At 34.2% G+C, this 257,332-nt stretch overlaps 12 protein-coding genes and 1 long non-coding RNA gene across 32 annotated transcripts; 9 read left to right on the top strand and 4 right to left on the bottom strand.

Annotated features, from left to right (window-relative positions):
* The first annotated feature begins 11,760 nt into the window (after positions 1-11,760).
* Positions 11,761-15,298, top strand: LOC100244336 (F-box/kelch-repeat protein At5g60570). The gene is made up of 2 exons (XM_002270200.5): positions 11,761-12,118; positions 13,625-15,298. Exon 2 carries the CDS (start codon positions 13,654-13,656, stop codon positions 15,037-15,039), a length of 1,386 nt encoding a protein of 461 aa, XP_002270236.1. The 5' UTR covers positions 11,761-12,118; positions 13,625-13,653; the 3' UTR covers positions 15,040-15,298.
* A 7,655-nt stretch (positions 15,299-22,953) lies between these two features.
* Positions 22,954-49,858, bottom strand: LOC100254630 (GPCR-type G protein COLD1). Of its 3 annotated transcripts, XR_009464423.1 has the most exons (15): positions 49,198-49,858; positions 43,830-43,930; positions 40,069-40,176; positions 37,872-37,992; positions 35,634-35,763; positions 34,504-34,582; positions 33,551-33,639; positions 31,050-31,142; positions 30,189-30,215; positions 29,988-30,074; positions 28,152-28,223; positions 27,439-27,569; positions 25,409-25,572; positions 24,152-24,212; positions 22,954-23,288 (listed from the first exon to the last, which is right to left on the bottom strand). XR_009464423.1 is itself a non-coding variant. In XM_059733601.1 (14 exons), exons 1-13 carry the CDS (start codon positions 49,410-49,412, stop codon positions 25,419-25,421), a joined length of 1,407 nt encoding a protein of 468 aa, XP_059589584.1. In that variant the 5' UTR covers positions 49,413-49,614; the 3' UTR covers positions 24,060-24,212; positions 25,409-25,418. The 3 variants fall into 3 exon arrangements, 1 of the variants encoding a protein (XP_059589584.1); XR_009464424.1 differs by lacking the exon at positions 43,830-43,930 and having other exon boundaries at positions 49,198-49,304; XM_059733601.1 differs by lacking the exon at positions 22,954-23,288 and having other exon boundaries at positions 24,060-24,212; positions 49,198-49,614.
* Positions 49,859-79,205: 29,347 nt separating this feature from the next.
* LOC100259737 (growth-regulating factor 4) lies at positions 79,206-83,405 on the bottom strand. 2 transcript variants are annotated; one of them, XM_010663786.3, is made up of 4 exons: positions 82,933-83,405; positions 81,611-81,977; positions 79,726-80,132; positions 79,206-79,630 (listed from the first exon to the last, which is right to left on the bottom strand). In XM_010663786.3, exons 1-4 carry the CDS (start codon positions 83,147-83,149, stop codon positions 79,623-79,625), a joined length of 999 nt encoding a protein of 332 aa, XP_010662088.1. In that variant the 5' UTR covers positions 83,150-83,405; the 3' UTR covers positions 79,206-79,622. The 2 variants fall into 2 exon arrangements, with proteins under 2 accessions (XP_010662088.1, XP_002270427.2); XM_002270391.5 differs by having other exon boundaries at positions 81,617-81,977; positions 82,933-83,404.
* Positions 83,406-103,114: 19,709 nt separating this feature from the next.
* Positions 103,115-155,750, top strand: LOC100245976 (origin of replication complex subunit 3). 5 transcript variants are annotated; one of them, XM_059733823.1, is made up of 18 exons: positions 103,115-103,204; positions 103,464-103,762; positions 105,756-105,974; positions 106,685-106,856; positions 107,206-107,375; positions 107,477-107,607; positions 118,624-118,897; positions 125,397-125,474; positions 126,075-126,151; positions 126,263-126,353; positions 135,521-135,723; positions 142,527-142,596; positions 144,054-144,139; positions 144,977-145,066; positions 153,174-153,249; positions 154,232-154,359; positions 154,669-154,842; positions 155,413-155,750. In XM_059733823.1, exons 2-18 carry the CDS (start codon positions 103,727-103,729, stop codon positions 155,516-155,518), a joined length of 2,181 nt encoding a protein of 726 aa, XP_059589806.1. In that variant the 5' UTR covers positions 103,115-103,204; positions 103,464-103,726; the 3' UTR covers positions 155,519-155,750. The 5 variants fall into 5 exon arrangements, 3 of the variants coding, with proteins under 3 accessions (XP_059589806.1, XP_059589807.1, XP_059589808.1); XM_059733824.1 differs by having other exon boundaries at positions 103,115-103,762; XR_009464500.1 differs by having other exon boundaries at positions 103,130-103,762; positions 154,669-155,252; positions 155,407-155,750.
* A 4,635-nt stretch (positions 155,751-160,385) lies between these two features.
* Positions 160,386-162,926, top strand: LOC100264930 (protein CDI). Of its 6 annotated transcripts, none has more exons than XM_059733818.1 (3): positions 160,424-160,727; positions 160,805-160,888; positions 161,839-162,926. In XM_059733818.1, the coding sequence occupies exons 2-3, from the start codon at positions 160,875-160,877 to the stop codon at positions 162,629-162,631; spliced, it is 807 nt and encodes a 268-aa protein (XP_059589801.1). In that variant the 5' UTR covers positions 160,424-160,727; positions 160,805-160,874; the 3' UTR covers positions 162,632-162,926. The 6 variants fall into 6 exon arrangements, with proteins under 6 accessions (XP_010662084.1, XP_059589801.1, XP_059589803.1 ...); XM_059733820.1 differs by having other exon boundaries at positions 161,810-162,926; XM_059733819.1 differs by having other exon boundaries at positions 160,805-161,036; positions 161,810-162,926.
* Positions 162,927-174,682: 11,756 nt separating this feature from the next.
* Positions 174,683-178,788, top strand: LOC100242641 (probable tocopherol O-methyltransferase, chloroplastic). 2 transcript variants are annotated; one of them, XM_002269713.5, is made up of 7 exons: positions 174,683-175,130; positions 175,242-175,411; positions 177,027-177,131; positions 177,297-177,500; positions 177,677-177,779; positions 178,166-178,288; positions 178,386-178,788. In XM_002269713.5, exons 1-6 carry the CDS (start codon positions 174,779-174,781, stop codon positions 178,267-178,269), a joined length of 1,038 nt encoding a protein of 345 aa, XP_002269749.1. In that variant the 5' UTR covers positions 174,683-174,778; the 3' UTR covers positions 178,270-178,288; positions 178,386-178,788. The 2 variants fall into 2 exon arrangements, with proteins under 2 accessions (XP_002269749.1, XP_019081827.1); XM_019226282.2 differs by having other exon boundaries at positions 174,714-175,130; positions 178,166-178,300.
* A 7,296-nt stretch (positions 178,789-186,084) lies between these two features.
* Positions 186,085-203,337, top strand: LOC100247776 (uncharacterized). 7 transcript variants are annotated; one of them, XM_010663777.3, is made up of 6 exons: positions 186,085-186,352; positions 186,662-186,762; positions 187,392-187,479; positions 197,126-197,348; positions 197,441-197,545; positions 202,292-203,337. In XM_010663777.3, exons 4-6 carry the CDS (start codon positions 197,180-197,182, stop codon positions 203,032-203,034), a joined length of 1,017 nt encoding a protein of 338 aa, XP_010662079.1. In that variant the 5' UTR covers positions 186,085-186,352; positions 186,662-186,762; positions 187,392-187,479; positions 197,126-197,179; the 3' UTR covers positions 203,035-203,337. The 7 variants fall into 7 exon arrangements, with proteins under 7 accessions (XP_010662079.1, XP_010662082.1, XP_059589588.1 ...); XM_010663780.3 differs by having other exon boundaries at positions 186,085-186,578; XM_059733605.1 differs by lacking the exons at positions 186,662-186,762; positions 187,392-187,479 and adding an exon at positions 193,848-193,960 and having other exon boundaries at positions 186,085-186,303.
* Positions 203,338-204,887: 1,550 nt separating this feature from the next.
* On the top strand, positions 204,888-218,502 carry LOC100251111 (alanine--tRNA ligase). Its single transcript, XM_010663775.3, has 23 exons — positions 204,888-205,170; positions 206,583-206,821; positions 207,237-207,377; positions 208,595-208,741; positions 209,010-209,162; positions 210,315-210,444; positions 210,947-211,043; positions 211,250-211,370; positions 211,656-211,715; positions 212,683-212,733; positions 212,811-212,906; positions 213,106-213,207; positions 213,887-214,009; positions 215,414-215,557; positions 215,653-215,724; positions 215,821-215,896; positions 215,969-216,111; positions 216,231-216,339; positions 216,424-216,611; positions 217,143-217,232; positions 217,348-217,530; positions 217,631-217,810; positions 218,228-218,502. The coding sequence occupies exons 1-23, from the start codon at positions 205,020-205,022 to the stop codon at positions 218,297-218,299; spliced, it is 2,868 nt and encodes a 955-aa protein (XP_010662077.1). The 5' UTR covers positions 204,888-205,019; the 3' UTR covers positions 218,300-218,502.
* Positions 218,503-226,767: 8,265 nt separating this feature from the next.
* On the top strand, positions 226,768-227,717 carry LOC100261362 (probable inactive shikimate kinase like 1, chloroplastic). Its single transcript, XM_010663774.3, has one exon. The coding sequence runs from the start codon at positions 226,872-226,874 to the stop codon at positions 227,640-227,642; it is 771 nt and encodes a 256-aa protein (XP_010662076.1). The 5' UTR covers positions 226,768-226,871; the 3' UTR covers positions 227,643-227,717.
* Positions 227,718-234,418: 6,701 nt separating this feature from the next.
* LOC132252679 (pentatricopeptide repeat-containing protein At1g26460, mitochondrial-like) lies at positions 234,419-235,662 on the top strand. The gene is made up of 2 exons (XM_059733632.1): positions 234,419-234,958; positions 235,062-235,662. The coding sequence occupies exons 1-2, from the start codon at positions 234,497-234,499 to the stop codon at positions 235,134-235,136; spliced, it is 537 nt and encodes a 178-aa protein (XP_059589615.1). The 5' UTR covers positions 234,419-234,496; the 3' UTR covers positions 235,137-235,662.
* A 6,462-nt stretch (positions 235,663-242,124) lies between these two features.
* Positions 242,125-242,533, bottom strand: LOC104878666 (uncharacterized). Its single transcript, XR_785392.3, has 3 exons — positions 242,447-242,533; positions 242,264-242,339; positions 242,125-242,155 (listed from the first exon to the last, which is right to left on the bottom strand). It is a non-coding gene; the product is annotated as an uncharacterized LOC104878666 (long non-coding RNA).
* Positions 242,534-242,610: 77 nt separating this feature from the next.
* Positions 242,611-243,344, bottom strand: LOC104878667 (uncharacterized). Its single transcript, XM_010649271.3, has 4 exons — positions 243,263-243,344; positions 243,074-243,151; positions 242,857-242,964; positions 242,611-242,766 (listed from the first exon to the last, which is right to left on the bottom strand). The coding sequence occupies exons 1-4, from the start codon at positions 243,329-243,331 to the stop codon at positions 242,611-242,613; spliced, it is 411 nt and encodes a 136-aa protein (XP_010647573.1). The 5' UTR covers positions 243,332-243,344.
* A 9,427-nt stretch (positions 243,345-252,771) lies between these two features.
* On the top strand, positions 252,772-254,520 carry LOC100254497 (probable carotenoid cleavage dioxygenase 4, chloroplastic). Its single transcript, XM_002269502.2, has one exon. It carries the CDS (start codon positions 252,772-252,774, stop codon positions 254,518-254,520), a length of 1,749 nt encoding a protein of 582 aa, XP_002269538.2.
* Positions 254,521-257,332: the final 2,812 nt, after the last annotated feature.

Raw genomic sequence — 257,332 nt, 5'->3', positions numbered from 1 at the left:
ATATAATTTTTCGAGATTGTACCCACAATATATTTTTAATTTCAATAAATATTTTGTTTTGCTAATTTTTGCAGGACCAAAATTTACGAAATTTGTGCGTACAAATTAATGGCACGCCCGGTGGGACCTCTCTGTCTCTCATCTCTTTTGTTAGAAGATTGATCTCTACTTCATCGATGACACTTAAAAGAACTCAAGTTGTGCATGTCAATAAGGTCAGTGATAAGATTGTCATTGCACAATCGACACATGACACCGCTACGGGCCCCATACCTCGTAGCAAAGCAAAATCAACATCTTCGATCTCAACAAAACAAACAAGTGAGTCTTCTTGTTTGCTAAAACAGGTAAGAACATGTGATGAGCACCAACCACTCATCACCTTGGTCTCTCTAGGGGCAAAGAGCCATAGTCCTCGTAGCAAGAGAAAACTCTCTTTAACACTACAGGACTTTGGGAATAAATCTCCTTACTCTATTATCGATGCCAACTCTAGCACCGGTTCACACTCCGGATTGCCAACTAGAATGTCAAATGAGGAAAACTACTCTAATCGTCCTGACTCTTTTACTTATTCTTTCTTGATGACTATGACGATAATGGCAACCGACACTACATTTGTAGAGGAACAATTAGCAGAGATGACTTGTGTTATCGCCAAACTCACCAAGACGGTCGAGGAAAAGGATATGTAGATAGCCTCCCTCATAAACAAGGTTGAGGTGCAAGTACAAAATATGGGTGAGTCAAGTCAATGACTCAACCACCTTCCGAATGTTGCATCTCCTCTCGATGATGCACCACATGCGTATAGGACAATACAAATTGAGAGGCAAATGACGGAATCTGCCTCAATGACATCATTATCTATCCAACAACTTCAGGACATGATAACTAACACCATTAGAGCATAGTACAGTGGACCCTCACAGAGTACGCTCATGTACTCTAAACCTTACACTAAGAGGATTGATAACCTACGTATGCATGTGGGTTATCAACCTCCAAAATTTCAATCATTTGACTGGAAAGGAAATCCAAAACAACATGTTGCCCATTTCATTGAAACTTGTAACAATGTAGGTACAGATGGTGACTTATTAGTTAAACAATTCGTCCGTTTTTTCCGAGGGAATGCTTTCAATTGGTACATAGACCTTGCACCTGAGTGTATCAATAGTTAGGACCAAATGGAACGTGAATTCCTCAACCATTTCTATAACACCCGACGAATTGTAAGCATGATGGAGCTTACTAACACTAAGCAATGAAAAGACGAGTCGGTTGTAGACTATATCAACCGTTGGCGTTCTTTAAGCCTTGATTGCAAAGATAGATTATCTGAGGTATCAATCGTGGAGATGTGGATACAAGGAATGCATTGGGGTATCCTATACATCCTCCAAGGGATACAACCACGTACCTTTGAAGAATTAGCTACTCGAGCACATGATATGAAGCTCAGCATAGCCAACCATGGTACTAAAAAGGACCTTATTGTTGACCAGCAAAGATGAAGACACGATGGGAAAGCAAGTGATAAGAATTCAATAAAAACCCATCCAGGAGTCAATGATAGTAAATATGACTCCTACTAAAATCTCAGCACGAGATAAAAAAAAGGAAGTAAAAGAGGTTGGACCAACCCAGAAAAATGAGAGGTGTCGGTTCACCTTGAGGAATTAGAAGAGAAGAAGTATCATTTTCCTGACTTTGATGTGCCTGGCATGTTGGAAGACCTGCTCTAGAAAAAGGTTATTGAGCTACCTAAGTGCAAGCATACAGAAGAACTAGGTCATGTTAATGATCTGAACTATTGTCATTACCATCGAATCGCTAGTCACCTGGTGGAGAAATGTTTTATCTTAAAAAATCTCATAATGAAACTTGCAAAACAAGAAAGAATCCATCTAGATCTGGATGAAGTAGTAGAGTCAAATCATGCTACAGTCACATTTGGGTCCTTCGATCCTGTTTTGTTACATGTTCCTCCTAAGACACTGGGAGCATGTGCCGATACTATCCAATGCGAGTCATCGAAACCAAAGCAAACACAAGTGTCATTTCAAGACACCATTCGTCACTTTTATTTCGATAATGAATCAATGTCGTGTAACGAAGAAGGTTGGACATTGGTGACACGAAGAAAACATCACAAGAAGCAATAATCTCATATCTACCCAAATCTTCCTAGGAAGGAACAACATAAGCAAAATATTCATCGATATGCAAAGAAGAGAGAAGAAAAAAAACCTAAAAGAAAACAAGCGATTGTACAAGTTGATGACCTCTTGGTACAAAATCTCATCACCCCTATCACCTTAGAAGAGTACTTCTCTTCGGAGTTCTTCAATAGAGGGATGGTGACATCAATTCATATGGTCTCTTGTCATAAGATTTTGGAAGAAGATGAGTCAGGTAAAGATGAAGAAAACACTTTCGGTGTGGAGCCAAGCAAAACTAAGGAAGATGATGAGGTAGTAGCAGACCAACAGTGCTTACCCTCGCTCTTCAATATCCATGAAATGTTACAACTTCTTGAGGAAACACGAATTGCACTAATCCAGGTACTTAAGAATTCATCACTTTATGCCACAAAAATAAAGGAGGCAAAACGATTTGAGGACAAAGGCCACGATTGTGCGACATGTTATGCAAACATCACCTACACCAACGACGATGAAAATGCGTGACATAAAATTTTACCACAATTGTTTTCAAACCTCGGCATTCTAGTGATGCTCCTTAAAGCATGAGCCTAAACTGCATATTGCTCATATCCTATAAAAGCTTAAACTGTAGAAAAAAAAATTCATTTTTGGCAAACTTCTTAAATTGAGAAACAAACTCTTTGTATTAAAGAAGCCAAATTCAGAGATTTCAAACTAAAATCTCCAACTTCTCTACATACAAGTGTTCTTTTCTTTCAGCATGACGCGTTCTCAAAAGGGTGATGCAACCTAGAATCTAAATCCAAAAATAAAGTTTCAAAAGTTAAAATCAAACTCCAAACATTCTTCAACAAGCTCGTGGAATAATATCAAACACAAACAAAAGTGTCATTCATCCACCATCAAAGCTAAAAAAGACAAGGTTGAGTTTTTCAAAACACTCGAGGAAATTGTTGATAAGTTTACTTGAGATCAAGTCATCATTGACCCTCAATTGAATTTTGCTCCAAGAACACGTGTTTACCACCATTGGATTAAAATCAAGTCCAAGCTTGACACATTTTTCAACAAGCTCGTAGAAGAATATCAAACACAATATAAAAGTGTCATTCATCCACTTTTAAGGCTAAAGAAAATCAAGACGAATTCAAAGGACTTCTTTTGGTCTCCAAAATGCTTAAGAACTTCACAAGTTTGGTTGAGAATAAGTCATCTTTGACCATCAATTAAACGTTGTTCCAAGGACGTGAATTTATCACCATTTGATCAAACTCAAGACAAGTGATGCTTTTGACCCGCATGAGCATAAACTGTGTATGACACATTAAAAAAAAAAAAGTCAGCTAAGTTGAAAACTTGAAAATGCAACTTAGGCAAGAATTAGGATATGCTCACAAGATTAACTTTTTCTTTTAGTCTTGGAAAAAGTTAGAGCTTAAAAAAAAAAAAAAAGAGGTAGAAAAAGAAATGAATAAAATATGAGTCTAATTTTTTAGACGTCATTATGCATTTAAGTCAGACCAATTTGCACGGGTGAAGACCTTAACACTCAAGTCGTATTAAGTGCTGAAAGTACAACACCATGTAGCATCAGGGTCATAACTTATTTGCATAGATACCAATTATTATTTTGGTTTTAATTAAATGTTAAAACTTGAATATCACTATGCATTCAAGTCAAGCCAATTTGCATGAGTGAAAACTTTAGCACATAAGTGCTGAAAGTACAACACCATGTAGCATCAGGGTCATAACTTGTTTGCATAGATACCAATTATTATTTTGGTTTTAATTAAACGTTAAAACTTGAATATCACTATGCATTCAAGTCAAGTCAATTTGCATAAGTGAAGATTTTAGCACATAAGTACTAAAAATACAACACCGCTTAGCATCAGGGCTATAACTTGTTTGCATAGATACCAATTATTATTTTGGTTTTAATTAAATGTTAAAACTTAAATATCACTATGCATTCAAGTCAAGTCAATTTGCATGAGTGAAGACTTTAGCACATAAGTGCCGAAATACAACACCGTGTAGCATTAGGGCTATAACTTGTTTGCATAGATACCAAATATTATTCTGGTTTTAATTAAATGTTAAAACTTGAACACCACTATGCATTCAAGTCAAGCCAATTTGCATGGGTGAAGATTTTAGCACATAAGTGCCGAAAATACAACACTGCTTTGCGTTAAGGCTACGACTTGATTACATGACTGTCAAATTTTAAATATTCATTTTTTTATGGATATTTAATTTTGTTAAAAATTCCCCTCAAATATTAAGGTAACTAAAAAAATTAATTAATTAATTAATTAAATTCGTTTATGCAAATGATGAAGGTCAACACATGTTCGAAAAAAGTAAGTCTTTCTCTTCTTTGAAAAAAAGGGTTACTTGTCATTCATATATATATTTGAAAAAAAAACACTTACAAGTTTGAAGAGGTGAAGATTTCTCGCGGTGAATTCAAGTCAGGTTTCTCAAATTGGGTTGAAGAACACTCAAAGATCAAAAGAGCTCTCTGAAAAAGTTCAAGTCAAATTTCTCAATTATTATCCCCTTTATATATAAAAAAAAATGTATATAGGGAGGACAAATTGGAAGATGACAAAAAATGTAAAGTAAGAAAGAAAACGAATTGGAAGATGATTTAAAGTGTAAAACAAGTAGGAAAACGAAGTGGAGTTTGAAAAAAAAGTAGGAAAGAATTTTTTTTTTTTTGAAAAAAAATAGGAAACTTCCTATTAAAATATTTATTTGAAAAAAAAATTATTACTTCAATACTCACCCCATTCACATGACAATGCATGTACATGATGCGTCTTGAAGTGGGGGCATTTGTAAACATAAAAAAAATAGTGGATTAAATAACCACTAATTTGGTCTTCAAAATGAATAAATTTAAAATATATATATATATATATATATATATATCCTCTTATGAATAAGTTTTCCTAATCGTCAAATATAAAAAATATAATAATAATAATAATAAGAAAATTATTATTGTTATTATTATTATTATCTTATTGGTAAAACTTTTCGGAGAAGAAAATTTGCTAAAATTAAGAAACTAAATCCCTTGAATTAAGCAACTAAAATTCGGGAATTTGAAATTCAAATTCCCTATCTTCCCCTATAAATAGAGGTGTCTTCCATCAAGAAGGGAATAAATTCAAAAATAAAAATAAAAAATCCAGAAAGGAAAAATCCTAAGGAGAAAATCTAAAGGTAACTTCATACGGGAAAATGAGTTTCACAACAAAAGAAAGAGTTTCATCAAATCTTCCGGCAAGTTCGGTAAACGGAAAAAGAACTGCTACATCCGTTCTTCTTCATCCAAGAAGGTCATTCGGGAATAAGCCACTTGTGGCCCTCGATTGATCTTCGAAATTAAAAAAACGTCATCATCGTCTTCCAAAGTGTGATCAAGGCAAAAGAATCAAAGAGAAAATATTATTTTGGAAAGAATATTATTTTTTGAGATTGCACCCGCAATATATTTTTAATTTCAATAAATATTTTGTTTTGCTAATTTTTGTAAGACCAAAATTTACAAAATTTGTGCATACAATAACATTTTAATTTTTTTTTTTTTTAAGTTGAGACTTATCATACGCAAAATGATAATATATAAAAAATAACCTTTTGATCTTCACATGTGAATGTATGAATTTAGAAATAAGAAATAAAATGTTCTTTTACCTTACTTTGGTTTCATAAGTTCAACAAGCTCACATGCATGTCTTGTCTTTCTACTCTTATGCTAAAAAATCATAATTATTGAGAGATAGAGAAAATATATGAAGACTATCTTCCAACCACCCAAAAAAGTATTAAAACCATGATATACTTTCATCCATTTATAGGTATAATAATAAATTATGACATTTCATCAACTTTTGTAACCTTACAAATTTATTGGTGAATTTCATCAATTGTAGTATCACAATTTATTTTTGAATTTACAACTTGCTAATTTCACAATTCCTTAATGGCTTTACAATTTTTGTTTGTAACCTTACCATTCTTTGTTAGTTTGCGACTTTTGTAATTTCACAATTCATTATAATATTTTAAATTTTAGAGTAAATGCTTATGATTAATTAAAGTTATGAACTTTTCATATTTCAATAAGTTAATCGTCTTTTCTCAATAATTTAAGGTGAGAATATGTGGCATGAGACCTTGTTCATAAAAAAAATTATAAATTATACCTCATTGTTCATAAGCTCTATTATCAAAATGATTTTGATATAGTATAATCTAAGGATAAATATTATCAATTATGACATATATAATTTGTAACAATGACCTATATATATATATATATATTAAAACAAAAGGCAAACAAGCATAACCAATAAACCTTTTCTAGAAAATGAAAATGTCTAAGTGTTTAGAGTAGATTGTATTTTAATTATATATATATATATATATATATATATATATATATATATATATATATATATATATATATATATATATATATATATATATATTCAATCTTGATCATAATAATCATTAAATTCTCCAAATTTCTTCTTATTCTATTTTTCTCATTTCACTTGCATTTCCAAGAGAAGCTTCAATATTAGGAAAAAAAAAAAAACTTGAAACTTAGCCGGTGTTTGTTTTTTCGCTAAATAGAAAAAATTAAAATATTTAATTTTTTATGTTCAACTAAAAGTGAGTAGTTGATATCAACCAACTAAACTAAACTTATTGATAACAAGTTCACTTTAATTATATTGATTAATATCAACAGGTTATTTTTAACCTAATAAAAAAAAACCAAAAATATTTTTTCTTTTTTCTATTAAGCTAAAAAACAAACACTACTTTATCTATTCTATTATCTTAACTTCATTCCATAATTTGCAAAATCAAGTTGTTTTAAATCTCATCTTATTTAAGAAATTATGAATTACTAAAAATAATCATCTTTATCTAAAAAAATTCTTGATTAGTATATCTAAAAGGAAAAAAGAAAAATCAATTTTTGATTTTTCTTTGGTCAAACAAATCATCAATCTTAGGAAGGTTTTCTTTCTAAAAAATACAAAGAGAAATACTAATAAATTAGGTTGCTTACTACTTTTGTTAGTTAATATAAGCAAAGTATGTTCAACTTTAATATTCAATTAAGAACCATATTATATCGAATCATAGGAATAATTTGTCAATTATAAACTGGTGTAGTTGTGACCTATGCCAACATGCCCCCTCATGTGAAATATTGTTTACTTTGAATAAAATTTTTGCATGATTTCAAAAAACATATACAAACTAATAAAATGTCATAAACTTCACCCTTAACTAATATACATAGGATTTCAAAATCACATCCCACTTCTCTATCATGTGAACATGGTGTCATATCCCCATCATATTCCATGGAATTACAAAGTCAACTAAATACATTGACTCTAATTAGACATGCATTGACCAGGTAGAGATATTCTTAACACTTTATAGGTAATAGATTATTCTTAATTATATAGACACATATTGAAGTTGTACAAGCCTTGAGCTCAAAGAGGATACTATCTACACATAAATGGGTAGCTCGTTACATGACTATAATCATTATTAATTATAAATGATTGTGATATTGCTCTCAAAACATTTTAAACCATTGTCAACATTTTTAACATAAAACTATTTATAGTTAATTATTAGAAGTATCTTTAATGGTTGCTAGTAATTTTATGCACTTTTTACCTTTAGTAGTCAAAATCACCACAATCTTACAATTGACCTTATTACCAACACCCATTTTTAAATAAAATGACAATGCTAGTATTAATCATTATTGACGTTTAATTTCTTGTCGCTACCAAAAAACCATAATGTATTGAAAAAGTTGTAACGGCTATTGGCGTTTTTCATTTCTTTGTCTCCATCTGCCACCAAATACCAAAACGTCTAGCGTATTTAAGTGCTTTAAAACTATGTACGGTTGTAACAGGTACTATGTTGTATTACTCGACAATCATAATTGATGACAATTAAACTGGTGATATAACAAGTGGCAACAGGTGGCAATATTACATCTTCTAGTTTTTATTAATTGCATCACCTCATACTTATAAATTTGGTCATAGATTTTGAAATCCCATAAAAGAAAATATTCACCACCAAAAATCATAATACTAATTATTTGGTTATCGCTAACTTGAATAACCAAATTACCCTTAATTAATTTCATTTTCCAATTCTTTCCATTTCACCACCCCCTCCATTTTTATGTATATTCATACAAAACCAACGTACCATGCATGTATTGGGTTTTATATTCTTTTTTTCAGTTTTAAAATTTTATTATATTACTAAATTTTTACATTCTTTGGATCTCTTGAATGTTATATTGATTTTTTATTCTCATACTACTTAAAAAAAGAGATAAAATTTTGTTTTATATTCTTGAAATATCATATAAAACACACATCTTAGAATGTCACCCTTTTTTTTTTTGTTAGTTATTGTAATTCATAATGATTTTATTACTAAGGTGGTATTTGTTTTTTTTGTTGAGTTTTTTTATTCAGTTATGTCAACCAATATAATTAGATAACAAGTTCATTTTAACTATGTTAGTTGATATTAAAATGTTACTTTTAATCGAATAAAAAAGGTAAAATATTTTGGTTTTTTCTACTAAAAAAAAAAAAATCACCTAGATCTTACTCTAAAATACTAGAAAACTCCAACCTTGAGGTTAGAAAGTTATTTATGGGAGTGCTTTATAATTTTTTAAAATAAAGTTCTCATAATTTTTTAATTCAACTAAATATTAAGAATATTGTCATTTTAAGTTTTGTGCAACATTCATTTCAAAACATTATTCCAATCAAAATTAAAAGTAATGCATATATGGAGAAAGCCCAAATTATCTTATTTATAACTTTAATGATCTTTGTTAATTGATGTATTCAATATAGTACCTAAAGAACTTATTAGCTTATTAATATTATTATTGAAAAACATTTAAATACAAAGAAATTATTAAAAAAATGTGGAAATATTCAAAGAATTTGAGAGTCTAGACAATAGTCAATAAAATCGAATAACAATATATTCATTTTAAATTAACCATAATTATTAGAAAAATGTGGAAATATATTAGCTCATTAATATATTCATTTTTTCTCTTTTTTATATTTATTTTCTCTTGATTGCATTTTGTTGTCTTGAATTTCCTAGGAACCTAACATAGCCTTCATTTCCCTAATCGAAAAGTAAAAATATTATATATGATGCTTTTAATTGAAATTTAAGCTTGAACATTTAGAAGAGGAAAATTGCTTATGATTTTCATAAATTAATATCGATTATTTATCTATTTTTAAATAAATAATACGATATTCACATGTGTTTGTGAAGTGATTACTTAAAATTTTAAAACTTAAGTATTTAATTTTTAAGATTGATTATAATTAGTATTTTATTTATAAATTAAGGTTTTTAATCATATGCCATTTTTTCACAAAAGAATCAAGAAAGTTTGACCAATGTTATCAAAGAATAAGTTATCCACAAATTTAAAATTTATATAAACAAAGATTTAAATATTTTTTCTTCTAAGTTAGAATATAAATATTTTATTATTTATTTAAAAAATAGATAAATAATTGATGTTAATTTATGAAAATTATAAGCAATTTCCCTCTTTTAAATGTCCAAGCTTAAATTTCAATTAAAAGCATCATATCTAATATTTTTACTTTTTGATTAGGGAAATGAAGGCTATGTTAGGTTCCTAGGAAATTGAAGACAACAAAATGCTATCAAGAGAAAATAAATATAAAAAAGAGAAAAAAACAAAAAAGTTAAAGAAAATAAAAAAATAGATTTATTTATGTATTTATTTATGTTACTTCAAATTCTTAAGACTTCTTCCATAACCAAACTCTTAGAACTCTTCATGAGTCAAACCTCAGGGTGTTGACTATCTTGAAACCAAGTCCATGTGTTATTTATGGGGACTACACTTCTCAGTGTCTACCCAACCAACTTGGCTAGCCTGGCAGGTAAACATAGGAAAATAATTTTATTTGACATTTTTTTTTCTTAGTATTTTTATGGGATTATTGTGAGTTTCTCTTACATTTTTTTAAGTAATTACTTAATTTGTTCTTATAGACAAATATCAAATAATAAAAATTAAGGATTGAGAATTCTAATTACAATATGAAATAATTATTATAGTTTGAACCTTTTCTTTTATAAAGAATTTAAAAAGAAAACAATTGGCCCATACAAAAAAAAAAAAGAAGAAGAAAATTAATCAGATTTAACTCAATTGTTCAAGTAAATTAATTTTTGAACAAGTATAATTGAAAATATTTTTAATGAGCAAAAGTAAAAGAGTTGCTTATATTGGATTTTCCTATTTTTATTTTCCAAATTTTTATAAATTATATTCTTAAACAAAATTTTTTATTATTTTTTTTCTTATTAATAAAAAATAAATAATAGATCCCATTTCAATAATAATAATAATAATAATAATAATAATAAGTGAATTTAATTTCTTTTTTGATAACTCTTTTCCAAAACAGTTTTGAAAATCAGTTTTTGATAATGATTTTTGAAAACTATTATTTGATGTTTTGTAAAATAAAAGGCTGTTTGAAAATTCAAAATGTTTTTAACTTATTTTAAATATATTTTAAAAATGATTTTTATATCAAATACTTTATTTTTAATCATTCCACAAGCTTGTATAATAATTTTATAAAAAACAAATGAAAATAATAAAAATAAATAAGAGATGTTATATGAGAACATCATATTTTATGTTTTTAAAAATAGAAAATAGAAAACAGTTTTTGATTGTTAAACCCATTTTTTTTGTTTCAAAAAATAAAAACTATTATTGAAAACAATTGTCAAACAGATCCTAAATATTCCAAAAATTGATAAGCTCTTTAAATCATTTTCTCGACCATAATTAGTGAAAAAAATACAAAAGAAATTCAAATATGAAAAACAATTTTCTTTCTTACCATACACACATATACCATATAAATATTTAAAATAATTCTTAATTATTTCAATTGTTGGGTAGAATGGTTTATAAAAAAAATTAAAAATATCTCAAATTTATTCTCCACCACATATTATTTTCAAATTATTTTCTAGTTAAGAGTTTATGAAATATGTTTTTAAATGAAAATTTTAGTCCAGAAAAATAAATTTATTCAAAAAAAAAATATTTTTAAAAAATTATTATTTTTATTAAAAGTTTATCAAATGAGAAAAATGATTTCATCGAAAAAGAAAGAAAAAAAAACCTAAATTTCTTTTTCCCGCAAGGGGCGCTAACTGTACGAAAAACAGAGGACAAAGAAGTGGAGTGGATCGCGGGAATTCACTCCCAGTCAGCCGGTCTGTCCGCTCAGTCAAAACCTCATTTACAATGCGGTGAAATAAAACGTTGGAAATCAAAAACGGTCTTCTGAAATTAATCAAATATAAATCTTATTTAAAAAAATAATTAAACCCCTAAAAATTATTTAAAAAATCGAAAAATGTGTATATATATATATATATATATATATATATATATATATATATATTTGGATTATGGACATGAGGGGAAGCGGAAAAGAGAAAAAGTTTTTTTTTAGAGAGAGAAAGTTGTAGAGAGAGAATTTTAAGATCTCAGTCATACATATCACCAGCTATGGATGAAGGAGGGGGAGGAGGAGGAGGTGGAGGGAGAAGGAGGAGGCCGTGGTTTTAGAGAGAGAAAGTGGTGAGGAATTTCAGAGTGAGAGAGAAAGTGAGGCGGGAGATTGTGGTGCGTCCTCTGTTACGATCTTCTTCATGAGGGGGCTGATGCGTGGGAGGAGATCGATCGGTTTCCGGCGACTCTCCGGGCGCTTCTGCGACCGTTTTCCTGCGGCCTGATCGCTGATTTGGAGTTCAAGGTGATGAATTGTTGGTTTTCCTTTGGATTTTTTTTTTTGTTGTGTTTGTGAGGAATTCAGTGAATTCGAGGCTGTGTTGTGTGATTTGTGGTGAGAGATTTCTCCGGCGATGTCGATCTCGTGGTTTCTTGCATAATTTTCGGTTTTGTGGATGTTTGATTGGATTTTTTGTTTTGTTTTTCTGCTTTGAAGTTTTGATTTTTTTGGATGTGTGTGAATAAATGCGCAAATATATGAATTTCAGATGTAAAGAGGTGTTTTTGGCGGAGATTACTGGACTTTGGAGCCTTAATTGGTTTCAATTTTGATGATTTTTTTTCTTCTTTGGCAGGGAAAATTTTGTTTGAGAATTAGGATATAAAAGAATTTTTTTACCCCAGGAGGTAAGAGAATATACAAAGAAAATTTTGCTCAAGATCTGTAGGAATAATATGAGTCTTAAAGAGATTTTCTTTTTTTGATAAGCTTAATGTGAAGATTTCTTTCTCTATTTTTTTTCCTCGGAAAAAATTTCTGAAGTCCAAAGAAGTATTTTTAGTTCCTATGAAGCTTCTCTGCATGCTCATTTTTGTAAAAACCAAATGCCTTTCTTGTTTGGACTGTGCATTTCGTGAGCAAAATTCTCTACTCTTCTTTGGTAATTGGAAGTTTGTGAAGTGAAAATTCAGCAACTGAAAGATGACATTTTGAATCATGAGGGTGGGTTATGCATCACAAATTATGTCCTGTTTAGAAACTACTAGTTCAATCTATGCAATTCTGATGGTGAAAGGCTTGAAATTTTAAAGTAAATGTTCATTTTTATCTCCACAAGGTCGTTTTGGGGTGGAACTTTATGTTATAGCAATGGGAGGAGAACATTGTTTTGATTCAGTGCAGCAATTGGTGAGGCAGAATATTTTTCGAGCATAAAATGCAGTGTGAGGTGTCAATTTGCTTTCATTGATATACGCTAGCATTTTGAAACTATGAAGATTGGTTGGTGTTCCCAAAAATGTAGACAAGACTTCATGTGCAGGCCAGAGGGATTTTTATGAAGTCTAGTTGCTTGTTTAATCTCTGTGTTTCTGAAAAAGAAGGTGACATACGTTATGGAGCAAGGAAAGCCAAGTTGAGTGTTTACTGGTTAACTTGTAACTCAATAATTCAAAATTATGGATTTTATGTGTTGGGCAGAATGAAATTGTTTCAGTAGGGCATTAATATCTCGTGTTTCTCTCTTTGTTTTGAATTTCTCTACGGACAGTCCATCCTTCTGACTAAAAGTAATAGCTTTTGTTCAGGAAGTTGTTGTTTATGTCATGTTTTGCTTGTTGTTGTATTGGTGAATGACGTAACATGATATTTCATTAGAATGTTGAAAAGGTATATGGGCAAGGAAATCATATAAATCTTTCTGATTATTGGTTAAAAAGATTCTTATTGCTGGAAAAATTTAGTGTGTAATTTCCATCTATTTTCAATTTATCACCTGTTGACGTTCTCTTGTTTACTCATATCGAACAGCATCCAGAGGACTACTGCAACTTGTCTAAATGGTTTTCAGATACTCTCTGGAGGAGTTGAAGATGAAAATTGAAGGGACAGTTTATGAATCACCGACCATGGTTGGTGTGCGGGGATGTTCCATTTTCCAGCTTCCCGGTTCCTTTGATGGAGACTTGGGCTTTATGCTGAAGAATTGTTATTTGTTAGCATATATTCTATTGGCTAGACAAAATAATAACAAGGTCAAAGATGTTGGAAAAGGCTTACTTAACAAGGAGATGTATATTCCTAGTTTGGACTGTATAGGACTAAAGAAAAAGAAACCTATGATTAGGGCATGGGCAGGAGAGAATCATGGTGGTCAGGCATCAGATGATAGTTTCCTACCTGGTCTTAATGATGACACGGCATTAGATATTTTTGCTTGGAGCAGCAGATCAGATTACTCGAAACTTGCTTGTTTGAATAAGAAATTCAAGTCATTGATTGGCAGTGGATATTTGTATAAACTCAGACGCCGGCTTGGAGTCATTGAACACTGGGTTTATTTGGCCTGTATTTTAATGCCATGGGAAGCTTTTGATCCTGAAAGACAGAGATGGATGAGGCTACCTAGAATGCCATGTGATGAATGTTTTACTTATGCAGACAAGGAGTCTCTTGCCGTAGGCACTGAGTTGCTCGTTTTTGGTCGTGAACTGTCAGGATTTGCAATTTGGATGTATAGCTTGCTTACTCGTGATTGGTCAAGATGTCCTCTGATGAACTTACCTCGTTGTCTCTTTGGTTCTAGCAGCCTTGGGGAAATTGCAATTGTTGCTGGGGGAAGTGACAAGAATGGCCATGTTTTAAAATCTGCCGAGCTCTACAATTCTGAGCTGGGTACGTGGCAAACATTGCCAGATATGAACCTGCCACGTAAACTGTGTTCAGGATTCTTTATGGATGGGAAATTTTATGTAATAGGAGGCATGTCGAGCCACACAGATTGTTTAACTTGTGGAGAAGAGTACAATATTGAGACAAGGATATGGAGGAGGATAGAGAACATGTACCCTGGGTCCAATATAGGTACACAATTTCCTCCTGCCATGCGATCTCCTCCACTGGTTGCTGTTGTAAATAATCAGCTTTATTCTGCTGACCAAGCAACCAATGAGGTAAAGAAATATGACAAGTCCAATAATTCATGGAGTGTCGTGAAGAGGTTACCAGTTAGGGCTGATTCTTCTAACGGTTGGGGTTTAGCATTTAAAGCATGTGGTGACAGCTTACTCGTGATTGGAGGACATAGAGGGCCTGAAGGTGAAGTTATTGTGCTGCACTCTTGGGAACCAGAGGATGGAAATGCTGGAGGACCAGACTGGAACGTGCTTTCTGTCAGGGAGCGAGCAGGTGCTTTTGTGTACAACTGTGCAGTAATGGGCTGTTAATGCATTTGTTTCTATGTTGTCTTTGGTGAAAATCTTTGACTTGTGGAGAAAACCAAATACCTCATTGGTTGGGAAAGCATCTTATGTTTTCTCGGTATCATTTATTGGGCATTTAATTTGTGCTTTCTTTAAAATTTATTTATGGCTCTTTGGTTTTATGGCTTTTAAAAAGGTCATAATGGAACAAGTTAACATTGAAACTTATTACATGATTTATTCTAGATCTTTTTACTGGTAAGGTTATACCTTAGTTCTTTAAGCTTGCTCCCAGATTTTTCATGTTCGTTGAATTTTCCTCTTAGGAAGAATGAGATTGTCTTATTTTCATGCTGGATCCATAGTTGAATTTTCCTTTTAGGAAGAATGAAATTGTCTTATTTTCATGCTGGATCCTATCTTTTACATCAATTTTCATTTTCTGAATATGAAGTTCTTTTCCCTATAGTATTCTAGTAGAACTGTAGAAATAGTGAAAACAAAACCGCCAAAGGGCACCCTGGTTCTTGTAATTCCCTGTGCAATATGTTTAACACTGTTTTGAACCATATTAAAGAAAATTGACTTTAAACACTAGTAGCATCTCCACACTGATGTACGGGAATTTCTTTCTCTTGAAATGGCCAAACCTATTAATCGAGTCCTGATTCTGACAGTGCCAACAATTTTGGTCTCATTTGAGTGATATGAGTCACGAACCTTCAAAGTGAAATCTATAAACATAAAAAAGAACGAAGTTGAATTGATATGTCTAGATAATCTGGATCTGCTCTTTCTGTATCAGCTCCTTTAGTGCTTTGATAATAGTATTGATTGAAATTTGACAATATGGGTGGTTAAATCATGTTGATTGTTCTCAACTGAAACCATGTTGATCAAATTATCAGAAAGACGAGTTTTTGTTAGATGCTGTAAAAGTCATCAGATTACCCAAATATGCTTTGTCTTGTTTGGTATAGATTCAACTAATGAGATTAAGGTCCGTCTTACAAAGCATGTGGTATGAATCAAAAAGATTCAAGAGAAGAAATGGAAGAAGAGAGGAAGTACTGGAAAGATAAGTCAGTAGAAGACGACTAAAAAAGTAAAGAAAAGAAGAGATCACCCAGGTAAGTCTAGGATCTACACTATTAGTTATGAAGCCAAGAAAACGTAACTTCAATTAATTCACTCAAGACTAGTCTAGATCGTGGTTATATTGCATCCTTTCATAGTAGAGGCTGTTTTTTAGAATAGCATTCACTAACCTTGAAAAGAAGCAACTAGAAAACTTTTATGAAGCAACTTAAACTTTCAAGTCCCTTATTCCTAAGTACTGTAACTTGTATGAGTAACACTATTAGATTCCTATTAGCAACGTGTTGAGCATCATAAAGTTAAACCAAAAGGTTTTTTTTCTCATTAAACGTGATCCTACAATTAAGAGTCTCAGTCTTCTTATGTTTGGTTTCCACATAGGTTAACCTATTGCATACTGCTATATTTTCATAAGGAGAGAGACACTCTAGCGTGAAGCTTATTATCTATCCTATCATTCTGCTTCCTTTAATTCTTCTCTGTTGCTCCAAAGTGCAAAAGTTGGGGGGAAAGACTGTACATGGAAGAGAGAGGATAGTTAAAGAATGGCTTCCCTGTGAATAATTGAGAAAAGGGCTTTAAAGAATTGGCTTTATTGAATTGGATTAGAGTAGACCATTTTTGGTTTAGGAGTGCGGTGTTGAAGTATGGGTATTAGATAATGTCTCAGCTATATCTATAATTAATGTTGCTTGTGATTTTTGTGTGGAAGCATAAGTGTAGGAAAGGTGTGGTTTTTGATAGATGTGTGTTAAGGAGACGCACTTTTGATGCACATACATGACAGTGCCACAGTAAAGAAACTTCTTTTAAGACTGGGGCACATGGCAGCAAGCTTGCTAGAAGCTACTGGGCTGGTAGTTGACGACCTCTATGCTCATTTCAGGAGATGGATATTGAGAGAATCTGAAAGAATTTTCAGTGAGTCAAGCGGAATCTCATTCTATCAAAAGATTATTTGGAGGGTTCGGGTTGCTTCCTCTAGTACTTAGGTGCAATAGCAACAAATCTAGGAAACGAGGATATTATTTGTTGTTAAGAAAATGTTTGGAATTGGGAATTAGTAGGGGAAATAGTGTGAATAATCTAGGAAATTTAAGGATGAATTTTGGCATTGACATTTGAGGAGTGGTGGAGGAAAGCAATAGATTTGGGAATTATTTGGAATGATTTGTGATTTTCTGAAAAGATTTGGGAATTATCTCAATGTTTCTGCATATTTGGGAAGGACTTACGAATCTCTATTAATACTAAAAAATTTCGGGTGAAGGATATTATGCTTTGTTTAAGAAGTGTTTTTGAAAAACGATTTTGATGATTGTTTTTTAAAATAGTTTTCAGTTCTTTTGTGAAATAAAAGTTTGTTTGAGAACTTGAAATGTTCTTAACCTATTTTTCTATATTTTTAGATATTATTTAAAAATAATTTTTATCTTTAGTGCTCCATTTTTAATCATTCTCTATTATATAATTAGTTTTTTAAATAGTCATCGGAAAACAAATAAAAACAACTAAAAGATGTTCTAACAAATATCATATTTTCTATTTTTAAGAATAGAAAACTGTTTTATGTTTTTCAAACATATTTTACTTTTTTGGAGAACAGTTAACAGACAAACCCTTAGATTTGAAGATCTTCATAGTTCTTGCCTAACTCGATTTATACTATAAGTTATCCTTACATCTAATTTCAAGGATGATGGCAAATTTACACTACTTTTGCACACTGCTGTATGAAGTTCTTAGGATCTTGACCATGCTGCAAACTGTCTGTAACTTAGTACAATTTGTTATGCTTTTGTTTTGGTTTTTCATGCAGGACTGCTTTAGGACATTACAACTCAGAAGCTTTGAATTTATAGTTTGAAGAAATTGGTTGTTGATTAACCATCCTTTGTGCTATTTGGAAAGGAAGATCCATTTGTATTTTTGAGAAGCATTTTAAAAAAATGTTGAGAATGTATAGCTTGCGCGGTTTCTTTTGGCCTTTTATGAAGGATTTTTTGTATATAGGCATCAATTCTTCGCCTTTTCTTTGACATAAAAAAGGATCAAGAGCCGAATGATGAAATAGGATTGTGCACCTGAACAAAATAGTCAGAATGAGGATATCCCAGAGTTGAATGACAAAGAAACCTTAGTATCGTACCAGTTCTGTTATGTTCTTTTGATGTGCTAGAGTTTTGATTTGTTAAGTACAATGTTAGCTGAGATGAGAAACCTACTTCCATGTTTAAATGCAGGTTTTGAAAATAGAAGTTTATTTTTTGTTCCTTAATTTTATTTTTTTCTTGAAGCTGCCTTAGCTGTGAGTGTTCCGGAAATTATGACTCTCATGCAACAGTCTGATAATTTAAATTCTGAGGATGTTACTCCAACCTTGTCTAGTAAGTTCTTTCTACATTTGATTGATTTTTCGTGTATCTTGGGGAGAATGGAAAATGGTAGGATGATGTTGTGCGCCTTTGATTGTTGAACTAAGCTTGTCCCCAACCTGTTGACTCCATTCCAATGTTCCATTTCCTCCTGTTTAAAGATTCCAAATGACAATTTTTTTTTTTTTTTTTTTGTTATTGTTGTAGTATGTGGCTCATATTGAGTGATAGACATATGGAGAAAAAGGGGCAAATGTTATAACGGAGCATTTTTCATTCAAACTTGTATTTTTATTGTTTAGGGCGAATGATAGGTTGTCTCGCGATGCGGTTCAAGAGTATTTTTGGAATTTTATTACCTAAGGTTTAATATAAATACCCTTTTATGTAACCTTAATTTGAGATATAGTGAAAGTCTTCTTCCATATTCCGTGGACAGGAATCATGTTTTTCTTTTCATTTTTGTCTAATTTTCTCTCGGGATTGGTTGCACGAAAATCAATAATTTTTTTTTCTTTTTAAAATCTCATTAGTCAAATGACGAGATTGAAAGACAATAGGGCTTGACCGAGTCTTTTTCCTCGCCCCACTAGGTTTGATCTGGCCATTGAGTAGGAGCTTCTTGTCTTACTTGAACAATTGACAGAAAAATCCTTGGTAGGATATAACCATGGAGAGATTTCGTTTACCATACGCCCCCATTACTCGAACAGTTAGTCTCTTTTCCACACTAGGTAGGTTTGGTCTGAGTATCTAGCAGGAGCAATTTACGGAAAGGTCCGTAAATCCCTCCAGATTACTCAAACAGTTGGAATCTTTTCCAATTTTTCAAGCCGGTAATCAAGCAAGAGCGCTTGAGGTCTGGCTCGAGTGTTAAAAAGGGTTTGGGAGGTTTTGTGGGAGTTCCAGATTTAAGTCCAAATGGGGAGATAAGTCATTTGATAGGGTAACTTTTGAGATCTCTTCTCCAATTTTCCAAGCCCAGCTAGGTTTGATCTGGTAATCAAGCCAGAGCATGATTGAGAGAAAAATGGCAGATAGGGTAAACCTCCTAGAATTCTTCTCTTATACATCCCTATTAGTCAGATGCTCTGAGCTTTTTCCAGGCCAGCTAGGTTTGGTATGGTTATGGAGCAGGAGCTTCTTGTGTTACCAAAACACAATGAACAGAAAAATCTTGTTGATTGGGTAACCTTAAAGATTTCTTTTTCTTCTCCTATCCCTCCCTCTAGGTCTTGGATTTGTTCTCTAAGCCAGCTAGGTTTGACCTGCTGGGAACTAGAAAGACTAGAAAGAATTGACTGAAAGAATCCTCTTGATGGGATACCTTGAGATCATTTTTTTTTCTTATTTATTTATTTATAGGCAAACAAGAATGTATAAAAAGTTTATAAGGTAGACAAAAGATGTTAAAAATACAAAAATTATGGTGTGTTTGATAATTATTTTTTAGAATAATTTTTTATTTTTTAAAACAAAAATCAAGGAAAATACATTGGACTATTAAAAACTGTTTTTTGTTTTTTATTTTAAAGAATAAAAAATAAAATGTTTTTAAATAACATATTTTAGGTATTTTATTTTGTTTTCATTTGTTTTTTTATTTTAAAAAATAATTATATAAATATGTAAAATGATTAAAATAAAATATTAAATATAAAAAATATTTTAAAAATATTAAAATTAAAAATATTTTAGATTTCTAAGCAAACTTTTATTTCACAGCATTAAACAACATTTTTTAAAAGTTATTTTTCATTTTCGAAAATAGTTATCAAGTCCTAAGGGTTTGTTTGAAAATATTTTCAAAATAGTTCTAAAAAATATAGTTCTTAATAATAGTTTTTAATTGCTTTTAAAAACAAAATTTTATTTAAAAACTTAAATATAAAAAATAATTTTCATGATTTATTCTTCATGCAGATCTTATATACTCTTATGTATAATACAGAAGGTTTCAAAATATTTATTGTATTTTCAATTATTACTCAAAATAATTGAAAACATCTTAAATTTATTTTAAAAAATTACTTGTTTTTGAACAATTTTTTTTAAAATTATTTATATCATAAGTTTATCAAATATGTTTTTAAAATTTAAAAAATTATTTATTATTTTAAAAATACCTAAGCCACCATACACATGTAGTCAGTCACACGACTCACACCCTCTCCTGCTATCTAGAAATCAACCGCTCAACCTTCGAGATTCTTCTCCTAGACATCCCCAATTGTCAAATGGTTGGAAAAAAAGTCTCCAAGACTCCCCAATAGTCAAATATTTGGGGTCTTTTTCCAAGTCAGCTACTCTTTGGTCTAGTCATCAAATAGAAGCACTTTATGTTAAACCATCAAGATTTCTTCTCCTATACCTCCCATTAGTCCAATGGAGGGGACAAGATCATTAGGGTGGGGACAGCAAGGATCTTTTCCAAGCTAGCTAGGAACGCTGCCATGGAGTGAAAGCTCCTTATTTGACTAGAAGGGTGGACACAAGCATAAAAAAATCATTTGGATCTCTTGGGATTTTTTAGAAACCAAATATAGAGTTTGATGTTTTTAGAAAATATTTTTAGTCTAAAAACTATTTTTTGAAGAAAAATCATATGTTCAACAAAATTGAGGAAAGAAATATTTTTAAAATTTTAAAAAATCGGTTGCGATGTTGAAATATTATTTATAGTGTTTTCTGAAATAACACTTGATAAACTTTTTAAGAAAACACTTGAAATAGAAACACTACCAACCACACTCATAATCTCGGGTTCAAGTTTCTTCCTCAACATGTAATTCGTGGACTCTTTGGGCTCACGGAGCTATTACCTTTTTTGAGGGGAAGGCTAGTAGGTCATCGAACCAAGTAGCAGACTGGGATTAAAGCTGGGTTTTCTGGGTTTCTGAACGAGTATTTTGTGAGGATTTATGGGTCGATAAGCAATCAAATGGACAGCATGTGAGATTGTTGTAGGAAATCTAGCAACTTGCATGACTTGAAAACCGAAAAAATTCTCTAGGCTTTACTGGATTTCTTAGGTTGTTCTTTTTTATTTTTTTTATTTTTATTATTATTATTATTTTTATTTTATTTTATAGGGTTCTACCGGTTATGGCATATTATGAATTTCATCTTCTCCGGTGTTCCTTGTTTCATAACTTCGGATGCCTACGAATCCTCAGAGAGTAGCCCAAAAATTATAAATGTTCTTTTACAACGACTCAAGTTTTGAGCTCCAACATGCACCTTGTGAACTTTTTAACTTTATATTGAAATTAATTTCATCATCTTTTTTGTTGAATGGTTTTTTTTTTCAAATGTTTGTAATCTCAATTTATTTTTCTTGATTAGATGGATTGGGTTTCAGATCATACTCTATAAAATTAATATATATGTTTGCTTGTATTGCACTTCACTCAGACTCACACCTTATATTATATCTTGTGCCCAAGTTGTTGAAACTTTTGCTATTGATGTACACTAAGTGCCTTTTAAAACTATGTATGGATAAAATTTCTAATATTTTTTTTAAGTAAATAACTCATTAGAGGCAAAAAAAATTAATAAAAAAGGATAAAAGCCATATGTTTTTATTTTATATCGAGCCAGGTCCATTTGGGAAAGTTGTCCACTATTCATTATGTTATAAAAGATTTTGTGTTATCATTGGATTAGTCACATTGGTTTATGTAATGAGGTTATAAATATACGAGACCAAATATAAGGTGTAAAGTGAGAAAAAAAAAATTGGATCATTGTATTAAAGCAATGAGACCAATAAAGTAATGAAACTAAGATGCACATGTCACCTTAGTAATGAAATCACTTCCTAAAGTACAAAACAATGAAATTGAAGTAAAATTGATGTCTTTGATTGATGATATCTCTTTAGTATGATACTAATAATAATATTAACAAATGAATTCCTTATATCACTCTAATCAACCATAAAAATGGTATGATATCTTTACGATATGGTACCAATAAATATATATCACTCTAAATTCGATCCTTTTACATTCTATTTAGGAAAACAAAAAAAAAAAATTAAATTAAATTTCCTACTTTGTTTGAAAACAAAGGAAAAGATCAATAAATTTAAAGAAAAAAACCAATTTAGACTTAAACCTACTCCATATTTTCCTTTTCTTTTTTTTTTCTTTAGGTTATAATTAATTTCTCAAAGTATTAAAAAAATTATCAAGAAAAATAATTTTATCAGATTTAATTTATCATATAAAATAAAAATTAATATAATTCAAATTATTTAATTTTTATATATAAATAAATAAATAAATAAAATGAGCTTAGAAAAAACATTTTAAAATAATTTATTAAGTTTAAATATATATATATTCCTTCATAAGAAACAAGGTCATTTTTCCCTATCACTTTCTTTCCTTCTATTTATCCTCAAACTTTACAAGATCTAAAGAGAGCCAGAAATTGTGAAGATCACGGGTCTTGACACTTCCACCAACTAGCATTATTAATTCGATTCTTCTAATTTTTACTGGTAACAAAAAGAATGTAGGTTATATTAAATCTTCAAGTTACCAAAAAAAAAAAAATTCAAATCAAATCTTACAGGTAAGGTGTCGGTAGTTGAACATTGTTACCCACAGTGAAGAAATTATACACAATATATTCCAATGAAATTACTAACCTCTTGTTCTTGTATACAGTCCTCACCATGAAACCCTTGGTGTCTTCCTCCTTTAGTTGCTCGTGTGGAGAATTTCCGGAGATGAGGTATTCAATAAATTGTTTTAACCACATATATTGTGCATCTTCTCGAATCTTTACCTACATTAGAGGCAAATAGCCAGACTTGTTAACTGTATTTAAAAACAAAAACAGAATAACATGTTTGACAATTTAAAAATAAAAAAACAGTTTTATGTTCTTAAAAATATTTTTCGAGATAATTTTTAGTTTTTTTTATCTGTTTTTTGAGAATTGGTTTAAAAGCTGATAATAGAAATATGGGTAATGATTAAAAATAAAATATTACAAACAAAAATTATTTTAAAAATGTATTTACAAACGCAAACAATACAACTTTGTTTTCTTCAGAACCAAAAAATAGGAAAACATATTTGATAACTAAAAAAATAATATTTTATTTTAAAAAATAAAGTATTTTTAAAGAATATTTTTTAGTTATTTTCACTTATTTTCTAAATATTGTTTTAGAAAATAATTACGCAAATATAAAGAATGATTTAAAATGAAACATTACCAATAAAAGTTGTTTGTAAAATATATTTAAAAATACGGAAAATAGGTTAAGAACATTTCAAGTTTTCAAGTTCCTAAACTGACTTTTGTTTTTTAAAAACATCATGAAATAGTTTTCAAAAACTGCTCTCAAAAACTATTTTTCATATTTATTTTTGAAAACACTTCTCAAACAGAGCCTAAAACACTTTATTTAACACTTTATTTAACGATCCACTACTTTAAACTACAATTGATTTTTTTTTTTCCTTTTTTCCAACAAAGCTAAAAATGACTTTCCTAAAAGTTCCAACAATAATGAAAGACTTTTCATAATATCAAGAAGATGTGATGTAGCTGATAATTGGCCATTATTAGGTTGGATGTGTTTTTCATAGAAAATATTAGCATCTCAAATCAGACAAGGAGAGTGGAAACATGGAACTAACCTGATAAATGACCACTCTTTCATCTTGATGAAACAAGTAAACAATGTAGAAGTCCGCCCCCCTGTTCCACACATATGCAGAAAAGATGAACAATCAAATAACATGTCAATACTCAGCCTACCAATTCATAGTTAATAATTTACAATATAATGACGAAATCAACATACAGGTAAGGAATCTTCACTTTCGTATTAAGCCCTTTTTTAAGGTAGAAGTTCTTTAGATGAAGTTGCCCAAGTACATCCAAAAAAACTCTACGAAACTTTGAAAGAGTGATTTTTTTTTTTTTTTTTTGGCTTTACATAGGCCAATCCAATAAGACCTTACAATGTTTTGGAAGCTCTCCACTCTTTTGTCATAAGTATAGTTTTAAAAGGTGCAAGCCGGACTTAAGCACAAAAGCCTCCTACAGCTTAGGTGCAAGGCACAACACGAGGCACAGTTGAGCAAAGTGAAACATGAGTTAGAATGCATATCAAATTAATAAAATATGATCCAAAATCTAATTTGATCAATAAAAATTTAAAATTCTAAACATTTAAAAGAAACATTCATAAAAAAAGCAATGGAATTGTATAAATTTCAATATATAATTAGAAATTTCAAGAATCAAAGTGTTTAAAAAGAAAAAGTAGACTAGGTGTGCCTCCCTAACAAGGTGCCTTGGTAAGTGAGGCCCACCTCTCTAGCAAGGTGCATGCCTTAGTAAGCGAGACTAGCAAGGTGCATGCCTTAGTAAGCGAGACGCTACAATTAAGGAGTGGTTGTGCCTTGGGTCTAGGAATCCCTTAAGCGCACCTTTTAAGACTATGGTCATAAGGCATCTTGGCCAATGAGGACTTCTTTATCTAGTGGCCCCTCAAGAACTCTAAGAAAGACAAGGTTTCTAAAGAATTTCATGAACTGTCCTCTCTAATCCTACTATGTGCCAGGTTTCATTTCTACACAATTACGAGAACATAATAATACTTTCTCTACATGGTTCTACCTAACTTTTAAGAGAGCCAAAAATCTTTGAAGAGGCTTATAAAAACCAATCCCAACACCAAAAACCTTGAGCCAAACATGTGGATGGAAACATATACCCATGATGCCCAAGACGAATAAAGACAAAATACTTCTTACAATTTCAGGAATGGATTTGAAGAGGGTGTTACATTCAACAGATTCAGAAAAGCTTGTGCAAAATACCCTTTTTCAAAATAAGTGTGCAATCCTAATAAAAATAAGAATGGAATAAAGAAAAATTTGACTTACATGTGAAATATTAATCAATTGGATGTTTGTCAGTCTGCCGAGATGTATAGTGTGCAGAAAGCAAAAGCAGAGAAAGGAAAGCACTGGCAACAAAGATCGCATCAAACCACCGGTGGTAAAAATCAAACTGAATATCTCCACCCAATACATCTGTTATGATCATCCTGCCAAAAGACCAAGTCTAGTGATAAAAACCTATTTGGTTGATTGCAAGATATTTGTAAACATGAATTAGTAGTTCTAACATAATAAATCCAGCAAGCTGCCAAATTTAAGTAATGAAAGGCAAGTCCTCAACTAGAGAATCCGATTTGCTTACAATGGTAGAATTCAGTAGTGAAGATTACAGAAGCAAGCAGCATGGCATAGCATGAAGAACAGCATAAGCTACTAAATATTAAATATTCCTCTCAACATGCGAAACCACCATGAAAAATTACAAGGAGAGTATAATTGTGTAAAAATGGAGTTACCCATACTGGGTAATCTCCCTCTCCTTTTGCTTTGAGAACAGTAAGATAGACTACTGTGGTTAGTGCATATGCAACTGAAGTAGGATTACATGATCACATTAAGTGTCGGAAAGGAATGTGTTAAATAATCCAAAGAATAACTGCTGCACTGGTCTTACCAGAGTAACTGAAACAAGGACATGATGCCTGTATGGAATTATTTGTTAAGACATTGAGGCAAACAGAGAGGCAGTGGTGGCCAACTAATAGAGGTTAGAGGGCAGTCAAGGCACTGGATCCTAGGTCATAAGAAATTCAAGATTGAGAACCTCACTAGATTGATTTGTTTTATTGAATGAAGTTTTCAAGGGAAGGGATGATGAGATACCATAGCGCCTTGTACGAGTGGCTAGTTTTTGGTTAAATCCTTCGGCCAGGTGCTATTGATGGCTGCCAGGATATACTCCCATCACGGGTCATCTAAGCATCCAAGATCCAAGCTATTAACCAGGTTATAGAAAGGGGTAGGATTTTAGCTAATTGATATCATGTGAATGAAGAGCAGACAATCACTTGCTCATTCATTGTGGTCATATTGCAGCTGGTGCTCATTGTTATTTTCTATGTTTGGAGTATCCTGGGTTATGCCCAAGTGTGTGAAGAACTCATGATCCTGTTAATAAGGAATAGTCATTGGAGAAGGAAAAGGAGAGTGAAGGGTAACCCTGTTGTGTTGGTTTTGGTGTGTAGGGAAGAGGCAGAGTAGAGGAATCCCCAATCATTTATAGTTGTCAGTCCTTTAGCTGAAAATTTTATTCCTCAAGTCTTCGTTTTGTTCAGTTGAGGAATCCTTGAGGATAGGAGCCTATCCTCTTTATATTTTATTGATTGGTGGCTTAACTGCTTTGTTCTTACTGTTGTTGGTCTTTTTGTTTTTCTTCGCCTTTGCTTTAGATGTTCCAAGTACCTCCTGCGTATCAGGATTACACCCCATTTTTAAATGTTATACATATATACAATTTCGGGATTTTTGTGTTTGATGAGAGAGCCAAAAATTAACACATGAATATGAGCAATATTTTGAAAGTTTGTCAATATGACTTCAATGGCTCCAATATGATAGGGTGTACTCAACTCTTGATGGAAAAAAGCCATTAGAAGCTTTGGAATAAGAGTCAATCGAATGGAGGTCATTTGTTCCATGGAAACAAGGTAGAGTTTCAAAGCAATTAAAAATTTTTAGGATAACATTTGCAACAGATGAGCAAATGATACACTAAATTTCTTTTCACAACTTCAACAATGTAACAATGCCATCATTTTGTGTAATCAAATTTTTATTTCTGGGAAAGTGTATTTTCCTACTCTGCAAATAGGGAAGAGGTTGACTTCTGGTTATCCTTTAATAATTACACATCAGAAGGCAATATTTTTCATCTACTTTTTACTGTGTATCTCAGGTTTCCAATAAAGAAGTATTAGTAACTAATATCCAAAAAATTAGAGAGAAATCACAGTATAAACTACACTTACATCAAATAATGCAACAAAATTATCTAGCAATAATAATGAGTATACCTGTATTCAGTTGCTAAGCTTTTCCTTATCAATAGTATGGATGACACGAAATACATTCCCATGATTTCAGAGAGAAAAAGTACAACATTGCTTGAAGATCCACTCCCAACTCTGGAAACTGCAAAGAAAAACTGCACACAGCCAAAAGATGCAAGTTAAGCTGCTGAATATTAGAAGCCATTATGACTATCAGTTTCATTCTTGGATATCTGTTTTAGCTAAAACAATGAGATCTTGCAGGAACATATCGATGCTCCTGCATTAGGCTTGTCCCTTTGTAACACTGATATTGGAAAGCTACACTAAGTGTCAGCATATCAGATGAGATCATAGAATGAATGAATGAACCGAGAACAACCAGCTTATTTCCCAGAAAGTGGCTTTCCATATAAAACAAACCCATGTTCCTGTATTTTGAATTTCTAATAGTTATAGAAGTTGTTAAGCATCAATCTTCTTCAGATGTGAACAAGTTACTGAGTTATCAAGAACCTTTCAACGTTTAATTTTTCCTAACAGCAAGTGGGGCAGAAATGTGTCATATTCTTTTGAGATTCTCAGTAAATCTGCCCAAATGATCTGACTTTTGTATAATCACCCATTAGTAAAGATTAGCAATGCTTGTAAACTTCTCTTTCAGAAATGGTGGACACTATTCAGACCAACATAATTAACACAAAATTTAACCAAAAAGCTCCCAAGCATATGATTACCTTCATTAGATTTGATAAGAATCCACGTACAGATATAACGATCAACATTCCAATGAACAACAGAGAAATATACTGTACAACAGAGAAAAGGGAAATGTGAGATAAAAGCTGGGTATGACCAAGCAACAAAACTTCATGGAAGTAATAAAATATGAACACAACACTGCTAAACTTAAAAGCCCCACCATGCAGTTAATTTCATTTAGCAGTACAACTACTACTCCCGAAGTATGCTTATATATAGCTTTCATTCTTGTTTAAGCAATTAATAATTATAAGATCAAACTATAAACCTTATAGAATCAATTCATTTAAACTAAAGTGCCAATTAGGGGAATCAGACATATAATTCAAGAAACTGTGATGGTGATACACACTAACCTAGTGCCAATTTGAGTTCAATAGTGTGATTGTGACATTCACATCAATTGATGCACATTTTAGATGGGAAATACAAAAGAAATTATGGGACGTGATTTATTTATTTACTTTATAAGTTGCAAAACAAATTGAAAAGAAAAAAAAACCTGAAGAGAAGATCAAGGCTATTTATGGAAAAGTTGGAAATAATGGACAATTCATGATGTATGGAAGGGTGTAACATGTTGGATTTTAAGAGGGAGAAAATTCTGAAGAGAAAAGGCTGTTTATGGAAACGTTGAAAGATAGTTAGACATTATTTATGAGACACTATTGTGCAATTATTATTTTATTATCTTTTAAGAGTAGGTTATTTTATGGGACACCAAAGAGTGAGAAAATGACCTCTTTGATGAATAATAGAAATAGATGATGCAGCTGATTTTGCTTCAATTGGTAAAATTTCAGATTATTTAAGAAAAATGTTGGCTCGAAAATCAAATTACTATCTCAGGCAGACACCTTTTCACTCAAGTAACAAAAGCCAAACAAACATTCTGCTAAGGTAAGGTACGGCCTCTTTAGTATTTATCAAAAAAAAAAAAAAAAGGTATGGCCTCTTTAGTGAGGATTTGGACTTTATTAAAAGTAATAAAGCAAATAAGCATTCTGCCAAGAAAAGGTCAAGACCTCTTTACTGAGGGTTCAGACTAAAGAAAATGTACATTCAGCTGGGATATGGTCTGGACTTCATTGGCAAAAATGCATTCTGTGCAGATAGGGTCCAGACCATAAGTGCAAGGTCAAGACCACATTGCTAATTGAAATTTTTTATGCACTAAGTTCATCTTTTCTGGACTTCACTGTATGTCGTCTAGATCTTTCTTTTTTTTTTGATAAGTAGTATGTCGTCTAGATCTTTCATGCACATACCTTCACCCTTCATGCACACACCTTCCCTTTGGCTTTTCAAAACATTTTTATCATCAAAACCAATCTTTTACACATGGAGTAGTCTTCAATATTCAGACCCAAAATCCCAAGTATGCTACCTTGATAAGCTAGTCAAACCTAAAATTGTTGATGCGTTCAATTCCATCTTCACGATGAGAAGATTAGGGAACTCCAGACACAAAAAACCCTAAACTAGTCATGAAATTGCTAATTCACAAAACATGCAGTTACGATTGGTGTTGACCTTCTTATCACTTATTAGCCCTGGACCAAGAGAAGACACTGATTTCAGGAAGAACTTCAGAAAAGAGGTCAGCTTGAACAGGGTTCAGCCTGAACAAGTTGAAACATTAGGTAAAAGTCTGAGGTGTTGTCCTTTATTAGAAATGGTTTGGTTTCTCAGACAGGAAAAAAAGCAAGTTGGTGCTGTTGAAACAACAAATTATTCAGAGATCTTGGCTGACATATAATATTAACTAAAAAGAAGTCAGGTGATACAAGGTGAGTGTCATGCCAACTAACCTGTGATAATGATGCAGCATTGATGCCTATATCAAAAAACTGCAAGAAAATGCTAATTGTCCTTGTTACGGGATCAACAAAGCCAGCCTATCAAGGGAAAACAGATTATTACATATGCGAACCTGTATCACAAACTACTCAAAGGCATAATAAATAGAAAGAAGTAAATGAAGCAACGATTGAGAAAGAAGAAAAAAATACCTCCTTAAAAACAACACTCTGTAAAGACTGCACAAAGCAATTAGATCAATCAGGTACTACATTTTTCATCAATTAACAATCTAAATTGGAACAGAGTGGCAGAATTAACAAAGGATGATAAGAAAAACTACCTTGCATTAAAAAGTAAAGAATTGTATATCTAAGATATTGTACAACTCCCAGCTTATAAAGTAAGGAACACTGGAAGAAATTAGATGTGGCCATTGATGAATTACCTCAGTAGTAAGGAATTGTTATTAAAGTAGATAAGTTTACAAATAGAAGACCAATAAAGGCACTATTTTGATTTAACAATGAAATACAAATTAACCATGAAATTTCTTCATTATTTAAATGATGAAAATTAAAAAAAGAAAAAAAAAAAAGAAAAAAGAAAACAACAACAGTTTGCATTGAACTACCAAGGAACAAAATTGAAAAATATTATACAACTGTTGAGTAGAACTTCTTCCTTCCATGAGATTAAAATTTCTCCATGCACTAGCCATGAATACTAAAAAGAAGAGAATTCAAAATCCTTAGCACATGTTCTGCATTGCTTTAGAAATACCTTTGCCATTTTTGGAAAACACAAAAAAAAAATGAAAATTGGGCAGAAAAAGGTGTTAAACATTGTTTTCTGAAAACCATGCTGCCAAAATTTTCGCTCTAAACATCTCATTTCTTGGATATTTTATCAATCTCAAATTGCTTTCAAAAAATAAAAATGACTCTTCTAAAAATTCTTTCCAGTTTTATTTTCAATTGCAAATTCACAGAATTGAAGGACTCGGTTTTTTATACCTAAACAATCCACAACCTTGATCTACAAATCCCCTCGAACCAATACTCTGTCCATACCTTTATCATCTTGTACACACAATAGATTGAGCATGCATAGCCCAGTAAATTCTGCATGTGACCCCTCCAAGTTCGAGAATAAGCAGCAGCTTCCTGAAATTGGAAACTAGTTTTGCTTCAAAATGCAAGCAGTGAATGGAAAGAAACTTTAATCAACCAATTTTGTAATAGCGAAAAATGGTCCCATTCTGCAACTGAACAACTCAACTTTAGTTGATGCAAGACAGAATATATGTGAATAAACAAACTACCTATATAAAAATAGTGCTAGAGGCTAGGAACAGTTGACAAACTCTCCATTGGACAAGTCGCGGTAAAAGCTTCCTCTCTCTTGAGAGAGCTCTTGATTCAGTTGGATCACCAAAAGTTTTCTCTCCCTAGAGTTATAAGAATGTGTTTGCTCCTGTCTGGTTGTCGGGTTTGGCAACCATGAACAACTCCAACATGAGTTTTGATAGTTACAGTGACAAAGTAAGTGGAGAGGGAGAATAAGAATAGGATTTGTCTTTAGCTAGTGAACATGCACTCTGGTCACATTTCTGCTGACCATACTGAACAAATCAGTGCCCATGTATAGCCCCCATGTAATAGTATAGAAAAAAAAAACTTTATTTTTAATTTTATGTTTCAATTTCAAAAATTAGCCCTGTACTTTCATCATTTCTCAATTTAGCCCTCTAAACCTTTCTCCAAGCAATGTCAACTCTAAACCATGCTAAAATGCCAATTAGACCCTTATGTTAAGATTTTCCATCAAAATGAATAGACAAACCCCTGTGACAAGCATGTGAACACATTAGATGTCTCCAAATATATCATATAAGAACTCATGTCAATGTCTCTGTGCTTATCATATGGATTTCTCCATTCACTTTTTGACAGAAAATCTTAATAGGAAGGCCTATTTGACATTTGGGTATGGTTTAGGATTAATGTTGCTGCAAAAGGCAAAAAAAATAGTTTAGGAGCTAAATTGAGACATGGGATTAAGTATAGGGTAATTTTTGTAATTTACCCTTTCATGTCTGGAGGTAATAATCTTGGCCTGCAAAATTTGTAATCACTTCGAATGCTGTAAGTTTGTAAGAACATCATTAGCAAATGTAACACTAGAATATGTTGCTTCTGAAAATTGGCTTGTCTTTAGAAACTCTATGGGACCTAATTCATTTCTATTCCTCTGGACATCATGTACCACTGCTTTTAAAGGCACTCTGCTCAATATTGTTTAGCTTGATTGGTACTCGGTGTGTAGAACAAAAGGGCATGGATAGCAAGAAGAGGAGCATTGACTAGGTCTCTATTGGAAGGAGATGAGATGACCCTTATGGAGTGATGAGATGTTTGATTTGTATATTTCCATGTGTAGCAGTTATATAGACTCTCTTTGGGAAGTGTTTTCAAAAATAGTTTTTGAGAACTTTTTTTTTTTTTAAATTATTTTATAATAATTTTTTTATAGAGCAAAAGTCTATTTGGGAACTTGAAATGTTCTTAATCTGTTTTCTATGTTTTTAAATATTTTTTAAAAATAATTTTTATCTATAGTGCTTTACTTTTAATTATTCTTCATATTTGTATAATTATTTTTTAAAACAACTCTTAGAAAACAACTAAAAGATATTCTCAGAAAACCTCATGTTTTTTTGTTTACTAATTGTCAAACATGTAATATTGTTTTTTTGTTCTAAAAAAAGAACAGAAAACTGTTTATGAGAATAGTCAATAAATAGGCTCATACTCTTTTATCCATTTTTGTATTTCTGGGGAGGATTCCTCATCCTTCTCGAGTACTTTTTATAAGAGTTGTTTTCTAAGAGTTGTTTTAAAAAATAATTATACAAATATGAAGAATAATTAAAAGTAAAGCACTATAGATAAAAATTATTTTTAAAAAATATTTAAAAACATAGAAAACAGATTAAGAACATTTCAAGTTCCTAAATAGACTTTTGCTCTATAAAAAAAATATTATAAAATAATTTTAAAAGAAAAAGGCTTGTCTTCTAGAGAATGATAAGAATTTGGTAGACCGATGGAAAAAAGAATGCATTGGTTAACAATTATCTATTTTGGTCTAGGATAGGGTGTCTTGGTCTCCTGTATTCCTAGACCTTCAGGCTAGCAAAATGGCCTTTAAGAAAATTATGGGTCAGGATTCACACTAACAAACTAGTACAAAATTTGTTGTTTGAAGGGAAAATTTTCATTCAGAATATCCTAATTCCTCACTCCTTCCCTCCCTCCCTATTTCTCTCTTTTTACTTTTGAAGCCCTATCATATCATTATACAGTATACCAAGCAAGAAGAACAGCGTTTACTAAGCCCATAATACTGCCACACTGGCCCATAATATTTCTAAAACAAAATCAACATTTTTGTCTAAAATGCATCACTACCATAATGCACATGTACATTAACCGCAGGAGTAAGGCTGCTTTTTAAATGCACGCACTGAAAGAAAAAACATGGTAGTGAGACCATATTAGTAGATGTAAACCTTAGCCTGGCGAAGCTCATAGATTTCCAAGAATAGCTGCTTCGAAAGCTCTTCTAAACCTTGTACCTCTGCTTCCATGTTTTTTATATCTTTAAATAAAATGAAGAAAACAACAGCCAGGGGCATCAGAAAAAGAAATAATGGACCAAAATAAAAACAAACAGAATTCCTACATTTTATTTTGCTTCCTTTTGTTTTTTTCATGATGTTATTTCCTTTCCTTGTATGGTTGATTTCTTGGCAATTGCAGGTATTATCTCTATCTTTAATCTAATGTGCATACTCAGTGATTTCTATATTGTTTATATTCCTTTTTCAGTTTGTTTCGATGGTGGAATTTGTATCCATATGTAGGCTTCTTTTCTTATTTAGGCTGTTTTGTACTCTAGTTTACTTTTCACATTAGTTTTGTTGCCATATTCAGTATTTCTTTCATGTTTATGCACATTTCCAGATTCCTACTTGTTTATAAATACGTAATTTATAGAATGCGTAAAGCATAGATGAGAAACTGAAGCTTCATGACTATTTCCTTTTTAATTATACATCAAAATAAATTTCCTTTCTAATATGATTACTTTCCTATTTTGCATATAATACGTTTTATTTCCTTTCTTGCATGATTTCTTTCCCATCTCATGTGTTGTTTGATTTATTTCCTAATCTGCACAATTGGTCCCATGCTTGAATGATATGATATTTGTTTCCTTTTTGATGATTGTAATCCCTGGATCCATCTATTGACTTCTTGAAGCTTGGATCCTTACACTTCCCATAAGAAAAAAGAAAAAAAAAAAACACATTATATAGGACAAAAATTAAAGAACAAAACTACCTAGTAAGTGGAACAATTTTCAAGTTTCAATACATTAAAATCTAAATACTACTAGACCTTTTTTAAGAAGGAAATGAAAATGATATCATTGTAAGTTATAAAATAAAACCACTTTGACCTTGCTCCCTTTGGTCCTCTTGCACAGATCGTACAACCGTTCCAACAATTCGCTTCAGGAAGGATCTAGCCTTTAACTTCTGCAACATGAAATATTTAATCAGCTGGAATTGAAGATTGGATTTATTAAACATCAAACCTCATTAAATTTCAATGTTAGACCTTAAACAAAAGAATAAATAATAATAATAATAATATATAGATAGATAATGATCCTATTTATCAAATATAAAGTACCAAGTTCTTTTTCGCCCTTTTAGGGTAATTTGAACTAATTATACAAAATGAATGATCTAGGACTTGAATTGAAGGAATCAAAGATATAAATATCTTTAAACTATAAACTAGTTTATTAATCCTAAACCACAATAATGGTTGGAAATGAATAAAAATCGTTAAATTGAGCAATGCATATGGTAATATCATGATGAACTATATCATGCTACTCATAATTCTATGGTATTTGAAATTAATTGGGTTTTAAGTATTTTGTGGTTAGCTTTTGAATCCTGCCACTAATGATACCCTCAATTTACCTGGTATTGATTGTTGTGGGGTAGTCAACACACCAAGGTTTGGGTCCTCATGGAGAGTCCTAAGGACTTGGTCATGAAAGGTTCCTTTGTTATAAAAAAAAAAAAGGTATTTTGTGGTTAGCTCTTGATAAAGCTTGCAATTCATTATTATCTTTAAATCTTATTCAATATTGTTAAGGTTATCTAATTTAGTCATTCCCATTGTCTGACATAACAGTGCAATACTGTCAGAGATTTGTCATCTAAACAATGATAATTTAAGCCAGAAACTCCAACACAGCTTCGCCTCAATTATGTCCAAAGGGGCATGATATGGCCAAACCCAAACCGAGCAACTATGTAAGGCATTCAAGGTGTATGACCTGACTAGGTAGTCCATTCCCACCATGTGATCAACCAATGACACAGAAAAATTTTGAAATACTTCTTAGAATGAGAATCTAAAAAAGAAACTGGAAAATATAAACTTTACAAAGAAATGCAACAAACTTTAGACCAGCAAATTAAGAGAGAACTTAACATACAACAACAGTTATTGAATTAAGGATACCAACTGGACAGAAAAATGAAAATTAATATAGTGGGAAAAGTGAACCTCCTCTGATCCTTGAATTCGCTCCATCTCCATCTGAGAAAGAATGATTTTCTTTTTCTTTGTGATACAAGTCTCAATAGATTGCATTAGTTGCCTTTCCAAGGCCTTGATTTCCATTTCATCAATCTCTCTAACATGGTTAAGTGGATACATACATTAGAACATAGAAATCACTTGGGAATAAAAAAAAGAAAGAACACCAGCTTTCTAATTAGGAATCAACCATTTATTAGATAATACAATAAGCTATCCTTTCAACCAAATACAACTTAAAGAAGAATCACAAACCATAAACCGATCGATAACAAAATAACAAATAAAAAATAATAAAAATCCATACCCAAAGAGGCCCAGAGATGGGCAAGGTGAAATAAAATACAACACATGGATCACTTGAAAGAAAACAAATGGAAAAACTTATACTGCTCATGTGATTGATCATTAAGGAGAGATGGAAGATGGAATTTTGTTTCTTTTGAGATAATACAGAACAGATACAACAGAGATTAACAGTATCTTTATATGAGATGTAGACAAAAAGGTTGTTTTCATTCCCACAAATCACTCCCATCTAAACAGTGTTTGGTAATCAAAACAGATACAATAGAGATAACCAAGTATCTTTATATGAGATGTAAACAAAAAGGTTGTTTTCATTCCCACCCATCACTCCCATCTAACAGTGTTTGGTAATCAACTAATAAAGTGTGCAAATTGGAGTGACAATTTCTCACCAGCAGTGGGAAACATCATATAGGTTATGGTGACATCTGTAAAGTTGTCACACTGAGGGAAAGATTTCACATATGATGCTAGAGAGTATCAGAATCACAAGCAAATTTGGATTTTGGCACAAAGAAGACAAGGTTTTTTTCCCTATTGGTGGTACTGATGGATGAAGGAGTGGTCAGTACACATTCCATAGTTCTACACAACCTTGGGTATGGCAGAAAACCTCAAGGTTGCTCCAAGAGAGAGAGAGAGGAGTAAAACATGACAAAATTGACATTAACTAATCAATTTTTTTTAAATAAAAAATGACATTTAGGTGAGCAAATTATGGTAAAAAATTGCTACAAGTATCCTGCAATGCTCAACAGATCTAGCATAGAGTTGAGGGTTCCCATACCTGTACAGTTTAGTTTTTTATTTTTTGAAAAAGTCTTGATTTTTTATTTTTATTTTTTAAAATATAGTATAAATAAATAAGTAATATAATTTCTATAATATATTTTTATGAGAAATCATTTTTTATTTTATATATGTAAAAAAAAGAGAGAAAAATAAAAATAATAATAATAATAAATTAAATTTTTATTTAATTATATGCATAAATGGGGCAGGACAAGGGAAAACCTGAACCCACTCCGGGTATCAAAAAATCTCCTCAAACCAACCCCTAACCCATTTAACCTTCTACCAAACCCACCCTATTAAGAGTGACGTGGGTCAAGTACCCAGAAATTCCCGCCCCATTCTCATCCCTAGCAACTGCAATTGCCATTAAACTCATGAGTCTAGATTCTTACATCTTTAAAGGAAGAAGAAAGACAAATCCCTTCATGGATATCAAGAAGAGTATTAATTCATAAATTTTTATCTACTAAGAATACACCAAAATCTAAAATTGAGAGATAGCTCTCATGAGAAACTTTTGTGTTTCTACATCTAGAGAGACTAATACAATTGAGAGATTCTCTGTCTCCACCAAGTGACTGGGCAACTTTTTTTCTCTTTATTATAAATTTATTTTCTTGTTTCATATTTTAAGAAAAACCAACCAGATACCTTCACAAGTTGATTTTCAATAAGCTCAATGGGTTAAACTACATTCTTGATGTTGTTATTTTGGACTAGGAAATTAATTCATTAAGAAGGGAAGTACAATGTAAGGAAGAAGTATCCTTCAATTGACACCCATTAGTCTCTCTCTTTTTTTTTTTCTTAAGCAAATGGTGTATGAATTTTCCTTCCCAATTTTGGTGAAAGACTAACCACAAATAATCTCTAGAAGTAGACAAAGAAAAAGCTAAACAGCAGGAAAAAAGACCCTAGTTGAGCAACAAGAAGAAGGGAACACAGAGACACTGATATAAATAGTCATAAGTAATGCACATCTGAAAGAGAATGGACACCAATTACATATTGACAAATGTTCATTTGAAGATGAAAAGCCATTGCATAAACAAATGTCAGCTCTTTTGCACTACAAGGAAATAATGCTATACAGTGTATTACCTGATGAAAAGGGATAGATAACTGTAAGGCAAATTGACAGCTCCAAAGCCTGATAGAACAGCCAAGACAGTCACACCAATGACCCCAATTCTGCTAACCAGCTGAGGAATGGTGAAAAATCCTGAGAAGAAAATCATGGAAAACCAAGCAGTAAGATTCTGGTGCAGAACTTCTATAAGTTAAGGAAAAATTGGAAATAAAGAAAAATAGACAAAAAAAACACTTGCAGAAAGATGACAAAAGCAGTACAAAAGAACAAGTTTGCCTCATTATAAATGAATAGTACACATGGCAGTTTTGACCTGTAGACATCTAAACATAATTCCCATCTCCTTGTGACTGGCTACACAAATCTTGTTTTGCCTTCAATATTAAATTGGTTATTCATTAAAAATATTACACACACAAACAAATAGGATTCTGATGCAAATCATCTATCCAAAAAAATGATTCTGATGTGAATCATTAGTATTCTCTTTCTCAAGAAAATATAAATTATCAAAAAGAAGATGATGCTGCAGTTTTATTGGTTATGGTTCACTAAGAGTATATTGGGGAGAGGGGAAACAACAAATTTAGAGACATGTTTTTTTTTTTTTTTTTGATAGGTAAGAAAAGATCTAATATAAAAAGAGGCATCAAAAAAGCAACTCAAGGTATACAAAACCTATACACCCACCGCCAAAACGGCCAAAAAAGAAGAAAAACACCCAGCTGGCCCAACAAACAACCTTAAATAGAACCCAACCAATCAATAAAACTAAGTATAAACAACTTGGCCTCTGACCAAAGAGAAAGAACAAAAGAGTATTTGAGTCTCTGGATTGACAACACATCATCCTTGAAGGTCAATCTATTTCTCGCCTTCCAAACTGTCCAAAAAACATAAAGAGGAGCTGCTCTCCACATCTTCTTGCGCTTTTTGCCCACCCATGAAGGCAGCACCCATGACACCCCAAACAAATTAAAGAGCAAATCCCATAAGGCCCTTGTTTTTGTACAATGTAAAAGAAGATGGTCTATGGTCTCCTCTTTCTCAAGGCACATAAAACATCTATTTGCCAAGGCCCCTCCTCTTTTTTGAATAAGATCCAAGGTTAAGGCTTTGCCCCACGTAGCCTCCCACACAAAAAAGCTAATCTTGGGTTGTACCCACACATTCCAAATGCAGCTAGAAGGAAATAAAGAAGGACAACCCGCTTCTAGAGCAAGGTAGAGGGACTTGACCGAGAACTTTCCACTCTTTGTTTCGGTCCAAAACACCATATCATCCACGTCTCCATGCAATCTCTACCCACGAAGCTACTCCAAGAATCTTTCCGCCTCCTCCACCTCCCAATCATTGAAGGCTCTTGAAAAACAGGGATTCCAACCCCCCTAACCCCCCTCAGCCAAGGGGTCCCAAATATCCACCACCCACGCTTCCTTATCAATAGGCAAAGCAAACAAGGAAGGGAATGACACACACAAAGGGGAATCCCCGCACCATCTATCCCTCCAAATCTCACCCTCCGCCCATTACCTACAAGGAATAAAATCCTAGGGCCCACAAAATCCCAGTCCATCCTTATTCCTTTCCAAAGTCGAACACCATGCGCCTCTCTCACTTCCCAAGAGCACCATCCCCCTCTTTTTTCCCCATACTTCCCTCTAATCACTTGATTCCACAAGGTCTCTCACTCATTAGCAAAATGCCAATTTCATTTACAAAGAAGAGCCTTATTGAGGTTGGATAGACATTTGACCCCCAAACCCCCTTTCTCCTTACTTAAGCACACCAACTCTCATCTTACAAATTTAGAGACACGTGGCTAGCCAAGATCATGGATGCATCTCTCTTTCTCTCTCTAACACACACGCATACACATATACACATAATAAATAGAGGGCGGAAGCAACCAACAAAATTACTAAGAACACATTGAGGATAGGGAAACAACAAAATTGGAGTCATGGGGACAGTCAAGATCCTAGATGTGCATCTCACACACAGGCGCATATGCATATATACATACATATGTACATATATATGAGTATGTATGTATGTGTGTGTGTGTGTGTGTAAAGATAGATAGATATATTGTAGAGAGAGAGAGTGAGGGAGGCAAGGAGACACTTTTTTTATTTTTATCTTTCATATATTCCAATGAGAGTAAATCCCTATAAATAAATAAATCCAATGAGCATAAACTAAAACCTTTATCAGGTGAAGGCATAGGAAAATGAATCCCCATTCGCCAGAAAGCGTAGAGAAATGCCAGCAAGAATAAGACAGCTCCAAGTGCAGCTCGTTCCTTCCTCACACCTGATGAAAAATCAAGTTTCAATAGATGATGACAATTGAAGATCCACTCAAGTAACACAGAACTCCAGGCAGACAACCAAAACATTTTAGTCTCCCTGAATTTTCTGCTCCTCATTAGGGTTCATTTAAGGAGTATGGCAATGTTATCAAGAAATGAGATCATTATGCACCAATATCAAGAATAACAGCATTTTGTAGAAATGATGCAACTGAAATATATGAAAGTTGAGCACATGAAGGTTACAATATGTTCTAATCAAAATTTAATTAGTGGGTGTGTCTGTTTTGTGATATGATTTTTTTTTATTAAAGCCAGTAAATTTCTTCATTAATTCTTTTTTTTTTTTTTTCCAAAAATGTTATTTATTCAGAAATCAGATTTATGTTCTTCAAAAAGTTAAAAGTTATGTAAAAAGTGTCTACAACAAGATAGGCTGCCATTCATCTGGAAAATTTATTTCTATTTGGATTCTCAGCACATAAATAATGCATAACACATCTTCCATCATCTCATGAAAGGGCTTATAAATCAATTGGCTTCAAAGCATGTGTCTTCCAATAAATGATTCATCTTATACCATCGGCAGGAGTGCCCGAAAAGAGTAACAAGTTGGCCGCAGCCCATCCCTGTAAATATTATTAAGATGAACAATGAATCATAATTATTAAGAGTAACAGTGTTCATTTATCTCCTTCTATTCCAGATGCGAAAGCTTGGGTTTTGTCCTCTTTAGAAGCTTTCTCAGTAAACTCATTTTTTTTAGCCTTATCCAATTTCTTAGATTTTATTCCTTTCTACTCTGCTAATTTTTTTGTGGAAGTCAAATTCCTTTCTAAAGTCAGGGTCTTTGCTTGGTTAGTAGCACATAAGGTAAATACCAATGACATGCTATAGTTGAAGAGGCTTTTCCAAGCCCTTAGCCCTGATTGGTGCATCCTCTACACATAAGAAGATAAATTCCAAATGCAAAAGCTTGGGTTCCATCCTCTTTAGGAGCTTTCTCAGTAAACTTGTTTTTTTCAGCCTTATCCAATTTCTTAAATTTTATTCCTTTCTACTCTGCTAATTTTTTGTGGAAGTAAAAATTCCCTTCTAAAGTCAAGGTCTTTGCTTGGTTAGTGGCACATAAGAAGATAAATATCAATGACATGCTACGGTTGAAAAGGCCTTTCAACGCCCTTAGCCCTGATTAGTGCATCCTCTGCAAGGGGAGTAGTGAGATGATTGATCATCTTTTCTTGCACTATCCAATCACTTTAGGCTTGTGGCATAGAATCTTTTCTCAGGCTGGAATGGAGTGGGTTCAGCCAGGCAGTATTCGCAATATGATAGTGATCTCCTTCAAGTATTTTAGGAATTCTAACAAAGGCAAGACTCTCTAGAAGATAGCATGTCTCTCTTTGTTGTGGATTGTGTGTAGAGAGAGGAATGCTAGGGTTTTCGACAACACTTGGAGGACGTCAGAGTTGATGTGGGATCCTCTTTAGTTTTATGTTTCTTTTAGGGCTTACTGTATAGACTTTTTTAAACCCTATCCTTTGAGTGTAATTCAGCTTAACTAGTTGTCGATTAACACGCCTTAGGGTTGGGTCTACAAGGTCTGAGTTCTTTATATGTGTATAGGCCTTTTGTCTTTTTGTATAGCCCTCCTTGTATAACGGAGGTTTTCTCAGTTTTTTGAATAGGTTTGTACATCTAGGGGAGGACTTCTCATCCTTCTCATGTTTTTCAATTTTAATACAATTGTTTGTTTCTGATTTAAAAAAAAAAAAATCATTATTGAACAGAGGGTTTCACTTGTAAGAAACTACATTTAAAGGCTGCTACTGGTAACTCTTAAGAGGAATAAATTACTTTAGTATGTGTTTGGCCTCATGGGAGAGAGTATCATAAGAATTTGTCCTAGGAGCATGTCCTAACTGGATTACACTTCTTTTACGATCAAGTTCCAAACTTCTACAAGTTCGTGCACACTCTTCAATTATTATATTGTTGTATTTACCACTCTGGTAGTTGTTTTAGTGCCAACATATGCCACTACCATTATCTAAGCTTAGCCTGGCATCTAAAACAGGTCTTGTTGGAAGTTCCTTACTGTTTCTTACCTTTTCTTAATTAACCAAGGGTGGATGTTTTTCATGGCCTCTCTGGTATATTTGTAGAGAATGGGGCAGAGGGCACAATCTTGGTATGATTTTAATGCAGGGGCAGACAGCCTAAGGATCAATTTACAGGTCTTTTGCCTTGGAAACTAATAGAGCGGCTCCAGTCAGTAATTTTTGGAGCTCCATGGGTGGGCAAGGTTATGGAATTGGAGCTTTGTTAAAAGCATGATTGGGATCTAGGGATGGCGGTAACTTTTATGGTTTCGGGTTTCCATTTATAGATGCAACATTAGGGAGGATATTCTACTCTGGAAGACATCTACACACTGCTGCTTTTTCAGTAAAATCTTTTGCAAGGTGATCTTTTCCTTAAAATCATCAATAGCGTGAAGCTCTTGTAACCCATCCGACATAGGCTTTTTTGCTTGGGAACAAGTCTGGGTGAGCTTCTCACTATTGCTCAAAATTGATGCAAAGGGGTAGGATCTTGATGAACTGGTGTTGTTTATGTAGACAAGGCAAGGAGTTGGCTAATTATGTTCTTCTCCAACGAGAGATGGCTTGTTCTCTGTGGGCTTTACTCTTCTTTATCAATGGCATTTCTGGAGTCATAGGGAACAGGCAAAGAAAGTTCATAGACAATGCAAGGAATTGGTAATTTTGGAAGTAATGGAATCATAAAATCTATTAATGGAACGGAGCTACGGACCTTTTAAGTCTAAAAAATCAATGCCTGAGGTCTAGGGATTTCCTAAAGGATGAGAGGTCCCATTTTAAGTCATCAAGAGTTTGGTTTTGGCATAATACCTTATTTTTGGCCCCCTGTAAAGGTATTTAGTTCCTCTGCTCCTTTGCTTCCTGGGTGTTTCCTTGTAGAGGCGTCCCATGTAGCAGCATTCACCTCCTCTCTTGCATTTTTTATTAATTCCATTTTTTTTAGGATTTTATAAATTTCATTTTTGCCAACTTTAAAACAAAAAAAAAAAAAAAATCAAGGGTATATAGATCAGCCCAAAGTAACACTTCTAGGTGTGCAAAATGGTCATGCTGCAATATAAAGAAATATGCATGGCTCCTTTGTGGCCTCTTGGTGCCCCAAGTTTCTGATCAACAAGTTCAACCTGTGCTAATGCATTTAGACTTTCCATATGAAACCTCCACTGTCAATATGACAACTATGGAGAAACCAGATAGGAAACCACTGTTGATCAATTCTAAACACTCCATAGTCCTGCGTGCAAGGTCCCTGTTTGCATATCAAAGGTAGGGTATAAACAAAAAGCAGAAACCTATGCTGCGGATAACCATATGATAGAAATAAAGTTGGGGGGGGAGGTCCCTGCCTATGACATGTTTAGTTCAATGTACAATCACATAAAAAGCATTAATTTTTCTCATGTAAACTAGAAAAACCATCAACAACCATTCCTAATCAGCTGATACTGCAAGACAGAAAAGCAACAGAACCAAATCTTTGGGGAAAATACTAAAAAATGAGAATAAAATAGTCAAATGAATGAGAATTAGCACAGACAAAGGCAATGTACCGTTGTTGCAAAGCATCAAGTAACAATGATAATAAGGCAACATGAATACCAGCAACAGTATCAAACAAAACAAATCCACCTTCCAGTTCATCCATCTTGCCCTATAGCCAGAAAGAAATAAAATGCTGTAAGATTAGAAAGGAACTGTCCAATATTCTTCATCATTCACTAAACCTTGACGATAAAAGTAAAATTAATTCAAAGCAAATTTATAACCTCATGGACAAACAGCTGATGAACATTTTGCAGATAAGCACATTTTTTTTTGGTGTGTTAGCATAGAACATTATTTTTTTTCCATACCAAAGGAAAAAAAGACTAGATAAAAATGTATAACAAAACAAAGATATAACAACCACATTTCTGTCTCAAAATAATTAGCACCCCACCAAACAAACCAAACCACCCCTCCCTCTTCCCCCCATGACAACACACCCAAAAAGAAAAGAAGAAAGCAAGAAAGAAAGAGGGAGAAAGGGAAAAAAATTCTGATACTTGAAATGGTGGTGTTCTGTGAACACTTTACCCAGGTACATTGTGTTGACTCAATACCATACAAGCTTGGGTGCATTATATATGCCCAACACTTCTGCTGCTTAGTACATACCTAATTGCCACACTGGAAAAGAATGCATCAACTGAAACTGAGTGACTGAATGAATGAATTTGTTTCAAAGAAATGATACAAAAAAATTACATTTAGGATAAATGTTTGTTTTGGAAAATATATTGGAGGCAAGTTATCAGCGTAAAATACAGGGAGGAAGAAGGACGTTGGTGTACCCGGGAGGTGAGGGAAGCGTATAGGGTAGGGTTATGGAAAGCCATCATGAAGGAGGGGGACATGTTAAGATGCAGAGTTGCCTTTTTGGTGGGAGATGGTGGGAGGGTAAGGTTTTGGAAGGATAAGCGATGTGGTGACGAGTCTTTGTGCATCTCTTTTCCTTTATTATTTGTTGTAGCTTCCTCCAAGGAGGCGTGGGTGAAGGAGGTTTGGAGTCATTTTTATGAGGGAGGGGGTGTTGGGCCCCTTGCTTTTCTAGGCGAATCAATGATTGGGAGATGGAGAGCTTGGAGCGCTTCCTTCTAAGACTGCATGGGAGGAGGGTGTCCAAGGATTGAAATTCTATGGGTCGAGTCTAAGGATGTGGCTTTCTCTGTCAAATCCTTATATAGGGTGTTGGAGCCAAGAAAACAAAGCATTTTCCCAACAAGTGTGATATAGAATTCATGGGTGCCACCAAGGGTGGTCTTCTTTGCTTGGGAGGCTACTTGGAGGAAAGTTCTAACTCTAGATCACATTCAAAGGAGAGTGTAGTCTTGGCAAATAGATGCTTCCTTTGCCTTAAAGAGGAAGAATCATGGATCACATTCTACTTCATTGTGCTAAAACAAGAGTTTTATGGCATCTTTTGTTCTCCCTTTTTGGTGTGTCGTGGGTGTTCCCCTTATTAGTTAGAAAGGCTTTGTTAGGCAAGCATGGTTCTTTCGTGGGAAAGAAAAAGAAAAAGGCGTGGCAGGCTACTCCTTTATGCCTTTTTTGGACTGTTTGTAAGGAAAAAAATAGCAAGGCATTTGATAATGAGGGGCAGTCAATTCAAGGGTTCAAATCCTCCTTTGCTTGTAATCTTTGGGCTTGGTGCAAGCTGCACATAGTTCCTAGTCCTCTATCCTTTGAGGTGTTTCTTTGTATACGTCCTATGTACTTTGGAACTCTTTTTCTGACATTACTTTTTATAAATTGATTCTAATTACCTATTCAAAAAAAAAAAAAACGGAAAGAGCGGAATAGAAGATTCTTTAACTGTTTCAAGCAATTAATTTTTCTTGTTAAGAAAAAATTTCTTTGAAATTTCTGTGTGGCCTTAAGATTCAAGAAGGGATGTAGATCTCACCTTTGTTGACTTTGTTGATATTTTGAACCAGCTAGTTTGTGCTTTTCCTTAAGTTCTACTAACTTAGTGGCTAAAATAACTTAACATATAATATCTCTAGTTTGCCTATCCAAAACATTTACCCTCAACCCATTCATTGGACACTCTTACACTTTGTTTATGTTTTTTGAGATATATCCATATCAAACATGCCTAGCGTCTCTTTTTTCTCATTTATGGGCAAATAGGATATTATAGAAGAGCTTTTAACTAAAAGGAGGCATACCCACATACATGGGAGTATACAAAGTGCACCACAAGATTTCAACATACACCACCACCAACACCCATATCTAAGCATGTAGCATAGCTTACAACTTCTACTTATCATGGCATGCTTACTACTTTAAATGTGTGGATTCTTTAAATTAGCAGTTCCTCATTCTTTAGTGGGGCTTCTTCACCACCTTATATGCAAAATGGTGGGATATGATAAAGAAAATAACTTAACATGATGATCTTATATTACCAATTAATAAACTCAATACAACTCTACAATGCATTATTCCACCACCTACAAATGAAAATCTAAAATATGTAACATTTCATACCACTTACCATTGAGAAATACAAGTTTTCATCATAGCAAATACAGTTAAATCAATCAAAGAGTCTATATCAACAAATTGCCCCATCAATTGGTGTGCAAACATGAGGCACCATTCTTAAGTTCCTTTTTGCTGTGAAATAAGATCTCCCCCTTACTTTTTTTACCATTACTTTTGCTAGTGACTAACTTAGAAAAATATTTGGCATCTTGCCCTTTCTATTGAAAGCTCCTATGCACTTCTTGTACTTGTAATCACAACTGGCAGTGCATTTAAGCATGACCATAATAATTTTGTTTCCAACCCTTTTTTTTAATCATAAACAAAATATATATTGATAATAATAAAGGTACAAAACTTCCTTCAAAATACAAATCATAATCAAAGTAAGAGTAGACACCCCCTCTATACAAAAACCATACACAAAAGCATCCTCCAATTATCTTAAAATTTTAAATCACAAACTGAAAGTCAGCTAAGTTGAATAACATTAAGTGGAACTCCTCAAAAATTGACAATACAAAAGGCCCAAAGAGAGGAGTAGAAGTGAAGTAAATCCCACAGCATAACTTCCAATCTCCACTTTTCCTCAAAAATCCTAACATTTCTCTCTTGCCACACAATCCACGATAAAGTGAGGCAAGCAATTTGCTAAAAAGTCTTGCCTCTGATGGAATTCCCAAATTCTCTAAAACAAATAATCATCATATCTCCAATACTCCTAAGTAGAATCCAATCCATCCTTGCTAGACTGAAGAGCTTTTGCCACAACCCCAAAGTTAATGGGCAATGTAAAAAAAGATGGTCAATCAATTCTCCATTTCCTTTGCATAAAATGCACCAATGAAGACTAAGAGATTTGTAAGGTCTTCTCAACCATAGCATGTCATTGGTATTTACCTTCCCATATGCTACAAACCAAGCAAAGGCCTTAACCTTTGAAGGAGCTTTTGATTTTCAGAGAATATGAACTAGAAGAAACAGGATAGGATTTGAGAAATTAAACAAGACCAAAAAAAAAAAAGTTTTATTGTAAATAAGTCTAAGGAGGATAAAGACCAAGCTTTTGAAATTATAGCAGAAAGAGAGAAGTGCATTGAATTAAAGGAAGACATGAGTCTTTCAAGAAGTTTAATTTCTATATCAGTGAGATTAGGATGAAAGTTAAAATTCTAAGAAAGCAGATAGGAGTTACTAAGAACAATTGAGATAGTGAGATTTTTCACTGAGATAACTCTATAAAGACCTGGGAATTGTGAACACAAAGGTTGGTCACTCCACCATAGATCTTCTTAGAATTGGATTCTCTCCCCATTCCCTACTGCAACACTAAATCTCCAAAACTTTGCGGTGACAAAACTAGATCCACATGAAATTAATTGTGAATACAGAGTCAACCTCGAGCATCAAATAGAACTATGAAATCCCTATAAAAAATAGTGAAAAAAAAAAACCAAAATACCATCTCAACTATGCTAAATTGTTAAAAATTATGGCCCAAAACAGGTCTCTAGAAAATCAAATTCTCAACAAAGACTCAAAATCTCACTAATTACCACACTAAAACTGCTTAAACTATCAAATCTCTACAAGAAAAAAGAATGAAAGAAGATTTTTATAAAAAATAAAAAATAAAAAACCTAGTCTCCACTTTGCTAAATTTGGGAGGCAACAAATCCAGATCCTTATAAAATCAATGGCAGACATAGACTCGAACTCACCAATTATTAAACCAACATTAACTAAAAACATGAAATCAAACAGCTGATCTAAACTCTTCCAAGTTGTGAGACTATGCACCAAAAATGGATCCCTCGAAAACCAAATTCTGAACCCAAACTCAAATCTGACTCAGTACCACGCCAAAATCAACTAAAATCACAAAACTAAAGCATTAATCTCTGCTATCATAGATTTTGAAAAAAATAGGCACAAAAACTGGATCCCCACAAAATCAAAATTCTAAGCACTTACTCTAAATTCTCCATAATTATCACACCAAAATCAACTAAAAATACAAAACTAAATCACTAATCTGAACTATGCTAAATATTGAAAATTAGGCATCAAAACCAGGTTATCACAGAATCAAATTTCCAAATATATACTCAAAATCTCACCAATTACCACACCAAAATCAACTAGAAAGTGCAAATATAAAACTAACACACTAATCTCCTCTATGCTAAATGTTGAAGAAAAAAAATGACAGAATATTAGGCACCAAATCCAAATCCACATAAAATCAAAATTTGGAAAACATACTAAAAATCTCACCAATTACCACAGCAAAGTCAACTAAAAACACAAAGCTCAACTATGAAAAAAAATTGAAAAATTAGGCACCAAATAGGCGATCCGCACAAGGTCAAATTCTCTCACCAGTTGCCACTCCAAAATCAACTAGAAACACAATGGTCTCAGATAAACTAAATACTGAAAAATTAAGCAACAATTCCAGATCAACACAAAATCAAAATTCAGAACACATAATTAAAATCTAACCCCTACCATATCAGAATCAACTAAAAAACACAAAACTAAAACACTAATTTCAACTATGCTACATTTTGAAAAATTAGCCACCAAAACCGCACAGAGTCAAAATTCCGAATACACACCCAAAATGTCGCCGATGACCACATTAAAATCAACTAAAAGCAAAAACACGGCAGAAATCTCAACTAAGCTAAATTTATATAAATAAATAAATAAAAACATCAGAGCCGGATCCGCCACAGAATCAACTCAAAATCTCAGAAATTATCACGAAAAAAAAAAAATCAATGAAAAACCTAAGGAACTAAAGCACTCACTAATCCGAATAAAGAAAATTGTGAAATTGTAGATTTCAAATTTGACAGAGAAGAGGGAGGGAGGCCTAACTCTTTGGAGAGGAGAGGGATGATCTCGAAGAGGACGAGCTGGAGGAGGTTGCAGGAGAAGGCAAAGACGACGCTGAATAGGATCTGCACCAGCGCTCGCTTCTCTTCGTACTCCTTGTAGAGGCGGCGGTTGAGGAACCAGAGCCCAGCCCAGCCGAGAAGGCACAGCGACCCTACCACCACCACTCCTTCGTAAATCACCAGTCCCCAACCCATTCCGAAGCTCTCTCTCTCACTCTCTCTCTCTCTGATTCTGTGTTTATTCTGCTTTTCTCCTTCTTCTATAGGCTTCGGCTCTTCATTTCTTTCTTCTCTGGTTTTTGGCTTTTCGAGTCGAGATGCATTTCTCTTTCAGTGGTGTGAGAGTTGGTTATGGATCCACTTTCCTGTTTGGCCTGGGCTGATAATGGGCTGGACTAAGGACCTGTTTGCCTACTCCTTTTTTTCTAAAAAAACGCTATTTGAAAAAAAAAATTCTTAATTATTTTTATGAATGAAAAATAGTAAAATAGTTCTCCTTGTCCTCGTCCATTTATTAAAATAGAATACACTCAATTTATTCTAAAAAAATATAACAAATTCTCAATGACACTGTTTTCAATTAAAATAAACTATGGTTTTTCAAAATCCAAACGGGCCCTAGCCTCTGTTTTGAGTCTTTGAGAAGGTTGGTCCTGTTTGTAATAAATAATTATATTTATAAGTAGGAGTAATCTTAACTCCTTGATTAATTAGTGGAAGATATAAAAATGTTTTTATTAACATTCCCACCCAGCCAGAAGAAAATGTTTCGGGCCAAGCCTAAAAACTGGGCCCAACCCTCTAGTGGCGGGGCCTTGGGCCCTATGTCGACTAGGAAGTTTTGTGATCCCAAAATTTGGGCTTTCCTACGAAGCCCAAAATGAAATTAGAAAATGAGCCCTCTCTACCATGGCGTGAGCTGGATTAGAATAGAAGGGAATGGAAGAGAAGTAGGATTATTTGATAATATTTTTTAAAATAATTCTTAAAAATCAAATTTTGGAGTGGAGTTATTAAAAATAATTTTCAAAAATAAAATTTAATTTAGGAATTCAAATAAGAAAACAATTTTTTAGCTTCTGATCATCGCCCATCCTTTTATGATTTAATATTGTTATATTATATTTATAATATTATTTTTAATATATGTATTATTAATTAATTTATTATTTATCAATTTTTTGGAATCTTTATTTTTATACAATTTTCTGTTAATATCAGTAATTATTTTTCATAATAATTCCATATATCCCGATTTTACCATTAATTTTATCTATATTTTTTTCTGCGAAAAAAAAAATAAAAAAAAATATATATATAAAATGTATTAAATAAAAAAAATTGAAATATGGGAGATGTCGCAGCAGTGGGGAGCATATTCCCACGTGTCGTTACAGGTGACGTCAGCGGTGCCCCAAAACCTAGTGGCAAAAGAAGACAAACGTTTGATGACGTGGACACAAGCCCACAATGACGGTGGTAGATGTACGGTTTTTAAAATAACAATAATTAAAATTAGAGTGGTGGTGGGGCCTACTGTCACGTGATTCCGCTGGCACTTCCAGCTGTCTCCATTGCGTCACTCTCCTCTTTCTCTTCCCAATGCGCACGCTGGCCGACAAGCATGAACCGCCCCTCTCAATTTCTCAATTTCTTTTTTGGTCTATTTGTATTTTTATTTTATTTTATTATTGTAATTTTCCATGTTTAATTGTTTTTACTTTTCCTTCTTAAAAAATTAATTGTAATAATATTGAGTTGTGGAATGCGCTTTCACTCGAAGACGAACTCATTTTTTATTTTTATTTTAAATGACTTAGAGTCGCTACTTATTTTTATTTTATTTTTAAAGAAAAAATAAAATAATAAATAAAATTCTAAGTACGACTACTTATTTAGAAAAGATGGTATGTGAAAAACCAAATCTGAACTTGGGGATCAAGTTACTTATTGCGAAGGTACGATAAAGACCGTAACACCCCTCTAAGCCTTTAAAAATGGGTTTACTAAATAAGATGAAGCAAGTATGACAATTGGCAAGGAAATCAATGAACTCCAAAATGATCACACACATGGAAGTCAAAAAAGACATAAAGAATAGTTGAAGCAAGAGTGCGAATGTATTTTAACAGCAAGTAATAATGCGCTATCATGAAATGGGGTTAGTGCACAATAATGGGTATAAAATTTGTCACACGTGTCACTAAGCAGACTAAGAAACCACCAATGGCAAAATATTGCACTTCACTCAAATTTATTTTTTTAGAGAAAACATCAATGATGTAGGGCCCCTATCAAAGCCTAATTTATTTTTGCATGAATTAATTCCATAAACTTCATTATTTAAAATTATAGAATTTAATTCATATTTATTTTAAAACATTTAAAAATCAAGGAAAATGTGAAAAACACTTGCCGAAGAGAAAATGGCAACAAATTTGATTGAAAATGGGATTTTTAGGACCTAAAAAATTCTAAGGATGAAAAATTGAAGAGTTGAAATTATTTGGAAACTAGAGTTTTAAAAATTATTTGATAACAGGAGTTTGGGAAATTATTTTTAAAATCAAAGATGAAGAAATAAAATTGATGACACATGGCTACTAGGATTGCATGCCAAAGGTGGCCATGCATAGAGCATTTTCTTCTGGGTGCATTCTGGATGAGTACTCCTTTTGTTGCCTCTTTTTTCAGTGCAATGAGTCTAATTTGAAAGGCAAATTCAACTTCTGATCCAAGTCTCCTTGAGAAAAGGATCACAACCACTACATTCTAGCCATTTCATTCATCTTCAACCGTGTTGAAGATCCATTTATCATTCTGAATTTTTCCATGTTTCCAATAACAATGCACTAAGCCCCCAGCTAGCAAAGATGCATGACCCTGTTATTACAACAATAAACATACCCATCTTTATTATCTCTGCAATCATGTTCTTCACCACCCATAAGTAATCAATATCATCCATGAATCCATTTAACATCATCATTGAACCCCCCGCACAATGGCTTATGTCAAGCTGCTCTTCTTGATAACTCTTTGGACCTGGACGACTCTATCAAGGTTAGACTTATTAGCTTTTAAAGACCTCAGCACAATATGGTAATCATCTAGAAGCTACAAATATACATACACCGGTAGGTATTTATTGTCAACACGCGGTATAGGATCAACTGCTCAAGCCACACTCCCAAAAACTTCATTATCGATTGAATCCATTCGATAAATTGAGTTAGAATCGTCAATGGAAAAAATTCACTCCTAAAACTGATGGAGTTTGGATCTCTTGGATCCCCAGAAGCGACCCATATGGACAGCTGTGCGGGTCTTTTTTCCCATTACAATCCTCACAAAGGCTTCTTCAATGTTGGTCACATATAAAGTCAGGGTTTCGATAAACTACATCCTCTCATTTCTACTAGACTTATTACAGAGACCACATTCTTTCAAAAGAGCTGTCGTCAACCTCCTTGTGCACACATTCATAGATGAGTTTAATTTTAACCTCAGAAGGCATGTAAGATGGAAACGTGAAGAGTGGTTGGTGAGCATGGTAATGGGGAGCTGATATTGGTAGGTGCGGTGTTGGAAATAAGCTGAAAATAGAGGGCATGGTGACGAGTTTGATGAGTATACAGGATGGAAAAATGGGTATGGTTATGAATTTGGTGGGTATGAAGGATATAGAGATGAATATGGCCATGTGCATAGGAATTCATGCTCGTGGGAAATAATGGAATTGAATTGAAGGTGAGTTAGATGGTATGGTTGGGGAAGTGATGATGAACGACAAGCTAGTGGGTGAGGGTGTTGTGGTGACCAGGTTTAAAGGATATGAAGGATGGGGATTGGTAAGTACGAAAGGTGTGAGTTGTCATTGGTGGAATGGGTTTTTGGTGGAAAGTTTTACAAAGGTTTTGTGTGGCCGTGCAAAGGTGGGTAAATTGGTGGCTACATCTGCATTCACATCCTTGGGCACCGCATCACCCCTGCATATCAATCAACAATCCATGTATTTTCCATGGCAAGGGTCACATTTAGCCATCATGGAAGATGGCTCAAACACACTGTTGGTGATCTCTGCAACTAAAAGCTGCTCATGGTAGGCCTTCTTGGCTGATGTGACATGTGATGGCTTTTGTGGCATTGGTGGTCTAATTGCAGCATAATCATCTTCTTGTAAGGTGGCAAAGACACCAAGTAGAAGTGGTAGTATCATCATTGGAGATGGATGGAAAGAGGTATATGGGAAAGTGAGTGGTAGAGAAAATGTGGATGGTACACAAACTTTAAAAAAAAAAAATGACTCACCAAGAAGGTGGCCATGCACCATTAGGCGTATGTGAGGGCCTGGGATGGAGAGGAAAAAAATGAATGGGACACGAAGGCTGAGGACATGGGTTTGATAGAGGAGGAATTTTGTGATTGAATTGAGTCTTCCCATCACATTGTTGTACCAAATGAATATAGCTCTTGACCAAACAATCAGGGAGCATAGGGCAAGCCTCTAGTATTCCCACTTAGACAGTTGTTGATGGGACAACTTTCTGCTACAGCTACTTCATTCTGCTATTCTTCATTTTTTGCTAAGTCTGGAGATGGAAAGAGAAATAAAGAGAGAGACCCAGAAATGTTTCAGTCTCCTTTGATTGCATGTCATCTCTCTCACAAAGCTTCCATTCCCCACCATCAAACTACCATTCTATGCCAAAATAATCCCATCAATTCTGTTGATTATTCAGATGTCATTAAAAAGAGCCAGAAACTAGGGATTTTTAACAACAAAGGCACCTGGCCTAGAGATTAGATGAACTCAGAATGCCCACTAAAAGTTCTCATATAGTCTTCATAAAAGGCTACCCCGACTTAGATTTTCTTATTCGCATGCCTAATAGATACAGTTTGAAGTCACCTAGCCATGACAAGCATTATTACTTTCACACTTAGGCATCTTCCAAATGCTTTCATAGCCTTCTTGGTATGCTATAATGATCTGGTAACATTCTTTCATCTCCTCTTCCTTTAACATCTTCACCCTCTGTTCATCTTCTCAAGCCTTACCACCCAAATAAGTCTCAACTGCCATCAGCATCCATGAGCCGAAATTCACTTATAGCCATATCCATGACTCATTTCTAACATTCCCACAATTGGATGGGCATGCTATAACTCTTCATACACACAGACTAGGGAATATATCCCCTGTAGTTCCTTACTCAAGCATATATGAGAAATATGATACACACCATGGACAAGTACCAGGAATGGAGGAAGACAACAAAACAGAACACAAGGAGTAAGATCAAAATGAACCCGTACAAGCCACGTTTCATGTTTCAATCAACGAGCTTAGATGTAGGGGTGGGTCAAAATGAGTTCCAAATGGGTTTCAAAGAAAAATCAAGATGTGATTGCCAATATCTCATATAAAATCTCAAAACAGAGCCTAGAAAACATGTTAGAAATCAAGCATAAAGTGAGTGCAAGCAAACTCAGATTCCATAAAAATATGCAAAAGTCCTCAATATTCACATTCAGATATCAAAATAAAATCCCATTATACACAAAAAAAAAAACATAATAAAATGGTATGAAAACAAAGGAATCGACAACTTATAGAAAACATACTTGTGTTATTCCCCTTTCAAGACAACTCTCTTATGTGTTTCCTTCCCCTAAAACCAGTTCTCTCTTCCTACTACTCTATATATTCCTCTAGAACCCGCTTCAACTCTAGTTTTCATCTCTCTCCCTTTATATCTAATGCTCAGCTCACCATTTTCACTCACCCAGAAAAACGATTGATTTCCCCTCCCAGAATATTCAGCTCACCCTCCTTTCTTTCTTTCTCTTCCTAGTTGGTTTTTCCTCCCGCTCCCTTCACTCCTCTCAGCCCGCTCCCCCTCAAGCTTTTATTCTTTGGTTCTTTTCAGCTCAGATTTCTTACTGCCCCAAGCTCACTCCCAATGGCCTCTAAATCCTCATGCCACTTCTCACATGCTAGTTGCTTCAAGAAAAATCTTTTCCCAACCCACTCCCTTCCACACTTGCTGCCAAAAAACTTCCTAAAAGGTGATAAAAAAAAAAGTGCTCAAAAAATAACCAAAAAAACTTAGACAAAAAATGAGGGTTTACATGAGTATTAAATTATTTTTTATTATTTTATTTATATTAAGTATTAAATATTAGTAGGACGTAAATCATACAAAATTATGTTGTGATTGTTTCAAAAATTTATTTTAGCATTTAGTATTAAGTTAAATATTTTAAGTTTTCTTATTCAATTAAAAAAATTTAAGAAATAAATAAAAAGTTAAAAACAAATTATTTAAAATTTGAAAGTAAATTGCATTTAATATTAAGTTAAAAAACAAACATCATCTTAGTATTTGTTTGATTCTACGAAAAATATGAAAAATAAATAAATAAGAAAAGTAAAAAATAAATAAAAAGTGAACAAATTTACAAAAATAATAATAATTTATTTTTATATATTAATTTTAATTATATTTGATATTTTTTTATAATGAAACTAAATAAGAAAAAATTATTTTTTAAATATTTTTTCTTTTATGCTTTTCGAGAATGAAGCATGATGTTAGTAATAATAGAAATGGATATAAGATAGAAATGAAGGAGATAAAATATAATTCAACATCACAAAAGTCTATAAATTCATTGATGAAGAAGATGACTCGTCTCATTTTTGGAAAATGGTACTGTTGGAAAATGGTAAAATCAGTCATGAAAATTACAAGCACATCATGTTTAAAATTAAAATACAATGCACATTAAGAAGAAAATGTTTTTTTACCTAATTTATGATTGCTATTATAATCTTTGCCAACAGACTATAAGTAAACAAAATTCAAAATATAAAAATAAAAATAAAAACAAAAATAAATACTCATATTACCTCCAAAATTATAATTGTTCTTTTCCTAAGTTAAGGCTCATGGAAACATTTAAAAAAAAATCTATGTTGGACTTGGGTGAGGGTGTCCAAGTGAATTGACTCAACCCAACCCAATAAATAACAAAAATAAAGGAGCTAAGAGTTTTAAAACTTGAAATTATTGTTATTAAATAGACAAAACAATTCCTTTATCATAGAATTGTGTATCACCGAAAAATACCAAAGAGAGAAATACGTTTTTTTTTCCCTCTTTGAATACAAAAGAAACATACATTCTTCTTTTTAAAGAAAAAAAGTTTTTTCTCGAAACTTTTCTTATTTTTCTCATTGAAAATGAAGATTAAGGCTCTCGTACTGTGAGGAAAGAATGATTATTGTATTCATAATTTCATTTATAACATGATTAGAGATAAGAAAATTAGTTATTAAAACAATTAATCGGGATTTTTAGATATTTCAAAAAATAATCCAAAAGTCTTATTTTTTATCACTATGTGTAGACCCCATTTTTGCAAACAAAATGCTATTAGTTTTTTTTTTTAATTTGCTTTTATTAAGGAGTTGGAGAGCATTTCATGGGAAGTGGGGGACATCACCTATGAAGCTCCATGCATGGACGTGTGGCGGACATCAGTAGCTTGCCTATGGTGGTGGTTGATGAAAGAGACATCTTTGAGCAAGAGATGATGGATGGAGACTTGCTAAACCAGGAATAATGGAGCGGGTAGGAGAAGGTGGTACCAGCTTGGAAGGAAAACGAGCAGGTGAAAAGGGGGTCCGGGAAGAAGGCTTTCAAATGGGGTTCTTTTGGGTGAGATCTAGAAGAAACGAGGAGGGGAAAATGGAGGAAAGAAAAAGGGAAGGAGAAGTAGGAAAGAAGCTCGTCAGTAGGGTCCAGGTATGAAGCTCTGGTATTTTCTCATTTCATATCGATCTATTCTGGTTCTTGCTATTTTTTTTTTAAGTTCATTTGCTAATTGGTGTGGATGTCATAGGCCACTCGTTTGTTTTGTAAGATTCTGGGTATGCTTGTTCTATTTTTAGATTTATTTTGGGTGTTTTTGTCTCATTTTGATAGCATCAGATGCTCTGTTTTTTTTTTTTTTTTTTATGACTTGATGTATCAAAACCATGCTCTTATTTTCTCTGGATTCCATCGACTCCTAGCTCTTTGACAGTCCATTACATACTCTGTTTTTACGTTTTTATTCTTCCATGTTCATTCCCCTGTTTCTATCTGGGGTGTGAGGATCTCATTTAGGTTAGCCATCTTGTTTGGGGTGATTCTGGGAAAATTTCATGAGGGTCACTTTTCACATTAGTTGAGAATTCTAGGTTTGAGTGACTACTCTTCCGGTAGTTCTACACATGCACCAACAGTCTCAAGTGCTCAGAATGGTGAAGATGTCTACAGCAACAAGGTTTTCGGAATGGTTCAAATACACCTCTTGGATAGTCTTCTGAAGGAAATTTTTCGGAATTTAATGCATCTTTAACTCCTGAGAGGTCATCTTCTACCCATGTTCGTCCTTCACCCGCCATACCCATAACCATACCCATACCCATACCCATACCACTATTCTTCAAATGCCCACTAACCCACTTCTCTCACTAACCCATTCCCCATGAACCTAAAAACTCATCTATCTCACTACCCCTCCTTCACACTCCCCGTACCCACCACATGCATATAAATTCATCTCATTTCACCACCGTCTTTCTATACCCGTCAAATCATTCCGCTCCCTAACCCATTTCCCTCATCATTTTTTCATTCATTTCACTGCAAAACCCATTACCTACCATTACCCGTTCCACCCTTCCTTCCTCACCCACCTTGTTCTCTATCTTCCCCCGTGCATGGAGCTTTACGCGCACGGTCATCTCCACCTTTTCATTCCTCATATATTTCAAACCCACCCATCCAACCTGGCACCGCACTCCTACCTACAACTTCTTTCACACTTACTCAACCCGCCACCCCTACCATTCATCATCCACAAGTTCACTTCCCTTATTTCCTATAAATCTATTTATCTCACCATCCCTTCCCATTCATACCCACCGATTTTCCATCCTTCATGCTCACCACCCTTCACACCCAAGCTCACCACCTCATCCTCTCTAACCTTCCATGCACATCACCATTTCTTTAATGCTCTCTAATCCATATTCCATATCTACTGAACCCATTTTCACTAACCTCCTATCCTCCATCAAACCTATAACTTCACACCCACCAAACCCTTAAACCCATTTCTCTCACTACCCATGACTCCACCTGACGTTAATCTCTACGTGCATGGCTTCATTTCATCACCTCATCCACCCGAACTCGTTTCTCTCACTACCATATGCCCTCATTCCACCAATGGGAACTCCATGCTCATGGTAGTGAGAATGGCGAATAGGTAAGAAGTGGCAGCATTGTGGTGTTTGTTTTTCATGAAAAAAAAATGGGTTTGTGGTGCTCTCGGGAAGTGCATGGTGGGTATGATAGAGACTTGCATGGAAAGTGGGTTTAAATGGCATTATTGTAATATGGGAAGTAGTCTTGTGACATTCTTTGGTATGCTGGCAACATAGGGAATAGGTTGGTTGCCACTTTGAACACGTGGAGAAGTCTTGCAAATAGGGTTCACCACAAGCCATTTTTTTACTATTTCTTCATATTTTGATATTATAATAATTTTCTAACATTTCAATTTCCAAAATTTATTTTTTCGAAATGTCATTCTCAAAATGATTTTCCAAGATTCTGATTTTTGAAATTTAATCTTCGGAAATTCTATTCTCAAATTCACTTTTTTTTTATAAAAAAAAAATTCTCAAAATCCCAAATTTTCAAGATTTTTATTTTTATTTTTATTTTTATTTTATTTTATTTATTTATTTATTTATTTATTATTATTATTATTATTATTTTATTTTTTAATTCCATTCTCAAATAATTCTTTAGAATTCCATTTTCTTAAATTTAATTTTCAAACTTCCATTTTTAAATAATTCTTTGAAATTCCGATTCTCAAACTTAATATTTAAAAATTCTATTTTTAAATAATTCTTCAAAATTCCAATTTCCTAATTTAATTTCCAATTTCCAAAATTCTAATTTTCACATTTACTTATTTAATGATTAATAATTTCATTATTATTGTTATTTTACTTATTTATTTATTTTTATTTTTTAAATTTCATATTTAAATAAATCTTCAAAATTTCGATTTTCAAATTTAATTTTCAATATCCAAAATTCCAATTTTCACATTTGTTTATTTAATCATTATTATTTTACTTACTATTATTATTGTGAAATCAAGGTTTGGTTAATCTTGATTTTGATGATAACAAAACAAAGTTTAGAACTAATGATTATATTTCAAGTGTAATTAGGCAAGACGATTTCCAAAGTAGCAATCACAAAAACAAATCAAGTCAAGGAGAAATCATGAAGAAAAAGACCACCTCAAAAAGAAGAGTTTTTCAAGACCAAAGCTTCATAAGATTTCTTTGTAAGGTTGTTGGTGCACTAGGATTTTCATGCATTTCATTTTTTATTTATGTACCAAAATCATCCAAGAGTAATATTGTTTTAAATATCTTAAGAATTGGATGATTTCATGTTTTCAACTAAAACATTGTGTTAAATGATTTTCAAACTTGTGTTAAAAGGTTTTAAGTTGAAAAAAGGTTGGGTGTTGAGCCAAAAAATAGCTTAACCGGTTGTGCTCATCTAGTCGAGGACCGGTTGAGGGAGGCCAAAAAGTTTCTCTCTCCCAGTGGCCTTCTCTTCCTAGTCAAGGTTGAACCTCAACCGGTTGAGGTCCGATTGAGGCCCAACGGTCACTTGCCAAGCAGTAAATGCTAACGGCTAGTCAACCGGTCGACCCCTAACTCGACCGGTCGAACCCCCAACGGCTAGTTTGACCTTTTTCTTCTATAAAAAGGCTCCAATCTTCATTGTTTCATGAGCTTAACCTTCCCAAATCTTTCTTGATTATATTTGAGCCTTGGAAGAGTATTTTTTAGTGCACCATTATTTCAAAACTTGCATATTTTTAGTGCACCATTCAATCCTAGTTTTTCTTGTATCATTTGAGCTTAAAGTTCTTGTGCTAGGATTTTTGAGAGATCATTCATTTGTAAATCCTTGAGAGGAAGTTTCTCAAGTGTGGGGTATCACTTGAGGGGTTGTTCAAGAGTGGGATATTTCTTGAGAAGTGTAAAGGGTGCTTGGAGCCAAAAGTCCAAGAAGGTGAATTGGAACCATAATCCAATTGTATTACTTGAAGGCTTGGTTTGGAAGCCTTGGATTAGTGGAACCTGAAGCTTGGGATTGAAGTTAGAGGAGAGTGAATGTAGGCCAGGTTGCGCCGAACCACTATAAACTCTTGTGTTTGCATTCTCTCTTCCCTACTCTTTAATTTATATGCAATTGTCTTTATATTGCTTATCATATACTTGCATATAATTGTCTCTTAAATTCACATAGTTTAAACTTGCAAAAAGAGACCATCACCTTATTCACCACCCCCCCCTCTAAAGTGATTACTATAGGTTGGATTAGCCTAAAATTCCTAACAATTATTCTTTTTATTTATTTACTTTTTAAAAAAAAAATCCATCCTTAAACAATTTTTCAAAATTTCGACTTCCAAGTTTAACTACGTTCATTTATTCAATTATTATTTTTCGTTATTATTATTATTCTATTCATTTATTTATTTATTTTAAAATTCCATCTTTGAACAATTTTTCAAAATTTCGACTTCCAAATTTTATTTCCAATTTCAGAAATTTCAATATTCATGTTCATTTATTTAATTGTTATTTATGTTATTATTATTATTTTATTTATTTATTTGCTTATTTATTTTTTTTAAAAAAAATTCAATCCTTAAACAATTTTTCAAAATTCCGACTTCCAAATTTAACTACATTCGTTTATTCAATTATTATTTTTCATTATTATTATTATTATTCTATTTATTTATTTATTTTAAAATTCCATCTTTAAACAATTTTCCAAAATTTCGACTTTCGAATTTAAATTTTTAATATCAAAAATTCAAATATTCATGTTCATTTATTTAATCATTATTATTCTAGTTATTATTATTATTTTATTTTTTATTTTTTTATATAAGAAAAAATTCCATATTTAAATAAATTCTTAAAAATTCAGATTTTCAAATTTAGTTCCCAATTCCTGAAATTCCAATTTTCCAATTTTCTAACTTAATTTCCAATTTCCAAAATTCCAATTCTTAAATTTAATTCCCAATACTCCAATTTCCAAATAAATTTCAAAAATCTAGTTTTCACTCGAACTGTTTTAATTCCATTCTGATTCTCAAATAATCTTCTGTTTCTCTTTATTTTACATAAGTAAGAATGAATTTTTCATAATTCCGAAATAATAAAATTTGTGAGACCAATTCATGCGAGATAAATTGGGCTTTGGTGGGGGCCTTACATATGAGTTTTTTTTTCGATTGTCAATTGTTATGCTTAATGAATATTGTTCGATATTTGTCTCGCTCTTTGATATACATGTGTTAATTTTATACTTGAGCTAACTTCGTTTCTATGATAGCGCAATATTACTTGTTGTCAAGGTACACTCTCACTCCCACTTTGCTTATTCTCATACATGATTCATTTTGTTATCCGATCATTTTATTGGTATCGATTGATTTCCTCGTCAATTGCCACACTTGCATCACCTTATTTAGTAGAGACCCATTTTTAAGGAGCTTAGAGGGGTGTTACAGCTCACCATCGTACCTTCCCGATAAGTAACCTGACCCCCGGACCTAGACTCAGTTTTTCATAGACTTGTTTTTCTTTTAGGAGTCACACTTAGGGTTTTTCTTTCTTATTTTATTTTTTCCTTCAAAAATAAAACAAAAATAAGTGGTGACTCCAAGTCTTTTAAAAAAAAATCAAATTTTCATCAAACAAATAAAAAAGCTAGTTTTGTCATTGAGTGGGAACACATTGAGCAAAATTGCAGGGTCCACACTATGATATCAAGTATTATATTGAACTTTTTTATTTAAACCACTCAAAATATATTGTAGAATTTGGACCATTGAATAAAAGGGAAATCAAGGTAAAAAATAAATAATTATAATATAAAATAATAAAATTATATATAACGGACAAAATAATGGGATTGGATACAAAATAATAAGATCCTTTTTATATACATGATATGGATTAGGAAAATGATTTATTTTCAAATATTACAATTTAATAATTTAATTTTTTTCAATAAAATATTGTACTAATTGAAATTATTTTAATTTATAAAGAAAAAGTACAGTACTAAATTATTTTCCCCCAACTAAATATAAGTACTGCGATGCACATACTATAGCACACACTCTTGAAGGGCCATGTACATCTTGGTTTTGCAAAAAATGTTATTTAATTAGAATTTATTATATTGTTGCAAGCTACTTTTATTATTTTTGAAAATTATTTAATTAATTCTAAATTCTAATCACTAGCGTTTCATATATATAACCATTTTTTTTTAAATTCTAATTTTGATCATATGGAAAAACGAGTTTGCTTGATACAATCTAAAGAAGGACAATAACATATGACCCGGTTTGATATTGCTCCCTCCCGTAGGCTATAGCAACATCATCACCAGGCAGTCTTTGTTTTCCTTACGTGTTGTCCATTGTTGTGCATAAACTCTTGACAATCAAGATGACCAAACTCCCACTATTACAATGGTTAGTGGAATACTTAATAAGATAAAACATATAAAGAACAGAAATAATGGTTTTACAATAGGAACAAAAACACATCAGCACACAACAGGATAACCATTCAATCATTTCTGGACAAACTACAATCAAACATTGCTTTATAAGGTTAGTAGCATCAGATAGGAAAAAACTTATCATCAAGCATTCAGTCACAATTGACAGGAGTCCATAATTTTATCTCTAATGTTGTTTCGTTCATTGAGCAATAATTGCATAACTAGCTAAAACCTATACATGTGCATTTTGTCCTACAGAAATTGGAATAACTGATTTCATGTTGAGGGATAAAATAAAAAATAAGCAATACAAATTATGGTGTAAACTAGCTTAACCTCTACCAATAAAGTACTTAAGGTCACCCCATTCAAAAATTCCATGAACTTAAGTGCAAGGATACCACAGTCATACCTATAACACATCACACTTAGTCTTGTCATGTAGATGATTGAAATATGAGAAATATAATTGAATACAAATGTCTGTATTGGTTAGAATATATGAATCTTTTACCTGTTAAGTTTTTGGACAAGATGTGGTTGCACATGCACAAATGTTGAGACATCCAGGTCCATATGAATTCTATGTACAAGTAGCGCTTTGTGGATTGCCATTGATAATCGTCTCATTGATGCACTAATGTTGTTCCCCCGCCTCAGCGGCAAAGACGAAAGCATCTCAACTCTTCCAACTAGAAAGTTGACCATGTGTATGTGTCAATGATTGTTTTCACATACGGGGATAAACAGCTGCCTGATCATTAAAGAGTTATTAGGTTTTATGTTATTAGATAATAGTCAGGCCAAATGCCATTGCATATGTTACTAAGGAAAGTAACTTTAACAAGTGTTATTTACCATGTCACATATCCCCAAATCACGACCTAATATGTCAGCATCCAGATACATGCGACATCTGTCCATGATGACCTGGCTGGTTGCATTAGCTTTCAAATTGCAGAGAACAACCTATTCAAGGGTGGGATTAATCAATACAAACATCAATAAATATTATTCTATTTTGACACCATGTAAATTTAGGATATTAGAGGGTGCACCGAGAACGAAGGATCAAAATAGTGTGCGCGCGCTGGTGGTGTTTGTTGTCCATTCAACATGCGGGACATAATCGCTACAATCTGAAAAAAATGTGGAAATGAACATATTTTACAACCTCAATCTACACTTTATGCATTCATATGACCTATTAATTGGGAATTCAATTCAGCTAAAGGATAAGTAACTTACCACTAAATTAACCCATCGCCCTACATTTAGATAAGACATTTCTTCTCGGGTAATGTACATCCCATATATCTCGCACAAAATCTCACTACAATGACAGAAAAGGATTTTCGTCATACTCATGTCAAGTTATTCAGATATTAAATCACTGTAACAATGATTGGTAGAAAAAATAAATGTACCTAGGATCACCAATTTCTACCAATGCGTAATTCACTACTACCCTATCAGCATGGGGGATTTTAGGGAATTGTTTAACACATTGGGCGACAAACGGGCTTTTGCAAATCGGAGGACGCTTCACAATCCTCTTACAAGTCCGCTTAAATATTCTCATAGATGAAGGTTTAAGTGATTGGCTGCCACTTCCACCTAGCCCATCATTTTCTCGCACTTCTTATACTCTCAATTCTGGTAGAAGCGATGCCTCTGCATGAGACTGTGGGACCAATGGCTGGGATTCAGTGGCTGCTGGTGATGCTTCCATTCCAATTAGCGAGTGGGGGGTTGGTGCGAAGTTGTCTTGTGGTACCATTTATTCAACTGAAGGCTGCTTGGCCAGTGTCTCGCACCTTGGTTCATATTCAGCGTGGTGCAATGTGTCTGGGCAACGGATTGAAGAATTCTCGTCTGATCCACAGCGGCGAGAACGTAATGTAGCAACATTCCGCGTTAATGAGGAAGCTAATCTTAGCATAGTCTCTAATGTCTCAATGACATGGGCTTCAAGTACCTATTACATAGTGGAAAATTTTATATACTTGTTTGCATTGTATGGAAGAACTTGTATACGTGGTTAGTGTGCATGTACTATTCTATAGCATCGTCAGAAGCTGAGGAGGTCGAAGCTACTGATGATACATTCAAGTGGGGTATGCTTTCTAATTGCTCTTGCACCTATGTGTTACATCAATAGTTCAATGAGATAATCAACAAATTGGTGATTAGTTGAATAAGATAATATTGTTTATAAGATGTAGAGAAAGTTTTGTTGAGTTAGAGCATACATGCACATGTCAATAACCACCGAATGTTGATATTTCAACTGCTAATCGGCGTTTGATTACATCGTCACTTCAAGCGGCAACTAACAGATTGGTAACTTCAACCTTGACTGATGGCATGTAGAAGTATGTCATGTAAAGCAGTTGTCCAAGGGTAGTATATGAGACGATGAGCATTAAAAGACCAACTTGCAGTAAACATGACATTCAAATTAAAATGTAAACTAAGTTCATCCTAATTGCAAAATGTGTTGGAGCCTTTATTGTACTTGTAGGAACATGAGGTAGCCTTGGATATAAGTAGGATGATTTTTGTGATAATCTCTTATTCCATTCTCTAAGTATTGAATCACAAACTTAGCCCAATTCATTTGGACACCAACATCACCATCCCAAATGGTGTCCCAAAGGTCATGGATTCCTTCAAGCTTTAAGTTTGGTGCTAGCAGAGTGGCACATGAAAAAATTAAAAATGATTTTAAGAATTCATCAAAAAATGGCAAATTCTCAAGGTTTTGCTCCAGTACGCTGAGGATGTATGTGTGATTGGTGGAAGTTGTTCTCTTAAGGACAACCATGTCTACCCTGGTACTAGGAATGCCCATGACTCTACTAACATGTTCTTCATTGACAGAGACAACATTGTTGGTTGCCATATTCAATTTATGGTATGTAAAGTCGTATTGTGAAATGAGCCACCCGCATAGCTCATACCTCAGTTCACGACATGCAAAGCTTAGCAGTCCCCCAAAGCCCATCTCCTTAATGGCTTGCTGTTTTTCATCGAATAGGCGTGCAATGACACTAATAAATTTCTTTCTTGAACAGTGGGACTTAGGAAGCTTTTCCTACAGTAAAAATGAAATATTAGTCAGTGATAAAAAAATGCAAGATATGGAAATTTGCAATAAGGGTGAAATTGAATATTCAATCCATTGTGGAATGAAAACTGTTTTGCCGACCTGTGTACATGTTGGCGGAACATGCTCTTTCTTTTTTCTGCGTTATGTGGCCATGTGTATAATGAGATAACCTTATGTTCGGATGGTGAAACTGAAAGCTCAAGTTTCAACATCCTACAAAGTAAAGACTGTTAGCGTAAAGTTTCGTATGGTAATGCATAAGGCATGAAGAAGTTCATTTAAAAATAAATTATTAGAGTCCAGGAAAAATAAACATAGACCTAAGAAAAAATTGAACAATACACTAATCAATGGAAGCTACCAATAAGGAAATTAACCAGTTTTCTTCTTAACCAACCAAATAGGTGACTATTAAGGCAACAATAGTAACTATTAGTTGCACAATTAGTACAATAAAGTGAAACAAATTGCAATTTAACTATTAAATGGAATTTTCTAGGTAATCAATGGCCTTATGAACACATAAGAGTATGGATATGATAGTTGTACAAGAGAGTAAAATTGAGACAGCTATGGCTATCAAAAAATTGATTGTGATTTATGTGAGTGTGATTGGTTTAGCACAAGTTAAACACTTGTGAAACATCAAGAAGATAGGCAAGTTTTTGAAGGGCATAGAGAAAAGTTTTGAACATGATCTTACTGCTGGCAAAAACAGTCAAGTGTAGGGATTTGCTTAAGCTAATGAAATATGTAGGCATTTCTATTTGCAAGTTTAATATAAAAAGAAGGGAGCCAATAAGTAAATACGGTTCTATGATGCTCCATTCGACACAAGGATCCCATTATACCCAATTTAAAAGGACCACATATAGTAAACAAGTCATTTCCAACATCTATGATAGTTATTCTCAAGTCTAAAACTTTAAAAAATAATAAGATCGAGTTTTTTCCCAATTTACAGCAGGCTTATGTTTAACTAGTTTAAAGTCAATCAAAAATAATGAACAAACCTGAATTTTCAAAACTATGACAAGACTCACAAACAAGTCAACAAGCAATATTAGAACTTTAGTGCCTATCTTAGAATTTCAGCAAGTTACTAAAGATAATTACAGTCATCTTGGCAACCAAAGCTCATATTTTAAGATTGAACATTCCTAGCAACTAAAAGTTACATATCTACATAAGAAAAAAAAATTAAATATTTCCAAAACAGAAATTTTATAGATGCAATGTAATTTAAATTTGTTTTTCTCCAGAACAAAAAGAACTTTACATTCAGCGGTGCCCTAAGTAGTACCTATATGCTGCATGAATTCCTATACAACATTAAAAAAAAATGAGATAATAACCACCATGTATGTAGTTAGACAAGATAAGTTGTGGTGGTGGGAGAAATGGGGAACGATGGAAAACAAAGTATAACAAAATATACGAATTGAATGGTATACATTTGAGGTTGTTCGGTTGGGCTAGTATATATTACAGTAAAACAGTAGCTTGTATACATGGATATATATACTGTAGTTTGTTTAAACTAGTTTAAGCAAAGTGATGGCAACAAAGACATGTGATTGGAGTCAATACAAATAAAACAAGATGTGTTGCAGCCAAAGTTCGGACATTGTGAAAGAAATTAATAATCAGAGGAATATAATTTAACTCAATGAACATAGCAAGTGAAAGCAAAGGTACAGAACATTAACATGGTAACACTCATTCGGTGAGAGTCGGTTCACTTAAGTTAGTTCAAATACAGTAGTACAAGATCTGAACAATGCAATAAGGTGACAGATATGCATTTAGGGCAAAGGATTCCTACACGTTTTTCTATTGTGACCAGACATATGACAACGAGAACAATAGACTGTCCGTTTATCTTGAAATTGGGACTCAATGCGCTTTTTCATTGGCCTTCCGGGATAGCGCTTTGTATGTGGAGCCTTTAGAGGGAAGAAAACCTCCCTAGTGATAGATCAAACCAAACCATCATCATCCACACTAGGCATGTCATGGATCTCTATGTCGGAGAAAGAGTCCCCATATATCAACTCTTGCATTGGGTATTTGTAGCAATCATCAAAGAAATCAGTAACGTTTTGGCCAATGAAAACAATGACGGTTGCGACATGTTCACAAGGGATTCTCAACATTTGCCAACCCCTACAAGTGCATGTACGGTTTATAACGTCTACATTCAACAAGGCTCTTCTGATACATATCCCAAATACTCCATTCATGAACGGAATGACCGGATACACCTCACACTTTGCAATATTTTGCAACACCTTATCTTCAATTTTTGGGCCTATACACCCTTTCCAATTGTTAGACTCTTCTTTATGCTTCATAAGCATAGAACCTAACTTGGACATGTGCTCCAATAAAAAGTTACAAATGGAGTGATGTCTTTCATTCCGTAACCAAGCATTAAATGACTCAACAAGGTTGGTAGTCATTTTATCTCTTTTTTTTTTTTTGAATTTTGACATGACCTAATGGTGAGGCACATTTTCTTCAACCCATGTGGCTAAAGCGTCATTGTATTTTTTTAGTTCAAACATGGAAACGTTATAATCATGTTCTAACCTTGCATACATAATACTATCTAGGAATTGCAGTGCATTTTCTTTACCTTTGTTCCCTCTTGTGTTATGTTTGGACAAGAAACTACTAAAATTCTCTTTCAAGTGACGGTAGCAATAGGCATGGTTTTCAAGGCCAAACACCTCAGGAACACTACAAAGGAGAGCAGGATATCTATCTGAGATAATAATAACTTCCTTGTTTCCCACAACTATCTTCAATTTTTCCAAGAACCACAACCAATCTTCATAATTTTCTGAGCTCATCACTCCAAAGGCTAAGGGGAACATGGAGTCATTAGCATCTTAAGCAGTGGCTGAAAATAGAGCACCACCATAAGGCCCACTCATGTGGGTCGAATCAATTGCAATGATTGGACGACACCCCTTTACAAACCCTTGAATAGATATTGAATGAGCAACAAAAAACTGCTCAAAATGGCCATCATTGGAATAACTCAACTCAACGCTCGATCTCGGATTTGTTGCAAGCATTCTTTCACACATCTATGGCAAAAATTTGCAATAATTTTTGGGTAGTCCATAAATGTGTTCCTTAGCCTTCTCCTTCATTTACCATGCTTGAAGGTAAGTCAACTAGATGTCATGTTGCCTTACAAAGTCCTTACAAATTTGTCGTGGTTGGTATTCAGGAGTAGATGAAATGACATCATCAATGACCAAGGAGGCATGAGTGGATATCACTAAAGGTTGAGACAAGGCAACATCTTCCAACCAATGTTTATGCACATTTTGAAATGTGTGTACTTGAACAATATTTGAATCCCCTATTGCATGGGCAATGATTTTCCAAGGACAATCTTCAATTGTGCATACTACGATCATGTGTTTTGAACTATTTCTTTTGTAAGAATATCGAAATTTTCCAGCCAAAGACATCAAATAAATTGCATCTCGAAACTCCGAGGCATTTGGGAAAGTATGTGCACTACCTATAATTGAATGTTGGAACTGGCTTGGTTGAAATTGAATGAAATTTGTTTCAACACATCTTTGGGAAAACCCAAATGACTCAATTGTAGGTGACTCATTAGACATGTGCAATGGGGGCTAGCCAATGGAGGAAACATGAGCCGAGTTTGAAGCAACAATAAGTGTTGGGACACTGCGAAAAAGACAGGGAAAGAAATTGCTCATCCATCAACTTATGTGTGAAAAGTGATTATACAAAAGGGAAAATTATTGTGAGAAGACATCAAGTACCTAGTAGGGGCAATGAAGCCATCACTACCTTCAGTACATTGGCAGACATAGGCACGACAAAACATGTCATTGAATTTGAACATCTTGACTATGTCGGCATCATCATGCAATGGGAGTAGACATGATGGGTCAAACTTCACTGTGAAATCCAATTTAATTGAATTGGGCTCCAAGTTCAGTTCACCACATACTTTTGAAACAAATTCAGAATGTGAGATATTCTTGCTAATAACAATGCAATTGGTCCAACCACCCTTATATTTGATGGACCCAACAACAGTCTTAACAAGCTCACCACCTTCATGAATGTAACAAAAAATCTTGTCTTCCATTCCCTTAATGACATAAAGATTTGTTACAAACAATACAACAATGAAAGATTGAGGAATTATGTATGTTGATTGCATTTACTTTTATGTAGGAAATATATAAGTGTCACATACTCACTTTCGAAGCTTCCAACAAGGAACTACGTAATTAAGGTTCAGACATGATAATTGGATTATGCACACAAGTAGTGTGCAAGTGCAACTACGGTAGTACCTAAGAATCACTAACCTAGTACCTAAAGATTACTAAGGTTGGACCTAAGGTTAATTAAGATATTACCTAAGGTACAATAAGTAGTGAATGTAAGGGGAACCAAATGAGCAGAGTAATCAAACACATAATGCCATGATAAGTTGTATGTGGAAGTGAATACAATTTAATTTATGCATGGATTGAAAACAGCATGTGGGTCCTATGTTTGAAAAACTTACCACATTGAGTTAAAAAATAAGACAACTTTTATTCACATATGAAGTATTTGAATCTTTGAAAATGCAGTTTCCAGTAGTCACACAAGTAGTACCCAAGGTAGGCTAAGGTAGTGTCTGATGTTGACTAAGGCAGTACCTACAGTTGATTAAGGTTGTACTTTCAGGAATAATGAGCTAGTACATAAGGTTAACTTAGCAGTAGAATAAGGTTAACCAACTAATCACCAAAATAAAACACGATGAGCTAAGGTAGTACCTAATAGATTGGTAAGTTCTATGTGCAATTGAGTATGTTTTATGCATGTAGCCCATGCAATGCAACTAATTGGTTGTATCCTTACGAAACGGACTACGTATTGACAGAGGAATTACCTAATGTTAAGGAATGAAGTTACTAAGGCTAATATGAGAAGTGAACATTTTCTAACCAGCACACCACTACTAAAAATTTGGTCAGCCATAATGATAAGCAAGGTTTTGTTAGATCAACTTATTTTTTTGGGGCATCTTCATCAGGATTGGAAGTTTGTATTGTTACTGTAAATACAAAAACCAACGGAATGGGAACAGGTTTATGGTCAGCCATGGAGACGAACATAGTTCTCTATTCTGCAGAGGACCAAAACTAAGAACAATACCCATGGAAATATGGTTTCTCCCCACACCGTTTATTCATAAAGAACCATTTATATGAAGACTAGAGTGTCATAAAATTTTCATTTCTTAATTTATGTCATTGAAAATTTAGTTACTTCATTTGAAGGGTTACAATTATTACCTGTATATATAAAATATAAATTTTACCAGATAATTTTAACTGCTGAAAACTCGTATCCTTTCTTCTAAGCATTTATAGCAACTGCCTAATAATTAAAGTAATTTTAAATAAATATATGAAAATCAAATTGATAAAATTATAAAATTTAGGTCATTTTGTGCTAAATGGGAGCAGTAACAGACAAACAAAACAAAAAATATATAGATCAATATGCATTTCATCCATTCTACTTGCATTCCCTAGTTCCAAAAATGTTATTAAGGAAATTAAACCACTGCATGGATACCAACAGTTCCTATATCGCCTTTCCTATTTCCATTTTCTAAAAGGAATCTCTAAATCAATATCAATTACTAATCAACAAGAAGAGTAACATACACTAACCAAAAATATTTGAAGAAATGGGACGTGAATTTAAACTATAGACATAAAAAAAATTTAAAAAAAAAACAACAAAAACTTTAGCACCCATCAACCATCAATATCACAAAAACCCAAAAAGCTGAGTAATTTGGAATCTAAAAATCACCATTTCAGAAGCACTTATTTCACTCTCAAAAGAAATACATTCTCCCAAAAAAGTGTTCTCTTTTGGTAATCCACTGCAAAGCCCAATCCAAAAACACAATCCAATAAATGGGTTTCACTAAAAATTCATTGTTTCCCGACACCCAAAAACATGAAGGAAAAAAAATTCCTTCTTGGAAAATCAGTTCAAAATCCGATTTTCCTAGTTCAAAACCACAACCAAAACAAATGGGTTTTTCAGAAAAACGATTCCCAACCCATATTCTTGCCTTCATTTGATATCAAAACGACAGAGTTTCAGGAATTTGTCAATCCAAATAAAACCGTAGAAACTGAGAAAAACGCATGGAATTGACAAAATGGATGATGATTCATTTCAAACAGATTTAAAAACTCATTATGAATGTTTAGATGCCAAAATTTAAGCCACACCTAGTTGAGAAAAAACCAAGACAAACAATAGATTTTCGTGAATATAAATGCAAATGCAAAATAAAGAAGGAATGGGTTACCTCGAGAGAGAAAATCTAAGATGAGACAAATGGGATTAAGGGTTTCTGAACTAAAATGAGAGAAATTTTTGAAAACTTTACACGGTTCTCTGCTTCAGCTCGGTGACGGAGTGAAGAAAGATGAGAGGAATGGGTATCAAATGAAAGAGAGAAGAAAGAACCGTCGGCTAGGGTGTTTTTGTGGGAAGCTCAAATTTTGATTTTGGAGTTTTCAATCAGTTCAGTTTTGGTCCGTGCTGACATGGCCTGCAAATGCTGCCGACCTGGATACCCGAAAGGCCAATCTCGACACAAAATATGCAATCAACTCAGAGTGCATGAAAAACATATAACTTTCCACATTAAAAGTTGGTTTTCATATTTCATAAATATGGGTTCTGAAAACCATATATTTCACAAATAGCCCCATCAAAACATAAGTTTCCCATAGAATAATCTAGTGAGCCCATGTCAATCTACTTCACTTAAGCCTAAGTGATATTCTTCTTCTTATTACTCGAGTTAACCCATCTTAGTTGATTTAGACTAGTTGAGTAAGCCCATGCCAATTCATTTCATTTAAGCCTAATTGATATCTTCTTCTTCTTATCTTCTTTTTACAAAAAACCAATAACTGAATTTGTCATCAAAGCACTTATATCAATGTAATAATGCAATTGGCAGGCCCACCTCGTTTTCCATTTTCTTTTAATTCATCTTGGATTTAATTCCAACATAAATTATAAAACGGGAATGCTTACTTGAATTCTTCTTCTTCTTCTTCTTGGACCTATCTCATTCAAAATTTCAATTTTCTTTTAATTCATCTTGGATTTAATTCTAACATGAATTATAGAGCAACGATGCTTACTTTAATACTTATATTGATAGTTTGATGAATAAAAATTGGATTTTCATATAGACCTTTGATAAACAAAAATCAGTCTTAATCCTTTGAATGGAAAAAAAAAATTAAAAAATGGCATGAAATGAAGTAATGTTGATAATCATATGTAATTCCATAACAAAACTTGCCTATTCATTTTACTATTGACTTTATATATTACATCAAATGTCATTATTATTGGGATTATATGTTTACAAAGTCATTCAAAAGTTATTTTGTCTTACAAATAATTAAATTATTATAAATGATGGATGAATGTGTATCTATTTAAATGTAAGAAAATAAATCTGAGAAAACAAAGGCTAACCTTATATGAGAAAAATATCTAAGAGGGGGGGTGAATTGGGTTTTTTAAAAATACTTTTTAAACATAACAAATTTAAGCACAATAGAAGTAAGTAAATAGAGATAGAGTTAGAGAAATCAAACCCGGATTTTATAGTGGTTCGGCACTTCCTTGCTTACATCCACTCTCCTCAAACTCCCAACGAGTGAGGGTTACACTAGCTTGAAGCTTCAACCAAGCTTCTAATCTCCTTTACACTTGGATTTTGGCTCTAATGGGTTCTTACACAATCTCTTCAAAATTCAACTCACTTGAAGGCTTTAACACTCAATTTACAAGAATGAACTTCTCTTAACCCAGCTCAATAATAGCTCAAATACAAATCAAAGCTAGGATGAATAACAAAGGTGCACTAAAGTATATGCAAGTGAAGATTTAATGCACCAAGAAAGAAATGAGAGCTTTTAAGGCAAGAACAAGTGGATAGACAAATAAATACAGGTGTTCTATATCTTATAAATGAAGTGGAGTTCTCTATTTATAGGTTTCTAACCTCGAGAGCCAAGAAAATCAAAAAGCAGCCTCAACCGGTCAAGTTGGGGGTCGACCGGTTCACTAGCTGTTGGACCATTTAATGCTTTGGCAGGTTAGCGTTGCTTCAACCGAACCTAGATCAGATCTCGACCAAAGGTCGACCGGGAAAGAGGATACCTCGACCGAGAAATGAAGGCTACTAGAAGAAAGAGAGTGTTTTTTGTACTCCTCGATTGGACCTCAATCAAGCAAAGAGAACCGATCGACCGGTACCTTAGCCAGTTGAGCCGGTTGGCCAGTGCCTCTATCGGTTCACCATTTTGGGCCCGTAAACCTATCTTTTTCTGTTCTTTTATCTTCTAACACTTAGGCAAGGTCTTTAGGTAAATTAATATGTCAATTTTGAAACGTTTTGCCTATGGTACATTTGATAAAACTCAGGTTTTAATGAAACTGTAACTTTAAAGAATAAACCGAGTTTTTCAAATATGCATGAAATGATATGTAAAACCTAAGTGCACCCATGCATTCATCTTACATTTGTTTCCTATGATTAAAGGTCTTCCAAATGTCTTGATCTTGTATCCATTAGGTCGTTTAATGAATTTCCAAATTAATACCTGAGACACTTTATAATTCAAACTAATTAGTAACTTAACCATAGTTTGTTATCATTAAAACCTAATTAGGAGAACCCTTGGGCTAACAGAATTGATGTATTTAGATTTCGAAATGTAAACACCATAGTATATAGCACAATGTAGAGTATGTATAATAGTTCATGGTTGTCTATTTTTTCCAAGTCGTAACTTAATTCACGATTGCAAAATAGAAATAAGCAATTCATTAGTTAATTATGGTGTGAAGTTGCCACATTAGTGGTAGGCAATACTTGATTTGGTCATAGGGATGCTTTAACTCACAACTAGTATGTTGGCACATTGTTTATTGGATAAAATCGTCAAAGAAATAGTTTCACAAAATGATTGTCATAGGTTGTAAGTTTGACTAATCTATTAAAATGTAAGTGCTCTCAAATATGAAAGGATTGGTGGGTTTAAAGTACTTACATCATGCATTTTTATGTGCTTGTATGTGGATCCTAAGATCTACAATCAAAGTACGTTGAGTGAATGACATTGAGTTTTTAAATCCATTGAGAGCTCTTACATCAAGCAGTTCTATTTACTCATGTCCAGATCCTCAGAACTACAATTAGAGTACATTGAGTGAATGGTGTATTGAGGTTTTGAATCTATTGATTTGGGTAAGGAATTCTTGTAGGAAATACACTCATGATTGGCAATGTATAATTACAAGAAATTTGAGCTCAATAGTGTCATCTAGGGAAAATGATTTGTGAAATGTTTTTCCATTATTGCACACAAATGTATGTATATATATAAAGTATTTTTTTTATAAAAAAGGTTTTAGACCTTTTATTAGTGGTCATACGTGGAGGGGCCATATATCTAAGAAGGGCATAGATGATCATTTGATAAAGTAAATAGTATTTACTTCTAAGCATTGATCACTACCATTAAAAGACTTACTTAAATTTATATCTTAGAGTGCAAACACAATATTGTAGTAGGACATGTTTGTGGTTTATTGGCACTAACTAGATCAAAGGGGTTTGGTTGGAATGTTGATATTCAATATGGAGCCAAGATGTAAGATGACCATAAGATCCTAAGCAATAACTTTGTATGGTTTGGCATGACTTATACATAGTTTGGAAAGTACATTAAATAATGGAAATATAAGTAACTACAAATTTGGAACACTAAGAAGGGAACGGGATCATAATAGGAGGAGATGGATTTGCATTGACCAAATTCACCTCTGTTTGGGTCAATAGGCATTAAGTAGATTAGGCATATTAGGTTGATGCATTTTATTTAAGTTAATGCATTTTAGGATTTCTGATTTTAATTAGGAGATATTTTAAGTCTCAACAAATTATTGGATATTAACTTAAAATTACTAATCACTGGAAAGAGGTTTTTTTATAGGCACTAAGAGATTATATATATTACATGAAAAAAAATAATACAACAAAACACACATGACATGTATGAACAAACATTAAATGACTAAGGTGGTGTTTGTTTTTTTACTTAATTCTAAATAGAACCTTAATGTTTAATAGTGTTAAATATTAGGTTGTTTGTTTTTGTAGTATTTTATTTCTATTAAGTATTAAAAAGTAAAAAAAACCAATATGTTATTTTTTTCTATTTAGAAAAAACTACGTATTTTGGCTTTTTCTATTTAGTAAAAAGTTTATAATAAGTCATGAAAAAGTAGAAAAACAAACAACCTAAATTCTAAAACTAAATTTCTTTCAGCAAAAAGCCAAAAAAACAAACACCACCTAAGTCACATAAGAAATAACACAAAAAACAAACACTAAATTTCTTTCAGTGTGATTCTAACCAGTGTACAAAATAAATCAAAGTCAATGATATTTCGTTTACATACATATTGAACCAAACTAAAAATGATACTTAGGAATGAATGTTTTAACTATTGATCGCATTGCTCTTCATTTTTAAACATTCTTGAGTTTTGTTCTTGCCAAACAATATTTGTTGGAAAGGGAATTGACCTCCTATGTTCCAAAACTAAATAAGGGATTTGACTAAAAACCTCTCTTCTTCAAATTCTTTCAAATTACCATATCATGTTCTTTACTCCATACCAACTTATCTTGTAAACTTGAGAAAGAAGACTCAACCCAACCCCCCATTGTTTAAGTGCATCTCTAGAGAAGCATGAATTCCAATGATCCCCTACACCTATGTCATCCTATAAATTGACCACCCAAGTCTCTTTGGATAATGATAAAACATACAAGAAGGGGAATGATATACTTAAGGACTCCTCCCTAGACCAATTATCCTTCCAAAATTTAATCATCATTCCATTACCCACTTTAAAAGAAGTTTTACTAATGAAGAGTTACCAATCCTACTTGATAGCCTTCTATACTCTAACTTCATACCCCTTTTTAACTTTGCATGAATGCTAACCTTCTTTTCCTTCTCAAGCTTCCCCCTTATAACTTGTTTCTAAAAAAGTTGTTCTTTAAAAGTAAATCTACTACTCTACTTTCCAAATAGGGCTCGATTAAAAGATAAAAGGTTTCTAATGCCCAATCCTCCCTTATTTCTGTCCATGTAAACAATCAACCATGTCATTAAATGCGATTTTTTCTCCTCAGGCCTATCTCTTTATAGAAAGTCTTTTTGAATCTTCTCTAGTCTCAACTTGGCCTTTCTAAGGTTTACAAATAAGGGCATGATATAAATTGGTAAACTAGATCACGTGCTTCAAATTAACATAAGTTTCCCCCTTTTAGAAATTAATTGTCTATTAATGGTCTTTTCCAGGTCAACAACCTTCTACGAAACCCTTTTTCCACTATATCTATAATATTAGTGATCTAAAACAAACACTCAAAGGCACACTTAAGTAAGTAAATAGAACCTCTCCCACCCTACATCCCGACTCCATCACCCACTCACTCCTCCATATTAGCCACCCACCATAAGAAAGGGTCTTATGTGGTATGGGTAGATTTAATTCTCTTCTACCCTTTATATAAGAAAATAGAAAAAAAAACTAATTATATGACTTTTGGAAATCTCAACCTCCCTAACCTTCCTTGAAAGCCTCATATAATCAAGATTGCCAAAAAATTATGAAAAACCATATTGATCATATTGAGTGGTTGAGGAGACTGAGACGAATCAAAAGAAAATAAGTTATCAAAGTTCAATACAGTTATATCAAATCATCATCAAAAGTAGAAATACTTAAAGTAATATCTAAAAAGGTAAATCCCATACATAGAGTCAAGTCTAATACCCTACATGGAATCGTCCATCTGGTTAAACTCATCCTAGACATAAAACACACTCCCCGTTAAACTCCCAATGAGTTGGTTCCTCATGAGTCCACCTCAAAGGACAACCCTAACGTTAGCACGGTTGGAAAGCAATGTGACCTTCTAACCATGATTAGCACCAACCATGGATGCAAAGGCAACCATGGTTAAGATGACTTGATCACAGCAAGTCAACCATGTTCAAGTGTTAATTTCTTGATAGCAACATTGATCCTCCTGTCATGGTTTAACCCTCAAATCACGATTCTCCTCCGCCCGATCATGCTTGGCTTATCATCATTAAGCAAGAAGGTATAAAAAATTAGGTAACCCTTAAAACAAAAGCTAAAGACCTATTTGACAATTATTTTTTAAAACATTTTTTTGTTCTTCTAATCAAAAAAGAAAAACAAGAAAAATATGATTAATAATCCAAAAAAAAAAAAATTTAATTATTTTCAATTATTTTTTAAAAGCTGTTTTAACAAAATAATTATATAAATATGTAGAATAATTAAAAATAAGGTACTAAAAATAAAAATTATTTTTAAAACTTAAAACAATTCAAAATGATTTCAAAACATTTGAGGTTCAACTTTTATTTTATAAAACATCATACAATAATTTTTAAAAATTATTTTCAAAATCAATTATCAAACGGGACTTAATTTTTCTTCTGCGCTTTTCTCTTTCCATAGCTTGCCTGCACTCTCTCTCTCTCCATTCTTCTCTTCCTACTATCTTTCATAGCTTGTTCTCTCTTTCTTCCTACTATCTTGCATGGTTCAATCTCCCCTACTTCCTATTATGCTTTCTCCCACCTCTTCTCTTCATACCATCTTTCTTCGCTTGCTTGATTCAATTCACCAGCCATCCTTTATTGCAAGGATAGCAAGAGTTTGCACAATCAATGCCAATTTGGTAAGCAATTTTTTGTACTTGATATGAAATTCATAAACTAAGCCTTGCAAGCTCAACAATTAATTTTACCATCTATTTTACATAAAATTACATCGCATGCCATTATCTCTACCCATGTGACATAAACAACTTTGGCATTCACAACATTCGTAGACCTGTTCATATTCAACAAAACCCACTAATTTTCCCATTTGATTCTGTACAAAATACATCATCGGTCATTTTATCTATCTAATGGCTAAGCGGATTACCTGAAAAAATGCATGGCCTTTGCAAATAGAACTCATTCTATAAAAGCTCAAACAAGTGTATCAAGAGTTCTCAAAAGTTAAAATGAGTCATTTCTCCCCGGATTCCGGGAAAATTTTTGTCACCCCCTGCAGAAACTAGGAAAAGAACATTGTTCTATCACATGGGTAACGCCATCAAGAAACCCGCAAAATTTACAGCAATCAAAGGAATGCCAGAAAAAATGGTTTCTGTTTTCATTCGTTACAAACACAATGTTTTCTGGTTCCTGAATATTTGCCAGAGTTTTGAGTCTTGTTTTATTCCATACCTAAAACTTGAACTCGCAAATGTAGTTTTACACACAGAGCTACACGGAAAGTGCACAAGCAAATCAGACAAATCTTCTTCCAAGTTGCAAATGGTAGAGCTCCTGGAAATCCGAAATCATGATTCTTTCAGTTATCTGCAATGGAAGAAGGAAGTCAGAGAAATGGAGTTCAGGTGAAGTGGAGGACGGAGAGAATGATATATTTTTTTTCCCTAGAATTTGGTACTCACCGTGGGGAGACCGAGAGCTGGTTGTTGAGAAGTCAGAGGAGGCCATTGGGATCGAAATTGAGAGCTGGGTTGTGGAGAATGAGGTCTGGTTGGACCTCTCTTCCTCAAGGCCGGACCAGGAGTCTCTGGTTTTAGGCCACTCGTCAAAGAAAGGACGGAGAGACTGACCCTCCTGTTTCACAACCTCTCCCGACGCAAATTCGCTGCTGAAGAACGAATGCTGGGGGTAGTCACTCTGCAAGATGGAGTTTTCACTTGATTTTGATGGGGGGAATGATGAGACCCGTGATGGCATCAGAGGCCATGTGCTGTCCAAAGGCGAGTCCATCTGAAGACCCCTGTTGCTTCCTGAAGCTTCAGAGAAGAAACTATGTTCGCCTACCTCGGGTTTAAGTCCATGAAGATACCTGCATGTCTCAGTTGATTAACAATAAAACCTGAAAACTCAAGCCATACCATCTATTATATCAGCCTTGTCAATGGAAAGAAAGCAAAAGAAATCGGGAAATGAAGGGTATCCATGCTTGCAGAGATGCAGCAATCATAACAATGCTAATAAGAATAAGCCAAGGGCATCCTATTATGCCGATCCATCTCCATTTTTCGGTTTACACCTCCAAAATCTACGCCAAAATGCTATGTAGGATGAAATAACCCCGTTTAATTGACAGACAAATGCTCAAAACCTCTTATTTAAGTCTTACTCAGAAAATGACTTTTGAGTAAAGCATACAATGGGCACAGGCAAGTACAACATTTTCTTGAACCATTTGCTTTTGGACATTGCTAGGCCTGTATGAGTGGGAGCTGAAGTAACTAATATTGATATCAAGCTTCAAACTGTTATCAGGTTTATGAATAAAGACTATTTAGATTTGGCCATGGAACAATATGAAAAGATTATTCTATTTGCGGATGAACGGACACAGGGCTACTTGCATATGCATTACAACAAGACTGGCTGTTTACAGGCTTTGTTAACACAGAAGCTTAGAGACCCCAGGGCCTAAAAGGACCCAAAATTGGAGAAAAGAGGAGAAGGTTAAAATTAAAGAACGCCATTCTGCTGTAAACTGAAGCTATGCTGTAACTTCTTTGCTCTGCACAACTGCACACCAAGCATTTCCAGGGACCAAACCATAAATATTGTACTACTACCTACCCACCTACCAAGTAAGAAGAAAAGATGATAGCTTCACAGCAGAAATATCAGAAGGGTTCATAAAAGAGGAAGCTGATAATATCTGGAAACAACCTTGACGTTGGTAAAAGAGAATTCATACAAGAGAACTACTAAAACGTCGCTAGATGTAAGGATAAGATACGAGCTTTTGTGATGAAGTTGTTTAGGCATGGCTATCTTTAATACCACAGAATTCTAACTTCCTTTTCTTCCACAGTTTGCAGGTAACCCTTTAACAAAAATTCTGTAAAATCCGGGGCTGTCTGCCCTCGAGGCAGAAACAGAAGACAATAATCTGTAGGATGGTCAGGAACAATTTTGAATGAATGTCAGGCTTCTGCACCGAAATTTCACAGAGAAAACAGAAAGCAAAGAACCAGACCAAAAAGAACACTGTCAAACACCGGACACAACGAATTTCGCCGACCGACCTCATGGACATCAGGGCCCAGAATCCTGAACCTCTCAGAAAATCATAAAGTTTTTCCTGCAAGATATCCAAGACCCATATGGCAGGAGTCCTCCATTTCACTATCTACCACACAATTTTCGCATATGGGCCCAACATAAAACCAAGATCCCACCACAGGTATTACAGCAGAAAAAAAGCCTATTGGGATTCATTTCACAGAGCAATAACCATAAAGGATACAACAATGCAGAATAGGATATCAGACAAGATCACATGAATTGGGATTGTACCTGTACCTGTAATCTTTATTAGGAATGCCATAGGGAATGGGCTCCATATGGAATTGGGATTGGTTGGTTCCGGACCCCGGGCCGCCTTGGGGGTTATTGAAGTTTTGCAGGGGAAGGTTCTGGAAGGTCCCGGCTCCACTGCCACTGCCTCCAGTGACAGTTAGTGAAGTCACAGTCGAAGAAGACTGTGTAGTAGTTTGTGATTCCACAGGCTTTCTTGAACGGTTGCGGCCACGGTGCATGTGGCGCTCACAGTACTTGGAGTCCGGGTAGGCGTCTTTGGAGCACCTCCATTTCTTGCCATCAGTCCTCCGGCATCTACCTGGCTCCGGGTCCACCTTCTTCCCATAGAAGGAACAGTAACCCACTGCAAAATCATACTCAAAAAGTAACATACCACACTTCTAACACCAAATACACTACTGAGGCAGGCATAGCATACTATATTCAAGCATCAATTCAATAGCAAGCTGAATGAATTTACCCGAAAAACCGATATAAATCACTTCATAGTCAGCTCTTAAGAGACAATTATCACAAGGGGCAACAGAGAATGATGAAAATGGGCAATTCATATAATACCAGCAATTTTTACAAAGACAAAGCAACATTGTAAACTAGATTCGTGCTAAACGAAATGACAAAGCCCAATGAAGAAAAGGGCATTTGGTAAAATCTTCTCAATGAAGATTAAAAGATACCTTTCAATTTTTCTTTTTTTTTCTTTTTTTCTTTGTTTTTTTTCCCAAGAAACTAACAAGTCCTGAAAGGAAAGAGGATAATGACCTCACCAAGAAAATCCAGTGATATAGCAAGTTCAATATCAAAAGGACATCAAAGAAGCTATTTTCTTTTCTTTTTTTTCTTTTTTTCCTAAAATCACACATAAGGGCAGATAAATCCCAAACTTTCTCTTTGAAAAATAAGGGAGTTCATCAAATGAGGGGCTACCACAAAACCCCAACTGTAAAGTCAAAATCAAGGAAGTTCATAGGCAGATGGGTATCCAGACACCAATGAAAAATATTTAACAAAGAAAAAGTGAAGAAAGAATACACCAAGAAAAGGGAAATCTTGCACAGAAACAATCTATATACTATTTATTATACTATTATTAGTAAAAACAAAGAAAGAAAAAACCCAAATAGAGGTGCAAAAACCAATCATTTTTCAAGAAAAATAGACATTAAACAAACTTAGAAGGAATCAATCCTTTTGCAACCCAGAAGATGAATCCAAGGAGCAAATCTGGAGATGGGGGAGAGGGAGAGTTTTAAGAGAGATGGAGAAGGAGCGAGAGGTGTTGTTGCTGGTGGGCTTACTGGTAGGATGGTGGAAGAACCTAGAAGACATAGATTCAAAGCTCTTCTGAATAGGAAGCACAAGATCAGGTGGGACGGGTAGTCCTGCCATTAGATACTTAAAGATCAAAGCTTGATGCTCCAGCTCCTGCCACTGAGACACTGTGAATGGTGATGACCTCACCATCATCCCTGTTGCCATTGATGCCCCCCCAACAGACCCACCTCCACTGTTCATCCCCTCCACCACCACCACCACCACCACCCACTAGTGTTTTCTCACAAAACTAACCCAACCCAGAAGCTCAAACATCATCACACTTGTTCTTCTCTGTCCCCTCCATCTGGGGTCTCACCATTTTGGGTTCTTTGCAAGTTTTGAGGATGTTTTTGGGGACAGTGACTGAGGTTCCTTTGTGGGTGTGTCTGTGTGTCACTCTCTCTGGCTCTTGTCTCAGCCTCTGTTTGTGAAGAAACCCCCACAAAGCTTTGCTTCATTTTATTGGAAAAGTGCCCTTTAAAGCGGTCATTATTTGGTGATTATTTCATTAATTAAGCTTCATTAAGGTGGGGTTTTGATGGGGTTTAGAAGATTGATGTAGTGATATGATTTCTCACAACCAGTCAACACAACCATGTCTTCTCACTTCCATTTACTTCACACCCTGTGGGTTTAATGGCTTGGGTCCCACCACCTAGTTAAATTGTCGCCAGCCCCAAAAATGCTTTAATTTTGGGGACACTATTCATTTCAAAAACTTAAATTGGGAGGTCAGATTTTTAATTTTCATTTACTTTCTTTGCTTATTTATTTCCATTCAAAGAAGCCCCTTTTAATTCTAGAAGCAAAATGAAACCATCAATTTTGTGATACAAGGAAGGTATAGTTTCATTCGAGGAAATTTCAGCTATTAGCTTTTAATATATTTCAAAAACACACCATTTTAAACCATATTTTTCATATAAGGATAATGTTTTTTATAATTTTATTTATATTTTTTACTTTTTTAATTCATCCTCCTCTCATCCGTCTTTGAGTTTTATGACAGGTAACGCAATATAATCACATATAACAATACTACTACTCCAAAAAATTATGTTATATATGGATGAAAATTTGAAATTAGATCTTGTTATTTAAAATTTCGATAATATTTTTCATAACTGTCAAAGTGATTAATTTACTTTTAATCGTATATCATTTACTATGTTCTTTTTTTAAGTATATAAACTCGAGAGAATCGTAAGATTGAGAAAATATAATAATTTTGAGTATCAAGATAAATTAAACACTTATAACACTAATTAATAAATTAATCAATGAAAGTTTTAGAACAAAATAAAATAATAATTTCCTAATTATAACCTAGTTTCATTTATTTTTATATTGCGAGTGTTGTCAAAAATTGATGATAATGAGATGAAAGATGTTGGTTAAGAAAATAAAATATAATTATTATTTATTAATCTTAACAACCAAGACTCTAAAAGTAACACGCCATTGACTTGGGTGGTTGAAAACAAAACTAAAATTCATTAATTGTTATATTTTAATTCTTGTGTGTTTTTAGTCAAGATTTGATAAAAGTCGACAATGGGGTGAGATACTTAAAACATGAATGAGTTTTTTTTTTTTTTGTCTATATGTAGGAGCTGAATTTAGGACCAAGATGATATAAATTAATTTTTTTAATGTTTTTTATCAATATTTTTAAGAATAATTTTTTAAAATAATTTCATTTACTTTTTTGAATAACAACAGTTAAATAATTTTTTTTATCAATTATCATTTTGATTTTGACAATATAAAATACAAACATTCCGTTAAAGCTATATGAAAAAATACAAGGTACACTTTGAATTAAAATAGATAAATTATGTTTTATTGATTTAATGGTTTTTATTATCAAATCTTAGATCTTTTAAGAAGATGTGGAAATTTTGTAAATGACAATATTTAAAATTTGTTTAAAAATAAATTTGAAATTAGGATTACCATTGATGTTTGCATGTTTTTTAAAAATAAACTAAAATATCATAGTTGTATTAATATTGGAAGTTTTATGAAAGCATAAAAATAATGTCATTGATGTCTTTTAGACTTATTTCTAAAGACTTTAAAAACTTAAATTAATGACAATTTAAATTTATTGAAAAATAAGTTTGAATTTACCTGTATCTTGAAAATTACTTTTAATTTTAAAAATTTGAGATACCTTAAATCCTTAAAACATTTGTTAAAAGGTTATTGTTTTTTTAAGTTAAAATTCAAAGAGTTCTTATATTTTATACAAATGTTATTACTGTTTTTTATTTTTTAATATGAAAAATAAAAAAATATATCCAAACGAGGCCTAGGTAATTTTGCTTAAAAGATTTTTAACGACAAAAGTACTTACAAGAAAAGAGTTGGTGACATAAAATTTTAAATCTTTAACTCAAAAATGGCCCCTATTCCCACGAAGCAAAAGGCTATTCCTTACCCATTTTGGAGTACTTTGAACGATTTTGAAAGGCCTTTGGCATCAAAAGGACATATCATATGGGTTTTGTCTTCTTGCTTCAAATTATAGTGTCCTAGATTATTAAAAAACAATGTTTTATATTCTTTTTCTCAATTGAAATAATTTCAAGCCTAGCTTATGCTATAAGCCTCTTAAGCACCACATGGCTCCTACTCATATATGAGTATTAAAATAACATCTCTCTCTCTCTCTCTCTCTCTCTCTCTCTCTCTCTCTCTCTCTCTCTCTCTCTCTCTCTCTCTCTCTCTCTCTCTCTCTCTCTCTCTCTCTCTCTCTCTCTCTCTCTCTCTCTCTATATATATATATATATATATATATATATATATATATATATATATATATATATATATATATATATTAAAACTATGACCTAGTTACATAAATCAAATCAAATAGTATTATGTATCTCTCTCTTTCTATATATATTAAAACCATGGCCTAGTTATATCAATCAAATAGTATTATGTATGTATTTTTAAGTCTCATTATTTATACCATAATCTCATTTAATAACACCTCTCTCTCTCTCTCTCTCTCTATATATATATATATATTAAAACTATGACCTAGTTACATCAATCAAATAGTATTATGTATCTCTCTCTTTCTATATATATTAAAACCATGGTCTAGTTATATCGATCAAATAGTATTATGTATGTATTTTTAAATCTCATTATTTATATCATAATCTCATTTGTTTATGTATTTACACTTTTATCTCATTTAATTGTATCATCGAGGATATGAATCTTATAATACATATTTAATAATTTAGATTTTTTTCTCCTGGAAGCAAAATTATGGTTTTTAACTGCTATTAGAAATAACATTTTTATAGTTTTTTTCTTACCAAAATAATTTAACTCTAGAGTCTAGACTCGTAAGGACACATGGCCATTTTTCACGTATGAGTCAATGAAACTTGTGAGAATAAAACCTAGAACTTCCTCAAGTAGAAGCAAAGCCATGGTCCCAAAATTGTGACCAAAACGAGAATGATGATATCTTCACATAGGAGTTGAATTTATTGCAAGTGTATCAAGTAATGTACCACATTATTAATTTAATTTTCTTATTTTTCTAGTACAAGAACTATGGGTTATTAATATTCATTATAGAAGGTGGCACTTAAATTGGGTTGGTTGTTTTTCATATACAAACACAAAATTTACTTTTGATACTTTTCTTCACCTTAAAAGAATCATAAAACACTTGTGATATAGTTGGTGAAATTTTAACGATTCAGTGATATAGTTGGTGAAATTTTAACGAATCAGGAAACAAATAATATTGAGGTTCAATAATGTCATAGTAGGCTCGAAGATTGATAACTCAAATTATAATGATATTTTATATTATAAAATGTTTAATTTATTCTCATTGAATATCAATTGATTCTTAAATAAAATAATTAAAATATAACATAAAAAATGATGTGAAAAATATAATACTGGACTTGAATCACAATCTAACTCGATGATGAATCATTTACGTAGTAATCATGTTCAATTTTGAATAATAATTATTTTAAAAAATCATTAAAATTAAAATCGTAATTACAATATGACATAATCTTTATATAAATGTCTTTAATATTACAAAAACAAAAAACAAAATATGCAATTATAACTATAAATATTGACAAATCAATTTAGAGGAATTAAATTACAAATAAGCCATTCGGTTTTGATACTTTTTATATCACTTGGTTTACCATAAATATGGTGCTACCTACACATAAAGGCCTCTTTAGTAGAGCCTTATCAAAAATCACAGCTGGTTTTGGCTTCTTTTTTGGTGAACCTTTGAAGGTGGAGATTAAAGTTATTGAGAGAAACCATAATTTACCCACTAAAAAAATGCTAAAAAAAGAAAAAAAAGACAAAAAAAAGAGGTTTCTAGTTGGGTTTGATGGCCACCACCCAATAACATGGCTTTTGCCCACATGTTCTCTCTTCATGAGAATAATAGGCCCCCCACCAATAACTTTTGATTTTAAGATTAGGTTTATTGAAAATCTAATTTCATTAAGCTACTTTATTTAGATCATTTTTCATTTAGGGATAGATAACTAATTATGGGTTTTGTTTTATATAGATTTATAGTACTTTTGAGGGTCACTATATTTTAATAAATGTTTTTTAAATTACATTGATAATAATTTTTGGAGTACCAAAATGTAGTTTAAAGGAATTTCTAAAATATTTATAAAAATCAAGTATTTAATAATGATTGAAAAATCATTTTTTTAAAATAATATTAATTTTTGGACCAATATTTGATTTTTTTTGTTTCATATTTTATTACCAAAATAACTTTCAAAATTACTTATTCTATATTCACATTTTTTAAATAAAAAAAAATGATATAATCTTCAATATTTAATTTTTTGAAAAATGAGAGTTTTTAAGCATTTATGTAAACATAATTACAAAATAGGAACTCTTTAAAAATAATTCAAGTTTTATATCATCGTCAAATGTAGTATTTAAGATAGTATATTTGACAAAAAAATATATAAAATACTAATTATTTTGAATACTAATTCTTTTATAAAAATCCATTAAATTATTTTCATGGCCCCCTTGCTAACCAACATGGGAAAGTTAATTAAGGTAGGAAAAAGGGGGGAAAATTAGCCAGGTGTCAATCGCATAGACACGGTGACCAATCTCACCTACAGGGTAGAGGTGAGCTTAGCATGTCTCTTTAGGCTTTATTATTTGTCCCCTCACCCACCCACTGCCACCACTTTAGCTGGCAGCAAGTACACGTGATGGGCTGGACTGAGACCGGGCCCAAAGGCCCAAGCCACCGGCAATAGCCGGTAAGTCACCGGAAAAGTGACGGCAAACTGCTTGAATGCCGGTGACAAAGGGCCAAATTGGGCCCAAATGGATGCTGCTGGTGGTGGGGCCCAGATTCCTTGCTCTTGCTTTTGGGGTTCAGAGTCCTGCCCAATCCACCGGCATTAGCCGGTAACCGCCGGAAAAGTGACAGGGGAGCTGCCGGAATGCAGGTGACAAAAAGGCCAAAATTGGGCCCAAATAGGCGGTAGTGATGGTGGGCCCAAAACCCTTATTCTTGCAGTTGGGGTTCCGAATGATGCCCAAGCCACCGGCCATGGCCGGAAAAGTGACCGAGAAGCTGCCGGAATGCAGGTGACATAAAGCCAAGTTGGGCCCAAGTGGGTGATGGTGGGCCCATAACCCTTAATATTGCTTTTGGGGTTCTAGGTGTTGCTCAAGCCACCGGCACAAGCCGGTAAAACGCGGGAAAAGTAACCGGGAAGCTGCCGGAATGCAGGTGACACAAAGCCAAGTTAGGCCCAAATGGGTGGTGGTAGTGATGGTGATGGTGATGGTGGGGCCCAAAACCCTTATTCTTGCTTTTAGGGTTTTGGATCATTGTATGGGAGTATGCTAAGGTACTCATCATCTCTTGGACCACAAGTTCTCGAATCTATCACCACATATCTCTTTGAGCTCTGATAGGGGTACATGGGTGATTTTAAAATCCTTCACCCCTCAATAAATTTTTTATCCCCTTTTATTTGTAATTTATTTAAATTATTATATTTTATATATAATAAGGTTTGAGTTGTCAAATTATTTAGTTTTTATATAAAATTTAATCATTATTGAAATCACCCCATTCTCTCGTTTGTGATCAAATTATCAAATTATTGAGTTGACTTCACAACTATGTCTCACCGATAAGGTCAAACATGATGCATTCTTTGATACTACCATAACTATGATAAACAACTTTGTTCTTATGTTTCTTTTTCTTTTTTTAAGCAATTATTGGGATATCTATGAAAACTCTAATTTGAATTACAATTGTAGATTTGCACCATCATCCACGATGTCTAGGGTATTTAGTTTTAGGTATAAGTTTTTTTTGGTAAATATATTTTATCTAAATATATCTGGAATGTTGAAACATGAAATGAAAATAAAAATTTAAAGTCTGTTTAGTAATTATTTTCAAAAACAATTTTGAAAATTAGTTTTGAAAACTATTATCCAAATTTTGTAAAATAAAAGCTTTAATCTCTCACATTTATTAGCCTAAAAAATGAACTATTTTTTTTTACAAAAATATCCTTCCCGTTTTGTTGTAAAATATTTTAAAACTTACATGAAAATAGTTGAGATGGTAGAGAATATTTAAGTAAAAAATTAATTATTTTTTAAATTCAAATATGCGGCACATATTAGTGCAATATATCAAGCTCATGGCCAAAACCACGTTTCATTTCTTTTAATTGTATATTATTTATAAATTTTGATCTTAAGACTTAAAACTCGAGGATTCGAAGATTTTGATAATTTAAAGACACATTAAATAAATTAAAGGTTCATTGAAGTCTTGTTTGAAAATTTAAAGGACTTGTTGGGTAATCATTCTAAAAAAAATTATGAAAAATAATTTTTAAATAATGTTTTGTACATTTTAAAATCTATTTGAAAACCTGAATTGTTTTCTATGCTTTTGAGTATGTTTTAAAATTAATTTTTATATGTAACATTTGATATTTAATAATTCTTCATATTTATATAATTATTTTTTAAAACAATTATCATAACACAAGTTAAAACAACTAAAATAAGTTGTAGACATTCTTCGAAAATACTTATTTTTTGTTTTTTAAAATTTGAAAACTATTTTTTATTTTAATAATTTTTCTCATGTTTTGACATGAATGTGATATGTACCACTATTCTTATCTATACAATTTCATTTTTCCTATATAAGAAAAAGGTTGTCAAGAGGGCCTTCTTTTTCTATGGGAAAGAAGGTTGGGTTTGGACTCACTATTTGGATAAGGTATGATTTATTTGTCAAAATAAATAGACATGCATTAGTGTTAATTTGCCCTATGGAACAATTGGTTCAATTACGTACTTGCTTGGCAATGTCATATAGGCAGATAAACATTATGTCATATTTCAAATATAACGGTATGATATGGGACACCTAAGTTTCTTTAAATGGTCCACAAAAAGTGATTATAAAGTGTTTTTTAAGATGTTTTAAACAAAGTTGAGACTTTTGGATAAGTTACGAAATTAAATGATATTGGGTTTGTCAAATTCTAAAAGTGGTGATAAAAACAGTGGTTGAATATAAATTTGAGTATGACCTAAACATGATGGTCAAAACCTTCTTTTCAAGATAATAAAGGGTTTGTCGGTAAAAAAAAAATGTCAAAACCTCTTTTTCGAAATAATTAAGGATTTGTCGGTAAAAATATAAATTTGATTATGACCCAAACATAATAGTCAAAACCTTTTTTTCAAGATGATTAAAGGTTTGTCGGTAAACAAAATGTCAAAACCTTCTTTTCAAGATCATTAAGGATTTGTCGGTAAAGATATATATATATTTTTTGCATTCCACGTGGCATCTTTGTAACCAAATGTTAAAGTTCATAAAATAAACATGTGATACACATGCCAAATTGCATGAAAAACTATTTTTTTTTACTCACATATGCCTCATATAGTAAAAAGAATAAATAAAAAGGAAAAACATTTCTATATATAGAAGTAGTTTTAAAATCATAGGTACTATAGATAATGAATATGCCTTGTCCTATGAATGGAAATGGGTAAGAAAGAGCAAAATTGGTTGGTCATGGATAAGTGATTGTACACCCACCTTCATATTTTGTTGGGTGGAGGGAAAAAGGAGTTGATTTCATGATATCTTCCAACCTCATAAAATATCATCGAGAAAAATAAGAAATAGAAGTGGAATTTGTTTTTTTTAATTATGTTGGTTAATATCAACATATTATCTTTAACTGAATAGAAAAAATAAAATACTTTCGATTTTTTTATTCAGTCAAAAAACAAATCAAGAACAACTTTTTATGATGTCCTTAAAACAATCCTAACTTTTTGGGAAATAAAAACATAGTGCTTTCTTCATATGACCAAAATTTTGTTAATTCAAGCGTAAAAGAAATACAAGTATAAATAATTATTTATTAGAATATAATAATATCGTTGTTAAACAAGTCATCTAAATTACGATAATATTGAATATCATAAAAGATTTGATCTATTATTTTAAAGATGTTAATCAATTTTCAAAATACTAGACATTTTATATATTTGAGAATTGAATTTTAAAAATATTGACCTCATTTTTTAGCATTTACTATATACTCATGTTAAAAGGGAAAAATTGAAGATTCTACACAACTGTCAAAATAAGGCAATCTCTTTCATCATTCTCCAACAATAGCTGGCTTGTGGAGTCTTGTGATAGTATGCCTTGACACATGGCGATCAAGACCCCCAAACCTTGAACATTTCTTTGTGGTAGGGCCTTGGTAGAGAGAGAGCTTTATAATGAAGAGGCCAGGCAGAGTAAAGGGTAAAGGAGAGTGTCATTCCGGTTGCCAATGATGCAAGTATAGGAGTGTTTTACGCCTATTTGGTATCTATTTTGAAAATAGTTTTTTATTATAAAAAAATAAAAAATAAAAAACACGTTTCACAATTAAAAAAACACAAATTGATAGTCGGTGAGCCGCTTGGGTCTTGGGTTTATGGTTAGCGAGAGGAATATAGTATCTTTTAATTATTTTTATTTATTTTTTAATTATTATTTTAAAAAATAATTATATGTAGAATAATTAAAAATAAAATATTAAATATAAAAATATTAAAAATAGGTTAAAAAAATTTAACTTTCTAAACAGACTTTTATTCTACAAAAATTAAAAAAACATTTTTATAAACTATTTTTCATAATTATTTTCGAAAATAGTTACTAAATAGTTTTTATAGTATTTGAAAAAATGAAAACCATATGTCAAACGTCGGTTTGATAATTATAAAAACACATTTGATAAATTTGGTAGAAAAAAAAACGGCTTTTGTAGATTTAAAAAAAAATAAATTTATGATATTTTTAATTTTTTAAATGCTATAAATAATAATAATAATAAATCTTATAAACTTTTGTACTATGAATAATGTATAGTTGCTTTAAAAAGAATAAGTTCATAACACTATTTTTTATATTTTTATATTTAAAAAAAATATTTTTAAAAATAATAAAAAATCTAAAAAAATGTTTTAAAACTATTTTGGAAAAATTATGAAACACATGTTTAAGGGAAATTTGGTAGCATCAGGGCCAAAACAACCACATTTGACATTTGTATAAAATGGAGTCACATCAACAACTCATCGTCCTCGATTCTTCTCTCTCTCTCTCTCTCTCTCTCTCTCTCTCTCTCTCTTCATTGTCACGTGAAGAAAGCAATGGGAGAGGGTGTATAATTGAGTGAATGAGAAAACCCAAAGAGAGAGAGAGAGAGAAATGGGGTTATGTTGATGTCATATAGCTGGTTCTCACTCACAAATTCACAATGACTTCACTCCTGTCACCAATGTGTGAGTTAGTACACTCCCAGAAGCCCACTCAATAATTGAATGTGGCTAAGGCAATTCCTCCTCCCAAAGCAAACATCTGATCATTACCTTTCCTAAGTCTTTTCTTTCATATCTCCCATCCATGCTTGATGTCTAGTAGGTTTCAACTTCAAAATGTCTTCCTCTTTCACATTGCCATTTGGCCTATGTTAGTCTCACAATGTCTTTTAGAGCTTCTCTTGGTGTTTTTCTTTTAATATCCATCGAGAGTTTCTCCAAAAATATTATAAATGTCTTCTCAAATTTTCAAAATTATTTTTTTTAAATTTTGTTAAATGACTTTTTTTTTTTTTTTTTACAAAAAAACATGTTTAAAGTTAAAGGTGCATTTAAAAAATACTATCAAACATACCCTTAAAACTTATTTGAGAGTGATTCTAAAATGTTTTTCTAATATTTTTGACGCTTATTTTTTTTTTTATATATAAAAAAAATTCATTTTCAAATACTAAAATGATTAAAAACATTTCCTATAATCACGGTCAAATAAACTTTTAAAGAGTGTTTATTTTTTTAACTTTTCATTGAAAGCAATTTACTTGCAGACTTTAAATTATTTTCCTATTTTCTTAATGACTTAATATAAATTTTTGTCTCAATATAAATAATCAAAATATTTAACTTTTTTTAAATGAAAAAAGTAATATGTTTTTTTTTTTCACTTTTTAATATTTTATAAAAATAAAATATTACAAAAAACAAACAAGTTAATGCTTAACACTATTTAACTTTAAGTTTTATTTAGAATTGAGTAAAAAAAAAGAAACACCATCTTAATCTTTTTAACATTGCTAAATCTTCTTATATGTGATTTGTTTTGGAGAATGTAAAAAGAGAGTCAATGTTAGGGATAATCTTTAATTTATTATAATAAAAATGTTGTAAAATAAGGACAAATACAATGCAAATCAAAATAGTAGAGATGAAATATATCTTATTTTGATATATAATAGGAAAGAATAAATCAAAGAAGAGAGTTGAGAAAGTTGAGATAATGAAAAACAGAGAGAATGAGAGAAAGTAAGAAATTTATTTCTTACTTAATGATACATATTACAAGGGATGGGAAACCTTTTATAGGCTTTCCAAATGACCTTCATTAATATTCCCATTAATGAATATTAATGGAACTCATAAATAACATTAATGGTTTCCATTAATGAGTATTAATGGAAGTCATAAATAACACTTAATTAACATTTATTATAATTAATGTGGTTGCATTCATTATTTCAGTTATAACACTCCCCCTTGGATGTCCACCACATTGAAGAATATGCCTCATTAAAATCTTGCTAGTAAAAAACCTTATGAGAAAAACTTAGCGAAGGAAAAAGAGTGCAACATTCTTATAATTCTTTAAATTGCTCTTGGTATGTTCAAACTGCCTTGTTAAAAACCTTGCCAATAAAACCCAGTAGGACAAAACCTGGACGAAGGAAAAAAGAGTACAGTACACTAACACCCTTTTACAAGCTTACTCCTCCTCATGTCGATATCCTTGAGTTGACGTATTCCAATCCTGTGTATTAACTTCTTGAATGTTGAGGTTAACAATGATTTGTTAATAAATCTGCTAAATTATCACTTGAGCGTATTTGTTGCACATCAATTTCACCACTCTTTTGGAGTTCATGTGTATAAAAGAATTTTGGTGAAATATGTTTAGTTCTATCTCCTTTAATATAACCCCTTGTTATTTGTGCAATGCATGCAGCATTATCTTCAAATAATATTGTCGGGTCACCTTTGATAGAGGAGAGTCTACATGATTCCCGAATATGCTGGATCATAGATCTTAGTCATATACATTCACGACTTGCTTCATGAATTGCCAGTATTTTTGAATGATTTGATGATGTGGCCACCATTATTTGTTTGACAGATCTCCATGAAATAACAGTACCATTGTAATTAAACACATACCCTGTTTGTGACCTACCTTTATGTGGATCTGAAAGATATCCTACATCTGCATATCCAAGCAATTGTTGCTTTGATTCCATTGAGTAAAATAAACCCATATCAGTAGTTCCGCGAAGATAATGCAATATATGTTTCATACCATTCCAATGTCTTTGAGTTGGAGAGGAACTGTATCTTGCTAATAAATTGACAGAAAAAGTAACGTCTGGACGTGTACAATTGACAAGATACATAAGTGCACCAATACCACTAAGATATGGTACTTCAGGACCAAGTTACTCTTCATTTTTTTCACAATGACGAAATGAGTCTTTTTTCACATCAAGTGATCGGACAACCATTGGAGAACTTAAAGGATGCCCTTTATCAATATAAAAACGCTTCAAAACTTTCTTAATGTATGTTGATTGATATACTAAAACTCCATTTGGAAAATACTCGATCTGCAGGCCGAGACAAAATTTTGTTTTTCCAAGATCTTTCATCTAAAATTCCTTTTTAAAGTAATTTGTTGTTCTTGTGAGCTCTTCAGGAGTTCCAACAAGATTTAAATCATCAACATACATTGCAATAATTGCAAATCCGGTTTCTGATTTCTTAATGAAGATGCATGGGCATATAGGGTTATTCACATACCCTTCTTTTAGCAAGTATTCGCTAAGGCAGTTGCACCACATGCGTCCAGATTGCTTTAATCCATACATGGATCGTTGTAACTTGATTGAGTATATGCTACGAGGCTTTGTACTATTTGATCTAGGCAATTTAAATCCTTCAGGGATTTTCATGTATATATCATTATCCATGGATCCGTATAAATATGTTGTAATAACATTCATGAGACGCATATCCAGTCCTTCTGAGACTGTCAAACTAATTAAAAAACGGAATGTGATTGCGTCCATGACGGGAGAATATGTTTCCTCATAGTCAATACCAGGTCTCTATGAGAAACCTTGTGCTACTAATTGCGCTTTATATCTTATGATCTCATTTTTCTCATTGCGCTTTCGTACAAATACCCATTTGTACCCAACAGGATTTACATCTTCAGGTGTTTGGACTACAGGTCCAAAAACTTCTTGTTTTGTTAATGAGTTTAACTCTGCCTGTATAGCTTCTTTCCATTTTGGTCAATCATTTCTATGTCGACATTCTTCTACATTTTGTGGTTCGGGATCTTCATCATTTCTTATGACTTCAAAGGCCACTTGGAAAGCAAAAATATTGTTAATAACAATATTATTTTGATCCCATTTTTCTCCCGTGTGTACATAACTTACTGAGATCTCACAATTTTTAAGGTATCTATGTCTCTTCAAGTGCTTCTTGTTCAATATGTGGCTCTTCATGGGCTTCTTGTTTAATATGTGCCTCTTCGGGGGCTTCTTATTCAATATGTGCCTTTTCAGGGGCTTTCTACATTACTTGCGCCTCTTCTAGGGTTATAGATTTATCAATTTTAAACTGATCAGTCACTTTGATGGTCTCTTTTAGAGTGACAAGTTTTTATTGGGTTCTCCTCTTTCGGGGAGTTACATCCCTTGAGCCGACAGGTCTATCACGCTTCAGGCGTATCTTAGATTCATTTGTTAACTGTCTTACAGGGACATCAATCCGTGCTGTAGTATTTGCAGCTGGGATATGTGACTTTGTCACTTTCTTTGTATCAATGAATGCATCTGGTAATTGATTTGCAAGATTTTGCAAATGAATGATCCTTTGAACTTCTAGTTCACATTGATTTGTACTAGGATCAAGATGGGTCATAGTAGACGTCTTCCAACTAATTTCTTGTTGTTATTTAGGAATCGACTTTTCTCCCCCTAATGACGGGAAAACACTCCCATTAAAATGACAATTCACAAAGCGGACTGTAAAAACATCGTCTGTCAAAAGTTCAAGATATCTTATGATAAATGGAGAATCAAAACCTACATAAATCTCAAGTCTTCGTTGGGGACCTATTTTAGTGCGTTGTGTAGGTGCAATTGGTACATATAATGCACAACCAAATATTCGTAAGTGAGAGATATTTGGTTGTTTTCCAAGCACAAGTTGTGAAGGGGGAGTATTCATGGTAAGTTGTAGGTCGAATACCGACTAAAGCTGCAACATGCATAATAGCATGTCCCTAGGTGGAAGTAGGTAATTTGGTTTTCATTAGTAATGGTTGAGCTATTAATTGGAGACGTTTGATGAAGGATTCTGTTAAACTATTTTGGGTATGATTAGGAGTAACAGGATGCTCAATATTTATCCCTACTAACATGCAATAGTCAATGAATGTTTGAGAAGTAAATTCGTCAGCATTATCAAGACGTATTGTCTTAATTGGATAATCTGGAAATTGTGCTCGTAATCTGATTATTTGTGTAAGGAGTCTAGCAAAGGCAACGTTACATGTAGAAAGGAGACAAACATGTGACCACCTAGTAAAAGCATCTATTAAGATCATAAAATAACGGAATGGTCCACATGGTGGATGGATAGACCCACATATGTCCACATGTATTTTTTCTAAAAATACAGGTGACTCGGATATGACTTTAGTAAAAGATAGTCTGATTATCAATTTACCTTGTGAGCAGGTAGCACATGAGTTGTTAGAAAAAATAGGCTAATCCAACCTATGGTAATTACACTAGAGAGGAGGGGGGGGGGGGGGTGAATAGGGTGATGGTCTCTTTTTACAAATTTAAACTATGTGAATGCAAGAGACAATTATATGCAAGTATATAATAAGCAATATAAAGACAATTGCATATAAATTAAAAGAGTAGGGAAGAGAGAATGCAAACACAAGATTTTATAGTGGTTCGACACAACCCGACTTACATCCACTCTCCTCTAGATTCAATCCCAAGCTTGAGGTTCCACTAATTCAAGGCTTCCAAACCAAGCCTTCAAGCAATACAATTATATTATGGTTCCGATTCACCCTATTGGACTTTTGACTCCAAGTACCCTTTACACTTCTCAAGAGATATCCCACTCTTGAACAACCCCCCAAGTGATACCCCACACTTGATAAACTTCCTCTCAAAGATTTACAAATAAATGATCTCACAAAATCCTAGTATAAAAACTTTAAACTCAAGTGATACAAGAAAACTAGGATTGAATGGTGCACTAAAGATATGCAAGTTTAGGACAATGGTGCATTAAAAAACACTCTTCCAAGGCTCAAATATATTCAAGAAAGGTTTGGGAAGGTTAAGCTTTTTAAACAATGAAGATTGGAGCCTTTTTATAGAAAAGAAAAGCCAAACTAGCCATTTAAGGGTTCGACCGGTCGAGTTAGGGGTCGACTGATTGACTAGCCGTTAATATTAAATGTTTGGCAGGTGACCGTTGGGCCTTAGCCGAACTTTGACCGGACCTCGACAGGGAATAGAATCACCTCGACCGGAAAGAGAAGGCCATTGGGAGAGAGATAAACTTTTTGGCATCCCTCAACCGGTCCTTGACCGGACGAGCACAACCGGTCGACCGGTTCCTCAATCGGTTGAGCCATTTTTTGGCTCAACACCCAAACTTTTTCAACTTAAAATTTTTAAAACAAGTTTGAAAAATATTTAACACAAGGTTTTAGTTGAAAACATGAAATCATCCAATTCTTAAGATATTTAAAACAAAATAACTCTTGGATGATTTTGGTGCATAAGTAAAGAATGTAATGCATGAAAATCCTAGTGCACCAACAACCTTACAAAGAGATCTTATGAAGCTTGGGTCTTGAAAAACACTTCTCTTTGAGGTGGTCTTCTTTTTCATGATTTCTCCTTGGCTTGATTTGTCTTTGTGATTGCCACTTTGGAAATTGTCTTGCCTAATCACACTTGAAATATAATCATTAGTTCTAAACCGTGTTTTGTTATCATCAAAATCAAGATTAACCAAACCTTGGTTTCACATGAGTATTCATTGGGCGAAAAAATCTTCTGGTTCTTTAGTGGATGCCCATGTGAGTGTTCGATTATTCGACGTATCATTGAAGACCCTGGGTGACCTAGCCTATCATGCCAAATGACAAAAACTTTTGGGTCGTTGAACTTCTGGTTCACGACAACATATGATTCTATAGGCTTTATAATTGTATGATACAACCCAGGGGAGAAAGCCGAGAGTTTTTCCATTATAAGCTTCTGGCCAGATATAATGGAAGTAATGTAAAGATATTCTGCATTATCTTCATTCATAGTTTCAATATGATATCCATTTCTGCGGATATCTTTAAAACTGAGCAAATTTCTTCTGGATTTCTTAGAATATAAAGCGTCATTTATATGGAATCCTAGTTCCATTTGGCAACATTATGTTTGCTTTTCCAAAGCCTTCAACTAAGTTTGTAGTACCAAAAATGGTACTTACATTAGCTTTTATTAATGTCAACTCGAGGAAATATCTTTTATCTCAAAGAATTGTGTGCGTGGTCACATAGTCTGCGAGACATGCATCATCCTCATTCATCTTGAGACCAAATAACACATGGATTTGAGATATAACAAAAAAAAAAAAAAAGGCATAATGTAAATAACAAAGAAAATCAGATGTAAATATAAAACATAATAATATATTATTTCATATATAAAGTAACATCAATTAATGTTAATTTTCTCATCATTTATCAAATGATCTGTTTTTTCATTGGGACCTCCAAAGAAATCAATGTCATAGTAGGTTAGGTCCAATCCATTACCATCGGTAAAGTTCATCTCTATCTCTTTTCCTTTTACTTTTATTGATGCTTGGTAAAGGTCGACCAGATGTTTAGGCGTACGACAGGTACGCGACCAATGCCCGTTCATACCACATCTATAACAATTATTCTCATGGTTTTTAGGAGGTTTATCTTGTAAACGCTTCCCATTTTCTTGTTTTGCCTCAGTATTGTTCCATTTCGTATTGTTCCACTTCTGGTGGTGCAATGAGACTTTCATTTTCTGAGAATTATTATTATAAGAACCATGGTATTAGGGATTTCTTCCACGACCACGACCACGTCCTTATCCATGTCCACGAGTTTGGGACGATATTGCATTCACTTTAGGGAATGGTTCAGATCCAGTTGGACGAGATTGGTGATTTCTCATCAAAAGCTCATTATTTTGTTCAGCAACAAGAAGACATGATATTAATTCAAAATATTTTGTAAATCTACGCTCTCGATATTGCTGCTGCAAGAGCACATTCGAGGCATGAAACGTAATAAAAGTTTTCTCTAACATGTCTTCTTCTGTGATTTTTTCTCCACACAACTTTAATTGAGAGCTGATTTTGAAAAGTGCGGAGTTGTATTCACTAACAGTTTTAAAATCTTGCAACCTTAGGTGCATCCAATTATATCGAGCTTTTGGGAGAATTACAGTTTTCTGGTGGTCATATCTTTCCTTCAAATTACTCCATAGAGTAAAAGGGTCCTTTATCGTAAGATACTCATTTTTTAAGCCTTCATGGAGGTGATGGCGAAGGAAAATCAATGCTTTTGCGCGATCCTACAAGGATGCTTGATTTCCTTGTTTGATCGTAGCTCCAAGGTTCATTGCATCAAGATGTAATTCAGCATTAAGGATCCAAGATAGATAGTTATTTTCCAAAATGTCAAGTGCCACAAATTCGAGTTTTGTGATATTCAACATTGTCAAATAACTTCATATATATGACAAAACAATATTATTAGAATCAGTTGTAATAACTTGATAGCATTGATATAACTTTGATTATAAAAAAAATCAAATAATTTGTTTATAAATTTTAAGAATATGTAACAAAACAAATCAATAATAATATAAATATGTAAAATTTTATTCTATATAAATAACTTCAAGTTTAAGATACGAGAATTACCTTCAGAGAAATTCGTGCTGATAACGTGTTGTAAAACAATGACAAATACAATGCAAATCAAAGTAGTAGAGATGAAATATATCTTACTTTGATATATAATAGGAAAGAAGAAATCAGATAAGAGAGTTGAGAAAGTTGAGATAACGAAAAACAGAGAGAATGAGAGAAAGTAAGAAATTTATTTCTTGCTTAAAGATACATATTACAGGGGATGAGGAACCCTTTTATAGGCTTTCCAAATGGCTTTTATTAATATTTCTATTAATGAATATTAATGGAACTCATAAATAACATTAATGGTTTCCATTAATGAGTATTAATGGAAGTCATAAATAACACTTAATTAACATTTATTATAATTAATGTGGTGACATTCATTACTTCAGTTATAAAAAAAAAACATTTATCGATAAATCCGAATAATTTCTCATTTTTAACTAATTATAGATGTAGGGATAAATTTTTTTATTAAGCTTAAAAAGAAAGTTTCAATTCCTCAAATGCAACTCACAAGTGGTATGACTTCTTTATCTTATATCATTAGAAGATTTAGCATATCTTATCTATGTTAATCCTCATTTTTATTAATTTTGTTAGTACTCTCACATGCAAAATTTGTTCATAGTTACCTCAAGAGTCATTCATTTAGGAGAAAGAATATTTATCTTAAACAACAATAAATAAATCTTAGCTTATATAAACTCGACATTTTATATCACATACCATTAAACACTTAGGAGTTTTGTAAGAAGGATTTTTAATTCATTGAAGATGATACTTTCACCAACTCACCCTTCTCATCTCGAATTTGTTAATTTTCACATTAAAATTTGTTCATGATGATCTCAAAAATCATTTATTTTCATTTCAAAAATTTCAATTTTCAAGTTTATCTTCAAAATTATTTAGCATTGTATTGCAGTCATGATGTGTTAATCTATTTTGTGAAATTTCATCGATTGTCAACCTCAATCTTGAAATTAGCCATTTCAAAAATTGGGTCAATCAGTTATCGAATTTAAATAATTTTCAAGACATGTTACAAAGAGAAATAAAAAAGTCCCATTAACATAAGAAAAAATAAATTATGGGTTTGATTGTGAACTGCAAATGAGAAAATGCCATATACGTAAATAAATTTTTATTTCCTTGTATTTTACATCTTATTATTTTATATATTATAATCGATATTCTTATGTGTTTTTTTTTTCATGTCATTTATATTATCATTCAATGGTTTAAGTTTCGTCATGTATACTCTATATTGTGATTCATTATTTTGTACTTCATGTGCGTTAATATTTTTCATATAATTTGTATTATACGGTTTAGATTTGATTGTAAGAATCCTCGATAGTTTTTTTTCCTATATCTTACATTTTTTGGCTGTAAAATATCCCCAAATTGATCTTAGAGATTTTTCAAATATTGAAAAGTTGAAATTGTAGAGAAGAGGTACCAAAAAAAAAAAAAAAAACCTATAAAAAAAGCGGCCCTTGTGCTTTGGATTGATCAATTTCTATTGGGCTTAGCCCATAAAAATATCCGGCTACTGATATATGGTCTAGGCTGGGCTAAGTTTTAGTCCAACCCAAAGTGACGAGCCCCCAGCCCAAAATCAATACTTTTATTTATTTATTTTTTAAAATGTTATAATAATATCCGGTATTTATGTGTGTATTTACAAACTTACCCTCGAGTCTTTTCCCGCCAAAAAGAGGGGAACGAGAAGCCAAGTGATTGAGGCTAAGGATTGAAATGTCGGTTTTTACGGATATATCGGTACTTCGATTATACGGATATATCGGAGAAAAATTCGGTGGATATTTTTTCACAAATATCGAGTGAAAATTATTTAAAATTAATATAAATGCTTGAAAAAACTTTAAAAAATGATAAAATAAGTAAAAATACACGTTTTAAAGTTATCTTGTAAGTGTAATTGACATATATATAATTAAAAAGATATTTTAAACAAAGATATATTGGTAGATTCGATATTTAAAATTTAAAAATAATATATATGAATTTTGAAAGTATATAGAGTTAGAATTGAATTAAAAAATATTTTATTTTATTGAATAAAAACAATTTATACATAAATATAATACATATGATATTACAATAGTCCTTATATTAAGGAAGAGATCGATATGATTTCATTATATTGTTAGATGAAGATGACCCAATTTGTTGAAGATAATGTTTATTTAAAAAATTTTAAAATACTTTTATTAAAACATGTTTTATTATATTTTAAATGAAAATTAAATTAATTTATATAAATATTTTATTTGAGATTTAATTTTTAAAATTTTATTAAAAATATATAGTAACAACTTTTTTTATTAATATTAATTTATTTAATAATCAAAATAAAATTCAATAATTTATAATTATTTATATGGGTAGAGGAAAATTGCTCTCATTTTTTTACCTCTACTAAATCTAAAAATTAAAAGGGTCACCCACTTCTGAGAGTTCTTCTTCCCAAAAAGACCTATCTTCCTCTGCCACTCTCAATCCTCGCAGGTACTAATCTAATCACGTTGATATTATTTTTTTTGCAACCCCCGTTTGATTCCCAAGAAAATCCATCCCCCATTTGATTTCCGGGAAAATTCATTCTCGTTTGATTTCCGAGAAAATCCATTCAAAACCCCCAAAGAAAACCAAAAAATTTGCTTTTCTTTTGCTCCCTGTGTTTTCTGGATCTGTTTTAAGGGTCTCTTTGCTGTTGTGCCATTGGATTTAAATTTCACGAACCCTAAATCCACGATTTTTGAGCCAGATTTTGTATCCTGTGCGCGGGCTGGACTGGTAGGAAAATATCGGGAAATTTTCCGATAAATCGGTGCTTCGCCGATATTTCGCCGATATATAGGCGATTTTGCCGATTTTTTTGTCGATTTTTCCGTCGATCGATAATCGGTGACGATTATCGTCTCGGCGCCGTCCGATATCCGATATTTCTTCGAAATATCGGCGACATTTTCCGATTTTTCAATCCCTGATTGAGGCAGAGATCGAGTACAACCCTAGGGCATAATCTCAATGGCGACTCCTGATCATGCTGAAAATGATCTTCAGGTAATGTTTTTTTCTTTTTTTTTTGTTTGTTCCTTTTCCTTTTTGTTTTTAAACTAGTAGTTTCCATTTGTTTTACGAGAAAAATCGCTGGAAGAGAAAATAAAGTTTTGGAACCCGGAATTTGATTTACTATTTTTCTCAGCAACCAAACACCAGCGCCAGTAGTGATCGCATTCTAGAGATTTGGCCTTTCATGTTCTCTCTGTGGATTTTGTTTGATTCGCGACAAATAATAGGAAAAGAAAAAGTAATCAGGAGAATTAAAACTGCTGCTTCAGTCCCCAATCCATTACGAGATCCTAGACATTCGTTTGTTTTTGTTTCATTTATTTTCTCGGCGACCAGCGAGCGGTGATCTTTATCAGCCATTTTAGACTTTGTGAGAAATCACTTGAAAGAGAGGAAAGGAAAATCTGAAATCTTAAAATTGTGGCTTCAGTCCCAATCCATTTCGAGATTCCTGTTCTGCGTATGTTTTTCTTTCATTAGACCAAATTGAGCAATGATCTTTATCAAGCAAGTTAGAATTTTCATTTCTTTTTTGCCTCGTGGCATTTGATTGATTTGCAAACAATAACGGGTAAAGAAAACTAATTTAGAATTCGGGATATCGTTCGCATGTTTCATGGGCAACCAGGATGCAGCATTAATCTTAGTTGGCTAGTTTAGAACTTTATGATTTTTCTTCATTTCCACCCCATGCTTTTTATTTGGTTCACCATAAGTCGGGGAAAAGAAAAAGCAAACTAGTCTAGAATTTCAAAGAAATCACTGGAAAAGAGAACAAGTGTAGAATAAGGGATTTGATTTACCAAATTTTATTGGCACTCAAATGTAGCACTAATCTTAGCCAGCCATTTTAGAGTTTTATGGTTTTTGTTTTGTTCATTAGAAGTCATGGAAAAGGAGAGGCAAACACATTGGAATCCATTCCTAATCACTGGAAAATAATCAAATTTAGAATTCAGGATTTTATTTACTATGTTTTGTCACCAACGAAATGCAGCACTGATGTTAATAGGCCATTTTAGGGCCTTTTGGTCCTTGTTCATTTTTGCCTTATGATTTTTCTTTGGTTCACGAGAATAGCGAGAGAAGAAAGGCAAACAAATCTTGAATTCCAGAGGTCACTGGAAAGGAAAACAAATTTAGAATTCAGAATGTTATTTATCAGCTACCGGACACAGCACTTGTCTTAATCCACCATTTTAGGGCTTTTTGATTTTGCTTCTTTTTTTGCCTTACAGTTTTTGCTTTGCCATGGGGAAAGCAATGGAGAGATTCCTGATTTTTTTTTTAAAAATTTCTCTTTCATTTGTTTCTTAAGCAACCGAAACGAGGACTGGTCTTCATTGCCTTCTCCATGGGAAGCCTTCTTAATCACATCGGTTTTAGGGCTCTTATTTTATATTTTTGTGTTATAGTTTCTGTTTGATGCCAACAAAGTCCCTAAAAGAAAAGAAACAATCTTTTGGAACATGTAGACATTTGCCTTGTGGTTTCTCTTTAATTGCCATGAGGTCATATGGAAATAGAAGGAAATTTGAACTTCTATTCTTTAAGAGATTACTGTTTTTTTTTTTCCTTTTTTTTTTTTTTTTTTTTTTTGATCAGTAAAAAAAATTGTGTATTGCAAAAGAGGCGCTAAAGAAGCGACTCAAATAGATACAGAGAAGAACAACTCACCCCCTTACAAAAGAACCCAAACCACTAGGAAAGCACAAAAAAAACCCCTCCCTTATCGTATACACTTCCATTCAATAAAATCTATTAAGGTCGAAGGCCCATCTTTTATCCACAATTTGGTTTCCGACCAAAGTAAATACAAAAAAGAAATTTTCAGCTTTTGGATGGACAACACACCGTCCTCAAAAGCCATTGAATTCCTAGTCTTCCAGCACAATTTCCATTTTTCTTTTTTATTTGTTTCTTATTGTATTTTTGTCCTGGCAACTAAATGGAGACCAATATAACCTAGATTGTTCATGTGCAGCCATTCTTTGTTCTTCACAAAGCTTTGGTTCAGAAATCTGAGAGGAAATCATCAGGATCTAGGAAAATCAGGAGGAGAATTGAATTATCTCCAATATCAGCTAAAAATGCTGAGAAAATGGAAATTGGCACTGGTGAAGAACGGGATGATCATCACTATGAGCACTTGCGAATGGAAGCTTTCAATTTTGTCTGGTCGAAGATTGAGTCCACCATTAAGGTTTGTTTGTCTTGGTCACATAATATTTTTACTCTGGTTTCCTTTACAGACTCTGGTTGGCTGTTGTGAAAATGTTGGACAAGAAAGAAATTAGACTTTGTGTCTTAATGCTCCTATTGGTAATTGTTTGGTATAGAGAAAAAAAAGGAATTTTAAAATCTAAATTTTTCCCACTCAACTAAGCCTTGTACAACCACTTGACTCAGTTGAATTGTTTATTTCTCGGAAACAAAATCATTTTTCTTTTGTTTATTTGTGCTTCCACTCATTTCCCCAGGAATTGATGGGAGGGTAAGGCCCTCTTTGGTTCTCAGAAAGTGAGGCCAAACAGAAAGATAAATGCATTATTTAAGACCTGAGGAATCAAAACTTTGTGTTGTAAGTTTTATTTCCAAATGGCAGCTAAATTGTGCACTATTTAAGACCTTGATTGAGTCTTAAATACAGCTATTTTATTTGTCTTAGTCAACTTGAGCCTTTTCATTTGTTCTCTAAAAACAAAGACAGCAGCAGACATAAGGGTCAATTAAGATGTTTTTCCACTTGAAATTCCTGGATATTCGTTTTTTATGAATTGTTTGTTCCTAATTAGCAAAAAAAGAAAGAATCACAGCCTTGTTTTATACTCCATTTCTCTTAGCAACCAAACAGAAGGCTGTTAGTATCATCAATATTGCCTAAATAATGAAAATTTCTATCCATAATTGCAGGATGTTTTGAGGAACATCAATCTTAATGTATTCAATGAGATTCATCGCTGGGTTTGTGAATCATTTGATGCAATTAAATCATGTGGGACCACACTCACCAAGGCAACTCACTCATACCCCATTGTAACTGATGCTACTTTTAGACAGCTATTCACTGGGTTGGTTTTCACCAGTAAGTTTTCCTTGATTACTTAAATTCAAATTAAAGCATGCTCATGGTAAATAGCAGTAAATGTCAATTAGATACAGCATATGGAAGATGTTGGACAGATCTGAATCAGGTGATTGACTTAAAAACTTTAAATGAAGTATTATAGTACCTGTCATTCAAATTGGACTACCATTTGTTTTGCCCTACACTCTTTTATGCCATACCATTGTTATTTGAGGTTGATCATAGTACCTGTTCTATGCGGCTGAGCAAATATACATTTACATATTAATACCCAGAACACTGATTCACAGATCTTTAGGTTTTTTTTTCTTCTCATTTTCTTTATTTATTTTTAATCTTTGAGCAGAGAATATGGAGTTTGTTGATGATCTGATGACGTTTGAAGAGCTCGGTCTACATCTAAAATCTCACGGATGTCACGTGGCTAACTTATCATCTATTGACTTTTCGGCAAATAATGGCATTGGTGGCTGTCTCAGAAGTTTGTTGAGACAGTTTCTAATGGTTACTTTGGATGTAAGTGCTTAGATCTATATATTCCTAATTAAACTGAAGTAGGTCCTCTGTTTGAAGTTTTGTTGACAATGAAACTCGTTTTCAATTTTGTTTTTAAACAGGCAGCTGATATATCCATTTTAGCATCATGGTACAGTGACCAAGGAAACTACAACAAGCCTGTGGTTGTGATTATAGATGATATGGAGCGATGCTGTGGGTCTGTATTATCAGATTTCATCCTTATGTTGAGGTATTAAACTCATATTTTCATTCTATCCCCTTCTGAAACCAGCGCCTAATGCACTAAGGTACACTAGACGTATACAACAAGCGCCTAAGGCCCAACTAAAAAATAGAGAACACACACAAAAGAAAAAAAAAGAAGGGACATTCCCTCGGTTAGTTAGAATCCAACAAATCAACAAAATCATTCAAAGGATTAAGCCTTCTTCTATCTACAACTTCACCCACGGGAAGAGATTACTAAGGAACAAGTTTTTTAGAATATGGTTTGACTGCTGCTCATTCTCAAACAACTTTTGATTCTTTTCTTTCCAAATTTTTCAAAAAATTCATGAAGGAGTGGCTCTCCAAATTTTCTTACGTTTTTTTCCCACTAAGGATCCATGTCACCCTAGAAGAGTCTCTACTATGGTAGATAGCACCCAAGAAAGGCCAAACAAAGAGAAGAGCAATTGCTAAATGGCCCTTGTCTTGGCATAGTGAAGGAGAATGCGGTTAATGAATTCTTATTTGACTTTACATGGAAAGCATCTATTGACTAATGATTTGGAGTCGATATTTTCCCCAACAAGCTTCCCATGTGAAGAAACTTGCTTTAGATGGAACTCATGGATTCCAAATGACACTTGTTAGAAAAGGAATTGAACTTCCTAGCTCTAAGGCAACATATAGACTTAACAAAAAAAGTATCATTCCTTGAATCTATCCACACTACCTTGTCCTTTATTTATTTACCATCTTATCTTGTAGTCTGGAGAAGAATTACTCTAGATTGTCCAATTTTCAATTATTTAAATGTTTAGGAAAACAATGGTTTCAATGATACTTTTCACCTGTTTGGTTCCACATATTTGCCACCTGAGCCTTATTTGATAAGGCTAAGGCATACAAAAAAGAGGAAAAAACACACAAAGGGTCATCTCTACACCATTAATCCTTCCAGAATTTTACCTTCCTCCTAATCCTCACACAAAAGAGGTTCTTTTAATAAAGGTGTTCCAATCCTTCTTGATAGCTTTTCATAACCTAACATTATACCCATCTCTCACATCACAATATCATTACCCTCATTTCTCCCCAGAATTTTAACTTATAACATGCCACTAGAAAGCTCATCTTTTAGATGTCTAAACAACTAGAAACTTGGAGAGAATTATTTGAGTGAAAAATGGTATTTCATTGATTATGAGAATGATATACACGTACACTACTTATAGGCTATACAAGGCACTAAAAAAAGGAACAGAATAATTATACAACCAACTTTTCTAATTTATAAAGTTGACTAGGCCTGTATTTCAACATAAAATACCGCTAGGTATAGCTAAGTAATCCTTAGAGATCAACAATAAATCTTGGCTGAATATTCTCTTTTCCAATAATCCCTAAAGATCAACAATAAATCTCAGTCGAATATTCTCCTTTCCTATAATCCCTAAAGATCCAACAATAAATCTCAGCCGAATATTCTCCTTTCCAACACTCTCCCTCAAGCTAGTTTGAAGATATCTTCCATAGCCAACTTACTTGTCAATTTCTCAAATTGTTTCTTGGACCGTCGCTTTGTAAGAACATCTGCAATCTTGGATAGTCCCCTTGTTTCTTGTATACGACCTATATACTCTTGCGTATTTTTGTGCATTTATTAATACAATCTCTTACTTATAAAAAAAAAATCTACAATCTGTTCATAGGTTGGTATATAAGTCATATAAATCTATCTGTTCTCTATTTTGTCCTTGATGAAGTGCTTGTCTAATTCAACATGCTTAGTTTTGTCATGAAGAATGGGATTATGTCCTATTGAGATTACTGCTTTGTTATCACAGTATGCCTTTATCGGAGAGGGACTTGAGACTTTCAGTTTGTCTAAGATTCTCTTAACCCACAATATCTCACAAATTCCATGGGCAACTGATCTAAATTCTACTTTAGCACTGCTTCTAGCCATCACATTTTGTTTTTTATTATGCCAAGTAACAAGGTTTCCTCCAACAAAAGTACAGTGGTCAGAGGTTGACCTTTTATCAGTTATACTCCTAACTTAGTCTGCTTCTGTATATACTTCAATTTGTAAGTGACTGTGCTTTTCAAGCAGTAAGCCCTTTCTTGGTGATCTCTTTAAGTACTTTAGGATTTTATACACTGCCTTGAAGTGTGTTGGATCTGGTAAGTGCATAAATTGGCTTACCATGCTCATTGCAAAAGCTATATTTGGGCAGGCATGTGAAAAATAAATCAGTCTACCAACCAGCCTATGAAATTGTTCCCTATTCTTCACATCTTCAGGTTTAGCATATTAGAGCTTCAAATTAGGTTCAGTTGGTGTCTCTGCTGCCTTGCAATTGAGTAGACTTGTCTCTTCATGAAGATCCAACACATATTTTCGTTGAGAAACACAATGCCCTTTTTAGACTTGGCAAACTCCATTCCAAGAAAATACTTTAAGGTTCCCAAGTCTCCTTGATTTCAAAGTCATTAGCTGGAACTTTCTTAAGTCTTTTGAGCTCAACATTTTTTTGATAGGTAAATAAAAATATATTAAATTGTGGAGTTGGGCCAAATTGTATGTAGGTGAGGAGGCGTTCTCCCTTATAGGCTTCCTAGAGTGGATAGCTTCCACTTAAAGGGAGGTGATTCTTTTTGTCTTTGTTTTTTTGAGGCCTTAGCTGCCTTGTATACTTCCTGTATGCTTTGCGGCGATTTGCCTTTTTAATGCATATCCTTTACTTATCAAAAAAAAAAATATATATATATATATATATATTAAAAGCGCTTGCAAAAGGGTGCATTGGAGTACACATGAAGTATACAAGGAAATGCCAAGAGGCAAGCAAGAGGGGAAAGAAGCAAAAAACCTACCACCCTACACAAGAAAGTCAACCCCTTAAAACCAACCCCTACCTAGAAACCTAATACAACAAAACAAATAAAACAACTTCCCTCACAAGACAACTGTAGAACCCCTGCTATTCCTTTCTTTTCCTTTGAAGGAGCATAGAGAGCTGTTGTAGCTAACAACGCACTCAAGTTTTCTTAATTCCCTTTCAAGATGGGAAGCTGAAAGATAATTCCTCTTTTTGCTTGAGATCTTAAGCCTACACCTTTTTCTTTCCTCCAAATTTTTCAGAAGGTAGCTAATTTCCTTCTCGAACCTCGCAACTGGCATCCCCATAAAGTTGCTGAAATGAACAAACTTACTGGGAAGGCAAACAAGATCCTTTCTCTCTAAGTTGCCAACAGGCTTCGGGGCCTTAGAGGATCACAACCCATCAGCCCTAATTGCCAACTCCTTACTTGAAGAGTTCTTTGAATCGTTTCCCGCAACCTCCAATAGAAGGCTATCTTGTAGTAACATTCGAAGTAGCCTCCTAGAATCTGGAATCCCCAAGCTAGGAGAGTTAGGAAACCTATTCGAAGCGGCCGCCCAAAGAAAGAGGCTCATTTTCCAACCCAACCCCCCCCCCCCCCCATATTGCCTGCAGCACTAGGCCCCATCACTCTAGTTGTACTCCACTTCCTTCATTCCTGCTTCTCCCCTACTCCTGTAGCCTTTGACCAACTTAAAGTTGTTTCTCCCTCTTTTTGAGAAATGCTGCCAAAATTCTTCAACATGGCGCCACTTGTAGGAGGCACAAGCTGCCTTTCCTCTCCCATTCTTTCATAGGCGCGTGGACCACCCTCCATATCTTCCTTGTCCTCCTAACCACAAGGCCCAGTGCAGCTACTGCTCGAAGCATCCATAGAAACCCTAGGTAGAGCTTGTCACCACAACTGAACGAAGAAACTCAAGCTCCCCACATCTACTTGCAGAGATTCGGGCAAGACTCTTTTGTTATACTTGACCAAAATCCTCGCCCATTGAAGATGAGACAAGAGCGCAATGTCCTCATCCACTGCGACAAAGCCCTCACAACGGTCCCTTAATTTTTTAAACACCTCTTGACCCCATAGGTGCAACGCAAGTCCCAACACTCTCACCCAAAGTTCCTTAAGAGACCCCTCTTTACGAAGACACCCTACCTCAGGATGCCATCTTTCTAGGTGCAGAAAATTCTCCTTGAACCTTCTTGCCTCTCTAATGAGCAGTCTTTCTGCCTCAGAGCTTTCATCAAAGTAAAACAAAAGCAAAGCTCCCCCAAAAGCTGAAATCTTCACCCCTCATTTCAATGACCAGAGACTCGTCACAAAGTTTTTCAACCAAGAAAAATCAAGAAGTTGATCTGGCGGCTCCTCAAACCAACCTACCAAACATTTCCTCAACTTTTCCTCCCTGCAACTCACCTCACGGTCCAACTAAAAACAAACGACATCTCCCACCGCCCTTAGATCCTTGCTAACCAAAGAACCCAACAACAATCCCTTCGGGATACTCTTCACCTCAATAGAGGAACCTAAGTCCTTAACCTCTGAAGAGGGAATGATGCCTAAAGAACGAAGCTTCTCAGCTAGGACAACCCATCCCCCAAGATGACCCCTCCTTTAAGGGAAGATTAGTGAAAACCTTTTCGCCTCCTCTGTCACAACAACACAAAACAAAAACCTCCTTGCCTCATTCGAACGCCTCTTCAACTTGAACTTTCTCCCACCCTCCTCCCAAGACTTGTGTCACCTTGCCAAGACTTCATCTCTACAGTAAATTTCCCTTTCCAAAAGACATCGAAATCTCAGATTCCCGAACCTAATCTAAGATGAAAAGCCTCTCTCTCATCACCTATTAATATTATATCATCGACATAAACAATGAAAATAACAATCTTTCCTTCTTTTGAGTGCTTATAGAATATAGTGTGATCTACTTGACTTTGTGTATATCAGTGGCCCTTTACAGCTTTCCCAAATTGCTCAAACCATGCTCTGGAAGATTGTTTAAGGCCATACAGGGGTTTTTTAGTCTACACACTTTCCTTTCACCAAGATGTTTTTCAAAGCCCAATGGTTGGCTCATAAAGATGTCATCTTCCAAATCCCCATTTAAGAATGTGTTTTTAACATCTAGCTGGTAAAAGGGCTAGTCAAGACTAATGGCGAAGGATAGCAAGACACAGATTGAATTAATCTTTCCGATTGGAGCAAAACTCTAATGGTAATCAATACCATGTGTTTGTGTAAATACTTTTGCCACTAAACGCGCCTTGTACCTTTCTACACTTCCATCAACCCTACACTTAACCAAAAACACCCATTTGCATCCTATCATTTACTTCTCCCTTAGTAAGTTAACTATCTCCCAAATCTCATTTTTTTTTCCAAAGCATTCATCTTTTCCAAAACTGTTAATTTCCAATCTGGATTATCTAAGGCTTCTTGAATGGTTCTTGGGATTAAAGCTTTATGAGACTTAGAAAACTTGTAGTAAGACACATATTTAGTAATGGAATGTTTTGTACAGGTTCAAACTCCCTTTCTAAGTGCTATAGGTACATCAAGATTAAAAACAATAGGGGTGGAATTTGACAAAGAAGGATTAGAGTTATGTAGAGTAGTAGATGGACCATCGCTTGGAGACAATGGTTAGTCTTGTGCTAGAGTTGTAGGCAGGTCTACATTTTTTTGATGAGTACCCCTTCTAGTATAAACATGGAGCTATAAGGTAGGATTAATGTGATCTTGTTTTAGTATTTCTCTTTCTGTTTAGAAGTCATCAAAGTTTGGCAATGGTAGGGTAGTTTTTTCCTCTTTTTCATTATTGTGACTACTAATTTCATGACTATTAGAGGTGGAAGGATCAAGAATAGGTACGAGAAAGAAGGTATTAGGCAAAAGAATAGTTGTTTCCTAAAGCTGAGCTTCATTATTCTTTATCTCCTTTTGAAGATAGTTTTGTCCAAAGTAAGACTGACTTTCCACAAATGAGACATCCTTATGATTTTTTTTTTGTTTGAGGATTATAACACTCATATCCCCTTTTATTTGGTGTATAATCAATAAACACACATTTTTCTGCCATAGGACCAAGTTTGGATCGAAGCCTACTAGGCATGTGAACAAACACAGTGCACCCAAAAATTTTCAAGGGTAAGTAAAAAAAAAGGTTGACATTCAGGGAAGAACTTTTTGAAACACTCTAATGGTGTTCTATATTTTAAAAACACGAGTAGGCATTCTATTAAGATGCCGTCAAAATAGCATGTCCCCATAAATATTTTGGTACATGCATTGAAAACATAATGGCACGTGCAACTTCAAGTAAATATTTGTTTTTTTCTCTCGGCAATACAATTTTGTTGGGAGTATCACTACAAGTAGATTGATGTTGAATCCCTTTTTTCTGTAAAAAATTTCCTAAAACTTGATTGAAATACTCAGTTTCATTATTAGAACCAAGTATTCTTATTTTTGTTTGAATTTGGTTTTCCACTATAGTATAAAAATTTTGAACAAATCTTTCAGATTTATCATTCATCAAGTATACTCAACATAGCTGGGTGTGATCATTTATGAAAGTTACAAACCATTTTTCTCCAGAAGATGTGGTAATTTTTGAAGGACCCCCAACGTCATTATGAATCAAGTAAATTGGTTTTGAGGCACAATATGGTTTTAAACTGTAAGTAGTATGATGACTCTTTGATAAATGACAACTTTCACATTGAAAGGATGAACAATCCACATTTTAAAATAAAACGGGAAATAGATGCTTCAAATACGAAAAACTAGGATGCCCTAGTCTAAGATGACAAATCATTATTTGTTCACAAATAGAGAGAACTAATACTAGTACTAAAGTCTTGAGCTTGTTTATCAAGAAGAAAGTAGTCATCAACATAGTAGAAACCATTCACCATTCTATCACTGCCAATCGTCATCCTTGTGCTTAGGTCCTGAAATTCACAATAAGAATAAAAAAGATTAGAATCTTTAGAGATTTGACTCACAGATAAGAGATTACATGCAAGATTAGGAACAAAAGATAATTTTTAGGATGATTTTTTCAAAAATTTTGATAAAACCTTTTCCTCTAATAGATGAAAATTTTCCATTTGCAATTCCAACTTTTTTTATCACTAGAACAAAGCGAATAAGAATGAAATACATGAAAGAGATTTGTCCTGTGATCAGAAGCACTTGAATTAATGATCCAAAGTGTAGGACTAGAATGACAAGAGAACGCGTTAGAGTTGCTACTTGTTTGAGCCAGAGAAACATTAGGAATACTATATTGTGGATTGCTTCAGAAGATGATCCATCTACTCTTTACTGAAGGGATCAACATCAGCCTCATTTGCACGAACATATCGGTCTTCAAGCTTGCTACTCTTCCAGTTGGTTGGTTTACCATGAATCTTCCAGCATGTCTCACGTGTATGGTAGGGTTTGTTGCAAAAATCACACCATATGTGAGGTTTGTCCTTAGCTCTTCGCTGGTTATTAAAAGTTCTATTTGCATTTGCATTAACAACAACTAGGGCAAAATTTTCAATCGATGCCCTAACCCCCTTTTTCCTGAGCATAACACTATGATCACTTTCCTCTCTTCAAACTTTAGCAAATACCTTTCCAAGTGAAGGAAGACCATGATCAATGACCTTGCCTTTTGCTTCATCAAATTTTACATTTAGGCCGATGAGAAATTTGTAGATTCGATCGTTTTCCATTGTCTTCTTGTGATGATTGCAATCATCTGAAGATTTCCATTCATAGTCATTGAAAATATCTAGATCTTGCCACAACCTTTTCAAAATATTGAAGTATTTGGTGATGTTGTCTCCCTTTTGTCAAATTTCTCCAAGTTGTAGTTGCAATTCGTACACTTGGGATTGATTGCCGAGGTCAAAATACATCTGGTGACTATTATCCTAGAGTTTCTTGGTAGTTGGATGACACATAGTTAGAGGTGATGTCATCCATGGAATTAACAAGTTAGGCCATAACCATGGAATTTTCTGCGTCCCAAATGGCATAAGTCATATCCTTCAAATTAGGCGTATTTGTATCACCAGTCAAGTACCCAATCTTTCATTTTCCTCAAATGTATACACACTAATTGAGACCAGTGCAAAAAATTGTCTCCATTGAGGTTTATACTGTATAGTAGTTATTTGAAGAGAGTGTGTATCAGAATTGAGACCATAGTTTTCAGTAGGCTTAGAAGGAGGAGGAGTGAATTCAGATGAGACTTCATAGTTCATACATCGTGAGAGACTAAGATTTCCACTTGAGAGGAGAAAACAAAATGTGGAGTTTACTGAGGAATAAGTCTTGGTAATTTTTTCCAAATCCAAGAAAGAGTCAGAAATAAAGTTCCTACTCTAATACCATCTAAACAACAAGAAACTAGGAGGGAATTGTTTGAGTGAAAAATGGTATTTCATTGATTATGAGAATGATATACATGTACACTACTTATAGGTTATACAAAACACTAAAAAAAGAAACGAAATAATAAAGAAGGAATAGAATAATTATACAACCAATTTTCTTAATTTACAAGAGTTGACTAGGCCTACCTCGAGATCAATAACAAATCTTAGCCGAATATTCTCCTTTCCAATAATCCTTAAAGATCAGTAATAAATCTCAACTGAATATTCTCCTTTCCAACAAGATGCGTATCTTCAACACCACATACATAAAAGAGCATTATTAAGAGAAAAAGGGGATCTAATGCTTAAATGTCCTCCCCTCTCTCCCCCATTTTTTTTTCAAGCAGACAATGAACTACTTTACTAAATAAAGTTTTTACTCCAAAGCCCCATCTCCTCAAAGGAAATTTCTTTGAATCTTCTGAAACCTTAGTTTGACTTTCTTGAGAATATTAAACAATGACATAAAATATGGATAATGTGGTTCAGGTCAAAATGAGCCCCCCTCCTTTAGAGATATATTATCATTTTTCATATGGTTTTTTGTGAAATTGTTCTTCCACCCCATCCCAAATCCCTATTGATTTAAAAGGAGCACCCAATAGAATCCCTAGATAGGTGGATAGAAGCTCTTCGACTATATATCCCAGTTCATAGGTCTATTCCTTTGCATAATTTATTTATTTTTCCCAATTAGAACTCCTTTGCATCATTCGTCCTTCTAATTAGAATCCCTTATGTAAGTGGTAAAGGGTTGGAGTGGGTTTATGGGAGGTTCCAAGTTCAATTCACAATGGGGACAAGGAAAATGACAAAAAGAAAAAAAAAATACCTATAAAAAAAAAAATAAAAACACCTTTTTAATTGGAATCAACTCGCTCTTTTCTAAGTTAATTTTTAGATCCAATTGTGACTTCAAACCACGCTCTTAACTATCTTAAATGGGCTGTTTGATCTTGAGAAGCTTTGCAAACAACAAGGTTATCATTTGCAAACAAGAAATAGGACACTTCCTTCCCCTTGCCACGTCTCCCCCTCACCCTAAATCCTAATAGATAACCTCCCTCCTTGGCCCTCTTTAGAAAACAAATAGGGGCCTCCATTGCTATTACAAAAAAATAGGGAGAAATGAGATCTGCTTAGCTCAAGCCCTTGTAGCTTTGAAAAACGCTAGAAAGGGTGTCATTAACAAGCACAAAAATGAGAAAACTTTGTAGAAGATATGTACCATTCAATGCATTGTATCCATTTATGATCAAAATTCATCTTTTTAAGAATTGATAGAGACATGATCATATGTATTTTCAATGTCTACCTTGCACACAACACAAGTGTCACTTTTCAACATAGAATCTATGGCCTCATTAGCTATAAGCACCACATCCAGAATTTGCCTTCGCTTTATGAGAGCGTGACTTGGAAACCACTTTTCTAGTTACATTCTTCCGTCTTTTTGCCAATACTTTAGCAAGAACCTTATATGGACCACCCACCAAGTTAATAGGCTTTTTGGTTCTTAATGCTATTCATAGTAGGTTTACTTGTGACCAGTTGCTCCTATCAATAATGTCTTTGTATATACCATCACACTCACTCAAAAGATGACATGTGAATCTGTATCCATGTCCTGTATGAAGGAGCTAATAGCTCATAAAATCACTAATAGTTTAAAATGAATTGTCTACTATTATAGGGAAACAACACTTTGGGACAGCGGAAGGTTTGTTTCGGAATGAAACAGAAAAACACTCCAGAAAAAACATAAAGATCACAATAGGATTTGAAAATTAGGGAATAATTCTGAAAAATTATATTGAACTCCTCTCTAACAATTACAATAAGCCTTTAAATAATGTTTGTGATGCAAAAATAAAGGAAATAACTAGAATAGGAAACTAATGATGGACCTAAAATAGAAACTAATGATGTAGGAAACTAATGATGAACCTAAAATAGAAACTAATGGTATAGGAAACTAATGATGACCTTAAAATAGAAACTAATGATGAACTAAAAATAGAAACTAATGATGATTCTGTGCTACATCACACTTCGAATGAAAGCTTTCAAGGGAAACAAACTAGAATCAGCCTCGATTTTTTTTCCAATATGCTACTTTGAAATGGAGTTTACAAAGGGCTAAGTTTTTCTTATCATTTCTTAATTCACTCTTTCATTTGTCTATCTTAAGAATGGTTATTCTTTTTTTGACAGGTCCTATCTTAGAATTTAAGGTCTGCAAAAGAATTAATTAGATAATGAAAAGCTTCAGTTGGGTGTGTAGGTGCCAGCCTTGATGTAACTAGGGCTCCATAGCTACTTTCATTTACTGATTCCTTGAGCAGTATTGAATCTTGGCAATAATACTTCTATGATTCTATCTGAGACTTTTGGATTTTTTCACTCTCATCCTAGTCCCTAATGTGAACTCTGATCAAGCCGAAAAGAAATATTTGTCCAATCTTTTAGCGGCTGGTCACTCTTCTACAGACTATTAGTGAGAGTATGGCCATGGATACTATTTATGCATTTGTTTTATAGATTTAGAAAATTAAGCAAACAAAAATTAGCTTGGCTATAATTGATCTCTTTATTTATAATACTTAATGTCCTATCAAAGAAAAAAAAATGTTATACTCTGTATTTAACTTTTGTATGAATTTATGATTTTGTATTTTCATTTAGTTTCAAAGTGCTTACCTTTTTTTTTTAATCAGTGAATGGGCGGTCAAGGTTCCAGTCATTTTAATAATGGGAGTTGCAACGACTCTTGATGCCCCAAGAAATATACTTCCTTCAAATGTGCTCCAACACTTGCACGTTTCCAAATTCCTCTTGGGATCTCCATCTGAGAGAATGGATGCAATTGTTGAGGCTGTTCTTGTGAGACTGTGTTCTGGGTTTTGTGTTGGCTACAAGGTGGCTGCTTTTATGAGAAACTACTTTTTAAGGCAAGATGGAACATTAACCTCTTTTATTAGAGCTTTGAAGGTTGGTGACTCAATGCTATGGATTTATTACTGCCACTTCTTCTTGTTGTCTTTTCCATCTGACAATTCCCATCATGTGTTTGTCTAGTCAGCATGATTAACAAGGCCAAACGCAATTCTATATCCTCCTAGTACTTTCTCAAACTTGAGCAAGTTGAAGCATGGTTAAATCTGTTTAGAGGAGTTAGTTCATTGATGTAGTTCTAGCATAAAGTTTATTGAGGGAGGGAATGTTGCTGCATTAATTTTGTTGTTTGCTGAAATGGCTGCTAAGAGAGGAGGCAGATGTTGGTTTGCAGTAGAATCAAAGTCTTATGAAATCACGGCGGAGGTGACTGGGGAGAGACCTAAGGGTATCATTGTGGAAAGAAGCAAAGGATATACCTCATGGATCAGATTTGGAAGCATCAGTTTATGTTGCTTATTGGAAGGAGTGGAGGCTTGTTGCAGGGGAGTGTTGATGCTAGGCCATGTTAAAAGTTGGGAAGATGGAGGAAGAAGGTATAAGTTGGAGATCCGTGAAAACAAGGCTGGTAGGTATATTTTATGCTCTGTGGTTGACTTGGAATCAAAGAGATTTTGTTTAGTGTTTCCAGAAGGAAAAAGTGTTTTGGGAGGATGGGTATTGTTGGCCGAAAAACTTCGTTTTCTTGGAGTTGGGTCTCGGGAGGAGTCCAAGGGAACTGCTGCATTTTATGGGACAGGGTGTTCAGATGGGGAATATGTGAGGAAAGCCAAAAAATCCTATGTTGAAGCCGTGAAAACAAGAGGGAAGAAGTTTGGGGAGGCAGTGTGGCTTCAACTAGGGGAGGAAGAAGTGTCAAATGAAAGGAAATTCCTGGGACGATGTCTGGTGGGAAGATGGGGACAATCCTCAATGTTGGACCCAGATATGCAAGCTTTCGAAAGTTGGGGGAGATCTGTGTGGAATACTAAAGGAGGGGTGAAGTTTTCGAGGTTGGGAGGCCCTCTGTTGTTAATAGAGTTTGAGACTAAAGAGGAGGCAGAAAAGGTGTTGTTAAGAGGACATCGGTGGTTTAAGGAATCATTCTTGAGCTTGGAAAGGTGGGACCCAAAGGTGGGGTGTTCTATTAATGGCGAGAGGGATAAGAGTGTCTGGGTGAGAGTTATGGGAATGCCGTTGCATTTTTGGAGTCAGGAGATACTCAGAAAAATCGGTGACTGTTGCGGGGGGTTCCTCGCAGTGGATGAAGACACTGCAAATTTTAAGGAATTAAAATGGGCCAGACTATTAGTGAGATCGGAAGGCTTAGAGTGGCCGAACTCACTGCAAGTGGCAGTCGGGTCGGTCTGTTATTCTCTACAACTATGGTGGGAGGTGAAACCAGGGCTGACGGCAGTGGTTCCGGCGACCAGAAACGAGATGGGCAACGAGCGAGAGGTTAGGGATGAAGGAGAAGGAGATTCACGCGCTGGTTTCAAAAAGGCCAATGTACGGACGCATGGAGAACCTGCAAAAGTGGACGTGCCGTGTGAAAATGATGAAGGGGGATGCAGCAAGGCAGCTGCGTTCTCTGAAGCGCTGTCGGAAAAGGTAGCAGATGGAGTCGGGTCCACAGCCAGCCAGCACATAACGTGGGGGAAGAATACTATTTGCGGGCCTGGGAAATCCCTCGTGTTGGGCCGGCAAATGATGGTGGACTTGGGGCGAAGGCCCAAGGAGAAAGGCCAAGTGACTGAAGGCCAAATAGAATTAATGAAAATGGGCCGGCCCAAGTCTCCATCTTATAAAGACTCTGAGGTGGAGATGGATCGATCCAGAGAAGCTAGGGCTCCCGTCGGGGGATTGGGCGTCAGTGGAGAACTTGAGGGGGAGATGGTAGGAGCTCAGATGGGGTCGCGTTCACCGGCCGTCAATCTTACAGTGTTCACCAACGAAGCCTTGATGGAGGAAGCGTCCAGGTACTCAGACCAATCTCCTTGTTCTCTGTCTTCTTTGGGGAAGCGGGATATTTCTCTTTCTTCTACTCCTTCTGGTCGAAATGGGGAAAGTGTAGCCAGGACTGGGGTCATCATTCAGAGCAGTAGCTCTGTTGAAGCTGGGGGTGCAGTTATGGGTCCGTTAAGGATGATATGGGCGGATGGAAGGGAGGCCGAGGTATTGGACAGTGCGGGTAGGGAAGTAGGGGCTTTCGGAGAGAAAACAGAGGGGGATACGAATAGGACCATCCATGAGGATATGGAGGAGAGGGAAGAAGAGGAGGAACCTTGTTGGCAATCTAGTAGTCTGGCTAAGTTTAGCCGCTATATTGGAATGCCGACGGAGGGATTTGAAGGGGAAATTTTGTTTTTACTGAAAAGAATGAAAGAAAGGAAGATTCAGAAAGGACAAATGGATGGCAGAAAAAGCAAAAAATTGAAGTCGTCCAAATTTGAAAGAGAATTGAGGAAATTGGAATGGACAGTGAACTATATTGGAGAAGGAGGAGGAGAAGAAGGGGTAAACACGTGCAGGTCTAAATGAAGTTCCGGATGCTCACTTGGAATGTAAGAGGGGCCAATAATTGTGACAAGAGGAAGGTTATAAAAGCTTTGATAAAGAAGCATAAGGTGGACCTGGTTTGCCTTCAGGAAACTAAGATACAAGAAATGTCAAAGGGTATTATTTGCAGCCTAGGGGTGGGAAGATATCTTGACTGGGGGGCAGTGGACTCAAGAGGGGCAGCTGGTGGTATAGTGGTGTTTTGGGACAACAGAGTATTGGAATTGGTTGATATTCATAAAGGTGGGTGTTCCATTTCATGTATTTTTAAGAACAGCGAGGACGGATTCATGTGGATGTTTACAGGGGTATATGGCCCAATTCTGAGGAGAGAAAGGGAGAGTTTTTGGGAGGAGTTGGGGGCCATTAAAGGGCTCTGGAATGGGCCATGGTGTGCTGCAGGGGATTTTAATGCCATCCTGAGTCCAGAAGAGCGCAACAGGGGGGGGAGACTGAATTCGAACATGAGAAGGTTCGTAGAAATCATTGAAGACTTAGAGTTAAAGGACGTGCCTTTAGTCGGGGGTCCCTTTACTTGGAGTGGAGGGGTGAACAATCAGTCCTTCTCAAGGCTGGATAGGTTCTTAATTAATGAGGGCTGGGACAACCACTTTGGTGACGTGCGGCAGTGTGTCCTTCCAAGGCCAGTCTCTGATCATTTTCCGGTTCTGCTGGATGTAGGGGGTGGGAGAAGAGGCCCTTCCCCTTTTAGATTTGAAAACATGTGGTTGAAAGTGGAAGGTGTTAAGGAGCTTATGAAGTCTTGGTGGGAGGGGGGTAGATTCAATGGATCAGCAAGCTTTATTTTGGCTGAAAAAATAAAAGTTCTGAAGGCTAAGCTAAAGGAGTGGAATAGAGACACATTCGGCAGGATTGAGCTCAGAAAAAATGCGGCGTTGGAGCAGGTGCAGTTTTGGGATGCAAAGGAGAAAATGAGCAGACTGAACTTGGAAGAGCTGGAAGCTAGGAAAGAAGCGAGGGAAGATTATAAAAAATGGGTGTTACTTGAAGAAATCAGTTGGAGGCAAAAATCTAGGGAAGTGTGGCTGAAAGAGGGGGACAGAAATACGGGTTATTTCCACAAAATGGCTAATGCTCATAGGAGGAGGAATAATGTGGACAGAATCAAGATTAATGGAGCTTGGTGCTTAGAGGAGAATGAAATTAGGGAAGGGATTGGCAATGCTTTTAAGTTGCTGCTGTCCAGTTCGGGGGACTGGCGTCCTTCCATATCCGGGCTGCAGTTAGAGACTCTGGATCAGTTGGATGCTAGTACTTTGGAGAGCCCGTTCACGGAAGAGGAGGTGTACAATGCTTTGTTGAGTTGCAATGGGGATAAAGCTCCGGGACCAGATGGACTTTCTATGGCTTTTTGGCAGTTTGCTTGGGATTTTGTGAAGGAGGATGTGTTGTGTTTTTTCAAGGAATTCTATGAAAATGGAAAATTTGTTAAGAGCCTAAATGCAACTTTTTTGGTCTTAATTCCAAAAAAAGTGGGAGCAGAAGATTTGGGGGATTTTAGGCCCATAAGCCTGGTGGGAAGCTTATATAAGTGGTTGGCCAAGGTCCTAGCCAATAGGCTAAAAAAGGTGGTTGGAAAGGTGATCTCCAAGGCCCAAGGGGCGTTTGTGGAAGGGAGACAAATCCTAGACGCAGTGTTGATAGCTAATGAAGCCATTGATTCGACTCTGAAAAATAATGAGAGTGCCATCTTGTGTAAATTGGACATAGCGAAGGCCTATGATAATGTGGACTGGACTTTTATTCTCACAGTTATGCAGAAAATGGGTTTTGGGGATAAATGGATTAGGTGGATAAAATGGTGCATCTCCACTGCAAGTTTTTCTGTATTGGTAAATGGAACCCCTACAGGCTTTTTCCAAAGCTCAAAGGGATTGAGGCAGGGTGATCCCCTTTCCCCTTATCTTTTTGTTATAGCAATGGAGGTTTTTAGTGCTTTCCTCCAAAGGGCTGTAGAGGGAGGTTATTTATCGGGGTGTAGGGTAAAGGGGAGAAGTGAAGAAGGGGTCCTTATATCCCATTTGTTGTTCGCCGATGATACTCTGGTGTTCTGTAAGCCGTCTCAAGACCATTTGACTTATCTTAGTTGGCTACTTATGTGGTTTGAGGCCGCTTCGGGATTGAGAATAAATTTGGATAAAAGTGAACTCATCCCTGTAGGAAGGGTAGAGAATATGGATGACCTTGCTTGGGAGTTTGGTTGCAAAGTGGGTAGCTTGCCGTCCACATATTTGGGGATGCCTTTGGGGGCTTCTTTCAAATCAACATCAGTTTGGGATGGAGTGGAAGAACGCTTCCGTAAAAGGCTAGGAATGTGGAAGAGACAATATTTATCCAAGGGAGGGAGGACGACTTTAATTCGAAGCACGTTATCGAATTTACCAATCTATCTTATGTCTTTGTTGTGGTTACCGAGTGTAGTCAGACGGAGACTAGAAAAGATTCAAAGGGACTTCCTTTGGGGTGGGGGTAATTTGGAGCGAAAGCCTCATCTAGTAAGATGGGAGGTGGTGTGCTTAAGTAAGAAGAAAGGGGGCTTAGGGGTAAAAAACCTATCTATTCTCAACAAGGCTCTTCTTGCTAAATGGAATTGGCGGTTTGCTAATGAGAGAGAAGCCTTATGGAATCAAGTGATTAGAGGGAAATATGGAGAAGAGAGAGGGGGTTGGGCCTCTCGGGAAGTGAGAGAGGCTCATGGCTTGGGGTTGTGGAAAGGGATAAGGATGGATTGGGAATTAGTGAGCAATAGGATGATCTTCATTGTTGGTAATGGTAGGAGGGTGAGGTTCTGGAGAGATAAATGGTGTGGGGACTATCCTTTGTGTTCGTCTTTCCCGTCTCTATTTGCTTTGACTGTTGATAAGGAAGAAAGTGTGGCAGATGTTTGGGATTCCTTGGCGGAGGGGGGATGGGGGGGTTGGAATCCATGCTTTTTAAGAGCTTTCAATGATTGGGAGATAGAGGAAGCATCAAGTTTTATGGAGCAGTTACATCGTAGTAGAGTTATTGAGGTTGTGGAGGACAGGGTATCATGGACTGAAACTAAGAGTGGTAATTTCTCGGTTAAATCTCTATACTTGGCCATGGAAGCGGGGGGGTCGGCTCGGTTTCCTTCTAGCCTTATTTGGAATGCGAATGTGCAGCCCAAGATCAGTTTTTTTGTATGGGAGGCTACGTGGGGCAAAGCACTAACCTTGGACAAGGTGCAGAAAAGAGGATGGGCTTTGGCAAATAGATGTTTTTTGTGTCTTGAGAATGAGGAGACCATAGATCATCTTCTTCTTCATTGCTCAAGAACAAAGGTTTTATGGGATCTTCTTTTTACTGTTTTTGGGGTATCTTGGGTGTTGCCTTATTCTGTTAAGGAAACCCTTCTAAGCTGGCATGGATCTTTTGTGGGCAAAAAGCGTAAGAAGGTGTGGAGAGCGGCTCCTTTGCACATTTTTTGGACGGTTTGGAAGGCGAGGAATCGGTTGGCCTTCAAGGATGATACGTTGTCAATTCAAAGATTGAAATACTCTTTTATTTTTTCTCTTTGGGCTGAAACAAAATTGTTCATAGTTGATTGCCCTCTAACTATAGCTAATTTTATTGATTGGATGGGCTCTAATTAGGGGTGTATGTTGGGGCTTTTTGTTTCTTTTAGTATTCTCTTGAAGGAGGGTGTATAGGTTTGTATTTCTTGAGCTGCCTTCTTGGTGTCTCTTTTTAATAGAATCTCTTTTACCTATCAAAAAAAAAAAAAAAAACAAGGCATTTGATAAATCAACTTATTGACTTAGCTTCATATAAGTTATTAAGTAGATTAAACATATTTGATAAAATAACTTAATATTGCAATTTAAAGTTAAAAATGACTTTTTCTAAAAGCATAATTTAACTTAAAGTCATTTTTAAGTTATTAAGTGTTAAGTATTAAGTTTTATCGAATGTCCTTTAAGCCTGGCTGATGTGATGTTTTAACAAGTGGTTTCAGATTGCATGTGTCGAACATTTCTCCTCAGAGCCTCTAAGTTTCATGCTCAAGGCGTTATTTGTTGAGGAAAACAGTCAGGTGAGATTTCCTCATTCTCACTTGTAAATGTTTGAATATTGAAACTTCCTGGTCTAGTTGTCCCAACCCTTGTTTGCTTTTACATTATTTCAGATTTATTTATTTATTTTTTATAATCTTTTTATTTTTTTTTCTTCACAAAATTATATCACAAATCAAGTGGTGGGCATTTTAACCACAATAGGTTCATCAGTCCTGGAGTGGGGAATACCTAGTTTTTATTTGTTTTGTTTCTCTAGTGGAGAAACTTGCAGTAGACCTTATTTTTGTTTCTTGATAATCTCAAGAAATCAGCATTAGTTACTTAGTCGGCATACAATCTCTTGACTTATGATGTTGAATGGCAAATAGTTCAAGATTGAATAATGGCAGCTAATTTAGTATGCTTTTCTTATTCCTGGTTTTGAATTTTTTTAAGATGCATATTACACTACTAATTTGTTTTCTTTTCATTTATTTTTTTTTCTTTTTTTGCTTTGAAGATTGTTATTCTTTTACTAGCTTGAAATTTTCTTCATGAATCACTACATCCCTTGCAAAGATCATAAGCTTGACTTCTCTTTATTTTCTTTCTTCTCCAAATTATCTTAACTGTTGCAGGGGTTTTGGAGTGAAGAACATGCACTCTTTCCAGAAGAAATGTTAAAATACGCTTTTGATCTTCCATCTTGTAGGAGGTATTCCAAATATTTCACAAATTAACAGTAGTTACCTTTCTAAAAATGTTCTACATGCTATATTTATTAGACAGATGATGTGCTGACTTAGGTTGCCAACTATGTGATAAGGAATAACACGGAAGAACGGACTGGTGAAAACTTGGCTCATGATTTGTCAGAACTGAAGAGATTGCAAAAGTGCTGGAGCACTACAGTTCTGGTAAGACCTCAAATTCTTGTGTTTTCATGCATGCTATGTAGCTTAGGCATGAACATGACATGACATGGATGACCCCACAGCTAGTTAAAAGAAAGGAAAAAAAACAATATTAAAAGGAAGGAGAGGGCATGTAAACACACTCTTTTATATAATTGTATTATGTATGAAAGATATTTAAGTTTGGTTAGTTATCTAAATATTTCATTTTTGATTAGGAACTGAATATATTGATTTCATTGAATGGTAAATACAAAGGAGTATGAAAAATCCTTCCAAGATGTATAATTGTTGATAAAAAAGTAGAGATGTATACTAAACAAAAGCTAAAATTATTTGCACAACCTATAAGCGGACGAACCAATGTACACATACTACAACCAAACTCTACATACTCAAGGAAGGAACAAAACCTCTAACTAAGAAGCCAAGTGTTTTGCTCCTTGCTTAGCTAATTGGTTTGTGGCTTGATTAGCTAAATGAGGAACCTAATAGAAGGAGCACTCCAACTCACTAACAACATTAATAATTTTTCTAAGCCAACTATCGAACTTCCATGAACCTCTTTCCTTATTAGACACTAAGAGTGACAACAACATAATCTTCTTCTACATTTAGGTTGGAATTGGAAAGGCATAAAACTTTAGCTTGCGACAGACCCTCCAGAAAAGCTAGTATCTTTGCCTCAATAGGTGAACCCATTTCAGCAGGTTTAGAGTAATCTAGTAGCATCGTTCCCCAGTGAAGGGAATCTATTATCTGAAACTCATCTTTAAACTATTTGGGGTAATCTCAGTCCTTATGTTCAACTTATATAGGTCTTTGTTAGACATTAATGTTAACCAGAAGCATTAGGGGAAGGCTGGCTTTTGCTGTGGGTTGTTTATATTTGTTATTGGCACTTTTAGTATTCAGGCCCCCTTAGGCTGCATTCTTAAGTGTGCTTGGTTTCTGGTATCTAGTGGTCAGGAAAGTGTTTAGGTGTTCAAGGGGTCGTCCCGGGAGCCTATGTGTTATTAGCGTGTAGGATCACCTTGATTCAATCTTGCCTAGCCCATATCTTCACCTACTATCCTTCCATATTTAAAATCCTTGTTAAAGTCATTTCTAAGATTAAGAAAATTAGATGCTTGTATGATGGAAAACCTCGGGGAAAGGTATAGAGACTAATTTTTTTTTTGATAGGTAAAAAAAAGGCTTGCATTAGAAACACCTAAAAGCAGCGAAAGCAGTACACACGAAGTATACAAATAACGCCCCAAAAAGTGAAGTATAGAGACTATGTCATTGGGTGGATTTGGGTTTTTCATTGAAGTTGGCAGGGGTTTGTGGCTCTTGGTGGCTCTTCAATAAAATAGAGCTTTCATTGGTAAGTGGTTGTGGGCTTGTGGCATTTCCCAAAGAGCATGACTTGTAATGGCATACGGTGGTAAGATGCCAACTTTATGTTGAAAAGCCTACACTGATATCCTTTTAGAAGTAATTTTCTATGGGCATCATCTTTTCTTTTTCTTTTTTTGCATCGCTTCATTCTTAGAACCTTAGGTGGGTTGACCAATGTTTTGCTATCTACAGCCTTGCCTGTATGCCTCTTGAGGAATAGAAACTTTTATTTTTAGAATATTCTTTGTCTTTCTCTAAATCATATTTGGGACTTTGCATTTGGGAGCAATTTAATCGCATGCAAGATTGATGGCATGCCTTTCCTTTTTCTTTTTACTGGATCATGTATCGTTAACATAATATCTTCCCCCAATCAAGTTTTTTTGTTTGGAAGTTTGAGGCTCCTTAAAAAATGTGGTCCTTTGCTTGTTTAGTGCTTAACAAGAAGCTGAAAACTTGTAACATTTTCCAGATTGAACCTACTAAGTACAAAAATATTAGCACTAAGAGATGTATCTTATGTATGGGGTGCTGGGTGAAAGTGAACCACCGTTTTCTTCATTGCTCTATTGCTGTTGAATTGTGGAAGAGGTTGCTCTCCTAACCTGGGGTTTATTGGGCCGCATTGAGGGTCATTCCAAATTTGATTTATTTTTTTCGAAGTTTAAGGTGGGAGTCTCAGGAGTAGTCTTTTTTTTTTGATAGGCAAAAGCAGAAGCTATATTAAAGAAGGCCAAAAGGCCGCACCGCATACAAAAGGTATACTAAGCAGCCCCAAGGCCACAGGAACAACAAAAAGAAACCCCTCACCAACCCTTAAGGGACCGCTATCCACTCCAAGAAGCCTAGAAGTGAAGAGGACTCCTCTCCCCTATACAGCTTAGCCCAACTCCACAAATTACATACAAAATAGTTCTTTAGAACCTGAATAGCCAAAAAACCCCCTCTAAAAGCTAACCTATTTCTTTCCTTCCACACCGTCCAAAAAATACAAAGCGGAATGGACTTCCATATTTTCTTCCTTTTTTTACCCACAAAAGAACCCTGCCAACAAAACAATGCCTCTTTGACCCTCTCTGGAAACACCCACTGGACCCCGAATAAGGCAAAGACGATTTCCCAAAGGCTCCTAATCACTGTACAGTGTAAAAGAATGTGATTTACATTTTCCTCCTCACAACCACACAAAAAGCAACAATTTGGAAGCTGCCACCCACGCACTTGCAGCCTATCCAATGTGAGAATTTTTTCCCAAGTAGCCTCCCACGCAAAGAAAGCCACTTTTGAAGGGACCATGTCCACCCAAATATTTTTTCCGGGAAAAACAAGAGTATTAGGGGCTGCCACCAGATTATAAGCCCCCCGGATCCGAAAACTATCAGAACCTCCCCCTTTCCAAAGCACTGAGTCCTCCTCAGGGGTTACTCTGATGTCCCTTAGCAGAAACAGCAGCTCCTCAATCAGACCCAGCTCCCAGTCATTAGAGTCTCTACCCAACCTGAGATTCCACCCTCCTTGGCCAAGCCTTGGGTCCCACACCTCATCCACCACTGCATTTCTGCATGCAGCCAAGGCGAAAATCTGAGGAAACACTTGGGACAGCGCTTCATTACCACACCAATGATCAGTCCAAAACCTAACCTTATTCCCCCTCCCCACCTTGAACTTCATATTGTTCCAACACCAGCCCATTTCCTTTAAAATTTCCTTCCAAACTCCCACACCAAAAGGCCCCCGGGCTTCCTTTGATTTCCAGCCCCCACCCTCCAACCCATGCTTCACCCCAATGACCTTCTTCCACAAGACATCCTTCTCTACAGCAAAACGCCAAATCCACTTGCCCAATAAGGCCTTGTTCAACAGCCCCATCCTCCTTATGCCAAGGCCCCCCTTATCCTTTTGCGTACACACCACCTTCCAATTGACTAAATGGATTTTCCTACCCGTGTTACCCCCTCCCCAAAGAAAATCTCTTTGAAGTTTCTCCAGCCTTTTAACCACAGACTTGGGCATTCTAAAGATGGACATTTGATAGATAGGAATGCTAGCTAGGGTACTTTTTATCAGGGTGATTCTCCCGCCCTTTGACAAGTATTGTCTTTTCCAGCGGGCGAGTCTTCTCCTCAATCTTTCCTCCACCCCATCCCACATGGGCAAGGCCTTGTGCCGAGCCCCAAGAGGCAGCCCCAAATATTTAACCGGGAAGCTTCCAATTCTGCAGCCTAACTCCACCGCCATTTCCTCAACATTATCAATCTCCCCTACTGGTATCAGCTCACTCTTGGCCAGATTAATCCTTAACCCAGAAGCCGCTTCGAACCACGCCAAGATCCATCCAAGATGTGTTAATTGATCCTTGCTGGCCTCGCAGAAGATAATAGTGTCGTCTGCAAAGAGCAAATGAGACACCATTATCTCTTCCCCCCCTCTGCCTCTAAGCCTACAGCCAGAGATGTAGTTCCCCTGCACTGCCCGCCTGATGAGTGCACTCAGCACTTCCATGCCCAAGATGAAAAGATAAGGAGAAATTGGGTCTCCTTGACGCAAACCCTTAGAGCTGGGAAAGAACCCTGCTGGAGCCCCGTTAATAAGGACGGAAAATTTTGCCGTTGAAAAACACCACCACATCCAATCCATCCAACGTGATCCAAAGCCCATCTTACTCAAGACCTTCATAAGGAAGCTCCAGCTGATGCTGTCATAGGCTTTCTCAATATCCAGCTTACACACCAGCCCCTTTTCTTTCCTCTTTTGCCAATAATCAACCACCTCATTAGCTATAAGAGAGGCATCTATAATTTGTCTCCCCCTTACAAACGCATTCTGATCAACCGAGACCACCTTGTCTAACACCAATTTCAGCCTATTGGCCAACACTTTAGCCATAAGCTTGTACAGCCCCCCTAACAGGCTGATAGGCCGAAACTCCCCTAAATCCTCAGCCCCGCCTTTTTTTGGGATGATGACCAAGAAGGTGGCGTTCAGGCTTTTTGCGAAAGACTTCTGATCATATAATTCCTTGAACAGCTCAAGTATCTCTTCCTTAGCAAAATCCCAACAAGCTTGCCAAAAGGCCACAGTGAACCCATCCGGGCCTGGGGCCTTATCGCCATTCATCTCCATCAGAGCAGCGAAAATTTCTTCTTCAGTAAAGGGGACCTCCAAAGCTTCAGCTTCACTGTGATCAAGACTTTTAAGATGCAACCCCCCTAGGTCAGCTCTCCACCCTGGTTCTTCCCTTAGTTGCTGCTGAAAAGCCTTGACAATCCCCTCCCTCACCTCCTGCTCCTCCACCAATTCCTCCCCATTTATTATAATTCTATCCAAAAATTTATTTCTCCAATGGGCACTAGCCATCTTGTGGAAAAACCCAGTGTTCTTATCCCCTTCTCTAAGCCACAGCTCCCGAGACATTTGTCTCCAATGGGCTTCTTCTAAAAGAACCCACTTCTTGAAGTTCTCCTTGGCCTCGTTTTTCATATCCACTTCCCTTTCTGACAGGTCCCTGCCACTTTCCACCCTGTCCCAAAACTCAATTTGCCGAAGGGCTAAACCTTTATTCACTTCCACTCTACCAAAAACGTCCCTGTTCCAGACTTTAATTTTCTCCTTCATCACCTTCATTTTAGCAGCCAGTTTAAAACTAGCCCTGCCTACTCTTTCCCCACCTTGCCACCATTCCCGAAGGAGCTCCTTAAACCCCTCCACCTTGAGCCACATATTTTCGAACCTGAATGGAGAGGGCCCCCGGCTCATCCCTCCCCCCTTCAACAAGATAGGGAAGTGATCAGAGGTAGGCCTAGGGAGCCTACACTGAACAGCCCCCCTGAAGATATCTAACCATCCCTGGGATACCAGGAATCGATCCAATCTCGCCCAAGTCTGATTATTCCTTCCTCCACTCCAAGAATACACACCCCCCTGCAAGGGGAGATCGATGAGGGCAAGGTCATCCACAACTTGAGCAAACCTACGCATTGCTCCACTAAGGCTACCCTGCCTGCTCCGATCCCTTTGGGATAGAGTAACATTGAAGTCCCCCCCTATGCACCAAGGCTCATCCCAAATACCCCTTATTGCACCTAATTCCTCCCATAACAACTCCCTCTCCTTTCTATTACACGGGCCATAAACACCAGTAAAAACCCAGACCACATCATTTTCCACAGTCTTCAACTTACACGATATAGAATAAATACCCACCTCCAACTCCAAAAGCTCCAGAGATCTCTTATCCCAGCAAACCAATATACCACCCGCTGAGCCTTGGGCTCCCATAGCCCCCCAATCAAGGAACCTTCCAGATCCGATGCTCCTCACCACCCCCTCAGTCATATTCTGAATTTTCGTCTCCTAAATGCAAACTAAATCCGCCCTTTGACTCCTAATCATAGCCTTGATCACTTTCCTTTTAGAGCTATCGTTAGCTCCCCGCACGTTCCAACTCACCAGCTTTAACTTCATAAATCATCTGGAGACTGGCCCCCTCTTCCTTGAACAATGCCTTTCTGCTTCCTTCCCCCATCATAGTTAATGGTACACTCAAGCCTCTTCAGCTCCCTCTCAAATTTCGAATTTTCTAATAGAGACTTGCGGTGCACTTTTTCCCTTCTTTCTCTAATTTTGACCATAAAATCCAATATTTCCTTTTCTAAGCCCGCTGTAGGGAACCCCAAGAACTGGCTGAACCTTGCCAGCTCACTCTCTTCCCAACTGGCCTCCCTCCAGTCCCTAATTTCTGGAACCGTCTCTCCAACAAGGCAAAGGTCCTGTCCACAAGCTCCCAACGCACCATTATTGTCTTCCCCCATCTCCCAGCGATCCATGGGTTTCATTGCTGCAAACGTCCTTTCACCCATTCTCCGGTCCAAAATTACCCTCTGGGAAGCATCCAGACCCACCCCAGAACGGTCGTAACACTCCCCCAGTGGAGTCCGACCAGAAAAATAAGAATAAGAAGGGGGAGAAGGAGGAACACACACCAACGGACCATAGTAATTAGGGGCAGTCCCATACCTCAAGGCTTCCTCCATTAAGGCGTCATCTGTCATCGAGTTCTTCACCACCCTTTGCTCCTCATTCGAAGGCCTCCACAGCCCATTCTTCACCGTTAGACACGACCAAGGCTGTTCAAGGCCCCCCTCAGAGCTTTGGCCTACCCCATTACTGAACCGAGCCCCCCTCACATGGGCCTCATCCTTATTACAAACCTGAGGCGAGCCCCGGCCTTGACTCCCCAACCCATCCCCTCCTATCGACTTCTTCTTCGCAGTCTGCCCAGCGTCAGAAGGCAACCCAATATGGATCAGCCCAGAATCGCAAGGAAGAGCCGAATCCGAGACTTCATGAGGCCCAACGGCCCACTGCTTCGCCAACCCACACAACTCATGGGGCCCATCCGACACCAGATCCGAGTCCGTACCCGCAGTCAGACCCATCCCCGAAGACTGGCCCCTCGTCCCATCATCAGTCTGCAACCGGACCTCGAGGCTTGAGCCTCCTACCAACCCCCTCACTCGCCCCCCCGCGCGTGCATAGCCTTCACCCCCGTCCTCGCCATCTGAGACCAGAATGCCTTTGCCCTTTTCCTCCCTTACCTTTCTCACAGTCGGTCTAAGTTCCCACCATAGGGAAAGCACATAACGGTGGTCCTCGGTTCGAATTTCCATTTCATTGGGGAGCCTCTCCTGCTTAATCTTCACCAAGATCCTCGCCCACTGCAGGTCTTCCAACATCTCCGTCTGGTGATCGACATCGATGAAGCCCCCGCAAGCATCCCCTATTCTCTTAAGGGTATCCCGCTCCCACATCGAGACAGGCAAACCCAGAACCTGCACCCAAGCCTCGCTCCTCTTGTTACCTTCCTGCAAACACCCACACTCGGGCCTCCATTTCTGCAAATTGAGAGGAGACCCCAGGCACGAGAAACCCCCAATTTTTAGGGCTTTCTCTGCTTCGGCCAAAATCCCAAATTCTAAAAGGGCTTTGCCCCTTTCCATTTTCGCAATTCCTAAGTTGCCCTTCAAACACCAAAGTTTCGCCAATTTTGTCCCCCAGTCTCTCAGATCTTCCCCTACCTCAAAGCTGGTGTCCCAGCTCCCCACCAAACAATGAGCCATCTTCCCCATACTCCGACTCAGATCCCTCTTACCTAGCTCCACCCTCGCCACTGCTATCGCTTTCTCCTCAGAATACACCACTGCTTCCGCGTAGGATTTCCCCATCGATGACCTCAGGGGCGTCACACCTTTTGCTTGTAGCCTCGTTTCCCTGTCGTAACACCCCAACCGGCGTAGCAACCCCGCCATTAACACCCAACCATTTTTAGAGCCATTTCCCTTCGGGATAAAGATACTAAACCTTTTATTTCCCATATCTGTTACCCCTAACCTGATAAACAACCCCCCCTTGTTCTGGCTACGCACCATAAGAAAGGACCTCCCACTATCCTTCCACTGCTTTTCCCAAATTCCGGTTCCTGCATTCCCAATACAAGCCTCCAACCCATCAATGAAGCTTCCGATGCTATTTGGACCCAACCTGACCCACGAGGAGATTCCCCCTTTCCTTTCTACAATCAACACTTGTTCCTTACCTTTCTGCTCCCGTACCTCCACATCGAACCATTTCGATTCCACTCCAAAGCCTCCTTTCTTGGCCCTGCTCCTAACCCCCACGAAGCCTTCACCTTCTTCGTCGCCCTCATGCCCATCTGGCACTCGCCGCTCCCCTCGCTCCCTTCCGTCGCTTTCGCCCTCTCTCACACTAACCCTCTCTCTCGCTCTCTCACCCATCTTTTTTCATATGATTTTTAAATAAAAAACACTTTCTAATTCCTATTTCATGTCAACAAACAATAAATGAAACACAAACAATCAAAATATGCGGATCATGGCCATGCAAATGAGTTCTCCCATAAATAAGCTATTACAGTGTAACTGCAAGGTTGTGGCAATTTGACTGTACCAAATAGGAATTTTTCTGAGCAATGCTATTTGGTGGAGGAAGTCGTGAAACCTGCTTTGTGGCTTCGTCTCAGGAGTAGTCTTGTGGCTCTATGTTGTGCTTCTGACCTTTTGCATTATTTAGTTTAAGAGGAATATCAGGATCCTAGAGGACAAGAGAAGGGTGATTAGTGATACATGAGATACCTGTCTTCTCTTTAGGTCTCTGTTACTAAAGAGTTCTCTAGGATTGCTATAAGCATTATTCTGATAAAAAAAAATGTTATTAGCATTCTCCTTCTGGATTGAAGATCAAGTTGAGTATTGCATTGTAGGAAAAACCCAATCTTGTGTGAACCTAAATTTTAGTAGGTATTTCACTGGCCAACCTGAGGCTTACAAGTATTGGTGGTTTATTAAAAAACTATAGGGGTAGGATTAACAAAGATTTCTTAGGAGACCCGGACCAAAAATCAACAAATTGATAGTTTGGCTAAGAGGGGATCATTCTCTTCTGTCAAGTCTGTTGGAGGCTTCCCATAATGAATGAAGTTGTGGTTCATGGCCTGAGATTGGTTTTGGATTTGGGTGTGTGGTTATGGGGTGTAAGGTGATAAGTGATTTGAAATTGTTGTTGGTCGGGTTTTTGTTTGGTTCCTTTGTTTCTCTTGGTTCTACTTCTCATTTTAATTCTTTTCCCTATTAAAACATTTTTGTTTTGCTTCTTTTTATTATTGTTGTGTTTACTGTTTATGCCTAGGTGCTCTCTAACAATTTACCTAGATTGATAACTAATATACAGGACCATGCTTTCCAATTGTGAGTTTTTGATGTTTATTGCAGTGCCTATATGAAGCTGGAAAGTATAATAAAATCCAATTGTTAGACTTGTTTTGTGAGGCAGTTGTTCCATGTTTGGGCAACTCAACAGCTTCTAATCATCACTTGGGTTCTGGAATATCATCTTCTAGTGATCACTCTATTCATCACCAATATCTGATCTCGGAAAAGTGCAGTTTTATCTGTCAAGCAATACGCAAGGTGAGGTAGGTAAAAACAAATTGTTATGGGTTATGAACTGAATATTCTTAATGAATACAACTAAATTGCAGAATTTATCTGGAAATCATGCCATTTTTATGAATATTTAATGTAAGTTCCAATTAGCGATTATATTTATGTCAGAATTGAACTCCTATGCATGCTATGGTTAATACTAGGAATATTCTATGCATGCAATTATATTTATGGTTAATACTAGGAATGTACATACTCTCTCGCCCTATTTATTTGTGATTAGAATGGAGACTGTTAGTAGTCTCATAAAGAGTGTTGTGATCGGGGGCTTTTTGTCAAGTTGTACGATGAAGGGGTACAAATCTCACATTTGCTGTTTGCTGATGGCACACTTGTTTTTTGTGAGGCTTCATAAGACCAGATGGCTTACTTGAGTTGGCTGCTAATGTGGTTTGAAGCCATTTCAGGGTTCAGAATCAATTTGGACAAAAGTGAGATTTTACTGGTGGGGAGGGTGGAGAACTTAGACATTTTGGCTCTTAAGCTTGTTTGCAAGGTGGGACTACTTCCTTCCTCTTACTTGGGGCTTCCTTTGGGCACTCTATTTAAACCCGTGGCTGTTTGGGAATGGGTGGAAGAGTGGTTTTGTAAGAGGTTAGCCATGTGGTAAAGGCAATTTATCTCTAAAGGTAGGAGAACCACTCTCATTCGAAGCACTTTGTTTAGTATTCCTATTTAGTCCTTATTGTGCATGTCAAGGGCGGTTAGATTGAGATTAGAGTAGATTTAGAGGGATTTTCTTTTGGGATAGGGGGACCCTTGAGTGGAAGCCTCACTTATTAAAGTGGGTGGTTATTTGTTCAGATGGGATGAAAGGTGGTTTGGGTGTTATATGTCTTCTTTACTCAATAGGGCCCTTTTATGTAAATGGAGTTTGGTGCTTTGTAGACAAAAGGGGCGCTCTTTGGAAGCAAGTCATCAATGGGAAGTATGGGGTAAACAATGGGGGATGGAGCATCCGTGCAGTGAGAGAGGGGTATGGAGTGGGCTTATGGAAAGTGATCAAGAAGGAAGGGAATCTCGAGTAATAGGATTGTGTACTCAATGGATAATGGTAGAAGGGTGAGGTTCTGAAAGGGTGAGGTTCTGAAAGGATAAGTGGTGTGGAGATGTTCTTTTGTGTGTTTCCTTCCCCTTTTTGTATGCCTTAGCGGTTGCAAAAGAGGCGTGGGTGGTGGACGCTTGGGATTCTTTAGTTGAGGATGGAATCCTTGTTTCTCAAGGCCCTTCAATGATTAGGAGGTGAATTTGGTGGAGTGGTTGCTTATGACAATCTAAGAGAAGAAGGTGTTTATATACTTGGAAGATAGCGTGTTGTGGACAGAGACTAAGAATGAGAAGTTTTTTGTCAAGTCCCTTTATGTTGCATTGGAGCTAGGAGGTGTAGTCCCATTTCCAAGGAACATCATTTGAAACCCTTGTGAACCTTCCAAGGTGGGTTTTTTTTTTTTTTTGTTTGGGAAGCTTCATGGGTAAAGACCTTAACTTTGGATCAAGTGAAAAGGAGGGGGTGGTCTTTAGCAACCAGATGTTTCCTTTGCCTCGTCGAAGAAGAATCTATAGACCACATTCTAATTCATTGCACTAAGGCTAGAGTTTTGTGGGAGTTACTTTTTGCTCTCTTTGGTGTGACTTGGGTCCTACCCTTGACGGTTAGAGAGACTCTCCTTAGATGACATGGTTCCTTTGTGGGCAAAAAGCACAAAAAGGCTTGAAAAACAACTCCCTTATATCTCTTTTGGACGGTTTAGAAGGAAAGAAACAAAATTGCTTTTAATAAGGAGGAGCTATTGATTCAAAGATTGAAAAATTCTTTTGTTTGTAGTTTTTGGTCTTGGACTAAGTTGTTTATAGATGAAAGGTCTTTACCTTTAATCAACTTTGTTGATTGATTGGGTTCTAAATGAGGGTGGGTGAGGTTTTTTGTAACACGTCTTCTCTTTTGTTTCTACCTTCAGGCACCTATTGTATACTTCTTGTAACCAACATCATGAACCGTCCAACTTCCTTGCACCTTGATTTTTGTTTCTGGAGAAGTTGCTTGTAACTGGTAGAGATGCAATGCGGGTAAAGATTGTCAGTCTTCCTAATCATTTACCAGCTAACATATCATTCAAATGTTTATATTGCACCCAATTGGCTGAAATAAGCCTTTTGTTATAGGTCTCATCTTCCCTTGTTCAACATTTCCTAGGGCAATAGAGTTCCAAACTTTGCTCCCCCATGTCATCCACAAGGTTTTGGTTCTTTCCTTATGTTTCCCCTCACCCTTAACTTTTCATGATATTTCTATTCACCCTTAACTTTTCATGATATTTCTACTCTTTTGGTGTTCTTGGCGGCCTCAAGGGTGACTACTTAGTTGCTAAATTAAAATTCATTCAAGTGATTATTGTTTTTTTCCATCCATTTTATGAAATATAATTGTGATCTTCTCACCTCTTTTCATATTCACTATTGTTCCTTTTTTTTTTTTTTGTGGTGGGATAGGGGAGGAGGATTCTTATTTTTGTCAACATCATGTTGAACTACTTATTCTAGTTGGTTATTGCAGAAAAATGAGGAAAAATCCCCCTGATTTCTCCCACCTTGATTTTGGAAAACTTATATCAGATTTATAGGAGATGATAACAACAAATCTGCTAAATTTAGGGTGAAAGAAGCCTATAGAGTGATGACCAGACCAAATGATATTGGGTTTCCTTCTAGATGTATTTGGGTGGATTCAGTACCAACCAAGGTTGCATTCTATGCTTGGGAGGCTACTTGGGGGAGGGTGCTCACTCTTGATAGACTTCAGAAAAGAGGATGGCAGCTTCCTAATTGTTGTTTTCTATGTGGGTGTGAAGAAGAAACTGTAAATCACATTCTTATTCATTGTATAGTAGTCAGAGTTTTGTGGGATATTGTTCTTGGGTTATCAGGTGTGCAGTGGGTTTTTCCAGAAACTGTAAAGGGGGTTTTAACTAGCTGGAGGGGCCCTTTTGTGGGAAAGAAAAGGAAAAAGATATGAAAATCCATCCCGTTGTGTATTTTTTGGATGGTTTGGAAAGAAAGAAATAGGTTAGCTTTTAGGGGAGGAGAGTTAAATATCCAAAAGCTTAAGAATTCTTTTGTGTGTAGTTTGTGGAGCTGGGCTAGATTGTATATTGGCAAGGAGCGTATGTCCCTTATAGGATTCCTAGAATGGTTGGCGTCCAACTAAGGGATGGTGAGGCTTGCTGTTTTTTTGGCTTTTTGAGGGGTTTGTTGCTTTGTATACCCCCTGTATACTTGTAACTCTTTGCCCCTTTATCAATATATCTTGGTTTACTTATCAAAAAAAAAAATCTGCCACCTAACTCCTTTATTTGAGTGATAAATATGAAAGATAAATTCTAACCAATGTAGGAAATTCAAAACTGACCTAGAGATATTTGATAACAAATTATCTTTATCTCTTTATTTAAACTAGCTAACAAACACGGAAACCTAGCTTGAGACTCCCTAGAATCATGCAATCCTCCATAAAATTCGGACTTATGATCTGAATCTCATCTGGATTTCCACAGTTATTAATGATTAATGTAGGGTGACATGTCAAAATTGGAAGTGTAAAATGAACATTTCATAATTTCTGAGTACCAATAGGAAGATGATATCTTCTTCTCTCTTTGAAAAAGTTTTTGTTTCTCGTAGGAACATTTATTCTGTCAATGTTTTCCAGAGTGCTGTAACAAGTTTGCTTAGTAAACTTCAAAAATTTAGTTGCTAGACTTTAAAATTTTAATGATACATTCAAGAGTTTAGTTAGTACTTCAGAGTTTTCAAGTAACCTTATGTTCAAATGGCCATGGAAGGACGCCCTTGATAATAGATGGGAAATCAGTGGCCTATTGGAGATTAGGCTAACCTCACCAAGCAACAAAAGAACCAGATGAAAAGTGTATTGCATCATATCTCCTAAAAAATTGTATCGCTTCATATAATTAACATGTGTCAGCCCTTTTCGAGGTCCCTAATTTAAATCCGTGTGTTCTCTTCATTAGTTGTTATTAATTGTACACTATTGTCATTCAGCCTCGTTATGTAATTGGTAATGACAAAAAATACTTGATCACTCTAAAAATACTTCAATCTACATCGTAAGCTCTACCATGGTGATGAACCATGTCACTATACAAAAATCTAGCTGAAGCATCTTTCATCTCCTTGTGATCCAGCAATGAGGAAGTCACCTGAGCAAAGGTTTTATCCCTTCGCTCAATGAATCTGCTCTAGTTTCAAGCCATGGTTTTGATTGTGACCTACTGTGAGTCTACTAAGTTTTCTTCATCTCTCAGTAGACTTTGTTTCTGTCAACACTTTTTGGAGGGTATCTACTCTGTCAAGAATTATGGTGTCACCTCTCCCACTATAAGGTGTATCATGTTTTTGGTGCTCTTGCATATTTGACTTTCCCTGATTTTAGTTTCAGATTGAACTTTTGATCTATTTTTCTCTGAGTGGTTCATATGGTAAACAAGCTTCCCCAAAGTGCAATCATATAAGACTTATATACGATACTCATTGTGTTAAAAGACGAAAGGCGGTCTTGAGGCATTTTTCCCAAATAAGGCAAGACACAAGCCTCAACTTAAACAAATAAAAAAAATATATATATATTTTCAAAAAAACCAGAAAACTACTCATAAAGTCCTAAAAAAATTGAATAATGAAAAAGGCATAAACTTAATAATGATAAAAATCAATTATTTGTCATTGTTAATAATTTCTAGTTTAGTTTCTTTTTCTCTTTTCTAAAATTTAGCTCTCTCATGGTTTTATCAAATAATTTTCAACTTTACCATCATTATTACTTGCAGGATCCTCCAAGGGATATAATCATATCCAATTGTTATATTATTCTCCTTAATAGTGCTAATAATCACCCATTCTTTTTCCTTATCCACCAATTGTAGTGGTTTTTTTTTATTTATCTACAAATGATAAGATAATGATTGTATATGAGATCAAATAGTCAACAATGCCCATATTTTTTCTTCTCATTCTCTCTTTTTCCTTTCCATTTAAAAGGTTAATTGGAAGTCAACCAAGCTCTTATTTGTGAAAGGTTTAACCAAGTTGGGACCCAATGCAAAACTCATGAAATCTATATCAAAAGGCTACAAAAACATAGATGATATAATCCATTAAAACTCATTAAATATTGAGGCTTAAGCTTCTTATAAAATATATACGAAAACCTCACAAAGGCGGGTATTTGATATTTAGGCCTCAGTAGCCTTGATAGGGTAAGGCTTAAGCCTTAATTACCCTAACTAAGGCTATAGCCTCATGGGTAATTCGTAGAGCCTTGCCTCAAGGTGTAAGCCTTAATAGCCTTTTAAAACATTAATGATACTTATTTCAATCTTGTATATTAATAACTGTGAATCAAGATAGAAAATACAATAATTACTTTGAAAACATTCCAAATTATATTTGGGAAAACACAAATGATGGTATTGCTAATTCCTTATAAATCAAGTATTTTTTAGTGTCCTTTCCTTTTTCTTGGAACCTTATCTTTTGTCGTCATCTCATTGATTGTGGAGATAGAAGATTTGGAAGGACTAATGTCTTCTCTCTCTCATGTGCACTTGATTTCATTTGTCCCCAATAAGAGAGTGCGGTCTTTATCTTCTTCAGGTATATTTTTCAGTAAAATCCTTCCTTTTACCCCTGTCTAACCTACAAGCCCTTGTGCATTTCTCTCCAGAAAAAGTCTTATGGCAATCTAAAGCACCATCTGACGTCATGATCTTAGCTTGGCCACTGGTCAATAAGAAGGTCAACATCAACAACTTGCTATAGGTGAGGAGACTTCACAAAGCCCTTAGTCCTAATTGTTGCATTATGTGTACGGTGAGTGGTGAGACAGTTGATCATCTCTATTTACACTGTCCAATGACTTTGGCGTTTTGGCATAGATTATTCAGCTTGGTTAGGCTAAATTGGGTTCCTTCTAGGAGCATAAGTGACATGATGACTATTTCCTTTAGAGGCTTGGTGAGTACAGGTAGAGACAAAACTCTTTGCCTCATTTTGATTTGGATAATATTGTGGGAGAGAAATGCAAGGATTTTTGAGGATAAGTGGAGAAGTATGAAGTTGATATGAGACTTAATTTACTTCTATTTCACTTTTTGGGTCTCAACAATTTTAGATTTTAAGGACACTCCTCTTAGTGTTATTCAACTCTATTGGATCTTGGTGTGTAAATAGAGGTTTAAAACAACAAATCTTGGAGCAAAGCTTTGGCCCTTCTTTGTAAATGCATTGATTTCTTTGGAGAGTAAAACCTCACTTCTTTTGTATAGTTGTAAGTGGTATACAGGAGACATCTTATACATCAGATCTTTTGATCAGCATTTGTATATTTTGGAAGGATTTCTCATTCTTCTCATGTCCTTCTAACTTGGTATTAATGAATTTTTGTTTCAGATAAAATAAAATAAAATAGTGGTAAACTAGTTTTATATTAGTACATCTTAATTATATTTCAAATTTATGACCATTTAAATAGTTCAGGAGGCATATAACTATTGTTATAATTTTATATATTTGTGTTATTTTAGCACAATTGAAAAATTTGCAATTAATTATAGTTCTTGCATTTATTGAATCAAGTTACATGCTTAAAGAATACTCGCTCAATTCTATTTCCATTTCTTTGTAACTATTTAATTCATAAATTTATTTGTTTGCATTATGTCACTGGCATTTTGATCTTTGTATTCAATTCAATCAGGGATCTCCCAGTTGTGCTACTTTATCAATTGCTTAAGAGCTGGGAAAAACTCACAGAGGATGTCATTGAGGTATGAGCAGAGTTTGGCAAAAGTTATCAGAGGCTCTGATATTTGTTTAGACTAATTCTCATACACTGTGTATTTGTACAGATTAGTTCTAGTACAAAGGTAAACAATTTAGCCTTTGACTTTACATGATCTCTAAGTAGTTCCTTTATTCTATAGTTGAAGATTGGAGCCCTGGCGAGAAAATAGATTTCATTTATCCTTATTATATGGCTTTTGCATTGTGTAAAGCAACTTATATGATTGCACTCTGCGGAAGCTTGTGTTTGTCATACATATGTAGGTCAATTATATTGTCACAACCATCTTTATAGATGCTAACAAGCTTACCCTTCTGAGCTTGACTTGCTACTAACTGATTGGTTGTGTAAGTGTCTCATAACCCCAGCTGCATCGCAAAAATGAAATCAATTAGCATTTTATCCATAAAAAACTAACTAGTTAGGTTAGTTACAAGTTGCTTGTGAAAGCATGGAATGAAATTTCTACTTAATGTAGCTAAATCTGATACCACATCCCTCTTTATATTAAAGTTATATGGCACACTGAAGCATATCAAAATTGAATGTGGACCTATCTATATTCTATGATAATTATGAAGTGGTTGATCTGTGTCTAGTGCATTTAACAAGTTCATTAACTCATTCAAGTCTAAAGATATTCCTCTTAGAAACTCAAATCCTTTGGTTCACAACTTCTTTAGGAGCAATCCATGTGTTGGAGGTTGGACTTACTCCCGATATTTCTCCAATTTGGAGGATGATTTTTTATATTATTATTCATGAACCTTGCCCAGGCCTGCATTTGACTGCTGTTGGTTTCAGTAAAAATCACCCAGCCTGTTGTTTTAGAGTCCAAAACCAAGGTCCTAAAAAGACAAGGAATTGAAGCTTCTACACCCACAAGAGAACTTCTAAAAATAATGCTATAGAATATTCCAAATAAATGTGGATTTTGAGATGTATTCCAACAACTTCCTTTTCTTATCCCTAAATCTGACATCCCTAACTTTTTGGCAGAAGATATTTGGCTTTTCCAATTTACTTTCACCAGCATTGTACTGAAGTTAATTTGTGTCTGAATGTTTAACCTTGGTCGGTAAATTTTTCTTTTCCTTCTTTTGTTATCAGCCTTAGGAGCAAGGACTCAATAGGCTGTACACACTATACCCTAAATGTCTAGATAGATTTTTTTTTTTAATAATTTTTTTATATAATCTTCATAGAAAATGAATTTTTATTTGCAGCATCATCCTTTTTCTTTTTGATAAGAATTATCTTATATTTATCTTTAAGCATGTTGTTATGTGACGTATGTCTACAGTGCCACATTGATATTGTTTTTACTGTTCATATATGTACGGTTTTTAGAAATAACCTTGCTGCCAATTTTCCCCCTAATCTAACTTAAAGTTGATCAGCAAACAATCTAATTATTATTGAATTATGTCCTCGTAATAGATTCATGACAAAGTGAAGGAACTCCAATCGCTGCTGAAATTTGAGAATGGCAAGAGTTTGAAACAAGATTTGACAAATATACCCAAGTAATTTTCTATGTTCATCTTTTATTGCTTGTATATTAGTATAGCGATCTTTCTCCCTGTCACATTTGGTTTGATTTTTTCTATCCACTGTTGAATTTGTGAAGCATATTTTCTATCCTCTGTTATATTAATTATTTTTTTATTATTAAGATATTGTGTGGCTTGTAATAAGATGTAATGAATAAAAGAGTACTGCTAAAAACTCATGCTTTTTTAGTCATTTCTTGACAATCTTATTTTTAAAAATATTAACTGGTATGTTTCATTAAGCTCTTGTGCCTTTGTTTACTAATTTTTACTTATTTTAAACATCTCAAAATTATTATAACTCCAGAGTGGTAAGTCCACATTCATAATAATATTTACTCTGGAATTATGTTTGGCTTAACCAAGTTTGGTATATATCATTGAGCCCCATATGCCTTTGTTTGCTTATATACTTAATTAAACATCCCAAAAATATTGTGCCATCTGAATAGTAAGTCCATATCCACAATAATATGTACTTTCGGATTGATGTTTGGCTCAACCTGGGTGTTTCCTAAACTGAATATAGAGACGGCAAGTGATCATGTTCATTAGAAGTCTCTTGCATATTCATATTTTAGCATCTTAGCTAGGTCAATTATGATAATCACTTAATTGTCACAGTACATTTTTTTGGGGTAAACTGAAAGTAAATAATATCCCTTTTTATCTCCTCACCTTGCATACAGGGAGAAGGAGAAAAATGAAACTCAATAGTTTTTACTTTGGCTTAGCTCAAAGTGTGCTTTTATGGTTATTTAGGAACATCGATTCCCAGTGCTTCCCTTCTAACTGTATTTTGTGTGACAGGAGACATACATCTCGGAGTCATTTAAATATGGATAAGGACTCAAAAGTGTTAAATGAGAAAGCTGCTAGGTTGATGGAGACCATGGTTAGGTAACAATATTAATTCTACAGATCCTTGTGCTTGCCTATACCATTTCCATCTTTTTATTGATATATAGATACTAAATAGCACTGGCAATGGTTTAACAAATGTGCTTTACATTTTTATTTTATTTGAATTGCAAATTTTTTCCCAGGATGCATAGTTTTATTTGTGAAATCTTGTGAACAATCGTCCCCAATCTAATGTCCTTTGTCACTTGTTTATAATTGTATTGCCTTGCTGCTTGTTATTTTTTATATGTTCCCTAAACATTTGGGACAAAATTTCAGTAGATCTCTTGATTTGAAATCTAAAATTATTATATACTACCAATTTAAATTGATTGGATGCTGTTTGTTTTCTGTTACAGCATCTTGAGGACATTCTGTCTGGTTCCTAAAATGTTTTTATTTTATCCAATATTTGAGAAGGTTATACCGAGTAAATGCAGTGGTGCCATTTACTTTCTTTGAGCTTATGCTTGTATGGGATATTTGATCCAAAGTCAGATCCATGAAATCTTCTTCCATACTTGTAGAAAGAGCCCATCACCAAAAATTTGTAGGTTGATATCTACTGTTGATACCAAAAAGGAGCTGTTGTGTCTGTGACAGGCAGCTGAGTGGATGCTCTTGCTTACCATTTGCTTACATATTTCAAAAGACAGATAAATATCTCTTAGACCATCATATGTGCCTTAAAACTGAGCTTTTTCCGCTCTAATTTTTAAATTTTTCATAAACCAAACCTAGTTTTCTTCTTGAATTATATTAGAATACAATATGTACATCCTATTTATGTGCAATTAGAGATTAGATTCACTTACAATCTCTCCCATAAATCAGGGACTAGAATCACCTATCACTTATAATCCTATAATCTCTCTCATGAATAAGATTTTAAGAAAGAAAAGAATGAAAGAAATAAATACAAAATCATTTCATTGACTAGGGCCACAATCAGATTCCTAAGAGTCTACTAGCACTTCCTCTCAAGTTGGAGAATAGATGTTATCCATTCCCAGCTTACATGTAATTTTTTGAAACTGATGATTAGCCAATCCTTTGATTAACACATTTGCAAGTTGCCCTTTTGTTGAAACATAGGATGTGTAGATTAGACCACTATTGAGTTTTTCCTTGATAAAGTGTTGATCTACTTCTCATGCTTCATTCGGTCATGCTGTTCTAGATAGTGAGCAATAATGATTGTTGATTTGTTGTCATAGTATAACTTCATTGTCCTTTCCCACTTGATTCTTAGATCATCAAGGATAATCTTTGTCCATAATAGCTCACAAATCCCATGTGCCATACATGAACTCTACTTTTGCACTAAATTGAGCCACCATGGATTGCTTCTTACTTCTCCATGTCACTAAGTTGCCACCTGAGAGTGTACAGTAACTAGAGGTAGAACATCGATCCACCACTAATCCTGCCCAATCTGCATCAGTATACACGTCTAGGCTTAGCTCTTCATTTTTCTTAAAGACAATTCCCTTTCTTAGGGTAGATTTCATATAATGTAGAATCTTGTATACCACCTCTAGATGAAGTTCTCTAAGAGAATGCATGAATTGGCTTACGACGCTAACAACATAGGGTATATCTGGCCTTGTGTGTGACAAGTAGATTAACTTCCTAACTAAACATTGATACATTCCACATTCTGCTACTACATTTTCTTGAGCTTCCCCTAGCTTATGATTTTGTTCAATTGGCGACCAAGCATACCTATCTCCTTTAGAAGATCCAAAATGTACTTCCTTGAGTGGGTCACCTCAATCCTCAAAAAACACTTCAATCTTCCCAAGTCTTTTATCTTGAACTCTTTAGCTAGTTTTTTCTTGAGTCTTTCTATTGCCTTATAGTCATCTCCGGTCACAGTTATGTCATCAACATAAACTATGACAATGGTAAGTTTTCCTATATATGAGTGTTTGATGAAGAGTGTATGATCTCCTTAGCTTTGTCGAAACTCCATGTCATTCATGGCTTTTGCAAATCTTTCAAACCATACTTAAGGAGATTGTTTAAGGCCATAAAGCTTCTTTCTTAGTTTGCATACAGTGTTTCTCTTGAAGTCTCCATTGAAACCTAGGTATTTCCATATACACTTCTTCTAAATCACCATACAAGAATGCATTCTTAATATCAAGTTCCTACAAAGACCAACCAAAGTTAGCTACGAAGGATGGTAATATATGAATGATATTCATCTTTGCTACCAGAGCAGATGTTTCTTGGTAGTCCACCCCATAAATTTGCGTATACCCTTGGCTACCAACCTACCCTTATATCTCTTCATCGTCCCGTCAACTCTATATTTAACTATAAACTCCCATTTACATCTAACCAATTTTTTTTCTCGTTGGTAATTCAACTATTTCCCAAGTTTGGTTTTTCTTAAGAGCTAACATCTCATTTTCATGGCTTTCCTCCAATTCTTGCTTCTAAATGCTTCTTGAACTGTTTAAGGAATTTTAATAGAAGTTAATTAGGTAAAGAAGGCTCTATGTGATGGGGAAGGTGTAGCGGAGGGGAAGGAGTTTGCATCTCTTCCCAAAGGTTTTGTTGAGTTCTCCAATTGTTTGGGGTTGCCAATTCTGGGCTTTGAACAGGAAATCAACTCTTTTCTTAGAAAACTGGAAGCGAAGAAAGAAAGGTCGTGGGGTTAAGGTGTTAGGGAGAGGGTGAAAATCCATGTCCTTTTCGTGTCTTGAGAAGGAAATTTGAAGGCTCGAGTGCTCAGATAGTTACAATAGTGCTCCATCTATGGTAAAAAGATTGGGGAGGGGGGTGGAGACTTAGCAGTAGGGTTCTCTGCAGGCCACTGGTGGTAATTTTGTTATGCTAGGGGTTCTTTGTTTGTTCTGGGAAAGGTTTTATTCTCTTTTTTGGTTTTTGCTAGGGGGTTTCCAGCCCTCGTGGGAGCTGGGTGTTGGTTGGAAGGTGGGTTTGAATCTTTCTCTTCTATTTTCTTGCTTGCCTATGAGTCATATCTGTATCCTTCGTGTGTTCTTTGTTGCGTCTTTTTGCAAGTGCCTTACTAGAAAGATTCAAATATCCATTACCCACGCCTCCTTATCAATAGCTAAAGCAAACAAGGTTGGGAAGGACACACTCAAAGGAGAATCCCCACACCACCTATCCCTCCAAAATCTCACCCTCCACCCATTACCTACAGAGAAGGAAATCCTAGTACTCACAACGTCCTAGGCCTTCCTTATCCCTTTCCATACCTAACACCATACGTTTCTGTCACTTCCCTCGAACACCAACCCCTTCTTTCTTTCCCATACTTCCCTCTAATCACTTGATTCCACAAAGCCTCTCTTTTATTCATGAACAACCAATTCCATTTACAAAGAAGAGCCTTATTGAGTGTGGAAAGACACTTGATCTCCAAACCCCCTTTCTTCTTACTTAAGCACACCAACTCCCATCTCACTAAATGAGGTTTTCGCTCCAAATTTCCACCTCCCCAAAGAAAATCCCTTTGAATATGCTCTAGTCTTTGTCTAACTAAGCTTGACATGCACAATAGTGACATCAAATAAATGGGTAAATTCGACAATGTGCTTTGAATTTCGGTCGTCCTCCCTCCTTTGGAAATGTATTGTCTCTTCCATATAGCCAACCTTCTATGGAACCACTCTTCCACTCCATCCCAAACTATCATAGACTTAAACGGTGCACCCAGAGGCATGGCCAAATAAGTGGATGGGAGGTTGCCCACTCTATAACCAAATTCCATAGCAAGGTTATCAATATTCTCCACACTATCCATTGGGATTAATTCGTTCTTTTCGAAATTTATTCTTAACCCCGACACGGCCTCAAACCACATAAGCAACCAACTAAGAAAGGTCATCTGATCTTGGGTAGCTTGGGAAAACACCAAGGTATCATCAACAAACAACAAATGGGATATCTAAGCCCTTTCTCCATTCCTTTCCTTCATCCTACAGCCCGACAAAAAATCTTCATCCACTGCCCTCTTTAGGAGACAACTAAACACCTCCATAGCAATCACAAATAAATAAGTCGATAGTGGATCTCCTTGCCTCAAATCCCTTGAGCTTTGAAAGAAACCAGTAAAGGTGTCATTAACCAACATAGAGAAACTTGCAGTGGAAATGCACCATTTGATCCACCCAACCCATTTCTCCCCAAAACCCATTTTATGCATAATTGTGAGAAGAAAAGACCAATCCACATGGTCATATGCCTTCTCTATGTCAAGTTTGCACAAGATATCACATTCGTTATTCTTCAAGATCGCATCAATGGCTTCATTAGCAATCAACATTGCATCTAGGATTTGTCTACCTTCCACAAACGCCCCTTGGGCCTTAGAAACCACTTTTCCTACCACCTTCCTTAACCTATTGGCTAAAGCCTTGCCCAACCACTTGTACAACCCTTCCACCAAACTTATAGGCTTAAAATCCCTTAAATCTTCAGTACCTGCTTTTTTTGAGATTACAACCAAAAAAGTTGCATTCAAGCTTTTAACAAATTTACCATGTTCATAGAATTCCCTGAAAAATCTCATCATATCATCCTTCACAAAGTCCAAGAGAACTGTCAAAATGTCATTGAAAAACCGTCGGGCCCTAGTGCTTTGTCCCCATTGCATCCCAATAGAGCACCAAAAACCTCATCTTCTGAGAATGGCTCCTCTAAACCTAGAGCGTCCTAAGTCTCTAGCGTCTCAAATTGCAACCCAGATCAAGAAGGACGTCAGTCCCTCGTATTGGATAGCAGAGACTGAAAGGCTCTAACCACCCCTTCCTTGATTTCATTCTCCTCCGAAAGCCAAACACCATTAATCTTAATTTTGTCCACATAATTCCTCCTTTTGTGAGTGTTGGCCATCTTATGAAAGAATCCGATATTTCTGTCTCCTTCTTTCGACCACACTTCTCTAGATTTTTGCCTCCAAGAAATCTCTTCTAACAGAACCCATTTTTTACAATCTTCCCTCGCTTCTTTCCTTGCTTCCAACTCCTCCAAAGATAGGGTGCTAGTCTTTTTCTTAGCATCCCAATAGTCCACTTGATTCAGAGCCAAAGTCTTCCAAACTTCAACCTTCTAAAAGAACCAGGAAATTGTCAGACACAGGTCTTGGAAGGACACACTGAATTGACCCGTTAAAACTAATTTATTTTTAAAAAAATTATTACAATAGTAACAAAATTAACAATTAAATGAACTCAAGAATTGATAAAATAAAGTTCTTTCATTTAATATTCAATTACATTAATATATAATTTTAAACCATTAAATATAATTAATAACTATTAAATATTTAACTATAAATATATATCAATATACTAAAAATATTTTAAAATACTATTATTATGTTTTATGGTATTCAATATACATTTATTTTTTATATTTATATAATTAAATTTATTAATTTATTATTCGTGATTAATATCCAGGTCTATTTTAAAGTTATTATATATTCATATTTAATACATGTAACAATTATCATATTTCAATTTGTTATGTTTTTAATTGTTTCTAAGTATCCTATATAATTAATTTTATAAATAAATTTCCATATATTAGGAATACATCATCATTTAATGCATTTAATTAATTTCATAAAAGGAATATGTTAAAATTTCTTAAATCTATCCCAATTGCTACTTTCCTAAATTCCAAACCAGGAAAGAGGAAATGTAGAGGCATTTTCATCCCACTTATATAATGGATTGGTTGTCGACCATCAACGAAGATGATGTTGCTGTTCAGTGGCACTGACGCAAAATTAAAGAAGAGGGTCAAGATTTGAATTTTTTGTGGTAATGCTCAGCCAGTCCTCATGCTGCTACTTAACACCGTTCAATCTAGCAACAACGAAGAAGATCGTGTTGTTTCGTGGCTTCGAAGCCATGAATTCAAGTTAACTTGATGTAGTTTTGGCAAAGCATTATGAGTTTTACTAATTTTTTATCGAGTTAATGCAAAAACTTATATCAGGTATCAAACTCATTGTGGAGCTTGCCGAGGTAGATACTACTCGGTTGAGTCGGACCAGACTCAATCGATACTTTGAACCTTGTTTCCAAGGACTTGAACCTCGACTTGATTGTATACAACATTGAGACCCACTAAGAAATCAAATATCGTTTCCCTTTAAACATATTTGAGTATCATGGTAGCATTCTCATTGCACTTCATGTTAATATTATGATAGTAATCTAATTCAAGCCATAAGCTTTTCATGATATTGTAGTATTTAGTAACAAAAAAAGTACCTTGCTTGGTAGCATCAATTTCAGTTTTTGTTTCATAGATGTGAGCAGCATCCCTCGCTTTGGAGTATGTTTGCCTAACAATCTTCCAGATATCTCTAGTTGTTGTCAAGAGCATGCATGCCTCGCTAATCTCCTGTTGCATTGAATTCCATAGCCATGACATAATCATTAAGTTCTCTTCATCCCATGCAATGAACTGTGGATTGTCTTCACTTAGGATAGCTCCAATTAGATGACTTAGGCATGTTTGGTAATTGTTTTCGAAAATAGTTCTAAAAAATAGTTTTTGAAAATTGTTTTATAATATTTTGTAGAACAAAAGTTTGTTTGTGAACTTGAAATGTTTTTAACCTTTTTTTAATATAATTTTAAAATAATTTTTATATCCAATGTTTAATATTTAATCATTTTATATGCTTGTATAATTATTTTTTAAAACAAGTGAAAACAACTAAAATATGTTTTCTAAAAACACCTTATTTTTTGTTATTACGAACAGAAAACAGAAAACAACTAAAATATGTTTTCTAGTTATCAAACTTGTTTTCTTGTTTTTTGTTTTGAAGAATAAAAAACTATTCTTGAAAACAGTTGCCAAACAGGTCCTTAGTTTTTCTTTTCCTTTAAAAACTGTTCTCAGAGGTTGAGACCACACTAGGTGATATTGGCCATTTCGTTTCTACGAAAGGGTTATTGCTAGTCATGTTGGAAACAAAGTTTGAAGATTGGATGATTTTTGATCCATCAAACATATTGGAGCAAATCAGATACAATTTTTGTAAATTTGAAACAGGGGGGAGTTTATGAGGCTATGTAGGCCAAAAAATTCAAAGGAAGGAGATGGACATCAACAAGCTCAGCTGTTGGCAATGGAGGTCGTACAAGTGCAGCGAAATTCTCAGTGATTAAGGCTGATAATAGGAAAAACTTAGGGTACATAAGAGAGCCCTAGCTCTGATCCCATGAAGCAAATTATGTTCCTGTACAATATGTACATTATATTATACACAATTAGGGTTTAGATTCACCTACAATCTCTCTCATAAATCAGGGATTAGATTCACCTACCACCTATCATCCTATAATCTCTCCCATAAATCAGATTCTACCAAAGACAAAAAGGAAAGAAATAAATACAACATCATTTCTTTGACCAGGGTCAATCAGATTCCTAAGAATCAGCCATCACTAACTATGAACTTTATATGAACTATATTGTGGTGTATTACATGGGCTTAGGTACAATTTTGGATGTCAGTATGTGTGTTGTAACTAATTTGTTTAATCTCCATATATTAGGACATAGAGACATGGCTAATTTACTTAAATCTCCATTTTTTTCTCTTTCCATGCCCAAGGCCAAATTGAAGCACACAACTAAGATAGGGTCCCAATGCATGTCATGAGTCTAAGGTTTCTTATAATGAACTGGAAACTTGTGGCCCCTTTTTTTCATGGGCATGCACTATTTTTTTGCCTATTAGGAAGGGGAAAAAAAGGAAGAAGAAGAAGATCATAGATGACCTTTAGGCATATTAGACACATGTCCCATATTAAAAGCCTTCTCATTCCATGTTTGGAACATGTACTTCACAGATTTGGACGTGCCTATATGACATAGATTGCTCCACATTCAAATCCTTGCTCAGGCATATTTACTGGTTCCTCTCTATTGATACTCTATTTATGATGAAAGATATGAGAATTTCTGTTTCCTTGTTTGGTAAGCAGAGAAGAAAACGGGATCCCCTTGATGGGAAATTATCTTTTCTTGCAATGAATTTACTAGTTTAAATATGTTACTAGAAAGCTTTCCAACAGATGGTTTGTTTGTGAAACAGGGATTACATGCAGCCTGTTGAGTGCATACCTTTTCACGAAATAGTGTGTTTTAAGAATGTTGACAAACTACAATCAGTAAGTAATCTGGATCTTTTACACCAAGAAATATTCTCATGAAATTTCCTGTGTACTAGGCAGAAATAGTGAATGTTTACTTACTATTTAGTACTATTAGCTGACAATGCTAGACATTTGTGCATATAATGATTAATCGCTAAATTAATCTGATTCTTACTGTTATCATGTGTTGGCTTTATTGAGCGATAAGTGGGGATGTCTTGAGGGTGTTTGATGATTTGCTGCATTCAGGAGAGTTGGGGAGAAGATTGAATGTTGTTTTTCAGGCCTTGCTTCTAGAGAAGTGAGTGGGTGCAATGAATGTCAAACATTCAAGTTGAAGGGCCATTTCCGTCTGGAACTCTGTGGAGGAGTGTTGGAATAGACTTGCTTCTTGGAAAACAAGATACTGGTGTTTTTTTCCCTTTTCCCTTTCATTGAAAATGTATTACAAGGCTTTATTAGATGGAGCAGGGGGTCGGTTTCTCTGGAAATGGGTTGATGCCCAAGCCCCCTCAATGATAGTAGCTATTTTTGGTAAGATGAAAACTCATGAATACCTTTTAAAAGATCCCGGAAATGTGGCTACTCTGATATGTTCTTTTCTGAGATTTATATGGATAATAAGGTGATACATTGTCGTTTTGTAGTTGATATGAATAAATAAAATTGTAATCTAGTCCTTTAGTAAACCATCCTGTCCTTTTATCATCTGTTGTGCTTCTTGGGTTTGTTGAAATATTATGGATTGCACCAAGTAGAAAACAACCTCTTTTGATCAGGTGGGTGCACCATACTTTTCGTACATGTGACAATTTTATCAAGTACAAAGTATGAATGCTTTATTTTAAGATATGGTAATTTAAAGTTGAGGTTTTTTTAAATTTGCCTTTTTTTCCTTGGAACTTGTAAACTTTTTTATTTCCCTGTTGAAGTTCTTGAAAATTGCATTTTGTATCATACCAAATCCATAATTTTAAACTTCTCAAATGTGTTATAGGCTTTAATGGGAGATCCAAGAAGAAGAATTCAACTTGATCTTCTGGAGTTCCAAAAAATCCTTCTTTGTAGTTGCTGCAGCAATAGTAGTAAAGCGATATTACCATCTATGCACGACACTTCAATTCTGTAAGTATTTCCTCACTTTGTTGGGTGGAAGATGTTTTGAGTTGCCAGGCTCCTTTGTTTCATGATTTTCGGGTCTGAGTTGTCATTCCCTCGTCTTACCTAGAGAAGCAAGACGACTCTTATCTAGCTGGGTTTCACGCTTCAGAAGTTCTAGGTGGACTGACCCCCTTTAAGTACACATTTTAGCACTAATTGGAATATTCTTGCAATAGTCCGACAACAGGCAGTGTGGAACAACCACCTGGTGTTGTTTTTTAACCTCTTTAAATATTATCTGGAAGTTATAACTTTTTCCATTTGTTGATGTAGGTATACCCTGGCTCAGGAGCATGGTGATCTTATCAATCTCCATGATTGGTACCAGTCTTTCAAATCAACTGTCTTTCAGCCAAGTACCAAAGGGAAACACAAGCTGAAGCAGTCCCCAGCTAAGAAAAGAAAGGACACAAATGAATCTCAAAACCAGAGTGAAGCATCGATTCAGTATCCTATTCCTTTTCCATTCTGCATAGCATTTTTCACTTTCATCGGATTAGTAACTATGATGCAGACTTCTTAAACATACAATGGATTCAAACATTAAATCACAAATTCACACTGCATAACTTGTTGGGAAGGCCAGATTAGGTGCTTTTAACCCTTTTGTTATAGATATTAATTTAGGATCCTAGAATTTCGCTTGAGTTTTACTGTCAGTGTCATTTCATTAGATTATATGAATAGAAATGATCAAGACAATGAAAATCATGGAAAACATTTACTGTATTTTGGCCATTTATGCAGGAATCCGAACTTACAAGACTCTCCAAACTTGAGACAAGAACCATAGAAAACAGTAACTAGATTCTAATGATTTGCAAACTTGAGCTGGAAACAAACACTGCATGAAGTTAATATCCTAATTACTTTCATTCAAACTATATTCAATATCTGTTATGGAGCTCATAATTTGTTGTTAATATACTGTTCTTACTTGCCTGCTTCTGCTCAAATTGATTAGTTTTTCCTCCTTATAATGACCTTTGTGAGGCTCCTTAACCATGTTACCTCTAGAGTGCGATTCTGCAGGGCAGTCACAGAGCTCCAGATTACTGGCCTGCTACGGATGCCCAGCAAAAGACGGCCAGATTATGTGCAGAGGGTAGCATTCGGATTGTAACGACTGGAGCCAGCCATTAACCGGTTTGCTCTGCCTTGCTTCATTCTTCTTTGATGATCTTTCCTTATATGCAAATGAATTCTATCTTGATTTTATGCAATTGTATGATTATTTCGTTCAAAGATTAGCTGAAAAATGCAGTTTTAGGCATAAGAATGATGTTTGTAGTTGTATCAATGAACTGAAGAAAATTAACACAGGGAACTTGTACTGATATAACAATTTGTGGAAACATTGGTGTGGTTTGGAAATTATTTTTAGAAATGGTTTTATTCTTTGTACAGAATAAAACCATTTTTGAAAACTGATTTTTGAATTTTGTTTTTAAAACATTGCCAAATGGCTTGAATGTTAGGCGCCCCTCAAATGCCGCATTAGTGTCTAGGGATCTCCTTAGATTATCTGACTTTAAGCTGGACTTCGGTAAGAATGGCAGCGACCATTCCCATTTTATTTTTAATTTCTTTTTATTTTAGTATATGTTGTTTTTTGAACTGGTGTTTTAGAAGCAATACTATCAATATAAAGGGGTTTGATATGAAAACTAAAATTATGATTGTGGTTCATTTAAAAATATTTAAAAATATACGTATTTTTTCAAATTTTAAATAATTAAATTAATTTATCATTTTAATTTGATAAAAGTATTTTATAAATAAATATATTATAAATTTTTATTATATAATATAAGATACAAATCATTTTGGAAAAATTCTCAAGTATCTTCAAGTGATAAATGAAATGTTTTTAATTTCCTAGTTAATTACGATTTTATTTCTTGTATTATATAAATCTTCTAATCTTCTCATATTTTTTTTAATAAAATTAAATAAAAGTTTTGTTAGTTAACACCAAAAATAAAATAAAAAATTTTAAAAATTTAAAATGCAATTAAAACTAAAATACATAAAAATTAAATACAATTAAGAACCAAAAAAATTAAAATTTAAAAATAAAATATTTACTCTCATTGTAATTAGAAGTCTTTCCTATATTTTCTATTAAAATTTCTTATTTTATTAATTTTAAATTAATTCTCATGGTCAAAAAAAATTCTTAATTGGTGTTATTAACACCATAAGGAAATAAGGAAAAATGTCGGGAAATAATTATTTGAATTATAAAAATATATATATTCTAAAAATATTTTTAAATTGATGAGGATAAAACTAATTTATAAAAATTAGGATAATTTTTTTTATGTTTTTTCAAATTAGCATGTCAAAAATCCACTTTTTCTTAATTTTTTTATTATTTTAATATGAAAGTTGAGTGGTATTATCATTTTTATTGCTTTATTGAGCGATGGGTATTGGTTATGTCAATAAATCTTGAGTTACTATTATTCATCTCCAAATTTAATATTTAATTTAAATTTTATGAAATATCTTTTATAATTTTTTATTTTTTATTTTCACTCATTTTTCTTCCTATTTAAAATAAATAAAATTTCAAACTAATAATACTTAAATATATTTAATTAAAAACTTCATAATGGTGAATGAAATTAACCCCTAAATTATTTATTTTTAGGGTGAAATATGTTATGTACACTATCTAAAAAATTAGAGTTAAGAACTTTTATAAAATAATTCAATAAACATATACTCAAATAGTAACATAATTAAAAGTCAAAAATGCTCTTCAATTTTCTTCTCGGCAAGCCAATTAATCCATTTTTTTTTGTTATTATTAATAATTTTTATTTTTTAACTTTGAAATGACAAATCAAAAGAATTTCTACTTGTCAATTATTTTTAAAGTCAGACATGTGGCTAAGAAACATGTCACATTATTTTTCATTTTTTTCTTTTTGCTTCATTTTATCTAGAAAATAATGCGCTTTTCCTTTTTAAATTTCATTTTTGTTTACTTTTTCATTTTTTTTTTCATATTTATTGATTTTAATTATTTAAAGACATTTTAAATATAAAATAATGATAATGATAATAATAATAATAATTTTTTTTTTCATTTTTTTCATTTTTTCTTCATTTTACCTAGAAAATAATGCACCTTTTTTTTAAATTTCATTTTTGTTTACTCTTTCACTTTTTCAAATTTAATTATTTTAAACATCTAATAATAATAATAATAATAATTTATTATTATTATTGTTATTATTATTATTATAAAAAATAGTTGACATGTTGCTAACAAACATGCCGCATCATTTTTCATTTTTTTTCCTTTTTCCTTCATGTTACTTAGAAAATAATGCACCTTTTTTCAAATTTCATTTTTGTATAATAATAATAATAATAATAATAATAATACTGATAATAATAATATTTTTCATTTTTTTCTTTTTTTCTTCATTTTACCTAGAAAATAATGCACATTTTTAAATTTTTATTTTTGTTTAGTCTTTCACTTTTCCATATTTATTGATTTTATTTATTTAAAGACATTTTAAACATAAAATAATAACAATAATAATAAAGTTGACATGTGCTAACAAATATGTCACATTATTTTTCATTTTTTTTTTCACAATAATAATAATAATAATAAATTTGACATGTGTCTAACAAACATCTCACATTATTTTTCATTTTGTTCTTTTCTCTTCACTTCACCTAGAAAAAAAAATATAAATTTTTTAGATGTTCCATGTAACAAGATTCTCCATTCTTTTTATTATAAAACGGTGGTGTGTGACATCATCTTATTTTTATTATATTTTAACCTTTTATACTTTTTATTATTTTACGCCGAGCACATTAATTTCTATCAAGAGGGACGCTTGTACTTTGTATGAAACACCTAAAAGAAAAGTGAATCATCCACCCATGAATACTATATTCCTGATTCTTTGAATTGATTGACTATGATATCACATTTGAGTTCTCTAGGGATGTTGGTAGAGATTTTTTTTTTTTTTTTTTTAATGGAAAAGTAATGAAAAAAATTAATTTTTTTTTTATCCATTATACATTTATATTTATATTTAGTTTTTTTTTACCACTAATTACCTATTATAATAATCATTTTGTGTTTAATATATCTAAAAGTTATTAAAATTAATAAATATAAAGAAATGAAAGAGCGGGAAAATTTTGAAATTGAAAGGATTTAATGGCATATATAAGCATATTAAAAAAAATATAAGTGATAGGGGACACGTGGGATTTGATGTGATATCCCACATCTCGGTTAGAGGAGAAAGTCCATTGACATTATATAAATACGAGTTATTTTTAACCAAATAGATGTGTTTTAAAGTCATGAGGGTCCCTTAATCTCACAACAGATAATCTCTATATAATTGGATGAAAATAATTACAAATAGTATCAATACCAATCCTTAATGTTTTGTATTGTGTCTACAGAAAAATCTTAAAATAGTATATAAGTATGAGTCATTTTTAATTAAGTATATGTGTTTTAAAGCCGTGAAAATCCTTTAAGCCCAAACAGATAATATTTACACTATTGGTGTGAATAGTTACATTTGATATGAGTTGTCATCAAAATTTAAAATCTCCTATTATTTTGGAACAATTTTATGTTTTATAGGTTTGTCATGTAATGTAAAAGTTGAGATTCGTGAAAGGTTTGGTAATGTACTGGTACCAATAATTGAGATATTGAAATTCTGTTTTTGGTACTTTGGGCGGTCCTTTACCCTGTGTGGCATACATGGTAAAGATGTCCAAAGTAAATTGACCTAAGTACCCTCCAAAAGGGTTCATAATGGGTAAACTTCCACATGCCAATATTCACAAAAATTCCAAGGCAACTAGCTTTCCAATCTCGTTCTTATTTTAAGCCAAAATATTATTCTCTGCATCTTTTTAGTTGAAGGGTTTAGAGGTTAAACATTTTTTATTAAAAAAAATCAAAATTTGTATGTATTGGATTTGCATATTTATGAATAATACTATTGCATTTCCCAGTATGTCTCTATTGCTCGAACCTTTGGTTCTAATGCCTATTTTTGAATTGAGTTTTGATCATCTTATCTGAAAATTAATTGACATTTAATTGACTTAAGAACTCTCTATAATGGATAAAATTTACTTACCACTATTCACAAAAATTTTAATGTGATTACCTTTTATTTTTATTCTTGTTTTAAGCCAAAACTTTTTTTTTTTTTTTCTGAATCTTTTGAGTTGAAGGATTTAAAGGTTAACCAATATGACATATTTCGATCCTTTTTATTAAAACAATCAAAAGTAGTTTATGTTAGATTTCCTAAATTAACAACAGTATAATAAGAGTGATATTATTGCATCTCTATATGATCCATAATCTTTAAATTTGATATCAACTATTCCATCGAGTTGTCATTTTCCATGATAAACACAATAAAGATATCTAAAGTAAATTGACATAAGCATCCTTCAAAAGAGTAATCGGGTAAATTTTTACATATTAATATTCATAAAAATTATAATGTATATAGTTTTGTAATATCATTTTTGTTTTAAGTCAGAATATTATTTTCTACATTTAAGAGTAATATTGTTGCATTCAACATGACGTTTAATAATAAAAAATTATTTTCTATTTTCTATAATGACAAAGAGAAAATAAGTTATTTTGAGAGGACAATTTTTAGTGGTTTTTCTTTTTTTTCTTGTTTTAAAAAATAATTATATAAATATATAAAATGATTAAAAATAAAATATTAGATATAAAAATTATTTATAAAATATATTTAAAAATAGGTTAAAAATATTTTAAATTTCTAAATATACTTTTACTTAATAAAATATTAAAAAATAATTTTTAAAAATGGTTTTCAAAAACTATATTTTCCATTTTTTTATCTAGAAATAAAAAAGTACATAAGAGAGGCTGAATGGGTGACACTACATGCTATAAATTTAGCGTCATTTGTACCTTTGCCCCCTGCTCATAATGAAATGAGAAGGGGTTAAAAGAAGGATATGATGAAAACAAGACACTTGAGAAAAAACAAAAAACAGTGGGCCGAATTGATAGGACCCTGAGCCACAGATTTACAGATACGGCACCGCTGGATCTGCGCTGCGCTTCTCTCTCTCTCTCAACGTGATAACCGGGGGCCTTCTCTCTTCCTCAGCGTGTAAGAGTCAAACAAACTCTCTCCCTCCGTGTCGGTGCATTTTGAGCACAATCTCGACCACAATTCTCGATTATTTCAAGCCACATCACATCTCTTATTTATTTACCTTCCTCTTCCCATCATCCTCTTCATCAGCATTTGCTACTCTCAAAGGTACTCTTTCTCTCATTTCTGTTTTTTCTTTTTTCTCACATTTTCTCGGCAACCAAACACTGTTGTTGTTGTTTCAGTTTTGGTTTGTATGCCTCAGATCTGATCTCGTCTTGTGCTGTTAAAAAGAAAAAAAAATTAAGGAAAAGAATGTGGTCATTGTGGTGAGTCTGTGTTATTGTTATTTCCTTCTCTGGTTCGAATTGGGAGGCATATGTCGTTTTCTCGGCGGCGAAACGCGGCATTGTTGCAGGCTTGGTTGTCGGTTGTCGGTCGTTGATTGTTGATTGTTTCTGACTCGGTGGTTTTCAGGTTCTTAGTGGTCTTTCTGTTGCCTATTTCATTGAAAATTATGATTTTTTTTTTGCTTAAATTTTTTCTAGGCAACAAGAAATGGCATTAAGAATCAGTAAATGTGCCTCTTTTTGCGCTATTGCTTTACCAATGTGAATGAAAAAAAATGGATTTTTTAATAATTTTGTCGATAATCAAACAGGGCGTTAAGATTCAATTTAAGATTGGTTGTCGTTTGGCTGTTTAAATCTGGTTCTTTCTATGTTTGCTCTGTTGCCGATTTGAATGAGAATTGTCTCTGTGTGTGTTTTTATTTTTCATTTTCTTGGCAAACAAACACAGTATTAGGATTTAAAGTTTATTTTTGTTTGCTCTATAATTTTTATTCTATTTGGCTACGAGTTCTTGCCATTTTAAGTGAAATATGTGAATGTCCTCCATTTTCTTGGCAGCCAAAAGTAGCATTCCATTGATTAATTCTGTTTGTTCTGCTGCCAATTTCCAGGCTAAATTTCACATTTTTGGTCAGCCTGCTGAGAGGAAAAAATGAATTTAAATTGGTTTTCGTTTATAATATTTTCTTGGTAACCAAATTAATTTTGGTTCTTTTGCTTTATAATGTTTTCTCTGTGGCCAATTTAAATGAAAAATGTGTGTTTTTTTTTTTTCATTTTCTTGGCAAACAAACAGAATGGGATTTACGATTGATCGTTATCATTCTGCTTCTATTGTTTTACCGGTTGATTGTTGTTTCATCGATTAATTCTGTTTGTTCTGCTGCCAATTTCCAGGCCTAAATTTCACTCTTTGGAGTCTCAAGGCCTGAAGTTTTCTTTCTGAAAGAAGAGATGAGTTTGGTCAGTAATGGAAAGGGTAACCTGGATTGTAATGGTACAGTCAAACCCTTTAAGATCTTTGTGGGTTATGATCCACGCGAAGATCTAGCCTATGAAGTCTGTTGCCATTCACTTCTGAAACGATCTTCAATCCCCATCGAGATCACACCGATAAAACAATCTGATCTGAGGAAGAGTGGGTTGTATTGGCGCGAGAGAGGCCAAACTGAGAGCACTGAGTTCTCATTTTCGCGCTTCTTGACACCATACCTGGCGAACTATGAGGGTTGGGCAATGTTTGTAGATTGTGATTTCCTATACTTGGGTGACATTAAGGAGTTGCGGGATTTGGTTGATGATAACTACGCGATGATGTGCGTTCAGCATGATTACACCCCCAAGGAGAAGACGAAAATGGATGGGGTCGTGCAGACAGTTTACCCTAGGAAGAACTGGTCTTCAATGGTGTTGTATAACTGTGGGCACCCAAAGAACAGGGTGTTGACCCCAGATGTAGTGAATTCTCAGACTGGTGCCTTCCTCCACAGGTTTCAGTGGCTCGAGGATCATGAAATTGGGTCAATTCCATTTGTATGGAACTTCCTCGTCGGGCATAATAAGGCCGAGGAGAATGATCCATCAACATTCCCTAAAGCCATACATTACACACTTGGGGGGCCATGGTTTGAGGCTTGGAAGGACTGTGAGTTTGGGGACCTGTGGTTGAATGAAATGGAGGAGTACAAGAAGGAAGCAAACAAGAAAACCGAAAACTAAACCCATGATTTTGATTAGAAATTATTCAGGTATATAGTAGCTATAATCATATGCTTTCAGATTTGTTATTTGTTTAGTAGATATGATATTGATTTTATGAAGTGTTGGGTATTGTTGTTTCAATAGTTATTAACAGGGCATTGCAGGCATATATGTATATGCACATGTATGATCTTGCCTTATATCTCTAATGTTTCAGCATTTGTTTCTTTCTTTAACAGCTTAATTTCAATATTTGGGGTGTAATAACTCTTGCTTTGTTATAAATTATGAAAAAGTTATTATATTATCAGTATATTTTTTTCCCTTCTTGTGTTGTTGGTAGTTTTGACTCCTAGGAAGATTATTTATTTTCTATGGGAAAATCCCAGATCAATGGTCAAAGGCTTTTTCTTCAGACCTTCAAATCTGGATTGATTAGCAATTGAGTACCAAGTTTTAGATACTCCATATGAGGTTTTCTGTCTCCAGCAATTGATTAGCTGGAATCACGTGATCTCACGTGCTTCTGAAGGCACTTTTTCTAATTCTTCCAATGAATTTTCCCTTTTCTTTGATGATGAGATTCAAAATTTGATGCTTGTGGGGACGCTAGCTTGTGGGCAATGTGTGGACGCCTACTTTGCCGACACGCAAATGCCAACAAAACACATGCCATCACACTCATACTTGAGGCCCTGCCTGAGCTCCCTTCCTTGTCATCATGTCAGCTGTGACTGACTAATTAATTCCACTTGGTGGTATCTTCAATGAATTTACATAAAATATTAACAGTTCCAAGGTACTTTTTGACTACATGGGAATAAAACAGCCCCCTGTTTCCTTCCATAGATAACCAACCATTCATTTCTATTCCAAAAAGAGATGGAAAAGTTTTTTCAAAACAAGAATTGGGTTGGTAAGGTTTTGTTTTCGTTTTCGAAAATAGTTTTACAAAATAATTTTTGAAAATGTTTTGTAAAACAAAAATTTGCTTAAGAATCTAAAATATTGGTTTCTATGGTTTTAAAAATATCTTTTATACTACTATTTTATTTTTAATTATTATTCATATTTTTATAACTATTTTTTTAAATAATCACTAAAAACAAATGAAAATAACTCAAAATAATTAGAATATGGTATCTAAAAACACAATTCTTTCAAACCCATTTTAGAAAGAACAAGACAAAATGCTATTAAAATAATCCTTGTCATTGTCATCCTTCTCAAGGTAGAACTCAAAGAGGGGACAGAAAGGATGGAAAATGATTTGTGAGGTGGCCTTTTCATCTATAGTGCTTGAAAGATCTCCTACTCTTTCTCTTCTTTTCTTATTTATTTTTATTTTATTTTTATAATTTTACATGAGAATGAAAGGTGAAATGGATTAATGCTATCATTTCAAAAAAAATATATATATTTGATTTTTAAATTTTTTTTTTTCTAATGGAGAAGATGGGGTGTAGAAAGAAGGACGAGAATATGATAATTTTATTCGAAATAGAAAAAACAAATGAAGAAGAATCCTTTCCCTCCTTTGATGTCTAATGGACCAAACAATAGACATATATATGGGCCGATTGGGCTGGGCTTAGGTCCTCTTAGTTGGTGTTTGGGTGGGCCTTAGGTCGGAAGGGGAATTTAACTTTGTGTGTTCAAGATGGGCCCTAAGCCCAGATTTTTTAGTAAATAAAATTAGGTATATTATAGAAAATAAATGCAAGCTTGACAAATTTTCTATTTTTTTTCCAAGTAGTAAAACACTATCCCATGCATGCTATTTGTGAATTTTGTTGGGCTTTAGTGTCCGGGGGTCGGGCTCGGGCTTAAAAAAACTAGCCCGGCAGGTTTAATGCTTGGGTTGAGTTCGAGCTATCTCATGGGTCAGGGGGTTAGGGTTGGGCTTAAAAAACAGCCCAAGCCTAACCCTACAATGATCTGGCTAGGCTCGATTCATACGTAGATTTGAATCTCGGATCTTCCGATTGACTTGGGTCCACTTCTCCTTGTGCTAAAACCAAAACCCACCAAAAAACCCTAATTCTAATCCCAATCTCCTTTCCCTTAAAAAAAAAAAATCAGCTAGGGTTTTCGTTTTCCGACGTCATCATTTTGCCGAATGAAGCAATTCTGGGAGGGAGATTGTGGAGAGACGGCCAAACACACAGTCTGAACAAAACAAAGTACATGTCATGTACACGTTGGTGCAGACCTGTCAATTTTTCAGCAATGACATGTATCTGGAAACTTCCTAATTTTTATTATTTTTTTAGTTTTTTTTTTTAGTTTGTATGGTGAATAAAATTACTTCTAATAGATATTTTACCTTCGTCCATTTCTCTCCACTCATTTTTATATGAAAAAAGAAAAAGGAAAATAGAGTGAAAAATAAAAAATAATAAATAATAAATTATATATATGATTAAATTTATTTTTCTCTTTTATGTAAAAATTAATACTTTATATATATAATTTTAATTTATTTTTACTATATTTTATTTTCTTTCATGTTTTTCATAATAAATTAAATGTCAATTTTTTTTGAATTTTTTTATTTTTATTTTTAAAATTAGAAACTTTTATATAAAAATAGAAGGTACAAAAAGTAATAATTTATCTTATATTTTTAAAAAAAATGTTTTCATAAATTTTAAAATTAGAAATAGTAAAAAAAAAAATGATGTCTAATTTTTTTTTAAAAAATAAATTTTAATTTTAATTTTTTCAATATAAGTTTATAAAAAAAAATTATCTTATATAAAAATTATAATTGTTTTATAATTTTTAAAACAAAAAAGCAAGACATGCATGGAACAATTTTTTTATTTTATTTTCTTCTTTTACTACTTTACATATTTATTGTCATGCAAGAGGACAGATGGGGTCCATGAGGGGGACCTCTTTGCAGACGCTTTTGGCTGAGAACAAAAAGAAATGGATGTGGAAGTGTCCAGATTAAGTTTTTATTTTTAAAAATATTTTTATGGAAAATAAAAATAATTTTGATATTTTAAAAGTTATTAATTAAATAAAATTTTAGTTTTTTATATCATATTTAAAGACAATCATATGTCTTTTATTGTAATACAAATTCCTCACATTTTTTCTACCCTCTCAAATCACAACTTCTTTGATTTTTTATATTTAAAATAAAAAATACTAAAAAAAATATAAATGACACAAATTCTCGCATTCTTTGTATCATCCTAAATTTGTACTTTTTTGAATTTTTAAGATTTTTTTTTCACTTCATGTGATTTTAATATTATTTACATACACTAATTACACTTATAGTGATGAAATATATGCCAAAAAAAAAAATTAAAACCAAAAATACCAAAACTGTTATAATATTATTATTTAAATAGACTAATTACGCTAACACTTGATGGAATTCATGCACAAAAAAATTAAAACTTAAAATACTTAAAATTTGTATGGGGTAAAATATCCATTTTTTATTTTAATTTTTTTTCAAAAAACAAAAAAAACTAATTACACTTAGAATGAATGGAAATCATGCAATTTCTTTTTCCACTTCAAAGAGCAATTATATTATTTTTCCTACTTTCATTATTTCATCCAATGTCTTCCTAAAAAAAAATGAATTTACAATAAAAAATTTAATAATACAATTTTCAATTACTAATTAACAATAAATACTTATTTTAATTTCTTTAAACTTGTTTTTTTTCAAGGTCTTAGGTTTATCACTTTATATCATAAAATAAATAGCAACTTCATTTTTCACAATTTTTTTTTTTTTATAACAAATTTGAAGTTTTAGAAAATAATTTCTAAAATTATATAACTGGTTGTTGTAAGGATCATAACTTTTCGAGTTGCATGGGATTATTTGCTTTCATAGTACATGTGCCCTATTGGCACGGGTTTTACATGTATTGATCGGCTATTGGTGCAAATTGGTGGGTATGGTATTGAAAAGTTAGTTTCAGTACCATAGCCCTTAAATAATTGTCCTACTCCCCACGTGAGCCAGTCCCATGGTCCTATAATTTAAATAATTGTCCAACTCTAACGGAAAAGACTTAAATAATTGTCCTACTCCCACGTGAGCCAGTCCCATGGTCCTATAATTTAAATAATTGTCCAACTCTAACGGAAAAGACTTAAATAATTGTCCAACTCCACACGTGAGCCAGTCCCATGGTCCTATAATTTCCAACGGAAAAGACCCATGAAAGTGGGAGTAAATGCCAAGGTCCCATCATTTCTAAGGAAAAAGACCACCAAGGAGGGAGGGTCGGAAAAGACAATTGTATTTGGTACATTTTTGTTTTATAATTTTTTATCTTGATTTCATTGTTTTGAATTTTTTTTTCATTTGTATTCTTATTTAATAACTTATATTTTATTATAACTTTGAACGACTCGAATAAATATTTAATATAGTATCAAATAGGTAAAAGAGTTAATCATTTGTCAAATATTGATATGACTAGCAAATCTTAGCTAAAAGGTACAAAAATTTGAGTTATATATAATGACTAGTGTTGATATTATTTGTCTTAGATCCATAGATTCGTACAACTGTAAAATATAATCATACGATACAATGTCAAGAACTCTGATGGTTTGTTACATCATCAAATTTTAATGAAACTATAGTTATGAGAACTAATCCAATTTTCACAACACAAATGCCTTGACGAGGTTCGGAGATCAAATCTTTTTCTTTTTTATTTATTTATCTTTTTATATTGACAGTTGCTAGGTGGTTCTAAAACTCTCAAAAATCGTTATTCCTTTATTATTAATTTTTTAGTAATATTTGGGTCGGGTTAAGTTAACCTACTTGGGCACCCAATTGGTTTCTAACATTTACTTATCTTACCATCACAATCTCTTGAAATCATACCAAGGGAGTGAAAATCTATGAAGGCTAATCATGCATGTCCATGACTTAGAGCACGTTTGATCATGTTTCTACTTAAAGTATTTTTAATAAAAATATTTTATTTAAAAGTATTTTTAAGATAACTAACTATCAAGTGTTTTTTTTTTAAATATTACAAGTGATTTTTTTAACATTGTACAGTGATTTTTCATATGTTTAAAATATTTTCTAAATTTTGTCAAACACTTCTTTTTTTAAAAAAAAAAAAATATTTTTCACATTAAAAACGCTTTCTAAAGTGACTATCAAATAAACTTTCAAAGTGTACTTGAGAGTGTTTTTCCTCGAAGTGTTTTTAATAAACTTTTTTTTTTCTTCTTAAAAAGTAATCGTCTATAAAGTATTTCTCTAGAAAACATTACAAAATGATTTTTCAAAATTTTAAAAATATTTCCTAAATTCTACCAAACATCTAATGCTTTTTCAAAAACACTTTTTAAAATAAAAACGCTAAAATTACGTAAAACACAGTCTTAGAAGTCTCACACAAGATGCATTAAAAAGATAAAAACAATACTAAAAAAATGAAACTATCATTTTTAATGGTGCTCTGTAGAGCCTGGAATGAATAGTGGATTGTGTTTACTTGCTCCATTAATGTGGCGGTCCTAATTATAGTCTTTCTTTTTTTGGACTTGTATTGATCATCAATTGACCCCCTATGAATATAGTGGATCATTGGTCGCTATTCTATGGGGGTGTTCGAGCTTTGTTTGTTGTTTCTCTGATTGGAACTCCAGTGCTTCCCCCTGTCTTACGAATATACTATTAGAGGTGTCTGACCTTTATCAGGCTTCTTATCAAGTCATGAAAATGTCAATACTCTTGTGTAGTGTTTCCATGCTCCTTGTGGTAAGCGCACCACCATATTTGATCATTTTTTGCCAAGTCTACCTTTATGGGGTTCGAGCACTTAAACTCGAGAAGGCCTTGGACCAACAACAAAAACAATTCATAAGAAATTGTCAATAGGGTGAACCATGGTGGTTCCCATTTCCATTATTCTCGCTGGGTGGATCTCTGGTTCCCCTACCTTGTTTCATTCCCTGTAGGCTTTAAGTTGCTTATTTTATTACCCTTTGTCGGCTGAGTTGTGACGAGAATTTGCTATGAGGCTATCCACACATCATTCTCTAGCGTGACGTACTTATCGGCTCTTCAAAACAAATCATTCATTGAAATAGGCACATTTTTCGTATTGAACTCAAAGAGAGTTGTGCCCGGGATTATTTTTCTCTTGAAGATTCAGAGAATTGTATCCATACTGTAAGACTCCACCTACAACATGGCTTGCCCGAACCACTGTATAAATTCTCATAGCAATTAGTTTTCTAACATTTTGATACTTTGCAATGCACTTATATTCTGCTTTTGGCAGGCCAAGCATAAGTAATGTGTTACAAAGGCCTTTAAGACATCTTTAAAGGAGTTAATTAAGTTATGAGGCAACCAATGGAACTAGGACAACGTAGGTTCATACTGGTTGGCTAGAAACACCTTGTATTGTAGTAAGTTGTTGCCAATATCTAAAGTCATCACCTGCCTGTAATGCATTAGGTAATCAAATGGGTCTACTCATCCCATCATACATAGTTAATTTTGGGACCACAAATCCCCTCGGCGGTTCTTAGTTGATTATGTGTGTGCCAAATGATGTAGACAACATATCATTTAGTCACCTACTCATAGTTCCTAATGGGATTTTTGTGCCACTTCCCTTGGCAATTTCTCATATCTCCCATGCTACATATGGCTTAGATGAACTTTGTTGTGAGAAATGTTAAACCACAAACTTAGGGCGTGAGTGGTATGATGACTTTATGCAAACCCACATTGGTAACACTAGTAGCCTCATTTGACCAATTCTTACTAATTTGTCACTTCATATGGGACCTTTGTGCTATAAGCGACAAAAGGGAATTGCTAGCTGACAACTCATCGCCTACCTCTAACGATGGCTCTTTGTTAAATGGTGAGACTCTCGTTGCTTGACTCCATGACGACTCGTGAATAATCTTGCTAGCAAAGCAACGACTTTTATGGCTTATGTGACGCCTAATGGCCATTTGGACTCGCAATTTTTCATTATCATGCCTCAGTTGTTTGGTGTGTTGAAGCAGTGACCATATATGTTGCTCATATTGGCTCTATTTCTTGTCCATCTCCACCTGCAAGACATTAAATCTTTCATCAATGGTCGTAGGCTAAGTGTTGGCTTCAATTCTAGAAGGCAAACTTGCCATTTTTTATTTCTATTGTGGGGGCTTTTAGATTATTTTCTCACAGATGAGGTCAATTGTTGGTGCACTGAACAATTATTTTATCTAAGTAGCTTTTTTCCACTCCAACTGCTAGATGAACCTGCAAATTGAGTGGTCGAATGGTTGGTCCAAGCACGTCTCTCCGATGGCTAAGTTAACTTTGAAGAATTTTTAGTAAAGTTTCAATATGAGTCTCAAGTATGTCTTTGTGGGGCACTATGACTCGATTGAGGTTTACTAGTGTAAAAGTGATGTGCCCAACATAAGTTTGGTCATCTATATGTTATATTCACTCATCCACATCATTCTTAATAATATCTTTCTTTTTCGATATTTCAATCAATATTTGCCTTTGATTGAATTAAAAAAGAAATTTATAATCGTGGAGAGGAAGAAAAATGAGAAAGATGAAGATAAGAAGCATGTAACAATCACAAGTTCTTGGTGATGGTTCTTATCGGTGTTATGTGTATGAGGTGGTTTTCGCATAATTTTAAGTGTTTGTTTGGATGTAAAGAAAATCGTTATGAAGAGGAAAAACTTCTATACATGTATAATAACTCTAAATTATCAATTTTATCATCTTATTTTTCTAAAATGTTGAAAATGAGTTTTTTCGAGTACTCATCCCGTCTCGTCCCTAATAGAACGAGTTTGAAATTTAAATAAATGAATTAGAGGCAAGTTTGAATTTTTTTTTTTAAAACCAAGACTAGTTCGGGGTAGATTCAGGTATTGCCTTGTCTCGTCCTAACCTGCTTTGATTATTATATAAAATTAATTTTATAAATTAATTTAATTTAATGTTTATTTTCTTTTTTTTAATATGCAATAATAATAATAATAAAATATTTTCAATAAAATAAGTTATAAAAATTATAATATTTTAATTATTTTTAAATATATTTATTTCAATGTAATTAAAAATTTTAAAAATATTTTTTTATAAGTAAAAGATTTTCAAACAAAAAATAAATATTATATAAGACAAGATAGAAATTATTTTCAATAAATAAGACGAGGTTGGGATGGTTACAAGTCGTGCTCCCGAACCTATCCCATTTCCATCCTAATTATTATACCATATGCTCATACAAAAATGACAAGTTGAGTTGTCATTTTCCTCTTGTTTGAGCTATTAATTTCTTCTAATTACTATACCATATGCTCATACTAAATGAGAAATTGAGTAGTCATTTTCCTCTCACATTTTGTTTGACCTTTTAATTTCTCCTGTCATTTCCCCTCCAATTGACCATAAGACAACTCCGCCCCACATACTTTCCATCAAAAAGAGATCAACACACATAACTTAATTAGACTTTGGAGGGTGAGTGGGAGAAAAATATCACTTGTAGGCTTGTAGCTACATATAAATGTAGCCTTTGACATGACATATTCCTAATTCCCCTCATTTCCATTTTCCACATGAAAAAAGGCATCTTCCCAACCATTTTTATTTATATAGAAATGTATTTTATACTTTAAAAAAAAATTATGTATATATATTATTTAAAAGGAATCATTGGGTTCTTCAAGATAGAGAGATTTTTATTTAAATAAAAACACACCCTCAATTTCAAAATATTATATATTTATATATAATGTAAAAAAATTTAAATATTATTTATATTTTTAAAAATTTTAAATATTATTTTATAAGAAATTTTGAATATAGTTTTTTTAAAAAAATAATATTAATCTAAATTGGAATTAAATAATGTTATAAAGTAAATATAAATATATATAATGCAAAGAAGGTGAATACTTATTTTATTAATTCTAAAATTGTTTGTCTAAAGAAGAATTTTTCCAAAAACTCTAATTATTTTTCTTGAAAAGTCTTCACCTAAATTTGTGGATAGGTAAGAGTGTGTTTGTAAAAGATTTTAGAAAACGGTTTTAACTTAAAATGATGTTTTTGAAAAAACATTATGTGTTTAGTAAAATTTAATAAATATTTTTAAAATTTTTATAAAATCACTTATAATATTGAATGGAAAAACATTTAATTGGATTTTTTTAAAAATACTTTGAATACCTTTGATGATGATTTTATGAAGTGTTTTTAACTTTTATAAACTTTAAAATTTTTTTAATTTTTTAAATATTATAAATATTATAATTACTTTCTAAAATCACTATCAAACACACTTTTTCAAAAAAAAATATTTTCATTAAAAAAACATTTCGAAACACTTATAACAACACTCTACATTGATGAATAGAAGTGATGGGCATCCGCCCCTATTCTTGAAAAATGTTTAAATCAATCCTAATTATTCCAAAGGGTAAAATGACATGGTTCACCTTTCTCTTTCTTAGGACATATTTGACCTTTTCTATTCTCCTCTTTCATTCACCCCTTAAGATTTTGGTTAAATATACTTAGTTCCCATATGTTTAAAATTTCATTAAAAAAAACCCTCCCTTATTTTGAGTGAAAGGAGAGGTGAGTGAAAATAAAATATGAAAAGGATAAAGAAGATATTTGATAAAATTTCAAATCTATAATAATTAGATGTATTTAACTAAAACCTCCGAGGAGATGAACGAAATTAACCATTTTCCATTAAATGATTGTCCAACTCCCTTCGTCAGCAAGTCTCTCGTGATCCCATGATTTCTAAGGAAAAAGACCCATTCTAAAAATACTATGATTTTAAGGATGATATTACACACATTGATTTTAATTAAAATGATTTTAGAAACTTTTTTTGGAGAACCATTGGTAAAGTGCTTATTCAAGAAGCATTACAAATATATATATATTTTAAAATTTTTCTATACATCTAATTTTTCATCAAAAATATTTTCTAAAAATACTATCAAACAGATTCTTAGCATTATAAATATTTTATTAAATACAAAAATAAATAAAATTATTGCATAAGTCAAAATAGAGCAGAAGAAATTCATCCAAACAGGAACTAAGTATGGTCCTCTATAGGCTACATTCACTCATTCACATCTTACTTAATCATATCTTTCATTAAATGACCCACCAATATGTCAATCAATATCGAAATTTTTTACCTTTGATTGAACTAGAAAACAAATGTATTAATTGTTGAGAGGAAGGAACATGAGAAAGACAAGGTAAGGAGCGTGAAAAACAATAGGAAGCTATTGGCAATAGGTCTTATTGATATTGGTAAGGAGTTTATTTGAATGTAAAGAAAATGGCTATAAAGAAAAGTTTCAATACATGCGGAATAACTCCGAATTATCAATTTTATCATCTTATTCTTTTGCAATGTTGAAGATAGATTTTTTTTTTTAGTACTCATCTTACTTCGTTCTATCACTAATACAACAAGTTTGAAATTTAAATAAACAGATTAAGGACGAATTTGAATTTTTTTTTTTTAAAACCGATATGGGTTAAGGGTGGGTTTGGGTATTGCTTTGTCTGGCTTTATCCTAGTTTTGATTGTTATATAAAATTAAATTAATTTTAATTTTCTTATTTTTAATACGTAATAATAATAATAAAATAATTTATAAAATTTTTTATATTTTAATTATTTATAAAAATATATTATTTTAATATAATTTAAAATAAAATAATTTTTTTTTAAATTAAATAAAATAAGATGAGAATTATTTTGAATAAATAAGTTGGGTTGGAATGGTGACGAGCCGTGGTTTAGAAGGCACCCTATTGTCATCCTAGTTATAATAGCATTTGCTCATACAAAAATGGGAAATTAAGAGTCATTGAGTTGTCATTTTCCTCTCACATTTTTTTGTGTGACCTTCTATTTTCTCCTTTTTTAACCATCAAAACTCATAACTTCATTAAACTCTGGAGGGTGGATGGGAGAAAAATGTGCCTTGTGTATCTACATATATATGTGGCCTTTGACATGACATTTGCCTAATTCCCCTCATTTCCATTTTCCACATGAAAAAATGCATCTTCCCAACCATTTTTATTTATATAGAAATGTATTTTTATACTAAGATAAATATATATAAGGAATTATTGGATTCTTCAAGATAGAGAGATTTTTATTCAAATAAAAACATACCCTCAATTTCAAAATATTATATATTTATATATAATGTAAATTTTTTTAAATATTATTTATATTTTGTAATTTTTTAATATTATTTTATAAGAAATTTTGAATATAGTTTAAAAAAATTAAAAGTTAATCTAAATTGGAATTAAATAATGTTATAAAGTAAATATATATATATATATATATATATATAAGGAAGGCTTCTAGATTTTTATTCAAATAAAAATATATTATCAATTTCAAAGTATTGGAGTTGGATTTGGGTGTGTAAATGGACCGATCTCATCCAACCTAATAAATAGGACAAATAAATAAAGAATTTTATAATTACTCAAAAATTGTTACTATGAAATAAAAAATTATTTTATTTTTTTATATATGAGAATTATCTTCTTCGAAATTCTCTCTCTTAAAAAATGAAGGTCAAAGTTCTTGTGCCGTAAAAAAAAAAATGATTTTCATATTCATAATTTCATTTATGACTTAAGATGAGAATTTATAAATGAAACAAATTCTTGAAAATTTAAAAAAGAATCGAAAGTCTTATTTTTTATTATAAAGTATTATATATTTACATATTATGTAAAAAAAAATAAAATATTTATATTTTTTATTTTTTAAAAAATATTTTATAAGAAAAATTGAATATAGTTTAAATTTAATTTTAGGATTATTTTTTTTAAAAAAAATTATTGGCAGTGAAAAGTATTGGTAAATTTGTTAAAAAAAAAAATTGTAAATGGGAGGGTTGAACAAAAATCCATGGGTTTATTTCAAGTGTCATTTTCTATTTTAATAAGCTGAGAAGGGTATTCTGGTAACTTTAGATATGCAATTAATGAAAGAGACCGATCCTCCAAATAATAAATGAAAATGAAATTAATTATTAAATAAATGAATCAAGGGTCGGAGGCGGAGGGACCATTACAGAACCATGGCTTTTTAACTGAAAGCTACGATGGCAGTCATTCCTGCGTCCTGCAAGTGCCACCTGTTACCGCTGCTGCAGCCACCCCAGCGCCTCCCTTCTCCACCCCACGTGTGGCCTCGACCTGCGGTGACTGCGCCGACTTCGAGGAGATTCGCACGTTTGACGGCGGCGGCTATATCCACGATGTCGCCGGAGGACGCGTCGCTGAAGAAGGGCATAGCGGAGCTTTACGACCAGTCTTCCGGCTTGTGGGAGGACATCTGGGGTGACCACATGCACCACGGCTTCTACGAGCCGGACTCCGCCGCTTCAGATGCCGACCACCGGTTCGCTCAGATCCGAATGATCGAAGAGAGCCTCCGGTTCGCCGGAGTTTCCGGTTCGCCTGCTTTTTTTTTTTTTGCTATGTGTTTCTTTATTTCTCTACCGTTTAAGGTGGTGGCGCGTGAGTGGCGCGTGACGGTGGGTGTCTGTGTTTGTGTTGTTGCAGAGGAGGGAGAGAAGAGGCCAAAGAGAGTGGTGGATGTGGGGTGTGGGATTGGAGGGAGCTCAAGGTACTTGGCTAAGAAGTATGGGGCCAGTTGCCAAGGGATTACTCTCAGTCCCCTCCAAGCTCAAAGGGCTCAGACTCTTGCTGCATCCCAAGGTTTGGCTGACAAGGTGCGAGTTCATGTCTAGTTTTATCATCATTCATTACTATTCTATTCAGCTTAATATATAGATTTTGGCCCACCACTTGGCAGCTTTTGAATTTATTAGTAGTTTGAGCTTTTGAGTTAATCCCTATTTTAACATAGTGAGGCCTCACCTACGCGCCCCGGACCGGGCGGATGGGAGCGCGTTGCTTCGTTTTAGTTGGTTGACGTGGCCGGGGTTTAGTTTATTACTTGATAACTTAAACGGGGATTTATTGGTGGTTTAGCAAGGTGTTTGGGTTTTTGGAGGTGGTGATATTGATGAATTGACAGGGCATCTAGCGAGAGCAAGGGTTTTTGAAGGTTGTTAATTTATTACTTTATAATTTAAACTTTTGGATTTGGTGGTAGTTTTGGCAAGGGGTGTTTTAATTTTTGGAGTTTGTGATATAGTTAGCTTTTGGATTAATTGGTAGTTTAAGTCAGGTGGTGTTTGTTTTTTTACTTAATTCTAAATAGAACCTTAATGCTTAATAGTGTTAAATATTAAGTTGTTTGTTTTTGTAGTATTTTATTTCTATTAAGTATTAAAAAGTAAAAAAATCAATATGTTATTTTTTCTATTTAGAAAAAGTTATATATTTTGGCTTTTTCTATTTAGTAAAAAGTTTATAATAAGTCATGAAAAAGTAGAAAAACAAACAACCTAAATTCTAAAATTAAATTGCTTTCAGCAAAAAGCCACAAAAACAAACACCACCTGGTTTTGGAGGTTGTGATATTATTAGCTTTTGGATTAATGGGTAGTTTGACAGGGTATTTGAGCACAACCATGGGTTCTTGGAGGTTGTTCATATATAACTTGGTACCTTAAATTTTTGGATTTATTGCTAGTTTTGCAAGGTGTGTTTCAGATTTTGAAGATTGTAGTATTGTTAGCTTTTTTGGATTAATTGATAATTTAACATGGTATAAAAGCTTTCGTTTTTTGAGGTATGAGATAGTTTCTTGGATCATTGTTTGATGGTTTAAGTTGTTTGGATTGATTGGTAGTTTCACATGGTATCAAAGCCTTCCTTCTTGGAGGTCATTATCTAATAGCATAAGCTTTTTGATCAGTTTATAGTTTAACATGATACTAGAGATCGTAAGACAGATTTTAATTCACAACCAAATAATTTAAGGTTTGAATTTATTGGTAGTTTAATATTATATCAAAAATTTTGGTTCTTGGAGTTAATGAGATAGATGGCTGGGTCAGTATCAGATAGGTTAAGACTTTTTGGCTAATTGGTGTTTTAACATGGTATCTAACCTTTGCGGTTCTTGAATGTCACGAGAATGTTTGTTGACTCATTACCTAATAACTTAAACTTTTGAAGTACCAGTAGTTTAACTCAATATTAAGATTTTGGTTGTCGGAGATTATATTACAGACTGTTGGTCCATGTACCAACACAACATGTGTAATCAGTGGTTATCTTGTATCTATCTTGTTAGTTGGTTTTATTGGAAAAAGGTATTTGGTCTCCCAGTCCCTAAAGTTTTCTTCCCAATTTTTATCTTGAATTTTCCCTAAGTTCAGTCAAGAAATAGTAGGCATGGAACATGGGAATATGACAATGGTGAATGGTTAGCAGGTATCTTTCCAAGTTGCAGATGCTCTGGATCAACCGTTTCCTGATGGACAATTTGATCTGGTTTGGTCCATGGAGAGTGGAGAACACATGCCTGACAAAAAAAAGGTGGATTCTTCTCACTTTCACTCTCACACTTTGTATTTTGATCATATTACATTCCTTGGATTTTGATTCATTGAACAAATACCTATGCTTAATTTTCATGTTATTGTATTGGTTGCTGTGGATGTTGACTTATGTTATTCTACTTGATTTTGTTGGCTTTGTCAGTTTGTTAGTGAGTTGGCTCGAGTTGTAGCCCCAGGTGGCACAATAATACTTGTAACATGGTGCCATAGGGATCTCTCCCCTTCTGAAGAATCCTTAAAGCCAGAGGAGAAAGCACTCTTGGACAAGATTTGCAGTGCTTATTATCTTCCAGATTGGTGTTCTACTACTGATTATGTCAAATTACTTGAGTCTCTATCTCTTCAGGTACCTAATCTGACTATTAATGCATGTAATGTGTGCTAAAAAAAAAAACACACACACACACCTTGAATGTGACTGCTGTCTGCTCAGGTTTGGACTTATCCCAGTGTATGGACCATGAACTGCTTTTTATCCATTATGTATGTTAAACACAAGAAGTTCCCAATTCGTTATTGCAGGATATCAAGGCCGCAGATTGGTCTGAGTATGTTGCACCCTTTTGGCCAGCAGTGATACGCTCTGCTTTGACGTTCAAGGGCTTCATATCACTGTTACGCAGTGGTAAGTTTAGCATTCATCACCTTATATGCATCTCTTTTTTAGTCCTCAGGCTCTTTTTGTTGAAGTGAAAATAATTTCTGACCAAAAATTTCATGTTCACTTGCCCCTAAACAACCAAATTTAAGGCCAAGTGATAGAGCTCACCCCTGTCATATAGGAAGCCTTTCCAACTTGTGTCATGCTTTGGTAATACAGGGGAGAGGTTTTACTCAAAAATTGGGTGGATGTTATTTCCACAATGAGTAGAATGAAGAAAAACACATGTATCCCTGTAGTTGTCTTTCTCTTTTTTGGTATGAAATTATTTTCATTGCATCAAACTGAGCATTAGCTTTTCGTTACACCATTTTCTTAGTTTCTAATTCATTAAGTGTTTTCTTTATCAGGATGGAAAACCATAAGAGGAGCATTGGTGATGCCATTGATGATCCGAGGGTACAAGATGGGCCTGATTAAGTTTGCTATCATTACATGTCGAAAGCCCGAATGAGTTACACATTTGGAAAAATGTAAGAGTAAATGTAAATTGCAATAAACCGAGCTAGTGTTAACTTTTTTACACTTTTTTTTTCTGTTTTGTGATTTATTATGTGTTTATTTGATCAGGGTGAGAAACCAATAAAGGAGCATAACTGATGCCCTGATGATCGAAGGATATAGGTTGGGTTTTGCTACCACAACATGTCACAAGCCTGGAGTAATATGTCACATGTTGGAAAAATGTGAGAGTACTAGTTATTGTTGTCGATGCTTTATTTCACACTCTTTTCCATATTAGATTTGGACATGACTTGCCCTTTCCCTCCCCTAATTCATTTTAATAAGTTGAACTTGTCATTGGTAAGTCTTTTGTTTGTAACAGTTTTTCTTGGAAGTTTCTTAGAATGCTCCTTTTTGAAACACAAAAAATGAGCTCTGTCTAGTGGTGCCAGACAGAAAGGGAAATTTCAAACTTCCCTCTGAACTTCATGTTTCTGATTAAATATACTATTAGTAGATTGTTTTACCAGCTGGCAAGTATGTTGACTGTCTGATTAAATATACATTTCCGAGCTGTTTTGATAAGCATAGATGGTCACAAGAAAATTGGTGATCATTTATAGTTAGTTTTGAAGAACTGATATGTTTAATATTTGGGATTCCATTATGAGGAAATGTTGAAGTTCATGGGAATAAACCAGGTGTCATTAATTAATATTTCATTGGATTGAATAAGACTGCTGCAATTAGCTCCTTCAGTTTCCATTTGATTAGTTTTATTATTCTGTTTATACTTCTTTGTTTGTTTTCTAATATGGGATTTACTCTAGTTAGCACACTTAGGAAATGGAAAGCCTGATACTGGAGGAAAATGGGGTAGTTTCCTGCCAACCCAATCCTCTGGTGCAGCTACACACCCCTAAGCTGGGTTGCTAAAGTACTGAATTGGACCTCTCAAACACGAGCCCCAGTGGCTAAATGATTTAACCTGACCCCTGGTAGGGTTGGGTAAAACTAAAGCAGAACAATCAACTCAGACTCTCAGTTATGTGACTGTAACATAACTCAACCCACCTGTAGGGTTGGTTGAAAACTCGAGTAGAATACTCAGCTTGATGCTCAGTGGTCTAAACATAACTTAACCATTAGGTCTAGTTTGGCAGGAAAGGACTCAGATACAGTATAAACAAGCAACAAAGCTTCCTGTAGCAAGAACTGAACTAGGAGTGATGATAGATGGTTTATTTCCACTCAAAAGTATTGCATATCAACTAGACATATCATCAAACATAGAGAAGCAGCCGAAGAGAAACACCAAGGTTTTATGTGGAGAAGCCCTCAAAGATCGAGTTAAAAACCACTGAGAATGTAAAGAGCAGAGATCTCACCACACACAACTTCCATACTTGAGAATCCACTGTGTAACAAAGCCAAGAATGGTGAAGAAACCTCCCTGTTTTGAAGCTGAAAGGCAGATACCCCGATGGACCCTTTCCTCGTGAACTTGCTCCTTCCTTTCTTTCTAAACCCCGATGGGCAATACATAGTGATGAAACTGTAACACCAATGTACTGCCTTTGTTTTTGCTCAATGAATTGGCTGGGTTTAAGCAGATGTTTGGATAAACTGTTTGGATACTGAGAAAAATGCTGCAGTTTGAACCCAGAATCTCATCTCAATGTGCAGAGTTTGAGTGTTGCTGAGTTTACTATCTGATGTTGGAACTCAAATCACAGTTCATAGATGGTAAAAATGAGATTTGTGTTCGTGAGTAGGGTGATGTTTTACAAGCCTAACAGAGAGTTGCGCTTGTTTGGAAACTATTTTTTAAAAGTATATTTTTGTTTTTTAGAATAGAAAAAAAGTTTTTAACTTAAAGCGAGAAGTTCACTGAGTCATAATAGTTTGTGCGAACTTGTTTTAAAGTTGTGAGGACCATTAGTTCGAGTTTTATTTGACCGAGTTGGAGTTATCAACCAAGCTAGAACAAGTTTGACATAGTCTAGTATAAGAGGGTGAATATTATATTTTTATATAAATATATTTTAAAGATAAGATATTAAATTTAGAGCGATCGATATCTATAATACTGAAATTAAATTTTAGTATATTTATCAGAGTACCAAATTTTCAGTCTCCTATTTGAAAGCCTTTTGATTAAGACCTTGAGTAAGACAAGAAGAGCCACCTATGATTCAAGTCATGAACTCATCTATTACCACAAATATGTAATCTTCTTATCTTGAAGGGAGAATTGGACTTTAGACCTATTTGGTTTTGATAATTAATAAAGAGTCCTTCAAAACACGCATAATTGATTACAAGGATATGAGATAGGAATAGACAAAAATACCCACTTGATTCATTTTTGTCTTTATTCTACCACCCTTCACATGCTACTATTTTTTCTTATTTAACCATTTTTGGATTTTTCATTATTTTTTTAAACTCTTTTATAAATAATTGAAAAATCAACATTATTTTTTTATTTTTAAATTATAAATAATAAAAATTATATTAATGATTCAAAGACTATTTTGGAAAATACTTTCTAAAAAAATATTAATTTAAATAAATAAAAATTATATTTTACATTTATTTTTATCTTTTACATTTTAGAAGTAAATAATTTAATGATTAAAATACTTTTAAAATAAATATATTCACTATTTTAATTTTTTTTATATTAAAAAGTATTTTAAAGTTTTTTTTTAATTATTATAAAATAAAAGGTTTAATTTTTTTTTAATCTTCTTTCTTCCTTATTTTAATAACTTTTTGAACGTGACTTTTACTAATAAGTTATATGAAATGTTACAAATTTGTTTATTAAGGATTTTTTTAATGATTTGAATTAATTGAAAATTTATTAAAATAAGAAAAAGAAAAAGAAAGAAAGAGGATGGATGGAAAGTTTTTATTTTAAGTACTCAATTAAAATGTTTTCATATGACCTAACTTTAAAAGTGGATTAATTCCCGCATGGAAAGTCCAATATTTTTCCTAATAATAATATTTGGAGAAAAAAAATTTTGACCTTAAATCATCTACCATCTTCTCAACTAAATCATTGGAAATATGGTTAAACACTCCTACGTGGACACATAACTTAGGAGAGATATAAAATTTGTGTAATTGTATAAGGGTATTACACTAACTGTACAAGGGAAATGTATCAATTGTACAAAGGTGTACAAGATTACCCTTTATGAATGATTTTAATTGATTTTAAACTACTTTTTTATTTTTCTTGTCACCCAATGATTGTATACCGATGTCATGCACTTTATTTAACTCTCACATGAAAACTCCAATATTTTTCCCAATAATGATATTTGGGGAAAAAAAAATTGACCCTAAGTCATCCACCATTTTCTCAACCAAACCATTGAAAATATGATTAATACACCTACATGGACATATAAATTAGGAGATATATGAAATTTGTGTCATTGTACAAGGGTATTACACTAACTGTACAAAAGAAATGTGCTAAGAATATAAGGGTGTACAAGACTTCTAATAGGTTTTGTACTATTTTTAAATAACTTGAATTTGATATTAAGAATAGTTTTGTTTTTCTTTTTTTTTACCAAACTATGTCATTAAGACATTCTCTACAAAAATGAATACATAGGAAATAAAATTAAAATCAATTCATATTTGAATTGTTCATTATAAGTAAACTAAATGAAATATATATTTTTATTATTTTGCCTTTATAAATATAATTTCACTGTTATCAATAAAGATTAAAAAAAATCATATTTAAATGGCATTAAAAATAAACAAAAATTATTTTTATAACATTTCTATTTTTTAAAATCATTAATTTAAATTATAAAATTAGTTTTAAAGTTAAAAATATTTGTTGTAATTATAGTTTTGAAGATTTCATGATTTTTATCTTATTACTTTGAAAAAATTGCTTTAATAAGAAAGTATTTATTTTAATGGTTTTAAATATTTAAATCTTTATTGAAAAATATTTAGGATTAGTGTGGAGAGCAATTATGTAATTTTGGAATTGAGAAATTTTGAACATTTTGAATACCTTAATTCGACCAATTACCCTATTTACACTTTCAAAATTATTGAAAGGTTGGTAAATTAGTATTAGAAATATTGTCTTCTTGATTAATATTATATATATATATATGCGCATGCGAGTGTTTACATTATTTACAAAAAAATAATAAACACCATGTGTTTAATTTGCAAGTTAGAAAAAAAAATTAATAATATTTTATGAGGTATTTAAAAAATATTTATTATATGTTCTATAAATTTGAAAAAATATAATATTTGATGATATCTAATTTATAAGTTAGAACAAATAAATAATATTAATATTTGATGAGGTGTTTAAAAATTATTTAATATATATGAGATATAATATAAGTTTGAAATAAAGAATAATATTTATTATATATTATGTAAGTTTGAAAAAAAAAAAGAATAGCATTTGATGAGGTATTTAAAAGTTATTCACTTCAAAAATACATTTGGTAATAATAATTTTTAACCATCTTTCATATTTGATGAAGAAAAATTATTCAAGTTGATTCCACTATTAAACAGGTGAGAGAAGAACAAAAGAATCATAGATAATATGAGAAAGGTGAGGTGATTTGTTAATTTTTTCATTTAATGGTTAAGAGTATTTTAGGGTTTTTTTAAAGACAATATCCTTACTCTCAATTTTTACTCTTTTATTGGGTGTTGGGCTTAAATATGGAACATAGCTTAATTTTTGGGCTCAATTGGGCCCAAAACATAATTTTCCGCTGCTTTGCCATTAGCTTAGGTTTTTGGCTACATTTATAGTCTCTTAGACATGTTAAAAAAGGGTGTGAATCCAAGTATTACTATTTGACAAAAATCATATTTTTTTTCCTAAAATTAGTAAATAAATTATACGATTTTTTTCTTTTATTATTTAACTTAGGGGGTAAAATAATGAAATTAATGAAGGTCACTTTTGAAACCAATGTTCAAAATGGTCTATTTTTTATCGCATACCTTATTTATTTGTTTTCTTAATTATTAAAAATTGAATCTTGAAATTATGGTTTTAGAATGAATTTATAAGTTGTCTTGAAACTGCAATTTTAATACATATTTAGAATTTTTGATTTCTAATTTTTGTAGATGCCACGAAAAAATTAAAAAGGTAGGTTATTTTGATCTATAAGTTCGCAAAGGTTTATAGTTGATGTAATTTTATTTTTTTTTGTTGGGTAAAAGAGTCATTTTGATCCAAAATTCGAAATTTTTTGTATTAAAATAAAATTTTGTTTTAAAAGATGGTAGTAAAGGGGTGTTTGGTAAAATTTAATATTTATTAATTAAGGACTTAAATTGACTTTAAATTAAATTATTAACTTAAAATTTATTACTTAATTATTATTTTAAGTATTAAAGTTGTTTGATAAAATTAATTTAAAAAATATTTTAAATTATCAACATATTTATTCTCATAAATTATAATTAGGATAAAGAGTGTTTAATAATAATAGAGTCGTGGAATGTGGAATGATCGTGGAGGTAACTATTACAAATAAAAGTAAAAAGATAAAAAATAAATATATGGATTTAAGAATAAATCAATTGATTTTACTTATTACTTAATATTATTTATAATTTTAAGTTATATTATTAAATTATTTTATCAAACATATTTAATTAATTTAATAACTTAAATTAATTTATTAAATTGATTTACCAAATACCAACTAAATCTATAATCTACCTTTATTCGATAAATGACCATTTTGACTCAAAAGTCAAAATTATTAGTATTAAAATAATTTTTTGTTAAAAAAAAAATTATAGACAATTTTACTACATACTTGTATATCAAAAATGATGATTAGATTGATAAAAATAAATCCCTAATCATAAATTTTTTTTTTACCAAGATATCATAAAAGTAGACATACTTTTTTTTTTTTTTGGTTTTGGTTTTTTCTTTTCTTTATAAAGTTATATATTGTAGGGGCTTTTTCTAGATTGAGTGTGAAACACTCAAAATAATATTTCATCTAAAAAGGGTACTTGGTGGATGGCAAGTGGGACAACTCTTGTATGATTTTGTACATGTGCAGCTCATATTAAAAAAGCATACCCATACCAACTTTACTTCTAAATTTTCATTACAACCCACAATAAATAAATAAAATAAAATAAAATAAAAAATAAAAAATTGTACCTTGCCTCCAAACTTTATAACTAAGTCTTCAACAAACATTCTTGAGATCTACATGTCCAAAGGATGGATGAGAGTGAGACACACAAGGCATGCTCAAATGAGGGAAAGAAAAGGAAAATAAGAAGGGGAAAGTGGTTTTACCTAGTAATTTGAAATATATCGCAAAAAAAAAAAAAAAACCTAAAATTTTAAAAATTAATTTTATCTTTATTCATTTAAAAATATTTTAAAATACATATATTTTTTCATAAGTCAATAATTATGTATTAAAATGAACTTTACTTTATAATATTAAATAAAATTATCAAATAAAATAAATTAAAACAAAAAATATTAAAGCAAAAAATATAAAAATAAAATATTGGTTTTCACTTTAGTAAAAGTATGCTACTTGTAAATATAGATATCAAGAAGTGGTAAAAAAAATACCATCAGAGATAAAATTTTAAGTTTTTTTTTTGGTTTTAATTGTATTTAATTTTTAACTATTTCAGTTTTAATTTTTTAAAATATTTTATTTTATTGTTGCTCAATATTCCTAAAAATGTTTGTTTTTGGGAGAAAAAATTCCACAATTTAACAAAATCACAACTAAAAGGGAAATCAATTTTTTGACTTATAAAAAAGTGTATTTATTTTAAAATATTTTTAAATGAACAAAGATAAATTAATTTATAAACTTTGGGGTTTTTTTTCTATATTTATTCAAAATAATAAATTATAAACCACTTTTCCCAATAAGGAAACTATTATTCTTCTTGTGTAATTTTGTATTTTTTTATGCTTTTTATGGGTCATTATTTGAATAATCAACAAGGAATAATGGAAAAAAAAATTAAGGTTATGTTTGTATTAACTTCAAGATGTTAAAAGCTATTTTCTAAATTTAGATGCATTTGAGTAATTTTTTCCAAAATATTTCTTATAAAAAAGTTTCTACACCTCTTTAAATAATTTTATGTAAAGAAATTTTAGGCTAGAAAAAAGGAAAATTAATACAATGCTTATGTTTGGATTGATTATTGAGTTTAATAAAAGTTTTTATATTTATTTGATTCAATAAGTTAAAAACCCAACATTAAAAAAACTCATATTAATATAAAATTAAAAAAATCCTGCTTTTTATAGAAATTTTATTTTGATTTATATAAGAAGTTAGTTTGTTTGCTTATAATGTTTATGTTTTAAAATAAATTTAATATGCAAGTTTTATAAGAAATTTTTTTATATTTAATAAAATTTTTATAATATTAATATTACTCTTTAAAAATTATGATTTTAACTTCGATTTTAATATTTAATTATTTAAAAATTTGCTTTCTCGGGGATTTTTATACACTCCTTCGTTGTTGTAAGTATCTTGGATGAGTGTCCAACAAAGAAGGTATGAAATCTAGAGATCCAAATGAAGGAGATGAAGAGGAGGAATAGATTAAGAGAAAGCAACAAAAAGTAATATAAGCCAAACGTCCACTTGCCTTCCTTATCCTAAAGCCCAAAGTAGAAAAAGCATTGTTTTCACTCTAATGCTTGATTACTTTACCCTTTCCTCTTTTTTATTTTTTTATTTTATTTTTATTATTTAAATAAAGGAATATAAATAATAAAAAAAATCTCCCCCGATGGGCGGATGGATGTAGAAACTGAAGCAGCAAAAGAAGCAGAAGTCTATTTGCTAGGGCACGGGTGAACACGTGGTGTGCTGACGTGGCATTTGAGTTTCCTCCGTTATTCGAAATTGTTGCAATCAAAGCCGCCAAATCTCTTACTCTCTCTCACGTATTCAGGTTTCACAGAAGAAAGGAGGGAACAGGCTTTTCCGGTGCACCCGCGGTGAGACTATCAACACAAACCCTAGGGTTTTGCAAATCTCTTGAATGAGGTTTGTTTTTTTTAGTTTTTTTTTTCTTTTCTTTATTTATTTATCGTTAATGCGATGATTGATTTGGTTTGGTTTGGTTTTGAGTTTCCGATTGATCCGCGCTTTCGTTTTCGTTCCCGTTTTCCGTTTGTCTGACGAGAAAACCGAGGGGAGGATAAGAGGATAGCGTTGTTTGACTCCTTTGTCTTTATTTATTTATTTTTTATGAGGAAATGGATGAATCGAGGTTTGATTTCTGCTCCGGTTGCCCGCATTTTTCTCTGCCGCCAAATGGTTGTTCTGTTGTAATGTGTTTGATTTGATTCACAGATTGGAGGAATGTCCGTATCAAAACAATCTTGGCTTAATATACAGTTTACTGTGACCACATTGAATGTTAAACTCAACATGCCATAGTTTCCTCTATTTAGGTATGTGAATCTGAATGCATATGTATTTGATGCTGTAATGTGTTATTGGATGTAAAGGTGTAGAATGATGGTGCAAAATAGTGTTTTTTAGGTATTTTTTGGGGTTGAGATTCTTGGCAGAAGTGATGGGTTGTGATGTAGGATATTTGTCCGGGTGAGGGGCCTCAAGGAAAGTGGTTGTGGGTTGACAAGCTGTGGTCATTGTAAGCCGGTTGGGTGTCGCATTTGTTTAATTTGTGCACATCCTTGTGGGTTTTTTTCACTGTTTTTTGAGTGGGTCTTCTTTCCGCAGTTGGAATTGAATCTTTGATGAAAAGGAATTTAATTAATGGAAAGGAAGGAAAAGGAATTGGATTTTATTTTCCTTCTATTGTAAATGTGAAGGGATTTCTCATGAAGAAGTTTGGCCCTTGGTGCTATGTTTAAAATATGAGTATGATAGGGATGTAGAAGAAATTTTTAGTCTCAAGAGGATCGCATCCAAATTCCATCACCTTGCTTGGATGTGTTTTCAAATTCTTCAAATCTTCTTCAATTCCTCTAGAATGTAAATTATGTTGGTTCCTAGCATCAGAATTTACTAATTTCAACTCTTATCATTTTCTTCTTGAAAATCTTCCATTCCTAAGGCAGGGTCATGCTCCATTTGGCCCTAGAAAAGGATTGGGGGGGCAGAATAGTGAACTCCAAAATAGCTTACTAAAGGAAGTTATTCAGGTAAATTTTCAAGATGGATTCTGTTCTCAAGCTTTTTCATCCTTTTTCTTTGCCTTTTCCGCGTTCTTTGCAATATTCAAAAGGAGTCTTGATTTTTGAATATGTGCTGTTTTATAGTTGAGTTGGTTCTGATATTGATTGTCTACCCTTATCTTTGCTGTCGAAACTGTTATAGTTGCTGTCGTAGCATTTGAGTAATGCTGCATCAAGCTGTAAGGCAGCCAACTAGAAATTTCTGTTCTTGTTTCAAAGCCATGTAATTCTTATGCCGTAAGCAGCCTTAAGTTGTTGCTCAAGGAATTGACCCATGGCTTAATCTTAGCAGCTCAGATACCATGAGGTTTATTTCTTATAACAACAATCAATTAAGAGGTACAAGAGTTATATATTGAGCCTCCTATTGTGTCTCTGTCACCTGATATCTTTGGGCCTCAATGCTATGAGGTTTATGACTTGCAACGTCTATGGCTGATGCATCTGTAACATTTTAAGCCTCTACTTGCCTCTGAGATGTTTGCTTGAAACTTCCATTGCATTACACTATTGATACTTAAAATTTTGTTTTACCTTTCAGGTTTTAATATCTAGCACTTCATTATTGTATATAAGTTATAACATCTTTAATGTTTAATATAATCCCTCTATCCATATTAAATATCTTTATAGTGGATATTAGTAGGGATTTGGATCCATTGCCTACATTCTACACATTTTAAAACATTAACTATTTCTTGGCTACTTTATTTATCTTTATGGATTTGACCCTGTTGCATAACATGTCAGTTTCCATCTCTTTTTTGAAACTAATGAGTATTTCATTTTTCCAAAAAGAGAAAAAAAAATAAAATCTAAGGAAGGGAATTTCATTGATCAGGAAAGTGCTTATGCATGGTATACCCATGGGAAAAGAAGTTTAATTTGCTTGGCTTCATGATTAACACCAAGAAATTGTTTGTTAAAATAAAATTTGGCACATCTAGAGTTAAAGAAACAATTTGTAGCAAAACATATTTGACCATCAAAGGTTTTTTTTTTTTTTTTTTTTGATTTATTTCTTATTTTTTGAGTTTGGTTTGTGCTTAGTTTTCTATTTTATTTTTAATAAATATTGTTTGAAATCTACATTTGTTGTTCTATGGTTTTATTGTGACTTGTTTGTTCTTCTTTTACCATATCTTCATAATCTGAACAACCAAACTTGGGTATGATAATATCGTGAGATATTTAACAGGTAGGTGGATGGAAAAAACTTAGTGAAACTTAAGGTTGAAACACATCGATGCTAATAATGCTTTTCTCTTCAGAGAGGAAATGAGGTTATATGGACTAGAGTGTAACTGCCTTAGTAGCTTCTTGAGTGAAATAATGGAGAGATATGAATCGATACATATGTAGGTGAAGAAAATTTGGTAAAAGACAATGTCCAACATTTAAAGTATTGAAGTCATTGAACAGTCAGAGTCATTATTTTAAGCTCAATGTCAAGTGCAGGTCTTTATTGAAATAAGACATATATTACATAATTCAATAAGTTGATGCTGAGTACCCAAGAGAATGCACGTGAATTAAACTAAATTTACTAGGTTGATGCAGGTGTCACAATTAAGAATTTATTTTTAAAATCATGAAGCAAGAATGGTCATAATGGGAGACCAACATCGAAATCTCCTCATTAATCACAAAATGAATTCTTCTCAATGGGTTTCTAATTTAAATGAGTTGATCTATAAAAGGGAAAGGGTCTAGAATTTAATTTGATGTCAACTCAGATAACAAATGTGATCTCAAGTTGGCAGGTCCCCGTTATCAAGTTACTACTCCATATTCCAAATCAAGTTCTCCATCTTTGTCCATAAATTTGGGTATTATTCATTTAAGTAGAAGATTTATTTTCTTCTGATTTTTCTGAAAAAGGTACAAAGAACACTATGATAGAACAAGTTTACTGTGGTTTACATCTTCGGTCTTTTTTGCAACCAAATAGGGAAGGCTGTAAAGATCAGCATGAGGCCATGTTTGTTTATTTTTTTGGACTTCAGATGCTTTAATACCATTTTTTTTTCAAGTTAGATCTTAAATTTCGGATATTATGTTTGAAATTACAAAATGTCAGAAATTTTAACTTGTATTTGAAATTTAAAGTTTGAATGATACTTTTACATTGATTTCTGTTTGGATTCAGGCAAATTCAAACTTATATTAAGAACAAACACCACCTAGTTTTGACATTCTAACAGGAAGGGATTTATTTATCTAAAATGTGGAGAATAATCATGATTGGAAGTGATTCTTCCACCATTACTTAACATTTCGGAATAGCTAGTATAGTTGAACTTGCTTTAGCATATATCTCCTAAGACCCCCTCGAGAGGTGGAGTCTTTGTTTTGGAAACTTCATTCTTTGGCTGTTAGAAGAGATGTGGAGGATACTTTGAGCTGGAGAGAAAATAGGACTGGTTGTTTTTTTGTTAGTTTTCTCTACCCTTCCTACACAAGGGCTTCTAGAGATCCTTTCCCTTGGTGCATTATTTGGAAGTCTTGGGCTCCAGTGAGAGTGGGTTTTTTTGCTTGGGAAGCGCCTTGGAATAGAGTTTTGACTACCGACCAATTGAAAAGAAGGGGATGGAACATGCCAAATAGATGTTTCTTGTGTAAAGAAGAAGAAGAAACTAATGACCGTCTTTTTTTGTTTTGTAACAAAGCTAGTATGTTGTGGAATCTGATCTTCTCCCTTTTTGATGTGCAATGGGTTTTGCATTCCACCGTGAGGGGGAACTTGCTTGGATGGAATGACACGTTTGTGGGTAAAAGAAGGGTGAAGGCATGGAGGGCTGCCCCTTTATGCCTAATGTGGACCTTATGGAAGGAAAGGAGTGGGAGAGCGTTCAGTGGTGTTGAACGGGCTGACCAAATCATCAAATATTTTTTTTTGTATAATTTTGTGAATTGGGCTAAGGTATATATAAAGGATCATACTTTGTTAATGTTTGATTTTGTAGATTGGTTATTCGTTAAGGGGTGGCTTGTTTGTCTTTGGGATGCCTAGTTTTTTGGGTGTTTAGTGTATACTATGTGTGTACTGTTTTCGCCCTTTTTTTGGCTTTTCTAATACATGCTCTTACTTATAAAAAAAAATTCTCTTAAGGTCCCCTCCCTCTCACCCCTTTTTTTTCTTCAGGGAACTTCTTATAATAACAACATCATGATGAACCGTTGAATAGTTGTCTCATAATGAGTATGGCATTTTTTTTTTTAATCAGAAACAAAAATGTATTAATTAATGATAATAAAACATAAGAAGGATGAGAAATCCCCCCCATGAAATTCAAAGGTGATTAAAACACCCAAGAAAACCTTCACTTTACAAGGAGATTTGTACAAAAAGAATAAAAAGAGTATACAAAAATACAACTCCAAAAGCTCAATGAGTATGCCATATTTTGAAGGACTGTCATGAATATAATATGGCAAACAATTGTTATTTTTTGATAGGCATACAAACTTTTAATCATCTTAATTAGCACTGTTCTTCTAAAGTCATACATGGATCATTATTTTTCTTGAATTTGCAGTCAAGAAGAATTTCTAATTCTGTTCTCACTATTACCTAGTTATTCTTGCCAAACATTATAAGATGCATGTTGAGTCAATTCTAAGTTGATCAGGCTGGTTGCTGATAGTCATCTCTGTTTTAGTTCATCATGTAGGATGCACGAAATCTTCCGTCTCTTCATGCCAAATTTGAGATACTTTGTTCATGTGCGATAACTTTTGTAAATTTGTGATGGTTTTGTGATAATAGCTAATAGAGTACATTTTAATCATTTAGGCATTGCCTGGTTCGACTTAGGGCACACCTTCTTAGTGAGGTACAATTGCTTTTGCTCAACCTACAGACCTTGATGATACTCTTTTTGAGCTAGTTGACTTTGTTGCCAAACCATTATTGTAGGCATTATATCATTGGATAATGCCATGAGTCTTGGTAAAGCATCCATGAGTTTGTTGGATTTTCCGAGGAATGCTGCAAAGGGTTGTTCATGTAAGGAGATGGTGGTCAGGGTGGAGGAGATGGAGCCCTTTAAGGCCATGGAGTCCAGTTGCGATTTGGTAGGGGAGGGGTAATTTATGACGATCTTTTCAGTAGGTTGGCCAATTTCAGTAGCTTTGTGGGGATCCCAGTTGTGGGTTTTGAAAAGGAGATTAACTCCCTTATGAGGAAAATGGAGACAAGAAAGGAAAGAGGAAACCTTTCTCGTCATCTCGTTTTGAGAGGAAAATCTGCAAACTAGAGTGCTCAGTTGATTACAATAGTTCTCCTCTAATAGTCAGGGAAAGGGGGATGAGGGATGAGGATTCAACTCTCATTATGTGACGTTGTTTTTTTATCTCAGTTTAGTTGAGGGATTTTGGTTGCAGGCTTGCTTAGGGGGCAGATTGTGTTCTTTTCAGGTGTTAAGGTGTTTCAGTTGGTCTAGGTTTGAGGTGTTTCCTGGTTTTGGGAGTACCTACTAAGGGCAGTCCAGCTTTCTAAAGGTGTAGGGGGTTGGTTTTTGTTTGGGTGGTTGGTATTTGCTTTTTCCTTCTCTCTCTTGCTTGTCTTTTGGCCTTGATGCTCCATTTTTCAAGTGCTTTTTATATATTCTCCTAATTTAACTTTCAAAAAAAAAAAAAAAAAAAAAATCTATTAAAAGGTAGGCTTATGCTTTGAGATGCCACTTAAGATCATCTTTGAGCATCCAAAAATTACCATTATTCTATTAAAAGGTAGGCTGATGCTTTGGGATGCAGCTTAAGATCATCTTTGATGACTGTCGATGCAAAACCTTAAGAGGCTTACGTACCACGAGGCCTCTTATGACTTGAAATGCTCATCTATTTAGCCTTCTCTTTTTAATGTCTGAGAAATATATCTCAAAATTTAACCAAATTTAGGGGATTCTTTTTACATTATTGAGTCTAAAGTATAATATTTTCCTGCTATTTAATGCAATGAATATGTTTATTTCTCATCCAAATATAATATTTCCCCTTCTAATCTTTATTTGCAAAAAGTATAAGTTTCTTGTATAAGTGGACCTTTGTGCAAGAGGAAGTTTTATCATTTTTCTAAATGATTTATATAATTATGTAACTTCTTGAGTTCATGATGTTATGTGTTTGCCTGTGTTTCTCTTGCACAAAGGTCCACTTTATAAAGAGGGAAAAGAGTAAATGTCCATGGGAGTGAGATGGGAGATTAAACCTTAAGTGGAAGAGTCAAACTGGAATAAGAGGCCAATGGTGCTTGGGCTGTGGAATATGCTATATGCTTAGGATCTCATTAGGGGCTGTTTACCATTTCCTTCTGATCCAGTATTTCTTGCAAGGCTTATTGTCCTTAGGTTTTTATTTTTTATTTTTATTTTTATTTTTATTTTTTTTAATTTTAAAATATATATAATAATTTTATTTTATTTTTTATACTTAGAAATCCCCAAAGTGCCAGCTGTTCATGACTAATGGAATATACTCAATTCTTTGGGAAACTTTGTCAATAACAGCTAAATCTCTTATGTTATACTGCTATCACTTTATGTCATCATTTGCCCTGCAATTTTGACAGATGGAGAAACATTTTCTCATTAAATTTTGAATATTTTTCAGTAGAAAAATTCCTTTACCTAGATTGTGCCATTGGCGGTGCAATCTGGACAAATTTGCAGTTCTTTTAATTAATGTGATTATTTTAATTTAACCATTTCACAAACTGTTAAATGCATAAATCACAACAATTGGATTTTTTTCTACTTAGTATTTCCTTTAAACAAAATCTTGTATTAGTTTAAAGAATCTGCAAGAGTCGTACTGGGATTATGATCTATTTCAATGTAAATGGAAGTGCTGGATTTTTTGTGGACGACTTGGAGTTTCTCAATAGGTGCATTGTTAAAGAATCTGGACTGTAATTTTATCTGGGAGTGATCATTTTTCTCTTGCTTATCCGAAATGAAAATATGGCCATCAGGAATTTTCTTTTTGCTTCTAGTTGGAATTAGTGTGGGCCTTGTTTGAGTGGACTGCAATATTTGGTGAAATTTTCCCACCATCCATCAATTTTATTTTCTTCCTTAGAATTCATTATTTGGTCACAATTGATTTATGTGGAAGAATGTAATTAGGAAAGATTATAGTTGTATATTTTTGCAACTAAGGAGAGGATTAGGACAATCCTGTAATAAAGGAGATTTGATAGAATTAGGTTAGGAAAGTTTCTATTTTTTGTGCTAGGAATATTTATGTAAAATATTTGAGAATGTACAGATTGAAATTAAGGAAGAAATTTATTCTCTTATTTTTGAATTCTTCTTCATTTTACTTGGTATTAGAGTTCAGGTTGAAGATTTCTAGAAGAGCAAAAGATTACAAAGCACACAAGATGAAGACAAAATGAATTTCAATTGAAGGTGGAGTTGATTGACTTAATGGCATTTGTTCCAAGGTGGAGATTGTTGGAAAGTGTCCCAAGTTCCTAATTAGTAGAGATTCTTTTTTTTGTAAATAATATTGTATAAAATATTTCCTAAGTTGATAAATTATTGTAATATTAGATTTCCTTATAGAATAAGGAAAGTTATTAAAAATATCTCTATAAATATTTTAGGTCATGAGAGAAAAAGATTATGAGATAAGGATGTGCTTGTAAAGACCATATGAGTTGGATAGAGATGTGCTTGTAAAGACTATATGAGGTGGATAGAGATGTGAGGAAGAATGAGAGACACTCGGTGGAGTGAGGGAGCTCATGGTTCAGGGTATGGATACAAAAAGTGGGGAAACATGAGATGTTTCAAGAACCCAATAGTTGTATCTGATTATGTCTTTTATAATATTTAATATGGTATAGTGAAATGATTCTTTCTCATTCATGAATGTAGGTATGGTTGACCAAATTACGTTAAAACCTCATGTACTGTGGATTGTTTTATTTTTATGTTTTCGAACTAACATTGTTTGAATTAAAGATTCTACAAGCACAACAAATTAGTATCAAAGCCTTAGGTTTCAAAAGTCCCATGGAAATACTCTCATCGTTTTGTCCTAATATGAGAACCACAAACCATCTCACTCCTAAGATATTTGGGTGTGTGTCCTTTGTGCAGGTTTACAATCTAAACAGGGGAAAATTGGATTTAAGAGCAATCAAATGTATTTGTGTGGGATATTTGTCAACTTAAAAGGGATAAAAGTGTCATCAACCACCATCCAAATTTTTTTGTCTCAACTAATGTTACTTTCAACGAAAGTGGGTCTTATTTTCCCACTCTTTATCTTCAGGGGGAGAATTCCATTGAGGAAGACAAGGATTAGGATTCCTGTTTCATTGATTCCTTTCACTTATTGACCCTCCTAAAGTGTCTGATCCAATATTTATACCTCTCATTGATCGTATTGACCCTCTTAAAGTGTTTGATCCGGTATCTGTACCATCCTTTGAACCCGAGTCATCCATTAAACTTGCTTCTAAGAATCAAATGACTGGCAAAGTGTACTCAAGGAAGAAAGCTGCAATTCCTTAACTTTTACAAGTCTAAAAATCTCAACCAACTTCTAGAAATGAGGCAATAGTCTCTCATCTTCCTTTATAAATTGAGGCAAAACTTTAGTTTGAACAACCTATAGACCAAAACCCCCCTATTGCCATCAGGAAGGCAACGAAGGAATGTACTAAACATCCCTTTTATCCACTTTCCCATGTTGTGTCATTCGAAAAGTTGTCTCCATCCCGTAAGAGTTTTTTTACAAGTTTGAACAATATTCATGTTCCTATCACTCTATTTGCAACTTTATTTAATGAAAATTGGAGACAAGCCATGAATGGAGAAATGGAGGCATTGGAGAAAAATAAAACTTGGGAGTTGGTAGATTTGCTTGCAGGAAAAAGACCAATGGGATGTAAGTGGGTTTATACTGTTAAGTATGAAGCAGATGAGACATTAGAAAGGTACAAGACAAGATTGGTGGCTAAAAGATATACTCAAACATGTGGCATGGATTATCTAGTGACATTTGCGCCGGTTGCAAACATGAACATAGTTAGAGTTTTGTTATCATTTCTGAATGAACATTTGGAAGAAAAGATTTATATGGAAGTCCTTCCTGGATTTGGAAGTGATCTAGCCATTAAAAAAGTGTGTAAACTAAAGAAAACTCTATATGGGTTGAAACAATCTCCAAGGACGTGGTTTGGAAGGTTTGTTAAAGTGATGAAAAACATGAAATAAGGATAAAGTTAGGGAGATCATATGTTGTTCATCAAACATTCAAATTTAGGGGGAGTTACAACTCTTTTGGTATATATCGATGATATCATTGTAACGGGAAATGATGAAAAAGAGAGACAGACTTTGAAGCAATGCTTAACCAAGGAATTTGAGATTAAAGAGTTAGGAAGGTTGAAATACTTCTTAGGAATCGAAGTTGCACATTCTAAGTAGGGGATTTTTATTTCTCAGCATAAACATGTAACAATCCTTCTCAAGTAAACAAGAAAGTTGGTATGTAAACTAGTAAGCATAAGCTTGGAGAGGTTGAGGAAGATATTGCGATATATAGAGAGATGTATCAACGTCTGGTGGGAAGACTCATTTATCTCTCTCACAGAAGACAAGATATGGCATATATTGTGATTGTGATTAGCTAGTTCATGCGTAGTCCAAAAGAGGTTCATCTACAAGCTACCAATTGAGTGTTACAATACCTTAAGGGGTCTCCAGAAAGGGGCATCCTATTTAAATGAAACTCAGGACTAGTACTTGAAGCATACATAAATGCAGATTATGTTGGATCTGTGGTTGACAAAAAATCAACCATTGGGTATTACACCTTTCTTGGTGAGAATCTGGTAACATGGAGAAGCAAGAAACAAAGTTTGGTGGCGAGGTCAAGTACAGAAGCAAAATTCCGCACAATGGCCCAAGGAGTTTGTGAACTACTATGCTTGAAGATTGTTTTGGAAGATTTGAAGATTAAATGGGATGGCCCAATGAGACTTTATTTTGATAATAAATCAGCAATCAATATCGCACATAATTCAGTGCAACATGATCGAATGAAGCACATAAAAATAGACAAATATTTTATTAAGGAGAAATTAGATAGTGGGTTGATTAGTGCTCCTTATGTATTTACTAATTGTCAACTTGTAGATATACTCACCAAAGGTTTAAGCAGTATGACGTTTCAAGCAAGTGTATCTAAGCTTGGAATAGAAAACATCTATTCACTGGCTTGACGGGGAGTGTGGAAGAATGTAATTAGGAAAGATTATAGCTGTATATTTTTGTAATTAAGGAGAGGATTAAGACAATCCTGTAATCAAGGGGATTTGAGTGAATTTGGTTAGGAAAGTTTCTATTTTTTGTGTTAGGAATATTTGTATAAATATGTAGGTATGTACAGATTGAAATTAAGGAAGAAATTTATTCTCTTACCTTCCAATTCTTCTTCATTCTACAATTTAAGATGTTTGCTTTTCAATATTCTAGTTAGTCTTTACCCAGGTGCAAAATCTACCACATATACATATGCTTCTTTCCTGATGCAATTTAATTTAATTTCTCTGTCATATAGATAACCATGGAATTTTGGTGCATTGTCGATGTAGGTCATACTTGGATGCTTCAGAGTTCTTCCCTCCAGCAATTCTCTAGCTCTTAAAATGAAACCAAGAACAAATGGGGTACCTAGAGCTCAAAAATCCAGAAATTTTCAGGGTGAAGGACCAAATTGGGTCCTTCTTGCAGGGGGTGCTTTGTTAAGTACGCTATCCATTCGTCTTGGCTACAAGCTGAAGCAGGCTCTGGACACAAAGCAACAGGAGAATGCAAGTAATGGTTTGAAAGGTTTTTTCATAAGTAAAGCATTGGCAAGTTTTCTTAGTTTACCTGCTTCTAACATTCAGAGTTACTTAAAAATTCAGGTAGTGGGAAATCTGCTGACAGAAATAAGTCGGGAGCTTGTCGTTTGCATTCAAATGCATATTCTTTTACCCGAGAGGATAATAGTTGCTTCCATTGTGTTTCAGGTATGGGACATTTTCCTCCTCAACTGATATTTCATTTTACCCTCTGAAGGAACAAAAATTGTTCATTTTTCTAATTCTGCATGATTTTTTTTAATGCTTAATTATCTTTTTTATTGTTTGGGCTGTCTATATTTTGATATGGCATGAAAATGTGTTTGTTTCTGATAAAAAAGAAAAAAAAAAAAGATATGGCAGCATGATTACATCTAATGGGATTCTTTTTGATAGGCAAAGGTAGAATATATTAATAGTGCCTAACAAAAGGCAAACAAAGGTATGTCATGATGAATACAAAGGTGCCAAAATGGCCAAACAATGCTAATGGAAAAACAAAAACAGCTCCCTCATCTCACTTAGAGCTTAACCAATCAATGAAGTCCAACATGGACAAAGAGTTATCACCAGTCTACATTCTAAACCACTTCCAAAAAATACACATGAAAGTTTGTTTGATTATTTGGTCCCTTTTTTTCAATGTTTTCAAAAGCTCTCCTATTTATTTATTTCCAAATTATTCAAAATAAACACAAGGGGCAGCTCTCCAAGCTTTCATCCTCTTTTTCTCGACACATAAACCATTCCAACTTAAAAAGGCCTTTCTCACAGTAGAGTGCATCACCCATTTTATCCCAAGTAGAGCATAAATAAGATGCCACAACGTGATTGCTAGTGAACATTGAAGGAGGATATGATCACTTGTTTCTTCATTGCCTTTAGACAAATAACATATATTTTAGGATTCTCCATCCTCTCCTTCTAAGTTGGTCTAATGTCAAAATCCTCTACAAGTAGCTTTTCATTTAGAGAAACTTACCCTCATCAGGATCCAAGGATTCCAAATCAAGCTTGTAGGGAATGCCTTTGAATTTCAATGGAAAAGGGGGGAATAAAAAGACTTAACTAAGAAAATGTCACATCTTGTGTTCTGCTAAACCATCCTATACTCTATTCCATTGCAATGACAATGCCTGCAGATTCCTGAAAAAGGCTTCCACCTTATCTAATTCCCAATCATGGATCCCTCTTGTGAACCTAAGGTTCCAACACCCACCCTTCCTAATTTGCTCCCACATTTCGGCTACCCATGCATTTCTGGTGGAATCTATTGAGAGCAGCGTATGGAAAGCCTCACCTAAGGGTTCATTCCCACACTATCTGTCCGTCTAAAATTCTACCATTTTCCCATTTCCCATCTTGAAGGTTGTTTTGCTTTTAAAGCCTTCCCACTTGCTCTTGATAGCCTTCCACACCCCCCCATACCTTGCCCAAACTCTTTTAGAGCACCATCCTCCCTCTTCTTTCCTATAGTTCCCCGAAAATAACCCCTTGCAAAGGGAGTTGCTCTCGCAAGCAAATCTCCACAACCTCTTGCTAAGGAAAGCTTTGTTAAGGATGGACGACCTTCTAATTCCTAAACCCCCGCTTTTCTTCTCTTGACAAATTGAGGACCAATTTGCCAAGTGCAGCTTGCTCTTAAGGTCCCCTCCCTCCCAAGGGAAGTTCCTTTAGATCTTTTCCAACTTGAAACTCACCTTTCTTGAAATAATGAAGAGGGATGTGGAGTAAATTGACAAGCTAGAAAGCATACTCTTAATTAGAGTTAATCTGCCTCCTTTTGATAAATACTGTCTTTTCCACATAACAAATCGTTTTTGAAATCTCTCCTTAATCATATCTCAAACTCAAGTTGATTTGAAAGGAGTTCCTAGTGGAAGGCCAAGATATCTATAAGGAAGGGTTCCCACGCTAGAACCTAAGACCTTAGCAGACTCTTCCACATTGGCAACTTTCACAATAGGAATTTACTCACTTTTCTCCAAATTGTTCTTAAGGCCTAAGATTGTGTCAAACCACATGACAATTCAACTCAAGTATTCCATTTTCTCCTTAAGGATAAGTGAATCATTGGCAAAAAGCAAATGGGACACCTCCATTCCATTTCCTCCTTTTCCACGAATTGTGAAACCCGAGATGAACCCCTCTTCCTTTGCCCAGTTTAGGATAGACGAAAGAGCCTACATATCTAGATAAAGAGATACGGGGATGAAGTATCACCTTGCCTCCATCCTCTAGAATTTTGAAAGTAACTTGAAGGGCTTTCATTTGCCAAAACAAAGAACCAAGCTGTAGAGATGTACCACTTGATCCAATTTATCCACTTGGGGCGAAAACCCATTTTCTTGAAAACTACTAATAATAAGTCCTGATTGACATGATCAAATGTCTTTTCAATATCCAGTTTACTGATGATCCCTTATTGACACATGTCATCCTAGAGTCAATGATTTTATTAGTGATGAGAACAACATTTAGAATTTGCCTTCCCTCCACAAAGGCATATTTGAAGGCCGAGACTGCTTTACCCCCACTTTTTTAAGCTTGTTGGCAAGGGCTTTTGCTAATGACTTATGTAAACCTCCCCTTAAACTGATTGGTGTGAAATCTTGTCTTCAATACCTATAAAATGCCTTTTCAATATCCAGTTTATAGATGATCCACTTATCGGCACATTTCATCCTAGAGTTGATGACTTCACTAGTAATGAGGACAACATTCAGAATTTACCTTCCTTCCACAAAGGCATACTGGAAGGCTGAGACCACTTTACCCTCACATTTTTAAGCTTGTTGGCAAGGACTTCTACTAATAGCTTGTGTAAATCACTCCTTAAACTGATTGGTCTGAAATCTTGTTTTCAACACCTTTTTTTTTTTGGAAACTAACACTATGAAGGTGGCATTTAGACTTCTTTGAACAGTGCCCAGCTTGTAGAACTCCCTCAAAGAGCCCATCACTTCATGCTTCACAAAGTTCCAGCTGAATTGCTAGAAGACCATAGAGAAACCATCTAGCCTAGGGGTTTAATCCCCACACAATCAGAGAGGGGTGAAAATACATTGTCCTCCAAAAAAGGAGCCCCCAAACGTACCAAATCTTCTCTATCAAATTTTAAAAAATCACTCCATTGATACTTGGTCTCCATTCCCCTACTTGGAAAGAAGGCATTGAAAAGCATTAGCCACCCCCTCCTTAGTGTTTGCATCCTTTGACAATGTAACATCGTTTACCTAACTTTATCTAAATAGTTCCTTCTTCTATGAGCATTGATCATCTTATTGAAAAACTTTGTGTTCTTCTCTTTAGGAGTATAACTAAAACTGAAAAAACCAAAGAATTGATCTAAACTAATCATATCAGTTTGATTATCAATAACCATAAAGGTTGGTTCGGTTTGAGAATTTTAAAAACTGACTTTGACGGTTCGATTTCGGGTTTCCTTATCTCCTTACCAATATAACTAAACCAAATCGACATTTTAAAACTAAGGTCAAAACGACATTCAATATTTGATGGGTTTTTTTATAACTTTATTAAATTTCACTATTCTTGGACTAAGGTCAAATTAATTTTAAATGCATTCATTATATTTTAAGCTTAAAAGTTTAAATATATTTTGGACTTTAAATCCAAGTTGGTTTCAATTCATTTTAAAAACAAATTATATTTAAGATCTAAATCAACTTTCATCTAACCAATCATCTAAACCGAACCAAACTGACCTTAATCAAGCTTGGTTTGGTTTGGTTTGGTTTTTCCATCACTAAAAGGTTAGTTCGGTTTTGGTTCAAATGTAAATTGACCATGTCGGTTCGACTAATTTTTCCCCTAAAAATCAATTGAACCACATCATTTTACATGCCTACTTATCTCCCTCTTTAAGTCATAATTTTCTAGACTTTTGTCTCCACCAAACTTCCTCCGTTGCCTTCCTTTTGGCCAATTCTCTTTAAATAAATGAATGGGTTCTCTTTCCTTTGTGTCCTGATAACCAATTTGATTCAGGGCTACTGCTTTGTTGGTGGCAATGTTTCTAAAAACATCTCTATTCCAAACTTTAAGATCATGCTTTAGGGCTTTGAGCTTGCCGCCAAGATGTGGCTATATGAACCCCCAATTGAGTAGCTACTCCACTAATTTCTAATCAGGTTCTTGAACCCTTCCTTGTTCAGTCACATATTTTCAAAAAAGGCGTTCCACTCCTCATGCCCCCTATATCCAATAAAATGGGAGTGTGATGGGACACTGGTCTTGGCAAAACACATTGGGTCAAGCCACTGAGGTGATTTTCCCACTCTTCAGAAATCAAGAAATGATCCAGCCTAGAAGAAGATTAGTTATTCAACCCACCACACAAAGTAAAAGGATCACCTGCCAAGGGGAGGTACCTCAAGTGAAGCTCCTCAATGAAGATTGGGAAAATTTATGGTTGCTAATTTTGGAGGCTTTGTCTCTGTTTTTCCCTTTGTAGTTTGTTGAAATAATTTAATGGGTGTCAATGGTTTGCAAAGGTTGAAGGTGGGAAGAGGAAACCTAGCAGGATTATGCAATGCTGTTAGAAACTGTGTCCCCTTCAGTCTGGACTATGTAATATTTTAGATGATGGGCCAGTTTGACTTTGCATTATCAATCTAAGAGTTTTTCAGAGTTGTGTGTTAAATTCTCATTACTTTTCATATCATTCATTTCATACAAGAAATGGACCATTCTTGGGCAAATCAAGATTGAATTGCTTTCGTTTTTGAAGCCAAAGCATCTCCTTAATTCCATAGTCTAATTTGAGACTATAAATCCTAGTTATAATGAAAATTCTGATATCAAAATTTTCTTGAGGGATGTCTTGATAAATGAATTTAGGAGTTTCCATCTCCTTTTCTTTCTTAATGGTTCTCAGTGTTTATGAAACAGGATCTGAAGGCATCTTGGATGTTAATCACCACCAGCCCAATGGCCAAATACTGACAGAGTCTGATGTAGCTCTCCCTTTGGTGATGGTGCCTGCCCCTGAATATACCAAAGAGAACGGTGTTGTCTGGGCATCCTCCCCTGAGCGCCTTGAGCTGCCTCCAAAGCCATTCCACCACTCAAACTGCTCAGACTCGCCATGTGTCTCAGAATCTGGCTCTGACATCTTCAGTAAGCGGGAAGTGATACAAAAGCTGAGGCAGCAATTGAAGAAAAGAGACGACATGATACTGGAGATGCAGGATCAAATCATGGAATTGCAGAACTCATTGAGCTCTCAGCTGTCCCATTCCTCACATCTGCAGGTGCAGCTTGATGCTGCAAACAGGGATCTGTTTGATTCTGAGAGAGAAATCCAGAGGCTCAGAAAGGCAATTGCAGATCACTGTGTTGGCCATGTGGGCTTCAATGAAAACCCCTCACCAGCCATGACCTGCCCATCTGAACCAAGAAACGGCCATGCAAATGGGTATCTCAACGGAGACACCAACCTGGAGTCACCAGAAAAAGGAAGAGGAGACAGTGAGAGGATTGAGATGCTGAGAAGGGAAGTCGGAGAGTTGAGGGAAGTGATAGAAGGAAAGGAGTACCTGCTGCAGAGCTACAAGGAGCAGAAGGTGGAGCTCTCCATGAAGATCAAAGAGTTGCAGCAGAGACTAGACTCTCAGCTACCAAATATTTTGTAGACAACAGCCTAAGTTGTGTATTCTTGTTTGTTTCTCTTTCCCCCCTTTTTTTTTTCTCTTTCTGATTCCAATAGTTGTCTCTGGTCTTTGTCTCTCGAGTCGTAGTTAGTAGGAATGCATTGTGATGCAGTGAGCTTGTTCATGTGTGCATTTGTGACAGAAAAAGAGAGGTTTTAATAGGTTGAATGCAGCTTAGGGTTAGGGCATGGGGCTGTTGTTATGGTATGCTGTAATGAACTATCTGTTGATTTGAGCAATATTTGCAAATCTATATAAAAAATTGATGACAAGTTTTCCCTAGAAGGTTTTCAGAACCATCTATCATGAGCAAGCTCTAAGGAACTTGAGAAGGCTACTAAAAATGGAATACTATTTTTTGTATAACAAAAAATATAATAAAACAATTAATAATAATAATATATATATATATATATATATATATATATATATATATATATATATATATATATATATATATATAAATGTGAATAGTAATAGTAGAAAAAAAATGATATTGACACTATTAAATAAAGCTTAGATAATTATATATAATTATTTTGATTTCTTTTGGAGCAATTTTATGGACATTATTTGAATTTTGCCAAGGATGATAATCAAATATAACTTTTTTTATTTTTTTATTTTTTAAATATCAATATCATTAAATTACAAATATTTTTCATATTTTAATAACATGGATGAGGGTATTTTCTAATTTTTCATTCTAAATATGGTTGAGTCACTAACCAGATATGGATTCGGATGAATCCCAAAACATTGGGAAGAATTTTCTTTGGAAGGAACTTGGAACTTTCCTTGTGGAATAAGATTCATCTAGGGTTAGAATCTTTGGCCTAAAAATAAATATATAATAAAAGGTCTCATTCGATCATGGGCTTACTTTCGAAAGGTGGGTGCAACTTTCACTCCTTGATTTGCTCTTCATCATTTTCTTCATTATTTTAATTCAATTTTTAATATTTTATTTCATATGATTATTATTTGGCTTAAATCTAGCTTGATGCCCAAGCATTAGAAAAGGAATAAAAAAAGTGAAACATTCTCCACTTGGGAAGAATATATTATTACCCATATCTTATTCAAAAGAATAATACTAATAATACTTTTAGTTTGATTTTTTTTTATATATAATAATGTAAAATTATTTTTATTTTTATTTATTGTCAATTCTTTTGTAGTAATTTTTTTTTATTATTTATATTTAAATGACTTTAATAAAACTACTTTTACTTTAAAAATAGAATCAATTACATACTAAGTAACCTAGTTGGTCGGGTGAACTTAGGTTTTAATTTTACCCTCGATGATACCTTGAATTTATCGATTGTTGTCAGACGATCACACCCTGATGTTTTGGGTTCCCCTAGAGAGTCCTAAGGATTTGATCGTAGAAAGTTTCTCGATTAACCAAATATCAAAATGTATATTAATAAAAAAAAAAATGACAATATTAAGAAAATTTAAGGTTATTATTTAAAAATATAATTTATTAAATATAAATTATGTTATGCAAATGATTAATAAGGGTTTTTTTTTTTGTAAATTGTTCATGCAAATAATCTTCTAATTTATTAATAAACTTTTGTTAAAAAAGCTTTTTGAGATTTTTTTCCCTAAAATAAGTTATTTTTGATAATAAATTTGAGTTGTTTTTTAGTATTTTTTATTAAAAATAATTATTTAATTTTTTTTTTATGAATTTTTTTAACCATTTCCATTATATTTTTAATAATATTATTTTTTTAAAAAGAAATATAATGAAAAAATAAAAATAAAAATAAAAATAAAAACGTTCAAGTCAAAAGAGAACAGAAGGAAAGAGAAAAATGGAGGGAGGCAGTTATAACTTATAACTAATAACTTAAAAGAATCATATTGAGAGTGGCTTAGACCTTTCAGAGCTTTTTCATTTTTTCATTATTCTTCTTCTTCGTCGTCTTAGTCGTCTCCGGTTGATTCCAACGATGCCGGAGCTCCCACCGACGGTTACGGAGTGGCCGGCGGCCAAAGTCAGAGACACCTTCATCAGTTTCTTCGAAGCCAAGGAGCATGTCAACTGGGTATCCAGCCCTGTTGTGCCTCTCAATGACCCAACTCTCCTCTTTGCCAATGCTGGTTCGTTTTTATTTTATTTTATTTTATTTCTTTCCATTTCTGTTTGGTTGCTCGGAAAGTTGTTTGGGAAAGTTATAAATGTAAAAGTTTTGGATCCTTTTTTCATATATATTTTCTGTTTTTGTTTATGTTTTGTTTTGGGTTTATTGAATTACACACAGAATTGGTTGCTAAGAGAAGATGGGAAGGCTTTAAAGAAGATGAAAATTGTTGGGTCTTTTTTTTTTTTTTTGTGTTCTTAATGAAATGATGGAATTTGGGTTGACTTTTTTTTTTGCTCTGCTTGGTTGCTGAGAAAAGGTGGGAAACCTTAAAAGGAAGATAAGGTTTTTTGCTTTTTGATTTTTGTTTTTCTGAAATACAGGAAGGTTGGTTGCTGATAAATTGAGGAAAATTTTAAAAAGTCTGACAATTTTGGGTCTTTTTCGTTTAGATGTTGTTGATGAAATGATGGAACTTGGCTTGACTAATTTTTCTCCGTTTGGTTGCTGAGGAATGGTGGGAAAACTTGAGAGAAGTTAAAAATTTTGGGTCTTGATACACAAACAGAAAAAAGAAAAAAATGATGAAGCTTTAATTGACTGTTTTTGCTCTGTTTGGTAGCTTAGAAAAGGTGGGAAAAGAGAAGAAGTTGGGGCTTCATACACTTCCAGGAAACCTATGGAACAGAGATGAACACTGAATTATTAGGAACTTCCATGCTAGAAAGTTAGAATATGCTATACTTTTCATGGTCTTCCATTTGGTCCATAGTAATTGTATGATCCTGTATTCAGTGACATTAAATAGGTCATTCTTAGGAATTGGACAATCCTGAATATGATTAAATATGACATTTGAAGTGAAGTCAAAACTACATCTGAGGATACTATCACACTTGTTTGTATTTGAAATTGTGGAACTGTAAAATTTAGCATCAGATGTGCGACATTAACAGAATCATGAGAGTGTTTTCTATATTTTTTCTGTATCTGGAAAAAAAAGGACTAGGTGTGAAACTACAAAAGTTAGGATACAGGTATGGTCAGCATGTGGAAATGAGAACGTATTTCATATATATGGTTATTCTTTTAAATATGAACTATGACATGATAAATTTTTGTTAATTTATTTAAAATTCTATTGTTAACTTGTAACGGTTGATAATTTTGGTGATCGTTCTTTTTTATTTTTAAAATAAAATACATGGAAATTTTTTACTGAGGCCATTGTTTAATCTTCATATTAGATGTTTCACACCATGTTTTTTGTATTTGAAACCCTAACATGAAATTGAGTTTGCCTATTTGAGAACGGTCTCTATGTTCTTTTTCCATATTTTATACATTTGTATCAATGTTTCTCTTTCTAGAACTTCTTTGTTGCATAATTGCAAAATCAAGCATTCAGAGGGAAATATTCTAATTTTACAGGTATGAACCAGTTCAAACCAATCTTTTTAGGGACTGCTGATCCAAACACTCCTTTGAGTAAGCTCACACGTGCTTGCAACACCCAAAAGTGCATTCGAGCTGGTGGAAAACACAATGATCTTGATGATGTGGGGAAAGATACTTACCACCATACCTTCTTTGAGATGCTTGGCAATTGGTCATTTGGTGATTATTTTAAAAGAGAAGCCATTGAATGGGCTTGGGAGCTTCTTACAGAGGCAAGTGGATATCTGTTGGAAAATGTTTTAATCAGTATTAACTAGCTTGTTTACCTAGGCCTGTGAATGGTTGAGTGAAGCATCATGTCGACATAACTGCTTAAGAATTTAAAGAAAGCTAGTATGCAATAAAGTTAATGAGACTCAATAAAGGAACTAAGTAAGCTTTTGCCTTTTTTGAGGTATGTTGCAATTTGTAATTAACATTCTTTATAAAAAACTGAAAAAAAAATTGTAGTTGACAAAAAAATGGGAGGATGTGGACTTTATGAGAGGAAAAATTTCTTATATGTTGATTGAATTCTAGAAATGTAATCTCTGGAGTTGACCATATCTCCTTCTGATAGATTTTCACCTGTATGTCTGGTTGTTGTTCAGCTTATAGTCCTTCATTTAATTGCTCATTGATGAACAGGTGTACAAATTACCAACGGACCGGTTCTATGCCACCTATTTTGGTGGTGATGAGCAACTTGGCCTTGCTCCTGATGATGAAGCTCGAGATATTTGGCTCAAGTTTTTGCCCCCTGGACATGTACTTCCATTTGGTTGTAAAGTATGCATTTATTCAATTCTTTTTTTTTTTCCTCTAAAATTTCATGCAGCATGGCATCCCATAACTTTAGGTGATATATGTATTGTGATTATTAGAATTACCATGTCTGCATTTTCCTATAAAGAGAAATGTATTGTGAATATTAGAAAAAATTACTTTTAGTGAATATTTACAGAAAAGTTCTTGTTCTTATATACACTTAATCTATTTCTAGGTGTTGAGGGTATTTGGATATACTTGGTTTGACCTTTAATGTCAACAATTCAAAAGGGAGAGTGATCTATAACAAATAGACTCAAGTATTTCTTTTATTGGTAAATGAAGCATAAAACATTTTTTTCCCAGATTTTAGTCAAGTTGATTTTTTTTTCTTATGTTACAAACTAGGGAATTAAGCATGTAGATGACTTCAAGACTCTGTTATATATTATTGTTATCTAAAAGGAAATAAAGAAAAAGTTTAGATCAGACATCTTAATGTTGATCAATATTATGCCTATAATATTTAGTTTCAACGAAGGTGCAAATTATTGAAACAAGAACAAGGTCAAAGAAAAGGAACAAGTGGCATAAAAATGAAGAAATACAATACGGATGCTGAAATTGAATGGTAAATAACCTGAAAAGATTCAAAATGACACAAGTGCTCATGTAGAAATGAATTATTTATCAAATTTTAACTTTGGGACAACAAGAACCAATCAGGTTTCTCGAAACAATGTGAATACCATGTACTGCATGGTTAACAAAATAAGAAAAATAAATTCGGATTGGTGATACTAAAATGGCATGCTTAACAATGTTCATATGTCTACAACACACATGGTAGTGGATATTCACCAGCAAAAAAACTTGATATTGGACATATGGACAAGCAAACAAATATTAGGAAACAAGTACAATTAAGGTCCCTGACCAGGCTGATGATTCAAGCAATGGTGACAGATGTGCCCTTTCTCACAACCAAGATTTTCTAATGGAGCCCTACACCCAACATGTTGACAACAGACCTTTTTTAATATTGTATTATAATGTGATATCTCCTGCATACCCCTTTTTTGTCCATTTCCAGGTATTGTTAAGAAACATGCATTGGTCTCGCAATTCCTTCTTAGTTTATTTCACATTTGGATGTTAATATTTTCTTTAATGTGCTATAGATGGCAAACTGAACTTTTATATCTTATTACTTTCCATTTTTCGTCAACTCTTAATAGGACAACTTCTGGGAGATGGGTGATACTGGTCCTTGTGGTCCTTGCACTGAAATACATTTTGATAGGATTGGTAACCGAGATGCCACATCGTTGGTTAACAATGATGATCCTACTTGTATTGAGATATGGAACCTTGTATTTATTCAGGTATTGTTTTAGTAGTTATGTCTTATTGTTCATCAACTAACTTTTATCCCTGTTACGAGTCATCTAACATTGCAAGCTCAAGGAGCGACAATTGGTATCTTTATTACATTAGCCAAAACTTTGAAATGCAATGCAACTATGCCCTGCTGATATTTCTCCGGCACATATGGCAACACAAAATGAAGACTAAAATGATGTTGTTTTCATATGGGCTATTCCTCCAGTTTGATGAACTTTTTGGTTTTGATGTTTGATTTCTCTTCTGCAGTTTAATAGAGAAAGTGATGGTTCTCTAAAGCCTTTGCCTGCTAAACATGTTGACACTGGAATGGGTTTTGAAAGATTAACTTCTATTCTTCAGAACAAGATGAGCAATTATGATACTGATGTGTTCCTACCCATCTTTGATGCTATCCACTTGGTAAGATGCATGTACCAATAAACTTTTTGCTTTTTTATTTTTTGTATTTTTGAAATAAAATTGTTTTGGTTGTCATTTAACTTTTTTCATAATTGGGTTATTCATGGTTCAATCATTTGTATGATGGTCACTGACATGGGCAAAGATGATGGTTCTAACCTGACATCTAGGTTATTTTAAATTGTTCCTGATACTGATTTTGCTTGCATAATTACTGGAGTTGATGCTTTAAATTGAACTAGAAAACAGTCAATATTGATGTCATCTATCATTCTTTTAGCTTAACTCTGGATCTGCTAGGTTTTGTTTTATCTTGTTGTCTGCTACCTGCTTGTATTGCGATCTTTTTTAGAAAGAGACGCTCTGAAGAAAAGAATCATACTTGGTAATGATTATCCAAAACTCCTTTCGTGTCCTACAAAAGTACCAAACTTGTTTGGTGGAGTTGGTGTTGGTCAATTTAGGGCAGAGGCTGTGATGTCTGTTTTGGCATTAAAAAAGGTGGTAGTAGCATCTGTCTGGTACATGTAACAATGAAGGTGTGTATGGTGGTTCCACAGATGAAGATGGTTATATGGTGTGATGTGGTGGTGGGGATAGTGGTAACAGAATAGTGTTGGTGGTGGTGCTGATAACATAGTGTGGTGGTTGCAAAATTGAAGGTAAAAAGTGACAGTGATGGTAAGGTGGTGTCAGTGCCTGTGTGGTGGGTACAGTGTCAATGGCTCATAATGACAATGTTTGATTGGTGAAGAAGGTTAGTAGTGGTCTTGTGGTGATGACTTTAACAGTGGTGGAGTCATGAAGGTTATGTCTTCTATGAATTTGAATTTGATGACTTGTCTACCTAATGTTTTAAATTATTTATCCAAATATTTCTATTATAACCTATGAAATACCATATTGTTGTAGCACTCTGTAATGACATGACAAAATAGGTCTACTATCTATATTTTTAACTTCGTTAGTCTCCCTTATTGAGTGTGCAGTCTGGTGCTCCTTGGTTGTGTGGCATTTGATTTTTGGTCCTTTAGTATAGCTGCACCAATATTTTGATGCCATTTTTCCTTGGTTATTTTGTAGATTCTATCCGATAAAATATTTTGTAGATTATACTTCTTTAATGCTTCTGCTTTCTTGGTTTGTTTGTAGGCGACTGGAGCACCACTGTATTCTGGAAAAGTTGGAACAGAAGATGTAGACAAAGTTGATATGGCATATAGGGTTGTCGCTGACCACATAAGAACTCTTTCATTTGCCATTGCTGATGGTTCTTGTCCAGGTGGGGTAATGCAAACTTAAGGCATCAGTTGTTGACAAGTTCTCGATTTTCCTATCATCAATTTGATGTCATTATCAGCTTTTTTAGCGTTTGATATAGGCTGTGGATGCTTGTTGATATGTGCAGTAATATATATGTATATACTGGCTTTTGGTCTTTGATATAGGCTGCACATGCTTGTTGACATGTAAAGCGTAATATAAGGGATTTGTATAGTCTATTTGGCTTCCTGTATTAGTAGTGTTGGAATCATTGTTGATTTGGTTAAGGGCAAATAAATTTAAGTATCTTCCTTGTTAAGAAGAAACTTAAAATATATGCATATATGGCAGCACAAACTGAAATCTAAACTGATTATGTTCTGTTCCTTTTTTTTATTCTATTTTTTTTATGGGGGATTGGGATCGGGATGGAAATGTTTTGTGAAAAATAGTGCTTTTTCTGCATAATTATGTCTTTGGAATTGTTTTCCTGATGGAAATCACATCAATCTTGTTTGTAGGTAATGAGGGTCGTGAATATGTTCTTAGACGTATTCTTCGTCGAGCTGTTCGGTATGGAAGTGAAGTCCTAAAAGCTCAAGAAGGATTTTTCAATGGGTATGAATTACAAATGTTCTTACATTTGTTTTGATCGTTCACTATATTGGTTGCTTTTGAAGTTTATCTTGTTCTTTAAAGTACCTTTTTTATTCTCTTTAAACTGAATGGCCTTTTGAACATCTAAGTCTACATGTTTAATTTCAAATTTCTAATTCTATAGATTGCTGGTGATAAGCTTTTGTTAATGTTTGTTCTGAATCTAGGCTTGTCGGTGTTGTGGTGAAAGTGATGGGTGATGTATTTCCAGAGCTAAAACAACATGAAATGCACATCAGGGGCATAATTGCAGCAGAAGAAGCCAGTTTTGGCAAGACATTGATTAAGGTAAGCATGAAGGTTCTAGACTAAGGCTTTTTTTTGGTAAAAGTCATACATTTAAGTCTTTTTGTTTCTGATGAAAAAAAATTCTGCATTCTTTTGTTTTTCTTTGGTTTCTTTCATGGGACTTGTTTACAAACAATTTTTGAAACATATGCCTTGTCAATTTGAAGTATTTTGTTCCTCTATTATAAATAATATAGGCTTCACTTTTGTTGTTGGGTACTTAGAGGATATCCAACAAATGCTTACGTCTCTAAGATGAAGTTGATTAACCATGAGCCTGTTCAGGGCATTGAGAAATTTAAGAAGGCTGCTCAGGAAGTTCAAGGGAAGATATTGAGTGGACAGGTATACACATATCTATTTTAGTTTTCCTGCCTTTTTTTTCTTCTTGTCTTTTGATTTTAATATACAGAACCATGCTTGCATTCTTTGTAACTGAATGCATTTATTTTCTCTTGTTTTGTAATCTTCTAGTGCAACTAAAGTGGGCCAAAAAGAATTTGATATACATACTTGACACGAAAAATAGCTTCTCAGTTCTAACTTCATTGACAGGCTAATAAGCTATCCCACCTGCTATAGCAACTGCAATGGACCAAAAAGAATTTATACTTTCTCAGCCTGAAAAGACTTCAGATCTCTCTCTCTCTCTCTCTCTCTCTCTTCTTTTTCTTACCTTATTAAATGATATTTTACTTCCTTCTTTTGGCTCGAGAAGCAAAAAGAGTATGGAATCTTTATGACTCCCTCAAAGACTTTGAACAAGCTCCTAAGAAATCCCAGAAGGAAAGGAAGGCCTAATTCATATTCAGAAAACTATTGGTATGGTCATCCAAAATCTGCAAGGAATCATTTAGAAGTGGTGTCATTCTAAAAGGGTACCTATAAAGAAAAGTTGGTGTCATTCTTCACCTCCTAGAACAGACAGCCTTGTTTTCAAGTCTCTAATTATGGTACTATCTTTTTTAGTATTTTTATCTACAGTGCCTCGTCCATGGAAACAAAGCTACTTGGGCTATCGTGGTCAAATATTAAACTGTATGGATTAGTGAGAATAATGGCTCTTAGTTTCTCATAGTGATGTCTATTTTTCACCCATAATTGTTTAAATTGTGGAGAAATTTAGAATAAAATCCTTACCTAGCTTTCAATGTTAGAAGCACCACTTCTTAGAGGGGGAAGATGCTGCTGCTCAACCTTTTGCACTGTTCCATGATGGTCATGGATTTAGAATATATTTCAGTTTGTGTAGAATTAATTGACACAAAACTCTGCTTCTGGATTTGTGACTCTATTAATCTCTTGGTTTCAGGAAGCATTTGTTTTGTGGGACACGTATGGATTCCCGCTAGACCTGACTCAGGTACTTGAACTGCTTTTTCATTTGATTATACATATTTTCCTATGTGCCTTCAAATTCTAATACTCGTTTTCTACCAGTTGATGGCAGAAGAAAGAGGTTTAACGGTGGATGTTATGGGTTTTAATATTGCCATGGATGAAGCAAGGGAGAGATCAAGGAATGCTCAGAATAAGGTAGTTGGTTGTTACTTGGTGTTTCCTATCTTTTCTAATAGTGTGGTTATTTACATGAAGATAATGAAGAGGAAAATTAACACAGGAAACAAAAGAATTACTGAAAAGAGCAATGGCAACATTCTTTTATGAAAGAAAAATGAATAGGGAAAATGCTTTATATTGATCTCATTTTATGCCTAATTATCATTCTTGGCAGAAAGCTGGTGGTGCTATAGTCATGGATGCTGATGCTACTGCAGCATTGCACAAGATGGGGGTTGCTGCAACGGATGATATCAGCAAGTTTACATGGTTCGAGGTTGGTGGATGAGCTTGTTTAACAGATTTACTTGCAGATTGATGTTTAGAATATTAATTGTAGACATGGAAGTGGACACGACTGCCACTTTTTAACATGGACCTGGGTGTTGAACTTGATAAATCCTTAATGTCTACACATAGTAAAATCACTATATTCACATGAGCATGTGTTTAATATATTCATAAAAAAAGGCATGTATTTTTCTTGTGCATTTATGAAGTAAACAAGGGAAGATATATCTGAGCTATTGTTAGACACATGAGAAGACCTATGTTGGGGAAATATATAGTAGACACACCAATCTTTGGGGGGAAGATGCCCTACATTTCATAGGTATAGAATACCAGAGGAATTGCACTCTTTGACTTGTAAAGAAATATGCATTGGGGGTTATATATTTGCACGAATTTCCATTTTATAGCCATACTGGGATGAACATGGTCACAGACACAACTCCAAGATGCATTTGAGACATGTAGCCACATTTAATAGTTCGTAAGAATTTAGAAAATAATTTTGGATGTTCGGATCTATTCCATAAGAAAGAGAGTGCCTGCATCATTTGCCTTGGATAGAATTTCTTACATGGTGTTCATTGCCTCATATTCCAGAATTAGATTAATCATCATCTTTCATTTTTTTAATTAATGTTTTCATTATTCATTTACTGTTTCAGGACCATGAAAGTGTGATAAAGGCCATCTACACTGGTATTGAGTTCTTGGAAAGTGCTGCAGCTGGCGATGAAGTTGGTATCATTCTGGAAACCACAAGTTTCTATGCTGAGCAAGGTGGTCAGGTTTTGTACTCCCTACCTCATGCTTGGATTGGTTGATTTATTGTACTGTTCTAAAAAATTAAAACTCATGGAAAGACTGGCTGAGCATTTCTGTAGAGATTGCACAAGCACTTACATATCTTCATTCTGTAGCTGATCCCCCTATCATTCATAGAAATGTCAAGTCTATGAAGATAATCCTAGTCCTAGATAACAATCTTACTACTAAGGTATCGGATTTTGGAACTTTGGTACTGATTCCACTGGATCAAACTGTCATAAACACAGAAGTAACAGGGTAACAGGGACACTCAGGTACCTGGCCCCTGAGTATCAGATTACCAGAAATTTAATTGAGAAGAGTGAAGTCTATACCTTTGAAGTTGTCCTCATGGTGCTCTTAATGGGACTGAACTCCTGGTGGGAGATGTATGGATGATTGAAATAGGAATATCATCATTCATTACTTACTCTCATCACTTGAGAAGCAATCATTTCTGATATTTTGAATGTTAGCATTAGGATTAATGATGAAGCTGAAAGGGAGCAGACAGAAGGTGTTATTGGGCTTGCAAAGAGATGTCTGAGTAGTAGTGTTATAGAAAGACTTAATACAACTTATTCCACAGTGCATAATTGTAGATATTTCTTATGCAATACGTACTTAGAACACACCACAAAAGGTTTAATACAATCATGCATTATGGACTAAGTTGTATTAAACCTTTTGTGTTGAGTTCTTAATATGTATTGTGTAAGAAATATCTCAAATCATGCATTGTGGACTAAGTTGTATTAAGCCTTTCTATGACACAACTACTTAGACATCTCTTTGCAAGCCCAATAGCACCTTCCATCTGCTCCCTTTCAGCTTCATCATTAATGTTAATGTAAACATTCAAAATGTCAGAGATGATTGCTTTTCTTGAGTGATGAGAGAAAGTATTAAAGGATGATATTCCTATTTCGATCATTCATACACCTCCCACTAGGAGTAGAATTCAGTCCCATTAAGAGCTCCATGAGGACAACTCCAAAACTATAGACATCACTCTTGGCAATTAAATTTCCGATAATCAAATACTGAGGGTCCAGGTACCTGAGTGTCCCTATTACTTTTGTGTTTATGACAGTTTGATCCAGTGGAATCAGCACCTGAAGTTCCAAAATTGGATACCTTAACAGTTAGATTGTCATCTGGCAGTATACTCATGGATTTGGCATCTCTATAAATGATAGGGGGGTTGGCTAAAGAAGGAAGATATGCAAGTGCTCATGCAGTCTCTATGGCTTGGATTTTGCAACTGAGACATGTTTGAACATAAACAAAGCATAGTTCATCTGTCTGAAGGTGCTTGTTTTGTATCGTTACCTTGCAACTGATACGTTGAATGTATATATGACATCAGACATTTGTGGTTTTAGATATTTGATACTGGATCACTTGAAGGCTCTTGTGGATCATTTCAAGTTTGCAATGTTCAAATTTATGGAGGTTTTGTTCTTCATATTGGTTCAGTTACTGGAGAGATTGGCAGATTCTCTGTGGGTGATAAAGTAATTTGCAAGGTAGACTATATGGTTATCATCTTCCTGGATTATGATTTGTTCATTTGATTTTGGTTTTGTTTGTGACTGTATCTAGTATCATGTGACTTGAACAGGTTGACTATGACAGGCGTAAGCTCATTGCACCTAACCATACCTGTACCCATATGTTGAACTTTGCTCTGAGGGTATGTCCAAAATGATTTCCTTACATGGAAATCTGTTAGTTCTTTAATTACTTTGTTCAGTTTAGCTCTCTAAATACTGTTTTTACATGAATGCAGGAAGTACTTGGCAATCATGTTGATCAGAAGGGATCGATTGTACTTCCTGAAAAATTGCGATTTGATTTTTCCCATGGTAATTAGTACTCTTAGTTTACTTGTCTATAAACCTTCATTTTTGTTTTTAATGCATATGAACATTGAACAGGTAAGCCCATACATCCTGATCATTTGAGAAGAATTGAGTCTATCGTGAATGATCAGATCAAAGATGAATTAGATGTATATGGGAAGGAGGCAACCCTTGCTGATGCAAAACGTATTAATGGTTTACGAGCCGTTTTTGGAGAAGTAAGCTGCTCACTGCCATTAACATTATCATTTAAATTTGGTTCAGACACATAAATGTTCATTCTAGTTTGTAGTTGATGCTAAAGTGCAATCTATATTTTATACTTCTTGGTTTCTAGGTCTACCCTGACCCAGTTAGGGTTGTGACAATTGGTCGAAAAGTGGAGGATCTCCTGGCTGATCCAGATAATGCAGAATGGCTATCAGTTTCTGCAGAGCTTTGTGGAGGTTAATTTCTTGTAACTTTTGAGTGCCTTTTCTTGGGGCCTTGATTTCAATTCTGTAGTGAACCTTATTCATGGATATATTCAGGGACCCATATATCAAATACACGAGAGGCTAAGGCATTTGCTCTTCTATCAGAAGAGGGAATTGCTAAGGGAATCCGAAGAATAACTGCTGTTACAACTGATAGCGCTTTTAAAGCTATGGAATTGGCATTTTCACTTGAGCAGGAAGTAGATGCTGCATCTGATGCAGAAGGAAGCTTGCTGGAAAAGGTTTTTACTGAATTCTTATCAGAATGTGAAATATTTGTCCCATAACTTTTCATGGATACCAAATAGAGCTATGTTACATAGATATAGATATAAATGTGTATTGGATGCTGGTGCATGTCTGGATGTCTGGATCCTTCACATCTCAAATTTTGGGATATGGGAACCCACCTGAAATATGATTTGCATGATACTTGGATATGACATAATAAAGAAAAAAAATCAATAAGCAAAAAATAACATATTCTTGATAAAAAACTTGCTCTATTTTCTCTTTTATCCCTATTTTTAAGAATGAAAAAAGTCAAGTGTCGCTATTTGAAACAAAATACGAGTATCTTACAAGGATCCCACACCCACACCCTTGTCATGTTGTGGCGGGACTGTATGTTGGGTGAAATTGATGTCTTGGAATTGAAGCTTATAGGGATTGTCATTTGGTGGGTTTTATTGCATGGACCATATTTCAAATTCCCAGGAAGTTTTGCCTTTTCTGTTATTATTGTCAGTTGGATTTTCTTTTCCTTTTCACAGAAAGTAGCTTCTTTAAGAAGTCGTGTAGATGCAGCACCTATTCCCGCACCCAAGAAAGCTGATCTCAGGACCAAGATTTCACTACTTCAGGTATTGCAGCTGGGATTAGCAAAAACACTTATTTTTTATGGTTTAATATGTCTCTTTTCTTTTAGTCCCTCAATGTGGATGTGCTACACTTTGGTAAATTACCTTATTCCATCAGGATCAAGTTAGAAAGGAGCAAAAGAAGATTGCTGAAGAAAATATACAGAAAGCGGTCAAGGTTGCCACTGAGATGGCAGACGGTGCTGCTTCAGATGGAAAGGCCTTCTGCATTTCTCTTGTTGATGTTGGGTTGGACACCACTGCAGTTCGTGAAGCAGTTCTGAAAGTCATTGAGCAGAAGGTCCTTAGCTGACTTTGGCCTTTTTTTTCCCCCCAAAATGTGCATCTTGTTTGGCGTATGGAAACTTTCACCGACTGTATCTATATGTTGGTATGGACAGGGAATATCTGTTATGGTTTTCAGCACAGATGAGACCACAAACAAGGCTGTGGTGTATGCTGGAGTACCAGAGAATGGAGAGAAGTTCAAGCAGTTAGAGGTATCTGAGTGGTTGACAGCAGCTTTAGGGCCTCTAAAAGGGAGGTGCGGTAAAGGAAAAGGTGGTCTTGCTCAAGGCCAGGTTAGCCATTTTGTCCTTTTGTTTGAGTTCTTGGATCTTAATCCTTAACCTCACTTCTTCTCGAAGTGGGTTACAAATTATATTTGGGAATGTACAATATTAGGATTCTAACAAATTATTTGTGGTCTAAACCAAATTCTTGAATTCCAGAAGGAGAAAAATGTTTGGACTGTTGAGTTTAATAATTATTCAAATCGCTGTTTAACTCTTAACCTAAAACCTACCTGGTGGGGGAGAAGAAATTTTCAAATCATGATGGGTTTATGCTCGAATCATGTGTATACATTACTGCTGTTTTTGTAGTGGTGCATGAGAAAAACTCTGCATAATTAAAAACTCTCCCTCTGTTAATTATTTGATTTACCTACATTTGATATTGTTTGTTAATCTGAGCTTTGAATGATTGATTGATTCCAGGGAACAGATGCATCACTCGTGAAGGAGGCCATGGATGTGGCAACAAAGTTTGCATCAATGAAACTGAGTTGATAGATGGCACTGCAGTTTTTAGGTACAATGCAATGCAAAGCTGTTTGATGGTATGCAGCTGATTTTCTTAGTTACTTTGAAATGTGAAAATAGCAAGTGAAAGGAAAAAATTGGACTGATTTTTTTTTTTTTTTTTTTTTAAATGGGATGCCAAATATAGGTATTTATATGAAAGAAGGTGGACTTGATTTTCTAGTTTTAAATTTTATCTCCCTTAGAAGTAACTCTACTTGATATCCCATTTTCTTATCTTCTTGTGATATGTGAGTGGTCTCTGAGGCAGAAACAACGTGAAAGGTTGGCGATGACCTTAGGAGACAAGGTCTACTACATATTTCTAAGTTGGAACACTGTGTTCTAAGAGTAGTGCTAGAGCGGGGTTTTGCCAAGCTGAATGCTGAAGAGAGTTGGAAGCTAGAGTGGACTGGGGTTATTTGAGCTCTGATGGATTCCGGCAGTGAATTAGAAGGAAGAGCTGCTAGGACTTAAAAAAGAGTAGAAAATATGGCCCTCTGCACCCAGAACAGATTTGACCAGACTACGCTGCACCTCATCTCACCCTCCACCCTTTTGGTTGTAGGAGATGGAGTTCTACATCCACAGCTTAACAAGAGTTGATTACCTTAGCAATCAGAGAATGTCTGTAGTTTTCTGCACACTTGATTTAATGCCATCACTTTCTTTAAGCCCCTTCTTCAAGGAACCCCAGTTCAGTATTTAGCTTGATATGTATCTCCTCATTGATGCCCAAAATCTAATGATATACTCAAGCCTTGGGGTCAGGTTTTGTCACAAACGTAGAGCTCTGTTGCCCAACCCCATCTCATTGTCTTCCTTCTCTTGATCCAGGAATTGTTGTTCCTTCAAGTAGGCTCCCTAAAGGGATGAAACTGCATTAGAACTTGCTCCCATTTTTCTTGGATTACTTGTAGCTTGCCTTCTACTATTCAACCATGAGTATATGCTATGGATTATTCTGTGTTAGAATGATCTTTTGATTCTGGGTGTTTCCAGATTTGCGAAAAACTGATTGAATATGTAGTCTACAATGAATAAATCATAAGATTTACAAGATCTGTATATAGAATTAGACAACCTTGCATGCTTTTGTGATATCAAAACCTCTTCTTTTGTAGTTGGTAATGGAGGCAAACCCTTTACTCTGATTTGTAAAATGTGATTATGAAAAGAATGTGTTGGATTGGAGAGAAGACCTAATATTATTCCACTTTTATTGCCAATCTACCTTGTTGCTGAGTGGCAAGTTGGATGTTAATAAACTTCTCCTTTATGCTACCTTTATGCTATGCTTGATCAGTGAAAAATACAAGTAAAAGAAAATATAGAGGAAAAGTAAAAAAAAAAAAAAAAAAATATTTAGAAGAAAAAATATTTCAAATTCATTTAACTTATTTTTAATTTTTTATATATAATTTGAAAATACATAAGTTTTTTTTAAAATTGAATTACCTCTTGCACTATAGTAAAATAGTGATAAAAGTGATAGTGCATATATTTAAACTCGAGAGTTTGTCAAATGCTAATAGCTTTCACTTCCTAATGTAACTTATGGTTTGGATTTATATTTAATTAAAAATTTAAAAATGTCATAATTATTTTAATAAAAACTTTTTAAAAATAGAATTACCAAACGGATACTTCTTCAACTCTTCAACCCTTAAACTTAAATGCTTTAAAACATTATTCCAAAACTTAAGAATAAATACTCTAGAGTAGACAACCATCTAGGATTTTCTTCTTGGATTTGCTCATCCCCTAATGAGAGAAATATTAATGATTAAGATCCACCACCATTTCTAAAAGAATTGAGGCTAAGGATAGCCATTTTAACTTCTTAATCCAAAAAGTTAGTTATAAGCAAATTGAGAATAAATTAAATACTAATAAAACTCAAGACACTATCCAAAGGTTTAAAGAAAAATCCTCTAACTCTGGTGTGAGGGTTTGTTTGGTTCAATGAGGATTGTATTGTAACATAGAATATCGTACTTAATTTTTATGATTAAACTTGATAAGATATAAGTAAAAATATAGTTAGATTCAAACAAATAATTTAGAAAAACAATATATATATATATATATAATAGAACTGTCCTTTGGGTAGATATTGCAATATATAATAATTTTATGACCTTTTTAATAATTTTTTTAATGGATCACTTCATAGTCTATGTTAAAAATACATCTGCAATCTTTGGATGTACAAATATAGTTTAACTAAAGAATATGACTTATCCCATCATATTCATTGTTCATAAAGTGGTTAATTTACCTTTATGTAAATCCTTAAATATCTTATGATTAATGAACTTCAATATACTCATTCGACAAGTACTTAAATATGTTGCTAGCAACCATTAGTAATGAACAATTGAATAACATGAGTATTCAATTACATATTTATGAAACACTCAAGTTCGACCACTTTGCTGACTAACAAACTTTACATTATATGAATTTCAAAATTTTGTAATAAACAACATTTACACCTTTAGAGGATATTCATCAAACTTTCTAGTATGGTTACTTTGGTGACTAACGTGCTATAAATGATATGAACTCCTACATGATAATATAATTATCTTCTAAACACTACTTTGTGATAAATTAATATTTAACTACTATTATAAACATTATATAATAGTTAAACATATAAATTTATTGGAAAACCATAATATTATAACAATTATAATAAGAATTGTCAAACATATAATGAGACTTCATAAATAGGACAAATATTAAAGGCTTTCTATAAACCAATAATAATACAAAATTATAAACATGCAAGACATGTTGCTATAGCGAGAATATGAGATTATATACAAATTCTCACATAATTAGTTCCATTTATATTTATGTGAATTTTACCTCAAAATCTCATGAGTGTCAATTTGTATTACATTCACAATAATGTATATTTCATATAAATAATTACATATGACCTTAAACCGAATGGTTTTTAACCCATAACAATTCAGTTATTCTTATATGTCATTATATCATCTCACCTATAAGTATTACATAATAGGTAATCAATAACAATATTATACAATTTAATAGACACAATACTTTAAGGTTCAACCACTTTGGTGACTAACAAATCGTTCATAAGTGAATTTGAAATTGTTTAATATAAATAATTTTTATATAATTCGATATTTAAAACACTAAAGTTTGACTATATTAGTCACTACAAGACATACATAATATGAATATCAAATTAAATCAAAATTTCAATCATGTTAGATTTTCATAATACCATTTTCAAAGCATAAAAGGTAATTTTCCAAAAAAAAAAAAATAACTTATGATCCCAAGTTGTAAGATATGCAATTCCTTCATAAAAGGATCAAGTTCATAATATAAAATCATAAAGAATTCAATTTATTCAAATTGTATATTAATAGCAATAAACAATTATGTGGCAATTAGAACCAAATAATGATTGACATAAAATCATAATTCATATACATATATGTAACATCAACCGTCATCATATATATATATATATAAATGCAACACCATAAACAAAATCATACTTATGGTTCAATCAAAAGTGGTTGATGCACAAATCGATTTAGTAAATTTCATGAATCAAGAAAGCCATTCACTTTATATATTAATAGTTAAACATATGCTATATATAACATATTGAAAATTGATAAAATCAAACTTTAATTATCATAAACTTCATTACAATAACATTAAAAGTGTACATGTCACTTAATCGTTAACATATATTAGTGGTATTATATGTCAAAAAGTTCTTTGTTTTTGTTCAATCGTTCTTCTTCTGTTACTACAACCCTACGAGTACATATCATAATATATTTTCTATTCTAAGCTATACAGATTTTGCTCCTATAATTAAAATACCTTGTGAAGGAAAGAAATCCCACTTTCTATAATTACTCTAATTTCCTTTTAATATACAACTCATGCCAACACTCCCCCTCAAGTTGATGCATACGGATCCTTCATGCGCAACTTGATCAGTGAGTTGTGGAAGTCTTTGCTTGATACGACTTTGGTAAGTATATCTACAAGCTGGTCCTCAGATTTGACAAATGGAAACTGGATTGTATTAGTCTCTAGGTTATATTTGATGAAGTGTCGATCAACCTCTACATACTTTGTTTGATCATGTTGAATTGGATTGTGTGAAATGTCTATAGCTGCTTTATTGTCACAAAAGAGGTTCATTTCAGACTTGGGAGCAAAACCGATCTCGGCTAGTAGTCTTTTCAACCAAAGAAGCTCACACAAACCCTTGGCCATCCCACGAAATTCTGCATCTGCACTAGAGAGTGCCACCACATTTTGTTTCTTACTTTTCCATGTCACAAGGTTTCCACCTACAAATGTGAAATTCCCTGACGTCGACTTCCTATCAGAGATGTTCTCAGCCCAATCCGCGTCTGTATAGTCATCAACTCTCACATGATCATTCTTAGAAAACATGAGCCCTTTTCTTGGAGAGGACTTCAAGTACCTTAGTATCCAAATTACAGCCTCCATGTGTTCTTCACTTGGACAATGCATAAATTGACTTACTACACTCACAACATACGCAATATTTGGACGAGTATGAGAGAGATAAATGAGCTTGCTAACTAACCGTTGATATATTCCCTTGTCAGTTGGTTTCTGATTTGGATATAACCCAAGTTTATGATTTTGGACAATTGGGGTATCCACTAGTTTGCATTCCAACAATCCAACTTCAGATAATAAATCTAGAACATATTTTCTTTGGGATAAAAATATGCCTTGGGTTGATCTGGCAATCTCTATCCCAAGGAAATACTTGAGCCCACCTAGATTCTTCATTTCGAATTCACTAGCCAACTGCCATTAGAGCTGTGAGATTTCTTCAATATCATCTCCTGTAATGACCATATCATCGACATAGACAATAAGAGCCGTGACTTTTCCTTGTTGTTTTTTAGAAACAAAGTGTGGTTTGCATTGCTCTATTGGAAACCATACTTCTTCATTGCCAGGCTGAATTACCCGAACCATGCCCGTGGCGATTGTTTTAACCCATACAAAGCTCGTTGCAACTTGCACACCTCATTAGTTCCCGTGGTCACTGAGTAGACTGGAGGGATGTCCACATAAACTTCTTCTTCAAGCCCGCCATGTAGGAAGGCATTTTTCACGTCAAACTGATGTAGTGGCCAATTTAAATATGCTGCAAGAGATATCAACACTCTAAAAGTATCTAATTTAGCTATTGGTGAGAAAGTATCTTGATAGTCTATACCATATGTTTGAGTATACCCTTTTGCCACGAGTCTTGCCTTGTATCTTTCTATAGATTCGTCAACTTTGTGTTTAATGGAAAACACCCACTTGCACCCCACTGTTTTTTTTTCTTCCGGTAATGGCACTAGATTCAATGTCTTGTTCTTCATTAGTGCCTCAATTTCATCTTTGATTGTCTGAGTCCACTTCGGGTCTCCCAAGGCTTCCTCCACCCTTGTTGGAATGTGACACATATAAATTTTATGCACAAATGTCTTGAGAGGTTCATTCAGCTCCTTTGTGGACATATAATTGGCAATAAGATATCTTAATCTTCTTCCCTCAATATCTGGTGAGTAGCGGCTTGGAGGCTTGCCACGATTGTGCCTGTTAGGTAACACATAACCAATAGGAGGTGCCAAGATATTTATGTTAAAGGAGGTTACCTTAGGATCATTCTCAGGAGTTGGGTTTTCGGGTATTGCAGAGGGGGAAGTCACATACGCTTCGTGATCATCTTCATGATGTTCAGTAGCTAAAGAAACGTGTTCTAGTTGCCCCGGTTCCACATGTATTTCAAATACGCTCGACCAATTTAATTTTGTCCAATTCTGCTCTTCCTGTCTAGTCTCTCCCTGAAGAGGAGAATTGGATGGAAAAAATGTTTCAATTTCCACGAAGGTGACATCCATAGTAATATACATACAACCAGAAGTGAGATCATAACATCTATATCCTTTTTGGTGAAAAGCATAGCCTAAAAATAAGCAGCGACATGCACAAGGATCTAGCTTAGTCCGCTGGTTTTTATGGAGATGGACATATGCTACGCACCCAAATACACGTGGGGGAAGTATCAAGATTGCAGGCACAGGTGTATAGCCCGAGAGGGCTTGTAAGGGGGATTGGGAAGTCCAACACCTTAGAGGGCATTCGGTTGAGCAAATGAACTGCAGTGGTAACGACGTCAACCCAAAATCTAGTAGGAGCATGGGCACCAACTAAGAGAGCACGAGCAGTTTCAAGAACATGTCTGTTTTTTCTCTCAACAATGCCATTTTGTTGAGGCGTTTGGGGGCATGAAGTCTCATGAATAATACCATGTTGTTGAAAGTATTCACGAAATTGATGATTGACATATTCACCACCATTATCCGATCAAAGGACCTGAACCTTAGCATAAAATTGTGTTTGCACTATAGCATGAAATGATTTAAAAATGCCTAGTACTTCATCTTTATGTTTGAGCAAATAAAGCTAAGTCATGCGGGTACAATCATCAACAAACAACACAAACCATTTGAAGCCGTTGACAGTAGTAATTGGGGAAGGTCCCCACACATCAGAGTGGATCAAAGCAAATGGAGTATCCTTTTTATTCAAATGTAATGGAAAAGAAGCCCTATGACTTTTGGCCAATATGCAAGTTTCACTTTGAAAATAAAAAATTTTCAACTGAGAAAATAAATCCGAAAACAAATGTTTCATATAGGTGAAGGACGGATGTCCTAACTGATGGTGCCAAAGCCAGAGTTCCTTTTCTTTGACACCAAGAGTATGTTGCGTGTGATGTGCTCGACCCACACTCAGGTCTTCCATATAGTAGAGTCCCTCACTCTTAGTACCATGCCCAATAATCTCCTTCGTTAGAATGTCCTAGAGAAGACAAAAAGTAGGGTACATTAGCACAATGCAATTGAGATCATAGGTCACTTGGCTCACGGAGAGAAGCTTATGAGATAAAGATGGAACAAACAAAGTATTATGCAGCTGCAACGTAGGGGATAAGGTCACAGTGCCCGCGCCAGTGATAGGGGAGGTAATATCATTAGCATTGGGGATATTGGTACATCGTGGTAGGGAAGTCGTGGTGAAATTCGTAGTAGTAAACGTCATATGGTCAGTTGCGTCAGAATCCAATAGCCATGCACCACGGTAACCATCATTAGTCAAAGTATAACAAGCACAACCACAGTTACCTGAGTTCGGCATTGTCATCTGTGGTGTGAATGAGAGTTGAGGTTCGGCAGTAGCCACAACTGCTGTAGCGGAGCCTTCATCCTTATTGCCCACGTCACGACCCTTCTTAGCCCGAAGATCATTCCACCAATCTGGATATCCGTGCAGTTTAAAACAAGATTCCTATCTGCAGCCTTCGTATGTCCGTATTTGTTTAGGGAAGAGTTTGGAAGTGAAATCCCTTGGTGTAAGCTCAAGTTTCTAAGCCCAAAGAAATTGAAAGACATGAACCAGAGATGAGGAGTTGGGGATGTTAAACCTATTTGGCTGCCACACCTCATGTCCATCCAACCCGTATACCATGTATCCAACCCCACATTTCTTGCTCATTATTCCTTCACCGCCTTTTCTCTCTCTACTCTGCCTTTCGTACCCATGTCCCATACTAACCACATGCATGCTTTCCTATTCATTCTATCACCACTTCGTTTGTTCATACCCATCTGACCACACCACTAAAACACCTTCTCTCCATTATCTGCCATACCCATGTCACATATCTCCCCTGCATATACTCATTTGACTACAGCTTCAAAACCTATTTCTCTCTCTAGATTTCCACATTGTTCTCACCACCATCACTCAAGGGATCATTCTTTCAATACTTGAAAATCACAGAAACCGGTTCATGGAAAGAGCCAGCAAAGCTGTCCTTGAACGACTTGCCGCCGGCGGCGAAATGCCTCCGCCATCACCAGAACGTCAAGCAACCATTGAAGCTCTTTCACTTTCCCTCTCCTCTGATGGCCTCTGCAAAACTTGCTGTTGTGTTTCCTTCTCATATTTTTGCAGCGACATCATCATGATCATGTGCATGATTCTGCTGTCTCCGGTGTCATTATAGATCCTGAAGGAACCCTTGACCTTGATGAGGGATGTACAGAGAGTCAACGGGAATTGCTTTAGTACAGGACACAGGCTATGGAGATGTTTGGCGCGCCTAGAGCTTGATTGGCCACATGTGATGGGATTTAGATAGGGTATTTGGAGGACATCATAGAGGGCTGCTGACTCTGCCGTTTCTCAATAGTTTGGATCTGCTACTACTGCCAGTCAGATTGTGGGACGACCTCCAATCAGACCTTATAGAAGGAATAACTTGGTTAATTAAGCAAAAGCCCTAGCTGCTGAAGATGACAAGGCTGGCAGCGTGAATGAATCCATAACTGTCATTGACACTTCCAAAAAAAAAAAGAAATGTTGGATTTTGCTAAATTCGTTGGGATTAATGCAAGTCCTCGGGTTATGAGTTCAATGGAGCATCAACTTTGGTGGAGGATCCTCTATGATGAGCACTTCTACAGGTGATTTCTATGTTAAGAAATTCCTATCTTACCACTGGAGGTCCATTAGCTCAAGGCGGGCCCCAATATTCAATAATCTGAGCTCAATGGGGAAACTTCTAGCAGATGCACTAGGATATTATCACTTTGACAATGATAGTTTGGTTGAGGAAGCTTGCGGTGGTGAGTCTGCTGCCAAGTCTTTAAAAGAGCAAGATGAGGAGGAATTTCGTGACTCTGAGACTGAAGTATTGAAGCAGTTATCATCCAGGGGTCAGTTGGCGGTTTGTGCTGGAAATGGTTCAGTTCATAGCTCAATTAATCTGGCACTTCTGAGACATGGAATTTCAATATGGATTGATGTACCGATAGAAATGGTTGCCAAGAACGTGATAGAAGAAGGGGTTCAAATTCCTGTAACAGAATTATCTACTGCAGAATCTTATTCTGAGACGGGTGGTAACCAGGTGTTAGCTCAGCTAGTTATGGTGTATGAAGAAAGGAAAGGTGGATATGCAACAGCAGATGCATCAGTTTCACTCCAAAAAGTAGCTTCCCAATTAAGTTACGATGACTTGGATGCAGTAACCACTGAAGACATGACTATGGAGGTTCTTAAAGAGATACAAAGACTGGCCAGACTAAAGAAGATGAAAAGAGACCTTTGTTTTCTGCAAGCATTACGTCCACTCTGGCACCCACTTCTAGCATGGCATGCATGGCCACCTTTGATCCAAGTGTCATTCCCCATTTTTCCATCTTTAACTTTTTAAAATAATTTTCCAAGTCCTTTTCTTCAAATAAATTTCCGGGTTTTAGTCTTTAAATAATTCCAACTCCATGTTTTTTTTTTTCTTCATCTTTAGAATTCTTAGGTTCCAAAAATCTATTTTCCAATAAAATTTGTTTTTCTTCTTAGTGAGTCTCATTTTCACATCTTCCATGATTTCTAAAATGTTTTAAAATAAGCAAGATTTAAATTCCGTAATTCCGAATAATGGAATTTATGGAATTAATGCATGCAAAAATAAATGGGCTTTGGTGGGGGCCCAACATCAAATAAATTTTCATCAAAATAAAATTGAGTGAAATGACACATGTGCTACTGATGATTCTGTATTCAGTTTAGTGACATGTATGCTATATCTTGTGATCATTGTTTTGTACTAATCTCATTTTCATGATAGCGCGTTGTTTGCTGCTAAGGTACGCATTTTCTCTCACTTTGTCCATCTCTCATGCATGCTTTAATCCTTGGTGTGTAATCATGTTGAGTATTCATTGACTTTCTCATTGGTTGCCATGTCAGCTTCATTTTATTAGTAGAGACCCGACTTTAGGGACTTAGAGGGGTGCTACGGTCTTTACCGTACCTTCCCGATAAGTAACCTGACCCCCGAACCCAATCCGGTTTTTCGTAGATCACCTTTTCCAAAATAAGGAATCACACTTAGGGTTTTTCTTTCTTATTTTGTTTACCCTTTAAAAATAAAACAAAAATAAGTGGCGACTCCAAGTCTTTTTCAAATAATCAATAAATCATTTTTCAAATAATAAAAAAAATCGAGCTCGCCATCGAGTGGGAAACGCGTGAGTCGAAATGCGGGGTCCACACCAGGGTTAGGCTCTGATACCATGTTAAAAAGTTCTTCCTTTTTATTCAATCGTTCTTCTTCTGTTACTACAACCCTACGAGTACATATCATAATATATTTTCTATTCTAAGCTATACAGATTTTGTTCCTATAATTAAGCTAACATGTGAAGGAAAGAAATCTCACTTTCCATAATTACTCTAATTTCCTTTTAATATACAACTCACGCCAACATTATATGCCCACCATTGAAACTCGTAAAGCAAAAATATTATATGAACAAAGTCCATAAACGTAATAACTTTATATTCTCTAATAGCTATTCATGGCATTTTGAATCATATGGTTCATTAAGAATTTTTGCAAAAAAAAAAAAACAAATCTAACATATTTAAAAGCTCAAAAAGCCCAAAAAAAAAAAAAAAACAATGATCACAATTCATATAATAACCTGAAGCTATCATAAATGATTTTAGAAAGAAATCAAATACAAATTATTGAAAAAATATTTTGATTGCAATGGAAAAAATACAATCAATAAATTTAATTCTTTTTATCAAAATTTGATATAATAAGAGAGAAACATAAAATAATTTTTAGAGGAAAATCATAAGTTCTTAAACCATTTCTTTGATACAAATGTGAGTAATTATTTAATTATGCAATTCAAACCCTAATTTTACATAAATCATAATAGCTAAGAATTTTAGAACAATATGATTTTTACACTTCCATTATTAAGAAAAGACATACCTTTAGTCCGTAGAGAATCATTGAAAAGACCAAACAATAAGTACATTAGAAACCGTGTTTCTCTTCCTTAGGTTTTATCTTATGCGAAATTATTAATGGAATAAAATACTTATTTTATAAGGTGGAGAGAGGACTGGTTTCCTTATAGAATAAGAGTGCACTTTCCATCAAAGAGTTTTAAATTTTAGAAAACTAACTTTCCGAAAATTGACCAATAGAATTTTACTTTAGTATTTATTACACTATAATATTTAATTTGATTTGTTCCACCCCCACTTTAATGACTACAAATTTTCTATTCCAAGAAAGTAGATGGACAAACTTGTAGTAAAGTCATTATTGAATATAGTCATATTATTTGGGAGAGAAGATCCCTAGCTACTACTAAGACCGCGTGAGAATTAAGGAATTCCTTTTTCAGGTGTCATCCTATGCTGGATTTGTTTGTGCTTTTATTGCTTACTTCGCCTCCAAGGAGGAAAGGAATTACACCGCTTTAGAAGTAAGTTAGGCAAGCCCGATGGAACCTGTGTAGGATGAAAGGAGATGTTATATTGTTGAGTGAAAACCCAAATTACAATTCTAGCTCTCTTGCTAGTGCATCACAATGTGGATGATAATATCTACCCAATGCTTGTATTTAACCACAAGGATTTTAGAAGAAACCTAATTTTATTACTGGGTCACTTAGATAGGAGATTTGAGATGCTTATTACGGAGGTATTTTCTATTCGAGAAAAAAATTCTAGTTGCAACTTTGAGATATAATAAAATAACTAATCTTACATTTACATTGGATTTTTTATAAATAAAATAGCTTGATAATTTATGATATTGGCTTATAAAAAAGTGTATGCTAATAATAAATATGACTTTGAAAATGATTACGGTTGAATTACCAATTTTCATAAAAACTTAACCTTGTAAGATTTGAGTTTAATATGTATATTATGTTTCTTAATACCTTCACTCACCTTCACTCACGTGTATCCCCATACCCCTCACTCATGTGTAGCCCTATACCTATATGTAGAGAGATATTATAGAATTGCATGCTGGGAGAAATACCAAAGAATTACAAATCGAGGGAAATACATCAAATGATAAAACAAACATGCAAATTATGGAGATATGACTCAAATTCCTTCACAACCTCCCATCAAATCAAGCTTTGATATCATGTTGAGCTATTAATTTTCTTAAAAGTTTAACATTTTAGGAAAATTAACAATTCAACTATTACTAATGTTAAGATGAAAATTATATTTCATTAACTTTTAATATTTGAAAACACGTATATTATATTTAGGACAAAAATGGTGACCTTAGCGATTTGAATTTACCTAAGGACATTAAAAAAATTGACGACCTATGTGTAGTTTTGTTTACAAGTTTATGTTTCACTTGAATTCAAGGGCTATAGAAAAAATATCAAACGGTGATTTTTATGTTTGTAATATATGCTGCTAATATTTTATACATGCATAAAATTAGCAATAAAAAATGGGACTTCCGCTATATTTTTTGGGTTTTGGAATTGGGAGGAAAAACACTACATCTATTTTGGGGCCTATATGATTATAGGTTAGAGCTTAGCTTGGTGGTAAGCTCTTTTGCTTCCACTGGAGTAGATCATGACTTAATTCATTGGTGATATAAAATCATACAAAACATGAAGAAATCTTGACAAACTATTTATGGTGCCATTTCTAATTGAGAGCTTCTTAAGTTGGTGTCAAAGATGGTTGTAGCAATAAGGGAATGACACATCCCCGCTTTAAAAATCATTGATAAAAGTGCCAATTATTGTAATAAATTGACAAACCACAAGATATCTTCACTATTTTTCAACAACTTAAGTTGACCTCCTCATGGTAGTTTTGAGGACACCTAAAATTATTTTAGGCAAAATTTACGATATTTTCATCTATATATGCTAAGATGTAAGGCTAGAACATAAGAAGACAAATAAGGAAGTGTTTAATTTCAAAACTGAGTTTAAGATGTGATTTTTGTCTTCATTATTATGCAATATATGGCATCAATTAATTATCAACTAGTCCAAACTAGATTTGGAAAAAATATAATTTTTGAGTAAAGGAAGATAGAACAAGCACCCCCACAATCTCTAATCATAGGTCCATGAAGCTTTTGATCTTTGTAATTCTTATACCATGTTATAAATTCCATGTGCATTATAAACACTTTCTCACTTTCTAAATAGTTTCAATGGATCATTGTTTTTAAATTAATTGAATATATGCTCCATGTATCATAGGGTAGAGAGAAAACTACTTGCTTTACCTTCAAAGAAAGTTCATCTTATAATCTTTTTGTATATTATAAATTTCTTGTACCATCTTTAAATGACAATTATATGTCATGCTCCAAAACCCACTTTAAGGGCATGATGGTCATTTCACACTTCAAACCCAAAGGCTCAAAGTGGAAACAATACAAACATTCGTATTGTGATTACAAATTTACCAATTTCCAAATTTCTGTTCAGAGTAATAAGATAAAATTCTAAAATCTCCAAATATCAACTTTAAAAAAAAACTAATACATCAACCAAAATGTTATTGTCCAAATAACTCTGAAGTTAAAATAATTCAAACGAGAATTAAGTTTTAACATCTAAACAATGTTCAAAATAAAGAGAGTTTAAACAAATGTCCTAGTAAAGCCAAATTTCCCTCCTAACGGTCACTCCTCACCCGAACTGAGGTTACCTAAAAGATTATCAACAAAGAGGAATGAACTTAAAGCCCACTAAGCAACATTAATATAATTTGATGGATCAAACATTTTCAATCATGCTTGCAAATAAAAGATATAACATATACTTATTTTTATAAAAACTTTTGAGTTAAAAAATACTAATACATTCAAACTTTTTAATAAAACTTTCTCATATCCATTTCAAAACAAATTTTCATTAAAACCAAATCGAATATATTCAAAATATCTTTACTCTGGTTATCAAATAACAAATGGTGCTCAGTTAAGTGAGACTTTACAAATGAGTAGTTAGTTTCAAATTTGTTCAATTAAAAGTGAATAAAACCAAAGGTTAACAATTATAACCCGTCGACTAGGGTCATATAATATTAACTATTATAACCCGTTAATTAGGGCCGAATATGTCAACAATTATAACCCGTTGACTAGGGGCATAAAAAGTAGAGTTAAACACTTCATTTCATTAATTCAAACTTACAAAACAAAATACCATATCTTTTCAATTTTTCATTTTTCATAAACAAAGAAAACTCTTAAATATACTTTCCATACAAAACACATATTTGATCCATGCGAAAAGATGAAAATAATATTTTTACACATTTCAAAATACAATATAAAAATGAAATTATTTTCTTTTATAAAAATCTACATTAACTTCCCTTACCTTCAAACAGCGCTCAAAATCTTGAAGTATTTAGTTTGACTAATTTATTTATCACCTAATATAATATCATACATAATTATCTAAAGGTAAAATTTGGACAATCTTAAAAATATTTTATTTAGTATTAGAGATCCAATTAATTTCTCATGCTAATATTATTACTACCCAATATTATTACTATAATTTACTGAATTTCCAACTTTTTTATAAACTCTCAAATCTTCCGAATCTTGTTCTAACTATTTATTTCTTTTGTATACTTAAACTAAATTAAAACTTAATTATTATTATTATTACCATAATATTATTATTATGATCATGATCATCATCATAATTCTTATTAATCCCAATGTCCCCTATTACTTAACAAAATACCCCGTGTACTTTTAACAATTCGAACAACCCTACCAACTCTATTCATTATTATTATTTTAATTTATTCCACTACCACCCTTTGCCTCTTATGATTACATATTAATTTTTTTTTTCACCCCAACACAATGCTTCAAATCTAAAATCCAAAAACATGCAATTCTTTTTCTTATTATTTTCCAATCCCTTAAGCTACATATAATCATATATTTATTTACTCATTTAATTTTTAAAATTTCATTGTTTAGATCTATTCATCTAAAATAATTTCGAATTTCCCTATTTTCATCAATGAAACAACCTATATTCATAATTTCAACTTTTTGATCTTAGAATAAATTAAATAAACTAATCCTAATCTAAATTAAAATTTTCTTAAGAATATCTAAAGCGTTCAAAACTAACTAATGAATATAATATATTAATCTAGGGTTAAAATCTTACTTGGAAAAATTTGAATTTCAAACTCTAGACCTTCAAACCTTTAACCCTACGTTATCAAATTCTCTGATTTTTTATTAATAGAGTTTTTTAAATAAAGAAGAGAAGAGGAAAATCTAATTAATATCAAGGATTATTAATTGTAAAATGACTCTTTTACCTTTAATGAGTTTAATTAATTAATTAATTTGTAATTTATTATTTTGCCCCTAAAATAAACTTTAGGTGTTACATTATATATTATAAATCTTACTTTGCACGACTCTTAAAATAGATAAAATCAATCTCTTTGTTTTTTTAGATTTCTCTACCATGGCTAATTGAATTCTCTTGGTTTTTTAAAATAGATTTTTTAAAAAGGAAATGCATGGAGGCAAGGAGAATAACTTAATATCCAAAACCCTAGGATAGTTACCTACAATTAAATAGGTGGTCCAGGATTTTTACTTTTAGAGTTTACGAAGAGGAACAATGATAAAGTTTATGGAAAAGGAAAAAAGGCAAAATAAAAAAAATAGAGAAAGAATGTGAGAAGAAAAAATGAGAGAAGCCTAAGAATCTCATAAATAAATAAAAAATAAAAGAAGAAGATGAGAAGAAAAGGGGAAAGGCACTTGAGAATTTTACTAAGGCCTTCTCAAGTAGCTTTATATCTTTTTTTCAACCTAAAAAAAATGTTGAAGAGTGGATAAATTAATCAAAATTATTTCTCAAGTAGCTCTCCATGAATGGTCAAGTTTGGTGAGGTAACAACGTTGGCAATGATGGTGACAAGTGGGCAAGGTTTGGTGCCGTCGACATAGCTAATGAAAAGAGATTCAAATTAGGGAGAATTGTGTTTTGGGCCCAGCTGGGCCCAAAAATTAACAAATGGTCCATCTATGTAACAAAATTAATAGAAAGGCTATGAGATTTTGAGTGACCTATATACCCTTCTAATTTCCAAGTCAGATTGCTGTAAATTAAAAGGGAGAATTGTGTTAAATTTAAAATGCCATGTCACCTTCCCTTCTGTCAGTACTCTCGATGAAACCTCTGAACTGAGCGGAGCTTATCAATGGCGTCCCAAATGGCGATCCTCTCCAGAGCCCGTAAAACCCTCCTCAAAACCCTAAACCACCACAACAATCCCTTTAAAGCTTCCATTTCCACCTTCACATTCCTCTCCCTGGAAGCCCAACTCGCCGAGCCCAGCCTTCCCCCGCCATCTCCCACTCCACTTCCTCCCAACCCCGCCTCAGGGAGCCCGCTCTACAAGTATTTTTTATGGATGGATCTTTACTTTATTTATATCAGGATGCTGCAGACAGGAAAAGAATCTATGGCTGATGATGAGTCATATGAATTGGTTGTTGGTATGCTGTTTTTGACAGACCAGATTGATGCTGCCTTGAGATATGTTGATTTGACTTTGAAATCTGGTTATATGTTGTCAATGAGGGTTTTTGCTGAGTGTGTGAGAAGTTGTGTTAACAAAGGCAGGCTGGATGCTTTGGTGTCTATTATAGAGAGGTGCAAGGTACATGACTAATTAGAATTTTTTTCTAGATCATCTGTGTTAGGAGGAACACTTTCTGGTTATGTTTCTGTTTCTTACCTCGCTTCTCTGGAGTGTGTACCAGACAATGGATCAAAATAAAGCTCTTTCTCCCTCCTGGAACATGTGCATCTTCATTGCAAATATTGCGATGCAATAGGATAATAGCAAGTTAGCTTTTTATGCCCTGTAATTCATGGCCAGATGGATTGCTCGGGGTGAGAATGCAAGGGGTCATGTTCTACTCTCTGTGGATGAGGGGCTTGTTGTATCAACACTTGGAACTGCTGGTAGGACTTACAGTTCTACTCTTGTAGATGCATCATGGGCGATCCTACGAGATCATTGCGTCAAAAGAAGGCACCTCAACTAGAATCTTATCTTGCAAAAATATATGCCGATGCAGCATTGGGGGATTTGCAGAGAGCATTCAGCACTCTGCATAAGTTTGAAACCGCTTATAGGAACTCCCCCAAAGAAGCAGAAGAGGATATATTCTCACCTTTTACATCTTTACATCCTTTGGTAATGGCAAGCTCCAAGAAGGGTTTTGAAACTTTGGACACGGTTTGTCTTCTTATCTGTAAAAGTTTCTGTTCTCACAATTCATTTCCTTCTTCTTTTTACTAGAGGGACATCCCTCACATTCATTCCTCATTTCCCTTCGTACACATTCAAATGCCTTGTGGTAGCCCACTTATGTTGCATAGGAACCTAAATTAGGTTTCATTTGCACCCTTTTCACTCAGCCATATCTTTGGAATGTGGTTAACCCGCCCATATGCACTCCTTTAGTTGCATTTATGTGCAATTACTCCAAGTGTACAAGGCCAATGTACTAAATGTACAAGGGTGTACAAGGGTGTGTACCTTAAGGTAATTCAAGTGATTTTGAAGAACTTAGTCATCAACATTTTCCACTCGTCGTGCACATTCCTAACACATATCGGTTGACAACACACTCCTTCCACGTATATTATTTGATATCTACCATGTTAGTTCATTGTTTTAGCTCCCCCACATTACTTATGCGTAGGAACCGAAACGAGGGTTAAGGTTTTCCACCTTTTCCCTCATCCACGAGAATGGAAACATTGTTTCCCCACCCATATGCACTTGTTCGGTCGTCCCTTCGGTGGATTGCATAACTGTACAAGCCATTTACACTAACTGTACAACCCAAATGTGCTAACTGTACAAGTGTGTACAACCCTACCTACATTGAAGGATTACAACTTTTTTTGAAAAAAATTGTTGATGGTGGTGTTTACTTATTGTTGGTAAGTGTTATGACAAACAATTTCCGTCTCCTTTTATTCGCCTTGTTATCTTGGGTAACAACACATAATTTCAATAAGCCAATTTGTTGCCTTTATGAAAAACTCTCATTTGATGTTGATGTGAGGACAAATTTCTTTGAGGTTTCTAATTCAACAGCTTCATGCAAAATCAGATAGTTAATTCACATTTTATGGCTTTAGAGGTTTATTTTCTCATAATTTTCATCCTTCCAATATTCTTAAATTATTAGTATGTTGACTTCTTTTGTTTGTAAGACAGATTTATGACTCTGCATCAATGGAAAATTATGTGCACAGTATTGAGTGACGGATAATAGGAGAACTTAAACGAGTACATGACCGTGTCAAATTGCATCTTTTCATGTTCGTTTTTAGATGAAGCAAATAAATGATCTTTTATCCTTGAACTAATTGTTTTTCCCTTTATGTGTGCAGGTGGGTAGATTCTTGAAGTGGGAGCTTTGTCACGATTAATACAAATACTTCAAAATAAGAGGCTTAACATCATATGAAAGATGAGAAGAGAACAAACAGAGAAGTGTAGATGATCAAGATAGTTTATTTTATAGGAAGCCAATCTATGTTAAGAGTTGGATAATAAGATACCAACCTTCTTTTAAGTTTTTACATTGTAACTATTTTCATCAAATAGTATCATATACGTTTCGGGACATGTAATTATGCATTTCATTCCAATTAAAATTCCAATGTATTGAACTTAAATTTTGGTTATTTTGCAGTTTATCAGCACATGTTTCTTGTTTTTAAATTTTGTTTTCCCTCCGTTTATATTGGTTGTTGGACAAATAATGTCTCATTCTCATTTCATGTCGTTCTCCAAGTTTGCTGAAGAATTTCTTTACTTGCTGATTTTGAAGAACTTACTCATTTACTTTTTCCAATATTCAGGGACATTCCTCACACATATTACTTGAATGGTGCCTCATTGCACGTATTTTATGTGATGGCTACCATGTTAATTAATTTTATTAGCTCCCATACTAATGATGCATATGAAGCAAAACGAGGATTAGCTTTTTCATCCTTTTCCCTTATCCATGAGAGTGGAAGCATTGTTTTCCCACCCATATGCACTTGTTTGGTCGTCCCTATTATGGATTTCTCCAACTGTACAAGGCATTTACACTAAGTGTACAAGGCCAATGTGCTAACTGTACAAGGGTGTACAAGGCTACCTAACTTAAGGGTTTTCAAACGAATTTCGAAAAATTCTTTGCTCATTTATTTTTTCAATATTCTTTCAAACCTCCCTCCTTCCTATATTCATCCTCTTTACTTTCGAGTGACATAGTATCTTCTAAATGCCTTGATTTATGTAAGTGTTGTATGTGTGCATAATGTTTTTTGAATTATTACCATTACTTAAGTCTTGACATAATGGACATGTTGATCTATTAGTTATTGTATTTAGATTCTTGAAATTTTATCCGAATGCATTATATAACTGGATATAATTGGAAGGACCCCTTCCATATATGGTTGCATAATTGAAGTAACCCCTAGCCCTAGCCTTTATGTGAGGGCAGTGATAACTTTCGAATGGTGCCTTCCATTATCCCCTTCACCAGCCCTGTCTCAGGCCCTTCGGACATGGATTGAAGGCAAATCAAATTGAAAACTTACAAAGCGATGTCATTTCAATATGCATGATTTCTAGTTTATAATTTAACCCCATTTAATGCAAAACCACAGTCATACACTGTTGACTCCCCAAGAGGCAAGGACCTACTTGAGAGATAATGAGTCGGCCACCTCGACCGGTACACGATCGGTACACGACCGGGAAAGTGTAACCGGTCGACCGGTGACCTACCTGGACGCCCTGTCGCACACACCCTCGCCTGTAACAGCCGATCAGATGGATCAGGCGAAAGATGGAGGTTGTACTATATCATACAAAAATTTTTTGCACCCACATAATTTTTTGACATACTTAATGTTTTGATTTTGGAAACAAATAGTTAAAAAAATTGCACTTGGGCCCATTAAAATGATAATCATTAAAAGTAAACGTATAATTCACATAAGACAAAAGAAATCATATATATATATAGTCAGCTGAAATATAGAGGAAACATAGACATATATATACATAAACATAGACATATATATATATAGTCAAGTGAAATATAGAGTAAACATAGACAACAGACACAAAGATGGCAATGATTTGCATGTACTTATGCTAATCCTATATAGCTATCGCTGCTATCACGACTTAGGAGGTGGTGGTGGAAACACGGATCGGATGTAAGCCATCATGTCCTCATGCTGACTGTCCTGGCGATCAAGCCTCTGGAGGATATGCGCAAAGGTAGCCTACTGCTGATCCATGCGATCCTCAATACTCTGAAATCTCTGCTGCATAGACTGGAATTGCTCGGTGAAGCCTGTCTGATAATGATCCATGCGATCCTCCATAGAGTGGAATCGCATATCCTTGACAATTGCTAGCTCCTCAATCCGAGCGCCTAGTGAGCTGATCTGAGCACCTAAATCAATCCAAGCCTGACTAGGTCCGTATGGAGCTTTATGAGGTGATGTTTGCGCCTGAGGTGGATCAGTGAATGATGGCTGCGAAGATGTTCCGGCTGTGTGCATTGCCTCAAACGTCATCCCCCCTGATACCGTCGGCCGCAACTGGCAGCCCTCGGACTGCTGTGCAGGTATTTCAACCTCAGTCTGTGTATGCTCATAATCTCTCTGAGGGGCAACCCCACCCTCCATCTCCCCAATCTCCGCCTCCTCCTCAACGGCAGGCTGTGGTACTGGTCGCTCCACTTTCCTAATCCATGCTCCTTCAGGCCCCTTCTCAAACTTCATACGGGCCAACGATTGCTCATCATATGTGTCATAACTACTTGGGGCCTCAAAGTCCTGCTCCTTGCTCAAATCAACCCCCGCATCCTTGAATACTCGTGTCAGAAAACGGCCATAGGGGAGAACACGTGTGGAGCTCTCGCAGCATGCAAGCATGTGCATCATCATCACATATCCAACGTCAATCCGTCTCCCCCTCATAATCGAATCAATGATAAATGCCTCCAGATATGATACCTCATCTCGGTGGCCGCCTCGTGGCAAGAGAATGTATAGGATCATGTGGTGAAGGATGCGAGATCTAACTGTCAGGCTATGTGCTGATGGTTTGCCCATCCCCCGCGCATCAGCAAGGCCGCACATCCTCTGTATCGCCTCTGTAGGCTCGAAACCCGCCACAGTGGGCCAACCCTTAGACTCATATACCCTGAGTCCGACTGGAGCGATGTCTAAAATGCGGCATATGCTCTCCGGGTCAAGCTTGATCTGCACACCTCTAACGGTCGAAACAATCGGCCCTCCGTGTCCATATGTCACTCGTGAATAGAATGCCCTCACTAATGTCGGAAATATCGGCTCGAAAATAGTGACTAATGGCAGCCACCCCATACGTGCGAATAGTCCCTCAAAGTCGAAATGCTGTAGTTGGGAGAAATTAATATTTCTCCCTGGAACAACCTTCCTGTGGGAAAACTTCTGCTTGTACCTTTGATATTCCTCCATTGAAGTGAAAAGACCGGTGTCAAACCTTGCCTTTCGGCGGGCCTCCGCCTCACCGGGCTGAGATGGCTCAGCAGGGCGCTTGCCCTGTGCCCTAGAGGCAGCCGTATCTCTCCTAGGCGGCATGAGAGAGTGAAACTGAATGGGACGACGGTGGTAGAGAAATAGAGGAGCAGCTCAAAGTGATAACAAACCGAAGCAAAGGAGATTGGCGCGCTGGAACAGGTGAGAAACCGCCTTTGACGCGCGCTGATCAAGGACCCCTTCCAATACACACGGCCGACCTCCTAAATATCATTCCACACCCTTCAAAACCCACTCCGAAGCCATAAAATAGCTGCAATGCCGTTCAAAGTAGGTTTCCCACCAAGCTGAATACCCAAAACCCTTGAAGGCTGACAATGTCAAAATGCCGCACGGGGGGTATTTCAAAAGACAACCCCACGAATGCCTCGCTCGCTCCACTCGCGGTTGACCCCCTCTGTAAGTAAGAAGCCGAACAGTCGCTTTGGCTTGGAAAGTGTTAGAGTTGCTTTGACTCTTACAATTCCGAGACTCTATAACAATGATATGAAATTGAATTTTCATTTATAATTGATTTAAATTGAATACCTATGACTGCAAACATATATATATATATATATATAAGTGATAATTTAAATTTATAAATAAATAATTAAATAATTTAAGGAAATTTCATATTGAGATATAAAGTTTTCTTAAATTGTTGGAATAGTAGAAGATAATTACATTTTGTAAATTAAACTAGATAAAATAAAAAATTATTGGAAATTTGTTTTTATTTTTTTATTCTTTTGGGGTTGGCTTAATGTTTATTTTCTATTTTAAATCTTATTATTGAATATAATAATATTGATTTAATGGATATTTTGTTTTTATTCTTAAAAAATAACATTTACGACTCCTAAATTTTTAAAAGTAATTAACATGTTACAAACTAAATTGTAAATAACCATTTTAGGATCTTAGACTAACTTAATATTTAGTTTTTAATCAATTACAAAATATGATATATATATATATATATTTTGTGTACAATTTATCTACATACCCTTTTTTTTTTTTCATGAAATTTCGGGATAAAATGACATATTTTGACATTTGGAGATGGTAAATTATTGATATTGTTAAAGTAAAACTTAAAGGTTTAAATCCAAATATAATTGAATAGATTTTATTATTTTAAAAAATATACATGAAATAAAATAAAAGTGTTTCATAAATTTTGCTAAATATATAAAGTCTATTTGGTAACTATTTTCAAAAACAATTACGAGAAATGACTTTTGAAAACTAATCTAAGATGTTTTGTAAAACAAGGTCAATTTAAGAACCAAAAATATTTTTAATATTTTTAAATATGATTTAAAAATAATTTGTATGTTTAATGTTTTATTTTTAAAAATAGCTAACCTTTTTTCTCTAGCTATTATATGTTTTATCAATAATTACAGACAAAACATCAATTTTTTCATAGCAAAAACAATGTCAATATATGTTCGACCGGTCGAAGACATGCGCGCTATGTGAAACGACCGGTCGACCGGCCATCTTCAACCGGTCGACCCCCGGTCGCAAGACAGCATTTCATTTTCTCTCTCTCCCAGTAGCTGTGTGTGACCGGTTGAGCAATCATATCATCCGGTCGATTGGAGGTCGATCATAGGTCGAGGTACCGGTCGAGTGCAGTTTCGACACTCTCTCTCTCCCAGTGGCTGGTTGGTACCGGTGGTCAACCGGTCGATATCCGGTCGAATACCGGTCGGAACTATTTTTTACATTCTCTCTCTCCCAGTGGCTGTATGTGACCGGTTGAGGATGGTGGCTTCCCGGTCGTGTGTACACCATTGACCGGTCGTTACCCGGTCGAATACTTGTCGAGGGTTTAGTAACCGGTCGACCGGATTTGTTTCCCCGGTCGTAAACCCAGTCGATACCCGACCGCGACAACTGTTATCTTCTTTTTTTTCAAAATGTTTTGTATGAAATTTTTCTTGCTGACGTAGTACCCCTCATACAGTGTGTCCTCCAAATGCAAGTTATCAAAGTGAAAATACTTATGTAAGATAGATGGATAATTTGTTTTTTATTTGTCAAATAGATAAGCCATAATATTCGCAATACATTGTCATGTGTATGTACTTTTTCCTGTATAATGTACAATCAGCTTTAAAAATGCTCGTCACATCCTATTGAAAAGTGTATCTCAAACTGCCATGAATCGATGCCGATGCGCATTATGTGATGAAAGCAATAATCTGCCCTGTAGCTTCAATCTATACTTCTTCATCTTGGCCTGCACTCATTCATGTTTAAAAGACATATAAGGAAAGGTTAAATAAGTTGCCTATGCTATGCAATTTTTATATAAATGATGGCATAGTGAAAGCCTATATGTACATACCACATCGATCGATTTGGAGAGTCCCCCATTGGACCAGTTGTCCATGAATTTCATAATAAAAACGCCGCAGTCATTGCTAACAGAAAGAGTAATGTGTAAGAACTTAAAAAGCGTGAAATGGGGAGTATAAAATTTGGAAAATGCTATGAAATCAAATTAAACTTAATTGTGGTAAACACTAACTCATTTGGTTGGCATGGTACGTCTGGCATGACAAAACTGTACATGTTCAAGTCTACAGCAACCATTTCTTTCTTGTCGGCAACAAACATTAGAACAACTTTGGCCTTAAAGAAGCAAAGTAATTGACATTCAAACTTACAGTATGTTGTACAATGCAACTAATATTAGGGGAGTGGAAGGAACCTTACCAATTTTTGTTGTATTCCAGTCATACAACTCCTTTTTTGTCCAGGCCGAGAATCCAGGAGCTGGATTCGCTTATTATGCAAGTCATAGACATAAAGTGTCCAATGGTTTTTAAAAAGGACCGGTAAGTAGACCTTCATGATGCCACATACAATGGATTAGCAAATATAATGGGTCAAGGAGATCAGATGATGCCACATAAAACATTGGAATACAAGTCTGACCTGAGTAACATGCTGATACGAACCATCAAAGGCATACATATATGGATCAAAACGCGCAACAATTGCATCGTGCGTCAAATATTTTGCATTGGAACGAATCACCATGTCCTGTATATCAAATGAACGTAGTTAATGCATGGAAACATGTGCAAACGTGTGGACATGTTATCATAACAAGGGAAATTCAGATGTAGGGGCCATTAAAAGCATTCGTTACAGCTATGTATGGGGAGAGAAATAGTTTTGTCCTTGATTCATCATCGAATTGCAACATTCGGCAAAATGCATCCACGACCTAAAAGAAGAAATGATTAAAATGTAATCGATATTCAGATTGACTAATGAGATGTTACATCACATTAAAATTAAAAATAATGCAAACTAGTGGAAAAATTGAAATATTAACATCATTGCCAATCCAAGAGTCTCCCTGGAAAGACGCGAGGTTGCCTCTGGTTAAACTTGTGTCGTGCATGGAAACAAACTCTTCGCTGCCAACAAAACCATATATGTTAGAGTAATACGATTTCTTGCATGTGGAAACACTTGAAATTGGAGTAGTATATGATATAACATGCCTGGGGTCCAACTCCCCATCAAATACAGTTGCAGCTGCCGCTTTTAGGTCCATCTTTATGGCAGAATGTCGCGTTTGTGCCTGCGCTATGAATGGTGACAATACACTGGGAGCCATCCGACGGACTCTCCGTTGCCTCCCAATGCTATGGGATCGGGCCACAGTCATAGAACGCAAAGGTAAGGGGTCAAGGACGACAACTTCGTCATCAGCTGTTTGTTTGGAGTATCAACAGATTAGTTAACTGAACCCCAATACAATTTGACATATTTTCTACCACTAATGCAGTAATGAATGTGGCCAAAATGTTACCAATAATAGGTGGATGGCGAATAGGAGTGTCCGGTACTTGTTCGGTGGAATGGGTTGGCATGTCATATCGGGCAGCGGATGAATCAGACTCGGCATCAGGAAACTCATCCGCTGCATAGCCCGAGTGAGCAGCAGTAGGTGAATGTACACTTCTTTTTCTTCGACCATCCAATCTTTGGATCAGACCACGCATGATGCCAAGCTGGTGCTGAATGCCTTTTTGATAAGAATTTATTTGGCGTTCAACTGCGTAGTACTTATCCAAGATTTCCTGTCACATGAGAACGAATTGGCATAGGCAAATTTAATTTCAAACTACTTAAAAGAAAATTGGTTAGAAGTTATTAACAATATAGCGATGATAACCAAATTGTTATGTGATTCACATGGACTCAATGCATAAAGTAACAAGTAGTTTTAGCATACATTACTACTTGTCGGTCCACTGTCATCCTCGACATGTGTACGGGGCGGTGACGATTCAGCAAACGCCTGCATTATGAGAACATCAGGCATGTTAAGAACATAGAAACATTGGAGGTATTCACATTGCATGTAAATCAATATATAACAAACTTCATGCCGAATCAATGACTACCTCGCCATGTCCAAAACTCCCAAACTCACTTATCTCAGCAGATAAGCACTCCTTTATCAACTCATCTGACCATGCTGAGAGTAGGGGCGCTGTCATCGGAACATGAACGGAAGGAATTTTGAATTTCATTACGTAATGGAGCTGCACAATGGAAATAAAGATATGTATAATTCTTACTTGTTGGTACTGATGTTAAAAAAGTCAAAGTTACCAATTAATGAATGTTAAAGCAGGCCAATACCTGGAGGAAAATAATGCAACCATGAACCCAGACGCTGTTCCCTTGCTTAAATCGTCTTATACCCTCCACAAGCTGGTCAACAACAAATTGGCCCCAATTAACATCATTTCTGAAACCATCTTCATGGATGGTATGCCACAAGTTTCGGCATCCATCAATCCTTGAGGTGGGGGCTAATAGCGTCGCACAAGCGTAGTAAATGAAGCATCTACGGAACTCCTCCCCAATTGGTAAGTTGAGGAGTCTCTCCTCACATGTGTTGAGGGTACCGAATGGATGATCAGACGGGGTAGTAGCAATATCTAGAATCCGGCCAGTCGTCGGGAGGCCAAAGACAAGGCCGACATCAGCAGCTGTCAGATCATACCTTATGTGGGATGTAATCTCAATGCGTTTGTACCCAACATTAAAATGGGCAATCAGCCATGTACAGAGATTATGCCGGATCTCCTTGCAATTTAAGTGAAGAAGACCTCCAAATTGAAGGTCTCGAACCACATCCAATTTCTCAGGAGGGAGCCTGTTGCATAGTTTTAGAAACCGAGAAGATGAACAACGTGTGTATAATCTGGTGGACTGCATTGAAATGGTTGGAGGTCATTAGTAGTTTACAAATGAATTTTATATATGAAAAAATTAACATCAATAGGAATACGTAAGCGTTGTGAATAAAGCAATAAAATTGAATGAACAAACAAACATATTCATGTGGGATCATAATTTACGATTGGATGTTTATGTTATTCAATCTTTAACATCAAAAACAACTATAGGTCGTAAGTTGGGAAAAATATGAAGTATCCGAAATAACTTATCAATATTTAAAAAGAAGAAAGAATGCATCACCTCCGTAGTGGCCATAGAAGAATGAAATGATTGTTGTAAGATTCAACCTTGGAAGAACGGGCACCTGGAAATGCATGTTATAGCAGTTAATGATGACGTGGAGGAACTAATAATAAAGGGAAAGGTCAATTGACTATTTGGACAATTAATCTTTTTGATTAATTTGGTAATGGTGTTCCATAATCATAGTTGTAAGGGAAAAATAAATGAAATACATAACAATATGACATTTTACGAAAACGCGTAGAGTTTGGAAGGAAACACGTGTATGATCGATTATCCAACCAGCAACCAGATAAATTACTAGATAATAACCATATGGACAACGTGTGTAACAAGTATATCTAATTGAGGACAAATTGAAAGACAATTTTTATGACGTCTTAGAAATTGATGGCACATTAAAATAGGTGCAAGCAGAAGATAATGTGATAAGAGGACTAATTCACAACTTGGAAATAAATAAAGGGGTAGTCTCGCTTTATTGAAAAAATAAATTTTGTCACCCCAATACGTAAAATAATGTAACAGAAATTGTCATCCTTAATGAGGCTCCAAATAATAAATGCTCGATAATGTAGAGACAGAGATGGAATTAAATAACAACTAAAAAGAAACCACATTCAAAGTGCACTTTCAATTAAGTTGGTTATTGAAAGCAACTCTAAATAAGAAAAATTCCAAAATAGTGCATCGTGCCTATAAATAGGGCAATACAGAACAACGAGAGTCAACAACCCCATACCATATACCATACAACAGCATGTATGGAATGATACAAAATGAGGAAATTGTACAACCAAATAAAATGCAAATGTCACGGCAATGGATTATTACATTTAGAGCGGTTGTGACCTATTCCATTGCATCGAGAGCAATGAATTGCTCTCTTATGACAAAACTGTGATTCAATGCGCAATCGTCGGGGTCTTCCTGGAGGGCGTCTCACATGAGGGGGTTGGCAAGCAGGAAAGGAGTTGCCCGCGCAATCTATAACATATCCTCGATCGTCACAAAGTTTCGGCATATTGTGTGTTGGTAATGGTTGAAACTGACCCGAGTAAATCAAATCTTGCATGGAGACATGAAAACATGGGTCAATATAGTCATACACGTCGTGTCTCAGTGTGCGGATGACAACACATACGTGTGCACATGGCAAACCGGACATTTTCCATGTCATGCAAGTACACGTCCGTTGATTCATATCGACAACCAAATAAACTTCTCCAGTAAACACCTTAAACGTCCCTCCCAAATAGGGTAGCACACTAATCGGACCAGACCTCATGATATTTGACATTAACTTCTCTTCAGTTTTCGGTCCAACCACGCTCTTCCACTTTTGTGTATCACGCATATGGCTGTCCAACATGGCTACAAGTTTATCCATGTGCATTAACAATAAAGTATAAATTGTTTGGTGACGCTCTTCTCTTAACCACGCATTGAACGCCTCTGCAATGTTAGTTGTCATTTTGTCCCAGCGCTTTTTAAGAAACTTTGACATTGCCCAATGTTCGGGATTGTTTTCCGCAACCCATTTTGCTAGGTTCTCATTGAAGCGCACAAGTTTTTCAAATGCCTCATTGTAGTCTATTTCCAACCTAGCATACGCAATGCTGTCCAAAAGTAGCAAAGCATCTTCTTTTCCTTTCTTTCCTCGAATCGTTTGCTTATTGAAGAAGCTAGAAAAGTTTTCCTTCACATGTCGATAACAATACGCATGATTTCCTGTCCCAAACAACTCGGAAACACTACGCAAGATTCCCTGATGTCTATCTGATATAATAACAACTTCTTTACCATCTAATACCCCCTTTAATTTATCCAAAAACCAATACCAGTCCTCATAATTTTCTGAACTTACCACACCAAGGGCCAGAGGGAACATTCCATCATCTGCATCATATGCAATGGCAGACAAAAGAGCTCCCTTATATGGACCGCTTAGGTGGCACGAATCAATAGCCAATACAGGTCGACACCCCATGATGAACCCTTGAATTGAAAATGCATGGGCAATGAACAATTGCATGAAGTGACCTTCTTGGGAAGTGTACTCCGCAATTGTGCCCGGGTTTATTTCTCTTAGCCTATGGCATAACCAAGGGAGAAACGTGTAAGAGTCGCGTGGTACTCCATATATGCGCTCTTTTGCCTTCTCTTTAAGGTGCCATGCTTGGTTATATGTCAATTGAACCCCATGATCACGTTCAAAATCCTTACAGATTTGACGAGGAAGATAGTCTGGAGTGGTTCTAAACACATCTTCAACAACAACCGCACCTCTCTTTGAAGAAACCTTCACCTTAGATGAACACTCATCCTGAGCTATATGATTATGATTCACTTGGTAAGTATGAACTCGCAAGATGACATTTCCCTCGACAGCGTGAGCTGTTATCTTCCAAGGACAACCATCAACCGAACACTTGACAGACATATGCGTAGGGGAATTTTTCGTGTACTTGTATTCAAACCTTCCACCTAATGACATCTGGTAAATTGCATTGCGAAACTCCTCGGCATTTTTAAATGTATGTCCCGACCCTAATATTGCCTCACGAAAACGAATCGATTCCAAAGGGATGTACTCAGTATCTGCAGCACGCGACGCAAAACCTCTTGATAGCATCATAGTGTTACGAATTGGATCGCATGATGCATTAGAGGACGGGAACGTGATAGGTGGATCTCTGCATTGACATATATTAACATAATTAGACTACGTGATGTGTAAAATTGATATTCACAATTTTTTAAATAAACATTGATGTTAAAGTCCATTACCGAAATGCCAACTGTGAATTCGGGATATTTGCTTCAATGGCTTCCACAGAGGGTAAGTCTACTAGGTATACATTTGCAAAGTCATCACTATGGGAAACCACGTTATCCAAATCATCCTCATCTTCTAAATCTTGGATGACTCTGGGATTGAACTTCAACGTGTAGTGCATCTTCATCACGTCAAGGGAAATGTCAAATTTCTCCATGATTTTTTTGGTGAAATCTTCAAATGCCATTCCTTTATATATGTGAATACCTTTGCTTCTTCCACCCAAGTATTCCCATTGCCCATCATTTTTTTGGACAAGTTTGCCACCCACAAAAATGTAACAATATATCCTATTAGTTGCATCCATTAACCTATACAAACATAGCACAAATATCATATTATAGATCAAACAATTATGCATATTATAGAAAATGGCCTTCATATTTTCTCTCATTTGGCCTTTTGCTTTCAAGTTCAGACTATTACTAGTCGCCATGTCCAGATTATCACGCATCATTTATGCATATACTTTTCCAAATGTTACTTCACTTATTCTATTTTTCACTGGTTGGTCGACTCTTCCTCTGTTTTTTGCAGATTGCTATGACCCTCTAGATCCCAATAGGAACATCACAATTACTTTTCAGACTTATAAATGGACACATCATGCCAATGTCATTAGTGTTTTGGCTCATACTCAATAGACAACTTCAAATTTAACTTAATTTCAATTTGCTTCAATTGTATGCTGAAAATAATATTGCATTTGCTGCATTTGATATTTAGCAATTGTGAATAGTAAACATGGAAAGAGGTATTTGGCCACTACAATGATTGTTGGAAACCATTCTGGATTTCAACGAGAAATCCCTTAATTGGTTTCTTATGTATTGACTCCCTTAATATTGGATTTCAAAAATAGAATTAAGACTCATTAAACTGCCTTTGAACTGATCTGTTTCTTTATTTCGCATTTATATTCATGTTAGCTACAGATTTCATGAAGTTCGAAATGATAATCTATCTACACATACTAGGTATCCCACAATATCTCATACTAGAGGGTTCAAAGAACTTGGGTTTTTTTCGAAAATAGGTAACAGGCGAACTAGCGAACTCAACTAGATTGCCGCACGAGGAAGTAAATATAATGCTCAATGATATAATTTGAACGAAAGGACAAAAAATATGTTTGCAAAAGAGAATCTATTTGCATTTACTTATGATATATTAGAATAAAATTGCACCTATCAAACTAACTTTTCAATTCAATATGCAATGCTAAACCAAACAAACATAACTGAACCAAGTAAAATGCATGGAAAATCAAAATATATTTTTATGTCATCTTCAGCATCACAATTATCATGAATGGCAATCGAGGGTTCTCATATTCATGGACAAACAAGTGAATCATGGTGACATCACAGTTTAATAAAAAGAAGTGATTTTTCCATGTCAAGGCTATCAATCATGTAAATCGAACACAAACATAATTATCTAAATAATAACTTTTTTCATACCACAACATGCATATGCAATTAGCCCATGCGGATCCTCACTATTTCAAACTGTGAGCCATGTCTTAAAAAGACCATAACCCACGCCATGTCTTAGAGCCAGTTACGGGGTTTAAGCTTTAAGCTTAAAATAAAATACTACTTTACCTGATGGTCAGAGAAGCTCCCTCCTCAATGCTCAGCACGGGACGACACCCACGGTGGGGATTAATGGCACACTGAAATCGCCAGATAAATTTGGGCAATGTATTTGGGCTGAAATGAATTGGTCGGGATAGCCGAAATGAAGCATAAACTGAAATTGTTGAACCTACTAACCTCAACTCTCAACTACTTCGCCACGGAACCCAAATCCGGTGGTGATCGTCGACAACAATGGATTCACAGAGGTGAAAAACTCCACCGTCTACACCTAAAATCGGATGGCCGGGAAACTCCACATGAAGATAGGATTAGGGCATTCTTTGGGCGGAAACGAGGGAACACTCAGGAATGTGAAAACGCCTCTCAATTTTGGGGAAAACGAACTGGAAATCCAACGTCGATTTTGTTTTTAATCGGATGGTCGGCAAACTCCAGATGAAGAGAGGATTAGGGCATTCTTTGGGCGGGAACCAGGCAAACACTCAGGAATGTGAAAACGCCTATCCAACGTGGATTTTGTTTTTTTTTTTTTCATTAGCCAGCCAAAGGGCATTTTCGGCATATTATAAATTGTATAGCCTTCTTATCAATTTTGAGACTTTGACTGGGTGTTGGGCTTAATTTTGTTACATAGATGGACCATTTGTTAATTTTTGGGCCCAGCTGGGCCCAAAACACAATTCTCCCTTGAAATTATAATTTTCGTGGGGGGAAGTTGTGCGACATCATGAATAGAGTGATAAGAGTGGGCTAAGGTGCATTTGTATTTTCTAGGATGATGCCATTGGTTTTGTGGATGGCCATGGATTTTGAGGTTAGAGTTTGTAGGGTGTGTAGAGAAATTGATAGATGAGGACAAGCGTAATTGATGGGAAGAATAATGATTCATAAAAATGACTCTGAAAGGACCACTTGAAATAATGATTGATAAGAAAGATTTTGAATGGAGAAACTTGAAAGAAGTATAAATGTAATTGATGATGGGAAGAATAGGGTGCAGAGAAATTGGTAGATGAGGAAAACGTAATAGGTGGGAAGAGTAATAATGATCGATAAAAATATATATAAAATATATTTGATTTGAAAAAGGTTTTTAAAAATGATTTTGAACAACTAGTGTTTGAGAACAATTTTTTAGAATTGTTGTATGATATTTTGTTATTACAAATATTCGTTTAAAAATCTAAAATATTTTTGATTAATTTTTTTATGTTTCTAAATATGATTTAAAATTTATTTTTATATGTAATTTTTTTATTTTTAATTATTCTCCATATTTATATAATTATTTTTAAACCAATTTTTAAGAAATAAATAAAAACGATTAAAATATATTCTTCAAAAATAAAATATTTTCTACTTTTAAAAATAAAAAATTGTTTTATATTTTTTTAGTTTTTTTTTTCTATTTTTTTGTTTTAAAAAATAAAAGAATATTTTAAAAAATAAATATCAAATGGGGAAGTAGTTTCCCCCAAGATTTCATGGTAACCTTTACTTGACTTTGCAAGGAATTAACCCTTTTCTTTCACTACTTTGAAAGGCCAAGAGGCTGTAATTTATTTGTGAAGAGCCGTGAAGGCTGTAATTTGTACATATGAATGTACAAACAGATGGGATTGAAGAAATGACAGGTCAATCCACCCGCAAAGGGGGTTGAAGAAATGGCAGGCCAGTCCAGCTTGCTGTGGGGCTGAAATTAAGTGTAGAGTTCCTTTCCCTTTTCTCCTTATTTTTCACATTGGCTAGATACTGTTAGGTGAATTCACAATATTCCAACAAATATTAAGATTTTTCTACCATTTTTTTTTTGATGTAAAATTAAATAGATAATAGTAACTAACAACAATAAATAAATAAACTCATGCAACGAAAAAATAAATCAAACATCAGAATTTAATGCAAAGGAAAAAACCACGAACTTAGTCCAGTTCAAACTTTCACTATATTTAAAAAACAAGTTTCCCCCAAAATTTCATGGTAACCTTTACTTGGCTTTGCAAGGAATTAACCCTTTTCTTTCACTACTTCCAAAAGCCGAGAGGTCAGTCCTTTATTTGTAAAGAGCCGTGTTAGAAGAAACAAGTTACAACCATATGAATGTACAAACATTCCACCTGTGAATGGGGTTGAAGAAATGGCAGGTCAGACCAGCTGTGGGGCTCAAATTAAGTATAGAGTTCCATTCCCCTTTTCTCCTTATTTTTCACATGGACTAGGATACAACTTTTTTTTTGCAGATGCAGAAAGTGTTTATTATATTACTATTATTATTGCAGATGCAGAAAGTTATTATTACAAATTAAATAACTTTTATATATTGAAAATTGAATATATAACCTTATTTTGATATTTATACTTTCAAATTAACTTCTAAATAAGAATTGTTTTATAAGAGATAAGAGTTAAAAAATTATTGAAGGGTATTTTTTTCTAAAAAAAAAAGTTCATATTTCATTTTATGTATGAATATGTTTTGAACAAGTCTTTTAATAAAAAATAAATAAATTTAATTACTTTATCAAACTTATATTCAAAATAATCTTTTATTGTCACATACTAGTCATATCATTATTTTTTTTTTAAAATTTAATTTAAAGTCTTAATTGACAATTGAGTTTTCAGTTAAAAAATGAAACCTTAATTATCAATTGTAACTTCATTTTTATGGGAGGATAATGTGACACTCACATAGTAGAAATGGACTACAATGAATATACGTATTAAAAGAGGCCTAAAAGGTATATTTTTGTGATCAAACCGGCAGTTCTAACCTAAAATTCCAAAAAACGAAAGCAAAGGATAAGATTGAATGAAAAAAGAACAGTTTTTTCTCTCGTCTTCATAAACCCTCTCATCTCATGGAGAGGTGGCAAACTAGCTATGATCACCCCCATGGTCTCTTTTGCTTTCTTCCAAATCCAACCACTTCAGAGATCAAACCAACCAAATTCTCCTATTTCCTTTTTCAATGGTAATATTGCCCAGTACTGCTCTTTGCCAAAGAAGAATATGATTATTGCATCAGAACTCTCTACATCTGAGAGAGCTCCATCTCCTCCAAAGCTTCCCAACATAGGGTCTGATAGAGATACTAATAGTGAAGGATTAGGAAAAGGAGCTCTAGAATTTTTAGAGTCATTTCTTTCTTTCTTCTCCACCTCCCTGCTTTACTTCATCAACCCTCCTCTACACCCTTCTGTTGATCCCAAACATGTCCTCACCGGAAACTTTGCTCAGGTGGATGAGCTTCCTCCTATCGACTGTCTGGTGGTGGAAGGAGAGCTTCCACAATCCCTTAATGGCACCTATATTCGAAATGGTCCCAACCCTCTTCACCAACCCCGTGGTCCTCATCACTTGTTTGAAGGTGATGGCATGCTACATTCAATTAGGTTATCAGATGGTCGAGCCACCTTCTGTAGTCGCTATGTTAAGACTTATAAGTATGCTCTTGAGGACAATGTTGGCTTCCCAATATTCCCCAATATATTATCAGGCTTCCATAGTGTTGTTGATTTAGGTCGTTGTGCCATAGCTATTGGGAGGGTTATGAAGGGCCAGATTGATCTTAGGAAAGGTTTTGGTCTAGCCAACACTAGCCTTTCTCTCTTTTCAAATAGGCTTTTCGCCCTTGGAGAATCCGATCTCCCATATTCAATTCATCTAAGTGAGGAGGGTGATATTGAGACAATTGGGCGATGTGATTTTGATGGGAAGGCATTCATAAACATGACTGCTCACCCCAAGATTGACCCCGAAACAGGTGAGACTTTTGCCTTCCGGTGCAGCCCAATTCCTCCCTACATCACCTTCTTTTCCATTGATAAGGAAGGCTCCAAACAGCAGGATGTTCCCATATTCTCCATGACCGATCCCACTTTTGTCCATGATTTCTCCATTACAAAACAATATATAGTATTCTCAGAGTCACAGATAGAGATGAACCCCTTAAGACTCATGATGTGTAAAGGAATGCCAGTGAGTGCTGAGCTAGACAAGGTTCCGAGAATTGGAGTGCTTCCACGGTATGCATCAACTGACTCCGAAATCCGGTGGTTCGAGGCGCCTGGTTTTAATGCAATGCATGCCATCAATGCATGGGAAGAAGGGGATGAAGAGATCATCCTGGTTGCACCCAATGCCATATCCATAGAGAACCTCTTTCACAGCATAGAAAAGGTCCATTTCTCATTAGAAAAGGTGAGAATCAACTTGAGGAGTGGCTCAGTCACAAGAACCACCCTTTCACAGAAGAATTTGGAGTTGGGCTCAATAAACCCTAGCTACGTGGGGAAGAGAAACAGGTATGGTTATATGGGTATAGGGAAAATGATACCAAAAATGAGTGGGGTTGTGAAAATTGACTTGGAGTTGGAGTGTGAAGTGTCAAGAAGGCTATATGGAGCTGGGTGCTTTGGAGGAGAACCCTTGTTTGTGGCGAAGGATGGTGCAAGTGAGGAGGATGACGGGTACATAGTGTCATACGTGCATGATGAGAAGAGTGGAGCCTCAAGGTTTGTGGTGATGGATGCCAAGTCACAAACCCTTGATGTTGTCGCAGCAGTGAAGCTTCCTAGAAGAGTGCCTTATGGCTTCCATGGCCTTTTTGTGAAAGATGGGGACATCAGAGAGATTCACTAAGAAAGGCTCATTTAAGTGGCAAACAGTAATTGACTCAAATAAAACTCCTCCAATCTATCTTATGATGTAAGCAAGTTAGGTGAAAGTCACTCCAATATGTCAAATTCTCTTATAAATTCTAGTTAAAAGGAAGAAAAATTCATCAACTAGCTACTTCGAAACTCATTTATCAACACGTGTTACCACAGTATTGATGCCTACTTTGATATGTAATAAACAGGAGCTTGTATCTATATATATATATATATATATAATTTATATCCTAGTTTCATTTATTTGAGTCATTATATTTTGATCTCATTCATTTGTTTCTTTGTTCAACAATTTAGATTTCACTATATGTATATTTAATGGTTTACATATTTTGTCCTGAAAGTACCACTCAGACCATATTTATTCAATGATCTAGAATTTTTGTTCTGGAGGTACCACTTAGTATCTCAGCATTTTTCTTATCAATTAAGAATAAGGAAGGCCATGGTGCATGCATTATTATCGTACTTTTGTTTGCAGCCCATTGTTTGTTTGACATGGCTTCATTATTAATATTAGTTTTATTTATTTATTTGAATCTTAAAGTCTATTTTTCAGATGCAAAGTCAATGTTATCATGAAGCATGCCATCTCATGAGAATAGTGCATATAGTAATTTTTTTTATTTTTTATTTATCAAAAGAAATATAGATCAAGTCACTTTCCAAACATATATATATGCTTTATATGCTTCTCTGATGGCTTTGTACACAGGAAAAGGTGTTTTTTGCTGGTTATGCATGAGTTTACACCTTTTTCAAATGTAAAAGGTGAGTTCAAACATGCGACCAAACTCTATTTTTTTTTTCTTTGACATTGTACCATAAAGTAGAAAGCGAGACCCCATAGCACATGCAGTAAAGGAATTCCAACTTAGTTACGGAAACTGATTATATATTATAACACTAATCAATTGTAGTTAAGTCTTCCACATCGTCACAGTGGATTATCAGCATGGTGGAAAGAGGGGTGAGGATTGAATAAGCTATGGTTAAGGTACTGCCATCTCAATTGCCAGCCCTATTGGCATCAGAGTAGGCATGCAACTTCATTGGTTGAATAACCCAATGAGTTGTTGGACGATGCATGAACTGTAAGAGCTTGCTGATAAAGTAAGCAGGGTCAAGTCATGTTATTGAGAGGAGTTATGGAGCCCCAATGCTGTGGAAGGTTGTTCTATCTATTAAAGGACTTCTATCGTCAAGAACAAGAGCTACAAAGATGGAGAATGGTGTCGACACTCCTGTGCAAACTACATATTGAAAGTTTTAGCAAATGTCTTGTTTATTTGTGGTATGCAAGTAGCATGCCATTAGGTGTAGGAGTAACTTCCACGCGGAGAAACTCATGTATGGATCCCAAGTCTTTTCTTGAAAACCAATTGGAGAGATAATGTAGAAATCACGATATAAAATCATTGTTGCTGTTGGTGATGGGGAAATCATCTACTTAAATGAGATAATACACCATGATAGAATTACAATCGCAATTTAAAAAAAAAAAAATGCATTTGACCTAGAATTGACAAAGCTAGAAGAGAATAAAAGACTTTTTAGCTCATTGTATGAAGCTCTAGGAACTTGTTTAAGACCATAAATAGTTTTAGTTAATTAGGCACAAACATAAGAGGCTTGTCAACAAAGCTTGAAGGTTGAGTCATCAAAGCCTCTCGAGTAAGTGTTCCATGCAAAAAGACATTATTCACATTCAGTTGTCAAATACACCATCCTCAAACAAGTGCAATAGGAATTGTGTTGGATTTCACTACAGACAAAAAGTTTCGTGATAGTTCACCCTAAGTCGTTGATAAAAGTCTTTGGCTACGCATGGGCCTTGTATTGAGTAATTCTCCCATTAAGTTTGATTCAAAAAATCCATGCAGCCAACAAAATTTTGACTTGATGAGAAGACAACATTTCCTAGGTTCCATCAGCAAGAGAATGCATCAAACACGTCAGACATAACTTGATGCCGATTGAAGTCTTTAAGGGCTTGAGAAAGGCAAGTGGCCTCGATAGATTCCAAAATGGGAAGTTTGGTGATGTGATGAATCTATTTTTTTTTGTCAATAAATATTATTTTGGGGTCACGTTCATGGTCATGGAATAGGTCCTAATGTGAGGATCAGATGGGTGAGGCATGGGTATCAAGGGAAATTAATGTAATGCATTAGGAGTTTGGGGTTGATCCCATGTGGAAAGTAGGATTTTAGAGGTGAGGTTAAGAAATGATGTAGAAAGTGCTTGAAATATTGTAGAGGTTAAGAATTAAGAGTGTGTTTGGTAATAGATTTTAGGAAGCGTTTTTAATTTTTTTAATATTTAAATTTTTTTATTTTTCAAGTATTATAAAAACTATAAATACTTTTTAAAATTACTGTGAAACATACTCCGAATTGAGGTTAAGAATAGATGAAAAACAATGAGGTGACTATGTAAAAGTTGATTGAAGTGGCTAGAATATTTTAATTACAAAATTGAGAAAATTTAACAAAATATGCATTCAAGGCAAAGATCCTCTTTCGAATTGATCCTTTGGTCAATCCTCCTCCTCAACTAGATGCTTATGACCTAAGGTTGAGAGAGAAACATGAATTGAAAGAAGCCAATGCTTTTGGCCATTGGCTCAATCTTTGATTCTACTCAGATAAGAATGGTGGTTAGCTCAAATGATTCCATAGAAACTCGTATCAGATCTTCTCATAATTAAGGTTGCTTGACTTTTAACCCTCACAATCAGTATGATGGATGCATAAAAATTTAGGCCATTAAAGGCTTGA

Source organism: Vitis vinifera, chromosome 16 (genome assembly GCF_030704535.1).
Source record: "Vitis vinifera cultivar Pinot Noir 40024 chromosome 16, ASM3070453v1".
Taxonomy (NCBI): Eukaryota; Viridiplantae; Streptophyta; class Magnoliopsida; order Vitales; family Vitaceae; genus Vitis; species Vitis vinifera.
The sequence above is the reverse complement of the archived record's forward strand: the minus strand, read 5'-3'. Positions and strand labels throughout refer to the sequence as shown.

What these genes read in the sequence shown, in the direction of transcription:
- LOC100244336 (XM_002270200.5), top strand. Translation starts at nt 13,654, where the DNA reads ATGGTTTTCAGATACTCTCTGGAGGAGTTGAAGATGAAAATTGAAGGG.
- LOC100254630 (XM_059733601.1), bottom strand. Translation starts at nt 49,412, where the DNA reads ATGGGTTGGGGACTGGTGATTTACGAAGGAGTGGTGGTGGTAGGGTCG. An exon ending in ATGAGCTTCGCCAGGCTAAG is followed by an intron (nt 31,143 to 33,550) that starts GTTTACATCTAC and finishes TTCCAATTTCAG; the next exon opens with GAAGCTGCTGCTTATTCTCG. An exon ending in ATGCTGCATCATTATCACAG is followed by an intron (nt 28,224 to 29,987) that starts GTTAGTTGGCAT and finishes TCTGTTGTACAG; the next exon opens with TATATTTCTCTGTTGTTCAT.
- LOC100259737 (XM_010663786.3), bottom strand. Translation starts at nt 83,149, where the DNA reads ATGAACAGTGGAGGTGGGTCTGTTGGGGGGGCATCAATGGCAACAGGG. An exon ending in GTTCTTCCACCATCCTACCA is followed by an intron (nt 81,978 to 82,932) that starts GTAAGCCCACCA and finishes ATGATTTTGCAG; the next exon opens with TGGGTTACTGTTCCTTCTAT. An exon ending in AATAAAGATTACAGGTACAG is followed by an intron (nt 80,133 to 81,610) that starts GTACAATCCCAA and finishes TGAGACATGCAG; the next exon opens with GTATCTTCATGGACTTAAAC.
- LOC100245976 (XM_059733823.1), top strand. Translation starts at nt 103,727, where the DNA reads ATGGCGACTCCTGATCATGCTGAAAATGATCTTCAG. An exon ending in TTGTTGAGGAAAACAGTCAG is followed by an intron (nt 125,475 to 126,074) that starts GTGAGATTTCCT and finishes TAACTGTTGCAG; the next exon opens with GGGTTTTGGAGTGAAGAACA. An exon ending in TTGATGGAGACCATGGTTAG is followed by an intron (nt 145,067 to 153,173) that starts GTAACAATATTA and finishes TTTGTGAAACAG; the next exon opens with GGATTACATGCAGCCTGTTG.
- LOC100242641 (XM_002269713.5), top strand. Translation starts at nt 174,779, where the DNA reads ATGGCAGTCATTCCTGCGTCCTGCAAGTGCCACCTGTTACCGCTGCTG. An exon ending in CCGGTTCGCCGGAGTTTCCG is followed by an intron (nt 175,131 to 175,241) that starts GTTCGCCTGCTT and finishes GTGTTGTTGCAG; the next exon opens with AGGAGGGAGAGAAGAGGCCA. An exon ending in TTGAGTCTCTATCTCTTCAG is followed by an intron (nt 177,501 to 177,676) that starts GTACCTAATCTG and finishes TCGTTATTGCAG; the next exon opens with GATATCAAGGCCGCAGATTG.
- LOC100247776 (XM_059733605.1), top strand. Translation starts at nt 197,180, where the DNA reads ATGAAACCAAGAACAAATGGGGTACCTAGAGCTCAAAAATCCAGAAAT. An exon ending in AAAGCAACAGGAGAATGCAA is followed by an intron (nt 197,349 to 197,440) that starts GTAATGGTTTGA and finishes TTAAAAATTCAG; the next exon opens with GTAGTGGGAAATCTGCTGAC. An exon ending in TTGCTTCCATTGTGTTTCAG is followed by an intron (nt 197,546 to 202,291) that starts GTATGGGACATT and finishes TTTATGAAACAG; the next exon opens with GATCTGAAGGCATCTTGGAT.
- LOC100251111 (XM_010663775.3), top strand. Translation starts at nt 205,020, where the DNA reads ATGCCGGAGCTCCCACCGACGGTTACGGAGTGGCCGGCGGCCAAAGTC. An exon ending in GCAAGTTTACATGGTTCGAG is followed by an intron (nt 213,208 to 213,886) that starts GTTGGTGGATGA and finishes TTACTGTTTCAG; the next exon opens with GACCATGAAAGTGTGATAAA. An exon ending in AAGGAAGCTTGCTGGAAAAG is followed by an intron (nt 216,612 to 217,142) that starts GTTTTTACTGAA and finishes TCCTTTTCACAG; the next exon opens with AAAGTAGCTTCTTTAAGAAG.
- LOC100261362 (XM_010663774.3), top strand. Translation starts at nt 226,872, where the DNA reads ATGATGAGCACTTCTACAGGTGATTTCTATGTTAAGAAATTCCTATCT.
- LOC132252679 (XM_059733632.1), top strand. Translation starts at nt 234,497, where the DNA reads ATGGCGTCCCAAATGGCGATCCTCTCCAGAGCCCGTAAAACCCTCCTC. An exon ending in CTATTATAGAGAGGTGCAAG is followed by an intron (nt 234,959 to 235,061) that starts GTACATGACTAA and finishes AGTGTGTACCAG; the next exon opens with ACAATGGATCAAAATAAAGC.
- LOC104878667 (XM_010649271.3), bottom strand. Translation starts at nt 243,331, where the DNA reads ATGCACGACACAAGTTTAACCAGAGGCAACCTCGCGTCTTTCCAGGGA. An exon ending in ACTCTTGGATTGGCAATGAT is followed by an intron (nt 243,152 to 243,262) that starts GTTAATATTTCA and finishes TTCTTCTTTTAG; the next exon opens with GTCGTGGATGCATTTTGCCG. An exon ending in TTCTCTCCCCATACATAGCT is followed by an intron (nt 242,965 to 243,073) that starts GTAACGAATGCT and finishes TTTGATATACAG; the next exon opens with GACATGGTGATTCGTTCCAA.
- LOC100254497 (XM_002269502.2), top strand. Translation starts at nt 252,772, where the DNA reads ATGGTCTCTTTTGCTTTCTTCCAAATCCAACCACTTCAGAGATCAAAC.